The 288,358-nt window shown below is 41.4% G+C and overlaps 1 protein-coding gene across 1 annotated transcript; it reads left to right on the forward strand.

Moving 5' to 3' along the window:
• Positions 1–13,157: 13,157 nt before the first annotated feature.
• On the forward strand, positions 13,158–133,519 carry FAT4 (FAT atypical cadherin 4). The gene is made up of 17 exons (XM_063157087.1): positions 13,158–18,425; positions 73,993–74,124; positions 76,777–77,038; positions 78,656–79,006; positions 83,073–83,995; positions 84,707–84,881; positions 97,932–98,112; positions 101,398–101,648; positions 104,001–108,350; positions 113,352–113,456; positions 115,012–115,319; positions 119,361–119,446; positions 120,469–120,648; positions 121,657–121,781; positions 122,853–123,058; positions 127,676–127,937; positions 130,146–133,519. Exons 1-17 carry the CDS (start codon positions 13,158–13,160, stop codon positions 132,023–132,025), a joined length of 15,045 nt encoding a protein of 5,014 aa, XP_063013157.1. The 3' UTR covers positions 132,026–133,519.
• Positions 133,520–288,358: the final 154,839 nt, after the last annotated feature.

Genomic DNA, 288,358 nt, shown 5'->3' on the forward strand with positions numbered 1-288,358 from the left:
ATGATAGTAAATATACCAGTGAAATTCATGCTCAAATAATCTCTGGTATTCTACTAAATTAAAAAAAAATGGAACCCTCAGATTCTTATTTGTTCACAGCACAGACATTGATTTTATTTTACCCTTACCTCCTCTATTACCAAGTATAATTTGTGTTCCAAGTTCTGGTACCAGATGCTATTATCTTGAAAAGCACTGGATATTCCTAAGTGTGTAAGAGCCAATTCTATAAAATTTTTCACAGGTTCTCATGTTTCCATGCAGCACTGACAACATCTTGTTAATTAGGAAAATCAGGTTTGCCCAAGGAGGGAGAAAACACTGTCAGTCCAAACAATGGTGAGATCTTTCTCTCATCATCTGAATCACACGTTTTGTAATAGGAAGGTAAAAGGTGATCTTCTTTAGAGGATTGGAAAAAATTTAGTTTTGCCAGGTATTGACTGAACAAGGATAGAGAGATGCTCTTCAGGCTATGATGAGCAGAGTGTTGTCTGAAGTGGACATGCAGCAAGCTTTTAGACATCATTTCAGGCTCCAGGAGGAATGATGACAAAGCTCTGCTCTGAAACACTGGGTAACACAGCCAGCAGTGAATAGAAAAGGGTGTTTCATTTTTGTGGTGCAGAATTCCAAAGAGTAACAGGATCCAAGGTGAATTTTGGCTCAGTAGGGTTAACCTTGAATGGGAAAGCAATGCACTGATGTCCAGTTAGCAGAAACAGAGAGAAGAGAGAAAGAATGAAATGTGGCTGCACTGCTGGCACTTAAGTGAAGCTGGGAAGGACAGGGCACAGAGCAGAGTGCTGCTCTGCACATCCAACACACAGTCCACAGGGCATGCAGTGATCATGGATGTCTGGTTTTTTTTTAAAGAGCAGGCTTATCAGGTGACATCAGCAAGGCTCTAAGGAAACACACCAGCCTGGGAAACTGAAAGAAATCGAGATGTATTGAGGGTGCTGAGCACAAACACCACAGGAAATGAGTGAACAGCGCAGGTGGAGGATAAACAGGAGGCACCTCAGTGAAAACAATTTACAGAGCATTTGCTCAGTAGCATGAACTGATTTTGTAATCAATGCTGATAACAGAGCAAGGATCTGGGCTGCTCTTACCTTGAGGCTCCTTTGTTCAGGAACAAAGGGATGCAGGAGCAGCCAGGCAGCATGGGGTCCCAGGAGTACCTCCCGTGAGAGCAGGGCAGGATAAACCTCGGCAGCATTCCCAAAAAAATATGGGCACCTGCTTCAGTGCAGGGGGTGTCTTGTTCACCTCATGCACACAAATCCACCTGCAGCAACCATCCCAGAGCAAAATACCAGCTCCATTTGCAGCATTTCATGTTTATGCCATACATTTATTTGGGGAGGAAGCAGCGCATGTGGAATTCCTTGTGAAAAAAGAGTCAGTTCGTTCTACAGCAAACTGCTATAATCCAAAGATAACGGGATGATCCTAATCAAGGATTGTAGCTATTGTTCTAGGAATCAGTTAGGAATTATTATTTTTCTACATTTAGTCAGCATATCCTGCAGAATATCCCATCTGACAGTGGTCAGAAAGCCGGCATGCCTGGAATTTGCCTCCTGCAGAATTTAATTGTGCCTTATGGGGATTCCCTTCTGTCAATGATTTGTTGGATATTGATCCATATAACTGGAGGACCTTTTCCTTTTCTTTTTTTTTTTTAATAATTGATCTCTAAACAGGCATTTGAAAGAAAACAGACTTGCCAAGGAGAGCTTTCATCTTTCAAAATTCTGCTGTTAAAAATCCTACTAATAATCGATCGAAATCTTGGATCATGTCCTTTGCTGATGGAAAAAAATTGAATGTTATTTCAGGGAGTGTACTGGAGTTGGAACCATCTTTTAGGGGTTTTTTTATTATTTCATAAAACATCCTATTATTTTTGTGGTGCACAACAGGTGCAGGGAAGATTATTCAGCCAAGGGCAGAAAGACCTAAGCACACGGCTGCTGTTTAGACAGTGCCACCTTGATTATCCAAGCATCATGGGGACACTGAATATGTTTGCATAATTAAGGCCTTGGCTAATGGTAGTGCTTTTAAATGCAATTAATAACTTTCTGGGGATGCAATTATTTTGCAAAACAAGGAGATTGTGGTAAATGATGTTCAGATAGCTGTGGTAGAACTAACAAGAGTGTTCATTTTGGACACGATCAAAACATAATAGCAGATGACTTCCAATCACAATATGTATTAAGAGAAAGCATGAAAGCAAAATTACATTTGTAAAATGTTGAAAATTAAATTAAAAGGAATGTGTTAGGTAGGACAAATTGAGAGAATAATTTCATTAGCAGTTTTCATTCTTACTCATTTGAGGGGTGATCATTCTCACTTTGTTCAAGGTAGTGTCAGACATGTGTAACAGAAATAAGATACTTCCTTACAGTACAATTTGCACTTTTAAAAAATGATCAGTCATAGAACAGTTTGGTTTGGAAGGAGCCTTAAAGGCCTTCTAGCTCCAAACCCCTTGGGCAGGGACACTTCCCACTATCCCAGGTTGCTCAGAGCCCCATTCAGCCAGGCTTCCAGGGATGGGACATACACTTCTCTTAGGAAAGTGATGCAAATATCATGCAAATCCACCTAATGCAGCCCCCTCTTAGAGCAGGGAGACTACAACTGCACAAAGGCAAAGCATCCCAGAGCTGTGTTCAGCATCCCCAGGCACAGGGCTGGGGGTCAGGGGCAGCCCTGGGGCTGGGCTGGGCAGGGCAGGCAGCATGGGGGGACATGGGGGACACACAGAAGGCTGGATTTGTGTCCAGAGCTGCTGGGAAATATAGTCCATCTTTTCTGCTCAGAGACAGCCAAAAGGGATATACATAGATGCTCCAAGAAAATACTTAGAGTATTAGTTTTCGCAAAATCTTTAACTTTTTTTCTTCCCCCTTTTAAAAAATAACAGAGAGCTACTGTACCCTGCTGAGACCAACATCTGTGCAGACAATTAAACCCTTTTAGACTCTGAGCAGGGGGGAAACTCAGAGGAACTGGCCCTTTTCTACTACATCCTCTGAAGGATTACAGATAAAGAAAAGATTTTGCAAATAGCTAGGCACATACATAATTACAAAGAGAATCCCGCTGATTTGTTTTTAAATAAATTTGGTTAACAATGAAGTTTTATTTTCTGAAAAATACTGATATTGGCACTTGGATCTGAAATACAGCACTAACATCTTTGTTGTAAACCTCTTTTGGTAGGAAGCCAGATCTAAGACAACAGAATAAGAAGCTGAGTAAGTCCTTGGGTTTTATTCTTCAAATTTCACAGGAAATGATTTATAAAACTTGATTCACAATGATATGACCCTAAGAGCTCATTATAAAAAATTCTGGTTTCTTCTTTTTTTTTTTTTTCTGTTGTTTAGCAAGAGTTGGGCAAGTGGGGCAGAATATTTTTTCAAGGTATTTTCACTAATTTAATTTTTTTATTATTTTTACCCAGGATTTTACTTAAGAAAAGAACATTCAGCATGGAGGGATGCCGCTGTGGTATGGGTGGTTCAAATGTGGAGTTAGTTCAATCCCTGCTCTTCATGGCTCAAGATCTCAATGAACAAGGTAAACACTGAGAGAGGAAAGATAAAGGAAGATGAATTAAAAAGATTCAATTGCAGGCACCTTTTTATGAGAACTTTCTGCTGAAAAAAAAAAAATCCTTCTGTTGAAATTATTCTGACCCAGGGCTGTGTATTAATAGCTCTTAGTGTTAATTGCTGTATGTGCTTCCTCATGCACACATCATTCCACAGAAACAGACACCCATACATCTCTTAAATTACTTTTATTTCCCTGGGAAATGTCCACCAACAATTTCAGGTTTGCAGGCAAACAGGAAGATTAGCTGTGGTTCTCCTTCCCTGCATCCACCCTGACTGGCTGTGCCCTCCCTGGTGCTGCAGGAGGGAGTGCCAAAGAACAGGAGGATGTTTTTCACACAGGGATTTTGGCAGAGCTTTGGAAAGCTGTGATGGAGTAGAGGCAACACCAAGGAAAAGTGTGCTGTGGGAAATATGTACCACCTTCAAATTGAGATGCTGGTGTGTGACACTTCCTGCCACAGAGAAAATCTGACCTGCCAAAATGTAACCTCTTGGCATATACTTTAAAAAAAGGAATAAAAAAGCACAATATTAGGAAATGATTTGACAACATTTCTAAACGCTCAAACCCAGTACAGCTCTCTACATACAAGTCCAGGTTTGTAACAGCCTGAGAAACTCTGTGGGCATAGACTGCACCCAAGAACAGTTCACCTGTGAGCAGTGATGTGCCAAACCCATTTACCCTAAACATGAACACAGTAGCTCCCTCTGACACCAACCCAGCACAATTACTGTTGCACACTCCTGATGGAGCGTGGAAAAGGACACATATTAGGAGAAGTCAAGTCAATTTTAGTGAATTTTAAGGAAGCCTGGCCTGCAGCAGGAAGAGTTCAATGCTGAGAAGCTGCAGGGCAAGGAAGGGAATTCTCATTACCATGTCTCTGCTGCTGGTTCCCTGCCCCAGCAGACTTCCATCCCTCTCCCCAACAGCCACATTTCCATGTACAGAAATCTGGTCAAGGCTTGGGTCATGCTGCAGCAAAGCCACAAGGTCCACAGCATGCTGGTCTCATCCTTGGCAAGGACAAGGAAACTGCTAAACCAAAACCTTCTCTGACTTCTTTAGGTCTTCTGCATCCCTTCCAGGTTTTGCCTCCTATTTTAAGGTCAGTGCTCTGTCAGGGGAATTGTAAAGGACAATTTTAGGTAGAAGATGGGGCAATTAATGTTTGGATGTGTCCCCCTTGCTGGGGTACCAACCTGAGGTGGGCAGGCAGGGGCGCCCCCAGCAGAACAGAAATGCAGATAGGGAGAAAGGTTTGGTTATAAACACACAGATAAACCTGCCTTTCTGAAAGCCTAATGATGCTTCTTCTTTAAACATAAACCTTCAAACCAATCTGGTTCACAATAACACTGGGATATAAACATGATGGTTTCAAAAGACACCAAAACTGGAGCGATGGAAATGTTTATTTCAGTGTGAAAATACGAGGCTTCCTAATATTTAGTGTCTTTTTAAATATTTGCTTCAAAATGTGGCTTGGATTACAAAGACAAGAATTTTAAGAGCAAATAACAGTTTAGTTAAGGTTGCACACTGGATGAACTTCATAACAGGATTTATAGAACAGATAATTAGGAGAGTTTGGCTAATAAATGCTCTCAAGGTGAAAGAACACTCCTGTCAGAGCAGAAATAGAATAGAAATTGTCTGGAATAATCAGTTTTAGAAACCTGCAGTGCCTCCCCATGGCCAAGCAGATGCTCTCCTGCTCTGGGGTCTCTGCATTCAGTGCATTTTGTGTGAGGGAATTAGTTATATTTTGTTTGTAGAGTAATACTCGTTATTTTTATTGCCATGAAGGGGCTGAAACCTGTTGTGCCTCTTTCCTGCCATGCCCTGGAATGGTGACTAGGGAGCAACTTTCAGCTTTCCATTAGGGTCACAAAACCAGAAACATTGACAGAAACGTTTCAAGTGGCGAGGGAGGGAGGGAGGGAGGGGGGTAAATCCTTGTTACCTCAAAATGAAATGGAAGCAGTCAGCTGTAAAACAGAGGAATGGCTCAAATGGAATGGACAGTGGCTTTTCCATAGGGATAATGACTCCTCAAGGAAGTGAAGCAGCTTAGCCTCAAATGAAGCTTGCACAAAAATATATAAATAAAAATAAATAAACAAATAAATACTCCCCACCTCTTGCTAATATAAGTGATTGTGTACTACAGCAAAAACTTCCAGACAGAATTTATTGGCCCAAATGATCCTGCTGGACCCTTCCAACTCAGCATATTCTTGGACTCTATTCTGAAATAATACAGAGCATACACTGCAGTCTGTAAATGAGGCATTCTCTAAGGAAAATCGTGGCAGAAATGTTAGTGGTTCCCAGTCAAAGACCATTTCAAATATTGAAGAGGTGTAAAAGAAACACCTGCTGGGCCCATTCTCCCTTTTCTTTCTCTCTACCTATTGCTATTTCATTCCCAGACAGACACACACACATAAAGATCTATGTGAAATTATGCATACCAAAGAGGTTTATTATTAAAGTTTCTAACAACCTGAAACCTGGGACATCAAAGAGTTTTGGAGGGACTTTGCTCTCTGTTCTGGGGAGGGTTCAACTCTTGCTGTATTTGACCCAGGTTGCTCCAGCCCTCTAACAACCACCAAAATAAATTTCAAGAGAAAGCTCTTTGGTATTTATATATAAATTTTTGGTGGTATTTATATATAAATTTTATATATTTATATTTTGATCCCTTATATATGAATTTTTGATCATTTTGGTATTTATATAATTTTTAAAAATATTTGTATATATTATTTATATTAAAATTATTTTTATATAAATATTTTATATTTTGTTCTTTTGCTTGAGGACCTAGAGTCCCCAGCATGGGGCAGTACAGATGTTTCTTCAGCCACAAGTAATCATTCCTCATTTATTGTCACCTGATGTGAGCCCCAGCTCTCACTGGCAATTCCCATTCAGCACTTACTGTGCTATATTTCACCTCAGAGTAATGAAAGTACTTTTCAGGATGACATTAAGTAGTGATATAAAGTGACTGTGACTTACCCTTACCCCCTCATAATGTATTGGAATTTTTACATTACTGGCAAGTTTTGGAAAAATAAAGTTCTACCTCGGTTCCTTAATCAGGGAAAGACTAAAAGTTTAATTAACATAAAACATGATGTATTTCAGCTTCTGCACAGCCTAAAGGCTCCAAGGTTTTTCCTTGGCATATCAAAAAGTCTTCGTAATAAATCACCATATGCTACTAAATGTAAAGACATAATAAACTTGCTCTGTGGTACTCTGAGACTGATGAAAAGATGAGATCTCTTTAAATATGAGATCTCTTTTTTTAAATCAATCATGAAATATAATAATTTACTTTAAGGTTATGTAGTATAAGGCCTACTTACATCTCTTACATGTGTGCTGTTTGCCCTTGAATGCTTCATAATTTTTCTTAATATTTTTTAAAAGACTTGAGGGAGATTGTTGAGCTTTTTTCCCCTTATAGAGAGTACACATTTCTGAATATTATGCAGATACTGTCTCTTACTTAAATTCTCTCTAAGTAGACTTTTCCCAGCTTTTATTCCTTTATCCTCTAATCTACCCACGCTGAAGCAAGCTGCCATTGTAACCACGTTCATACCAAAATTTTATTCTTCTGAGAGCCAAGTGATTTGGACATTCATGGCCTTACTTCTTCAAAAACTGCATTTGAGATGTTTTAGGTACTTTATTTCTCTTCCTTGAGCAACTGGCATCATGACAAGAGAGTCAGTAAAGCCCCACTTAGCATCAGGGTGACTACCAGTAAAGCTGCTGGGCTGCAGTGAACAGATTTAACTCCCAGATCTGCAGATTTGCTGAGCTGTTTTACTGGATAATAGGTGTTATTTCTGATCTAGAGACTTTAAGAGGTTTAGGTTTTAGAGATTTTAGGTTGCTTGGTTTAATGAAGACTGAGTAAGTGCCCAGAAGCTTCACAGTGACTGTGTGCAGTTGCATGATGATGTGTTTCAGATTTTCTGGATTCCAGACAAACAGTTTATTTTCCCAGTGTCTTGCTTTCAGTAATTGCATCCCATTACTAAACTCCATCAAGAGTATGGAATACAGATGCTTGAAGGAGTAATGAGGTGCATTCCTTCAAAGAGAAAACAAAGACTAAGCCAGAAAATATAAGCTTTCCAAATGTTTAAACAGATTATGAAAAAAAAGAAACAGGTCAAAATGGTTTGAGTTTCTGGGACATAGCAAAATTAGGACTTTTAACTACTTAGTGACTATGAGCTCATGGTCCAGGCAAATGATTCAGGCTAGTTTCTCTCCTCAGCTAGCTGAACTCTACCATCTTGTGGGTTCCCAGGAAATTACAGCTTCAGTCTTAAAAATCATCCTAATAAACCAGCTAAAATAAAATAGCTGACAGTACTGCTTTTGGGTTTTTTAATGACTCTGTAGCATATTATAGACAAAATACTAATAAAGTGTTTTTTAAAATTTATTTACTCTTTCAATTTGTGGCTTTCTAAGCCATAACAATATGTGTGCATTGCACATATTTCAGTATTTCCCAGTTACTTTGCAAATTCTTGATTTGATCAGTGGAAGTTTTACTGTGACAATAGAAAAGAGAATTATACAAGTCCTTTGTTGCAATTGTGACAAGGAAATCAGAGCACTCAAAACAAAAATCAACCAAAATCAAGCACTTGTTTTGAGAGTCTGCTTCTTTCTCCTGCTCATTTAAGTTATCCTTAAGTACCAGAGATCAGTACAGTTTTGGCTTTGAACAGCAGGATTTCCACTTTCTATATGGTAGGGATTTTTTACAGGAACTTTTTACTTTCTTTTTCTGCTCAGGAGTGATGGGATTCGTCCGTTCATTTGATGGGAATCTGACTTTGAGTCAAATAATGCTGAATTTAACACTTGAACTGTAGAGGATATTTTTCAAAACCTTTTAAAATGTGGTAGCTGCTGAGTTCAGCAGGGTTTCACCAGCAGCCAGGCCGTGAGCTATTAAAAAAACCCAAACCTTAATTTAAAAAAAAAGAAAAAAAGAAGAAAAAAGCCACAATATGCAGTTAAAAGCACTGTGGGGTGCTCTAGCTGTTAAAGGAAAAAGAAAACATGGTGTTGCAGAGCAGGTGTTGAGAAATTAAACTACTGGGTTCAGACCAGTACATTTCTAGGCTATAAAACATGGCTGGAAAAACACTTTAATGTTCTTTTTCCAAGTGGAGCGAGTCTATTAAGTAATAAATATCAAAAGGCCAATTCAGCTCTCATTAGTGTGACTGGGATGGGAACTGAGACTTGAATGAGGCTCTAAAAGTCAGATGCTGCTGTCCCTGTCTGGGAGGATGTGATGCTCAGTGACACATCTGAATTGTTTAGTGTCAGAGCAAGTGAAACTTGACTGATATGCCGTGTTCAGTCCTCAAAACAACAGCAGGACTCATGGTGTGTTATCTATCTAATAATGAAAAGGTAGGGTTCAATACCTATTGATTTAAATCAACATTATTCTGCCTCAAGGACTGCTAAACTGCATCCTGAGAAAGATGTTACAGTAATATTTTTACTTCTGGAGCAACACGGGAGAAAGTGCTGGAACAAAGGTGTTTTTCACTCTGTCTGTCCCTGGCTGAAATACAAAGTGGTGTGAAAAATTCAAATGCAGTTAGTAAGAGGAACCAACAGAGAAAAAGTTCAGTAAGAGAAGCAAAGAAAAATAGATTTACTCATTCATCAAACACACCCTGCACCCTTTTAAGAAAGAAAGGTCTCACATCAATGAAGACTTCAATGAAGCCTGTAGATGATGATAGAATCATTTAGGTTGGAAAAGACCTTTAAGATCATTGACTAAACTGCAATGCTGCAAGTGTGGGCAGGATTCCAGCTGCCTCCAAGGAATAATGAGAATGCCCAGTGCCCAGCCTTGCATCACTCAGGAGCACAGAGCCTTTGTGCTCTTACCTTCAGCTCATCAGACATAAAACACAGAAACCTACCTGCCAGATCTGCTGGATTCATGACCAGTTCCTGTTCTGGCTGCAGAATAAAATTCTCTCCCTGTTGTGATATTCAATTGCAACCCTGAGACCTCAGAGGGCTGTGTGAGATAATAGGTATGCGTTCAATTTTCATTAGACTCACCCAAGGAACAAAAATTGCTTAGAAACCTTTTCCTCTTTTCACTTCATCCATCAGCCCTCTGCTTCTGTGCTGTCTGTGCCTTCCAGCACAACATTTCAGCAGCATCAGGGCCCACTTGAGGCAAAAACAGCGCTGGAAGCACATTAAATGTGACAGCCAGATGTGTTGATCTGTTGACAATGGACACTGAGGTCGTTATTAAGACTTTGCAGTGCAGCATGAGCTGGACAGTGTTGGGATTAGATTGCTTCTCCCATATCTGGAGGTGAAAGCCTGATGAAGTGTTGGGAGGTGTTATCAACAGAGCTGGAGGCAAGACAAAAAGTGCAAGAATGACCTATTCTTCACTTTATTTCCATCCCTGCAAGTTAAGAGTGGTGGAGTGCTTCTTAGCACAGACTTAACTCTGTTGAAATGTATTTGTGTTAACATAGAAGGGGTCAAAACTCAAGCCACACTTATGCTGATGAACCACCAGAGTAATTCCACTGACATCCACAGACTTTATAATAAAGGTATTGCTTAACACCTCCCAAAGCTGCTTCAATTTTAATGGGCTTTTTCTTAGCCATTAAAATAACTTAAAAAAAGTACAGTTGGTTTTAAAGCATCTTCTAAGTTTGACTACATTTGAGACAGCTCACAGTTAAACTACAGTTGTAATGAGAAAATAATCTTTAAATTATTTTATGACCGAAAACTTTCTGTAAAATTTTGTATAACTTTTCATAAACATTTGGATTTAAAAAAGTAACTTTCTGAATCCTAAGGAATGGAATTTTGATATATTGAAACACTTCAGGAATTTAAAGGGTGTTCTTTTTTCTTTTGTGAATGACTCATCTAAAAAAACATTTTTACATCTACAGGTACAAAAGGCTTAAGCAAATTATGGTTTTGAAGAGGTTCTGAGATATTTACGTCCATCATAACAGATCATTGATATAATTGCAAATATTAAATTACAGGGCCTGTAAACTGGCAAATATATTTTGTTTGATTCATTCTAATGTGCTGCAAAACTTTGCAATGTAGAATTTTATTTTAACATAATGCAAGGGGAACAGATGATATTTCTGGGATCTAATATTGACAGACATTACTTATGAGTCTCTAGAGTAGCAAAACATGGTGCTTTAAAACCTATTGTCCAGATATTCTCCTGTTTTCTGGATATTCTTTCTTGCCCAGAATTTTAGCCATTTTGCTTACCTCTGATGTACAGTATTTAAAACACTGATGTTTTGCTTTCATATATTTAAATTTCCATACTTTTGCAGCAGCATTTCTTATGTTGACATTTGAGAGAAGTACCCAGAGGGAAGCACAAACTTATGGGCACAGAAGAGCCTGAACAATGTCAGGACAAGGCTGTGCCTGTTCCACATGAAATATAGTTGGTTAGTAATTCTAATCAGAACTAGGGAAAGAACCAAAGCCCCTTTCAGGGGCAGAATGTTTCTCCGGGCTGTCTTTTGGATTTGGAGGTCAAATTTACGTGGCAGATGTGATAAATTCCATGCAGTGAAGAAAAAACTCCAGTGATTGGGACGTGATGAATGCTCCAAGACTTGTTCTAGTGAAGATGCTATCCTATGTTCTCCATGTCGGTAATCATCCCCCTCCAGCCCATATAATCTTATTTTTTCGCGAATCGCTGTTGGATTTTGCTGGCTCATAAGCCGCTAGCATTTTTGCGATGGAAGTTAAAGAAAGCCCCTTTCGAGGCTGCAGGCGAGGGTCGATGCACGCCTGTAGGTGGAGTTAAATATCAAAGAACCGGAGCAGAGCGCGGATCCCGGCGGGGGCAGCACGGATGAGCCCTGCTCGGCTGTCCCATGGATTCATCCCCGCAAGAGAGGAGGACGTGTTCACACCAAGAATAGTTATCTCCCGCTAGACTAGTGCAGCTAGGAAAGGCAGAGCGCTGCGAGGCACCAAAGCCCTTCTCCAGGTCGGATGCAGACGCGGAGAAATGAAAACTAAATACAGGCAGGGCACAGCAGTGCCAGGCAGGGAGAGGGGTTGTGCCCATGGGGTCGGGGCTGATCGCGGGTGTGAGCATCCATTCCTAGAGGGATTTGCAGGAATTGCTGGTCCGAGGTAGCTCTTCGTGTTAGGTGACAATAGAAAATAAGAACCACCCGTTCTTTCTTACTGTTTCCAGTCAAGATTGCTGCTAATGGTCATTTGACCTCCCTTTCTTTAATCATATCCAGGGTACTAGCGGGGAACAAACTGCCTTTGGCACCACGTCCTTCTACACGCCCCTACTTTTTTTTTTCCACTTCTTTTCTCACTTTTCCATGCTGGAAAATACACTACCAGGTTCTTTAACTCACAGAGATAAACTCTGTAATTTGGTCATCCCTTATGCTGGATTTACCTTGTCATTTTAATTGCCAGATTTACCTTTGGGACTTTAATTGCCATCTATAGACTTTGTTTACAACCGCTGCTTGTATTTAAAGAAGAATTCGCAGAAAATTAAAACTTTTGCTGCCTCCTCGGATCTTCCTCGGTTTTTTGCAGGCTTTTTGGGATGGAGGAAGGATTTGGGCTTTTCGGTGTGCACCGTGGGATGCTCCGGCATCCCGGTGACGCTCCCGGCCGCCGCGCCGGGCGGAGCGGCAGAGGGCGCTGCGGGCCCGCGGGAGGCGCTGCCAGCGCCGCATCTTCCCGGGATAACGGGACCCGCAAGTTCCCTCCAGAGCTGCCTCCGAAGTGCGCGGAGCCCCGTGCCCGGTTCGCGGGCAGCCCGCCCCGCTCCGCTCCGCTCCGCCCCGCTCCGCTCCGCCCGGCTCTCCCGGCTCGCTGCCCGCTCCGGGCGGGAGCACCCGTGGGACCCGCTCCCCGCTCCCGGGAGCTGTCCCCGCTCCGCGCCCGTCCCGCTCCAGCCGGGGCGGCCCCTCAGGTGCGGGGGGCGGGCCGGGGCGGGGCGGCGCGGTGCGGCGGCCAATGGGCGCCCGTGGGGGGAGCCGGCCCGGCCGTCAAGAGGGCCGGGATCCATGAGCGCCGGGCAAAGTTGGGTCCGGGCGTTCGCGGATCGCGGACCGGCTCTGCCGCCGTGCGCCCGGGCATGCCGGCGGGGCGGCGGGCACCGCGCGGGAGCGGCGGGCCGCGGGGGCCCCGGCGGTAGCGGCTGCGGCTGCTGAGCGGCGATGCGGCGCGGCGCCCCCGGCCGCCCCCCAGCCCCGGAGCGGCGGCGGGAGCAGCGGCGGCACAGCCGGAGCCGGAGCGTCCCGTGAGCGCCCGCTCCGCTGCCTTCTGCGTCCGGAGCGCAGCGTCCGCGGGTGCCGAGAGCGGGAGCGGGGCAAGCGGCGGCGCCGGGCCGCCCCCTCGGGGCGCTGCGCCCCCGGCTCGCCATGGGCCGCCCCCCCGCCGCCCGCGGGCCGCCGCCGCCGCTGCTGCTGTCGCTGCTGCTGCCGCTGCTGCCGCCGCTGGGGAGCGCCGCCGCCGCGGAGCCGCGCCAGGTGTTCCGAGTGCTGGAGGAGCAGCCGGCCGGCACTTGGGTGGGCACCATCGCCACCCGGCCCGGCTTCACCTACCGCCTGAGCGAGCACCACGAGCTCTTCGCCATCAACGCCACCTCGGGCGCCCTGCACACCCGCGCCACCATCGACCGCGAGAGCCTGGCCAGCGACGTGGTGGACCTGGTGGTGCTCTCCAGCCAGCCCACCTACCCCAGCGAGGTGCGCGTCCTGGTGCTCGACCTCAACGACAACGCGCCCGTCTTCCCCGACCCCTCCATCGTGGTGACTTTCAAGGAGGACACGGGCAGCGGGCGCCAGCTCATCCTGGACACTGCCACCGACGCCGACAGTGGCACCAATGGCGTGGACCATGGCTCCTATCGGATTGTGGCCGGCAACGAGGAGGGCCGATTCCGCCTGAACATCACCCTCAACCCCAGCGGTGAGGGCGCTTTCCTGCACCTGGTTTCCCGCGGAGGGCTGGACCGGGAGGCCACCCCCACGTACCAGCTGTTGGTACAGGTGGAGGACAAGGGCGAGCCCCGTCGGCGAGGGTACCTTCAGGTCAATGTCACTGTCCAGGATATCAATGACAACCCGCCCATCTTCAGCCAGACGCTTTACCAGGCTCGAGTGCCTGAGGACGCGCCCGTCGGGGCCAGCGTTCTCCAGGTGACCGCGGCCGATGCCGACGAGGGCACCAACGCTGACATCCGCTACCGCCTGGAAGGAGGCGATGGCAGCGGTGCTGGGGACGGGGCTGGCAGCCTCCCGTTCGAGGTGGACCCCGAGAGCGGGGTGATCCGCATCCGCGAGCGCCTGGACTACGAGGTGCGGCAGCAGTACTCGCTGACCGTGCAGGCCATGGACCGCGGTGTGCCAGCGCTGAGCGGCCGGGCCGAGGCCGTCATCCGCCTGCTCGACGTCAACGACAACGAGCCCCGGGTGAAGTTCCGCTACTTCCCGGCCACCTCCCGGTTCGCCTCCGTGGATGAGAACGCGGCCCCTGGCACGGTGGTGGCCCTGCTGACGGTGAGCGACGCCGACTCTCCGGCGGCCAACGGGAACATCTCCGTGTCCATCCTGGCAGGAAACGAGCAGCGGCACTTCGAGGTGCACAGCAGCAAGGTACCCAACCTCAGCCTCATCAAGGTGGCGGCTGCGCTGGACCGGGAGCGCATCCCGGCCTACAACCTTACCGTGGCGGTGGCGGATAACTACGGGGCCCCACCGCCACCTCCAGGCTCCCCCACTTCTGTCTTCTCCCCCGAGGGAGCGGTGGCAGCTCCCGTGAGCCGCTCCTCGGTGGCCAGCCTGGTGATCTTTGTGAACGACATCAACGACCACCCACCCGTCTTCGGGCAGTCGGTCTACAGCGTGAACATCAGCGAGGACGTGCCCGCGGGCAGCTACGTGCGAGGCCTCAGCGCCACGGACCGGGACTCGGGCCTCAATGCCAACCTCAAATACAGCATCGTCTCGGGCAACGAGCTGGGCTGGTTCTGTATCAGCGAGCACAGCGGGCTGGTCACCACGGCCGTCCCCAAGGGCACGTCCAGCTCCAGCAGGCTGGACCGGGAGACTGCTTCTCAGGTGGTGCTCAACATCAGCGCCCGTGACCAGGGTGTGCAGCCCAAGTTCTCCTACGCACAGCTGGTGGTGACCGTCCTGGATGTCAATGACAACAAGCCTCGCTTCGGTCAGCCTGAGGGTTACCAGGTGGCCCTGGCTGAAAACTCCCCGTCAGGAACTGAGCTGCTTGTCCTGAGTGCCACTGATGGGGACCTGGGGGACAATGGGACTGTCCGCTTCTCCCTGCAGGAAGCCGAGCCGGTGCTGGCAGCAGTTGGCCCCTCCTCTGTGACCCCTCGCCAGATGTTTCGTCTGGACCCGGTTTCAGGCAAGCTCAGCACCGTCTCACAGCTGGACCGGGAGGAGCAGTCTCACTTCTCCTTGCAGGTCTTGGCCACTGATTTGGGCTCTCCTCCCCTTTCTTCGGTGGCCCGAGTTAACGTGACCATCCTGGATGTGAATGACAATAGCCCCGTGTTTTACCCCATTCAGTATTTTGCCCATATCCAGGAAAATGAGCCAGCTGGAACCTATGTGACCACCGTGTCTGCCACGGACCCCGATCTGGGCCCCAATGGAACAGTCAAGTACAGCATCTCAGCTGGAGATACCTCCAGGTTTCAGGTCCATGGGCAGACAGGAGTCATCACAACAAAAATAGCCCTGGACAGGGAGGAGAAAACTGCTTACCAGTTGCAGATCGTGGCCACTGATGGTGGCCATCTTCAGTCTCAGAACCAAGCCATTGTCACCATCACTGTCTTGGACACACAGGACAACCCTCCTGTTTTCAGCCAGGGCACATACAGTTTTGTTGTCTTTGAAAACGTTGCCCTGGGTTACCACGTGGGTACTGTCTTTGCTTCCACCATGGACCTCAACACCAACATCAGTTACCTGATTACCACGGGTGACCAGAGGGGCGTGTTTGCCATCCACAGGGTGACGGGGCAGATCACCACAGCCAGTATCATTGACAGGGAGGAGCAGGCATTTTACCAGCTGAAGGTGGTTGCCAGGGGTGGGGCGATAACTGGCGATGCTGTGGTCAATATAACTGTCAAAGACTTAAATGACAATTCCCCACACTTCATTCAAGTGGTGGAAAGTGTAAATGTTGTTGAGAACTGGAAAGCTGGGCATACCATATTCCAGGCCAAAGCTCTTGATCCTGATGAAGGTGTTAATGGCATGGTCCTTTACAGCCTTAAGCAAAACCCAAAGGGCTTGTTCTCAATCAATGAGCAAACTGGTGCTATAAGCTTAACGGGGCCGCTTGACATAAATGCTGGGTCTTACCAGGTTGAAATCCTGGCCTCAGATATGGGGGTGCCTCAGCTGTCCTCCTCCTTTATCCTGACTGTCTCTGTCCATGATGTAAATGATAACCCGCCTGTGTTTGACCAGCTTTCGTATGAAATTACTATTTTGGAGTCTGAGCCTGTGAATTCCAGGTTCTTTAAGGTACAGGCTTCTGACAAAGACTCGGGAGTGAACGGTGAAATCGCTTACAGTATAATTGAAGGAAATGCTGGGGATGCCTTTGGGATATTCCCAGATGGCCAGCTGTATATAAAAAGTGAACTGGACCGTGAGCTTCAGGAAAGATATGTTTTACTGGTCGTTGCCTCTGATAGAGCAGTAGAACCACTCAATGCTACTGTGAATGTTACTGTGATTCTGGAGGATGTAAATGATAACAGGCCCCTGTTCAACAGTACCAACTATGTGTTTTATTTTGAAGAGGAACAGAGAGGTGGGTCGTACGTGGGTAAAATAAATGCTGTAGATAAAGACTTTGGACCGAACGGTGAGGTCAGGTATTCATTTGAGAATATGCAGCCAGATTTTGAGCTGAACACAGTAACTGGGGAAATCAGGAGCGCTCATCAGTTTGACAGAGAAGCTCTCATGAGGCAGAGGGGAGCTGCAGTGTTTAGCCTTACAGTAATAGCCACAGATCAGGGGTTGCCAAAGCCTCTGAAAGATCAGGCAACTGTACAGATCTACATGAAAGACATCAATGATAACGCACCCAAGTTTTTGAAAGATCTTTACCAAGCCACTATATCAGAATTGGCAGCAAATCTGACACAGGTGCTGCGAGTTTCTGCCTCAGATGTTGATGAAGGGGTCAATGGGTTGATTCAGTATTCTGTAATCAAGGGAAATGAAGAAAATCAGTTTGTAATAGACAGCAGCACAGGCCAAGTGACCTTAGTAGGCAGACTGGATTATGAGGCTACTGCATCATATTCCCTTGTCATCCAAGCAGTAGACTCCGGAGCTGTTGCCCTAAGTTCAACTTGCATGTTGAGCATTGATGTGTTGGATGAAAATGACAACAGCCCTTCCTTCCCTAAATCAACCCTGTTAGTGGATGTCTTGGAAAATATGAGGGTTGGTGAGCTTGTGTCATCTATCACTGCCACTGATTCTGATTCAGGTGACAATGCTGACCTCCACTACAGCATTACAGGCACAAACAATCACGGGACCTTTAGCATCAGTCCCAACACCGGGAGTATTTTCCTTGCCAAGAAACTGGATTTTGAGACACAATCTCTGTATAAGCTGAACATAACGGCAAAAGACCAAGGGAGGCCCCCGCGATCCTCTACCATGTCAGTGGTCATACACGTCAGGGATTTCAACGATAACCCTCCTCATTTTCCTCCAGGAGACATCTTTAAGTCAATTGTTGAGAACCTTCCTGTGGGCAGCTCTGTCATTTCCGTGACTGCTCATGATCCGGACGCGGATATTAACGGGCAGCTAACGTATGCCATCATCCAGCAGATGCCGAGGGGGAATCACTTCCGTATCGACGAGGTGAGAGGGACGATATTTACCAATGCTGAGATCGACCGGGAGTTTGCCAACCTCTTTGAGCTGACGGTCAAAGCCACGGATCAGGCCGTTCCCGTGGAGTCCAGGCGCTTTGCCCTCAAGAACGTGACCATCCTGGTGACGGATCAGAACGACAACGTGCCTGTGTTCGTGTCGCAGAACGCCCTCGCAGCCGACCCCTCGGTGGTGATCGGCTCCATCCTGACCACCATTATCGCTGCGGATCCCGACGAGGGTGCCAACGGGGAGGTGGAGTATGAGATAGTCAATGGAGACACCGAAACCTTCATCGTGGACCGCTACAGCGGGGATCTGAGACTGGCCTCAGCCTTGGTGCCTTCTCAGCTCATCTACAACCTCATAGTTTCTGCCACCGACCTGGGCCCCGAGAGGAGAAAGTCCACCACTGAGATGACTATAATCCTGCAGGGGGTTGACGGGCCTGTTTTCACTCAGCCCAAATACATCACCATCCTGAAGGAGGGCGAGCCCATCGGGACGAACGTGATCTCCCTGGAGGCGGCGAGCCCGCGGGGTGCGGAGGCGCAGGTGGAATATTACATTGTGTCTGTTCGCTGCGAGGACAGGAGCCTGGGGCGCCTCTTCACCATTGGGCGCCACACCGGCGTCATCCAGACCGCTGCCATCCTGGACAGGGAGCAGGGAGCACGCCTCTACCTGGTGGATGTTTACGCCATTGAGAAGTCGTCTCTTCTGCCCCGCACGCAGCGAGCAGAGGTAAAGGTTTATGCAGTAATTATTTGTCTTGTTGCTCCTCGGTAATTCCAGGATTATGGTTGGGTTTTCATTGAAGTTGTGGTGTCAGTGTTGGGCATGAGAATGGGCTCTGAGCAGCTCATGTCATGGAAGTTCTTGCCATCCCTGCCTGGCTGAGTCCCTCCGATGACAGGTCTCCTCACACACCTCCAATTTTGGTTACTTTTCTACTTAACTCACTGATGAGTATGAAAATGGTTTTGTTTCTCTTCCTGGATGTGACAGGTGGTAAAAGTGTAACATTTTATTTGGAAACTTCCCTTATCACAAAGCCTTGACTGAAGGGTCTTTAAAGGTTTTCTGCCTGACTAGCTTGAAAAGCAATGGGTGGAAACCAGGTTTGGAACGTCATCTGTGAAGTACAAGTGTTTTATTTGCTCTGTTTTCAGTCACAGAGCTGATCATTCACTCTGCTCCTGCTGTCTTGTGTGGTAATGCTGAGAAGCCAGGTGTGAGAATGAGTCTTGTGTTTGCTTGAAGTTGCAGCATCTCCTGGAGCTGCCTTCTGCACTTCACCATGGCCTTTGACTTGCCATTCCTGGGAATTTGGGGCTGGCCCTGCTGAGTGGGCCAGCCAGGAGAGGATGGATGGTGGTAGTGTGTAGTGGTTTAACCCTTTCCCTCTCTGGCTGAACATGCCCCTCAGTGCTGCACAGCCCCACCGATCCCCCAGCCACACTTCCTCCTGGGAATTAAGTGTTAGTTTTGATACTGTGGTGGTTTGCAGGTTTGGGGTTTTTTTTTGGTTTGATCTTAGCAAAAGTGGTATTTCCAATTCTTACTTGACAGCTGTGGATTTTTTTCTCTTCATAGTAGCTGCTTTTGTTGTTTCTTCTGCAGGTTAAGTATGATCTGTGTGTGATGTTGCTCTCCCATCTGGCAGTGACATATCCTCTCTGAAGTGATTGTCAGGGATTTTGAGCACTGCTCCATCTCAGAGATGTGATCCCATCCTGCTGTATGTGCAATGTGCTACTGATGGTCATGTGTTGACCAACAGTAGAGTATTGGAAAAAGACCTGTTTTAGCAGTGCTGCTGGTTAAGTAATCCATGCTATTTTTATGAGAATATTCCTGTTGTGTAGGGCTTTGTACCCCTGCTAACAATTCGTAAAAGAGACACCTTTATAATTTTTTCCTTACGATTGTGTCACATTTTGTCTTGGTGGACAGTTGTTCTGAGGGTCCGGCCTTTGCCATTGGGCATTTGGATCATGACCCTTCAGCTCTGACTTTGAGCAAAGAGTTTCTTGGCTGGGGAAGGACTCATAGGAGACCCAACCCCATGGCTGCAATATTCTTACGTGTTGTAAAAGCATTTAACATGAGTATTTGCTGAGCAGGGAAGAGAACAACCATTGAAACTTCAATCAAGTTTTACATTGTTGAATGCAAACCACTTCTGAAATCACAAGCAAATGTTTTATTCTGTAAAGAACACTGAGAGGCATAATTGGGAGTTAGAATTTCCTATTACTGGTTGTATCTTTATAGCCTCTAAAATGTGCCTTCTCCCAAATGTAATTAGCTTACTGTGCTTCTTTGTAAATGTATTATAAATTATAATCAGCTTTCAACTTTCAAAAACATAACCATATGCAGTCTTCCTCTTAACTGATGGGATTTCTCTGGGAGGCTTTTGCTGTCCAGCACAAGAACTGCTACAGTGACATTCTGTGTGCAAGCTGACTGTCAGTGGGTGCTGAATAAGCAACACAACTTTTTTTCATATATTCATATATATTTTTTTCTATTTGATTTTGTTTGTTGGTTTTGGTTTGGATTTTTTTTTTTTTTTTTGTGGGGAAAAAAACATGAGTATTGTGTATTTTCTTTCTTCTCTTATGAAGAGTGTTGGGTTTTGTGTCTCGGTATGGTTAAAGAAAAGGGAAAAATAGTAATAGGATAGTCTTAACAATATCTACATGATTATTCTTCATTGCCTGCCATGCTCTCTGCCCTGATGCCAGAAATCATCTTAATTGCAGTGTGGCATGTGAGAGAACCACTGAGCACGGGGAGCTGCCCAGTGCTAAACGCTCTGAGTGAGATTGGCACGGAGAGCAGCAGGAGTAAGGAAGTTAATGGATCTTTTGTCTGATACAGACTGCAGCGGTGGGTCTGGGTGACAGGTACCTGGTGTGAAATAGAGATGTTTACAGTTTTGAAGCAGTGATTCGGCTTTGTCTGGCAGTACAAAAGAGGAGCAGGCTTGCATGAAACCACTTGCTCGAGAAGTGAATTAATCCTTGTCCTTGGAAGTGGTGTGATTCTCCCCCTCCTAAATTCTGTCACTAATTTATTTACCTTCTAAAATAATATCAAATACATGGAAAAGATCCACCTAGTGCCCTAACTGAAGAAGAAAGTATCTTTTCAATATTTCTCATTCATCCCTTGTAGGAACTTTGTGACCAGAGTGTCCAAGGGCAGAACTTTGCAGTAGCAGGACTGTGGGGAATCCTTGCTGAACCCAGAGCAGCTGATGTGCCTTGAAACTGAACAGTTCTGTTATTTTCAGTAAAGTAACAACAAAAGTTTAGGAAGCAAAATGTTTGTTTACAATTTGTGGTTTGTGTTTTCATCACTAGCTTTTTATCTTGTGTATGTTTCCGTGTTTGTTGTTACTATATGGAAAGAACAGTGGTGGTGGGGTGTGTGTCAGGAAAATGCAAGTAGTGAAGTAAAGCTTTCTTCAAATACCAAATATTTGAGATTCTAAAGGAAACTCAAGTGCTTCTTCCAGTGTATTTTAAAGCTAGGTGGTGTAATTTTGGATGGTAGTTGTTGAATCTGAAAGGTTGTTTTTAAATTTTATTTTGGGTTTTTATCCTATTTGTAATCTACAGTGACAGACCAGATGATTTGATATTGTGTGAATGTGTTTGGTGATCAGTCTCAGCTTTTCTCCCTGTTGTATTAATCATTAGGTTAATACAATCATCACTCTTGATCTCATGTGAAAAAGAATAATGTAGGTGTCTTAAAGGGGTCCCTTCAGTTTGCCATTCCAGACCTTTTTTAATGTTTCTGCTGGTGGAAAACCAGCAACTGCTAAACTCCTTTCTCGTGGCTTTCCAACATAAATCCTCTTTTAACCTTTTGGGCAGGGCTGAGGGTTTCACCACCATGTTTTTATATTTGATATAGAATGGCTGATGCCTGCTGGCATCCCTTGCACACCTCATGGCTCCCCTCAGCCCTGCCTCCCCAGACAAGCACTGCATGCTGTGGGATATTTTGGGTGGCCTGTGGTGTACCCTGCTTTGTGTCTGGCAGCACCCAGGGACAATACCTCATGTTCTGTGCTGTGTAACCAGGGATTAAGAGGAATTAGACAGGATCTGCAGTTTGTGTGTTTAACCCTTCAGTGGGTGGCTTCCTTGAAGGAAGTTGTGGCCCTATGTATACAATTTATAGGGATTTATGTATCATCTGTGCCAGTTGGGAGGGGGTAACACTTTGGGAGGTGAACTCCTCAACATCTTTCATAGACTTCAAAAAGGTTCATAGCTCCCAAGGAAGGGAGGAGAGGGGTGTACATGAGGAAGGTGTATAAACTTCAACTGAAAGATTTAGTGGTGGTACTGATTTGAAAATGGAAATACATGGAGAGGCAGATCAGTGGTCCTGTTGGTGCTTTTTACCTGGGAATGTTAATGTCCTCTCAGAAGAGAGACATTGTCTTCATTTGCAGGCAGGGTGAATTGAGATGCTGGGCTTTCTTCTGCTCTGCATTTGTAGCTTCATCTTGATTCATGATTGCTGTAGGCACAGAGTTTGTGGTGATTGGGAGTGGCTGATGGGCCACAGCTGTGAGCAGCAGGTGAGCAGCATTGAAGGTAACGAGAGCCCAGGGCACTGCCCAACCACCAAAGGGAGCAGAGGGCACACAGGTGCAGGGCATCTACAGGAGGGGTTAAAAGGCTGGGCTGAGGGACAAAAGGGGCAGATGCCTGCAGCCTTCTGGAGTGGTGTGGTGTTACTCTGTGTGGGCTGAAGCCTTCTGGAATTGTATGGTGACACTCTGTGTGTTGTGGCTGTCTCAGTTGTGACAGATGGACACTGTTGGGGATCTTGGACTTCCAAGCTGGGGAGGTGTTTCTGCCTTATTCAGGTAAGATGTGGGCATTTCAGCCAATGCTTGGTTAAAATCTGGACCTTAATGAAGAAAGGCAGGGTGAATGGCCCTGGCCTCCTGGAAAGAATCACAGGAGGGTTTGCCTTGATTCAGTAGGAACTGCAGCCATTGCCATAAACCTAGGATTGCATGGTGTGAGGAGCTGATGTGGAGGTTTTTGTCCCAGCCCAGGCTGTGTCCTGTGGCTGTGCTGGTTCTGTGTCACTCCTGCATCCCTGGGCTGGGTTCTGCTCCAGGGCTGTGGTGTCTCTCACCATCCCACTGAGAGATGAACAGGGGTCCAGACACTGAAGGTGCCGCTTCTCCAGCCAAGCTGGCTAATGCAAGGCTTTACATTTAGTAACAGAATTAGAAACCCACTTCAGAGAAGTCTTATCTGGCATGTCTCATATTTACCAGCACAAATAAGAACAATGAGGTTCTCCTTGTATTCATGCTATTTATAAATTGGTTCATTCTTTAATGATACATGGCACATCAATTGTTGCCTGAAAAAGGAAACTGCTTATGAAATGCTGGAGTAAACAATGAAAATCTGCTGCCTTGTGCCAGCTCCAAAGACACTTTTTTTTCCCTTCCTAAAACTGATATTGCTGGTTCTAAGAAATGTGTAATTGTTTAAGTTACTGCTGTCATTTGCATGATACAAAAAAGGATCTCTAAGCTGTTCTTGAACTAGAGTGGGAGATGAATGTTCCTTATGTGGAAAACTATTCAAAACCAATTTGTGTGTTTTGGTTCAAAGTTGGCCCTTTTTTCATCCTCTCTAATTTCTTTAATGAATCTGCCTTGCTACATGTTCTTAATATCTAGAATTTCTCATTTCTTTGCTATTTTAGCAGCCTTTGGGCATTTTTGCATGTGAGGTCACCTAATAATTTTTATGTTAAAAATCACTAGACTTCTAAAAACAACATTCTTTATTATGGAAAATATTATTTTTCATGTGTCTCTAGTGCAAACACTAGACATTATAGCCAAAAAAACAGGGCAAAATTTTCATGTGCTTATTTTTGCTAAGTGTTAAATTCTTCATACAAATCTCCAAATGCTTCTTGGGTCCTATAGATGTTAATAAGTGAGTCCTTTTCCATGTAAAATGATATCCCCAGGGCTGAGGGAGTGCAGTGCTCTTTCCATGTGTTAGGTGAAGCAATGAGTGGCTGCCCATTTGCCCCAGGAGTTGGTCTCCAAAGCCTGCTTTGCCCTTTTGGTGTCCCCAGCCCTCACCTGTGTTTTATTGGGGCAGGGCTGTGGTGGTGTCTGAGACCTTTGCTGTTGTTCTTGTGCAGTTTCTCTGAGACTGCACCTCACCAAAGGATGCTCATTCCCTTTGGACTGGCAGAAGTTTCCATATTCTGAGTCTCTCCAGGTTTAAATTGCCACTCCCCACCCCTCCAGGAGCAAGGTGTCCATTTAATTTATATCAAAGCAAGCCCTTGTATGACATAGTTCTGCTGGTACAGTTTGTTTTAACTGTGTCTAGACTGGGGAGCAGCACTGCTGGTAACTCAGTTTGGTTTCTTGCTCTGTGGAGACAAGCCCTAGCACACTCGTGTCCCAGTTTAAAAAAAAAGGAATTTATGGGGGCTGAAATTGAAGTGAAACAAAGAGTTTTCCTCACATGTTCCCCAAGCCTGGAAAAGCAGATCAGAATGGTGCATCAGTGCCATACTGATTTGTTTCAGTGAATTTATAGCCTGCTGGGCTTTGCCAAGAATAATAGCAGCTACGTTATAGAAACTGTCTTTGTTTTACTGAGACGTTTCTCTCTATTCTAATAAATCTTATTTTTAATTAGACCCTCAGTCTAGACTGTCAGGCAGGTTTGTTTTTACAGTGCTCTATTTTTGTTTACTTCCTCGCAGGGAAAACATTCCAAAAGGACAGTAGAACAGATGGAAACTGATAGCCATGATCACACTGTAAAAATACATCGAGCTGCATTAGTTAATGCAAAAGAATTTCAGAGGGCCTGTTATGAAGTGGTAATTTATGTGCCAACAGCTATGCAGAACGTAATGGAAACAAGAGTTTGCCTCAGCATTTTGTGTCTGTAGCCATCACACATGCATGCTGATGGTAGGTGGCTTGTGTTGACACATCCTTAGTAACATCATCCTTAGACACATCCTTGGTCTTAAATGATTGTGCAAGGGTTCTGCTGCAATTAATGGAGCCATCCAGAGCTACAGACAGAAAGGCATTCAGCAGCTCTGAGGCTCAGACAGGTGGAAGAAGATGCTTCTTCTTTTGGAGAACAGCATCTTGTTGCAGATGCTCCTCTCCAAAGAGCATCTTTGCTCTTCTACCTTCTCGTCCTCTTCACTCAGTCCCAAAGGTGGCATCATCCCATGGGCAAGTTCGGGTTCCCTGCAGTGCCCCTGTGAGGATATTATGACTCCCAAGAGCCCTGTGAAGCTGGTTTGGATTCTCTAATAGAGCTGAAACATGAAGACAGGGTTTTCCTCATGGATGTTTAAGTGAAATGAATGGGAATAGGTTTGTGATGTGTCATATATTGAGCCTTGTGAATAGTCCCTCTCCAGCTTTCTTGTAGACCTGTTAGATGCTCTGAAGTCTCCCTGGGCTCTTCTCCAGGCTGAACAACCCAGCTCTGTCAGCCTGACCTGACACAAGAGGTGCTCCAGCCCTCATGTCATCTCCTTCTTATTAAATTGTTTATGAATGGCACTGATAAAACGGATGGGCTGGAGCCTTTGTGTTTTACAAGTTACTTCTGACTCCTTTCCGGGCCTTCAGTTGGATCTCTCTTTTATGGGGCATCTTAAGAGCACAGAGCTTGGCTCTGTTGCTGATGGGAAGCAAGAGGGGATTTATGAGCTGGGTTAGGACAGCAGCTGCTTTTGGAGCTCACAGCTCATTCCTGTGCTCTCTCTAGGTGTGTCCTGCCTTTGGGAGCAGGCTGTGCCATCTTGCCAGGGCCTTTCTGCCACGTGTCACCTGTGGAGCTGCTCTGGGCTGGGCCGTAACTCTGCCCTGATACTGCTGCCCGTGCAAGGTTTTCATCTGCTGCTTAAGCAGAAATAAACAAAAGACTCCTTTCAACCCAATGAGTTATGCCAACAAGTGTTAGTTTTGGTTATAAAATCATTTAATTTTTTTCCTCAAGGATTTCTCTGGAGGTAGTTTGAATTTTAATGCTTCTGAAGCCTTTTCAAGATGTTTTCTTTGTCTAAAGGAGAAATAAGAACATTAATGTAAGGTTTTAACCAAGTGCTCCATACCTAGTCCTCTTTGGGTTTTAAGGCAAACATGTAGTTTTATAATAACCCACACTTTTCAGCACTGAAAGTTTTGTGGGTTTTTTGACATCAGTTTGTTTTTTGGGCCAATCTAGGAGAAGACTATTAGTTCCAAGAACATGTATATGATGTTTCACCTACTCAGATGTGTAGTCCTCTTGCTAGGCTAAGAACAGAATTTATATCCTACTTGTACCAAATTAATTGAAGTAGCATCCAACACTAGATTGTGTGGCTCTGTGTAATTCAGTGCTAATTGGCTTTCAAAACAAGAACTTGATCTGCAGCATCCTGAAGCATTTGGGGAGAGGAAGAAACTCCAAGTTCCCATCCCAGGACACTATGTACATTAGGACAGAAAACACTACTTTAAGCTGGAGGGGTATGTTTGCCATGGGCACTGTGCATGGGGAAATAAGTGATTCTATTTCCCTCCAAGTGTATTAGGGGAGAAATTGTTCCTTGGAGAGAGCTGGACTGAGTGCTTTTCATGTCAACTCCTTTCTGGATCATTTTTGATAAATTAAGAGAATTCTCCTGAAGTAGTTCAGAGGAATAAATAAGATGCCAGAGCTGTGCTGCACATCTGTAGTATATGTGTTTAAAGGTTGAATTTTCCATAGGGGTTTTATTCTATAATATTACACTTCAAGGTTCCTGGTGTTTTCCCCATTTTCATTCTTTATTCTTTTCAATACAGCATTTCTTTTTAATCTATCAAAGTGTCATGCTTCCTGAAATATTGAAGACATGTTGCTATTACAAAGCTGTTTAGAAACAGAAGGCAAACTCAGTAATTGATTGTACTCCTAATCTTTTGAGACCTGCAGTTCTGAGTGTATTTAAATGACTTTTTTTTTTTTTTTCTGAGCATGATTCTAGTGCCTTTGAAAGTTGCCTTATAAATGTTTTTATGCCTGCTTGCTTTGAGGAAAGAATTTGAGCCTTTATGATTCCAGTGAGCACATTAATGAAAATCCAGATTTTTAACCCCAGTAGGGTCATGTCAGATTGTCGGGAAACTAATTTATGGTGGTGGTGAATTTCTTACCACTGTTTTCTTCCTTTAGCAGTGCCCTTAGCTCCTGCATTTTAAACTTTTCAGGAATTAGCCTGTTTTATTTCATTTCTACCTATACATTTCTAAACTCCAGATAATTCCTATGGTCAGCACTGAAGGTTGTGCAGGGTTTTTTGACATCTGTTTGTTTTTTAGGCCAAGCTACCAAGTGGGGTTGCAGTTCCTTCAACGAGGTTAAGTGTTTGTGTTGAGATCGTAATTAATTAAACATATGGACCAATACCTTGTTATTTCAAGTCCTGGAATTAAAAAACTCAGAGCATTGCCTGGCCTGCGGCAGCAGAGAGGGGAGGAAGAGGGAGGGGACTTTTTCTTGCAGGGCAGGATGATATGGGGTAGGAGCAAGCTGCCAAAACGCTTGGATCAGACTAAAGGAACACAGATGGCTGAGGCTGATAAAGGTGTCTCTTATTGTGTTGGTTTGTTGTTTTTTTTTAATTCTTTCTCCTTAGCACTGTTTTGAGTTTGTGTGTGAGGGACGGGTAAGAGGGGAGGAAGACAACTGCATTGTATGATGTGTTTATTTGGATACATTTTACAACCTAGGAAAGGAGTTGAGTGAATTCAATACTCCTCAGTAGGATGCCAGAGGCTGGAGCTAAGCCCTCCTTTTAGGTTTCTGTAACAAATGAAAAATAATGGATCTTCAGGGATTTATGTCCTGCTGTCCAACCTTCAGTTCTTATCTGCTAATAGAAAAATCCCCATCCGCTGCCTGGAGTAGCTTCTAAAAATTGGACTGAGAGGCCTTGGAAGCGTGTGGCTGCCTCTGCTCACAACCAGCGCTCCTCTCACAGGCCCCTTTGTGTCTCCTGGACCCCCAGGGGATTTATCACTGTGATAATTTATTTATTGCCATGCTTTATGATATCTGTGTGTAAACATGAGGTGTATATACTGAAGACACCCATGTACAAATAAATGACCTCCAAGAAGGAGGTGCCCAGCTCTGCCTGGTGGAAGCCAGGCCTCACCACAGGACAGGAATGTGTTAAGGAATAGCAAGTCCCACAGACTCTAAATCTGGGCAAAGCCCAGTTCTTCTTCTTAGCATTTGTTATTTATTGTTCTAGAAATTAACTGGTCACTGCTATCTGGAGATGTCATGTGTGAACTTTGAAGCTGCTTGCAGGAATAAATCACTGCCACCAGACGTGGTGGCTGTTCCAAGTCTGTCAGACCTGTTCCACCCATGAGCAGCACCATCCATCAGGGCAAGGCTGAGGAGAAGCAAGGCCTTTTTTCCCTATTTAAAGCAAAATCTTTAGAGATTTCCCTATTTAAAGCAATTTCTTTAGAGGGCCCTAAGATCCTGGCCTTGTGAATCATGGTGGTAGTGTAGCTGGAAATCTCCAAGGTGTTCTTCCCAGTGAGCATGGAAGGAAAATGGTACATGAGACTTCACATTAGGGCAAATAAATTTAATTTTTGATATATTTTTTTTTCAATTTGCAGTCATTAAGTTGAAATAGCACAGTTGTTTTTCATAAAAACGAGGATATTAAAAATCTAATTGCAAAGTCATACTCCTAATGGTGTAACTTAGCTTCATCCAAATCAGGGCTAATTTGGTCTTTTGTCTTCTAGGTATTCTTTTTGTCCTTCCTTGATCATCCCACGTGTATCTGTTTTTAAAACACCCATGGAAATACAATTTACAACAGTCAAACTGCTCAGAACTCATGGAGGGAGACAGTCTTACCTTCTGACATTTAGTGCCATAAAAATGAGTGTGCTTTTCTGATGCCATGAGGTCTCACATGTGCAACCAGTCTCTTCTAAAAATACACCCTAATATTATGATTATTAATTGTGGCTACCACTATACCAATAGAAAAATAAATGCAGTCCAGCTACATTCCCTTTTCTTAAAAAAAAAAAAAAAAGCCCCTTTGTGTGAGTGAGAAAATGCTACATTTTTTTTTTCCCTGTGAAAATATAACATTGTTATTACAGCTTTGGCTCTCTAATGGATGTATGAGCATGAGAATCTGGAGTATATGAAAGAAGTTATTACTAAACAGTGGACTGGCTTTCCTTTGAGTTATGCTAATTTTCCTTTGCTGTAACTCTCTTTTATTTAGTTAAATTGCTCTTAATTTACATTGGTAGAACCAAGCAGAAAATAAGGCCCTGAGTACACGAGAAGGACCGCCTATTTGTGGGAATTAAAATCTACATTGAAAGTGACACGGGGTAAACACTAAACATCTAACAAAAAGCTTGGCCCTTGCCAAGGAAATAAAGAAACCAAGACATTGTGCAGCCTATAGTTGGGCACTTGACATGGCTGGAGCTCTGTGAAAAGGAATAGAAGGCAAAGGTGGTAGCACAGTGCTCCAAGGACAAGAACTGGGGATAAATTTTGCTGCAGGGCAGCTTGATGGGGAGCAGTTTTGTGGGAGCCTGGGCTGAGAAGTCAAACTCCAGAATGCAATTTGTAAACAAATACACTGCTCCCTTCTCATATAATTACAAATAAATGAGTATTAATTTAGAGGCTTTCTGTTGTGGCAGAGTTTTAAAAAGACAAAAATTGGCTGTTTTGTCTGACTTATGTAGGGACTTGATGTCCACACAGGGACCTGTGTGCCTTGCTTAAAGTAAGCCACTATATTTGGGATTTGGCTGAATTTCAGTAGTAGATCCCATAGCAGATGCAGGTTTCTGTTTATACTGGGAATAGCAACCAGGAAATCCTTCTGGAATGCTAGAGAGCAGGTTGGTGGTGACAGGTCCACCTTTCTGAGGCTCCAACTTCACCTGCACATGGAAGGGTGTGAAATTCAGTGGTTCATAAATACTTAATCATGTTTAGGTGGCAATCTCCTGATAAGAAATTCAGTTTACTAATATATATTTTTTTTTAATTTTCATTTCAGAAAGTTGCATTGGAATGAAAGAATTGTTCTTAGCAGGCTGAAATATACCTTTCACCACCACTCCAAAATCAATTTTATTATGGTTCCAGCAAGTATCTGTGTGTGTATTTCTTCATTTGAAAACCAGAAGGCTGGTGTTTGGAATAAAGGATTCTGAAACAGAAACAGTGCATTAAATTTCCTTTGCAACTTCCTGAGATGTTGATTAATTGGGACAGTCAGAATGGCTTGCTTTTAGAAAGAAAAAGCTTAATCATTAACTAAATTCTTTTTCTGGTCCCCCACTGAGCATATAAAACGGTTATAAAGGAATGTAGAAGAGGCACAGTTGGAGTTGTTGTTGTTGTGCACAATAAAAACACAGGCAGATATTTCACAATATACTAAATGTAGCCAGAAACATTAATTTCCATGTGATGGCTATCAAGATCTTAATATAAATGTGTGCTCCAGGTCATTTGATGGTTTTGGGAGAGAAAAGCTGTCACAATCTGTGGATTTTAGGTTCAGTAACACCTACCTTGAACGAATTAGCAACCCTTCTTTTTGTGTTTTGCAAACCAGGGATTTGATAAATTTTTACCAATGCTAAGCCAAATGACATTGCTCTAGCTTGACATTTCTAAGTGCTTGGTGAAAAGTAGCAGGGCTTGAAATGTGCCCTGTCCAATGTGAGATTTTTTTTTTTTGTCATCTGGGGAGATGAGAACTTTGTCCTGTAAGTAAGGGAATTGTAACCTTGTCCAACACAATTGACAATGGCTATCATATTCCACTTGTAATTCCATGTTGTTGGTTACCACCAGCAATGATTACATCTTGCTAAAAAGTGTAATTATGTAGCTCCTGAATGAATCCTACACAATTTCCAGGGTTTTGGAGATACCAACATGTGTGGGACACTACAAATTTTGCTCCTGTTCGATAACATCAGTTATTGAACTGATTCAATATTCTCTGCTTTTAAACCAGGGGTCTTGAGAGAATTAACTTTGGAAAACTCTGCTCTATTGGGGAAGAGTTGTCTTTATGTTAGCTGATAGCACTTAGGAAAAAATCACAGCAATCTACATTCTTTATTTCTTTCTCCCCAGTGATGTGAAGCAGAATAGTAGGATATAGCTGTGTGATTCACCACAGCTTTACAAGAGTTTATGTAATGTAGTGGCAGTCTTGAATCCATTTAACAGATGTTATGTATAGATTTAGGTGAAAGTTGCACCAGGCTTTAATTTATATGTTTTGAAAGATATATCCTCTGTTGAACTACTTTATAAATATGCCATTGAAGGCTTACATAGTCAGTGCCCATCAGCAGCTTCCAGCTCAGTGTTCTCATCTAATAAGTGCCCTAAAAGTCATTTTCCCTCTAAGATATTAAGCTCAGCTAGTGGTAGTTTCCCACTTGCCAGCTTGTGCACTCCTAAGCATTGGAAATTGCATTTTATCACGACAGAGGATGGCATTAGGTCTCTTGGAGTGTGTGAAAATCTCCTCAGAAAGATTTACAGCTCCAATCTGAGCCTAACATATACTTCTGAGGGATTGTTTGTGTTACAGGCTGATAGGTTTTGTCTGGCTCCCCTGGATTTTGAAAACATTGGTGGGATGGTGACACGCTGATGGGATGTTCTGGTGGTCTCTTGTCTTGAGGATTTACTGTCTTTTGAGGAATGTAAATTCTGCTCCAGGCTGGTTTGCTTTAATTTTTAATGGTGACAGTGGCTCTATTTTCTGAAAACAGCCTGCACTGGACTTTGGTATGAAAGCATTCAACAGGTTTGGAGCATCTGGACAGTCTCCTGGGACTGGCTCCCTTTCTTGAGTGGCTGTTTTGGGGTGGGAAGGGATTCCTCTGCAAGGCTGGACCTTCCCTCAATGGGAAGGGCCACCATACTGTGTATATATCCTTGACATAACTGGAGCCAAAGAATAACCCATTTTCTTTAGGATATTCTTTATTCTGAGCCTTTATCTATTCTTGTTTTTTCTATAAAATTCTGTTCTCTGTCTTTATATTTTTTCATAGTTGCACATTGCAGCATTAACATTTCTCTTAAATCAAAGAGAAACTCGTGTTTTAATTTCTAACAGCACAACTTCTATGTTTAGCAGCTATTCTTTTGAAGCCAGAAATGTTGCAGTGGTTGGGTTTTACCTATGCTTTGCAACAAACCTGCCAAAAAATGAGAAAGTTATCTAAAGATTTAATTAGTGGTGCAACACCTCTCTCATCCTGGGAGGGTAATGGATTCCAGGAATGAGTGGAATGAAGGAATGCAGCTGCATCCAGGACAAGTCAGGGTTTTCCACAGCCCCAGTGGTCATTGAGGATGAGCATTTGGCTGATTGCAAAGGGATTTTCCCCGGGCATGGAGGTTGAGAGCTCTGGCAGCAGAGCAGATAACCACCCTTGGTTTGTGTAAATGTCCTCTTGCAGAGTGTAGGGACCCTCCTGGAGGAGAGCTGGGGAGATGAGGTCAGGGCAAGGAAATGGGATGTATCAGCTTCCCCAGGGAAAGAGATGGAGCCTCTGGTCCATTTAAATACCTTTACTGTAAAAGACAGGTACTATACTTTTTTCTTGAAATTGTAGTCTGGTTTTCTCTGTCATTGGTGGCACCCACAGGACTTACACTCCTTTGCTAATTTCCAAATGTTGATTATCCGTGTGTGTGTGTCTGAGTGAGTAATCATTTGTATTTATTGTTTTTGTTTAACTCTTCTTCCTGCTCTGTTACTGGCAGCGGTATTTGATTTATTTCTGTGATTAATTCTTCCCCGTTTGAAATCCACAGAGCCTTTAAAAAAAGAAGAAAGAAATCCTAACAATAATAGTAGCATTCAAACTCCTTTATCTTCATTTTGTTCCAGTGCAGTGGTGGATATTCCAAATTCTCCATGGTAATAGGGAAGTATTTCAGAAGCAAATATCTTGCCAGATCTTTGCATTTTCCCTACAATTATTGCTAAGGAGAAAGAGTACTTTATCAGCCATAGGCTTTGTAGTGCCAGAACACGGACGTTTCAAGCTGATGCAAATGAGAATTCTCTTTTCATTGTGAGTTTACTGCTGAAGCAGTGCAGTTTTTTTTTTTAAGAACCAGGGTTCTTTTCTTAGGGAAACTTGCCTGGCATCTCTTTGGTAGGCGGGCGGCGCGGGGCATCCCCGCGGTTCCTTCCAGGCGGAGCAGAAAGGTCTCTCCTTGCCTGGGCCGCCTCTGTTCCGCAGGGATTATGTGCTTTAGCTGCTCTCCCTTTGTGTGCTGCATTCAGGGCTCTGCTGCTGGCCCTGCACTGGCCACAGTGGGGCTGTCCTGCTGACACGGAAAGAGCAGAGGCAAAAAAGAGAGCTGAGCGTTTGGCTGCTGCAAAAACAAGGAATTAACCAAGGGCTTTTATGGGTTTGAATCATGGAATGGTTTGGGGACAAGGGATCCTAAAGACCATCTAGTTCAACTCCCACAGGGACACTTTCTGCTACACCTGGGTGCTCAGAGCCCCCCCCCCGCATTCAGCCAAATCAGTTCAGCATTTATTTTGTTCTGGGACATTTGCTGGTCTCAGGTAGACACCCATAGGATTCACCCCTTACAAGGAGAGAGAATGATGAGGAGGTATCTGACTCCATCTTATCAGAAGGCTAATTAATTACTGTATTACACTATATTATTCTGTACTCTATTACATTCCATCTAAACTGAACCTGCCAAGCACTCAGCCCTGCACACCTGCCCAGAATCCCGTGACTCTCAGCCCACGGTCCTGAGACACACACAAAACCCCATCACTGTGGGTAAACCATCTCCATACTGCATTCTACTTTGGCACAACACAGGCACAGCAAATAAGAATTGTTTTTCCCTTCTCTGAGGTGCAGAGAATGTGAAACTCAGAGATATTATTGGGAGGAGCTGTGCTTTGCTTTTCTCTGTGAGGAGAAATGTGGGGCTGCAGACATCTCCCACCTTTGGTGTCACATCTGGCCTCCACTGCAAGCAGGGAAATGATCTGGTGCTCCTGGAAGTTCTGCCTGATCTTCCAGTGGCATGAATAAGGGTTTGTTCCTACACTGTAAATCTTACAAAATCAGGGGTTTGGAACTGCAGAGCTTCTCTACATTAATCAAAGGCACATTTGAGTTGCAGTAGTAAGTACATTGTTTTTTCCTGTGATAATGTTGTGTTTTTATTGTTTCATTCCTGTCATTTAATCCCATAACATTCTACCTTGTTCTGAATTTAGAATTAGCCCTTGTATCATTAAACTGGTGTAATATCTGTTTATTTTACTTTGAGACAAACACTACCCTTTCAGAGCAAATATTTATTTGTATATTATTTATTTTAGTCTAGGCTTTTTATACTAAAAATAGCTCTTGTTGTGTAAGGGGTAGTAATGAATGCAGCACTGTCCTTGACCAGGTTAATTACCAAATATTTCAAATTAAGGATATTCATCAAGTAAACCCATGAAAGAAGTGATCTAATAAAAAAATTATGTTTAAAGAGCTTTCATCCCCAGTGAGATTACTTGCATGAGTCAGTTGAAAAGCATTCACCTTTGTTCACTGACATTTAAGAAGTAAGTAGCTTGGAGCTGCATGTTATGTTGTAGTTATTTAACACTTGTTTAACTACCAATTGTTTTGTCTGCAATACAGAGGATTAATTCTGTATGATAGCTAATTTGATATTTAAGGCTTCCTTAATTGCTAGGGTAAAGGATTACTGACAGTGAAACTTTAAAAGAATTGCTATGCCAATTATTTGTAGTAATAAAGCCACCTCAATTCCCTTTATTAATATGGATAATATCTTATTAAAAGTTTGTGCACCTAACAAGTCTTGCCTGCAAGGCAATGGAGCTCTGTGAGACTCCACAGCCACTCCAGTATAATGCAAGACAGTGTGCATGGAATTGTCTGCATTTGGATTAATGTATTAAGAGTCTTTTCTTTTTTTTGTTTTTTTTTTTTTTTTTTTTTTAATTAAACTGCTCCCTTTGCCTGGGTTTGATGGGCATTCCAGCCAGGATAAGAACATGCATGTTGGGTGGAAAAAGAAACTAAAAAATGTTTAATGCATTTGTGAGGGCTGAACTTCTATGAGAGCATTGCATTTGGGTCTGTGGTGTGTGTGTGCTTCTGTGTCAGCTAAAAAATGTGTGTAGAGGAGAAGGAATTTTACCTTTCCTCACAGGCTTCAGTCTTGACAGGTCACTTTTTGAGACATCATTTCTTTGTGGATAAACATCTCAATCCTAATGGAGTTTGGATCAAGTGTGGAGGATCATAGGCGTGGGTAGAAGTGGGTATCATCATTATATCATCACATTTGAAATATTTTTATGGCTGGCACTGGAATTTGTGTTGCTGTGTCTCAAAAAGGATGGTGTATCTTCCTAAGGGTAATGTATGGATAACTCCTGAGTGTTCCTTATGATGTGCTCCTCACAGCTTTGTGCCATAGCCCAAGAAAATTACCAGGGAAGCAGGGAAAGACCAGCGTAGGGCAGGGCAAACTTCTGGTGCAGGTCCACAATGCTGGGCTCTGTCACGCTAAGGGGATTACTCAGTCTGTGCCGTGACAGCTCACCCAAAATGTGTCAGAAACGTTAGTCACCTCTTAGTTCAGATTAATGAGCTCTGTATGCTTGTGTTTGGCAGGTTTGGAATAGGTGCTGCCAGTTTTTTCCCTGTAGTTTGAGAGGTAAGTTACCTAGCAGCACAGCCTGTAGGGAAGGGATCCATACCAGCACTTGGAACCCCTGTGTCTGCCCTATTTGCTGGGACCTGGTCCCTAAAATCACAGAGCCCCACTGTCTGCTGCCTAAAGGAAGTTTTCTGTCCATTTGACTTTGAAATACTACTTTTACTTAAAGGATTGCCAAAGACAGGGACTCTGTCAGTTAAATATTGTGCTGATTTCCTGCTCAGTGTAGCTAAAGAGCCCACATAACAAGAATATAACTTCACAGTGAAAAAGAACCATCTGTGTGGATAGTGCTTGCACTGCAGTGTTTTGAATCATAATGAAGACACTAGAATAAGCAAAATAAATTTTGACTGCCTTCTAGATGATCTTAGTTCTGAAAGCTCCCTGCTTGGCTCTGAAGCATGATGTTAACTTCTAGAACTGTTCCATCCATATTACAGGATACTTTCTTGTTACTAGTGATTGTTTCTAGCAGGTAGTTCCTACACCTAAACTGTCCTGAATGAAAGCAGATTCTTGGCTGTCCACACAGACAAAAATCTCCAAAGCTTTATACTAATATGAGCCTGCTTCTAGAGACATAGTTCAGTTGTGTTCTTGTGAGCTGCATGAGATTACTCATTTCTTAGAGGCAATCAAGTTTTTCTTACTTAACTTGCTGTTGACAAGTGGCTTTTTTTAAATGTAATGCTCTTAGAAGGTCATTTGACTTTTGAGGGCTATTCACGTTGTTAGCCCAAACACTAAAACCTTGTGTCCTTGGGTTCTGATTAGTGACACTTTAATAAAGTCATTTGAAGTTCAGTAGACTGAATTTTCCACCTTTTCTAATGTTTCTATGGTCACAGGGAAGCGACCTGTATTCAATCTTTTAAATGCAAATCTTTTGAAAGTTACTGTGCAATTTTGTGTACCAGGCTTCTTCATGGGTTACAGAAAGCACCCCTATTTTTAAAATGGCTACAGCAGTGTCTTTTCTCTTTCTTTTCTGTTTTCCTCCTCTCTCTTTCTAGTGATGTGACAGCAATTGACTAAACTTGGGTCTTTTGGGATAACAAAGGGTAGAGAAAAATCTTAAAGGTTTTTATTGCCTCACTTGTTTTTTGGCAGGGCCAGGACAGACGAAGGCCTTTCCACTTGATTAGATAATAAGGCTAACGTAGTCTTTCAGTGAAAAATATCTTTGCATTCTGCTCTTCTCTTTTTCAGCAACCCCAAAAGAAGGGGGGTGGCGAAGGAGAAAGCTATGCCTAATCAGCAACAATTAAATCTTTCATGGGGAACTCACTTTGGAGGAATTAATGCATTTTGTATTGCCTAACAACTCAAGTGAACATTAACAACACGTGAGAACTGAGAGGAAGAAAAATTATGGCTTTCTTTTTTTTTTTTGGTTTTTTTTTTGGTTCTTGAGGACCAGGGAAGGGCAGGTCATTGACTTTTGATTTTCATGGGAAGATTGACTCCGGAGCGCTCGCATCTCCAGGAGCGGAGCGAGGGGGTATTGACAGCTGGGCTTTGGGCAGGGGGGCTGAGCGAGCAGGGATGGCTTGGTGGGGGGAAAAAACAAGGGGAGATGGAAAACAAAGCCCAGAGAGAGGGAACAGTGGCTGCAGTGTCCCAGGCTGAGGGGCCACTGCTGCTTGGTGCTGGCTGTGTGTTGTGCTTGGACTCACTGAGGAATATCAGTATAATGAAAGGGGCTGCCCTTAAGTGAGGAATGGTCTGCTGTGAAAGGAGCTGGAGAGGTTGTGCCTGTCCTTCCATGTGTGCTGTGGGAGGGTAGAGAGGGTGCTCAGCCAGCCCTTTCACACCTTCTCACTGCTCAAGAGCAGCTCATGCCAAAGAAATCTGGGAAGCCAGGTGTGTTTGCCAAGATTTCATAGTAAGTTCTACAAGCTAAGAACAATAATTAAAGGTGGTTTTTTTAATTGTTATTTTCAATATTTCTTTCATCTGACACCTGCTTTGCTTGTAGTCTGTGATTAGAAATACTCTGAATACTGAGGTGAGCTCGTGTAAGTACACCAATCCATCTATTCCCCTTCCCAGGTCCTGGATGTGGACCCATGGATGTTCATCCAGTCTTGTCACCCCCTCTTCTCAGAGGCAGAAATGCACACCCTGTCCTGTGCTCGCTGTGACCCTCCTGCCTCTGCCAGCACCTCCCAGGCTTTTCCCTCCTCCTCCTCCTCCTCCTTCACTCTGCGTGCTCATTCCCAAAACGGTCACAGCCTGTGGGACCCCGACTCGTCATTTGTCTCCTTTTATCCCATTAATCCCGTGTCTTTCTCGTCCCTCCCTCTACCTCTGCCATTATTTCCCACCCTCCCTGCCTGCCAGCCGCTCTATCCCCAGCCAAGTTTCCCCCTTGCAGTGGTTTTTCCAACTTTTTCCTCTGGAAGGTTTTGGTCCCTTTTGGGCATTACTTGTGGGATACAAGATTGTTATTCAAAATAAATTATTTTTTTCCCCTTTAAGAAGTCCACACTTCAAGTGAAGTCGCAATTCATTAAAGCCTAATCTCATAAGCTATTACAGTAGCTTCAAGGCAAATTAAATTAGTGTGTGGTTTTGCAGGTAAAGGAAGCATGGAAAGAGCCAAAACAAACAAGTTTGGCCCTTAAATGCTTCCTAAGACAGGACTGTCTCCACTCCTTTAGACTCCTACCTTGGCACCCAGGCTTTATTTTGGGCTCCAAAATGTTGATACCCCTTGGAGCAGCTAAACAAACCCCTCTCCTTGCTCAGGGTCCCACACCTGGCTGTGTGACCCAGTTGTGAAGGTTTCACCACCTAAAATCACAGAACCATTTCCTTTTTTTTTTTTTTTTTTTTTGTTTTTTTTTTTTTTTTGTTTTTTGTTTTGATTTGTTTTTTTTGGTTTTCACCACTTAACCAAGTTTTGGCAGCAAAAGCCTTGTCGGCCGTGTCAGTTTCTTCATTCAGTTAAGTCAGGTCATTTAGAGCTGGGAAACTGATTGGAAGCTGGAAAAAACCTGGGAAATAATAATTTCCTTACCCAAAAATAATGAAGAAGCTGTGAGGAAATGGGATCTGCTAGTTGTGTGCTCCTGGAGAGCAGGGTGACAAGAGGTGATGGCTGGACTTTTCCTTCCAGTCTCTGAGGCCAAAGGATAAGCAAGGAGGTAGGAGCTATCTGATAGTAGCTTTTTTCTGACTCACAAACAAATTACGTTTTTTTGGGTTTTTTTTTTTAATATTTTTCTGTACTTTTGAGACAATTTTGCACAGTTTCACTGAGTATGACTTCATAGATGACAATGCAGTTAAGTACATCTTCATAGCCTGATCTTACAGGCAAATTTTCATTAATTCTTTTGAATTGGCTGTAGTGGGCTTGTGAATATGTGTCAAGATATGCAATCATATCAAAGCTGTTTTGTGTAGATGTGTATGTGATGTTCCTCTGAGAAGTGCTGCCTCCTTTAATAAGCAATACTTACTGTGTAGTTTTGGCTTTTTCAAAAAAATTGTTTTGTCATTAATTAGCTGATCTTGTGAAGGCATTCTTTAAGTTTTTTGAAGTCCATCAGCTGAATTTCCCTTTTTAGAGAGCTGGGGCTCCTTTCACACATGCAGCCCTTAATTTACAGAGTTGCTCTGAATTGGAGCTGCTCTCTGCAAAGGCACAGAGCAGCAATCCAAGGCAGAGTCCATGGTTTTTGATGCTGGCTGAAAGCAAACCGACCCACACTGCCCAGCATCCAAAAAACCCTGGGGTTAGTGCTGCACAAAGATCACTATAGGAAGTGGCTGAGTTGTTTCTTTTTTCCTTTCCTAGTGCTGCCTTTTATCTGAATCCCCGCTTTGCTTGAGCTTTAGAAGTCAAATGAGCAGAAGAAATGCAGTGGATGATTGGAGATGTGTGTGGGAAGAATGGGAGCTGAAAGATTGGCTTTCTGGGGACCTCGCTCAGTTCCTGCCATCCCAAAGAGACCACGGGGAGGTTTATTCATCCTGACTGCATCTCTGCAGCAGAATAATTGCTTTGAGGATGGTGCTGTGGAAAAACATTTATTTGTCAGATATTGTCTTTGTTTTAATGGTAGTTAAAAAAAAAACAAAACAAAACAACAAAAAAAAAACACCAAAAAAAGAGGAAAGGCAAGCAGCGGAGGGTAGGGAATTGGTTTGGCTAAATGAAAGCGTTTTATGGATAATTTAATAGGCGTAAATGGCATTGTGGAAATCAAACAGGAGCGAATGTTCTGTGTTTCACAAAGTGGCAGCTGTGAGTGCTGGGACATTGCTGTGCCTTGTGAGCTCCTCAGTCCGGGTGGGAGCAGGGGTCTCTGTGCTTGGGATGTGGTGGGGGTGAAAGGATGCAAAGGAAGGAGAAGGATCAGGGATCAGGAGGCCCTGGTGCACTGAAAGCTCAAGGCACCTGTGTGGGCACCACGGGAGCTCTGGCAGCAAGTGCCTGCTGCCTGCTGGAGGTATTTACCTTACTGGGTATTTTCCATCTGAACACTGTGAGCCAACCTGGATCCCATGGGATCTCCATAGCACCTGCTGATCAAATGCTGTCCTCAGCTTAGACCTAGGGTGCCTTAATCAATTAGTCCTGGGGAGCAGCTCGCAGCTGTAATTGGTCTGATCTGTAATCTTCATCACCTCGTCCAGCAGATTATCCATTTTTAGCTGATTTGTGGGCCAGCAGCCATGCCCATGCTCTTGGGTCACTCCCTCTGCTTGCAGCGTTCCTACAGCTGCCTCCTTCCTTCCTGGCAGCTCAGTGCCTCTCTAAACTACGAGGAGAACTGACTGGAAAAGGAACATCAGGTCAGGAGAAGATGATGTTTGAATGTTCAGAGAAAGCTGTGTGTTATTGCTGTTCATTCAAGCAAAAAAAAGAAAATCTGCTTTCGTTGAATCCAGAGCTAATGTACTAAGATGACAAATCGTGGTGCTGCATGCTGTAGATAGACAAACGTGGTGCAGTGATGCTTCAGAAAATATAGTAATAACTGAAAAGAACTGAAGGCATAAAAAGTGAAAAATAATTTGTGAAGATTCTGTATTTCTGCAGGCAACTGCCATTTTCATAACAAGCTGTTTCATAACACTGTGGCTGTCACCCAGCATATTTCTTAAGTTGTAGCCCTTTTGTCTGAAGTGGAATGAAAAATTTCTGATCCAACCCATTGTGTATATTTAGTGAAATTATTCCAACAGGACAGTTAGGGTGGAAAGTAATTCCTAGATGTTCCTAGTTAACATGATTTCCAATTATTTGTCACACTTTCATTTCTGTCCCACTACAAAAAGTGTTTTCATTGCCACCCCCCAGGCTCCAGACCTCACTGCTGACCTTTCTCCACCCCATGCTTTCTGACTTTTTGCAAGTCCTAGATATTTTGTATTTCTACCCTTTTCTAACCTCTTGCACACAGAAAGGGTGGAATCTCTTGATTTATCACTCCCATTGTTTGTATTATGCTAGGCCTCAAGTAGATCTATTCTCTCTCTTCAGCTTTTATTACTAATAGTTTTCCCAAGTTTCCTGGCACTTTGTTTTTAGTGGTTGTGTGGTTGGCTATTGCAGAACTGTAATTTTTCTGAAGTCAGTAAAAATCCCATTGCTGTTGGTTGCAATTAGGATTTCATGATCGTGATGAACAAGCTGATTCTCTCTATGCAGTTTCTCAACTTTTTTTTCCTCTGTGCATTATTAGAATAAAGGCACACATTGCTCCTTGCTGTTTGGGACAGGCAACTGAGCTGATGCAGTTCTTGTAAGTTAGACAGCTTTTATTTCCAATGCATGTAAGTGATTAAGTGGCTTGGCAGCTGGTCAGAGTGATTGCTTAAGGACTGCAGTATCTTTCAAATGGAAAACAGGACAGTAATTTAGTGATATCATTGAGAAACATAACATTCTTTAAAAGCAGTCAAAGATGTTAAGCACAAGGGATAGACATCATCCCTGCTTTTGGCCTCTGCTGGCTCATGCATTCCTATATGCTGCTTTGCTCCACTATAAGCAAAAATGAGTGTTGAGTATTTTCTTTAATCTAGTTCAAACTTTCCTTTCTCTAAAGCCATAGGAGGCATTAGAGCCCATCCACCCTGGAATTACAGACTCCTGCTTTGTGCTGTGTTAAGTGGATTAAGTTGTTAGTGTTATCTCTTCAGGAAGAAGAGACAAACTCTCCCTGGCTGTGTTGGTTAGCATGGGACAGCCTGTTTGTGTGAGTGGATGGGCTTTGTGGCAATCTTTGGGAAGCAAACTGGCAGGGGGGATGGATCTTTCCACCTGTGAAAAACAGTACAGGTTATGATCCAGAAATCCTTATCATTCCCAAGGCAAGAGAGGCAGCAGCATGGGAGGACACAGGCACACCAAAGTGACTCTTCTGAGTCTCACTCCAGTGCCATCCCCTGGGTTTGGATCATTTTAAATTCCTGCTGGTTTTTTTCCTGACAGTGCTTGCACACCAGGGGAGGGGGATTCCCCAGTATGGACGGGGGAATTTCCGTTCTAGCTGCAAAAGCCACCTCGTAGGTGTACAGTGTTGCTCTAATTGCATGCTGTTCATTTTCAGGACTAGAATGAATCCCTGTCAGGCTTGTACATAATTCCATGTTTGGTCCTGGCGCAGCGGTTGCAGAGCTTGTCTTTAACCACACACACTTGTTCCATGGGAAATACATTTCCTCAAAAGTGGACAAGGGAGAGCTAACACACCATGTCTTGCTCCAATTTCCCTCCCAGAAAGGCTGGGGTGTGTAAATTGCCTTTAGAAGGCCCAGAGCAGTGCAGGGCAGTGTGAAGCACTGTGTGTTGTGGGTGGATGCTGCAGGTCTGGCCGTGGCAGTGCCAAAGGCGTGGGGATGGCTGGCCCGGCTGTGCTCTGTGAGCAATGGCCCACTGCGGCTTCCCTTACAAATCCAAGCAGCTTTTAGGTCTTGCCCAGCACAATTCCCGTGTCTCATTATTGCTGTGAAGGTACACCGGTCTAAAATTGGCACTGGCTCCCGGGCAGGAGCGGGGCTGCTTTGTCCAAGGGCTGCAGCTGCTTCCTGCCATTGATGCCGTGGCATCCGGAGAGGAGCAGCCTGGCTGCCTGCACTCTGCAGGGCTTTGGGCTCTGCTGTGTCCCACACACCTCCTGGGTGGCTGCTGTGCTCCCCACGTGGATAGCAAGCCTCCTGGGCAGTGTTTCTCTGAGTTATTTGGGAGATGAGGTGGATGCTGTGGCGGTGCTCCTGCCAGCACGCACAGTGGTGCTGCTTCCATACCCTCTCCTCTGCATGGCTTGGAGCTTCCCTGTCTGTTTTACCCAGCAGTGAACTGAAAATGCCAATTACTGGGTAATTTGGCCTTGCTTGAGGGAATCCAAGACAAGAACTTGTATGTGTAATCTTTAGCAATGCCACGGCTTTGGGGGAGGGAAGGATGATAGCTAGAGGATCCATTTTAATGGGATTTCAGATCACGCTTGCATTCCTTGTGTGGAATGCTCCTTCCTTGGGCAGGGCTCTCTGGGGGTGAGGGATGCTCTGTTCCCCCTGCCCATCAGGAGGTGACCCCCAGTGGTGTCCCTGCATCCCTCAGGCTGGTACCCAGCCTGGAGCACTGGGGGCAGAGAGGAGCAGCTGACCACAGGCCATTGGGCAAATCCCACTGAGGAATTCCTGTAAATTGAGCAGCTCCTTGTGGTCTGAGAGCAGGAGTCAGCCTGGAGGCTCAAGCAAGCCTGATGTTTAACGAGTCGCTGTAATCCTGCCCCTCAAGCTTTATTGAACACCACTCACTCTGGTTTTGGTCTATGTGATGTGAGCTTCCTTAAATTATATGCAGTAAAGGCATTAAGATAACTTCTATTTTTTTTTAACTCCCCCTAAGGGAAGGTGTTTCCTGAGAGAGTGCCAGAAAAATTCCCATTTGTTTGATAGGAAGTGTGTGTGATGTTAGGAGAAATTACAGCTTTAAGTAATTTGTGGAGAGCAGTTTGCTCTTGAGGAGATTTCTTAACAGTGCAAGCTGTTAAGGCACACAAATGCTCTCAGTAATGACAAATTATAAAAGAAAAAACCCCAAGTCACATAATGAGCAGACAGTTTAGGCGAGAATTTGTTTCTTAAGCCCAGTACTTCCAGCTAGTAATTTGCCTATAGTCTGGGATATCAGGGAACTGCTACCAGTTTTTTTTTCTCCCTAGCATGGCAGATCGTATTGCTAATGTATCAGTTTTGATACATGAATTCAGCCATGAGGTAATTTGTTCTGAAGAAAAACCTACCTTGTAACCGAGTCAGAAATGGAGAAGAAGCTAGAGTTTAACAAATGGCTTTCATTCTGTCCCACAGGTAGAAAACAGTAACAGAAAAAGTGACTAAGAGTGAACAAAAAAAAAAACTTTTATACTTATATTGCAGGGAAAAAAGTACTAAAAAGTTTATTAACTTGATTAAAAAAAAAAAAAAACACACCAAAAAGCAAAAGAAAACACAAAACTTGTTTTCAGTCCTATCATTCTTCTTTCCATTAACAAAATAAACTCTCTAGACCCTTCCCCCAGCTAATGTTATCCTGCACACAGCGGCATTCAAAAGCCCATTGACAAGCTGCAAATGATGTGTGAAGCAAACTCCAGGATTAAGTTTATAACCTTTCCCCAGGGGGAAAGAATTTGGAGGCAGGAATGAATTTGGGATGGTGAAACAAAAGGGTACAACTGAGATGGAGCAGGAAAACTAATATTCATATTTGGCCAAATGAAAAATACCAGCCAATCCTAGTTTATTTGGTATCCCAGGGGTTTTCCACACAGGTATGTAGGACATTATTTTACAGCTCCTTCTTGCAGATTTTACTGCTTTTGCTAATGAGAAACCGCATTTCTCTCTCTTCAGCTTTGCAGCTGGGGTTTGGAAGCATGATACATAAAATATAAATGGTAGAAGACAGAGGGGTTTGTAGCCTGTGGATATTGTTTGCCTCTTGGGTTTTGAAAGGCATGTACCTTCCTCTTGGGGTGAGTTGTCATTTCCCACTGAGTTTGTTGTGGGATGGGTGTGAATGGGCTCTGGGGGCCTTTAGACACTGTTAAACCTCAGCTGTTAATGGAGTGATGGAGCTAGGGACCTCCTTCCCTGCAGAAATCAAAGAAACAGCCATCTCCTTCACCTATCCATAGGATTATTTCCTTTCATCTGCCAGTATTAGTTTCTTTTGAAGTCATTTAGTCTTTGCTCCCCCCCATATAAATAAAGTTATTTTAAGCAGCTCAGTGGGGAAAAGGCAGCCTGTGACAGGCTGTTCACAAAAAGAGATCCCAGCACTGGAGTTACCCCTGTCACCCTGCTGACAGCTGGGTGCTGGGTGAGCTGTGCCCAGCCAGAAATGTACCTTTACTGGAAATAGATAATTGAGGAGATCCACAGTGAAAAGCAGCTAAAGGCCTGCCAGAACTGCTACTTCTTCAAAAAGGAAAAAAATCCCAACCAAACATCAAAGCTTGGGTTATAAAATCAGTAAGAGGCATAAGTGGGTTCCTGGGAGAGTTATAGGTACTCGGAAGTGAAGTAAGCCTGGTGGGATTAAAGTGGAGTTCAGCCATTCCCACGGGATGAGCTCATGGAAGATGATGGGATGGGTTGAGTTTGAAAAGCTTTTTGGAGGTCATGTTGCCAGCCTGCCCTGCAGTGACCAGGGGCACCTTCCAGAGCACTAGGCTGCCCAAAGCCCCATGAGCCTGGCCTTGAATATTCCCAGGGATGGAATGTTTCCACCTCTCTGGGCAACCTGTGCCAGTGCCTCACCTGCCCTCATGCTGAGCAACTTCTTCCTTATGTCTGAATCTACCCTCCTTTAGTTTAAACCCATTGCTCCTTGTCCTGTCACAATGGGCCCTGCTGAAAGTCTGTCCCAATTTCCTTTAAGTTCCCTTTGAAGGCCAGAGTGAGGTGTGGTCTGACCAGAGCCAGCTTCCCACATGTTGCTCCACAGCATCTGACACTTGAGCTTCTGGCTTGTTTTTGTTTCCTGACAGCACACTTATGAAAATGAAAAATCAGGATGGCTTGCTAGAGGCTGCCAAAAATAGGAGTGGGGAGCTCCTCTGTGAAGCTGAGCTCCATCAGCAGGACAATACAACAGGACACATATTCCTCTTGCCAAGCTCAGATGTATGCTTGGAATGAGAGGTCAGGCCCCTGGTTGTTACTCCATCTGATGCTCTATTATCAAAAATATGATAAATTACTGTTCTCTTTATGCTTGTGCCAGTCCTCTCCCCCTCTAGATATCAGAGCCTTGGATCACATGTCTTCAGTTTTAAGGACAACAGCACCTTTCCTCTCTGTGGGTCACTGTGTGCTTTTGGCACTTCTGCCTGGGCCACTATTTTTAAGGGGAGATTGTAGTTTGGAAAGCACGGAAGTATGTTCTTTCAAGAATTCAAGACAGAAAGCATTTGGCAAGGTTTTTTTTTTTTTTTTTTTTTGTATGTGAGATATCCTTTGGAAATATGATAGTTCAAAAGTAAATATGAAGTAATAAATTCAGATTGACAGGGAAAAAATTTTAGTAATAACCAGTCTTTTTCATATAGGAGTGAAGGTGGTATCATCTATCTTTTTAATTGCAAAGCATGAGTTCATATTTGTGTTTCCAGCCCTCCTCTCCACTCCCAGCCCTCACCGCCTGGGTTGCAGATGTTCCTGCTGTGTCCACATCAGGCATGATGGAATGAGGCAACAAATGACCTACAGAAACCAGCCAATTGAATTATGGAAAATATGCAAACACACATTGTCTTCTGCTCTTCTCCCAAGCACAAAAGAGTTCCCTGTAAGCTGTAATGCCTCCCAGGATTGAAGGAGTGGGGTGCTGTGGCTGATCCCTGTCTCCATGTGTTAGAGGGGGTGGTTTCCAGTGTTCTGATACCTGTTTGGTGTCCCCAGGTGGTAACCTAAACGTGGGGGGCTGTGGGCTCCTCCCCAGCTGTTGTTCTGTCTGCTCTTTCTGTCAGTGATGCCTTTTTGGGGAGAGTGGGGACAGCAGGTGACATTTTACTCAGTTACCCTGAAGCAGGAAAACAGGGGAACAGCTGAAGGCTGTGTTTGGTTTGGCACCCTGCAGTAGCCTATTCCTACACCCCAACTATTTTTCCTCTGTTCACTGTCAAGCCCTGAGTGTGATATTTTGGCTGCATTTACCAAATATCATCGTCAAAGAGCTGCATGGATTGTTGTGTGAGGAGGAGGCTGCGTGTCATCCCGTGGCTTTGGGCTGTGATATCCATTAAGCACTCACTGCTGTGCTATCACTTAGGATAAATATGAAAACATGCACATTCCACGGGCTGCCCAGTTTGTGTGTTGGTGTTGTTGCACCTGCTGTTGTCCCAGCCAGAAGGTGGAGATGATGGCAAAAGCAGAGGGCAGCCGTGGCCATCCGCAGGGAGATGTGGCAGCAGCCGGCTGGGAGAGTCCCTCAGGCTGGGATGAGGAGCTCTGGCTGCGTGTCTGGCTGCCTTGTTTTCAAACAGGCCTTTTTTTGCCCTTGCTGTTCCTTTGTAGTCCTGTTTTATGAAGGAAATCAAAGAGCAGATTACAGCTCTCTGTTGGGAGAAAGGAAGGGGAGAGCATTGCCCAGCTCTTCTTTAGAGGTTATCTCAGATGGTTTTCAGATGATGGTGGAAGGGGAGTGTGCCAAGAAGTTGAATCATAGAGTGTCATACCAGAGCCTTGAGTCTTCCAGAATACTTTTGTGTCGCACATAATGCCCACATCTTGGATGCTGAGCTCTGAAACGTTTCCTCAGTGTTCCTGTGGTGCTTTGATGAGAAAAAGTCTTTTTGAATTACAGGGATTGGTTAGCTGTCTTTTAGAAAAACAAATTCCAAGTGCTCTTTGTTAACCACTGAATGATAGGGTTTTTTTGTGGCATAAAATAGGAGTTCACTCAGACTGCACATTTTTGTTCTGAAATCGGCAGGAGGAGGAAATGCTGATATGGGTGTATACTTGGGAGGAAGATTTATCAAAGAAGCATACATTCACACACCCTCTCTTTTTTAAAGTTATGGTCAGTAAATGATAGGCTTCCTTCCCTTGTTTTTGTCTGCCAAATAGATTTTGAACGAAATTATTTATATGCACTTCCATTTCAAAAATATAAAGCATCCCTGGGTCAGTGCAAGGCCACAGCATCCAGTTTAAAAACTTCAGGCGCAACCTCCAGCCTTTGCTGTCAGCACAATTTCTCTCCAGGAAAGGAAGATGCATAAAGTGAATTTCACATTTTGTGGTGGATAGTTTGCATATTAGTTTCTTCCTGCTTATTTTATTGTGCATTGATTGCAGTGGATGCTCCTTAGCTCTGTAACTTTGGACCATTTTGGCTTTTTGGCTGCTTCTACTTGAATAAGGCTCATGGTGACAGTGGCAGTAGGATTGGTTGTCATTCTCCACTCCCTTGCAGCATGAACAGGTTCTCTCCTGCCTCATCTAGCATGACAGCACCTCATGAATTATGAGTTAGTAGTCAGAATTGTTAGAGTTAATTAAAAAAAAATACAAGCAAACATGGAAAAATGCATGCTATCCAACCTGCAATCCTAAAATCCTGGGTACTGAGGGAAGTATTTTCCCCACACCAAGCAAAAATACATGTATAGAAATACTAGACTACTAGACCTGTGCTATTTATATTGTTGAGCTTGCCAAGACAGCCAGGATGTAAGTTTTGAAGCCAGTGAACCTGTGTGTGTGTGCTTGCACAGCCTTTCTGCATCAGGGCCATGCTTCCTGTTTCCTTCTCAGTGCTCCTCCTAAAATTAGTTTCTTTATGACAGTTGACACAATTGGACGCTTCTAGATGAAATGCTATGAGTGAAGGGGAAAAAATGTTCCTGATCTTAGTCTTCTTGTGAGTCTGAGTGATGCTGGTGGTGATTAGTTAGTGCCACTGTTTTAATTGGTGGTGTTCAAGCTGTAAAACCAAGGGTGTGCTTAACCATCGATGGCCAAACCATCTCCTCCAAGGCTTGGCTTGTACCTGGGTTAAACAAGATGTAATTCTGGAGACATATTTCTCTTCTTACACTTTGTTAGCAGCCTTTGTATTTTATGGACAGCCACAGTTAGTTTTGTGGTCACCCTTTGTCCAGAGTTTCATGCTCCCTCTTCCCTCCCTGCTGTCCCAAGATGCAGTGGCCCTGGAAGGAAGGCAGGAAGGTGTCACTGCCACCTTGGGAATGTGCCACCCTGGCAGGGCAGCAGCCTGGGGGATGAGGGGTTTGTGGGTGCTGCTCCTTCACACACCCTTCAGATGGCTCTGCATGCCCCTGGCAGGAGATGCCCCAGTCCTGAGCAGCAGGGCCACTTTGGGATCCCAAGGGACTTGGAGTCCCACCCGGATCTGTCATCTCAGAGATCACTTTGTTTAAAGCCCTGCATGTTGGTGCACTTCAGTACTCTGTTCTAAAATCTCCCCTGTTTAAAAAGTGCAGAAAAAGCAGTGAAATGGGGCGAATCAAAGAGCAGAGGCCCCAGGGATCTTTAGGTGGGATCCAGCTGTGCTTTGCTGTGCTGCAGCAGGAGCAGCAGAGGGAGCACAAGCTAACGCATCATTCCTTCACCAGGAGCTGTGCTGTCATCACTGAGGGCATTTTGCTCGATGGATGAAGATCAAGAATGAAAAAAAACAAACCCAGACTAGTGAGTTTGCCATAGGACAGGAGGATAATATCCCCTGTATTAAATGTGGAGGGGTAGCAAATGGAAATGTATCCTATTACAGCTTCTGTTTTAGATTTTATGCTCTCTGTGAAGCTCCAGGTTGCATGATGTCACTGCAGCTTGGTGCCAGGCTGCAGCTGAGGGGAGATTGATGCTCTGTGGTTTTGGAGGGCTCTGGTGCCATCCTGCCTCGTGGTGGTGTTCTCCTGATAGGCCTGAAGCAGCAGATGAATAATTTTGGGTATTGAAAAGGAAAATGATGATGGCAAACAACTGCCTGAGTTGTGTTTGGTGCGTGAGATCAGAGCCATGAGCTGGTCAGGTGCTTTCAGCACACTGGGGCCTGGCCTGGCCTCCAGGCAGGATTTAAAGCAGAACTCCATTCTCATTGAGTTTGCAGTCATGCACAAAAATTAAATCTCTTTTCCTTCAAGTCTGTTGTGTCCTTTCAAACCTGGGCTGTGTGGGTTCTCTTTGCCCATGCAGTCCTTGCCATCCTGCCAGGGCTTTCAGAGTGGATTGACATCAGCAATGTCACCAACTCTTGTTTGTCACTGTTGCCTTAACCCTTAGGCGTGCAATTTTGTCAGTTGTTTTCCCCATAATCAAAACTTTGGACAGCATTGGGTTTCCTCCTGCCAGTTCCCAAAGCAAAGTCCCAAATAAGGTCAAAGAGGAGAGATATATTATCCTTTTTCCCCCCCTCTGGGAGTTTTAATAAACCAAATGCAAGCTTTAGTTTTTTCCTTTAGATTAGGAATTGCCAATAGCAAATCTTTGCTGTGTTGAATTATTCAGCAGAAGTAAAGGTTGCTGAAATGTTCTCAGATAGATGGCTGGAGACACAGAGCAGTAACTTCAGAAAGCCCTGGCAGTGCTGGGGGCAGGAGCCATTTTTGGTCTCAGAGAACAGAGTTGTCTTTGTGCAGATGAAATAAAAGCAGTGGTGTGCTTGGACAAATGCACCCTTTGCACCTTGCTGCTTTATTCAGCAGTCTGCTTTGTTTCTGAGGCCACTGCTGAGTGTACAGTGCAGATAGGAGTGCACAGGTTATCTGAGCAGCTCAGGCTGCAAGGGCTTTGTTTTCCAGGAGCACTTGTCCAACACACATTGCACAGTGCTCAGATGCCTTTATAGTATTCATTCCCCGTGAAATTAATTACCAGCTCCATAGATTTTTAATGTGTGATTTCTTTGATAGCTGCTTTTAAGTCTCTTCTGGAAGCAGCCTTTTATTCTCCTAAGTGTTGATTTTTGGATTTTGGAGAAGCTTCTCTGGTGTACTTCATTCATAGTTCTCCCATGAATCTCCACAAGTGACTGAGCATGTCAGCTGCTCTTCCTGAATTTATCTTTGGTTTTCTGTGGTCTGCTGCTGCCCAGCAACCCATGGCCTTGAGGAGGGGATCAGGCAAGGAACAGCATCAGGCTGAAAGGCCAGAGAGACCACCTTGACATCTGATCTCTGCCTTTCACAGGCTACAGGGCTCCTCTGCTTATCAAAATGTGTCCCTGGGATATCTGCTCTTCTCTAACTAGCTATTTACCACCAGCACAAGTAGGAAAACCCTGCCTAGTTTTATTCATGCCAATTGTTTTCCTTATGGGCAGTCTCATAATAGGTTAGAACAAGGTGAGATCCAGTTACAGACTCATTTGTGTGAAGAATCTGCTTATAAAAACATGGAAAATCTAGTGCAAGACCTCTGGCATTGAATATCTGCTGCAAAACATGGTGACCTGGTATAGTCTGTGTTTTTACATGACTCCCTTTCATTTACCAGAAGCAGGAAACTAAAGACCAGAAGCCACAAATTGACATCACCTTTGCTTTGCCAACCACTGGCAGAAAGGTGACTTTAATACTCTTAAACACAGTAGTTTTAAGGAAAACCTCCAGATGCTGATATTGGAGAGGTAGATTTTAGTTTTCTCCTTTAAAAAATGCTGCTGGTTGTATGAATATGATTTGTCATGACTTGGTTTAGCTTTGGCCAGCTGTTTTTTATTGAAAAAGCTGATCTTTTTTCACCAGCAGGAGAGCTCAGAAGTGAGAGAAGTAGCACCCAAAGAGCAGAATTCTAGCATCATCTATAAGCTTCCAGCACTGGCTGGTTTTGCTTTTAACCTTTCCTGTTTGTTTAATGTAGGAGCTGGAGATTAATCTGTGGCATTTTTGTGTGAGTGAGCTGTGAAGGTAGTTCTCTTCATATGTGCTTCTGTCTTACCAATATCCTGTGTGGGGAGAGAAAAATGGACATTTGCAACAGAAAACCACTGTAATTTGTGACTTAAGTTACTTTTTGAGGTAGCACAAAAAGCATTATATGAGCATACCCACCTGTGCTAGATGTTAAAACAAACTGAGCTTTGGGGCTGGATTTACACAGATGTTTTTGCAATTGAGAGACCTCTCTGTAAATAACGAGGCAACCGCAATTGGCTTTGTCGCTTCTCATTTCTGTTTCTTTTTCTGCCCTGAGGAGCAGGGTTTGGCCCTGGGGCTCTGCTCATGGGCAGTGTTTGGCAGTGTGTCCCTCCTGGTGCTGCTCGCTGCTGGTGGCTCTGCCCAAGCTGGGTGCAGGGCTCCTATAGCCAGAAACAGCAAAGAACTGTTGTACACCTGGCAGATCCATTTGTTCAATTCCTTAGACCCAGGGAGAGTTTACTTTACCCTAATCCAGTGTTCAGTTAGTAAATTCTGCTGAGGCATTGATCCTGTTTCCAAAATCCTTTTGCTGGGTCTTGAGGGAAATCAAGATGAGAGTAGGACTACTTGATCGATCAGAGCAGCGCTTGAAACAGCACATGCCGTGTCTGTCATTTTAAAGGGAAAATAAGTGATCTAAGAAGCTAGAAACCCCTTTGGTCTCCAGAAGAGCTGGAAAGAGGTGGTTCTCTGCACAATTGATGGAGCTGCACAGTAGAGCTCCCTGCCAAAAAGCATTGTGTGTGCTGCAAGTCAAGGTGGGTTCAAGGGAACCTTGGACAATGTATAGAAACCACATCCTGCTCAAGAAATCCTTGAACTGAAAATGGCTGGGAGCTGGGAAGTGTGGGGGGATTTATTCTTATGTATGTACCAGTGCTTTTTCTATTTCCATGGTTTTACGCTTGCCTTTTCACTCAGAATTACAGAATCACAAAATCATTTCAGTTGAAAGAGACCTCTGAGATCAGTCCAAGCGTTAACCCAGCACTGCCATGTCCAAACAAACCCAAACCCCAGCAGTTTGATACATTTTTCTTACAAAAAACTTTTCTATGCATGCTTTTCATAAGTTCTTTCACAAAATGATGTTGAATGCAAAGCAATCATTATTTATGTAAAAAGTAGAATGAATGTATGGAATTGAAGCTGGTCTCTTCTTACTGCCCCGGTGAAGGCCTGAGCAGGTGAACTTTTGGTCTGACAAAGTATGAGCATTCTCATGCTGCTGCACAGCAGAAAAAGCAATGAGGGAATGGCTTCTGCAGCTCCATCTCTTTATTGGACAGCAAAATAAATGTTATTTTGGGCTTGGAGCATCAAGGGAGGGATTGCTTAGTCAGCTGGACAACTTTTTAATGGCAAAGCTACTGATGCTTTGTAAAGACATGTCCAGGGAGTTTATAAAACAGTTCTTAGTATATATATTTTTCAGAGTTCTTACAGAAGTGCCTGGCTGGGATACCACAGGTACAGTTGATCCTCTCTTTGGGCATGGGGATGAACCAGCCAGCTGATTTCCAGATTTTTCCAGTCTAACTTCTTTTGTGTTTGTAATGCAGGACAGAAGGCCTTGGCATTGCTTTGAGGACTGCTAATCCTAGCAGGGTTGAATAACTCAGATATACTCAAAGTTTAGGCCAAGCCATGGTATAGCACAATTAATAAATTGCAATTCAAGCTGCAGTGCCCTAAAATAGGAACAAATGATGTGTTCTAAGCTGGAAAATCAATTAAGGTGTTTACAAATGAATTGCAGTCAATTGCAGGAGATTTGTAGTGGGTTACCTTTCTCCCTGTTAATAACTGTGAGTCCTCTGAACTTTCTGGGTGAGTGTAAAACAAAGAAAGGCAAGATGTATTTTTCCCTCTTTTCCAGTAGATTGGAAAAGAAGGAATGGCTGGTTTCCAACCACTTGTGCTTCTCTAGCAAATGCTTACCTGGGTTATTCTGTTAAGGCACATGCAGCCCAGGGCACTGCATTGTTCTGGCAAGAACAGGGGCTGCCAAAAACAATACTGAGCTGAGGTTTCAGCTTCATTCCTTATCCACTGCTGCTTTCTTGATGTGCATCCCTTTTCCAGTCAGGAGGATGTGTTTCACAGGCTCAGGAAGGGCAGTGTTTTTCTGACCCCTGGGTTCATTTCTGAATATTTTTTTTTTTTTTGGCCGTAATGAAAGCTTCGCAAAAATATTTCTTTTGATTTGAGTTCACGGTTCTTCAGCTGCTGCATCTGTGCATGGGTACAAGAGGTTGGCTTGTCCAGGACTGTGGGAGGCACAGCAGAAATTCATCATTTCAAAAACCTGGGCAGAACCTGGTTAGCTGGCTGCCTTTCTCAGAGCATCTTCCTCAGTGTAAAAGACACCAAGGGTTGTTAAAATATTCATGTACCACTGTAACACTAGGGAGGAGGACACTTTGACACCCAAAGAAGTCAAAGTGGGGTTAAATAAATAAATAATGCACATGCAGAAGCTGTTGTTGTTAAGTAAAGGCTGAGCAAGCCATAGGTTTTATTCAGGTAACATGAAGTTTCTTATCAAATCTGTGATGTCTAAAGTGGGAGAGCTTTCATCTTTTTCTGTCTTTTTGGTATAAGAATATTTGACCAGTGTGTAGATCATAGTGTCAATATTGCTGTTAAAACACATATTTTGAAAATACCTTCAGGTATGTATACACATATTAGGGTAAGACAGCAAATACATTTAAACTCCAACCAAACCTGAGATATTACTATTATTAAAATCAGGTTATTGTTCTTAACATTTAAAAAGTTATTATTTTAAATTTTATTTTGGTATGTTTCTTTGATTAGAAGTTGAAGAAGCTGTCTTCCATCACATGTTCTGTCACCTAAATAGGGTTAAGAATTTCAGTCTTGGGTAATGGTTTGTATTTTTGTGAATGTTTTGTCACATGATGTAACTGAAACTCGAAATCCTAATGTCCTTTACAGGTGGCATGCCAAAACAGATGATTAATGTTCTCTGAATTTTACAGATGATAATATGTCTACCAGAGACAGATTTCATCAAGAGAGTGAAAGGGGTAATTAGAGTGAAGGACAGCCTTGCAGAAAGGGGAGACATTTGTTATTAAGAGCGCTATAAAAATATTTCCTTCTGTAAACACAGCTGCTGTATGAAATGTTATTTTAAAATATATTGTGAGTGTCACACAAATGTCTAATTGACAGCTGAGATGTTGCAGAATGTAATCTGTGCATGTGGGTCAGGAGAAGAAAGTGATAATTCACTGATGGGCCTCTTTTGACCCAGTAGTCACAAATCCAAACTTTGTGTGCTTCATGCTGCAGATTTAGATAATATTTAGCTTTTCTGATGGGATTTAAGTTGTCCAGGATGTGTCTCCTGCCTGCAGTGCTGGTTTGAGCTCGATCAAGAGCCTGGATGGACCCTTGTGCAGGGCAGCAGAAGAATGTTTCCCTGCATTTTCCCTTCCTAGCCTGGCACAGCTGCCTTCAGTGTAGATGTGTAGATGGCAGCATTTACCTACCTTGCTTTCCTCTTCAGAGCCTTCAGGTGATGAGGATGAGCAGCTCTCAGGGCTGGAAAAAGCAGGCTTGCAGAAAAAAAAAAGTTGTGAAGTCCAGCTTTTCAACAATTAAGATACAGGTTTTGGAAAGTAAACACTGCATGGCACAGACTTTGGATGCAGCACAAGGCAGCCTTTTTCGTTTTGCAGCACTAATGCAAAATTAAGGAGAATTTTCAATTTTTATTGCTCTTTTCTTTTGACCTAGTCTCCCCTTCCACCCTGAAGGTACTTCTAATCTGTTGAACTGTTATTATTATTCCTCCCATCACGTTGCACTCAGCAATCCATTGCAGGCAGCTCACAGGCAGCAGCTCTTGTGCTTCAGAGCAGGTGAGTTCCTGGGATGTGTCTAATGCTGTGAGAAACACTCCAGACTTGTGATCTCATGGGAAACTTACTGAAAATGACCAGATGTCTTTCCTTCTGCCAGCATCCCATAATCATAAGCCATCAGAAAAAGCATCCCAGTGCTGCACAGATCCACTTGATCCCTGTAAACCTCGTGGCCAGTGAGTTTGTGGAGCTGCCTTGATGATTTCCACCTTGTGGAACAACAGATTATTTAATTTTACACAAGCTCAAACTTCTGCTGTATTACCAATGCACACACCTGGGGGAACACCTTTTAACTTTCAGATTCCAGACCAAGTGTAGTGATTGCCATGTTGGCCTGAGAGGAAGAAGCTGAATCCAAGCATTCCCTGCCTTGCTGATTCCGTGTTGCTTCTTTGATTTAAATAAAGATTGCAGGAACAGGCACTAATGCAAACTCTGTTGCCTCTTGACAAATACAGTAAAATAAGTCTTATTTTCAGATTGTGGTTTTTAGGAACACATTTTACTGCAGTGGGCTCAGCCTGCTGGACAGCACTTGGGTCAAATGATGAGGGAAAGGTTCAGTATTTGCTAGCAGGGATCCCAGTTCATCCTTCTACCTTCTGTAAATTCAGAATGTACTGCACAGACTGCCTGTGCCCCAAGGAGTTTGCAGTACAAATAAAATCAGAGCAGAGTGCACTGAGGAAAGCAGAAAGGAAATACCTAAGATTGGGGAAAAAAAAAAAAGAAAAATCTTCAACTTACTATTGTTGACTCATATTTCTGGCTATTATATTAAATATAAAATGATATGAGAGTAAAAACAATACCTGGAAACTCCACGGTGTCCAAGAGTAGGAGAAACCTCTCTGTGCAGGGTTTTAGTATTATAAGATTTTTATAAGAGTCCATGACTTTGCAAGTTCTGTTGCCATAAGGATTGGCAGTGAAGCATAGTAAAGCAATAAAAGGGCAAGGCAGGGAGCCAAATACTTCTGTTTGTAATTGTGGTGGTGATGTGCAGAGCAGCAGGAAGAGCAAATCAAATGCAGATGGTTTCTGTAGGAAGGCCTGACTTTTACTGGTGATAGTGCTCAAGGTGGTGGTGATGTTCTCCTGTACCTGGAAAAAGGCTTGCACTGGCATCATTTAAAAGGGACTGCAGGGAAGTGTCCTGCACGTCATGGATGGGGCTGGGCTGCAGTCTGATGGTGCACTTTGGTCATCCTGCTCCATCACTGAGGTCTCTGCCAGGCCTTTCCCACCACTGGCAGCCACTGTTCACCTGAACTGCTGTGGAATCAACAGAGAGGACCTTGGGAGGAATCCACTGCCAGTGACTTCTCCTGCTTCTTCCCAGACTCTCCTTCCTCCCAGTGCTGCAGCATTCCTCCTAGGTGCTAACCTAAGTTGGTTTTTTACTGTGTAAGTCCTTTGGTTTTTAGACAGCTTATTAGCTTTCTTTTTTGTGCTTTAGAGCTATTATAGTACAATTTATCCCCATCTTCACTTTTGAGCCTGAATTTCCTCTCTTTCAATATCAGTTTGTGGGTCGTGTTCAATGACTGTAGTCACCATTGCTCCTCTTTTCTGAGTGTTTTCCCTCGGTTCCAGGTAGGCACACAGTTTGTGGTGATTGGGGTGGTGCTGTGGCTAAGCCTCATCCCCAATGGGCTACAGGGATCAAGAGGAATTAGACAGGATCTGCAGTTTGTGGGTGGCTTCCTTGAAGGAAGTTGTGGCCCTATGTATACAATTTATAGGGATTTATGTATCATCTGTGCCAATTGGGAGGGGGTAACACTTTGGGAGGTGAACTCCTCAACATCTTTCATAGACTTCAAAAAGGTTCATAGCTCCCAAGGAAGGGAGGAGAGGGGTGTACATGAGGAAGGTGTATAAACTTCAACTGAAAGATTTAGTGGTGGTATTGATTTGAAAATGGAAATACATGGAGAGGCAGATCAGTGGTCCTGTTGGTGCTTTTTACCTGGGAATGTTAATGTCCTCTCAGAAGAGGGGGATTGTCTTCATTTGCAGGCAGGGTGAATTGAGATGCTGGGCTTTCTTTTTGTAGCTTCATCTTGTGAGTGCCTCATGGTTGCTGTAGACACAGAGTTTGTGGTGATTGGGGTGGGGCTGCAGCAGAGCATCATCCCCAATGTGCTGCAGCTGTGGGCAGCAGGTGAGCAGCATTGAAGGTAACGAGAGCCCAGGGCACTGCCCAACCACCAAAGGGAGCAGAGGGCACACAGGTGCAGGGCATCAACAGGAGGGGATAAAAGGCTGGGCTGAGGGACAGGAAGGGCAGATGGTTCTACCCTTCTGCTGTGTCAGTTGTGCTTCCACCATCAGCTGCTGGATTGCTGCACTGGCATCTGACCCAGGGTTTGTAGCCAAGGTGAGCTGTGAGCAGCAGCACAGAAGGCTTGTTCCCCATGCCATATGTGTGGCTGGCCTAGCCTGCATTTGGGGCACGTCACTGGCCTGTGTTCAGATGGGATGATCCCCTCTCAGAGAGGGATGTGACATCTGTGGCTCTTCCCCTGTGGCAAGGGTTTGTTGCTCCCTCGCTGCAGGAAATTAGGTCTGCTGTACACAGCTGGCTGGGTTTTATCTCCTGCTTGTCTCCTAGGGTCTCCTAGATGCTTGTGAGCCCTTTCCTTGGCTGTCTGGGTGGTGTCTCTCTCCTTTTGTGTTCCTCTAGGAAGAAAATCATGCACAAACCCTTTGTGCTGGGATGAGCAGGTAATTCTTCCTCCTCACCTCCCTTGCTGCTCCTTGAGGAGCAATCCTGATGTGCAGCACAACTCTGGGATGTACCTGCCCTCCAGAAGGGACCTGCTAAACAGCTCAATCTCCCCTGGCAGGAGTGTGGGTTGGTTGCTTGTCAAAAATCAGAATGTATTCACTGTGCCTCACCCACTGTGGTGTTTTCGGGGTCCCCTGTGGCAGGAAGGAAATGATGAATCTGACTCCGTGTTCTTAGAAGGCTCATTTATTATTTTATGGTGTTCTATTAAAGAATACCATACTAAAACTATACTAAAAAATAGAGAAAGGATACTTACAGAAGGTTTAGCAAGATATTAATGAAAAACTTGCGACTCTCCAGAGTCCCAGCACAGCGGGACCATGATTGGTCATTAAGTCACAACAATTCACGTGTTGGATAAGCAATCTGCAACCACATTCCAAAGCAGCCGAACACAGGAGAAGCAAATGAGATAATTGTTTTGCTTTTTTTTCTGAGGCTTCACAGCTTCCCAGGAGAAGAAATCCTGGGCAAAGAGGATTTTTCAGAAAATATGGCAGTGACAACCCACAGTGCTGCCTGCCTGCTCAGGGATGTGGAAGCATGCACACAAGAGCAATAGAAGCTCTGAGAATACTGCAGGTAGAGAATAGGGCTGGTGAGGGAAGCCTGGGGGAGTTAGTTGATTTTTCAGTGGTTAGAAGACAGACACTCCCCTAGTTTGTCTACTTAGATAGAGAGAGACAGATATTAACAGCTGGGGAATCAAAGTAGCAAGGTGAAGGAAAGGAAGTAAGGTTTTGGAAAACTGTTCTTTGTGGCACCACCACTCCCCCAGTAATGAGTACAGGAGGGGATGAGCTGTGGGTGATGTTGGGAATGATAGCTCAGGTGATCTGTTCTTCTCCTCTCCCTAAGGAAGTGTCAGACCTTTCCAATCCCACAGCGCCACTAGGTGAATACTCTGCCAGGGAAACTAGTTGTAGGCTCTTCGTAAATTATTCATATTCAATTCATACTTTTATGTGAATACACCCATAATCATGGTAACTCAACCCACTTTTAGCTGTTTGTGCAGCCACAGACAATGGAAGAGACCCAACAAGGGGTCTTATTGCAAGTTGCACCCCAAATGTGTGTGTCGCTGCTGCAGCAGGACAATAAAGCACAAATAGACCAAATTGCTCATCTCCAAAAATATTTGGACCTCTTCCACTTGGTTCTCATGCATTTGGCAGGACTGAGACTGAAACTGAGATAAAAACCTTGTTTGCCAGGCCTGGAATAATCCCAGTGGACACTTGGAGAGGGAGCAGCCATTCCCAGAGGGTGCAGCTCTGCATGGTGCTGGAAACAGAAAATGAAGAGGTGGTCTCTGTTATTATTGAATTTTTTTTTTGCCTTATATTTGAAGTCATCTTTCTGAGACTTTTTGTAGGCTTTGAGGATATTCAGTGGCTTTGAGGTATGTCCCATTTTGAATTCCCTCTGAACTGAGTATTAGTGTGGCACCTTCAGAAACCTTCTTCCTAAACTATCAGGGAGGGTTGATGCTGGCAACACTCTTTGTTTTAAAATGTAGTGCTTTGCTTGTCCTGATCATTTTGTTTTGAGGAGATTTCCACTAAAATACATTTAACAGAACATTTTTATTAAAGTCTTTGTTTGTGAAACACAATTGAACTCTTGTGATGAAGCCTCTCCCATGGAGATTATTCCTTTTGTGAATTCCTGGAAGGCAGCTCTTCAGCTCTTCAGTTTCACACAAACCTTTTTGTATTTGAAACCATAAAACCCTGCACACAGAGTTTTAAAACTGAGCTTTTGTTGTCCAGTGGATCATTAGCTTGGTCACATCAGTGTGTTCATATGCACTATGTGAATTTAATGGGGTTTTTTGGTGTTTTTTTTTTTTTTTTTTTTGCTTGGCTTGAAGTTGTGAGATGCTATCTGGCCATGGGTTTGAGGTTATTGTTGACAGTGCTGAGCAGCTGTACACAAGCAGATGCAAAGGCTTAAGAGCAGATGCCATAATTACAGAATTACAGATGTACTCATTAATTCTTGTTTCTAAATTTACCTCTTTCTTTTTTGGTTTTTTTTTTTCCCTCCTTCTTTTTCAACTGCACTAAGTGCCAAGTGTGTTTTCCAGAAGTGTCTAGTGAGGATGGCTCACTCTAAAACACAGCCCTGCATACAATGAAATTTAAAGCTGTATCTGGTAGTAAATGCAGTAATAACCTGATTTTTTTTTTTCTCCTGTGCGTCATCTCTGTGTAAATTATCTAGGTTAGTGGAGCATTTGGCACTCAGCAAGCATTGCCTGGCCCTGTGCCAAATGAGACAACACAACTTTCGTTGCTGTGGTGCCTGAGTTGTACAAATAAGCTGCTCTTTAGGCCCACAGGAAGAAAAACACGTCAATTGGAATGGTCAGGCACCTTTCCTTGGTCACATTTGAGAGAAAAAAGATGGTATCACAGCCATTGTGCAGAGTTACACAACTCGGAGGGGCATGTGGTCAGAGTAACATAAATCATTTCAGTTGGCATTACTCTGTTGCGTGGTTGCTGTTTTCTGGTTTGTAGCAGATGACTCACATAATGGACCCCTTTCTGGCATAGTTACTGAAGACAGTGGGATTTACAGCAGCAGGATTTTTGATGTAAGTTAATTATGATTTCAATACCAGGAAATAAGCTCAAGTTCAGAAGAATTAAAAAAAAAAATAAAATTAAAGTGCTGCTCTGTTTCCGTGCAGTCTGATGCTATTATTTGTCAAACTCATTATCAAATATGTGGTGTTAATTGAGTTAGTCTTAACAAGATGCATACACGAACGTACCCAAAAACCAGAGGAGCTGAGCTGTCCTTGTACATAAATTAGAAAATTTGATGAGCTGCAATGATATACATGTGGTACAGGAAGCTTGATTAGAAAGTACTGGTGAGCTGAATGCTGTGTAGTGTAAAAATTAATGCAGAATTTCATGTTCTTTGTTGTTTTGTGGTGATTTTATTAGTTCAGCAATGTATTTATAATATTGTAGCTGTATATTAAATTGAAGAGCCACAAATACTGATGCTCATGATTTGCAGCACACTTTCTAAACCTGCAAAGTACCAAGTTCATAAAAAACCAACATATGCCAAGCCCAAGAACTACAAGTTTAATGTTCATTGTGGGTGTGCTGAAAAGCAGTGAACAAATATGATTTTGAAGCTACTTTGAAGTGAACTACTTTTTTTCTGTGCAAAGAAAGTAGTGATAGTGTGCTTTGTAAGTAGTGATAGTGTGCTTCGTAAGTTGCGTTTTAATGCTGTTCTGATGTCTGTTGTGCTTTACAAGGGGCTGCTAGAAACATAGGGAAATAATTTTGTCTAACATAAATGGAAGAATGATGTTTTCATAAGTCTCAGACTACTTTAGGTCAGTAGAAAGTTGTTTTGGGGGTCCTGTTTGCATTTCTGCTGGTTATTAGGCACACATGCATCAGCCTGAAAGAGAAGAAATGGCTTGAGGCAGCAGGTAGGGATTTACCAGAATGGGAATGGGAATGTCCAGGGGACTTGAAGACCCCAAAACACTGAAGGAATGTGTTTTGACAGATTTGAGGGGGGTTTGCCTTGCTGCTCAAAGAGAGATTTCAATTAACCCTTCTAACTTGCTTGTATTGTATGCTAGTTTTAATTCACTCAGCAGTGTTTGCCAAGTACCTCAGTCCATGCAAAGAAAGGCACTAATCTTGCTGGAGTTTCAGGATTTGTTTTGGGGTTACTGAAAACAAAATGTGAATCCAGCAATCAGTTAGCATCGTTACAAATGTTTCCCTTTCTACTGTTGTTATTTTAACCTGAATTACTGTACTCATAGCCTGTAACTTTCTCCCTGAGGCATATTGCAAATATTGCATTTTGCACATCATCTCATATCAGGGAGTTGCCTGCTTGGAGGGTATCTGTGACTTACTGGGCTTCAAGAAGTTGTTTGGTGATGCCTGTGTGAAAAATAAGTTTGGGAAAATGCACAATTAACAGTTATCAGGAGATGTGTTAAATACACCAGTAATTCATTCTTTTGAACAAAATCCATCGTTTTGAGACAAAATATGACATGTCAGCAAATGGCACACAGCAGAGAGTGTGTCAGTGATTCATACAGCATGAAGGAAAGGTAAATAACAGCTCCTGCTTTTCTGTACTATGGTTTGGTCATTGGAAAGGCTGAAGGAATGAATTCAGTTTACACTTGTGTTTGGGGGCTGAGATTTCCTGCAAGAGGTTTCGTACCTCCCTGTGTTCTTGGTAATACCATGGTATTGTACTATTACAAAGATGCCTTTCATCATGTTGGAGAAAGTCTGCTGGAAGTTTGTAGAAGGCAGCTGTTGATAAATGCAGAAATTGTCATTATTCATTTCTCACAAATGCTGATATTTCAAGCAGCAGGTTTCTAGATAGGTGTGGGTATTTTCAGCTTTAGAATGCTTTTAAACAGAACACCTGCATCTCTACTTCATATGCCATTGCTTGTAAGAGAAACAAATGCCATGTAAAGCACACCATTATGTCTTTGGGGCATGATGCTGTCCCTGTTGCCCTATCAGCAGCCGTTCATTATGAAATTATGTTGGTAATTATGTTGTTGTCTCCATTAACATGACGAGCTAGCAGAGGCATTTCAGTTGTTGCCATTTTTTAAAGTATTCAGAAGTCTTTGCCTTCCTCCTTTTTCTCCTTCCTCCTTTTTCTCCTTCCTCCTTTTTCTCCCCCCTTTTTTTGTGCTTCCTCCCTTTTTTTTTTTCCTCAATTTTTTTTCCTCTTTATGACTTTCTCAAAAACCTTTCAGATTTATTACACTTATACCTAGAAAATATTTTTCTTTTAGAAAAATTTTGCTCTACCGTTTTTCTGTATTACGCTTAGGAAAATAAAATAAGGTGTCACACATTATGGAAGGATCAAACCAGACTGAGATTGAGGAATCTTGGCAGGGAGGGGGATGTGAATGGTACGAAAAAACAGGAAACAAAACCCCTCAGCATTTTTTTTTAGACCTCTCCATGATGCCCAGGTTTGTTGCTGTAATTTTCTTGCTAAGAGTTAATGTGCGACTTTTGTTGGGTTTTTTTGTATTAAATTTTGCCTGCTCTGTTTCTGTTTTCCTGCCCTGTAATATAATATAATACAATCGTTTAACTGTAAGCCATTCAAATTTTGTCCTCAAAATAATTTTTCCTATTTCTCAATTGTCTATAAAACTATTGAAATGCTTCAATTGTGAGCATACAATGAATGATCATTGTCTAATGTCTTCCACATGGACAGCGGGCCAGTTTGTACATTCAGTACACAGCATTCCTTAATTCAGTTAAAACCAGAAAGACTGAGACTGTTGCAACCTACAAGATCTTTAGAAAAAATGGGCTCTAAAAAAAAAAAGTAATCCCATGCCACATCATAGACACCCTACTGAAGACACAAATCAAAGAAAGTAAAACAAGGGGAAAACACAAGGAAATTGAACCTAAGCTCAATCTTCAAAAGGCAGAATTATATCTTTTAGTTGTGTATTTAGGGATTCTTGAACTCTGTTAAGAATTTCTGAATCTTTTATGGTTACACTTGAACGTTTATTCTGATTTGGTTTGTTTTGTTGGGGTTTTTTTCTTTTGTTTTTTTTTCTGTGTTCCTCAGAAGGGAGCTGGTGATTCTCAGCTCTTGTCAAATTCCTCCCATACATTTTAAATATCCAGAGACTTGTAGTAATGACCAGTGGTGGTGAACTTCCAAAAGGATCAAAGATCTGGCACAATCAGGACAATAACTGCAAAACCCAAGTGCTATAGCACGAGGAATAGCTGAGTCACTTCAGTCAGGACATCAGACAGGGACCCGAGCATGAAAAGGTTCTTTGGTTTCTCCTGGGCTGGAATTACCATGGGAACCATTCTCTTGTGGTATATCTGCTTCCTGCCACACTGAAATTAAGATAGGCACAAGTGCAAGTGTATTTCTTTCTTTTTTCCCTCTAAAAGAGGTTTGCTAAGATTATCAGAATTTAAAGTTTTTACTTGATTGCAGGGAGGCTTTGGTTTGTTACAATTGTCAGCTGCTGGTGATGTTTCTGACCCAGTAATCAGGGCTTGCTGAGGGCTATCCACAATAAAACAAATAAATAAATACAAAAAGTCACTGAGATGTGGTGCAAAGTCAGGGTGTTGGGAGAAGAGAGATGCAATATAGGAATGTGTCAGGATCTGGGCTATTAAAAATTCTCATTATTGATTGTAGCAGCCAGAGAGCTTAACTTCATTGTCTGATGTAGGTGCTGCATCTAGAGAAGATGGAGTGGATGTTTAGGAACGAATGAAAATAAAATCTCTAAATTTATGCTCAAATAAAACGCTTCATATTCTTTATTAAGGAAGATGACTGTAAGAACTCATAAGCACACTGTTCCAGCTATTTCTGTGAAAGTCTGGGGTTTTTTACTTGATTTTTCTTCAGTGAACAGGGTCGTGTGTGTATTTACAGATATGCTGAAATGACATGTTTCAAAAGGTCTTTTTAAAGACCATTTAATTAGTCTTTAATTCTTGATTTTCTAAATTTGCTGTGTCAAATCCAAAGTCCAACAGCTGAGTAAGAAAATTCAAAGGGTAAGTGAGTGAAACAAAAATTGTTAGCTGACACGAAGAACTGTAAGTGGAGTTTTATCCACCTTTCACATTCCTGGGCCGGAAGAAATGTGTTATTCAGCTATTTAGAATATTTTTGGAGATGAAAGCTTTTAGTTACGTGCAAACTTGAATCTTCATGGTTTGGTAAAAGACTGATATAGAGGTTTTTATTCAGCTTCAAGAAGGGCTTTATTGCAAAACCTCATCACCAGAAACAGCAATGTTTTTCAAGAAGAGATAATGTAAACATATTGAATTTAGTTGGGGGGAAAAAACTAGGTTTTGGAGGCATGTAGGACTTTGTGTTTTGGTCCAGGTATAGGAGTTGGTCCAACAGGCATAACAGTAGGCTGATGCACTCATGTGGGATTTTCTCAATAATTGTACTAAAGGTTCCATAGCCACGGTGGACCAAAAAGATAAATGGGGAAAGAAGGATATGCCTGAAGGTCCAGCCGCCTAAATAAAAATTCTGAGTAAAGCAGGGCTGGTGTGCCCAGTGGGTTGAAGTTCTTGACCCTGCCACTGCAGCCCCGGTTTTGCCAGCTGGCTCTGCTGAGGGCAGCCACATGAAAAGGTCCAGCTGTGGCCACAGAAAAAAGCTGTTCTGGCCTCAAGGGGCCTGTGGCCACAGGGAAGGGAAGGGCCCTCCCTGATACCACATGTGCTGCAAAGCCTGCAGTCTGCAAAAGGGCACTATGGTGAGGAAGGCACTTGCCTGAAATTTGTAGGAGGATGCAGAAATACTTGGAATTTCTAGCCCTGACACTTCCCTGCTAGCAGTGCTGCGGGGGAAAAACCTTTAGCCATTTCTGTAATATGGCTTTGTACTTGTAAATGTGAATCGGGAGAGTAGCACGTTGGCCTTGTGTGTTTTATTGGCTAAAGTCCATTTAGGGTCTTAGAGGGGTTCTTGTCAGGAAGTGCCACATACAAAACCCTCAAAACTGCAAAGCATCAGTCAGCATTCAGTCCTGTGTCTTAAATAAACCTTAAATATATCTCAAATATCAGATTGTGCAAGAGAATATAGTGTCTCTAGGGAATATAGTGTCTTGGTGTCTGTAGCAGTGCTTTTTCTGCCATGGCTCTGGGTAAAGAGGTTTTCATTTGCTGTTTGGGCAGCCTTCAGTGATGGGATGGATTTGTCACATCATCCTGATGACTGCATGTGTCTTAAATGTCACACCTGTAAGTTTAATTAGGTGATTTATTTAATTTAGAGGTGTGACATTCCCATTCTTGAACTTCTAATGCTTGCATTTTCTGACTTTATCCTTTTTTTTTTTTTTTTTTTTTAATTTTCTGGCACAGACTGAAATGTTCTTACTGATTCAATCCATTTCTTATTACATGGCAGTAGAACTCATTTAATTAAATGCAAAGTTATAAGCCAAGTGGGTCCCAAATGTATACTGCTTTAAGAACAAAAATTCCAAAAAGAAAAAATAAAACACCAAAAAAGCCTCACTAGCAAGGGTTTGCCTAGTGTTTGTGGTACTGGGTGCAGAAGAAGCAATGTCTTTATGAGAAAGTCACCCCTATTCTCTGGGGAAATGCTGCAGGGCCGTGTGTGTGTGCATATCCAGCATCCATGGAAAGGATGGGTGGGTGGAGGAGTTTTTCATGGTCCTTAATGCCAGCCCAGCTCTGCCTTGGTGCCCCTGCGTTGCAATTTCTGGGAGAGGTCCTGGTCTGCTAATTAATTAGTCCTCTTGAAATGGAGTTCAAGGTAACTCATCCCTACAATCCATCTGGTTTTAAAGCTGCGTGAATATTGACTGAGCTATCCCTGTTACTCATTAACCAGTCCTGACAAAGTAACCTGTGTTTCATTATGGTTCTGGTGGTGAGGGAAAGGAGAAAATACCTGCTGGTGGCATTTCTTATCGGTTTTATCCCTTGTACCAATTTGATGTTTATCTCTCATTTGCTGTGAAGTTGGATCCTACTGGGTTTCCATGTTTATGATTCTCTGTGTTTTGATGTGTGTTTTAAAGTCAGCATGCTGTTACTTTGTTAAATTAGCCAAGGTTTGAGTAGTGCTTTCCTTAATCCAGTTTTAATTCCCTCTGCTGCATGTGAGACCATGTCTCTTTTGAGGGAGCAGAAAATGATGTAGTGCTTAAATTACCTTAAAATACTGATTTCAGAAAGAATTAGAATTTTAGCATTCCTTGCTTTGCCTTTAGAAAAACTTTATTTTTGGAAATGTTAGTGTCCTGTCCTGGCTGGTGGCCTTCTGCTGGGACAAGATTGTTTCTTTTCAGTGTCTTTCATCTGGATTTTGGCAAAAGAAGTGAACTGTAACCACAGTAGGTAACACATTTCCAGACAATGCCTTATTGTCTGCACAGGCTGGATGCAGAGACCTTGCATACTACTCAGAATCAAGATTGAATTACTTACCTTTTGGGCATTTTTTATGTAAAATGCTCTTTATTATGGTTTTCTCATAGCTCAAGTATGAGTCACTTGCAAGCCATAATAGATTTTGGCTATGCTGCATGATGAAGTGTTCTGGATGCAGTGAAACATTTAATCAAGGCTCCAGGCAGTGCAACTCCCAGTGGTCACCTTAACAGATGGGGGGGGAAAAAAAAGGGAGAGAAAATGAAACAATTATATCACCTTTTTTTTTACAGCACTAGGATCAATATTTCTTAGGGACAACAGAAGGAAGTAGCTTCTTTTTAAATTTTTATTTTAAATGATGATGAAAGCAGATTTACACCTGATTTAGGTACAAGGATCCATGCATGTTTGTTTAATGGACAAAGCAAAGCATGTTTCCAAAGTGTGTTGAGCCCTAAGTTTCCAAACAATTTCAAGGCTGATAATCAATAGTAATTCTTGATTCTGTGAAATAAAAGGAAATATTTATATAATCCCTATTCTAAATTACTGCTGTCTTGTGTACAGGGTTGATGTTTTATTTGAAGTGGGCAGTGGTGGGGCCTAGGGCAGATTTCACATCCTGTGTTTCATCGTTTGACTTCAGACATCAGAATTAAGTCTTTTAAACCTGGCTTTTTAAATTTCTTTTTTTTTTCCCCCCAAACAGTGCATTTTTAGCACTTTTCCCCCACATTTTCTCCCCAGCTGCAATCTTCCCCCCTGTTAATAGTGGGGTTCTAAACAACATTACATTTCTATTTAACAGGTTTGCTGGCCTGCAGCACAATAGACTAATGTGACTTTTATTGTGCTAGCATGCACTGGGATTGTGTGCCTCTGGAAAATGGGTTATTCAGATGCCTCATTCAGCCTCAGCTATTGCCTTGTCCCAAGATATTTCCTTTATAAATGGCCTTTCCATCTTGTTGTGAAATTGTAAATGTGCACGATCAGTAGTTCAGGTTTTTCACCTTCCTGAGCTCTGCTATTATTGGGTATTCAAGTCATTTCAAAGCAGAAGTGTTTGTTTTTTTTTTTTTTACCCTCAAACTTACTGTTTCCCAGTGATTTAGAGCAGGGTGGGAAACTGGTTCAAGATGAGCTATGGGGTTTTATATTTGTTTATATATATATTTATATTTATTTAAAGAGGATTTTTGTTCTTTTTTTTCCTGAATATGTATTTCCAGGCATGCATTGTACTCTGATCCTTTATGTCCCCATTCCCTTGCCTCTCCAGTTTGGAGGAAGAACCCATGCACCTAGTGTCAGCACACCTTCATTGGTGTGAGTGGCCAGTCCGACTCCTCACATCAGTTTAAAAAAGGAATCTACCCATGCATGTGTGTTTTCCAGGATTAGAGAATCATTGTTTGCTGGATGAAGAAGAAGGCTGAACTGATGAAAGCAAGGAAAAAACAAATGACTGGTGTTGGCCAGGTTCTTCAGTCAGTTACATGGATGGGGTGAATTAATAGTTGTGTTCTTTCCTTTTATCATCATGAATGATATTGCTTAGAATATTTACCAAGAGAGGGAGAAATAAAATCCTTTCACTTTTATTCAGTTCAAACTGATAATGTACTGCCACGTTCTCCAGCAAAGAAGAAAAAGCTCCTTAATTTTAAGATGAAGGATCATATGATGGTTTAGGCATAAACAGAAGTCTCCAGGGTGATTTGTGTGGATGCTGCTCATGGATTATTAGAGGGGATCTCCTGAGAGAAGGGGCAGTTAGCAAAGGGAAGAAGAATGACTCAACACCATATAAAAATGGAAAGAAAAGCTGTTGCCTCTGCACTCTGTTTGATCTTTGATCAAATAGCTGCAGCTTTTGAAGAGGCAAGGAAGGCGTGAGGCATCTGGGAGTTGCTCCCTCCTCAGCTCGTGTTCTATCTACAGATCTCTGACCCACTGTGTGCCATGGGTAGCGTGGCTCCAAGCAGGAATTACTCTGTGGGACTCCCAGGGAAACTTGCTGCTGCCACGTGAGCTCATTCATGTTTCCTGTGTCATCTCTTTTCCTCTTCTCGTTGTCATTTGATAGGTGGAAGAACTTCAGAGAGCTGTCCTGTCTGTAAACCCTCCTGAGTTTGGAATAAATGTTAATAACTGCAGTAAAACAGAAGGATAGGGTCTGGCCAAGTGAACCCATTGGTTTGTGGAAGGTGTTATGATTGGTTAGAATTTGGCACGTTGCCTTGCAGGGTATGTTTTATTTTACATACCTTTGTAGCTCATAAACCCAGCCACTAAAATAATTTCTTTTTCCAGAATAAAGCTCTTATTTTAAGCTTTTCATGTTGAGCATGGAACTTGTCTAGCCTGTTCAGTAATAGTTACCTGGGGTACTGGTATTTTTGAAGTGAAATTGGTTTTTCTGCTCTGAGAAGTGAAACTTCATCTTTTAGCAGCTTAATTCAACAAATTACTTTGAATAAGCTGAAGAATAGTTTGTCTTAAATGCTTTATTAGATCAGTGTGCTTTAAAATTTGAGGATTTGATATGATTCCTGTATCTTTTAACAGCTGAGATCTATCTGAATGGAGAAAGAACTATTTTTCTAACATCTACATTCAGAGTAAATTGTAGCAGAACTGTTTTTGAGGTGAGTGCTGCCCTGCCTCAATCTGTTCTGAATTTGTTTAGGGAAAAAAAACCCCAAAAACACAAGAGGCTAATTTGAACAGCAAATAAGAATCCTAACAAGATCAAGGCAATTAATACTTCCTCTGTTTTTAAAATGTCTGTGACAACAGGCTGCAGCAATCAAATTGTCACAGATGAGGATGGGCTGGCCATCTGTAACTGTGGCAGGGGCAGGGAGTTATTGTGAGAATGTTATTAAGCCTGTGAAGGAGAAATTTGATTCATGCACAGGGAAATTTGTGGTATTGTTTGGCTTTCTATATTGCAGATCTCTGTGGTTTGTTGTATGCCTCTGTTTTTGCATCTTAGCTTGACTCAAACATAAAACAAGCACACAAATAAAACTAATAAAAAAAAACCCCACACAAAGATGGTTTGCATAGGAATTGATATGTAAAATTATTGTGTTTATTTTACAAGGGTTGGTAAATAAACAATGTGTTTTTGTCTGAAGAATAAGCTCTGAGGGAGAGCTTTGATCTTCAGTCTTTCTTTCTACATGTATTAAATGTGAAGGAAAAGCGCTGTACTAGAATTTGCACAAAAGTAGAGTGATTTTGTGGAGATGTATGCATGTGGATTGACCAAAGTTTTCTGGTTTTTTTTTTTTTTTTTTCATTTTCCCTTGAACAACACAAGCAAGACAATATAATGAATCTATTAATCAGTTTTCCATCACATTCTTAATATATTTAGTAGAGTCTGTAACTATTTGTGCTCTCATGGCTTCTGCAGAAATTCAAGGCTCTTCAGAGGAGCAAAGCCCCTATCCATCAGTGCCTGGACCATAGGAGAGGGCAGGTTAGAGAATAAAAAAGGTGCAAAGATGCTTAACTATCTTTGCTGTTTCTGTGTTTTATTATATTTGAGTCCTCTGAGTGGCAGTAAGAACTTTTGGTCCTGTATTGAAGTTGCTGTTGATACAAATAGAATTGAGGATTTGTCAGATAGCAAGTGGCAGAAATTGTTGTTGCATGTGCAGTACCTGGAGTGCTGTGGGGTGCTTGGTCTGTGTCTGCCTTTGCATCCTAGATTTGTGCCGAGTAATGAGTTTGAGGCCAGGCAAGAATATTCCTCATTTTAGATAGATTTGGACAAGGAGGTGGCAATTATCACTTTCCATGTAGCCTGGGCACGTTGCTTCCTGCAATCCTACTGGCATGTAATGGTTCCTTTCTTCCAAGGTTTGGATAAATCCCTTCAGCTCCTTGTGTTCCATCCTGTGGTGTATCTGAGGTCACAAGGCCTTTGGTTTCCTGGATATTTGTTCTTGTACCCACTGGTGGGTGGTGGCACACATTGATTCCTTTATGCAAATGTGAAGTGGGATTAGAAAGAAGCTGTTGGTTGAGAAAAGGTTTAGTTTAGATCTTTGATTAAAGCTTTGTGGAGTTTTCTCTTTTTCTTCTCCAGTAAAGGTGTGATAAGATTCTCTGCAATCTTCCAGTGCCCCGTGGCAATGCAAGACTTTGTGGTTGTGGTTCTTCTTCTTCTCACAAATTAATTTCTCAAAGTGAAATTAATTTGTGAGCTCCTGGATATTCAGTTTACATCCCATCTCATTCAGGATGTATGAGATTCTCTCTTAAAAGGAATATAACAGATTCTTGTTTTAGGGAAAATGTGATTTTTTTTTTCTCAAATCTTTTCTCATAGATGTCTTAGACCAGGCTGGATGAGCCCTGAGGAACCTGTTCTAGTGAGTGGCATCCTCATCCCTGGCAGGGTGGGTGGAACTGCAGCATCTTTTAGTTCCCTTCCAGCCCACACCATTCTGTGATTCTGTGATTATTTCAGTGAAATTTCTGCCAGTGGTTGCATCCAAGAATCTGACTCCCCAGGTCTGCAGTTCTGTTTGGAAGCTGAAGTACTAAATTCTAGCAGAAGTAAAAAGATAGCTTTAGACGCAGGTGCTAATTGGACTTAGCCAATGGTGAATTATGAAGCAATACACATTATCTCAGCCTTTTGGATAAGTAATAAATCATGGTGTAAATGCTCTTTAAAAATGTTGTATTCTTTTCTAAAAAAATCTGATCCTTATTTGAGAATTTCTTATTTTTCCACCATCTAAAGCACATCTTTGATATAAAATGCAGTTTCTTTGTTTGCTTGTAAACTGATTTTTCAGAATAAAATTACCTCTTTTATTCTTCTTTTTTACACTTCCCTGGAATGTGACTTTATAATTAACTTATTTGTCCCCCAACCCTTGGCCATCTGTGTTCTTGGATCCTCGCTATTTCACATTATTCAAGCTGTAGGCAATGCGCAGCTCCTATCCCAAACCCCCCAGAAGCTGTCACATATTTTTCACATCATTTGTACAAAGGGCAATTTCTCATCGTGGAAATGGGTTCTGGTGGTGAAATGTCACTTGCAGCTGAAACATGAGCTGTGAATGACATGTATGGTAGGAATAGATGAATTGCAGAGCTGTGCAGCTGCTTTACCTTGAAGCCCTGTCTGGGGAAATGCTGCACCTTGGGGAGGGAAGCAAGAGGAGTGTGCTGTGCCATTCCATGGGCAAAGAGGGCTGGCAAAATCCTTCATCTGCCATTTCTACCACATCTCTCCCATTTCTATGATTGATTGTCACCCAGTCTCCTTGAAAACCAACCTAGGCTGGCTTCTTCTCCCAAAGTTTGTGTCTGGTGAGGTGGTTGTCAGTCACTGCTTGTGATGCTCTGCTCAGCACTCCTTGTGTTTCTGCTGTCAGGGATATAAATTTAACAATAAAACCTTCTGGGTTGATCTGTCTCAGGCTGTGAATTGCTTCCTGTACCATTTTTGAGTGTCCGAAGGGATTAAATAGGGGATAAATAAATTGCAGCCTTCAGTAAAAGACCCTTGTTCTGTCTCCACTTCCAGTTCCAGCACATATAGCTATTATGTTAATGTTACACTAATATAGTATTTCCTCTGTGTTTGGGATCATCCTGGTGATCAAGTCAAAACAGTTTGGCAATTGGTGCTTCCTATGAAGACAGAACAGAGAAGAAAATGTTATGACAGGGGACTAGAGACAGCAGAAATCCCAGACTTTGGATCACCAGAAATGCCTGTGTTGGTTATATCCAGAGTAGCCCAATCCATATTTTCAACCGAATGCCTGGAGAGTCCTTGTGGATAAGGGCATAGCAGATACTGTAGCATAAATAAGATTTTTGTCTGTCAGTCCAGGTACCTTCTTTAAGTCATCCATACCTTTGCCTTGCTGTGTTCTTTAGTACTTTCAGCTACTCAGTTTCTCCTCAGTAGGGTCTTCAGAGTTTGGTGACTGTTTATTGTTTTGGGTCCAAAAGCATACTTTTTTTTTCCATTATAAATATAAAACAGCTGTGTCTTCTTTTTCTGTTTTGGAATATTACATTCCAGACCCAGCAACAAGAGAAAATGTAGCTCTGCATCTTTTTGGATTAGCATCAGCAGGGCAGCAATCTTGCTTATGAAAAACTAGGGATAAAGATCACAAAACAACCTTTCAGGAACTGTCATTCTTCCTTGGAAAGGCATACAAGTATGGCACATGAAGAGAACATTTGTTGAGTTTTGGATAGTCAAGGAGAGTAGATGCTAGTGGGTGCTCCTAAAGCAACGTTTATGTTTGCAATTAGAGGGGAGTTTTGAGAGAGAGAGAAAAGCAGATTATTTGCTATAAAATATATTAAGTGCAAGGGTGTTTTTCCCCCTCTCGGAACGGAGAGTTGCCAATACATAAACATTTCAGAGAGAATTTTACACCACCTCATCTTTATGTCAGGCAGCATTTAATGGTTGAACGATCTCCTGCCCCGGCACTTGGCAGTTCCTCTCCAGGGGCTGACTTTGAGGATTACAATGACAGTCTATCAGTGGATCTCTTCCAGTATAAACTAGGCTAGGACCATTTAAAATCAGTTGCTATCAACAAGTCAAATTAACTTTATTTGTGTTAGAGGTTTTCTTAGGAGTATTTTATGACAATGTGGAATTTTAATATCCGGACGAGCTTTTCCTCTTGTTGGTGTGATTTGGGAATGTGCTAATTCATGTGATTAAGAGCAGTTTACCTCATTTCTTTCAGAATTATTTTATTAGTAACATTCAGGTTCAATCCACATCCAGTGCTCATTCCAGTTTTTTCCTATTCCTTCTTTTTTACAGGTGGAAATAACACTTCAGGATATCAATGACAACCCACCAGTATTCCCCACAGACATGCTTGACCTGACTGTAGAGGAGAACATAGGGGATGGATCTAAAATCCTGCAGCTGACAGCCATGGATGCTGATGAGGTAGGAGCAGGGTTTCAGTTTTGAATGTTGGTGCTAAAAGTGCCATTCTGGACATGATCTTACCTGTTTTCTTCATCCCTTTGTGTGAGTTGGGCCTTAGGAATCATGGCAGTCATTCACAAAGTTCTGTCCAGTACTGTGGAGCTCTAAGCTAACTTTGGAACCAAGATGTTGTAGTTGAGCCCAGTTCCAAGGCGTGCAATAAAATTAATCTGAGACAAGCCTTGGAGAACAAGTAAAACTGTGATAATGCCTGCTTGCCCTTTGACTAGACCTAACAAAGACCAATATTATCCCTTCCAAAAGAAGGTTTTATTTTACCAAAAAGTGGAGAAAAGAAATAATGGTAAAATGTGTGCTCTGTACATGAATTTGTTTGCAAAGGAGTTTTGCCCTCTGAGAGTCATTATTATGAGAATGCTGCAAATAAGGTGCTACGAAGAAACTACCATGCTGTTGATGCATTCATTTATTTTAGAAACTTAAATTATAAATATGTTAATCATGTTAATTTTGTTTGCTCAAACTGTTTCATTCCATGAAGAGAATGGCTAAAAAGTCAATATAATCATACAAAAAGTTTGTGTTGTCATTAAAATACAGAGTTACACTTGACAACAGCAAGCAGTTCTTGTTTTCCAATAACAGGGTGATTCAACCTCCTTAGGAGAATTTTATTGCTGGCCTTTTTTGTGTTAGCTTGGTTAATCTTCCTGTGATTGTTAATTGGTGTACTTAATCTTACTACTACAGAGGGAACCACGGGAACACCCCCGGGAATGGTGCAAATGTGTTGTAAATATTTCGGTTTTCCCTTTGTTTTCCAGTAGTAGCCTGATACACGGACAAAACCCAGGATTTTGGAAAGGTGCACTTGTGTAACAAAAATTCTAGCTGCTTGTCTTTCTTTTAGGAAGTGGGAAATTCTGAGCTACCCCTCTGTGGTGTGGTATGGCAAATATATCTAAGATTATAGCAATAGTGCTCCAGCCTCTTTAACCATTCCTGAACTCCCCCATATCTATTACCCCTTCTGAATAATCACATTCCCGCATGCAGTGGGAAGTGATTTGTTACCTTAGAGGGAAATCAGTCAGTATTTTTATCAAAAGGAATGATTTCAGTTGCCCTGCCAGAACATTTGTAACTCCAGCTCTATACAAGGAGCCCAAGTTTTCCTAGTAATGTGCAGCTTTGGGCTGAGGTACCTTTTTATTCTCCCTTGCCTTTTGAAGGGGGAGGGTTAAATTGAGGGCAGAGTATAAACCAGTATCACACATGGCTGTGGCTTTAGCTGCACTGTGTTAGGAGGACTCTGGCTGGTCAAACATGAGGTGAAGAATGTGATCACTCTGAAAATTCCCATGAGATGTGGTGGCCAAGCCACACAATTGTAGGAAAGCCTGTGGCACACCTGAGCACACAGATCGAGCACTGCACCTGCTGAAGCCTGTTTTCTTTCTAAATTTCCTTTTATCATTTAGCTCAGTCTGACTCTTTGAAAGAGAGCCCCAGAGAGAAAGTTTGGCATGGGGCACTCTGGTAAGGTCAGGTAACTAATGCTTGTCTTTCCTCTCACAAATACAAGCAGGTGTTTATCCCTGTTAATTTGCTTTTTTAGGCAGGAGCATCTGAAACAGCCCTAGAATTCCTTTCCACCTTATCTCTTTGATCTGCTGTTCGTTGCAGAATGTTACTGGCACATCAGCAGCATGTTTCAGCTGTCAAACCTGAGCTCTGGCCTGGCCCCAGAGGAGGGCACAGTAAATATCTGCTTGCATTTCCAGGCACCATCAGCACACAGGGTTTAGAGTGCTGTATCTGATGTTAGAGGCTACCAAACCTTCAGTGTCCTTAAGCCTGTCTTGCAAAAAGAAATACATGACATTTTTCTATATAACATTACTTTTCCTTAATTTTCCTTTCAACAGAAATGCTCAAAGTCCACATGAATGCTTCTTTTTTTCCCCCAAGAATAAATGAAATTTTGTGACTGAAAAGCAAATGCTTTTGACTTGCAGCGCAACCCTAGAGATCAGAACTGTGATTTTAATGATGTGTGATTTGTCACTCTGGGGTTTTTTTATTTACATGGGTAAAAAGATTTCCATGCAGAAACTGACCTTTGAGGGGCTGCTGCAAGCACAGCCTCCATGAGTTTCTCCTGACCACAAGCTGTGGCTGGAAGTGCTGCCATATGGAAGCATCCCCCTGCTTCCATGCCTCCCTTCCTCCCTCTCCTGCTCCCTCCATCCCATCTCCAGACAGCAAGAAAGGCAGAGCTGATCCCACTGGCAGGGATGTAATTTAACCTTCCGAGATAATAAGGATCAATGTTTATTCTTGTTTTAAGAGGTCACACTGCTCGGTGGTGCTGGTTTCAAACTAAAACAGGTAACAGAGTTTTTTGGTATTGATTGAAGAGTGGAGCATAAAGTATCTGAGTAATCTCATAATTTCACGTCTCATAAATAAAAACTGTGTGCATGTGGGGCTGAAGCAGGGACTGGGCAGGATGGCTGTTTATTAAAGGAAACCGTTCTGAAAAATAATCCCCGAGCGCCGTTCCTGGAATGATCCTCGTCTCGCTGCGAGTTATGATGTGGTTTTCCTGGCGAGCGAGGCGATCTGACCACTTCTGTTCTGGCTTAGGGAGCCAATGCCCTGGTGACGTACACCATCATCAGCGGTGCAGACGATAGCTTCCACATTGACCCCGAGTCGGGGGAGCTGATGGCCACGCGGCGCCTGGACCGCGAGCGCCGCTCCAAGTACTCACTGCTGGTGCGCGCCGACGACGGCCTGCAGTCCTCGGACGTGAGGATCAACATCACCGTCAGCGATGTCAACGACCACATCCCCAAGTTCTCCAAGCCTGTCTACTCCTTTGACGTCCCAGAAGATGCCACTCCAGGTAAACAGGACGTGGAAATACTCGCATGGTTGTTTTCTTCGTTTAAAGCTGGTTTTGGATGCAAGAGTGCTTTCTGATGCTTCAAAGGGAGGTTGTAAACTAAAAAGTATTTAGATCAAAAAAAAAGTTTTCAAATACTGGGCTCTATTACATGTCTCCAGGTGAGAAATGAGTATTACTTCCAAGATTTTATACGGGTTACTAGTTCAAAAGCAGTATCTGCCAGTAGCATGTTAGAAACTTATTCTAAAACATGAATAAACCAAGGAGATGCAAATTGTTTGGTGTTAGCTTTCAAGCTTTTATTAGGATTTCTATAAGCATGGGAGTCTTCAACTAAGGTTACCCCCAAGCCTCCAACTTTTGCACTCTGCCCCACAGTCTGTGTCCCAAAATTTGGTGGTGTTTCACATTAAAGATTTACAGTGCAATCAGCTGTGCCTCAGGAGTTTGATCTGGAAGTAATTGAGATGTCTGTATAGCACAGAGTGCTTTGATTGCTGATCCCCAGCCATGCTCTTTTCTCTCAGAGCCTTGAGTCTCGGTCTGTTTCAGCAGGAATAACCCTGGAAAAGGCAAGTCTAATTCCCTCCACATTAAAATAAGATTTCTCTCATTAATTGTTTACAGGGCGTACATTAGTGCTTTATACCCGGCTCAGCAGTGGTGGATGCTGAAGGAACAAATAGGCTGATTTTGTATTAAAGTACTGCATCTTCTCCTGCTCTGCTCTCCAGAAGTCTGGGAGCAGCTGGCAGGCTCACCCAGTGGGGAAGGACCATGAGGTTTCCCCTTTGAGGTTCCACTTTCTATCCCAGAGAGTAACTCCCATTCCCCTTGAGGTTAAAGAAACATTAAAGCTTGAGATCCTCAAATGGATGTGAAAGATATCAGCATATCCAGCTGGATTACAGGGGGTTACAGCACTCTTCTTTTTTCTGATGATTTAAGCAGTTTTCATTATCCCGTTGCTTGAAAGTAGTTAACTGTGCTGCATGTAGTTCATCTGGTTCCAGGGAAAGGAAACCTAATGATTTCTTTTCTTGGAAATGAACTGATCTTAATTATAATTAGTGTTCGAAATACTAAAAAGTGACACTTGATTTCCAAACTCTAGTCAGATAGGTCAGCTATGCAGAAATGAAAACACTGGCACCAACTCACAGGGTGTTGAATTTCAGAAAACAGCGGAGAACAGACCCCTATAAGGTTTCTAGTTTTCTAACCACAGTTACCCTGCAAAGGCTCTGTTTCAAAAAGCAGAGCTGGGTTGCGTGGTTTGTACTCACATATTGGGTTCTGCATTTGGAAAGAAATGTCTGGAAGGTTCCAGAACTTGTGATTGTCTCCAGAAAAGGGAGGGTCCTTTGAGTCATACTAAGGCAATGCCTAGCAGGACAAAAGGTATTTTTGCCCCTGTTGATATCTAGTCTGCATGAGGATAAAAACCATTCCTGGCCATTTCTTTGAGTAAAAGCAAGAATATGATGTCTCTTTCAGCTTGAAAAACCTTTTTCAATAGTTATTCAGACAGTGTTGAGGCTTCAGTTTCTCTGGGAGGGCATCTCTCATCTGTGGATCTGCTTGATGCTGAGCTGGCTCTGTTGTGCCACACAGGGTCCTTGGTGGCAGCCATCCTTGCCACCGACGACGACTCGGGCGTCAACGGGGAGATCACATACACCATCAGCGAGGATGATGAGGAGGGAATCTTCTTCCTGAATCCCGTCACCGGGGTCTTCAACCTCACCCGGGCCCTGGACTACGAAGCACAGCAGTACTACATCCTCACCGTGCGTGCTGAGGATGGGGGAGGCCAGTCCACGGCCATCAGGGTGTACTTCAACATCCTGGACGTCAACGACAACCCGCCCGTGTTTGGCATGGCCTCCTACAGCACTTCCCTGATGGAGAACCTTCCACCCGGATCCGCCATCCTCAACTTCAGCGTCACCGACGCCGATGACGGTAGGAGCTCCCTGACATTCCGTGCCTGTGCTCCTAAATCTGTGCTGCGCCTCAGCAATGGGTTAGACTTACTCAAAAAAGGGAAAATCAGGGCTACCTGTAAGTTGCTGTTCTCGTGTCCTTAAATTCGCATTTAAATTAGACCTCAGTCTGCCAAGCTTTTTTTCTGAAAGTTTGTTAAAAATGCTGAAGAGGGTTGTGGTAATATCAGATGTTATCTGCAGTCATCTTAAATGCACTATAACTTTTATGTCTGTCATGAAGTCTATCGTACAAGTTGTTGATAGTGGAGGTCAAAAAAAATACTGAAAGAGATCTTAGGAAAACTTCCATTGGAATGAGCTTTAATATTGAGATTATTTATGGGATCTAGTGGGTGTTAGTGTGTTAAGTGTAAAAGGTACAATTTTTATAGCTTGCTTAACCATTTTGCCATACAGTTTGTGCCCAAAGAAGAAGAATTACAGAATATGACCTTAAAATGCATAAACAACATTCCATCGTGTACCGCATTTTCTGGAGTGTCCACAGACATTACCCTGTGTAACTTAATGCAAAACTCTTCATAACTCACAGTGACTTTAGAGGTGAAGGTTATTTTTGTGACATGTTGAGCAGCCTTGTCTCCTCTTGACTTGACAGGGGCTCAGTGGAGCCCACGGAAGTGTCTCACACTGAAATGTGCTTCAAGGACAAAGCACCTACGTGCTTCAGGGAATCCCTCTTTGTGCACCTAAATTGACTGTGAACCTATCCAGGTTGCTCAGCAAAGCAGTTTTTTCCTCCGGAAATGCTGAGTTGTTGGACTCCAACATTTTTGTGGGGAGATAAATTTTCTGCTGATGGATGGAACTTTCCATGGTAAAAATTTTGTAACTGGTTTTGAGATCGAGCTGAGGAAGGGAGAAGAGATTCCATAGGATAAGCCAACAAATCAGAAGTCATAACTTTGTGATACTGGCTGTTTTTGCATTAATCCCTCTTTCATCACACTCATTAAGGCTTTTATTTTATGTAAACCAAACAATTTGGAGGAGGAGCTTGCTTTTGTATCATGCAGACCCGGGGAAGGGATTGTTCCTCCAGATTTGTAGATAAATGGGTTTGTGTCTATCTCCTCTTTCCTCCTATCTTATTTTCCTGTCAGGACTACAGCACTTGGTTTCAAACCTCTTTGGAAGTTAATTTCACTTTGCTGTTATGAGTCTGTTTTCCTTTTCTCTTGCACCCCATACATTAATTTCCATCTGTGCTCAGTGAATGGGAGCTATATCATAGCACTGACATATCAACTCAATTCATCACACACTCAGTTATTAAGGAGGCAAATGAGTACTTGAGGAGCAATGCAACGAGAAGTCAGATATCTTGCCTTTTATATTTTCTGGCACGCTTGCTTTCCTAGCAGGCTGGATGTAAAATTAATGGGGCAGAAATATCATTCCAAGAGCATGCCAGGTTGAGTTCTCCCATAGGACTGTAACTTAAGCAAATGTTATGATCTATTGTTGTTTCTGTTTCAAGCCCAAACTTGTTATCTCGTGTTGTCTTATGTTTATCTAGAGCACAGAAATAGCTAGTGCTGGTATTATACTCTTCTCCATGTGCTCACAGATAATGTACTCAATACAAATATAATTTCGTTGATTATTTATATTACATGATCCTATAGTTTGAAAGAGCTCTGAAAAGACATTGTTTTATAATGAGGTATGGCTGTGGTTTTAGGATAAATACTGATAAAAGGCAGAAACCTGGTGATAGTGAAAATACTCAAATTTTCATTTTCTTGTTCAGCACACCCCTTGGGAAACAGCAGCTGTTTATCTCAGCTTAGACTGTTTCATATACAGGTCCATAGCAAATATCAGCTACAGCTCTTGGATATTTAATAATATAACAATATATATGAGAGAACTCAGTTACCTTAGACTGATTCACTTTGAAATTCAGATTTTATTTTTTCAACAGAGAATTAACTGGAAAAATCTCAGAGGAAGGCACACACATGTTTGTCAGTTTGTTAAAATTTTGCTTAGGTATTCCTCCAGGCAAAGCTGGTGTAATTTCCCAGCTGAATTTTACAGGTATTTATAGAATGGCAGGGAGGAAGCAGTTTTGTTGGGTTTTGTTTTAGTCTTATTAGTAAATAAATAAAAACAGAAACAAAACCCTTTAGAGGAACGTTATCATGAAATTGGTGACTCCATGTCTGTCCTTTCAGTGTTTTATCAGATGAACCCTCAGATTAAATAAACCCAAAGTTCAGCAAAGAGGATGTCCCTGCATTCTCCCTAAAAAAAGCCCAACTCCAAACCTTGGAAGGGGGAATGGATTCGGTGGACAATGCCAGCTTGAACATGCTTTGTTTAAATTAGAGAATAGTTCATTAAGTGCCCTTCCTGGCTCCACTGATATTTAGGCAATTCTTCTGTTTCATGGTTTAATTTATATCAGCATTAGCAGATGGAACCTATGAGAATACAGGACAAAGAATGAAATGTTCATGGAGGTGAGATAAGGAATAACAAACTAAGTTTTTCTTAGGAATAAACACTATAGAAAACACTGGAGGGGAGAGGGGGAAATAGAGTGTAAAGTTATTTTCTTTTGCAGGCCCCAAACCCTTCCCATCTCCAAAAAAGTACTTTACTGAAATCAAGGCTTTCATACATATAATTGCTCATTTGAAAATACAACTGAACAAAAAGCAGAGTAGCATTAAAGTCTCACCATCCTTCACTCGATCAAAGTAATGGAGAAACACTAATATCTGGCAGATAAATGTATTAATTTCTTTAATTGCATTCAAATATTTTGTCTTTCATGTTTGGTTCTATTCATTTTATAATTTGACTCCTACAGGAAAAAAGAGAAAGATGCCAATTACAGTAGCCACTGGGGGAAAGACACATAAGACTAGACTTCTCAAGTCTGAGCATAATAAACAGCAGAGATTAAGAAATCTAATGCAGGGATAATTTTATTATCAAAGCAATTCACTCAGAGAGAAAAGAGCTTCTGAGTAAAATGACAAAATGCACAACAATCGGTGAAGTGGGCAGCTTTCTTTGCATGAACAAGCTAGTTTGAGAGGTAAATTAGTAAGTAATGGTTGGTTAATTTACTAATCCTAAACATAGCCTTGAATATGCAAAGCAAGAGCAATTTTGAAATTAATTAAAATAGGGGTAAGATAGATGGCGGAGAGAACTTCTTCCACATTTGGATGTTCCCAATAATTAGTTGTTTGGAGTGAACTGTGGAATTGATGCAGTAGCCCACATTATTTCCCACAAAGAATATTAAAGGATATTTCACTGCCCTGTCCCAGGTTCAGGATGCATTTCTCCTACTGGAATGATAAATCTCTCCCCTGACCATAATTGCTGGTTATGTTTTGATCATGAGACGAGTGAGGGCTGTTCATTTGATATTTTGGAATACCATGCCTTATATGGGAAGCATACCTTTCCCCACTATTCACTCTTGGCTTGCTCCAGCTAGGCTTGGGAGTTTCTGCTTGTGGCTTTTTTTAATTGAGTGGAAAAATTCATGAAATAATTACATTAATAATAACGTTGCTTAGTTGAACTGGGAAGAATGGAGGAAACCAGATGTTCAGTGAGCAGAGAATGACTGAGTCTTGGTTTCTGAAGGAAAACCCTTCAAATCCTTTATCCCTAACTCTTGTAGATGGGGAAAAATTACTTGTGGTGCCACCGTGGAGCTCCTGCTGAGTGAAAAGTGGAGATGAACCCTGGCAAGCGTTCCCTCTGTGGCCTCTCCAATTAACATCCTCCCTCTCTCTTTCATGGATATTATCTTGTCAGAAAATAACAATTTCAAGGCTTCTGCTGCACTGTGAAACTTTGGCTGAAATTAACAGATGGATTCAAAAAGTGGTGGTGAGGAGGCTGAACACTCAACATGGTTGTACAGTCCTTATTTCTGTGGGAAAATGAAGGAAAATTTCCTGTGGAAATGAGGCCAGAAATATTGATACTTAGGGGGTACCAGTGGAATGAAGTCATGTTATCTACCTTTCTTCTCCCTGCCCCACCAGGTCCCAACTCCCAGCTGTCCTTCAGCATCGCGTCCGGGGACAGCGCGGGGCAGTTCGGCATCGACAGCCGCGGGGTGCTGAGCATCCGGCAGCCCCTGGATCGGGAGAGCCAGTCCTTCTACAGCCTCGTGGTGCAGGTCCACGACATGGCCCCCCCGCCAGCCTCCAGGTACACCAGCACGGCCCAGGTGTCCATCATCCTGCTGGACGTGAACGACAGCCCGCCGAGCTTCACCTCGCCCAGGCTGACCTACGTGCCCGAGAACACGCCCATAGACACGGTGGTGTTCAGAGCGCAGGCCACGGACCCCGACAGCGGCCCCAACAGCTACATCGAGTACAGCCTGCTCCCGCCCCCAGGAAACAAGTTCAGCATCGGCACCATTGATGGCGAGGTGAGGCTCACCGGGGAGCTCGACAGAGAGGCCGTGGCCAACTACACCTTGACCGTGGTGGCCACAGACAAGGGCCAGCCATCGCTTTCTTCGTCTGCGGATGTGGTGGTCATCGTCCTGGACATCAATGACAACAACCCGCTCTTTGCCCAGAAGCTTTACAAGGTGGAGGTGGCGGAGAATACCTTGACAGGGACGGATTTAATCCAGGTGTTGGCTGCTGACGGAGATGAGGGGACAAACGGGCAGGTCCGCTACGCCATTGTGGGCGGGGATGCCAGCAATGAGTTCCGGATCGATTCTGTGACGGGGGTGATCACTGTGGCCAAGCCTTTGGACAGAGAGAAGAAGCCCTCCTACACGCTGACCGTTCAGTCATCTGACCGTGGGAGCAGCCCCAGGACTGATACCACCACAGTCAGTATTGTCCTGAAGGACGTCAATGATTTCATTCCCACCTTTGAGCTTTCCCCCTACTCTGTGAACGTCCCCGAGAATTTGGAGACGCTCCCAAAAGTTATCCTTCAGGTGGGTACATACATTTATTCAGCAATAAATATGTGTCTCTGACCATTACTGGCATGCCTACATGGTATTAATACACAGTGTCCTTCCTTCAAAATTAAAAAAGGGCAAAACAGTGCAGAAGTTGCCTCTTGGCTTTAATTGAATTTGCAGTCTTTGTTGTCTTGTTTTCCTTTTTGTGTGGGTGGGTGGGTTTTTTTGTTACCAAAAGTTAATATTATTCTTTGGAGTTCTGTTTGTGTTTTCTCTGCCTATCCTCACACCTCCACTGGGACTTTGAGAGTCTGCTTTATCCTCTCATCTCATTCTCAACTTCCATGCAACAAATCTCTCAATCTGGTCGTTGCCTACATGGGATGATGCTGTGTGCCAAATATTGAGAGAGAACTAAATGGAATCCGACAGCAGGACGTGCAGTGCTTGTTCTCATACACAGCTTAGCTTATACCAGGTTTTCACTGAGCCCCAACACAGTCTTACTGTATTTACACTTGAGAAAAATAAATAATCAACTATTTAGTGTTTTCAGACTACACTTTTAAATCCACCACCACGGTGTTAAGTATTTTAGTTTCCAATTACAGCTAATTTATACTTGTAGCATTTGCATTAATTCGACCCGTTCATTTGGATTATTACCATAGAGAGCACTTCCTCTATCCCAATATAACATTACAGTCCTTGATGCCTGTTCTGTGTGCATTGCTTGTGCAGGTTGTGGCGAGGGATGACGACCAGGGGCTGAACAGCAGGCTGAGCTACGTGCTGGTGGCTGGCAATGAGGAGGGAGCCTTCACCCTGTCGGGCAGCGGAGAGCTGCGCCTGGAGCGCAGCCTGGACCGCGAGGCCAAGGAGCAGTACCTGCTGCTGGTCACGGCTGCTGACGCAGGTGAGGCAGCCAGAGCTTCTCCTCTGCCAAGTTCCTGTGGGAAACATCGTGTCTGGACAGAGAATAAATGGTTTTGTGGTGGCCTGAAACTTCAGTGGGTGGAGGTCGGGTAGTTGTGTTGAATGGGGATCTCTGCGGGGAGAGCCGGGCTTACCTGATGTCAAAGGGAATTTGGTTTCTGGGAATCAGGATTTTATTCCTAGGTCCAGCTGTCTGCTGTTGGTAATGCTCACTACAGATTTAGGTAGATGGATTTTTGCCCTGCCGTAATTTGTGATCCTACCTAAGTAATAAGAACTTAATGCATGACTACAAAATTTAAAACGGCAGTAGAACCCTCTATAATGCTGGCATAATGAATGTCACAAAGGGCACATCGGTGGCCAGAAAACAGCTATGGAGTACTCAGTTAATCTTACTGAAATCTTAGCCCTGGAAAGAAATAAGAATTTGCATTTCAATATTTTAATATTCTGCTTTGCTCAGCATCCAGTCGTATCTTTGCACCACAATACCAAATGAATTCCAAGTTCTGTCATTTAAAATGGGATGTGAAGTCTTGTTATGAAGATTAATTGCACTTTCACTTGGGGTGTCCAAGCCCAAAATGTTGGTTTCAGATTTTGGTGTGAGTATTATTAACAAAGACTTCCTGCATCATACTTTGGACTGATCTCTGGTCTGCCATGGTTTGATGGATTTAATTTACTGCAGAACTTGTTCCTGCTTTCTAGCAGTAAAAATAGAAGCAGAGCCAACTTGTTGACAAGTGAATACAGTTTTGTTTTCTGCCATGCTGTGTGCAGTGTCTTGTGCCAGTGACAACAGCTATGGCTTGTATTTTCCTATTGCAGCAATGCTCAGGTATTCCACTGTCTGAGCACAGCTGAAGCTGAAAAACACAATTTTAAGGCTTGAGGTATCATTTGTCTTGTACTTTGGCTAGGGGTAACTGTGTGCTTTATGTTTTGTACACTGGCTTTCTATTACTCTGTAGCCTCAAACTGCTCACTTGTGACTTGGACTCGCTTGGACTTGGATGTCCTTATGTTCCTTCAGAAGCTGAGCTGGATTTGTCCTGATGTCTCTTTGGTCTCTCAGTCCAAGCTGGCAGAAGTCAGTGAGGGCTGTACAGAGCAAAACACCCAAAGACTGAACTGGTAAAAGTGGTGTCATGCAGCCAGCAATTATTGACTGTCCTTCTTGGAAGCGGGTGGGGAGCAGAACTCAGCTGTGCCCCACGCCTAGCACGGTGTGTAACCAAGAGTTTTACCAGAGCACAGGCTTTACCTAGCTTCTGGTTCCTAAAAACCCCACACAAGCCCGGAGATTTAACCAGCAGTTGAATCCAGCAGTCCCAAATGAAAATATTTACCTGTGTTGGGAGATGTCTGAGTTTCAGGTAATCCAGGGAGACATTAATACATGAAGTGTGCATGGGACCTTTGCCATAAGTGGCTGACAAGAACAGCAGCATGTTTTATGAGTTCCTGTGTTTAAACATGCAGATATCGCACTGATTAAACACTTTGAAACTTCCTTTTTAAATTTGCTGTGTTCTTGTAAAGCTAACTCACAAGTTCCCATGCTCTCCTGCCAGTGTTAAAATGTACTAGCAAGTGTGTTCAGCAGCAGCTGTTCAGTAGTAACTTCAAGCTAAATGTAGCTGCTCTACTGTGCTTCAGTTTGCAATCTGACTAATCCACAGCTGGTGTCATTTGGGATAATTTTCAACCAGGCTGGTAAATAACATTAGCTGTCATCTTCTGGTTGCACTGAGGACTTGTTCTGAATTCATACCAGCAAAGAATACATTGAAAACTATGCTAGTCATGATGTATCTAAATCACAGGAAAGTGGAAGTCTTCAGTAGAAATCAGTGGCAAAACTTAACTTGATTTCATGCAAGTGGGATGGGAACCTTAGTCATAGTAGATAACCAGGTGGTACCACACTGGCTGCTGCTAGTCAGTGCTTGTTTAAATGGTGTATTTCCTGCCACACTAGCTAAAAAGGTGGGAATGACACAATCTTGAAATGGATAATACAAGCATTTGGAGTATTTATGTTCTTGAGCAGCTGCTAAATGTTTATAAAAGAAACTCTCACAGGCATGTCCAGCTCTTTGCCTAACATAACCATTTCTACTGAGTCTCTTAGTTTGTGTTTGTTTGATAATTCCTAGTAAGAAGGACTTTGCTTACAGACCATTCATCCAGAAATACTCATGCAGTACAGGTAGGGAAGCAGTGCCTCACAAAGTGTTGGAAAAAGCAGACTTGTCTGAAATTGTCCACATCCATATTATATTTGAAAATGAGTCAAGGAAAAGGTAATATCCTTTGCACTTTGAGGTTGGCTTTTATTAGCTGTAACAAACAGTCTTTTCAAGTAGTCTTTAGCAGCCCACAGAAGAGTCTTGCCATATATGGTGCATCTGATTTAAGGTTTGGGGGATTTTTACAGATAAAAATCATGGTACACATCCAGATGCAGTTAACTCAGGAAAAGTCCATCAAGAGCAAAATACTGTCTGTCCAGCCCTCCTCCCATTTTTCTTAGTGTCTGGATATCAATTTTTATAGGCTACACTGACTGGTTTGAAGCATTCAGAGATGATATCCTGCTCCTAAAGAAGTCTATGCCAACTCTTCCTGTTCTTTCCAGGAAGCAGACACAATACATACTTAGAAGCACCCTTAGACATAAGAACAAATGGATTCCCAATTTAGTTTTGGCTGTCTTCCTGGTCTCCTTATCCATAATCAAGGATTTCTTGCTTTTCTTAGGTTTATTTTCACTTCATCAAGTTGTGACTGTGGATTCTTGCTGTGTTACCTTAGCCTGTGTAAGGGAAGCTGCTGGAAGAAGGATGACCTGTAATTTTTCATTATTTTTATCTCGAGGTGTCCATCCAATGCACATTTAGAGATTTACAGCATGTTTTGGCAGCAGGTACACTGAGTATAACAGCAAGGGAAGGATTGGGATATGGTAAAATGTGGAGCCAGCGTGGCTGCATAGGATACAGTGCCTGTGCCCTCAGGGATCTCTGTGCTCTTCCACTGCACACTGGAGTGCTCTCCCAGAGCAGATCTTAGCCCTGGGCATGTGAGACTCGTGAGTGATGAAGAGCTGAGCTGCTCATAAGCGCTGGGGACAGGTCAGGTGGGGGATCAGTGGGACCACGTGCCCCAGCAGTGGGAATGCGGGCGGTTGTTGAAGTGCTTTCCCAAGCAAGGGCTGCCCTCAGGCCCAGGCAAGTCAGTCGTGATCCGTGCACTGTCCTGGCTCTGGCCCAGCTACTCCTTGGCCTTGGCTGCTAATCCTCCCCCCACTCCTCAGGCTGGATCACGGGTTGGTGGGGAGTCCTCCCTGCGTGCTGGGGGAGGGAAAGGACGGACAGAACGACTTCTGGGACTCAGCTCAGTGAATTGTGTCTGTGCAGCCTGCCTCGTGCCCAGCTCCACTAGGCAGGCTGCACAAAGGGTTGTGATTCCTACCTTGGTTTGTCATCACTCTTCCCTCACTTCTGCACTTCCACCCTGCTCTCCCTGCGGCTGGGCATTGGATGCTCGGCCGCTGCTCTAGGCTGGAGGATTTATGAGGACACACAGAGCATCCATCACTGGGAACATTCAGCATCTTCCAGAGCTGTACACCTGTGGCTTTGGTCGAGAAATAGAACATAATTCAACCCCAAAGCTCAGCCATGCCAATTGAGAGACCTCTCTTGCAGCTCAAGCTGTAAGGCCAGAGTGCGTGAATTATAAATACAGCGACAGGCAAGGTGATGGACTGTGGAGTAACAGGATAGTGTTTGGATTGCAGATGCTGCCCCAGAATGTCTGCTAACATAAATGCCAAGAAACCTACACACAACTATTTGAATGTGTCTTCATGGGTCTGCTTGTTCCACATAAATCTGCTCTGCTTTGCTGTACCTTTCTTCATGGCAAAATGGTTGGGAAAAGGAACTTTCTGCTTTTTTTTTTTTTTTCACCCCATCTGGTGGGGATGCGGCACTAGGTAAACATTCAACTCTGGCAGCATGACAAGAACTGGTGCAGCTGCTTTTATCATCTGTGTCTTTAACTCTTTGAGCAATTTTCTGGACAAATGTTAGCATTCCAACAGTCCTCCTCCTTATATTTATTGATTGCAGGGATGTGGAGTAGCACATCTGGAAGCCTGCTCACTGCCCAGGACTACTGTTTAAATAAACTGCAGCCACCATCTCTTGATTGGGTTGGTCAGAATGGCACATTGCCACAATAAAACCAAAATCAAATTGTGATGTTTCTAATTAGAAGCTGTGTTCCTGTGTTTTGGGTTATTTTTAATTTCATTTGCTTAAATAACCTATTTACTGATTTGGATAAATAGTCCTGAAAGAAATGAATCACTGAACTGGTTATTATATTTAGTTAGCTGTGCTCTGTATACATCCCTGGCCTGGATGAAAAACAACCATATGTTTTTTCTTTAGGAAATGTTGGTCCCCAAATTATGCATTCTTTCCTTCAAGAATGTGGGAGGGAGACCAAGCAGAGATGTTATATCCTTCTCAGGAATTCTCGTCTGAGCTTGGCTTTTGGTTCCCTTCAATCCTAAAATCAAATGAAAGATGACAGTGCAGTTGTGTTGGTTTTTTAACACATTTCAAGATATTTCCCAACAACAAAAGGACATCTGTATTTTGTAGTAATGTTTAGAAAGTCTTAAGACTCAACATAGTGTGAGATTTAACTGGCTAGACTAAAAGACATTTGTACTCATCCTGTTTCCTTAGCAGACACTGTATTTATACCTAACTCAGAACCTGCAGTGTGAAAAAGTGTTGTCTGAAAGGAATTAATTTTATTTTTAGAACAAATTTAGCTATCTTAAAATTTTGCTGCTTTCAAAACATACAGGCAACTCACTTATTTCAGCTAAAGATGCCCTGTTTGCCATGTTTTCTGTGCAATATCTAAATACACCCATTGCTGAGGCTTTGGGGAGCTAAATGAAGCTGATTTCTGCTCACCTTGGTGCTTAGCAGTTGACAGAAGAATTGCTCTCTTCTGTGGCCTTGTTTTATGGCACAGCTGTTTCAAAATGAATTTTGGGTTCCGTCCCAGCTCCATTTATTTCCTTGTATTCATGGAAGCTCTTCCTTGTGTCAATGCTGTCTGCTCTAGCCTAGTTTTAGTGGTTTTCTGTTTCACTGTCTTTATTATTTTTGCTCTTTTAATACTGATACTAAAACTGTTGATGCAGTAGTTCTGCCTGATTTTTTAAAATTTATTTCTAAATAAATAGGGAGAACTGAGATGGTGACACTCATCAATGAGTTCATAATGTTCATATTGTCTTGCCATCTCTAAAATCAGGAGACAAGAGAATTGAGAGTGGCATTTTGTGGTTGTGGCAGTCTAATAGCAGGATCTTACCCTAGCACAGAGCCTAGAAACTGTTAGCACTTTGACATTATTTTTGAAATAACTGGGTATAGCTCTTAAAAAAAAAAATCCAGGTTAATTTATTTAAGCTGAAAAACAAGCAAGAGTATAATGTTTAATACTTTAACATTTTCAAGTTAGGAAGAATTGTCTGTTTTTCAGTTTGCAAGCTGTTGCACTCCCTCCCTTACCTCTTCATTCATCCACCTTGCTCTGATTATTTTGGAACTTATACATCAAACTTAATTTTCAATTGTTCTTCTGCTTACATCACTTGCCTGTGAAATTCTGTTTCATATCTGCTAATGAGATCTCTGAATGTAATCTGTTTTGCAGAAGAGTACTTGGAGTAGTTGTTAAGCAGTTTATCAGCCTTTGAGAAATACTAAAATTTTTCTAGCCTTGGTGATCTTAAACAGTTTTTTAAATTAAACATTACACCTTATAAATTGTAAGTCTGCTAGCTCAATCTTCAAATAGAAAGCTACAATTTCAGGAAGCCTTAATTGCAAGGATAAAGCAAGTAAAACATGCACATATGGCGTGAACACTTAGCCTGCTGGTTAATCTTCTCTGTCTATACAGGGTGTTTTTAAAGCGTAATTCAAAATTGTGCATTACAGGAATTTCGCTGTGGGATATTCAGGAGTCACAAGCTGTCAAAAATTGCCTTAGTCAGCAGCCCCTGCAGGAGCCAGCTTCTCTGTTTTTACTGTTTACAGCAATAACTTATAACAAGGAGGAGTAATCTGGTGGTTTTAAGAAAGTTTTTTTTTTAATGGCTCTGCCTTTCTCCTGAGTTGCAGTTCCACTTTCTTTCAATCTCGCTTCTGCCACAGAGGCCTTGGGTGGGACTCATGGCCATGCCCACTCTTTTTGCAGGCACATGGAGATCATAAAATGATTTTGCCTGGAAGGGACCTTAATCTCATTGAATTCCAACCTGCTGCCGCAGTCAGGGGTGCCTTCCATTAGCCCAGGTCTCTCCAAGCCCTATCCAAACTGGCCTGGGACACTGCCAGGGATGGGGCAGCCACAGCTTCCCTGTGCCAGGGCCCTGCCACCCTCACAGGGAACAATTTCTTCCTTGCACCCTTACAACCTGTCATGTGCCACCGTTTGTATGAACATTAAGTTCGGAATTTTGCTTAATTGTTCTCATTTTGAAACATTTGGTAAAGGCAGCTTCTTGCTCTGCAAATAAATGCATTTCTGGCTAAGAAATGTGCAGTATGTACGTGTGAGATTGTTGAATATCTTGAAGCCATGCTCTATATATATATATTATACTTTATTGCATGAGTTTTGTTCTCAGTCTGTGTTTCTGTAGGTCTGTAACAGTGCTCCAGCTTTTTTTTGTTTTTACTTCTCTGGGTTAACAGCTGCAGGAAACTGCTTCTGATCAGAGGAAGAAAACAGGGATAGGGAAATATGTATATACACTAGAGGCTTTAAAATTGTCTCTCTGTGTGCCTGCAACTCCTGTTCTTTCAACAGCACATTACATTCCTTGCAATGTGAAGTTGCCCCTGTCCTGAAGCTCCAAAGCTTAATGAATTCATGGGATGCAGTCAGTCAGGACTTTTGCTATCCAAATTTCAAACCCACGTGGATAAGAGCAGATGAGAGATCCCATTGTGTTATCCCTGTTTTGGGACAGAGTTTTCTTTTGCACTCTCAGAACAGGTGTGAGTTTCTGGGTTCATGCACATGCACCAGCCTAAGTGTGGCTGGACGTGTTGTTGCTTGAACAAGGTTGGGCTCTGGTCTAGTCAATAATTTATTATTTTGTTTTCACTTTTTATGTTCTCAGATTTAGTTCTGTTTCCTCCCAGCTTATTTAGACTGCTGGATAGGGGTTGATACTCTCTTTTCTAATAACTAATGTAGTACAGAAAGTTCCTGGTGGTTTTTTTTTCTTATTAAATAATCCTTGCAAAAGTACGGATCTACCCCAACTATCAATCTATTCCCTTGGTTTTTGAAGTTCAAGTTCTGTTAAATCAGCTTTGGGTGTCAACTACTACTTGGTACCTAACTATGAGATAAACTCAAATTTTACATACTCAGAAATTTTGAAAATCTGAGTTTCCTGCATGTCTCATTCAGTCACCCACTCAACTGATTGAGAGTATGAATTGGTTCTAACTGTTTAATATATTTTATTAGCCACTTGTTTTAGCTTTTGTCTCAAAATAATCTAGGTTCACAAGTTTTTTTAAGACTTAGCATGACAGCCTGTGGTGAAAAATTGAGTTAGAAGAAAACAAAGCACAGTCAACATACTCAACCAGGACAAATATTTGTGGTGCAATCTTGTAGAAAGGACTTTTTCTCATTTCACAGACACAATTTCTTCTGTGTTCTTGGAAAATTAGTTAAAGTCATCCATGTTCCAAATCAAGCCTCGTGTGCACTGGAAATGCAAAGTGTAATGCAGGCTTGTTGCATTTTCACTTAATGTAGGTCTGTGTTTATTTTAAAACTCACCAGCTGAGTGAGGCTCAGCATACTCTGTCTGCATTTAAATGCATTTAGAAAGATTGGCCACTTTATTGTGAGAAAGGCCTTGTTTACTTGAGTGCAGAAGTTAATTCTCTGTGATAACATATACAACTCCTAGTCCTGGGACTCTTTCACTGAGTGTTTGACTGGAGAAGTGAAATTCGCTTTGTTGCAAAGCAACACGTTTTGCTGAGGCAAAAATTCCATTTCTGTTAAATTGCTTTCCAATTTTCAGGATAATTATGTGTTTAATTTACCACAAAACATGGTAAACTGCTTGCAGGATGAGTCTTGATTAGTCATTTAGATTCATTTTATTTAATTTTAATACTTTTTTTTTCATTTTAGTGAAATGTGTCTGTGGAGTTTTTGCTTAAGTTTATTGTTAGTTTTCTAGCATGTGATTTTGATATTTTAATGCTGGCAAAAACTTCTGAGTTCCTGGTTTCTGAAAGGAATGATGGTTTTACTATCTGCTGTGCTAAGCAGGGTGCAGACAGGACCTAGAAACCATTAAGGCTTCCAACAATATGTGGATGGTGTGCTGGACACATTCTCCTATTTCTAATTTTTTCTGTGAGCCAAGCAGCACCACACAGCCGAGATAATTTCCAATAGCATCATCTTTTCCTGAGCTTTCTTGAAGCACCTAAATGGCTTTGCAAGTTTCCTTTCATGGCTTTTTCTTTCTGCTCCAATGCATTAAGTGCTCTGATCACTCCCCAGTCACCCAGATGTGGTGTGGAGCTGAACGTGTACCAGAGCAATCACTGCCACATATTTTGGGGAACCCCAGGGAGCCCAAAGAGCTCACCTTCCCCATTCCCCAGAACAAGGGACAAACTCATGGGGCATGGTGCTCTCTTCTTCCAAGGCTGCATGGATAGACCAAGGCAGAAGTGAAAACAGTCTTTAGGTGCATCCCTTGTGGGTGACCTGCTGTCTTTGAAGCATCAGCACAAGTGAGGGCAATAAGTGGCTTATGATGAGTTCATCCATCATAAGGATTGACCTCTCTTTGCTGGTTATGCAGCATTTGAAAAGCAAAAATTGCCAGGTTAAATGGTATTTCTCCCCACCATCACCTTCCTGTATTCTGTTTCCTTTCTTCTGTTTGAATTACTGCACAGAGCCAATATATTTCATCCCACCTCTCCTGGACAGGGAGAGGAAAAAATTGAGAGTGCTTGTTACAACTTTTAAAGTAAAAAGTTACAAATATCATCATATTTTTTGGTGGTGATCAGCCTCAAGTAAGCATGGATGAATGGAGCAGAAAACCTGTTTGTAGCTGTTTGCCAGTGCCAGTCCCATCCTGCTGGGCCGAGAGCCATCCTGTCCCATGCTGCTGCCTGCCTGCCCCACATTCCCCAGGGCTGTTTTTATGTCACTTCCCCAGTGTCCCATGCAGAGAGGGGAGTACAGCCCAGTGCTGGCCCAGCCCAAGGTGGCCTCTCATAACCTCTCTCTCTGTAACTCATCCTCCACCACAGGCTCTCAAGATCTGCTCCTTCTCTTCATCCCCAGACACATGTTCACTTGCAGATGTAAGCAAAAAGCTGAATTTTTTTGGAAGAGCATCCGTGGGAAGCAGTTTTCCCCCTGAACTCAGCGTTGCTGTTTTGACACCACCCCAGGTTAATCTCTATTTCAACAGTGATGTGTGTGGACATTTGTGGGAGTGTCTGCTTAGTGTATATGTACAGCTGCCACTTAGGAAATAAACTGTGCAGTTCACAGAAACAGACCTCAGCACACAGAGATGGGAAATCCACAACTATAATCACAATAATATATGAATGGCACCATCTTAGAAATTTTAAAGATGTGATACTCACTGGATGGGAACAGACAATTCAGTCGCTCCCATTTAGTTCACATAGTCAATTTTATGTTCTTTCATTATTCATCATTTGGTTCCTTCACTCCTCCATCCTTCTAGAAAACTCTTTTTCCAACTTGGATATTCTAAGACTCTGTGAGGTGTAATATTTTGTGATTTGGGAAAAAAAACCACTAGAGAAATACTCTAAATGAGGAGTGTCTGACAAAGAAATACTTGCTGCTTCTGCTGAAAAAATAGCCTGAACTATTATGAAAAATCATAGAAATTTTTAATGCAAGTTCACTAAGGGAAAAGTGTATGTTTCTTTGTGGCTTTAGCCCTCAGGGCTGTTTTTAAAAGTACTCAGAGGCTTGTGCGGCTGTGTACAGCAATTTTAGATAGGTTGTAACATGGCTGGTTTATTAAGAATGGTTTGGGGTCATCTTGTGTGCTTGGCTAATATTGCAGAACTTACACTAAATTTACTGCAGTTATTTATGCAAAATATTAAAATAGGGGTGATGCTCTACCATAATAAGAATTAAGTGACTTGGGGAAGATTTGCTATTGAAGCAAAAATAAGAAATCTGGGAACTCAGCCTGACTGTGGAAACTACTTCTCTCACCACAAATATGACATGTACATTTTATGAAACCTGCTTATTACCAAGGGCCAAATTCTGTGGTCCTTATGCAAGCACAGCTTTCACTGGAAGTTCACTGAGGACGGTAGAATTTGGCCCTGAGCTATTTCTTTTCCATATGAAATTACTTCATTTGTAATTTCCTCTTCTTATATTTCTCAGTAACTGCAGAAATGTGAGCTAGTCATTTAATTTCGATGGAGTAAAAGCTTTGAGGACTCTCTGTGAAATTGCAACTTTGTCTTTTGGTGTAATAGAATAAAGGATTAAATTTGTGGACGTGATATTTTACTTAGAGGGGAAAAAAACCCATATCTGGATAACTACACAGACAGGAAACCAATGTAAATATGTGAGTTTTTCCATCCAAGTAAGATGAGAAAGGTTTGGGGTTTAGAGCCCCAAAGAGGAGCAGTGACTTGGGATGTTACAAACAGCTGAATTAAAATGGGACTTCTGGGATGTGTGAATTTTCTGGCCTTGTCTTTGTCTTAGAAAATACATTTGAAACAGTGAGTTTCAGGTTTTAGCTGCGAGTTAGCTTTCTTTTCCAGGCTGAATTGCATTACTGATGCTCTTTGAATGTGACTTACCCAAGATTAATTTCTGAATTATATATAAATTGTTTAATCAGCTGCGAAACTTTACAACTTTCAACCTTTCATTTCATTAGCTGCGAGATGAATGTCAATAAAATGCGTTTGGAAGGCCAGAGCTTGATGACACACGCAGCAAACGCCGCTGAGGACTCTCTTTCCTTTAATGCAGTAATAATAAACACTTCACAGGCAATATTTCAGCAATCAAGAGCACTTTTGCAGGCTTTTCTATCTATATGTGTTTGGCTAAATGACAAAATCGTGAGTTAAAAAAAAAAAAGGCCAAAAAATGAGTCAGACTTATTGCCTTAATGTAACCTTCCTGGCTGAAAGCGTATTAATTGGCAGAGTGAATTACCTCAGAGCAGAGCAGAGAAAGGCCTCTATTGTGTGATGTGAAATCTACACTCCTTGGCTTGCACGTTCTTTCCTCGGCCTTGTGATCCTTCCCCTCTGATCAGCAGCCTCCAAGCCCAGCCTTGTGAGATTTATAACACCTTTCAATTGGAAGCTCTGTCATTCAGCCCATTTGGGCACTAAAACATGTTGCTGCCAAGCATTTTGTGGTGAAAAATCCTCCTGCCTGTGCTGAGGCTGCTCCCAGCTTCTTCCCGCCTCGCTTCTTCATCCTTCAAGGGTTAACATGTGGGAAAATGGGTTGCTATTTCCCCTTTTATGTAAGAACTGTGTGTTTGGAGCCCTTGCCAGGAGCAGATGAGGCCCGAGAGCACAGCCAGCCTCCTTGGCAGCCCCGGGGCTGAGCTGCAGCAGTAACCTTGGGTAGCAGTGACCCAATGCTGGGTCGGGCTGGAAGGACTGGGGCGGTCACGCGGGGCTGCCTGTGTTCCATCAAGTGACAGCTCCGTGTAATATGCCTGCCTTGCAGCAAGGACTGCACCAATCTCCAGCCCAAAGCCTTTCATTATCCTCGCTTTATCCCACTCCAGCAAATGCTGAATTGGTGTATCTGAGATGGAAGGGGAAAGCAATGCAATCTTGGGTAAAAGAGGCATGGTCGTCATCTGTCTTTTGAGTAAAAGCGGCCATAACTGAAGTGTTTCATGCTCTGCTATCGCTTTTTCCTTCTCCTCCCTATGTACTCAAAGAAAGAAATGATGCCTTTCCTCCAGGGGAAGAATTTGGTTAGCAGGAGATGTCTTGCTGATTCTTGGCTGAAAAGAAGTGTAATGAATGGACTGACAAAACTAACATGAACTTGTAAAAGTCTTCATTGTCTTTTTTTGGATTTGACAAAGGAAAAGCTGAAGAGGACAAACACTGAGAGATTGCACATGAATAAACATGCTATTTCATGCTCCTTGGTGCTCATCAGAGTTAAGTTTAGAATAGCAAGGAGGATGAAAGCCCTGGGTTAAATAAGTTCAGCCTGATTTCCCGTAAGCCAGTATCCCATTGGAGCGAGCATTATTTGCTGCTATAGATGGTTGCTTCTGTGGAGAGAATGAGTCTCAACAGGGCTGGAGACTCACTGCAGCCTTCTCACCCTCTACCAGAAGGTCTCCCCAGGTCAGGGTGCGACCGGCAGTGGAAAAGCCACGTGGAAAGCTGGGTTTTGCCACTGTTTCCACTCCATTTGTTCTGTGGGTGAATAAATTGAGGGCTGGAGTCTTCACGTCTGTCAGCGTGCCACCTTCGAAGGTCTTCTTGCAGAGGAATAGGAAAGTCAACCACATCTTCAAATTGGTCCTAATTGTTACAGGAAGGCTTTCTGAGCAGTTCCAAGACCATCTTTTTCCACTGAGCTTGTATTACAAAATATTTCTGGAATTAGATGGAGCAAGAAAAATAACAACTTTTTTTTTTTTTTTTTTTTTTTTCTCTCACAACTTGTACTTTATGTCAAGATGACTTTGAAACAGACCTGACCCTGTTGTCTGTGTTGAGCTGGTTTCCTTGCTCTGTGAGCTGTGACACCCTCAAGCGCTGGGCTCCAAATCGGGGCTGGCAGGGCTCTGATTAGCATGCTGGTGTTTGTAACCTCTAGCACTTTGTACCCCCCCCCTTTCCCACAGGATCTCCTGCCCTCACTGGCACTGGAACCATCGCTGTCACAGTGGATGATGTCAATGACAACGTCCCCACGTTTGCCTTTGACACGTATTTTGCCACTGTTCCGGAGGATGCTCCCACGGGGACAGATATTTTGCTGGTAAACTCCTCGGATGCCGATGCTTCTACAAATGCTGTTATTAGGTAGGTCGATTACTGTTGCTCCATGTAACACTGCCTCATATCCTGCCTGAAGATTTCTTTTTCCCCAGTGTTCATCACCAGCATGCCCTAAAGCTGTAAGACAAAAAATAGAACAGCTTTGTGTGTGTAACTAAATTACTTGGGCAAATCTGTCTTTTTGTTGCTTGTAGGCTTTTAGAGTTATATTGAGGACAAATAGAGTTGTGGAGTTTTTTTACTGAGTGAAAAGCAAGCTAGTTTAATTTGCAGCTGCACCCACTACCTGCCTTGCTGCTGCATTTCCACCTTTTCATGCGGTGAGGAATTTTCACTGAAAGCAAATGTGCTCCTGGAGTAAAGCTTTGGTCAGTTAATGCCTTCAGTTTAGCATGAAAATTACCCAAGGTAAATCATAAAGCTTATGCCATTCAGAAAACCAGTGAAAAGTTGGAATTTGGCAGTTTTGCACAGGGCTCAGTTGATGAAACTTAACTGGGCACTGGGCTGCACACTGTCCATTCCCAGTTTCACAGACAAGAGTAACGAAGATGCTGAGTGGCAGTGACAAGCTCAAGTTATCCACTGAGGACAGATACGTTGCCAAAGGAATGCAAAGCAAATTAATATTAGTTCTTAATCTTACCACGTTTTACTTTTGTGACTGCAAACATCACTGTTTCCAAATTCACAAAACAGGATATAAAAGTAGCTTCCTTGTTTACCTTTGTTAGTTCACCTCAGTTCCTTCTTCAAAGAGCATAAGAATACCACTGTGTCACTTTTTTTAAAAGGAAGTAATATAAAACAGAACTATGTTGTTGCAAAACACTGTCTACAAAATATTGAAATATTTTCTTTCCAACTAGCTACAAGCCAGAAATAGAAGCTTGACATCTAGACATCTTTAGATATTTGAAAATCATCCAAAATTACCATTTATTAAATTGTGAAACAATCAAGCTTTTCTGTTCACTCATAGTCTAAGAGACTATTTCTGGCAAGCTCCTTTATAAAAAAGAATTCCATGCAGAGCATGAATGACTGTAATGATTGTGTCCCGTAATCAGAAATTATCGGAGTGCTCTTGGATTTCTGTAGTGTGGTTAAATTGTTTTAATATCTCTGCCATTAGTCTTTGTCATTCACTCAGTACCGCATCATAGAATTAGTTGATAACAATATTTTTTCCCTTCATAAGTAGCTATTAAAACATTGTTTTCAGGTTTTGCTTTACACTCTTCAGGCTCGGGAACAGACTTTGTTTTTCTTGGACAGAATTTGTCCAGATTCAGCATTTAAAGTGGATCTTAAAGTATGGCTGGTATTACAAAAGTGGTGAAAGCCAGAAGGAGCAGAACATGTGTGGCTGTCGTGTTAGGGGTGCTGAGCACTCAGAACTCTTTTTCTGTCTGGTTAGAATCGGTTCAAAATTAAACCTTTGCTTTCTAATAGGGGTATTTAAAATCCTTGGCTAACATTTTCATGCAAAGTCAAAAAATGTGCTGTGTTTTGAAAGAAGTGTTTAAGTTTCTGCAAAGCTGTCACCTGTCCGTGTGTGCCAACTCTTGCTCTCCTGTTTCTGGTGATAACCTGTGAAGTCATTAAAGGAGGGTGATGGGTTGTAAATGGCGGTGCACACTGGAGCAGTCCTGTTAAAGACAGTAGGCATAAGACTCAAAAGGCCACATTTTAAGTGTTTGGATCAAATTCCTTTTATGCCACTTGCCACTATTAGAATTTCAAGGGGGTTTTGGTTTTGCTTAGTTTTTTTGGGGTTGAGTTTGGATTTTTTTGCAGTTCTGTTGAGACATGTACCCTGTCCAGTTGGTTTGCATGCAGGTACAATTCAGAATATGGTATGACAAATCTAATATGTCTTTATTATTTCCTTAAAAAAAAAAAAAAATCATGATATCTTTCCAGTGCTAGCATGTGGAAATGCAGAAAAGAAAGTTTCTGTCTCTGCAGTACCCCACTCAGGGTTAAATCACTGCAAATCACAGATTAAATGTGCCTGGTGCTGCTGTTTAGGGAGATCTAAGTGGTGCTTTAGGCTTTGTGCACATCCTTTTTCTATTCTAGGTGCACATTGCTGTGGCTGGAGAATAATTGCATATGGCCATCACATTATATCATAATTAAGCAATTAAAGCATGCTCATGGCATTGTGCAGAGATTAATGACTGAGCAGGAGAAGTTGCCATAGCTTATTACACAGGCTGGCTCTCAACCCTCTCAGTGCAGCTTCTGGGCTGTGTTATTACTGCTGTCATAACCTGTTCTGGTCCTAAAGAGGTGAAGATAGGAATATTAATCTCTTTCATTAAAGCCACTTTATTCTGAGTCTTTCATAGAATCATACCTCAGAAAAGCTGCTACTGTGCTGTAGCAGAGGAGCAGGGCTAACCATAGCTGTGTTGGGTTATGATATTGAAAATGAGAATTGTTCATTTGAGCCAGTTTTTGTTTCCATTGTTTTCTCACAAGTCCATTATCTGAATTATTAAAAAAGGTAATATTAACCAAATACCTTTAAAAATGCATCTTTGAGATTCCTGCTGTACAAACACAAGCTGGATAAGCATTCCAAGAGAGGGGACAAACTCAGTGTGGTAGGAAGGCAGAGGTAGCCCCTACAATACGCCTGCAGTGAGCACACAGTCAGTTCTTATCAGATCCTATGGGGATGTGTGCACACACAAACACACCCACCAGTCTGATGGTTAAACTCTGGTCCCAGTTAGTCTCTGTTAACAGAGCTCTGTGGTTAGTAATTTGCTATGAATTGCTGTAAATTCACATTGAAATCTTGAATGGCAAAACTAAGTATCACGAAACAATATGGATATTAAATGTTCATTTTATTTTGTAAAGCTGTCATCATCTTATTTCAAAAATACTTTTGTATTTTCTAACTATGTTCTGCAGGTTCATTTAAGAGGTACATGAGCCTTTTGGTGTAATAGTTAATGCATTAGCCCAGGGAAATCAACACTAGAGGATGCCTCCAGTAGGCAGTTTTGAGAGTATGTCCAGTGGTATCTTTCAAATATCCAAAGGCTCAGTCAGCTCGTGTTGGAAATTTGTGTTAAACAGCTATGCTTGGAAATCCCCAGAAATGTGATTATGACAGGCCTTGAAATTTGAAAAAGTCAAAACGGTGAGGACAGATGGAGAGTCAGATGAAAATGTGTTGATACCCCTCAGTGTGGTGGTCTGAAGAGTATAGAAAATGGTTATTAATGCAGCAGGCTGCCTTTTGAAATACTAATCCAATTTTTCTCCCTTGCTTTTCCTCTCCAACAGCTACAGGCTTAGGGGCGGCAATTCCCAATTCACCATCAACCCTTCCACGGGCCAGATCATCACCAGCGCTCTCCTGGACCGGGAGGCGAGGCAGAACTACACCCTGGTGGTGGTGGCCAGCGACGGGGGCTTCCCCAGGGCTCTGTCCAGCTCCACCAGCGTGCTGGTGGCCGTGGCCGACGTGAACGACAACCCGCCCAGGTTCCAGCACCACCCCTACGTCACCCACGTGCCGTCGCCCACCGCTTCAGGTAACCCTGGCGCCTCCATAGACAGGGAATCATGGAGTGTTTGGGATGGAAGGGACCTTAAACATCATCTAGTAGTAACCCACTTGTCATGGGCAGGGACATCTTCCTCTAAATCAGGTTGCTCCAAGTTCCCACTCAGCCTGGCGTCGAACACTTTCAGGGATTCTGAATGTGGGGATTTCAGGGATTCAGGAATTCATGGCTTCTCTGGGCAACATCTTAATGAAATGCTCAGCTGTGCCACAGAAATGTTTCTGAGATGTTTCTCTGCAGCTCTTTTCCTGGGATTGTCTTTGTGCTGCATGGGAATGAGGAATAACAAACCTCAAGTTACCATCCACAGTTTAGCAGGTTTTTTCTATTGGGTTCCTCCCATCCAAATTCAATTATGTTTGTGTAGTTACATAAAGTACATATACTGTAAATGATCACCCACTCAAAAAGTTATTATTTTGAAGACAATGGCCTGTTTTTATTTCTGAAAGTCTCCTCTGAGCAATTCCTAAACAGGATTTTGACAGCCTCTTCCAAAAATGCTGTGTCTATGTCAGATGTTAATTATGTTGCCTTTCCTTGAGCCAAGTGGTGAAGTAAAATAAAATAAAAGTAATTAAGCAGCAATCTTCCTTTGATCCTACACCCAAATTAAAGTTACTTCACTCAACACAGGAGTTAATTTCTGGTTCAGCTCATGTTCCATGTTTTCACATACACACACATGCATGGATATGTGATGCCTACGGAGAGGATTCCATGACAAATGGTTTGCAAAACAAATTTTCTTTTAACAGAAAAAAAAAAGATTATTTCCATGTCTCGGATTTTGTCTCTTAATTTTAAACAATTGCAAATACTTCTCCTTTTTATGGAAGAATGAATTTGTTTACAATTCTTCTCTGTTTCCAGAACAACATTATGAAATTGTTTTATTATTGCATTGGTGAAACATCATGTAATCAGACTAGTGCCTTTGCCTGGTTGTTTTTGGGATGTTTCTTCAAATTCTTTTCACAAGGGGTACACATAGGTTGAACTGATGTTTTCTGGTAGTATCTTTTTGGGTGCTTTTTGTATGAAATCTTTTATAACTAGAAACCTAAGCTGTGTTTACTCTATTTTAAACTTAGCAAAAACCTAGGGATGTATCCACTTTTCTTATTTACAACTTCCTCTTCTTTTTGGTATTTTTTTAATCGAGTTTAAAAAGAGGAACTTGTAATAATATTAATATTTTTTGAATAACTGAAGCACAAAAGAAATCTTCATTTCTTCCTGTCCCATTTCTCACAAGGGTTTGTTCTTGTCTAAATAATCCTGCTCCTGGAGTACAAATCACTGCACATGACAAATAGTGACATGAAGTATAGTTTTAAGGGATGCTGTCAAAGTCATTCCTGCCTCTAAATGATTTTCCCTTAAGAGGTTGAAAACAGCATGATTTTTATACAAAACTGTGTGTTTTCTAAATTTTAGTAAGAGTAAAACATCAACAGTGTTCTGCAAATTGGTTGGACAGTGTCAAATTTGAAAGGCATATCACGCTTTAGATCTGTAATATCTGGTGAGGAAGAACACCCTGGGTCTCCTTGCAAGTGTGCAAATGTAGAGGGTAATACAAATGGTGCACATACAGTCAAGCTTAATGTGAAACATAAATTCAAAAGACGTGAAAAGTCTGAGTGTAATCATGTTATGGTACTAGTGTGCAGTAGTTTTGTATTCCTATTTTACCAATGTGTTTTTAAAAATGCAGTCCTCTTAGTTCCTGTCCTTGGAATACTCTTAGAAAATTAGAAGTAAGGAGCTAGAGGAGAGAAAGAAGGAGCACCTGGGGAGCAGGAAGAGAAGGGATTTCAAGGGACAGTGGTGTAGGGTAAATATCCGTGGATGCTGCCTGTTCACTTATGTAACCTTAATAGTCCTCGAATTCCAGGGTTTTTCATGAAGTTTTTCATGGATAAACAGGCTAAGAGTAATTTTAAAAATCAAAATAGCGTTCAGTCTTACTGGGTTTCTGCTTTTTACTGTGGGAATGTTCTAGAAGCAGGATGCCAGGCCTCCAAAGGCTGCCGGTCTGTTTCCCAGTTTCTGAGATCTGTGTGTCCATCTCTCTAAATGCAGTGTCCTGTTTTTCAACTCAACATTTTTTGGCTCCATGCATGTCTTGTGGACTCACAGACCCATCTGCCCCTTGCTGAACTCACTTTTTTGTGACAAAAGCAGTTTATTTTCAGGGCAGTGTGAGGAGGAGCATGCTGCTCCAGGATGTGCTTCAGACTGAAAGGCTGGCATGAGTTTCTCACAATGAGTGCATTCATTAAAGGACTGACCTAGCTTTGTTCTCCATTTCAGGCTCATTCGTGTTTGCGGTGACTGTCACCGATGCAGATGCCGGCTCCAACGCTGAGCTCCATTATTCCCTCGTGGGGAAGAACTCTGAGAAGTTCCACATTGATCCAGCAAGGGGGGCAATCCTGGCTGCAAAACCACTGGCAGGAGAGTCCGAAGTCACCATTTCTGTTCACGTGAGGGATGGCGGCCGGTACCCCAAGACAGACTCTACCACTGTCACCGTGAGGTTTGTGGACAAAGCCCAATTTCCTCGCGTTCAGGCAGAGCAGGAGACCTTCACGTTCCCTGAAAACCAAGCAGTCGGGACACTTGTCACCACCATCTCTGGGTCTTCAGCCAGAGGAGGCTCCTTGTCCTACTACATTGCCAGTGGTAACGTGGGCAGCACCTTCCTGGTGGACCAGGTGACGGGACAGCTTTCTGTCGGGCGGGCTTTAGATTTCGAGGCCGTGCAGAAGTACGTGGTGTGGATTGAGGCCAGAGACACGGGCTTTCCCCCCTTTTCCTCCTACAAGAAATTGGAAGTATCGGTGATTGACGTCAACGACAACGTGCCGGCGTTTGAGCAAGATCCCTTCATTGCAGAAATAGCAGAGAACCTGTCCCCACGGAAGATACTGACTGTGGCTGCTGTTGACAGGGACAGTGGTCTGAATGGACAGCTCAATTATGAAATAATTGAGGGCAATACCGAAAACAGTTTCCATATCAATCGAGCCACTGGTGAGATCAGAAGCGTCCGGCCCTTGGACAGGGAGAAACTGTCTCAGTACACGCTAACCATAAAAGCTTCAGATAAAGGCACTCCGCTCAAGAGCACGACTGTCAAAGTTATCATTAATATTTTAGATGAAAATGACAACGCTCCGAGGTTTTCACAGATATTCAGTGCTTCTGTGCCTGAAAATGCTCCTCTGGGTTTTACAGTAACACGAGTCACAACATCAGATGAGGACATCGGGGTGAATGCAGTCAGCAGGTACTCCATAAGGGATGCAAGTCTCCCGTTTGCCATAAATCCCAGCACTGGGGACATCACCATCAGCAGACCACTGAACAGGGAGGACACCGACCGCTACAGGATCAGGGTCTCTGCACATGACTCAGGGTGGACGGTGAGCACAGATGTCACCATATTTGTCACGGATGTCAATGACAATGCCCCACGATTTACAAAACCATCCTATTACCTGGAGTGTCCCGAGCTTCCTGGGATTGGGCTAAAGGTCACCCAGGTTTCAGCCACCGATCCAGATGAAGGGTCCAATGGTCAAGTCTTCTACTTCATAAAATCCCAGTCCGAGTTTTTCCGCATTAATGCGACCACGGGAGAGATTTTCAACAAGCAGTACTTAAGGTACCAAAACTCCAGCGGTTCCAGCAATGTCAACATCAACAGGCACAGCTTCATAGTGACATCGTCAGACCGGGGCAGTCCCCCGTTGGTGAGTGAGACCACTGTCACCATAAACGTGGTAGACAGCAATGACAACGCACCACTCTTCCTCGCCCCTAAATATTTCACTCCTGTCACTAAGAATGTGAGGGTTGGCACAAATTTGATTAAAGTTACTGCGGTGGATGACAAGGACTTTGGCTTGAATTCTGAAGTGGAGTACTTCATCTCTGATGAGAGCAAAACTAATAAATTCAGACTGGACAGGAGTACAGGCTGGATTTCTGTGTCATCTTCACTAATGGCTGATTTGAACAAAAACTTCCTGTTTAAAGTGAAAGCCAAGGACAAGGGTAATCCCCCACTCTCATCCGAGGTAGCTGTTGAAATAGTAGTGACAGAAGAAAATTACCACACACCCGAGTTTTCCCAGAGCCGCATGAGCGTTACTATCCCGGAGAGCTACTCTGTTGGAGCGGTGGTCAGGACGGTTTCAGCACGGGACAGAGATGCTGCCATGAACGGATTAATCAGCTACAACATTTCCTCTGGAAATGAAGCTGGAGTCTTTGCTATTAATACCACCACTGGTACACTGACACTAGCCAAACCACTTGATTTTGAGTTACACCAAAAGCACGAGCTGGTTGTTACTGCCACGGATGGAGGATGGGTGTCCCGAACAGGCTACTGCAGTGTCACTGTTAATGTCATTGATGTCAATGACAACTCCCCAGCATTCAGCCCTGAGGAGTACTTTCCCACCGTGCTAGAAAATGCCCCCAGTGGGACAACTGTTATTTGTTTAAATGCCACTGATGCTGACTCTGGGTCTAATGCTGTGATTGCGTATGCCATCCAGTCCTCAGACAGTGACCTCTTTGTCATCGACCCCAACACGGGAACCATCACCACCCAGGGATTTCTAGACTATGAAACAAAGCAGAGTTACCATCTAACAGTAAAGGCTTTTAATGTTCCAGATGAAGAGAGGTGCAGCTTTGCTACTGTCAACATCCAGTTAGAAGGGACAAATGAATACGTGCCTCGTTTTGTGTCCAAGCTTTATTATTTTGAGGTTTCAGAGGCAGCCCCCAAAGGTACTGTTGTAGGTGAAGTTTTTGCAAGTGATCGTGATATGGGCATTGATGGAGAAGTCCACTACCTCATCTTTGGCAACAGCAGAAAGAAGGGCTTCCAGGTAGATGAGAAAAGCGGCCAGATCTACGTTTCAGGACCTCTTGACAGAGAAAAAGAAGAACGAATCTCTTTGAAAATCCTTGCAAAAAATTTGGGGAGCATTCGTGGCGCAGATATAGATGAAGTAACTGTTAATATCACAATCCTGGATGCCAACGATCCTCCCGTTTTTACCTTGGGAGCCTACAATATACAGATCAGCGAGGGTGTTCCTCCAGGCACCCACGTCACGTTCGTCAGTGCCTTTGATTCAGATTCTGTCCCTAGCTGGAGCAGGTTTTCCTATTTCATCGGGTCTGGCAACGAGAACAGCGCCTTTTCCATCAACCCACAGACGGGACAGGTGACGGTCACTGCAGAGCTGGATCGAGAAACGCTGCCTGTCTACAACCTCTCTGTGCTGGCCATCGATTCGGGAACGCCATCCGCGACAGGAAGTGCCTCTCTGGTGGTAACTTTGGAAGACATCAACGACAACGGGCCTACCTTGTCCACCAGCCAAGGAGAAGTCCTGGAGAACAACCGCGCAGGAACTCTGGTGATGACGCTGCAGTCGTCAGATCCCGATCTCCCTCCCAACCAAGGCCCTTTCACATATTACTTGCTCAGCACGGGCCCTGCCACCAGCTACTTCAGCCTCAGCACTGCTGGAGTCCTGACAACAACAAGGGAGATTGACAGGGAGCAAATCAGCGATTTCTACCTCTCGGTGATTACCAGAGACTCTGGCATTCCTCAGATGTCTTCCACAGGAACTGTGCAGATCAAGGTAATAGACCAAAACGACAACCCATCGCAGCCCAGAACAGTAGAAATCTTTGTTCATTATTATGGCAACCTCTTCCCAGGTGGAATTTTGGGCAACGTAAAGCCGCAGGATCCGGACGTGCTGGACAGCTTCCAGTGCTCCCTCACCTCAGGAGTCACCAGCCTTTTCAGCATTCCCGCGGGCACCTGTGAGCTGCACTCGCAGGCAAGATCCACAGATGGCACGTTTGACCTGGGTGTCCTCAGCAACGATGGGCTGCACGGAGCCGTCACCAGCAGCATCCGCGTCTTCTTTGCGGGCTTCAGCAACGCCACCATCGACAACAGCGTCCTGCTCCGCCTCAGCGCCCACAGCGCGCGCGACTTCCTCACCAACCACTACCTGCCCTTCCTGCGCATCGCCAGCTCCCAGCTGACGGGGCTGGGCACGGCCGTCCAGCTCTACGGCCTCTCTGAGGACAGCAACCACACCTTCCTGATGGCGGCCGTCAAGCGCGGCAACAACCAGTACGTGAGCCCCAGCGGCGTGGCCACCTTCTTCGAGAGCATCAGGGACGTGCTCTTCCGCCAGAGCGGCGTGCGCGTCGAGGCCGTGGACCACGACTGGTGCCTGCAGAGCCCCTGCCAGAACGGGGGGAGCTGCCTGAGGAGGCTGGCAGTGAGCCCCACCCTGAGGACCCACGAGAGCGTCCCCGTCATCGTGGTGGCCAACGAGCCGCTGCGGCCCTTCGTGTGCCGGTGCCTGCCGGGCTACGAGGGGAGCCTGTGCGAGAGCGACATCGATGAGTGCCTCCCGTCACCCTGCCACAACGATGGCACCTGCCACAACCTGGTGGGGGGCTTCTCCTGCAGCTGTCCCGAGGGCTTCACCGGCATGGCCTGCGAGAGGGACGTCAACGAGTGCCTTTCCAACCCCTGCAAAAACGGTGCTGCCTGCCAGAACTTCCCAGGAAGCTTCAACTGCATTTGTAAAACCGGGTACACAGGTACGCGTTTGCTCCTCTATGTACCTTACAGTCCAGAAAAGATGGCAAGAGTGCCTTCTTAGCCCAAAACTGGCTGAATACAAGCATCCCCCTGGATGAAGAGATCATGCAAAATGAGGTATTAATAGTGTGAAAGCTCAGAATACCCAGGTGCCTGCAATGTTATTTTAGCTCTCTCCAAAGGTAAATCTCACTTACCTGATTTGCATTAGAACAGAAAGATTTTTGCAAGGGCTATTCAATTTTTTTAAGTGTGTGAGAACCATTTCCAATGCTTCAGTATGATTTTGCTGTACATGTTATTGTTATGCATGTTGTGGGAGCATTTCAAGTCTGCTAGAAGTGTGCCAAGCAAAAAAATCAGCCTCTGCCCCAAATTACTTGCAGGACAGAAAACAGATGAAGAATATGGGAAAAAAACAGAATTCAGGCAAAATGGTCAACCCCTCTGTTCTGTATTTTGTTCCTTTGTAATTTATTTTTTTCATTAAGTGCAGAAATGTCTGCAGCATTTCTACCCCGAGTATTTTTTCTCTGATATTCATTACACATTGAAACACAGCAGCGTTGTAACCCAGTAAAGCAAACTGATCTGTGCTTCTGCTGTGAGTAGGATATTTAAGGTCTGAGCAATTTTATCCAGTGCTTATAGCCACTTTTCTTAGAAATCAGGTAAAAAAAAATCTAGCTAGAGGAGATTTAGGTAAGATTTTCAGTGCCTTTTCTAAGGAGCATTTCTGCATTGAGGAAGCCCCAGGGTAGCCCATCTGAGCCCAGCTCTGTCCATTCTGGTGTGGGACTTGCCACCACCACAGCTCACTTGTAACCCACAGAGGGATCCAGGGATCCTCTGTTCCTTTGGGTGAAGTGGGTCTGTGTGGGAGAAAATGAGAAGTTAATTTCAAAGTAAAGGTTTAATTACTTAATTTAAATCACAGCTGCAGCAGCGGATACATATTCAGTGCAGTATCAAGGACACTGATGAGATCTTCTGCATGAACCTCACAAATGTGCTCCTGAGCCTGTTAATTGACAAGCAGTTCTAATTAAGTTACTAATCCAGGATTTTATTTCATGTTGTATTAGCATATCAAATTATTTTGCCAGGAGCATGGCAAAATAACTGTAGAGCACCTATGCCCTGTAACTCTTGAGGACATTAGCACCAGAGAGTACATGGGCATGTGTTTGCTGCTGCAGTGAAGCAAAACACTTCATTAACTCTAGCAGCAAACTGCAGTGTATGCCTCTAGACTGTAATTTGAAACATTTTTGAAGCATCCAGCTGATTTCTTCTGGTATTATATTCATATATTAATGCTCAACCCTTATGTCAGCTAAAAATCAAGCACTGCATGTGACAAGTTAAAAAAAAAAATGAGTATTTTTGCTAGGAGAATGTGATGAGAGACTCTTAGAGTCTGAAGTGTTGGATTTCTTTCGTGCCATGAATTAAATGTGGCATCTGATAGAAGCTTTCTTAAACTCCTTGTCAACACAAATAACCTTAAAATAGACGGCCACTGTGGCAGACATTTCTATTTGGGAGTCAGATGTTGTTTAATCAGTTGGCCATTGCAGAATCAAGAGTTATTAAAGTGTCCTGAGATTAATTGATCAAGACAGAAAACAAATGGCACCAGTGTAATTAAAAGACAAAATATCTTTGGAGTTTAATATCAACAGAGCTTATTAGATAAGATCACAGTTATCACACAGTATATTTAGACATTTTATGTCTGCAAAAGCATATTTGAAATTCTTCAAATTAAATATTCAATAGGTTCTGCAAACAAATGTCAGTGTACTGATTGTTTGAGAATGCTTGACATAGAGGCTATTATGTCATTATTATACTGCCAACAGAAAGAGAGCACAGCTGCTTGAGTTCTTAATTTGCATTCATATGTGATTAAAGATAGCCACAGTAGATGTAAAAATAAAGCCTTAAACTCTTTCTTCATGGATATAAGCCTTGAGTACCTCAACAGCAACAAAACAGAGGCATCCGAAATAGTGGATTTCTAATTCAGTTCCCCATATACATAGTTTTGCTTCTCTATGCTGGAATGAAAATACAGTCTCATAATTGAATTTACACGCCTGGTAAAAAAAATAACATTTACATGGTAGTGCATGCAAGTAGAAATTAGAACTTTCTGGGACAGACTCTCTGTTCACTGTAAATTAGAGTACATGAGCTGTAGACCTTTATAATGGTGTACCTGAAAACTGAGAGTCTTACTTTTCCTTGATTTATTGTGTTTTGGCAGCTGCATTTCACTTCATCATACTGCAAAAGGTAATGTCATTTTTTTCACTGGATAGGATTATAAAGACTGATTACCTCAGAGCAACATCATTAGGGTTTGAACAATCTGTTATAATTATATCTCTTAATGATGAACAGGTTTTGTTTTTAAAATAATCACTTTGTGGAGGGAATATGCTTGGTGATTTACAGTAGTTGTCTGCCCTTCCTTTGAACCCTTCATTTCCTGTTTTCCAGGATTCATTAAGATGAAGGAATGTACGGTTGTGAAGTTGTTTCAAATGCAAGATTAGAATGCTAGAACAACCACTTTAAAAGATGGACACAGAGAACCACAAAAACTAAAACTCCCAAATCAGCTGAAATCTTAACTGAAGAACATTCAGCTGGTATCTGTTCCTGTTACATTTTTTAATTAACAAAAAAAAAAAATCTGAGGAACTTAGATTTTTGCATAAGCCCCTGCCTGTGATAGCGTCAGCTGGAGGTGATGAATGATAAATGTTGAATGCTCTCTGTTACCAATTATCCAGCATTCTCCTCATTTCTCATTTTCGCGGTCTTCAGAAAAAGATTTTTCTGATGCAGAAATGAATACCTTGCATCTTTCAGAATTTCAGCCTAGAATTGATCTATAAACTCAACTAAATTCAGTTTTCATCTAGACCAATCTGGATGGGATTGTGAGCAGCTTAGTCTCATGGAAGATATCCCTGTCCTTGATAGGGGGATGGAACAAGATGGTTTTTACGTCCCTTTCCAACCCAAACTGTTCTATGATTCCATAATTCTGTTATTTTAAACATGCCTCTATTGGTTTCAAGAGCTCTTCAAACAACAATTAAGCATAAAGAGGATGCTGTTATTCATGGGTTAAAGTAAGTGCAGCTGAAATAAATATCCATATTCTCTTGCTGACTCAGCAAATGCACCAGCTTTAATGTTAGTTGGGAAAGAGAAGAGTATTTAGCTAGATTCAACTGCAAAAATCTGAGTAAGCCTTTTTAGCTGCACTTGATTTTTGTGAAAACTGAGCAGAATCACTGAGCTATTTTAAGCATATCTGTCTCACTCCTCCTATGTGCTCTCCTCCATGAGTCAAAGACCTCTACTACAGACCATAAATTGAAAACAAAGAAAACAGCAAAATCTCACATAAAAAGTTAGCTCATCCTTCAGTCATGCCCATTAGAGAATAAAACATAAATAAATACCCCCAAAGCATAATTAGATTCAGGCACTGGAAAAGTTTCCTGGATTTATGGTGCATCTACAAGTGACGTATTAACCGCAGGAATCCTCCAGCGCTCCATTTCCACCCTGCTTGCAGTCACACATGGGGAGCTGCTGCTCACATGCAAGAGCTGCTTGCAAACTGTAGGTTAAACAAAAGAAAAAGTAAAACAGGGGTGAAAAACAAGAGTTTTTCTTGAGTCTTAGGTGACTCAAGCTGTTAAACTCCTAAGTTTGTAAAGTCAAGTCCTGGCTTGCTACAGTTTTAAATTGCACCAGCAACCTCTAAGGATTGGTGCATTCCTGTCCTGGGAGATGTAAAATTACAAGATATATGTGACATGCAAGAATGGACACCCTCTGTGCAAGCTCATATTGTGTTTTTAACTTAAACATACACATATGGCGTAAGAAGTAAAACAATTAATTTTTGATGCAGAAAGAAGCATTGAGACAATCTCAGCCCTTGCTTTGTGCATACAGCCTGGCTGAGATGAAGTTCAGGAGAAGTCTGGGAGACTATGGCTGCTTTTGTGAGTTTTTGCAGTGAAACAGGGAGGACAAGCATAACAACACTCTGAAGTTTTTGCTGAGCACAGGCAGTGAAGGCTGGCACTGCTGCCGAGAGGTAGACAGGTTCCAAGAGTGGGATGTAGTGGAAGTGTTGCTAAACTCATCAAAGCCCAGCATTGAAAACCTTAGAAATGAAGACCAATAATTTTGTAGTTAATGTTTCCATGCAAAGAAAATTTCAGCTTCATACATAGAATATGTGTGTCTGTATTTGGTGTCTGTTAAAATCTTCACTTTTTCTCTTGGTTCCCTTCCTTGCTGAAATGAATTATGTGATTTCAGTTTGTTCTCTGGGGAATAATATTTACCACATGTGACAATGTCTGCTTAGAAAAGGTCTGTATCCAGGGTAGCTTGTTTTAGCTCCAGAGGACTGTGGTCTCTCCAAGTCAGGAAGGAGGTTGTAATTGATGAGGAAAAATAAGAAAAATCATATAATGTACAATAGCAGCCTCTGTTCAGCATGACCTGCCTGTGCAGGGTCCAGCAAGGGCTGTCTCTATCTCCTTTGCACTCCTGAGTATATTGCTCTCAACAGGGAGGAAAAAAAGATTCAAAGATTCATTTTTACAGTTCTTTATTTCAGCATTGCCTTTAATTGCATCATCTTTCTTTTATAGACACCAGTTAATAAAATAATTCAATTAAAACAACATTCCACCAGTACCTATGATCACAATGAGAGGCTTGAAAAGTTGAGTTATTTTCTCTGGGCCACAGATTATGCCTGTGGCAGGGCTGAGAGCAGCCCAGCATCCTCTCTGTGATTCCTCTCTCCATCCCAGAGCTGGTCCCTGGCATCCTCTATCTCCTGGCCATGTGTTCAGCATTGGTTCATAACCTCATCACCTACAACACCAGCCTGACTTTCCTATTTCCCTGAACAGTCTGACCTGGAAATTGCTTTTGTTCCCTCCTCACAGGGAAAACGTGTGACTCCACTGTCAACTACTGTGAGTGCAACCCCTGTTTCAATGGTGGGTCCTGCCAAAGTGGGCTGGAGGGGTATTTCTGCCACTGTCCCTTTGGTGAGTACCCTTCTCTCCTATTCATCTCCCCTTTCCCTACTCATATTTCTATTTATTTTTACCTGCATAAATAATTTCTGGCTTGAAATTTATTCCAGGTCTGGAAAAAATGCATGCATTTAGAGGTTCAAGTAGCTCATTTTTCTTCAGAAGAAAATTAAAAAGTGATGTGGTCCCTACAAGTACATATTTGTCATTCCTAGTAGCAGGTCCTTTATCTCTCATAGAAAAACATAAGACCCAGCCAAACAACTCAGTGCCTAAAAATTAGAAAGAATATTTCTGAACAGATAGAGAAATAGAGATAACTGTCCAAAAGTAAGAATGGATGCTTGAAATACTTAAATCAAGACTATTGGCTTCCTAAAGATGAAACTTAAACACAGCTGGATCAGGGCTGAAGTACCTTCCCCACCCAGAATATCCAAAGTTCAGTCTGAAGGAGGAAGTATGATGATAACAAAGCTCTCCTGATGAATAACAGGCCCTTTTAGTGGAGCTGAACAGTAAGACCACTGTAAATAACACCAGTATTTTACATCAGAGAAGCATATAGTAGAGCCAAAATAGTTTCATAATTTTTAGAATTTAATTATCCCAGATTTGGTTTGTGGAATGGACCCAATAAAAACATAGAACAACATGGATATTTTAAGGCATCGTGACACGATTATAGCAGGATTGATTCTGAATGCAGATTGATCCAGAATTGCCATTTTTGATATGGAAAAGTATGAAAGTAAATGTAACAAATTAATAAAAGAAAAACAGAAATGTCCAGAAATCATCTACAGTGCTTCAAGGCTGCTGAAAAACCCTCTCACAAAAGTATAGTTCTCAACATGCATTTGTTACTAATGCTGAATATGTATTTCTATTAGCATGTGGAATAATTTGCCTATTCCCTTTTATTTCCTTTATTGTACGTTTCCTCAGGGTTAATTAATTTCCCATTGTAAATGTAACAAATATTCATAAATTAAATCAGGAGTTTTTTTCCCATTGTTGATGCAGTAAAAGAAAAATCAAGGGAAATTATGTGACAGGGCTCTGAAAAGAAGTATGTAGAATGCACCAAAATATGAATATCAATTTTTACTGACATGAGGCGACATAATATTTTAATCACACATATACTTATTTAATAAGTATAAAAAATGAACCACCCAGTGAGAAACAGTTCAGATAACAGCCGCAGAGCGAAAAATAAACTCAACTTGCACATTTATTTCCATAGCTGGATTAATAAATGCCTGATGATAATTAACAGCCATGTCCTGACAGAGCTGTCAAGTTGGCTTGGTTTGGCATTTTCTGAAGAAGCCACAGAGCTCAACAAAGTGCTTTTCAATAGATGCATCTGTCCTTTCTAATTCAATTTTTAAGTTTAAATATAATGTACCTCAGCCCCCAGCTGTGGGTAATAGCATTCCTCTGTAGGTTGTGTGATTTTAATTGTACATTAGGGGTTCCACAGCCATGTGGAGAGCACATCCATGCTTCACACAGTGAGGAAAAATCTCCACGATTCCAGACTTCGCTTTTCCTTTTTCAGGTGTTTTTGGGAATCACTGCGAGCTCAACAGTTACGGGTTTGAGGAGCTGTCCTACATGGAGTTCCCCAGCCTGGATCCCAACAACAACTACATCTACATCAAGTTTGCCACCATCAAGGGCAGCGCCTTGCTGCTGTACAACCACGACAACCAGACCGGGGAGCGGGCGGAGTTCCTGGCGCTGGAGATCGCGGAAGGCCGGCTCAGGTTCTCCTACAACCTGGGCAGCGGCACCTACAGGCTCACCACGGCCAAGAAGGTGTCTGATGGACACTTCCACACCGCCATCGCACGCAGGGCTGGAATGGTGAGAAGTGTTAAAAATGAGGATTTTAAGGGGAATTCAGTGAAATCGCTCTGGCTTCCAGGAGAACTCAGAGGAATGTGAAATTAGTGACGTCGCGTTTGCTAGCAGAAACTCCAACTTTGGGAAAAACTTCCTTCATTTCTGCCTCACTCCAACTGACTCAGAGCCCTGTGGTGGTTTGTTTAGTGTGATGACGATAAAGTGTAATGAAAAAAACACGTGCAAAGTGCCCCCAAACTCTCAATGTGAAAAATGGGAGCCAGAAATAATTAATGATATAGATGACTACACACGGGGCTAATTAACTGCTGTAGATTGCAGGGATGATTATCAGGGAATGCTAATTAACCACAGTAATTGCAAAAAGCCTCAAAATAATTTTTCTCAAAAATCTAGAAAATAGAAGTGGACAGACTTAAAATTCTAGGCATCCATGACCTCCTTGAGCTAATTCAGAGAATTTTCCAATCTCATCAGACTGGGAGCCTGGTTTTCCTCTGTAGCATACATGTAAAGAGTTAAAAGGTTACATTCTGCATCAAGAGAATTTTTTGAGAGGAAGGAGGGAAGTTACTTCTCTCTCTGTCCCCCAGAATGCATCTGAGGTGAGGAATTCTGCCAAAACTGGGACGACTGATTACCATATGCCTGGCACTCTGACCCCTCTCCTGCCTTCATTTTTTTCTCCAATAAATGTTTTCTATTCCTCTTCTCTCATTTTTAATAATATTTCCAAAGCAGAACATAAACCAAATGCTCTTTGAATCCAAGCCAAGTTTTTTGACTCCACAGTATTTGAGCTAGAAATGAAACCAAATCTATTTGCCATCCATAATCAGTAACTATTGCCCAACAGTTCCCTTTTCAGGCAGACATGGCCAGCATACGTGGAATTCATGTTTGGAATTAAAGTCATAGAGCAGTAATATACAGTGGGGTTCCCCATTTTGGTTTGTCTGTGTCAAGGTGGAAGTGATGGAGGGAATAAAAGCAGTAAATTCTTCTACCCAGTGTGGCTCCCTTCTAGTCCTTGCTCTTGAGCCTTTAACTCCATTTCCATTTGTAGCGCAATACCTGATATCTCCATTTATTCTGGGTCTTGCTCTCTTCTCCCAAGCTACAAGCAGCAGGAGAAGAGGAAATGGCCTTGAGTTGCAGCAGGGGAGGTTTAGATTGAATATTACTAAAGAGTTGTTCCCCAAAAGGGCTGTCAGTGCCTGGAAAAGGCTGCCCAGGGAAGTGGTGGAGTCACCATCCCTGGAGGTATTAAAAAGATGTGTAGATGTGGCACCTGGGGACATGATTGAGTGGTGGCCTTGACAGTGCTGGCTTAGTGGTTAGACTTTTGCAGATCTTTTCCAACATTAAGGATTCTATGGTTCTGTGAAATCCACTCTTCAGCTGGATTTGCAAATCCAATCTGTGTGTTTTTATGACTTATGTATCCAAATAAGATGAAGGATAATTGTGATGTTGAGCAATGACTTTGGTTTAATGTGCTTTAATACCAGATATTCAATTTGGGTTGCAAATTTAATAATTTACATCACAGCTTCCTAATGGTGAAGCCTGAAGGTGCACTTTAATCTTGACATGCACCAGGTTCCCATTTTAGTAACTAAAGTAGAATGTTACTTCCATTAATGAGATGTAAATGGCAAAGTATAAAGACACAGAGTAAAAGTTGCAACAAATAAATGAAGTATACTGAAGAAAGAAAAAACAGAGAAAGAAAATGTTTTACTTGTCAGTGTGCCAGAAGACTATAGAAGAACAGAGAACATAAAAAGGGCTATTTATAGAAATTTCAGCCATGAATGCTTCAGACTAAAAGCAAATATTTAAGACAACCTATACCTTTGTATGATTTTTTTTGTTTGTTTTTAATGTTTAAACCTATTCAGTAATGTCAGCTGTTTACAAACAGCATATGAAGAGAATCGCCTTTGTCTTAGATATTTCTGCTGCAGGAAAAATGTCTCCCAGGTGTCCAAAACTGTATAAAATAGGCCCCCTTTAGGATTCCAAATCTGTCATTTCCTACAGCACAGTGGGATTTTATCGGAAACTGGTAAAATCATTAAGTTGTCAGTTCTGAGCTATTGCAAAGTGACAGGATAGAAAGGCTCATAATGTGGCAAGGTAACTGTAGAGTAATGCTTAAGTAACAAGCAGGAACATTTGACTAACATTAGAAAATAAATTGTATGAACTCTGTTCCAAGTAAAATATATTCTCAAATATCCAGCCCTTCAGCTGGGGCTGGAGCTTGGCTTGCAGAGCACATAGCAATGTAAGTTAGGGAGATTATGCTGATTGAGCTAAGAACAAAAAAACTCATTTCAGTTTTTGTTGTTGATGTTCTGAAGGAAAAGTATGTATGCATGTGGTGGCATACAGAGCATCCAGCTTATTATTCTTTCTCTGAATTGTTTCATTTACACAAGGCTATAATCTGCTTTGGAACTGCAGACTGACATTTCTTGGGAGAAGCACTTTGCTCATTTGTATGGAAAGAAATTCAAGATAAGCTTCCATTAAAAATAGCAGATCGAACAATTTAATCGTACTGTAGGGCATGATTTAGGGCTAAGAGCTCTGAATTTATTTGGTCAATGCAGTGTGTCAGCTTGTAGCATGTATTTGGAGCTAGCATGGCCAATCTGTGGGGATTTCAACAGGCTGTTGTTACCAAACTTATTTGCAGGCAGTAGAAAAAATCTCTGCAGAGTAATGATGTACTGATAGCCAGTGCTGCTTGCTCAGCTCCCATAGAGCAATCTAAATCAAAATATAAACCCAGGCGTTTTTAAAGGTGGCATTTGATTTAAATTTGCTGTAAAACTCTACCACACATCTAGCTGAAACATGAGGAGATGTACAGCGTGGAGATTATGTTTATTTTTCTGAAAATTTGTTTTAAGGAATAACTAACCTTCAGGGTTGGTTGGGGTTTCTTTTTTTTCAGCGCATCTGTTATTAATAAATCACTGTGGGGACAATTCTTTGCTAAATAAGGAATAAAATAAAAACTCCTTTTCAAATCAGCAGGAGTTGTTTCATGATTTTAGTGACAGCTTTGGTTAGACTTTTATAGATTACAAATAGAAGGACCATGAGTAACTTTAGTGTAAATAAGTTGGATGGGTAGTCTCAGAATCACAGAATGGTTTGGGTTGGAAAGAACCTTAAAGATCATCTGGTTCCAACCCCCCTGTCGTGGGCACAGACACCTTCCACTAGACCAGGCTGAGGCAACAGTGTTGTCTAGGACTTGATGGCTTGAGGGTAAAAATACTAATAATAATAACAATAATTAAAGAGCAAGACTGCTGTGAGTAGTGGTAACGCCTGGTACTTCTCTAAACATCAGCTTGGTGTCCAGATGCTCCTCCATTTTCAAAGTTGAGATCCCTCATGACCTCTTAGTCAAGGGGTTACCTTAAGCAGGTCCATTTGGTTACTTTTTGAGTTTTATTGAGTGGTTGGTTATTATTTTTAACTAGTAATCTCAGTGTTTCTAATCCCAGGGTCATTTTTTTAAACTGGTAATCTCAATGTATGTACTCCCAGCTTTTGTAACGTGCTTTTTATCAATTCCAATATGTTTAATATCATAGTAAAGCCCCTGAAGGAACTCCCTTTGTGATTGGAAGGGGCAGCTTTGTGCTGACATTATCTGAACCATGTCAGGAGTGTGGTATGAGCCAAAGTAGCTTCAGTGTCCAGGAGTAAAGCAAACAAATATGAAAGAAACCCTGCCCAAAAGTGAAAAATTGGTGTTTAACTCCATGTTTGTATGAAGGAGATAATTGACTCCCCTCTCTGTATCCACACCTTGGTGGTGTCCACGCTGTGCTGGCAGGGTGTGGAGCTGAGCAGTGGTTCTGGAGCATTCTGCAATCCCAAGTGACATCATGACGTACAAGTGCTCCTTTGTGGCCAAGTCCTTGATATAATACACCTAAACATAAATAATTCATGTAGTTGGGGACTAAAGCCTTGTAACACTCAGCATGTTTGTGTGTGTGCCTTTTGCAGGCAGCATCCCTGACGGTGGATTCCTGCTCTGAGGACCAGGAGCCAGGCTACTGCACTGTTAGCAACGTTGCTGTTTCCACTGACTGGTAAATATTGTTTCATTTTTTGGGGTGCGCTTGGGGTTTGGGTGGGAGTTTTTTTTTAAATAAGTTAAGAAGAAATCTCCCTGTAAAGTCAGAGAAAGTTGGAATAATGATAAGGCTCCCAAGGGTCATTTTCTTCCATCTTTGCGGAAGCAAATTAAATTTTCTGCGTGTGTTGCTGCTTGCTAGGTCAGGCTATATTTCTGCATGGAACTGGATGATAACAAGGAGTTTGCTCAGAAATCCCCAGTTCTCTACACCATCTCTGTCCCCAGGCTCTGATGGCAGTCAGGAAATGCATGGCCATGCATAATTTGCACTGTGGTACAAATGGGGATAACATCTATTGCCTAATGATTTGGGGTCATGTATTTATTTAAACTGCACCTCTCATTGTTCATAAAGACATAGGAAATAAAATCACCTGATTAGTGCTGTCATTACAAAAATATTAACAGTAATTACTTTGACATTGTTTTCAGGTGTTTTCTGTTACAGTTTTGAGTTCATAAACAGTGTCCAGTAAAGAAATCAAACTTTATTTCTGGTGTTTACTGTAACTAGCTCAGTAGTCTTGGGCTCAAATTTTTGGAGATAACAGTAACTTTAATCCAATCACTTTGGCTAATTTCTTAAAATAATCACAATGTTTCCTGCCACACAGGGTTTCCCTGCTAGCAGATGTGTTACATCTTTGTAAAACAATGAGTCCATCTTCCTGCTGTTTAAGTATCATCTACAATCTCAATTATAGTTGGGTAAAAAACCTTATTTGTTGTGATCTGAAGCACACTGCTCAGTCCAGTGAATAGGAATTTTGACATGCAAACTGAGTGTGAATTTAGAGTCGTGCCCACTATAACTGTTAGTTCAAGTGATGTTAATCTCTGTGTCCCCTTCTAAATGTGAAATACCAATTTGGGAAGAGGAATTTTAGCCACGGGCTGTAAGTGATGGTTGCAGTTCCTGTGCTGTCATCACCATCCTGATGCCTGGTACTGATTAGTCATTTTTCTCTTTCACAGGACTCTCGATGTACAACCAAATCGAGTTACTGTTGGTGGCATCAGGTCCATAGAGCCCATCCTTCAGAGGAGAGGACAGGTGGAAAGCCATGATTTTGTGGGCTGCATAATGGAGTTTGCAGTCAATGGACGTCCCCTGGAGCCCAGCCAGGCTTTGGCAGCCCAAGGAATCCTAGATCGGTATGTCTGCTATATATGGGATCAAATGGACCCCGTTTGCAATAAAGGAAACTAGCATGAATGCTACTCCATTCAGACACCAACAGATATTTCTTGTTAGGAGAAAAAGACTGTAGAACCCACTGTAAAAAGTAGGAAGGAAGTGAATTTGGATTTAAGGTTCACTAAAGATTACAGAGTCTTAAAAACAACAGCAGCATCATTACATGTCTATTGTTAGTGATAATTCAAGTAGCTTTGTGGGCTGAAATTGAGTCGCCCTTGTTCTTGGATTTCTTTATAAATTCCACCTGGTTTTGACTGTATTCATACTGTTTGCTAGCCCTCTACTCCCTTTTATTTCCTCTTAATCCACCACGTCTGCTCTCTCACTTTGCCTCTCAAGTATCACAGAATTTCCCTCATATCCTCTGAGTGCTCTTTCAGAAATGATGAACTATCCCATTCTATTGTTTTTTCCATCTCAGTATTTGAAGTCGCAGTTGCAGCAATAATGTCAGTCTTCCATCCAGATTTCTTCGTTCACACTTCCTCTCTCAACCCCCGTGTTTGTACTGATCATTGTAATACAAAGACCCTGGCAGTCTGCAGCATGAAAAAAAGCCTGAAAAGGTTTCTTCTCTCTTGCATCACAGATAGTAGTAGTTTGGCTGTCTCTGAATTCCTTCCTCTTTTGTAAGACTGCTATAAATTGATGCTGAAAATTGGGATCTGCTTAGAAACTTGAGCTGTCTACAGAGGTCCTTAGAATTACAGAATGGTTTGGATTGGAAGGGACCTAAAGATTATCCAGTTCCAATGACCCTGCCATGGGGCTTCTGCTAGACCAGGTTGCTCTGAGCCATCCAACCTGGCCTTGGACACTTCCAGGGATGGGGGGAAGAGCCACTTTAGCATCTCTGAGGGGAAGAAAGGGAGTACCATTTAAGCAGATGATAATTCCCAGCACATTTGCTCTGCTTATTTGTGTGCACCTTTTTCAGCATCTGCTTTTCTGGTTTCTTTCAGGTGTCCCAGGCTGGAAGGAGCTTGCACGACCAGCCCCTGCCAGCATGGTGGCACTTGTGTCGATCAGTGGTCGTGGCAGCAGTGTCTCTGCAAGGATGGACTGACAGGAAGGCACTGTGAAAAATGTAAGGATGTCTTTATCATACACCTGACTGTGGCTCAACCAAAGGCTGTTAAGGGGTTTCAGGGCCATGTGATAATGAATTTTATAAAACAATGAAAACAAGCAGCATGTTGCCTCTTAAGTAGTTTAAAAGTCCACAATGGACTGTTGCCCTTTCATGGGCTAAAAATGACAACAACCTGAATACATAATGTTTTCTGGTCTGTATATCACATTTCAGGTAACTTGCACTCATTTAAAGTCCTGCTTCCCAATAACATATAATCTGTAACTAAAATAAAGGGATCCCATAGGAGGGATTTGCCTGCTATGGGGAGGCAAGAGGGTAAGCAAAAACCCCTTCACGTAAAGACTGAGTTCATGTGCTTACGGCTTCTCCAAACTAAAGTCCTTTTCATCAAATTGACTGTGGATTATATGCAAGAAAATATTGTAAATGTAAATGAAAACAAGGCGTTTACGCTCGGGGGTGATTAACTCTCATAGGACTAGCCCTGTAAATCAGTATGGGATTGTTCAGGAGAGCAAAGTGATTTATTTCTGTGTAGTTGTAGTATAATGACTGGGCTTTGTTTTTTTACATGTCCCATTATTGTTTAGCTGATTTATATGCCTTTATTGCACCAGTTTACAAAAGAATTTAGCCATAATTTTAACAGCATTTGGTAGTCAATGCTCTGCCTTTTTTATTCACTTTTTTTTTAGTGCCATAACAAATAGAAAGTCATTATCTCTGCCCTGAAGAGCTTAGAGTTCAATATATCATGAAACCCCTATGCAGTAATGGAAACAGTAACATCCCTGGGAAGGAATTACAGTTCTGAGAGCCAAATTTTTTTTCCCTACTCCCTCACTTGTTCCCTAGCGAGTTTTAATTTACTCTTGACTGATAGCAGCAGTAAATTACTCGCACACTCCCACTCTCAAGCACACATTCTGGTGGAAGCCAAAGAATAGAGGGGCTGCAGTTGCCATTCACTCCTGCTGCCCCCTGCCCTTGACCCGCTCTGACCTTGATCTCTGCTCTGATGGCTGGGGCTGTGTGCTCAACGCTTCCCTGTGCTTGTCCCAGATATCACAGCTGACACAGCCCTGTCCCTGGAAGGCAAGGGCCGGCTCGACTACCACATGAGCCCCAACAAGAAGCGGGACTACCTGCTGAGGCTGGGGGCTGGCAGCCGGCCGGGCGTGGAGCGCCTGGAGGTGAAGTTCATGACGAGGAGCGAGAGCGGCGTCCTGCTCCACGTCCAGGAGAGCAGCAACTTCACCACCCTGAAGGTGAGATTGCACCTAAGGCCCGGTTTGGTTGGGCTGCCTTGTGTGCAGCGATCAAAATCAAGATTTTCCATTACTCTTTCTGTTTCCTTTATGAAATATTAGGTCTTTAGCTGAGACTAGGCACTGCTCCAGTGTCATTCATCTTCTCAACAATTCCCTTCCTATTTGCCAAGGTATCAGAAGATCTTGATGGTTTTATATCTAATCAGTTCTGTCTAGACTCCAAGTAGTGACTGTTTTAAGGCGACGAGAACGGTGCTCATTGCCATGGTTATTATCATCATTACACTTTACAGAACAAATCATTTTGTTATTGGCCTTTTATCTTCTGATTTTTTGAGCCTTGAACCCAGACCCTCCTTAAGCTAGCAAAGGATTGCCAAAAAGTTTTCATTAATTCCTACCAACATGGCTCAAGCTTATCAAACTAGGAAGTGAGGGATAACTCAAATTCATGAGGTTACTCACAGACCAATGTCAATATCAAATTATTTTGGCATACATAGCTGAATTAGTGCTTCAAATGCCACACTGTTTTGGGGCTTTTTTGCTGGTTTTTTTTTTCCCTCAAAGAGCTTATTGCTGCCGAAGTTACCTTTCTCAGGAGAAAGCGATGGTTTGGTTCCTGGCGGTGACTCAGTCCATTTACTCATAACTCTAAATGAGTACAGCAGTGATGTTGGCAAGCCCCTTTATTGGGTTGGTGTAAGCTCCAAGTTTCCTTGACTGCTGCAAGGCTTTCCAACTTTTTTTTCCCTGACTTTTAGAGAAATTCATACAGAAATTCACACTTTCTAAGCTTCAGCCCCATGGATATCCTCCACCTGCCTGCTCAGAAGCTTTCCTGACACACCGGCTGCATTTAAGAAGCAAGTCTACACTACTTCCCTGGCATATACTTTTACCACATCATTTCATAGGAAGTTTCTGCCTAGCTCATATTAGCAGATAAGATCTCATTATTTTTGACTTCTGGAGAGAAAAAACCTTTTTCTCCCCCCTAGCAGAATTTGCTAGGTGAGTTCTCCAAGCTTTATTAAAAAAGAAGAGAGAGAGTTGCCTTTCCTGGCTGAAGCACTGGCGCTGTGTTTATGCAAACACTCTTGTTATTGTTAATATTGGTGAAGTTGTACGAGCAAGCAGAGGGTGTCAAGTCCCAGCCCCAGCTGTGCAGGGGAAGAGAGCAGAGGTTTGCCTAGGACCAGATGCTGAAGTTTGAGCAAGGAGAGCCGTGCCGGTTGCCAGGCAGTTCTCAGGTGATGCTAGTTAGTAAAACTGAAGTAATTTAACTGTAGCTAGTGCAGTATGGCCTCTGCACTGCTCCTCATTCCCAGAGTAGGTGTCACCATGAGTATTCCCCTCAGTGGTAGCCTGAGATGCCAATGTAGCCAACCCAGCAAAAGTCTCCATGTCATCTCCATCCACTCCTGGTGCAGCAGTTGGGCTTTAGCGACCTGTCTTGACAATTCTTGTCAGTCTTCAGAACAGACAATTTTATAACTTGATTTTTGTGTCTTTTAATATGCCTGCTATCCAAAGTATTAGCATTCAGAGAAAACCTGCCATGTGTTTTTAATATTAAACCATGCTAGGGAAAAGCTGAGAGTCCTGTGGCTACTTCCATGCCTTCACATTTTTCCTCTTGTAGTTAATTGGTTTTGGTGTGGCTGGGATTGGGGTAAAACTAGAGAAGTGGTAATAAATCAGACCCACTGAGATTGTGAGCAGTTGGTTCACTAAATGATGGATGTAAACTCCCAGCTAAGAACCCAGGAGGGGACTTTATCATTTAAAGGGATCCTCAATCCAGGAAAGAGGCAAGTTTCCAGATTACATTAAATAATTGTCAAATTCAGTTGGAAAATGCTTCCTCCAAAATCCACTACAACAAAGAGATTGGGGCATTCCTTATTACTAGTGCTCTTTGTCACAGCTTATTTTCCTACAAGTGCACGTTGCAAGTAATTCACTTAGAGGTAATGGGATAAATAGAGCGGGTTAAAGGTGAAATTGCCTGTCTTGTCCTGCTTTATCTAGAAATCTCATCTGCAGTCAGATTAAATTAGCATAAACAGAGCTCTACAATCTCTGAATTGTATGGGTAGAGAATGTGGATTACATTCTACCTATTTCAGCTAAAATACTCCTGTGTGAGGGATGGTTGGGCACTGGCATGGGTTGCCCAAAGAAATTGTGGCTGCCCCATCCCTAGAAGTGCTCAAGGCCAGGTTGGATGGGTCTCTGAGCAACCTGGGATAGAGAAAAGTGTCTTGCCCATGGCAGAGGGATTGGTACTGGATGATCTTTAAGGTCACTTCCAATGCAAACCATTCCGTGGTTCTATGCATATGTCGTGTTATAGGAACTAGACAGGTCATAACCCTTTTAAATGAACTCCCATTCAAGAGCTAGTTTTAAGACAAAACCCAATTTTTTCAGAAAATGAGACTTGGAATGCTAGTAAAGTAGAATCAGCCCTGTAGTTAGGAATATGCTTGCTTTAGTGGTTCATTCTTTTCATTACATTCTACTTGTCATTCGCTCAGCCATTTAAATAAAACCCAGAAATTTATGTTACTCAATGCTGTCAACTTCAGCCTTTGTTTCAAATTTAGAAACATGTTGTGCTTCAAGGCACCATTCCATATCTTTTCTTAGTTGAAGCAGTCATGGACCAGTCTTGTCTCTGGAAATTTTCTTTTCCAAATGCCCCTAGTATGTTATTTATGAGTCTTTTAGCATTAGTCACATGCAATTTTAAAGATATAGAAATAGGGTTAAAGAATCATGAATTATAATGGAAAATATCAGTTGCTGACAGGTAAATAATTCTACAGGCCTTTTCTAAGGTAAAATTAAAAATTTTACTTCTGTGCTCAGTCTCCCCTTAAGTTTGGAGAGTGTTGTCTGGCATGGTGTATCCCTTTCTCTTTGCATAAAAACTAAAATACAAGGCAGTGTTTTTATAGGGCATAAAAGACAGAATAAGACATAACAAGCCAATACAGGTTGCAGACATAAATATATGTATACATTCAGCTCAGTCAAACTTTTTATAAGTTATTGTGAGAAATGGTGTTTAATATGTTTTGACAATCTGCATTTGTAACAGTGGGATTTTCCTTGGGCTGTGTGATAGTTTAGACACATGCCGCTTGTGTTTTATCAGTAACAAAAGCATCCTGTCTGTGAGGTGAGCCTTATCAAACAATACATTTTCAAGTAGTCTAAATTACTGCCTTTGAAAATGAAGTGGATGCTCATATTAACCATTCTTGTGTCCTCCATCCAAATGGAAAACGTGCTAGATGCATTCATTCAGGCAGCTGCCAAGACATGAGCGTGGTCTTAGAGCCTTATTAAAGCTGGAGTGTCTGAACAAAGTCCTCAGCTTGCATCACCGGAGAAGCAAATCCAGAACATTTAACAGTTTCTGGAAAGGAGAGCAGCATTCTTGTAGCCAGTCTGTCACCTCACAGTTCTTCCCAGGTGAACCTTATTTTTCCTGGAACAAAGGAAGCAAGGCTTTGAGAGCTTCCAGCAAACCTGGGGCTGTGACCTTTCCTGGACTCTGCCTGCGCACGTCCCGCACGCGTGGGGTACGGATCTCGGGCTGGCCGAGCTGGGACAGAGAGGAGCTGTTCCATTCAATATGTGTGACCAAGCATGCAGGAATATGTGACCAAAAGTACAGAGCACCAAAGGAAACTTGCAGCGAGTCCCAGAGCCATCCTCTGTGAGTCTGCGCAGTTCTGTACGCCCCTAGGAGGTCAGCCAGCATACCCAAATTCATGCAATATCTGAGAAACTGGCAGGGCTGGATGTTGGGGATTCTTTTTAAGCTCCTGCATCTTAAGTGCAGAATTTGCACTGATCTCATTTTGGGATCATGGTAAGAGGTTTGAAATCCCGCATCTCATGATTCGGTAGAATTGTGAGGCATCATTATTAAGAGAAAAAGCCATAATATTATTCCTTTTTTCCCTGGCTGTTCACAAGTTTTAAAGCGGTTTGCTCAAGAAAGCACTACTTGAAAATTCTCACAAAATCACGCGCTTTGCAGCTCTTCAGAAAGCTTTCTGAAATACCACAAAAGTTTCCTGCAAAATACCAATTAGCAGAAAAAGCAGATATGAAATGGGGCTCTTGCTCAAGCCCTGCCATGCCTTATGCATTCCTACTGTGTCGTAATAAAAACTGGATGCAATTTTCTTGGGCGAGGACAACATCTGTTCATTCTGCTAAGCATTTTCCACACTTGCCTTGAAGAAGGAGAAAGAAATATTCTTTCTCTGGTTGAAATGTGTGTCATGTGCATGACCTATAGCTGTCTGCTTAGTAGGATTAGCCAGGGGTTGAATGGGTGGCAGCTCTAAGATGCCCATTTTTTGCTGAAGTTTCTACAATGTGGTGTATTTAATTCTGGCCAAATTTTTCATGGTAAGTAATTAATGCTTTTTTAGTACAAAGCAGTTATTTGGGGAAAAATATACCCCCCCTAGCTTTCTATTACACCAAAGCCATGTGTTACTGTAGCTGTGAGTATACATCAGAGGGGTTATGTGTGCGTGTTATGCGACACCATTTTAAAATTATGTGTCGTGTTCTTCTGAGCAGATCAAAGGTGGGAAGGTGCACTACATATCTGATGCTGGTGTTGCTGGCAAGGTGGAGAGGAACATCCCTGAGGTGTATGCTGCAGATGGCCAGTGGCACTCGGTGCTCCTGGAGAAGAACGGCTCTGCCACCATCCTGTCAGTGGACAGGACCCACAGCCGGGACATCCTCCATGCCACCCAGGACTTTGGTGGCCTCAACGTCCTCACCATTTCTCTGGGAGGAATTCCGTCCAGCCAGCTTTTCAAGAGCACAGCTGCAGGTAATTTTTTTTTCTCCCCAAGTACTGTAATTCTTTATTAGTAATTAGCATACGTCCATCCTTTGCCAGAAAAAATGCAAATTGAATGAGTAACGATTACAGATTTTGTTCCTTTAGTACACACTGCAGGCTTCTTGTTTCCACAAGCAGACACTCCATCTGCGGGGCTTTTTTGAGACAGGGGAGTTGCTTGTCTGTACCTCAATTGCTGTATTTTTGTTACCCCTATGGAGAAGAAAAGATGTATTCTTCACCTGAATCATAACCTGGAAAATCAAGGCAAATCTTTTCATTTGGGCAAAAATGCTAAACAAAAACTTTGTAGGGATTTTATAAGTAACGCAGAATTTACCCTGTTATTTATATTATTATAATATTTTCTGCAACTCCAACGTCCTGCTGCTTTATCCTGCTGTCAAATGAAAAATAGGAGTTATTTCTGAGCAAGGACAATAAGGGAACACCCTCTGACTGATGTCTAGCTGTTAAGGAGCAAATCAGTCTCCCTTAAGAGTTAAAGTAACTGTCTCAAACCCTGGCAAAAGAAGTAGATAACACATATTTGATATCATTTCCCAAGTGCTAGGTAAAGATGGAAGTGATTTTTAGCTGCAAAACATGAGATTCTCCAGACAATACAGATGTATTTTTCACATATTTCTATATTGAAGAATCTTCTTGCTTCATGAATTGTGACCAGATAAAGTATTTTTGAGTGGAGTAGATTCACACTTTACACTTGTGTATTGTGAATATGTATGAAATGGGGTGTAAAAGCTTGTGGATGCTGTGCTGACCTTTACCCTTTTTACATGCATGTTTTATGAACAGCGTGTGCTTGGAAAAAGCAGAGGCTTTAGGAAAGCTGGAACAAGGAAAATTGAGGACACTAACCTCTCACCACTGCCCAATGCTGTGGCAGACAAATTAGGAATGTCTGGCTTCCATTAAGCAGACACACAGTCCAAAATCCCTTATTCATATGATTTTATTTTATTTTAATATTGGATTACATTGGGTACGACATACCAAGGATTTACAAGGCTCTGGTATAAAACTCTGCATGAACTCAGAGTCAAAAATATCTGCAGTGCTGTTAAAGGCAGACAACACGCGAGGTGACAGGCTGTGAAGCTGCTGTGTCCAGTAACATTTCCAAATCCAGGTAAATGTGACAAATTGTTTATCACATCAGTACTACAAGGAACCACCATGCATGCAGCAAGGTGATCATCACTTTTGCTTGGGCTCCCAACTGAACCTAAATCTTCAACCCTGAGGATTCTAAACCTTTAACAGCATCTCATACCACTCAAGTCTATTTGCTGTCTCATGACAGAGTGGTGGTATCCATCTCTGTGTACCATTTTACCACAGCTCCAAGCAGAGATCCCCGTAAGGTTGCACTACCTCAAAACCCTTCCAGAAAGGATTTAGTCAGGGGAACACAGAGGATTATTGGGCTGGCAAAAGGCTGGATTTTCCTGTGACCTCACTCAGCCACTGCACACAGCCTGGGGATAATTCCATCTCCTGGGCTCTCACAGCACTAAAATTTGTTGTAGGGTAGCACTGCAACCAAAGTATGGGAAGTTTGGGGAAAGGCCCCTCAAGATTCAGAGAAACAAAAGCACTGCCATGAATTTAAGGGACAGGAGGCTTAGCTGAAGCACGTTGGGCAAACTCAAATAATGCCTGGTGCTAGCACAGCCAAGCCAGCTGCCCTTGGGATTCTCTGTGGGAAATGATAAGAAGTTTTAGAGATATGGGAAAATCGGGAGACAAAAGCATTTCAGTATATTGAATACACTGAAATACATTGAATATACTGAATATACTATATTTCAGTCATCAGACATTGTATTTATTCAAACTCAATTTAAAGACATTAAGTGCTGTTAGAATGGATGTTTCCCTGTGGTAAGCATGTGAATTCTTGGCTTATTTAGTAAACAGTGGTGTATGTACTGAGTATGCACAGTGAGTATGTACCACGCTGTTGGTAGTGCATCGTAGTTATTCATACTCAATTTAAAGACAAAGTGCTGTTAGAATAGATGTTTCTCTATGATAATGTGAATTCTTGGCTTATTTAGTGAACAGTGGAGTATGTACTGAGTATGTACAGTGAGTGTGTACTGCGCTGTTGACAGTGCACGCTCAGCCTTCAGCTCCCAACACCTCTGTCCCTTTTTTCCCCTCTCTCAGGCTTCAGTGGCTGCATTTCCTACATCAAGTACGGCGGGGAGACCCTTCCTTTCTCCGGCAAGCACAGCCTGGCCACGGTCTCCAGAACAGACCCCTCGGTGAAGACGGGCTGCCGCGGCCCCGACGTGTGCGCCAGCAATCCCTGCTGGGGCGAGCTGATGTGCATCAACCGCTGGTTTGCCTACCAGTGCGTGCCGCCAGGCGCCTGTGCCTCCAGCCCCTGCCTCAACGGGGGCAGCTGCGAGCCGGGGCCCCACGCCGGCTTCACCTGCAGCTGCCCCGAGGCCTACGCGGGACGGACGTGCGAGACCGTGGTGGCCTGCCTGGGCGTGCTGTGCGCCCCCGGCCACGAGTGCAGGGCGGGCGTCAACGGTGGCCACGTGTGCCTGCCGTCCCCACACCCTGCGGAACTGTCCCTGCCGCTCTGGGCCGTGCCGGCCATCGTGGGCAGCTGCGCCACCGTCCTGGCGCTGCTGGTGCTCAGCCTCATCCTCTGCAACCAGTGCCGGAGCAAGAAGTCAAAGGGGCCCAAAGAGGAGAAGAAAACGAAGCAGAAGAAGAAGAAGAAAGGGAGTGAGAACGTGGCGTTCGATGACCCTGACAACATCCCGCCCTACGGTGATGACATGACCGTCAGGAAGCAGCCTGAGGGGAACCCAAAACCCGACATCATCGAAAGGGAAAACCCTTATCTCATCTACGACGAGACGGACATCCCGCACGCCACGGAGACCATCCCCAGCGCCCCGCTGGCCTCCCCCGAGCCCGAGATCGAGCACTACGACATCGACAACGCCAGCAGCATCGCCCCCTCCGATGCCGACATCATCCAGCACTACAAGCAGTTCCGCAGCCACACGCCCAAGTTCTCCATCCAGAGGCACAGCCCGCTGGGCTTCGCCCGGCAGTCCCCCATGCCCCTGGGAGCCAGCAGCCTGACCTACCAGCCTGCCTACGGGCAGGGCTTGAGGACAACGTCCCTGAGCCACTCGGCGTGCCCCACTCCCAACCCCCTGTCTCGGCACAGCCCCGCACCCTTCTCCAAATCCTCGACGTTCTACAGGCACAGCCCAGCCAGGGAGCTGCACCTCGCCATCAGGGAAGGGAGCCCGCTGGAGATGCACAGTGACGTCTGCCAGCCCGGCATCTTCAACTACGCCACTCGGCTGGGCAGAAGAAGCAAGAGCCCCCAGACCATGGCGGGCCACAGCTCCCGCCCGGGAAGCCGCCTGAAGCAGCCCATCGGGCAGATCCCGCTGGAGACGTCTCCCCCGGTGGGGCTGTCCATCGAAGAGGTGGAGAGACTGAACACGCCCCGCCCCAGGAACCCCAGCATCTGCAGCGCGGACCACGGCCGCTCCTCTTCCGAGGAGGACTGCAGGAGGCCTCTGTCCCGCACCAGGAACCCGGCCGACGGCATTCCCGCGCCCGAGTCCTCCTCCGACAGCGACTCGCACGAGTCCTTCACCTGCTCCGAGATGGAGTACGACCGCGACAAGCCCGTGGCCTACACCTCCAGGATGCCCAAGTTGTCGCAGGTGAACGAGTCGGACGCGGACGACGAGGACAACTACGGCTCGAGGCTGAAGCCGCGGCGGTACCCGGGGCGGCGCGGCGAGGGCGCGCCCGTGGGCGCACAGGCGGCGGGCACCGCGCCCGGGGACAGCTCCCTGCCCGCCAAGCTGGGCCAGCCCGCGGCAAGCTTCAACTGGGACAGCCTCTTGAACTGGGGCCCGGGCTTTGGGCATTACGTGGATGTTTTCAAAGATTTGGCATCGCTTCCTGAAAAAACAGCAGCAGCAGCAGCAGTGAGTGAAGAGAGCAAGGGTGGTACGGCCAAGGCTGTTTCCAAGGAGGGGGAAGCAGAACAGTATGTATAGGCTTTGTCCCCTGGTACTGCCACAGTGCAAAGCCACGGGAACTGCTCAAACCATTATATGGTTGTAGAAAAGCCAAGGTCAGCATCTGATCCCCAGGCCAGTCTGGTTGGAGGAGACTTTAAAAATAATAACCATTATGCTGCTGAAAGAGAGACTTGAGACATTTTTAATTTAATTATGCTTGGATGAATTTATTTCTCCTGCATGCATTGTATTTGCAAACCAGATATTCGGCATGCAGCCTTTGGAAAGGGTTTTCCTATTTACCATTGTTTGGTTCGTGGTTCTTAAATTAATAATGCTTTGTTCTGAAAATGAACTAATTTTTTGTTTCAATTGTGAAGGATGTGCATATTGTCTCCAGCTACTAACATGTTCTACAATGCAAGAGTACTGAGGATTCCATTTTCCTTAAGAAGTGCATGGAAGTAAGATGGTGAATGAAGGAACTACAGTAGTGATGTGTCTCAGAAAATGTAGTTACCATATCCTGCAGTTGCTCACATGTGACTTTATGGAATAAATCAGCTTGAATAATTGCTGGCAACAGTGCTTGCTGTAAGTCTTATTCCATACAAGAGGTGCTAGAAGCAGCCCAAGCCAGTCAGCACTTTAGGAGTTTGTTTTTTTTTCTCCTTTTCAGTTTGTTTATTTTTTCATTTCAGGTTTCTTTCTTTTTGTTTTGTTTGTTTGCTCCTGTTTGGTTTTTTTTTTTTTTTTTTTTTTTTTTGGACAAAGTTGTGTGAGAGCTTCTGAATCTCTATGAATTTTTTTTTATTGGGGATGCTTACTTAATCCTGGTCCCTTCCTGCCCCTTCTCATTGATTCCTGATGGTCATTTGTCAGCCCAGGCCCCTGGCTCACAGCAGCAAGGGACAAACCTGTCCATTCCCACATCTCTGCTGCAGCCTGTGCTTCTCCCCTGATCCCATTTTCCCACCTGTACCATGGAAAGGTAGGAAGAACACTCAGTTCCCTAATTAGTGAACTCTTCTGAAGTGCTTCGACATTATAAAGCACTATAATAAGTATTATCATAATTATCATTAAAGCACTGCCTAGCCTCTGTGACCTTGGAGCGGCATTTTCTGCATTCTATGATTTTCTATGGTGGAAACTTTGAAGAATTATTTATTGTATAGAAAATTACTGCACTCTAGCATTTTGGAGCAGATATGAGGGAAAACTACTTGTAGATTCATTAATGTAGCTTACCAGTTGCCCCCAGTTCCCTAAAGTTGTAGGTGAAATAGAATCTCACAAAGTCCTTACATCTTCATGCAGATCTGATGAACCTGTTGTACTGTGTAAAAACTTCAATTTTTTTTTTTTTTTACCTAAGCTGTGTTTTTTATATCAATATTTTCCTATGCTGAATAGTTTTCTTACTTTCAGGGAAGGTAAGAAAAATACTTTTTTTACATTTGTTACTTATGTAACATCCATATTTTTCACATTTTGATAAAATTGTAACATACTGTATGCTTTCTACCTGTAAATGCCAATAATAGAATTAAAATATTTATTTAAAATCTTTAGTGTGTGTTATTGGAAACCTTTTGTGTTTTCTCTCTAATTTCCACTCCTTGATCTTCACTTTTGGGGTTTAAGTCATAAGGTTTTTAAGCTATATAAACTTCTTAATCAGAAAACAGGCTTTAAGAAGCAAGTACATATCTCAGAAAGATGGAGAAGGGTATTATGAGGTTGTTGAGCATAAGATAATGTCAAAAAGCACCAAATCTGCTTTCATATTTCTAATAAAACAGTAAAACCTGTATTTTAGTCCATATGGTTTTGTTAGCAGCAATTGTTTCACATTTGTTAACCACGATTTCCACCTCTGCTCCAAGCTGGAGCTTTCCAGTGCACAGACAGTGAGGAGTGTGAGAACAAGGTCTTTCTGTCATAAAGCAGCAGCTGAACAATAAATAACTGCATTCTTTTATACTTACAAAGGGATAAATCAGACTTGGACAACTTCTTGGAGAATGCAGAGAGTGAAAAAGTTTAGGCTGCAGGCAAGAGGTGAGTTCTGAGGTTACACTGAATTTGTGGTAAGTGTAAAGAACTTAGAAAAAGGACAACAATTCAAGGGGGGGTCATGTATATCATGTTTGGTTTAGAGTTTATTTTGTCTCAAAACTGGCAATTAAGATCCAGCTCTTTTTGGCTAAAGGTGCTCCCAACTTCATCATGCCCCACAAAAGTGAGAAGATAATGGGCCAAAGTAGCCCACATTGGCATGTAAGTAGTTTCATCTGAAATAACATGAGTTCCACAAGTGATTTCAGAGTTTGAGGAGCTGCTGTAATTAAACATCTGTTAAAAAGCTGTATGTTTAGTTTGAATATTATCCTTTAATACAAATTGTACCACATCCAAGCAGTGATTTTAATAACACATGAAAACTTTAGCAAATGAAAGCTTTTAAATGTAACACCAAACATATTGAGGGCTGTGTTATGCCTGTTAAGCATTCTGAATTTATCAAAAAGTTTTGCTAAAGGGGAATAATATGCAGTGTGGATTTACACAAAGTACATGTCATAGCTTTAGCACAGTTTACAATTTACCCAGGGGGGTAGTGTGTTCCTCTAAATTTTGACACTTTATGGCAGACAAATGTATATTTTACTGGTTTCCTTGTTTCCCTGTTTCTGAAAGGCGTAGAGATGTTTTTGACACTTATACATACGATCCATTCCTGCCCAGTTTTTATAATTCTTTCATGATGAGGATCAGCAAAGGGTTCCAAGTGAATCATGTGGAGCAATCATCCAAAGTTACCAGTTGTGAGGGAGTGAGCTGCATAATTCCCCTGGTTCATCATCACAACTACACGGTCCTGTTTCAGGATCTGGGATGTATTATAAGTCATAAATATGTGGAAAGAAAAACAGTCTGCATTGCTCACTGCAGTGCACAGGAGCCTCCAAACACATCTCATGTCAGCAATTTGTCTCTGACCTGTCTTTCTGCTGGTACAGTGCTTGAATTGTCTTTGCCAGCTCAGGTGGAGATGTTTTCTCCTGATGATGTTACTGATTAGATAAAAATGGACAGAGAAATGGCAGATTTACTTGGCATTCTCTTCTTTAGAGATGGAAAATATGAAAAGGAAAATACAAAAATGCTGTCATTTGTGGTAGAGGAATAAATGAATAAAAGGAGTGAAATCTGGATTTATCCGATCCAAGACTTCTCAGTATTTTTCATCAACGTTTTGTAATGTTAAAACCACAAAATTAAAAGTAAAGCTCATTACATTGAAAAGTAATGTAAAGTCCCACGTTTTGGTGAAAACATCCCCCGTCAGGATCAGACTGTGAGTCTGTGCTGTAGACCACAACCTGTGTCAGGGAGTATCGGTTAGCAGTGCAAAATCCAGCTGGAGCCACATGACTCCAGTCTGGGAATGATAGGGCTTGGGGCTGGAAGGGGGTGCAGGGTCTCACTGATGGCTTCAAAAGCAGCAGATGGAGCCAGCCAAAGGACTCGAGCTGCCAGTGTTCATAGGTAAATTAGATGTGGTGGAAGCTCTTTGAGAGTCCTCTGTTTTTATTGTAGACTGTGATTTTGAAGCACAAAATTCAAGTAATAGTATTATTCTCCTTCAGTGTTAGGATTTGTAAATGGTATTTTCTTAACTGGATTCTAGAAGAGACTTGTAATTATGGATCCTTTGAAATTGGGAAGGACAATTAGGAGAAGATGATGAAGGGAATAAGTTACTATTTTATTAAGTAGGATTGAGAAAGTGAAAATGTTGATCTCTCTGCTTTATCATCCTAGCATTTTACTGTTCACCATTTTAGCCTTTTCTATGACTGTCTATGTATTAATTCCACCATTCTTTCCTCTGCTCTGTGAAATTAGTGATTTGTTCATCCCGATGTGTTCACCTTGGTTTTCTATAAAGAACACTTAATGAGGATGACTGACAGCTTGTGTTTAAGTTGTCAACACCACAATGTGTCGTTTTTTTAAATTTAGATATTTACACTCAACTGGCCTTTTCTACGTTTTGCATGAACCTCACTTTCTATTCAGCCATCTTACAGGAGCTTTTTCCAGCAATAAAATATGGTTGGATTCTTGGTAATTTTTACAGCCTTTTTCCAGTGGCTTTGAGGTTTCATCTTCCTGTATTGAAAGGATCAGCAGTGAGTAAAGTCTTCCTAAGTTGCACTTTGAGTTTAAAAGGACCTTTATCTCTGGGCTTCACAAAGTCAATCCTCAAGAGACTTGCTCTTCAATTTTAGGGCCACATTTATTTAATTTGTGAGAATGTACAAAAAAAAAGTAATTCCCCACATGAACGTCCCATATCTGTTCTTCTAAGTTGTCATTTACTGGTGGGGAAGAAGAAGACACTCCATCTGTTAGGAAGTATTTTCAGAAATGTTAAACAGTTTTTTCTCAATTTTCAGAAGTGGCTTCCACCAAGCCCATTTTCTGATGAGAACCCTCAAAGGGAAGACCCTGCATGGTGCCCTGAGGCACTCAAATGTCAGCATTCCATTGGCATCCATAGGGATCACACTGTGCCTGCTTGGAGCTTGGCTTCATCCTGATCTTCCACAACTTTCCACTCCTCTGCTTCCAGCGTGGGGCAAATTGAGGGTCCAGCAAGATGTTGCTTTCTTTCCTCTTTTACAAGCACACCTGGCAAGAGATGGAGAATGAGTGGAAATGGCCCCTCCTAACCTCTGGGAAACAGCAATGCTAAACTACATTCAGTTAACTTTAATTTGCATCCTCTCAGAGGGAGCATTTTTAGTGAGTCACCAAACAGTGTCAGCTGGAAGAAAATAAAGATGAAAGCCCCACATCAGAAAGTTTGTGTCAGTCGGGACAAATCAACAGCAAAGGGGTTAAAAACATTTCAGTCTTTCTAGAGTGAGCCCAAGGATGATGTGTGGTGTCTTGGATAACTCACAGGTGGTGTCATCAGATGGGAGAACAAAGGGGAGCAGACATTGGAACGGGCTCTCGAGGGAAGTGGTGGAATCATCATCCCTGGAAACATTCAAGCAAGGATGTGTCACTTGGGGAGGTGGTTTAGTGGTGGATTTGGCAGTGCTGGATTCATGGTGGGACTCTGATTTTGGAAGTCTTTTCCAGGCTGAGTGATTCTGAGACACGTATGTGTGGCAAGGCACACACCCGTGGGCATTCATTCCACGTGGCAATTAATGCCCTGCAAATTCCCTGCCAGGACTCCAGGTCTGGAAAACAGATCAGCAACTGCCTGCCCCCAGGCATAGAAACCCAAGCCACTGTTCCCTGTGATTCCATGCGTTCCCCTTAATCCCTGTGACTCTGTGCAGCCCGTCAGACAAGGAGCAGGGAAAATAAACAGGTCCCTGTCTTCCCATTTGTTGGTTTATTTCCCCTGAGCCTTTTAAAAGCCAGAGTGTGATTTAGTAATGTTTCTCCTTGCATATCTTGTGCAATTAGCTAGAACAGCAAATTGGGGAATAAGAGATAAACATTAATATAGAGAACAAACATTAATATAGAAGAACATAGGGGATGAGGAATGGATATTGATGAATCATTCAAAAAGCACATTTTGGTGCAATAATCTAGAATCCTTACAAATAAGCATTGTAATTTCCTTTAAAATACAGCTCTTTTTCAATAATGCAAGCCTTTATTAAAACAATTTGTTAAACCTTGGCAGAGAAACTATGTGACAGCATCGTTTTACAAGAATTCCTTGTAGTTCGTAGAAAGCTAAGGGAGAGCTGGAATGGTTTGTTCTCTCAAAACAACTGATGTTAAGCACGTCAAAAAGGAAAATGAATAATGTTTTATATATATGTTTTTTACACCTGTAGAATTTATCACCATCATCAGAACGGGCTGGGCTTTGCAGAGCCGCGTAACCCTGTGTGGCAGGGAATGCCTTGCTGTGATGGCAACACCTCCCTGCTTGGCAGGAGGGGCTGAAATCATCGTGACATGTTATTCTGAGCTCCTGCCAGGGCAGCCTGCTAGCTTTGAGAGGGAGCAGCGAGTTCTGATAAAGAAAACCCACCCTCAGCCTCGGAATGCTTGGAGCATGCTGCTGTCCCAAGGCAGCCATGGCTTTGGATATTGCCAGGACAACATTCCCAACTGCCTGTGGATTTCTGTAAAATGTTCTTTTACAAGGGAGAAAATGCTTTTGTGAGGGGAAATTGATTGGTATTTCAGTCTGAGCCCCTTACTGCCACCAGGAAAAAGGACAGCAAAGGCTTTAGTTTAGGAGGGGCCCTAAAAATCACCCAGTTCCAACCCCCCTGCCGTGGGCAGGGACAATTTACAGTAGACCAGGCTGCTTCCAGCCCCATCCAATCTGGCTTCCAGGGTTAGGACATCCACAACATCACCCTGTAGGGTTTCATCTAACTCCTGTTCTGGTTTTGACTTTATATACTTTCATATATGCATCTGGTTTGGAGTCTGTATAGGCAAAATAGGCTGGAAACTAAGGGGACTTTTTTGAGATTTAATCAAAGCTGAAAGCACTCAAAGGTAACAGGGTGTAAGAATGCAATCCTTTGAAAGCCAAAAATTTGTGTATCTAATCTACTGGAGCACCCCAACATTTCAACAAATGTTTTATGGAATTGCATTAAACTCTGGCTTCCCAGAAATGCCACAGAAAATCCAAGTAACCAGATTATTCTATCCATGTCAAATACACTTTTATTAAAATTACCCACAGAGTCTCCAGTGCCCTGGCTGCATTTACAGCACCATCCAATCACTCAAAGCACAAGTAGGAGAGAGATCCTGATGGAACAAATAGGTCCCTGAGGATGGCAATTGCTCTCTACTGCTCCTGAGGGAGGTCATTCCTGGTAAGTGCCAGTGATGCTTGAAACTTTTAGCCTGAGGTTGATTAGGAAATTCTTTCCATCTGGGGCAAATCATGCCCTGGCCATGGGTGTCACTTGGAGCTTTTCTAATCCTGTTATATTTAGGGATTTTATCAATTTTTTTCCTCCAAACTGGTTTGCAGCTTGAGTTGCATGAAAGGGGTAAGAAATGTTGTTACTTCAACAGAACTTATTTTTGATTTTGAAGTTTTTAATTACAGTGAGGTGGGAGTTTATTATTATGAGGGATATTATATTAAATTGTGTTCATTTTAATCTTTTTTTGCTGCTACCAGAAATTCTGTTGTTGTTTGTTGTTCTGTATCCCATTTGGCTTTCTCAGGGTTGGTTTTATTCACCTGTTCTTAGCATTAAAACCAAGGGAAGCTTTTTATGAAGCTAATGCTGCAAATACCATCACCTTGAAACTTTTCAATGCTTTCTCTGGCAAAGAGAGCCCTTCTTTTTCATTGATTTGAGTGCACTCACTGAATAATTGCATCTGACAAGGTTTCTGAAGCTTTGTTAGAGTTTCCTCTGCCTTCTCCTTTTGGTTGCTTCTGTTTTGACTTTAAGATGTCCCTGGATGTTTGTCATGGGAAATGAGCTTGGCTGTTTGCTTTAGTTTCAGTGACATCCAATACTCTGAAGAGAGAAGTGGAGTATGACAGGTCTGTAATTGGGTCAATTTTTCTTTTTCCATCCATGAAATAGCCAGGCATGTACATATCTAACTGTTCTGCTCATGCAGTACACCATGTCCTGGATTTTTAATAGGGTTTCTCTGCAGCAAACGTTTTGAAATGTTTTTTTGGTGTTTTTTTTACACTTACAAATGAATCTTGTAGAGCACTGAGAGTTTTTAATCTGGAAAATGTCAGTGACAAGAGAAAAGCTGTGGTACGACAACTAAGAGAACCTTTTCCAACTCGTCTGATCAGCACTTCCCTGCCCTTTGGCAGGAGACATTCACTTGGTGGAAAACAAATCTGCAGACTTTACAGTGCCTGGAAAACAAAGGCAAGGGGCAGAGCTGTGGGGCTCCTCAGCAGCAAGCAGCAGGTTGTGAAGCTAAAATCTGCCTTTGATAAATGGTGTAAACAGGATTAAATAGTGCAGATTCCTGGGTCTAACTACTGCCTCATGGTGCTTTTTTGCTCTGAAGGGTTTTTAAGTCCTGGTGCAAAACTGGCCTCTTTTTGCTGGAAGCAGCAGCTGAGGAGCTGGTTCCATGTGCTTAGTTAAGGACAGCAGCACAGCTCACAGACATCTGTGAGCAGTTGCAGTAGGGGAAATATGCATTAGTAGAAAGAATTCTCCCCTGTGAGGGTGGTGAGGCCGTGGCACAGGGTGCCCAGAGCAGCTGTGGCTGCCCCTGGATCCCTGGAAGTGTCCAAGGCCAGCCTGGATGGGGCTCTGAGTAAACTGGGATAGGGGAAGGTGGAGGCTGGAATGAGCTGCCTTCCAAGCCAAACTCTCCTGTGATGCTATTCCACCTGCTCTCTTCTGCCTAAAAATAGAAATGGCTTCTCTAAAAATAATTACACCACTTCTACATCTATGACTTAAAAAGATTATATGTGGGGCATCAAGGCACGAGACAAACTGAGTTTTAGTCAGCTGTGGCCGGATATCCAGCTCGTGTGATATTAGCTGATAACACTTCCATGGCACCACTGGATTGCCTCCTGAGCTGCCTGAGTACAGGGAAGAGATGAATCCTCCCTCAGTGCCCCCAGCCCTGCTTTGTATTTTATACACCTACAGCTGTAGGACATCTGCTGAGACAGAAGGTCCTACATAAATAAGATGTTAATGTAAAAAATGTTATTTACATTATCTAAAATGAGAGCTGTTGGGGAAGTGTCCAAGAGCCTGTGTATCTTTCCTGTGACGGCTGGATGGAGATTCCTAAACAAAAAAGCAGCAGGCAACTTAATGTTTTCAAGGGCTCCTTTATGTTTTCCTAAACTCTTAAGGGTTCTGTGGAACAAGACTTTTAAGGTTCTTTCCAAGTGGCTCTTTATGGTCTTAACTGCTCTATTGTGCTTTACTTACTTTTGGTTCTAGTGGGCTCTTTCCTCTGCTTTTTGAGGATTAAGAAGTGGCTTGCAGATGACCTTCCATACTGACAGAGCACACATGGAGGAGACAAATCCCTGTCCACCTCTGAGAAAGCACCAGGGTGCTTTCAGCTTCCAGTGTGAGCCTTTCCTTGTGCTTCCCTCTCTTCCAGGACAGATTTGCTGCTAGGATGGTCAACCATCACACAGATCTCCTCTGTTTCATCTTCCCACTTCATCCTGGCATCCCTTTTCCTTGGTTGTGCTGATCTCACGTGCAGACACGAGGGACACACAAGGATTTGCCCATGGATTATGTTCATTTTTGTTCTGGAGCAAGCAGCCCCAGGTTTGATAGGGTAGGCACAGTCAGTGGGGGAAAACATGCCATGTCAGCAGGAGAATGGGAACCAATGAAACCAACAAATTATTTGTGGTTGGATGTTTGTTTCATGACTCTTTTGTCACTCAGCCTCGCTTCTCTTCGTCATGATTTTTTTTTTTCTGGTTCCTACTGAACTGCTCTGACATATTTTCCACTCTATACATCACTGAGGATTGCTGCCCTGGGAGCAGCTGTGGTGGGACGAATTCCTTCCTCTTTATTCCTGATTTCTGGTATTTCTAGTGAGGAAATGGCCCTTCAGAGGGTGACTGGGTGCTCCTGGGGCTCAGGGATCACCTTGCAGCTCTTCAGCTGGCCGTGTTCAACTAGCACTCCAAACCTACTTGCTCACCACAGAAATAAAAGTAATAGTAATAATATGACTATTATATATTAATATTAATAATATTACTATTATTTATTGTTATTTATATTTATAATAATATATTGCATATTATAATGTAATATATTAATATGTTATTAGTATTAATATATAAGAGAACCTTATGGAAGTTCATAGCACATGAGAAGTGGTCATGGGTTAAGCAGTAGGATGCAGCTTATAGCCCTGAAACTTCCCCCTCCTCAGCTTCTGCACAGAAATACTGCAGTAACCTTTATCAATATATCTAATTAGCTTTCCCCAGGGCCTGTGGGGATTTGGGGTCAGGAATAAAGAACAAAGAGAAACATATATATAAGCTGTGTTTTACACCATAATGACCTGGTCACCCACTGACCAAAAATGCTGAAATAGCTCAGTAAATGAGTTTGTCTGATGCAGAACCACATGAAAGACCCTTTTAAGGAGTTCCCCACTGCAGACTTGCCACTCTCTGGTTTGTTTTTTTTTTTCTCTGAGGACACCAGCTGTGGTTTTTCCTGTCCTCCTCTCCTCTCCCTATTTAAAAAGTGCCACATTCTTGCTGAAAACTCCTTTCCCAGAGCAAAGGGAATGACTAGTCCCTGACACTGAAAAAAAGCTTTCTTACTTGAGTCTCCTCTTAGTAATGCATCAGGAGGATGTAGCAGTCTTTGCCAGAGCAAGTTTTGTCCAGAAGAACTCAGGCTATGGGGCCCTTTTGGGATATCCTTCTGGTTTCTCCTCAAATTAAAGAATTATCCTCCAAATCATGGATATAAGCACTGATGTGTGAGCAGCATTTAGGCCCATTTCCTAGTTCCACATTCTGCATAGAGCTGGGGTAATTGATCTACATTTTGTTGTTCAGTCTTTCCTGGCCTGGGATGGCTTTTCCCCCGTGTTAATATCACACTTCTTTGAGCACTTTATGTGCTCTATATATGGATGATCAAATACAGCCAGAAGCTGTAAACCTAGGAAAAACTTGAGGGAACATGTAGCACTTACCAAAGTGCAGATGGAAGGACAGCCAGACTAAAATGTGACCCTCTCAGTGCAGCCCCACATGAACCCTGTGCTCTGTCCATGTGGGCCCTGTCACACAGAAGGGTTTGGGTTGGAAGTGACCTCAAAGATCATCTCTACCCCAGTCCCTGACATGGGAAGGGATGTCATTCACCAGACCAGGGTGCTCAGAGCTCCATCCAAGCTGGCCTTGGACAGCTTTGTGCATAAAGCAGGGCCCTTACATGTCGTACCCATTATATTGTTCCTGGCTAAACTTTTTCGTCTATAAAATCAAAAAACCTAACTCAGCATACAGTGACTCCAGAGTTATCAAGATCTAATTGCTTTAGTTTGCTTTCAGAATAACAGGAAGCATAGCAGAGCATTGTCAAAGTGGCTTATTTCCATAAATACTGTTGGAAGAGTCTGCTGGCATTTACATGGTGAATGAGTTCATTGAAATAAAGGCAGGCTTATTATGGATTAAGTGGGAGCAAACACTCAACCTTAAAGCAGGAAAAAATAGCAATATTATTCTTGCTATCTGCACATTGTCTTTACAAGAAAACTCCTCTTTGTGCTGCTGGGTGGTTCTTTTATTTGGAAAGGAAGGGTTGTTTTTAATATTCCATGATAAGAAGACCCTGAAAAAATAAATAAGCTTGCTGAAACTGGGGGGAAGGGGGACTACCCTCAGTAAACCATTGTGTTTCCAAAGCTCTCCTCTATCAACAGCCTGGCTCTGGAGTCATGACTCTGGATGTTTATTATTGTATTAGCATTGTATATATTGACAGTCTGACCAGTAAAACTCTGCCAGAGTCATTCCACAAAATGCTGGTGAGAGAAAACAGCACTGAACCCTCCAAAACAGCATTTGCTGAAGCTGCTTTTGTCTCTCGAGGAACTAGCAAACTGCAGTTTGTTCAGATGGTCCCTTCCTTTCCCATTTTCTCTTGTTTTTTTTTTTTTACTTTCTCCTCTCCTATGTCCTTTTCTTATTTTTTTAAATCCATGTTGCATCTGTTGGCATCATGTCAGGTCACAGAACACTTGGTTACATTTTTCGGGAGGGAGGGAGATAACCAAGCTAAAATCACCCCAAAATTCCTTGCATTTCTATAGTCCTGAAATGCAAACAGAAGTGCAAAAATCCTTTTCAGAGAGACAAATTGACATTGGCACTGAGTGAAGGCAACAACCTACTGCCTACCCAGACCTCAGTGCTTTGGAACATGTGCCTGCAGGTTTTCTTCTTGGGCTGAGTTACCTGGATGGTGTGAGGTGGTATCGATTTCTAGATGCTTCCCAGCTGAGATCATCCCTTTCCAGGTGTCCCCTGGCTGAGAGCACCTTGGTACAGTGGGCAGGAGTGGTGGGGCCATGGCTGCAGAGCCACACTGGTGCTCTCAGGGACAGAGACAGAACCCAGCAGTGCTGGGGTGTGAAATCCACCTCAGGCTTGCAGCCTCATAAGGAAAAATATGCCCCAACAGAAGGCAGTAATTGGCAGAAAATAAGGCAGAGGGAGAACTCAGCTCGAGTCTCTGTTCTCATTAGTTTTAAATTGGCTTCATGGGAGTTATTTCTGATGGAGGCTCAGATAGCTGAGCTCAGAATCAGATGCAAGATGTATTGAAACCTTTTTTTTTGGGTACAGTTGTGTGGCATCCTGTGAGAGCAGCCTGGAAAATGCTGTGCTTTTCCTGGCAGCACCATGCAGCACCACCATGGTACCGTGCCCACTCACACATTCTGCATCATCCCAAACCCCCTGGTTTGCTGGGCATCACCATCAAGCACACAATGCCTTTTCCACAGAGGTGAGGAAGGTCCATCAGCAGAATTAAGCTGTGCTTTTAGAGATCTTTTACCCCCCAGAAAAGCTGCTCATTCAGCTAAATGCAGTTTGCTGGTGAGTAGTTTGTGCTGAAGGTCAGCACTGCTGCGGTTATTTGTACTTGTTTCAGTAGATCTGCCATGCACAAAATGCTCTGCTGCTTCTGCAAGCCCTTCCTGCCATTCCTCCAAATGGCATCTTCACTCAGCAGCCAAGCTTGGGCTCACCATTAATTACATTTAAAGTGACAGAAGCATAGTTTCTCCCTACAGCCTTTCTTTCACTACATCATTTACACTGCAGAGATGCATTGACTCCCCTCAGGCAGCTCCAGCTAAACATGACCAAAGATTACTGAGGTTTTGCCATTCTTTTTTTTTTTTTTTTTTTTTTTTTTTCTGATACCTCAGTAACACTGGTTGCATTTTAAAGAGAAAAATCAGCAGAATCTGAGGAGGCAGAAGAACTGTAACCTGATAGAGTCAGTGTGTCACAGCAAGCCTGGCAGCTCCAAAATCTCTCAGCTGGCAGACAAATTTTGACAGTGTGGGCTTTGCTGGGTTTCAATCTGTCCCTCTGTAGTTCTATCTCAGACATGCTCAGGAGCAGGTCTGATCTAAAAATTAGGAGTGAAATAAAAATAAAGTTACAGCAGTGGAGCTATGGCTGTAATTCAAAAACCTTTAGTTATGCTACAGGTAAAATTTGTGCTTTTTTGCTCATTCAATTTGTGCTCATTCAATGTCATCAGAAGAAAACAGGTAATTTGAAGGAAATAAGAAGTGATAAAGGTTTTAAAACTAGAATACCAAAAGTTGTTATTTTATTTTGAAAATCTGCTTTTGCTAAGTAGGCAGACATGTTATAAAACCAAATTACTGTACATTTACCTATGTGTATATACACACTGAACAAGCATGGGTTTACTTCTTGACCATTTGCAGTTATTTAAGGTTCTGGTATGACAGCACTACTTGAAACTACTTGAAGTTATTGAAAATAGTTGTAAATGCAGTGAGAAAGCTATGTTTCAGTAAAGCCTGAAGCTGTTGGACCTTTCCAAGCAGAATAAGATCTGCAAAGTCCCAGGAATCCATCATGAAAGTGTAGTCCCAAACTTACCTTTTAAGGAAGTTCATGATGTTTCAGATAAGACTGGAAAGAATTTCCCAACTTTCCAGCATTTACCCATTTCTATAAACAAATGTAAACCCTAAACCTTTGACAAATCACTGGGAGGCTTACCCACTGTGTGTGCAATAGATCTGGATGCAGTGCTGAGCTGTTCTGCCCCGGAGGGGTAATTCAGAAATGCTGCGGTGATTTCCCGACCAAACTCACCCATTTTGGTGTTTCCCTTGTGTTTCTACCACAGTCTCCACGCACACAGCTGTGATTCAGCTGGGCCTGGAGAGGGTTTGTTTGCAGTGGCATTTTGGGCAGGCTCAGAGCTGCCTTTCCCCAGGCTCAGCTGCATGAGCTCAGTCTCGGCCTGCCCTTAGCGTGCGCGATCCAGCTGCTCCCCGTGCGCGCCCTGACCTCGCGGAGCCACATTTCTCCTCACAGAGAAAAGCGAGGAACAGATCCTCCCAAGAATATTTCTGGGGTTGGTTTCACATTCGCTGAACCTCAGAGAAAGGGAACACAAATCTTATCTTATTTGTTGTGCCAAAGTAGAATGCAACATGGAGATTGTTTACCCACAGTGATGGTGTTTTGCGTGTGTGTCGGGACTGAGAGTCACAGGATTCTGGGCAGGTGGGCAGAGCTGAGTGCTTGGCAGACTCAGTTTAGATGTAATGTAATACAGTGTAATATAGTATAATCAAGTAATTAATTAATTAATCTGATAAGATGGAGTCAGATGCATCATTCTCTCCCCTTTGTTGAGGCTGCCCAGCAATTCTATAACCCTGAGTGCTTTCCCTGCTCTGCTTCTCTTTCCAGAGGAGGAAAGAAGAGCCTTTTTTCTTGGCTTTGTCCATCAAAATCAGGCACAAGAAACATCACCTGATGACTTACAGCCTAAAAAGGAATGAAGAAACAAAGGCAGGAATCAGAGCTAGGGTTTGGTCTGGCTGTCCCTGGCGGAGGGGCTCTGGTGCTGGAGGGTTACAGATGGATTTGGATACCAACTCCTTATGCCTCCAATATTACTTTAATCCTGTGGAGAGACCCTGCTTTTGAGTACCTACTTTGCAAGGGATCAAGAAAATTGTGTAATGAGGTGTTTGGGGCCATTTCACAAATATTAAAGTGGATTTTGCTAGGAAGGCAGATGGAATTTCTGCTAATAGTGTCAAATACATTTTTAGCTGGGCACTCATCTGAGAAGAAAAACCAACTAAATAAACAAACAAAGTGAAGTTTTCAGGGTTTTTTTAAATTGTGACCCAACCCATTAACATCAGTTAATGATCTTCTGCAGAAGGAGCTTTAAAGCAAGTGGAAGAGCAGTGACAAAGGAGATGAGACAAAAGCTGTCAACAGCCCAAATTCTCCTCATGCTGATGCACTTCCTTCCCAGTCACTCATCTTCCATTAAGGTTTTCCACAGATTGGTATAAAACAATTATCTGTGGATCTCGAGCCTAACAAAAATAATCCTTTCTTGTTTAGCACTTAATTGCAGGTCACCACTTCAATTTTAAACAGAATAAAAGTGACTGTGACCTGTAAGGGAAAAGGAAAGCACTTCCTACACATCTGACATCCAATCTAGGAGGAATCACTGAAGTACACAGAAAGATTTGGAAACATATTTTTCTGAAAATTGAAAATCAGTATTTTGCAATTATTGCATGAGATAAATTTGGATGAAAGTCTCTGTGCTTGTCAACTTCAGAATGGGCTGAGATTCCACTGAAAATTGCTTACTGTTAAGTAAATTCATCCTAGCAGTGTCCTCCTGGTTTGGAAGGCAAGGCACTGGAGCAGTATAAACAAAACAAAAAGTGCTTCCCTAATGGAAGACACTGAAAAAGTAATTAATTCACAACATAAATATATATTAATACATTTCAATAACCAATGCCTGATTCCAGAAACAAATTTGCTGCTGGATGGTTTGAACACCTGGCAATTAGAAAAAGTATGTGGCAAACTTTTCCCCTGCTGTAACTTTAGCAAGCCCATTGATTTTGGCAAAGCCAGGCTATGGGACCTCCTCAAACTGTGGGATGGGCTGTCACAAGGTTGGGTTATCAATATATCTCTATTGAGAATGTCCTGCTCCATTTTAAAAGCAGTTTGGTAGTTTGTTTTTTTTTGGTTTTTTTTTTTTTTTTTTTTTTTAATTGTTGCTTCTTTATAGCAAGTAAATGTAATGTAAAAATTACTGGAAAATATGAAGGGTGCACCTTTACAGTGTGACAGACACTTTAGCCACAGCACAGCCCCACTCTGATGTTGCTGAAATGCTACCTGTTCTTTTTTTGTCCTCTGATCTCATCCTGCTTTCCCCCTGATGGTCAAATAACATCAGCCTAATTAAAATCAGGCGAATATTTTGTGTCGTGTGTAATAGGTAATATAAAGTACATATGTAATGATTTAGCTGAACATCTGAGTTTTGGATAAAGAGAAGTTTTCATCTGGCATTAACTTCCCAGTGGGAGGAGAGCAGTGACTGTTGCCAGTCCCATCAGAGCTCTCTGATGGATGCTCATTCTATATGAATTATTCAAGCACAGCAAATTCAAGTGGGGATTTTTTGGGTTTTCTTTTTTTTTTTTTTTTTTTTTTGGTAGCTCTCATTTGTATGGGAAAAGTGATCCTCAAAGATAACAGAGGAAAATGGAACACCAGAAAGTTTTTGTGATATTTCTGTGAGAGTGTCCTAATCTAATCTCTGTTTGATTATGGGAGTTGGATCAGTATAAAACATTAGCAAATTGTGTCTCTGGAATCACAAAGCCAAACACAAATATTTAACCTGGCAAAGGATTTTTCAGTCACAATCCCCCAAAAGCCTTAGAGAAAGTAGGCCTTGAAATACTTTAAAACTGATAATATGCTGATGTGCCACTGCTCAGGAATAGCAGGCAGGAATTCTCTCCAGCCAGGGATATCTATTCAGAAATAGATATCTGAGTGTTGAGAAAGAACCCAGCTAAATTCCTACTCTTCTTCTTCAGAATTTGAGAGGAGAAAAGTAAATGCAGGTAATTTTCTGTAGCTCTGGCTGTGTCCAAAACTGTACCCAAGTTTTAAAAAAGGGCAGGGAGAAGTGGTGGCTGATCAATCACCAGAGGAATGTAAAGGGAGAGATGCTTTACTGCTGAAAGAATTAATATTTATACTCCCTCCAAAGTGTATGGCTCTGTCAATAGCAGCAGTAAACTATAAATCCTTTTCCCCCTTTTCCCAGATTTATACATCAATGGTGTATTTTCCTATTCTGTCCTTAAATAGCTGTTTGCTGCTATTTCTGTTTCTCTTGGCTTATTTAACAGAATCTACAGAATACAATGACAGCACTTTAAAAACTTAGAAAATATGCACACACAAACACAGTCTTATGTGTATTGGCAGGTTGTAAGAAATGTGTGAATGTCATTCTCAGGAGTCATTACCCAACATAAAGCATCTAACAGGAACTGAGAAATTTATTTAAAGTTCTATCTGTAACGTTCAGGATTAAACTGTACTGTGGGAATGAAAAGAGAAAAAGAGCAAGAGATCTTCATGCTTTGTGAGATAAGCCAGCTATTCACAGTGTTTTCCATGGGGACCTTTTTTCCACTTTTATTCTCCTTTTGAGATCTCTCTTCTGAGAGAAAGGATAAAGTGGATCACTACTCTGAATCAATGTGGAAGTTTCTCTGCTTATATTTCAGATGTTTCTCCTACTCTTCTCACTCTTGGACAAGAGTGGGAGGAACCAACATGAAGAATCAGCTCTAGCCAAAGTTCCCAGAGTTTGGTGCCATTCCCTAAAATTCCAAAGGCATTGGGATTTTTATTAGGAATGAGTGCCACAGCTTGAGCAGACCCCTCAATCCAATACTGATTTTCATGAACCTTCCTTCTGTATTTGCCCTGGAGTGCTTGTACAGCCCACCAAAGGTGCAAACAAGTGGCAGGGACTTTGCTGTGGGCTGCATGATCCCCCAAATTACTTCAGACCAAACACATGCCAAACCTGCAGAGCAATACCATTGCAAAGAGCCCACTTCTGTAAAAGCAAACAATTCTTTTATTAAAAAAAAAATCACTGTGGATTTTTAACCTGTAGGGGGAAAAAGTATGGGTAAATGAAGGTGGTACAGAATGTAACCTTATCCCCCAACGAGTTGCAGCTGAGCCAATTACTAAGCTGGATGGGAGCTCCTCAGTTAATTGAGGAAAGGGAAAGTGGGCACAGCTGCCTTATTTCTCTAAATTAAAAATACCTTGGCTTTATTCACTCCTGTAGGAGCCAGCCCAAACCTGGGAGTTGTAACAGGATGGAAACAGCTTTGCACCTTGATGAATAAAGGGTTCTGAGTCCTGCTCAGATATGCCCATGTGATGGTACAAGGCATGGCTAAATTTCAAACCGGTCCATAAGGTGATGGTTGGACAGAAATAAACCCTGCTGACTCCTCCAGCCAGCTGGACCCTGCCATTCCTGAGTGTCCCAAGGGAGCAGACCAGGCTGCTCCAACCCTGTCCAGCCTTGGCCTTGAACACTTCCAGGGGTGAGGCACCCCCAGCTTCTCTGGACAACCTGTTTCAGCACCTCACAATAAAGAATTTCTTCCTAATATCTAATCTAAACCCACCCCCTTTCAGTTAAAAGCCAAATTTTTTTGGTAATTTTATCATTTTGTGGCCTTGCTACTGAGGAGAGCAGCACAAACACAGAAAATTACGTGACTGCAGTTTCTGCCTCCCCTTTAAGTGCTGTACATGGCTTCTAAGGAGAGTGGCGGGTCAAATTCCTTTGCAGAAGGATCTGGCAATGGGAGGGTTAAAAAATGAGTGCTTCCCAGGAAAATCCACCGTGTAACAAGAGCCTGCTGCAGGGAGAAGAGCCACATGCAGCCCATCAACATGGGAACGGGGGGGGGGGGGGGGGGGGGGGGGGGGGGGGGGGGATGAAGGACAGTGGCTCTTCTGACAAGTGTCAAAAAGCTGCTCCTCCATGGAGATGCTGAAGCTGAGCCAGGAGGACCTCAAAAGGGAGAAGCTCATGCTTAAGGTTTTATAAAGAATGAGGCCTTATCAATGCTATTATTGTTTTCATCGATAAATTATTTTATTATTATTTTATTATTATTTTATTATTATTTTACTTTTATTTTACTTTTACTTTATTTTTATTTTTATTATTATTTTTTATTATTTTATTTTTATTATTTTATTTTTATTATTTTATTTTTATTATTTTAAATTATTTTTTATTTTTATTATTATTTTATTATTATTTCTTCTTTATGTATATTTATCTCTTGATTATTTCTACTTTAGGAATTTTCTTGCACTCCAGCACTTTTTCTCCTCATTTCTTTCTTCTCTTCCAGAATTCCTTTTGGCTTTTTTTTTTGGTGTTGTGTTTTTGGGAGGGGGGGGGGGTGGTTTGTGGGTTTTTTTGTTTGTTTGTTTTGTTTGTTTTTTGGCTTTTTAAATTTTTTTTAAATAGCAGCCTAAAATAAAAGCATTTTTACCTCTGTAACTTGGACAAGGGGGTATTTGAAGGGGAGCATAAATGTCATCTTTCATGGTGTCTGACTTAAATAAGCTAAGCTTGTTTTTAATCAAGGTTGGTGTGTCTTTATCAACTCAAACAGAGGTGCTGATGAGGCTCTGCACCTGAATCTCTGGGGCAGGGGTTTAGGAGCCCATCAGACACTCTCCCCAAAGGCATCACCTTGAAGGGGAATCAGGCCAGGGAGGCAGCAAAGTGCTGCTGTAGCAGGAGCACTGGCTGTGTCTAATCTGCTGTGCTGCTTGCCAGAGCTGCTGCTCCTGAGCTGGGAGAGAGCAAACCATCCAGATACCCTTTGGGCAGCCAAAACAGCACAAAAAACTAAACCCAAGAAAAGGCTTGGCTGCCTTTCCTCTTGCAAATAGCATAGTCTGAGATAGAGGGCTTTCCTAGAGGAAGGAAATTAAGTGTTTGCTGATGCTGATTAATTTCTGAGAAGATGGAAGAAATCTGTTTATACAAGGGCTGGAGGTGATATCATTTTTTCTGATGTCTGGGAAGAGTGAAGCCTTCTTCAGTTTGCTTATTCAGACGTGAAGCTCTGGGAGGGGAACAAAGAAGGCACCCCATGGCCTCATCACATCAGTCAGGAACTCACAGAGACCATAAGGCCATGCAGTCTGGATTCAGCAAGAACAGCTGACTTTGAAAGAGAGAAACACCAATTTGTGGCTCTCTTTTCAGGCAGGAGCCTTTGGGCAGCTGTCTATAGCAGGGCTGCTGATCAGAGCAGCACCACTCAAAGCTGTGCTGTGCCAGGCCTGCTCTGCTGCTGTCTGCCTGCCTTCCTCCCCTGCCTCATCCTCAGCCTGTGGGGAGGGGTTTGGAAAGCCAGTCCTTCCAAGTTCACATCTGAAAGAATGCCCAGAGAAGCTGTGGATGCCCCAGCCCTGGGAGGATCCAAGGCCAGGCTGGATGGGGCCCTGTGGAACCTGGCCTAGTGAAAATTATCCCTGCCCATGGCAGGGGTGTGCAATGAGATCATCTTTAAGGTCCCTTCCAACCCAAACCATTCTAAACATAAATATATTCATAAAGATATTTATTTCTTGATATTTATAAAGAGTATTGTAGAGCTGAAGAACATGTTTTACTCAGAAAGGTGAAGGCCGACACAAGAAAGTCAGGCCATATTAGGCCAGGCTTAGCTCAAGGTGAGGATTGTCTCAGAGCAGGAGATCATTTCTTTCCAAAGCTGAGAGCCAATTGCTCCTTGCTACAGGCTACAGTGGTGGGACATGATGGTGACAGTGTAGGAGAAAATCCAGGAGATCCTGGGACGAATCCTCCATGCCAATTGCTCCATGCTACAGGCACAGTGCCACATTGAAAGTGGTGGGAGGTGATGGTCACAGTGTAGGAGAAAATCCAGGAGATCCATTGATGAATGGGGATTTATGGATATGGTAGACTGCAAAAAGGGCTCTGATGGTGATACTTTAAATTGACTTCCTGGAGTAATTTAGTGCTAGGGACACTGATGGCTCTGGTTTGCACAGGAGGTAGAGTCGATGTTTCACCACTCAAAATATCAGATGGATGCCAAATCCCAGCCAGAAGTGATGCAATAAATGGTTGATCAATAGAAACTGAAGTGGTTTGAGAAAATGTTTAAGAGCACCAAGTACCATCCATTTTGAATGCAGCAAATGGATGCAGCAGGTTAGGCTAGGCTGGGATCAAAACTGAAAGTTCTTACCTAAACTGCAGACCTAATCCCAAAGAAATGCTGATTTGGGGTACAAGAAGTGTGGAGAGTCTGGTTCAAGCATGGCTTAAAGAAAAAGGCCATGAAGGCATACAGTTGAGGGAAAAGTAAAAGGTAGTGTAAAGCAATTCCCAAGCTTGATTCTATAAACAATTAGGCTCTCTCAAGCACCACTTTATAAACAATAAGGTTCTCAGACAGTCTTCCCATAACAGGCAAAACACTCTGTCCTTGGGCTCTCTGGGAAAAGATAGCTACTCTGAGAACAGATATGGAAGTTTTGGGAACCTTACATATCACAGTGAGAACGCTGGTCCTGTTTTCAATAAACAATCATGGGTATGGTAAAACAAAAGGAGGGGTTAGAGTTTTCTCTGTTAACCTATCGTGAGCTTGGATTTTGCAATATGCATGAAGTTAATTAGCACTGTTATATAAAGTGGCTGATTTAATCAATAAATTGAAGTCAATGCTGATCAACGACAAGGTGGGTTGGCTTCCTTTGCTTTCAATAAAGAAGAAACACCTTTCCCTCACTATTGGGATCAGAATCAGGCTGTTATTCTGTAAAGGAGAGTCAACTCAATTTTCCAAGTCTTCCTTGTTTACATGTAATCTGTTGGTGTTATCAAGGTTTCCTTTCTCAACTGTAGTGTGAAACGTGGGAGGAAGCACAAATTGCTATTCTGGGGTAATGATCTAAACCCCACTCTCCCTGCTATGCCTGTCTGTGATAATTTATTAATTCATTACATGATCATGGAATTCTCTTTTGTTCTCAGCACATCCTGTTGGCAGCTCTCCCTCACGAACCCCAGGTAAGCAATTGTGTGGAGAGCCCACAGCAGGCCATGGGATGTGGAAAATGCCATGTCAGGACTTGGGAAGTTCAAGACATAAGGCTTGGATTTGGAGGGGGAAAAGGTGGTTGAAGGGAGCCTGGGGCTTGGATGCCTTTGTAATGGCAACTCCATGGCTGCTGCACTCCTAATTGAATCCTGCTCCCTCCCAGCCTCATGCAAGATGGTGGTGGAGGATCACTGGGGCCAAAGGGGTTTAGGAACCCTCTTGTAGCAGCACTCAATTCTGCCTGAGTTGTTCAAGTTATATGGCATTAGTGAGGATCTGGAAAATGGTTTCATTGTTTTATAGGGTTCTCTGGTGTTGTGGTGAAATTCATATTCTCTGGGGGAAAACACCTTATCCAAATTGTCATCTTCCATCTCCAGTGGAGTGCAGAGATGGGAGGGAACCAGCAAAGAATGAGAAAGCCTCTCTGCTTGTTTTGCTGTTGTTGTTGCATGATCAAGAATATACTGAGCTCTTAAAGCAGAAGTCAAAAGCAAGATAATAAACAGCCAACAAATGGAAACTATAAATACTACATCATTGATATTTTTAAACTTTGTATTCATAATAATGAGATTGATATGACTTTGACAAATTATTTTTATATAGCAATGACCCTTATAATTACTGTAAAATTTAGTTTAGCCTTTGTTTTACTGTTCTCCCTCATTTACTTCTTTTTCATCCATTATTTAGCTTGTTTTTTTGAGTTGATTTGTGTGCTTTTAAGTCTGATACATGTGTTTTTAATATACTGGGAAGATAAAACGTTACCTCTTGTCATTCCAGTTGGAGTCTGTGGCCAAATCTCAACCTTACAGAACAACAAGGAGTCCCTGTTATTTTGTGTCTATGGAATTATTTCATTCTTATCACTTTTTGTCCAGGTTTGAGTTAGTATAAGGGCTTCTCCTTTTTTTTTTTTTTTTTTTTTTTTCTTTCAACCTTCTCCTCCTGAGGGAAGGTGTGGCTTTCTGCTGGTCTTTTTCATCTTTCTGGGGCCTGGTATACAGTTGAGGGAACACAAAGAAAGAATGATTGAGGGATTAAACAAACAAACAAAAATTGTCATTATGTCAAATGAAGAAGCTTTCTGCTTTTCACAGAGAGCACCCTGAGGATGCTTCCTTCAATGCCACCCATTTTTTCTGCCTTGGAATCTGTTTATTCAGGCCATGGCTATTCTTGCTGTCAGTATGAGCTGGTCAGCACTTCCAAGGTCTCTGTGGTATAAACAATATCCATTCCTGTCCCAAAGCCACGTGAACAATTGCAGAGGTCATTATTCTAATAATGAGCTACTCTGTCCTTACCTCCTGAAAGTACATATTCACCCTGATCTTTAAATTTAAAATATTTTACCAGACAAGCCTTTCAAGGCTGATTTTTATTATTTCTTTTTTCTTGAAATGGTGTATTGGGAAAACAATGTTTTATAACCCTAGTGCCTAATTTCCAAAACAGTATATTCATAGGACAAATGCCAATAAGCTAGAATGTTACACAAACAAGAATGCTATAAATTGTGTGTGGACTATTTACATAAAAACTTCAGCTTGAGAATTTACACAGTAATTCATTTTTAAGCATTTTACAACACATTCAGTAGGAAAGAGGAAGGTAAGAGAGTTAAACCATTCCTTTTGTAGCTCAGAAGTTTAGAAAGGAAGATTTATCGGATGGTCAGTCATGTTTTGCATAGTCATGAACAATAAAACCTGAAGTTGCTACAGCTGTAGCTATTTGACAGAAAAGACTGCTAAAAAAGTTCTGCTAATATGTGGCTCCACAGAAACTACATTAATGTCTATTACAGCTGAAACATAAACCCACCTGTGTATACAAAAATGAGATTTTTTTTTTGTTTATCCTCTGTTGTTTTCCCTCCCCTAACATAGGAGGCTATAATAAAACAAGAAAATTTGTGATTTGGTTAAGCTTTTTAAGGCAAGGGAGAGAAAAGAACAAAATTTCTTATTGTGACAAACTCCTTTTTGAGAGAAACTTCAAAACTTGTGATGATCTGACAAAACACAAAGATCCTTTTTCTTCCACAGAGTGGCCACGGCAACACACACAAAAAAAGTGAATCTAAATGCTTCAATCAGATTTGCTGCTTGAATATTCTTGGTCAGAGGGAAATGTTTTATTTCCATCTCTAACAATATTTTTTTTTCTATTATCTGTGTTCTGCTCGAAAAAAAAAAAACCCCACAAACAAAACCAAAACTATAAAAAGAATCAGAAACTTAATATTCTACCATTTCTCAGCACTCATGGTGTAAAATAGTCTGAAAAGATGCCTTGATCTTAATACTTTTTAGCACCTGGTATTCCTAGAGGTGTGGTAAATTCCTGGGCACTGCTCTTATTCAACACAGTCTTCACAGATTCAACAAGAAGTGTAGGAATATGTTTTTAAAAGAATTCTTTACACTGAGGCCAAATCCAGCCTATATTTTAACAAAAGCCTTTCTGAAGCCACCCTTCTTGTATGGAAATGGGTTGTTGGTGAATTCCCAGCTGAGTTCCCCATTTCTAGCCTGGTTTTAGGTTTCCATTGTCTTCCTGGTGACCAGTTACACATTCAATTGCATTCAATAACTTCTGGTTTTGTAAATTGAAAAACAATCATGCTTCAGGGCAGCATCCCAATTCCCTTTGTTTCTTTGGGGACAACGTGATGCTTGGGAAGAACATTTCAAACAATTAGGGTTAAATTAATCCTGGAATTCAGAGGCATTGCTTTCATTTGGCTCTTTGAAAGGAGAGTACTCTTTTATCTTCTGTTTCTTCTGTTATCTTTGCCAGAATTAAAGGCAGGAACATGGAAGCACCAGTGGATCTGTGCCTGTATAATTTTGGTAAATGGGGCAGGGGTTTTGAGTCTATATGTAGAGACAGTGAAATGAACCAATTGTTTTGAATATATGACTGACTGAAAATTGGGGTTTTTATGTTTACACTCATCTGATTTGATCCTGTCAGTGGTTAGGTTTACATATGTGAAACTGACTGGAAAGCTCCTGGGAGCTGGAAGCTGAGTCCTGCTGGAGTCCTGCATAGGAAGGAAAGGCCAATTGAACTCAAAGATAGACGTTTTGTAATGCTAGACAGAATTGATGGACTGCGGATCCCTCATCACATTTTTCTTCCACAGTGAATCCTGATTTTGGCCACTGTTTTGCAGCACGCCAACTTGATTTAATGTACAAACTGCTTGAGCTGTTGGATATGCCCATAACTGTTTTTTATCTCAGTTTCAGGTTTCAAATTTTATGTCAGTAATAAGCACCTACATTTCATTACAAGTTTACAGGACTGTCTGATTGTAAATCATTGCAAATCTTTTTCCTTCCTTAGCAGAGGAGTAAACTTCTTTTTTTTTTCCACGTGGCTCAAGTGCAGAAATAGGATGAGAGGGAAAACAGTTTACTTGAGCCTTGGATATAAATACAAATTCATCCTCTTCAGGATAAACTTCAGTCAGGGTTAATCCAAATTTAAATTTAAGTCTTGCTTTGGCCAGAACTTCAGTGTGCTTTTAAGTGCAGCAGTCATAAATAAAATTCCAGGAGAACAAATCACGTTGAGGGACACCTCATAGCCTGTTCCCTTGAGTTCATTGTCCTGCCTCTGGTGATGTAGAACCTCCTCTAAAAGATATATCAATATGTTTGTTTTCAGCTGATAAGCATGCCCAGGTACAGCTGTATTTAGCTGCTGTCCCATGTTCTGTGCAGTGTCTGAACCCAGCAGGGGTGAAACCTTGTGGTGTTGGAAGCCCCAGTGGAGCTCTCTGAAGATGTAGCATGGGGACATCCATGTTTGATTTACTGCATTTCTGGGTTTTCCTTTTCTTCTCAGCTTTACCCATTATTCTCCAGTGTTTTCAAGCTGTGTCAGTCAGCCTAATAAAAAAATTGCATCTTTTTACCAGTGATTCCTGTGCCTTTAGACTGCTACAGCTGCAACAATACTGCTGCTATTGAACTATTTACATCGATATCTTTTGTTGTTCTTAGTAGTTTTTCTCAAAAGGAATTAAGAAATTCCTTTTCTTTAGGAAAGTGTAATTCTGTGGGTAGGTAGTAACTTAATTGTTATTTCGTGTAATTTCACTCTGATTTTTCCCACCATTTTAAGAAAGGCTAATGAATTTCATACTAATTTATGCAAGCAAATCTAGGTGGCCTTTAAGAAATGTTAAAGAAACACCCTATAAATATCAAACTATAAATGTTAAGCTCTATAAAGTTAAAGCTTTAATACAAAAAACCCAAATGCTACAAAATTAAACAAGGGCAGCAGATATTCTCTCTGCTCCAGATATCCCAAATCTCAGCCTAAAACTATCCAAGTCAGCAACTTCACCATTGAAAGGCAGGTTTTCAAAATGTGAAAGAGCTCAGGTTTTCAAAATATGTCAAAATATGTTTAGCACAGGCAGGGCTCCAGATGTTGGTGTGATTTGGGGTAAGATGGGGCTGTTTAGTCTCTTCCCCATCAGCAGATTTGCTGCATCCCTCCCTCATCTGAGTGGCCAAACCCAATTTTTTTTTTTTTTCCCCTGGCCTCATGGAGGGACAGCTCAGCCTGCTGGAATGGTTTTCTGGCATTGACATGACATGATAATGACATGACACTGCAATGACATGATAAAATTCAGAGGAATCCAAGCACAAGAGCTGATGCTGCTATGACAGACAAACCTTGGGTGACACAAGGTTTCAGGGTACTTGGAAATACATTTGAGCTTTGCCTAAATTCTCTTATTAACACAGAAAAATACCATAGACACACTCTCTGTTTGGCTGGGGGTTCAGAGCAGTCAGATTTACACTTTGATAATTCTTTGTTAACAAAGAAACTCTCCTGCTAGGAAGATGTCTGTTCCACTCTTGGGTTGCCAGCAGAGAGCAGGTTAGATGGCAGGATTTTTTTTCTGGGACAAAAGGAGAAACAGCAAGATGTTCCTTTCTTATCACAGTTTGGAGCAAGGAAAGAAGAGATCAGTGTGTCAGGCTATTACTCAGTTGTGGTGTAACATGGTCAAGGGAAATAGCTTTTTGTGAGGCTGTGATGGCTTTCATGTCTGCACAAATAACACAGCAAAAACAAACAAGCTAGTTGGCTGGGGTGATGGGTATTAAAAAGAATCTGAATAATTAGCTTGTTTAATAGAAAAAAAAAAGTTAAAGGCAATTATTTTTCTTTTATGTTCTCAAGATGTGTTAATGTCTCACAAACAGTAGTCAAGGAGTAATTGTGTGCAGAAGGTGTCTTTAGTCAGTCAGGCTGAACTCTAATTCAGCTGAGAGGCAAAATTTGAGCTTTTGGTATTCCATATGAACTTCTCATAATGTTTTTCAGTGGCTTGCACCTATTTTATTTCAAGCCTTCTCATTTCAGTTTCCTCCCTCTTCCTTTCTCATCAAAACTCATCATTTAGACACTGTATTTTTACCTGAATTTTATTAAAACTGTGTAATTATCTTCTTAAAAAGAACATACATCATTTTATGATTTGAGGACCCTGAGCAAGTTTCCAAACACAGCATCACTGCAAATGCCTGTGTCTTGCAGCCCTGAAAGTATTCAGCTTTATGAATCTGTTTCATGAGCCTCATTGAGGAAAAAAAAACCCTATAAAATCACTTTGGAGAGGTTCATCTCTGCACATGTTATCACAAGGATTTCCCTTTTAATGGGGAAAATATTATTAAGCTCAGACTGTTATGAACAATCTAATTTGTCTGGGCATGCGATATCCATGAGGAACAGATAAAAGAAAAGATTTAATAGTTTCAGTCCTTGGCAGTATATTTTGTTCCAGTAACCACACAGAATTTAAGCTGTTTGTGTTAAACTTGAACAAAGCTAAACAGAAGAGAGATCATGCTGATTTTCACAGCCAGTCAGAAGAATCCTTTTGGAAACTTACAAAAGGGTGAAATATTCCCTTCCCCAGAAAAAAATTCTTTAGTATGAGTAAGCTCCCATTTGTGGGGTTCCTCTGAGGTTGTTCAGGACAAGAGAATATCTTTCTTCTTGAGCACTTGAGTGGCTGCCAGGTACTGAATGTCACCAAAGCAAAAATGTGGTACCTCCTGCAATCTGAGTTTCCTACAAATTACTTTATAAACATCTTTTTACCACCCTTTTGTACGAGCATTTGATGAATTCCCAAGGTCAATCTTTCTGGTGCATCAGTCATTTTCCATCTTTTGCCAAGTTTTTAATCAGACTGAGCACACGTCAGTCAAGCTAACTTGCTAGGGAAGCAGAGGCAATAATAGTTTATGAAGGTTTTGGCACCACTAAAGTGCAACTTAGAGGGTGTGTTGGAGCTTCTGAACATACCTGAGTGTAGAGGAAGAAAATGTGGACAGTCAAAAGAGGATTAATGGTTGAGCAATAAGTCCATGCTGCCTTGAAACACCTTTGCCTTGGTGGAAAAGCCACTCAGGAAGGAATAGTCAGAGCAACTCTGTTTTTCTCTTGCTCTGTCTGACATCCTGGCTCTGCTCTGTGTGCAACAAAATTCACATTCTGTGCAGAAAGGAGCAGAGGGGAGGTTTTACAGAAAATCCATGATCAACATGGCATGTAAATGGGGGATAGAGAGATGATTTGCTCCGTATCTTTCCTGTGCTTCGTACTGGCAACCCACCTTGTCAGAGCTGAAAAAAACCACGAGCCATGGTGAAGAAATTGGAGGGCAAATAGAATGTTCAGTTAAATGTTGGTAAAGAAATATTTGGAGAGTTTGCTAAACTTCTCCTCAGCTCCCATGCATTATTAAAGTCACTTGGAATTAATAACTTTCTAGTACTGGCTGGCAGCTGAAGAACTTCCATAAAGACGAATTAACTAAGAAACGAGGGAAAAGCTCACATCAGAGCATAATGGCATTATAATTTGCACAAGAACATTTGTCAGAGAGGAAATTATTACTAAATGCTACAAAAGAGTCCTATAACAAAGGAATCTTATGGGAGGAAATGTTCAGAGTTTTTTATGGTCTGTTCTCTATTTCAGTGCCTGATGTAACAGCTAGCTCTAATGTGCACAGTCAAGGTCATTGAGTGGAACTGGAGCCAGCAGCCATTTGTTCCAGCAGTCCCTCTATTTCTTCTCAGGTCTTACTGAATTCCTGGAAGATTTTCTCCCCATTGTTTAACAGAGGCTGTGTGAGGTCTAGGAGTTGTCTCCTTTTCTTTTTATTGCCTTTATAATTTCTCATTCTCTGTTTTTGCTACCCCTCCCAGAGAGGCTATATGCAAATTCCGTCCCAGGAGAACAAAATCTGCAGATATAGATGCAAAAATCTTGTCTTTGCTTTCACAGTTTTGTGCATCTTTGAGGTGTATGGTTCCTGTTCGGATTTCTCTAGCGTGCTTCAGAATCAGAGCAACTTTCTGTCGCTGGGAAATTTTCCCAAGCCAAGAAATCTGGCTAGAAGTCATGATGTATTTTGCCTCCTACTTGTGTGTCTCCACACTTGTGAGGTCCTGCAGTGTTTTGCAAGTTGTAATGCTTGGAGCATAGCTTGGGACTATTTGGCATTACTCAATTACAAAGGCTGACTCTTCAGACAGCGCTGCCTCATGTAAAACATGAACCCCTGAGCTTTGCATCCATGTGTTTTATAAAAATTCCTCTCAGACATGTCACTGCTGCTCATTGGAGGCATCTGAGCACCCCACTATGTCATCTTGGAAACCTGCCACAGATCCTAAAACCAGACTAGCAGCTGCAAATTTAGTATGGAGCTGGGCTTGTCCTTTGGCAGGAGCAAGAACCCAGTCCTGTCCTAAGGAAGGATGGGAATGCAGCTCTTGACTACACATCCAGGGAGAACTTTCTGCCTGTGGCCATCAGGATCTGCAGCTGTCTGCCTGTCCAAATTTACATTAATTTAAAGAAGCCACATTTTTAAGTGGTTAAAAATATTTGGATCCAATAAATTAATCCAAGATCTTTCCCAGACTGGGTTGTGCTAGAGTAACTCTGCTCAGCAGAATACCTGGTTGTTTTTTCTAGTTCCTATGATTTAATATTGACAGTGTTTTCCTGGTTATTTCTGGATTATAATATAGCTCTGTTTGAGCTCAATGAAACAGTGATATTTTCAATGTGGAGTTTGGAGTGGTAGCTAGAAAAATAACTAAAACTTTTCTGATTTTCCAGATCAGCCTGATCCTCAATCCAGAATTTAAAAACAGATTCTCCTCTGTTTCATTTTCATTTTCCCTCAGAAATGGCAGTGTAACTAAGGATCTTTCAAGACCTTGTTGTTACAAGCAACTACAAAGAAAATAGGCAATTTATAAAAGGTCTCTCTCCCATCACCAAAAAATTAGCTACACCAGTTCTTATTCAGGAAAGTAAGTGCCATTAAATCATGAAATTGCTTATGATATAACCAAAGAAAGTGTGAGTGAAAATGTAAACACAATGATGACTCGTTGGTGCCAAAATTAAAGCTTATATTACACCAGCTGATAGCTAGCTGCAAGTCAGAAATACGATACATTAAAATAAACAGTTTGAGATTAATCTTCAGCTATCTGGCAGAGCATGAATTAAAGCACATTTCAAATAATGTCAACATCAGTTTAATTCTCCTTCCCTTACACCCTCTTCCATTAGCCAGCCTTATACACATGTTTTTAGTTGAAGCCCAAGGTCGGGAATGGACTTTTAGCTGGTGGACCCACTTCCCATGCCCAGACGTCTGGGAGCACAGCAATTTAGCAGGAAATCCCCCAGGTCATTTGGGAAAAGACTGTGACTCTCCATCACTTGCTTTTGGAATAGATCACAGCGAGACCTTGGAGTAGTTTTGGGTTTATTATTTATCTCAATTTCTAGAAGGAATCCATCTGATGTTTGAAATTCAGGTTTGTCTTAGGGCTCTCATTACTGGATATCACCTACAAGAAAACTTGAGTGTCTCACTGCAAAAAAGCTGCAAGCCAAGCAAAATTGAGTAGTGTTTGAATTTAACATTGGAGCAAGGGCAGATCATAAGGAAAATAAAAACCACTGCCCTGTAATGCAAGATATACTTATATGGCTCTGTTCACTTGGAAATCTGTTCTCGTTGATCTTTGTCTGACTCTCTGCAGGGTTTCCTTGGTCAAGGAGGCTCAAATTGATTCAAGGCCCAAAGCTCTTCAGCTCAGTGTTGACAAAACCTAGAATCCAACGTCCTTGTGTCAACACGCTCTGACTTTCTTGGATCTTCAAACCACATTCTGCTGTATGACCAAAAATGGAAGGTGGATCACAATGAGAAACATATGGCTGGGAATGGAATTTCAGACTGGAGGAGAAGAAAGGAGGAGGAATAGGATGGAGATTGAGAGGAAAAGAGCAGAGTAAAGTAGAAAATGAGAAGAGAAATTAAATTTAGGCTCCTCTGTTAGGGAGAAGAAAAACAACCCCCTCAACTCTTCTGGTGACCTTACATGGGAACCTCCTCGAGCTTTGTTTTATGTCTTCTCTCTCTTGCATTTATTTCCCTTCACTGTTATTTCTACAAGGTGCTAGACAAGTTTTGAGTTATTTACCTGCTTTCCAGAGCATTCCAAAGGGGTGTGCAATATGTCTGAGTTTAGAGGCAGGAGCAGCTTTTTAAATGAAGATGTTTGGCTGCGACTCTGCAGTTCGAGGCTGTTTGCAGAAATGTCTGAGGCAAAAACTCATTCAATTAATTCAAAATTAGAGCTGACTGAAGGTCAACAACAGCTCTGCTGTGTGGCAACTTGTGAGGTCCAGCAATTTGGGTTTGCTCAAACATGGCCTTATCTACTGGGAATTTAAAAATGTCCACTTTTCATTCTGACACAGGGCAAAGTTTGGAGCCTTTTGTTTGCTTTCGCAAAACACCGATATATTTTTACAGGGTGCTGGAAATGGCCTTTCAGCATGGAAATGTGCTTTCAATGTGCTCCAGTCCTTACAGGAAAGGACAGGGCATCATGGCCTTGCCTGGACATGGACCATGCTGTCCTTGGTGACACTGGTGGCCCTCCCTTGTGGCTGAAGAGGGACTTGTGTCAGGGCGGAAGCAGCTGGTACAGGTTTCAGCTGTGACTGACTTTGCTTGTGTCATATAGAGCTGCTCTAATGGTTTTTAAGCAGTCCTCTCATTTTAAAAGGACCAGAGAAAATGGGACATTCCCAGCTGGATGGAGATGTTTCTTGCTGTAGCTTTCCAAACTATGTCATACAAAGAAATGGGGGGGGGGGGGAAAACCAGAAAAGAGATGCACGATTCATACCAAATTCCCAGTTTCTGATGATGATACAATGCAGATGATACAATTACACTGCTAATAACACTTGATAAGCAAAATCTCGTCCCTTATTTTGACAGAATTCCCTGTGGACATCATGGGAGCAATGGCTCAGAGGTAACATTTTAAATGTAGTGTCTTCAACTGCATCCTGCTTCTAAATTCACTGCACATCAACTCTCCTCTCATCTAAATCCTTAACTGATTGCACCAGGTACGATATATACATAATTATATTTTATATATATTATAAATAGTAAAGTGCAGCTGATTCTAAGTGATTCTTGATGCATCAGCTGAGATTTTAGGGGCGGAACACAAAATCAGGTTCCTATTGACAAGTGATTCTTTGCATGTTCTTGAGAGTGAAAAGAGATTTTCATATGGGTAAAGAGCCTGGTTAAACACTGATGTGTCAATCTGTGCTGAGATTTCCAATAGGGAATCAGATTATATCTTTAATGAGTAGTCCTACAAGATGTAATAAACACACTTCAGATTTTGGTTTATAAAATTAACGATATGATATTGGTTAAGCTTTTGTGACTGCTAACTGCATTTACAAATGGATATCTTGGAGCATTCTATGTTTGCTTTTCAAACAACAACAGGAAAAAAATCTGGTTTTGGGCAGCCTATTAAACACTACGCAGTGCAGACTGCTTCAAAAATAGCATAAGCTAAACATTGATGGTTTTTAATAAGCCAGACTTAAACATTGAGTAAGTTTAATAAAGCGGATACTTAAGACAAGCATAATGAAAGGTGAAGGTCTGTTTTCTTTTTATTTCATTTCTTATCCTCTACTCTTCAATCCTGTGTTTGGTTTGGGGTTTAAAATAAATCATTCTTTTAAATGAAGTAATAAGAGAAGTAGAGTGAAGAGCTGACCTGTGCAGAGAAATTTATTGCAGAGAAACTAGCAGGCAGGTAGAAAAAAGTTCCTATATTAACTACAAAACAGTAAGTGCTAAGTCTTTAATAACTTCATTGCAATGAAAATGTTTTTCATAGAGTCAAAACAGATTAGTTGGAAGAAAAAATATTTAGCTCTTCTACTTGAAGCCAAATGGTGAAAAATTCAGTTAATCTAAATAGATTTATGGTTCTCATCATAGTCTGTTCCCTCTGATGATTTGGCACGTTTTTTGCTGTAACAAAACACCTTGAGACTGTGCTCAGACTAGAGAGAAAAGTGATCATGCTTCCCTTTTGTAACCTCCTGAATTCCATCTCCCTTGTGTCTATGTGGCTGTGATGCCCTCACACCTTCCTCAGAGCTGGTCTGGAGGAGGTGAGGGTAAATTCCTGCCTCTTCTGAACTTCAACGAGTTGAGGGGGTATTGGACTTCATATTTTAGGATGTTTGCCTGTTTTTGCATTAGTAGTTTTTGCAGCTGCTCCTAATTTCTTTTGCCAGCCCTACAAGGCTTCAGCAAAGGCATAGAATTCCCCCCAAAGCTTCTGTCAATCTATTGGAAACAGCCTTGTGCTTTGAATGTTTCCAGCAGAATTGTTTCTAGACACAATAAAAAAAAAATAAAAAATAAACCAGTTTCAACATAAAATGGAGAGAAATAAATTTCTGGTTTCATTTCAAAGAGAGGCACACGTGTGAAATCTAGTTTAAATTTATTTACATGTGAACGTTGGCAGAAAGGGTTCATTAGTCGCATAGCAATGTGAAGATACTGTGTATGGAGGCTTTCCTTTGGAGCCAAGGTATGGAAAAGGCATTGGCAAGTGCAGGGAAAGGAGGAGGTTGTCTGGTTTGTGTACTTATGTACAGATGGGCATTCAGTTATGATTATTAATAATCTCTAACAAATTTATCAGGAGGTTCCTCTGTATATCACAGTTGTGCAAGATACAATTTGAAATTATTAGGTTATAGTGCTATAGTAACATATTACTTTAACAGTATATTTTTTGTAATTATTTAGTTTCTAAAATTTCCTCCTAAGGACAAAAATCAAAGTTTTCCTAATAATGATATTTAAACTAGGACCACTGGGTTAATGGAAATATTTGGTTACAACTGTGAGCTGGTGACTAGAAAAGATGCCTAAGACATATGTGGGTTTTGCTTTATTGAAGAGAAATTTTAGAATCGGGGTTGCTTTTCCAAGTTTAAGAATGATGCTAAAGCAGAGGAATTTGAGTGCAGGTAAGAAAGAGAGAACTCTTCTGACAAAAGTGAGGTTAATTAGCAAAGTTACCCAACAAGTTTTACTAACCAACACATTATTTAGAGGTTCTACTGAGCTTCTATTGAGTCTGTTTTCCAGATAGGCACTCCAGATGAAAGCAAATCAGAAAATTTTGTAGGCTTCAGATGACTTCCCTAAAGAGGATCTCTTTTAAGTGAGTTTAAAATTTACAGACAGACAATGAAAAAGATATGATTTGTACATCTGTGTTAGTAAGGCAGTCCACATGTCATGAGATTTCCACTTGTTTTTGCTTTCCTGCAAGTGGGTATGGAATACCCTTCTTAGATAACATACACAGGCTTAGGATTCGATGGATGATGATCTGAGAATAAAGCTGAATGAAGATTTTGAAAAAATATAGTCGACAATTAGCAAAGCTTTTGCTTTTAGTTATAGTGGTGTCAGTACTGTATTTGACTGACAGCTTCATTTATTTTCTTCTGAGTGAGTGGAAAACCATTTTCCTGTGCTCCTACTGTCACCAAAGTGCTCCAACTCTCCAATATTCTGAACAGGAAAATGTGTTCTCAGATAGGCTACATTGTCTTTCCTGAGACATTTTGCCTGTCCCCTCTGTTAGTCTGAATTCATAAAAATAATTCACAGAAACAGAAAGAGAACCTCATTTTAAGAAGGAAAAACTCGCTTGTCAGGCTGATGCAGGTGGGAGGTGGGATGGATGTATGCTCAGCAGGTGAGGTGGGACCATTCCCAGCTTTCTCTAGCACCATATTAAAAAGAAAAAGAAAAAAATCTTTCATGTTTTTCCATCCCCAATGTCGATAGGCAACACTGGGAAATTCTGGTTACAAGGCAGCAGCAATTTGGGGAGTTTTGTTTAGGTTTCTTACTGGTTTACTGTGACAACAATCTCAGCTCCTTTGGGAGTTGTCCTTGTGGGAAAAGGGGAATTTCGGAACTGTGAAAATGTGCAAGTCCTGTGTAACATCACTCTAGTGGTTCAGACACTGCCTCTGACAGGACTAACAGTGATAACATGCAGAGAGGAATCCCAAGTGAGTGTTTATGCAAGATAATCTCATTGCAGGACACCAGAACGCTTGTTACCCCTCTGCAGCCATGCACACCTTCCCAGCCTCATCCTGGTGATTGATTTCATGGGAGCCTCACTTTCTGCCGTCTGGATCAGCTACTTTTGCCACTTCAGCTGCAAATCCTGAATTTGTCATGTGGCACCCCAAAGTAACACCACTCCTGACCCCAAAATCATTAACTGTTCAGAAGACTCAGTGCAGAGCTGTGGTGGCTGTGAGACACCAAATCCTGTCCCTTTAATTGTGTCCCAGACTTCTCTGAGAAGGGAGGATCAAGCTCTTCGTCCAAGTGACAAGTGACAGGACAAGAGGAAACAGCCTCCAACTGCACCAGGAAGGTTGAGATTGGATATTAGGGAAAATCTCTTCACTGAAAGGGTTACCAGGCGTTGGAACAGGCAGGCCAGGGAAGGAGCTGGTGTCAGCAACCCTGGAGGTGATTAATGGATGATTAATGCCACAAAAACTGTACCTCTGCTGCATGATCCCTCACTAGCTGGAGAGCATGCAGTTGGGTTGATCTAATTGAGGTATTCTGAATCTTTCCCTTGAGGTGTTTTTACACGGTCCAGACTTAGAAGCTGAGTTATTTTCTTCCTGGTAGCAGGAGGAAAAAAAATGGTACTGTTCATACCAGTTACCAAATGTCTTACCCCTTTTGGAGGACTGCTCTGAGAGCTGCTGGGGAAGGAGCACAGTGTCTGTTCAGTGCAGGAACACACACATTTCCTGATGCTGGTGATGCTGGGACCCTTCACTCCCCCAGCTGGGCTGTGGGGAGGGGAGCACACAGCTGTGCTGACTCCACACCAGAGCCCAGCTGTGACAGTCACACTCTGCTTGTCGTTTCCTCACTGCTCTCAGGGGGATGCTGTCACCTGGCGGAGAGCTGGGGGTGCCTCTGCCTCCCCACAGCACCTGGGAAATCTCCAGAAAGTCCCAGGATTTCCCACCATTCATGCAGGAGTGTGGCAGTATCCTGTAATGGCATAGACAGTGTCCTGATGGGGATTTATCCACCCCACATCACCCTGCAGCTCTGAAGAAGGTTTTGTGAAGATGCTGACTTGGGGCTCTAAATCAGTAATGTCACATTGAGCTCAGACTGGGAAACCTGCAGAGTTTATCATTCCCAGCTCACCTTTGGCTTCACAGAAGCACCTGGCACAGAGGTTGCCCAATTTTGGTGGTCCCATGTGTTTTATACACCAGCATTGACGCTCTTGGCTCCCTGGTCATTCAGTTTTCTTCTCTGTCCACCTCCTTTCTTTGATCCCATGGAGTTTTTTTTCTCTATTTTTTTTTTTTTTTAAGGCAAGGTTTGTGGTGGGCATAAAGGTGCCAAATTAAATTAATTCACAAATTTGGAAAGAAGCCAGTCAGGAAATAGCAACTGCTTTTATAGGAAAGTGTGAGAGAGAGGGAGAGAGAGACAGGGAGGATCTGTCTGCCTGTGTGCAAGTGCAAATGCAAATCATGTGCCCAAAACCCAAAGTCAAATGATCATAAATGTTTTGGATCGATGCAGCACATTTGTGAGTGATTTCCAATACTTCTTCCTGGAAAAAAAATCCCCTTGTTTGCACACAGATGTGCAGGAACTCGTTGGGAACTGGTGCATTGGCATTTTGAATATTTCAGGCTTACCTTTGCTGTGCTGGTGAGTGAAGGAGCCTCCTCTATAAATCATTAACTTGATTTAAGGGTAGAAAACAGGGTAGAAAACAAAGAGGATGCGCTCACTGACTCCACAGCAATGGTCTGCATGGCTTTAGCTCTCCTCTGAGCTCACAAACACAGCAGCCATGAGGAAATCTTTCCAGCCACAGCTTGCCTCTGCTTTACAAGTTGATCTCATTTCATCTGCTCATGTGACTTCCAGCAAAGTCAAATCTGCGGAGGCTTCCTCTCACTTCATTCTGCCCTGAACTTAAAATAGTCACAGAGCTTCTATATGGCTCGCAGCAGAAAACAGCCCTGGTGGCTTTCAACCAATTACATCATGATTATGCTGTAATCTGTGTTTTCTATGTGTTCAGAAATGTATTTTTTGCCACAAGTGCCTATTATAGTAGATTTATGGAAGAGTGCAGGGCACACTTTCTAATTTTTAAACCGACTATTTTATTATATCAGATGCCTTCCAAAGTTCTCCTAATATATTTTGTGTCAGACTGTTGTGGGAAACAGCACAAAATGGAATACATTTCTTAGTTTCTCATGAATATTAATCTCTGAAGAGAAGCACAGACTATATTCCACCAGCTTATTCTTGGTGCAACACTAAACCAAACCTGTGAGATCTCTAGATGAGATTACCGCTCTTGAGAAATTTTACTGTCCCCCTTTAATTCTCTGTTTTCCATGGCACAGAATGCATTGAAAAACATGGATGAGCTATTGAAATTATGGCTGTTAAATATGCCATTTATGCCCCTCTACTGAAGGTCTTCAGCATTTTTTAGTGTCTGCTTTGTGTGTTTATTTATGTTATTAAAGTGTATAATAAATGCTTCATAATATATATTAGATATATCATACATCTTACATCAATATAATGTTAGAAATCAGGAGAAACTAATTAAATGACTTGCCAAAGCCAGAGAACAACTGTGTGGAATCATTAGCAATAAAAATCAGAAACTGTGACTCTTGGATCTTTATTCTAACCATTAAGCACTAGTTTTCAATTCTATAAGGACACTGGTTTGGGGAGGAAATACATAATAAAACTGCATTGAGGAAGTCTTTTTCAGCTTCTCAAGTCTGAGGTATTTTGATTGAAAGATCATATAATCACCATATCCACATATAACTAGTTGATAAAGGTAAGCAGTAGGTGGGGAATCTTTTATGTCTTTGGCATTTGAGTGGGCAGAGGAGAATTTGTTGCACTCAGAGGAGAGGTCAGAGCATCTTTCACAAGAGAAATACTTCTGGAGCTCAGTATGGGACCTGTCACCATTGGATCTTGCCTTTTTGCTCCTGTTTCTCCTCATCTTCCTTCTCAGGCACTTTTATTTTCGTGTCTGAAGGTTATTAATAGAACTAAACACTTTAAATTTTTTTCATCTCTAATTAAGCCTTGCTCTGGCACCTTTTTTACAATGATTGCTGCTAAAATCCTTTCAGGTATTATTCCAGAGCTCATAGCTCCTTGTGCTGAAACACGAAAAATCCACAGAACACTGTGTAAGGACATCAAATGGGACACCTTTCATGTGCTTTCAAACTGAGACTCTTTTTTATCTACTTGGCTTTGAAAACATCACTCACCTGTTTCACACAGCTGAATGACAAAATTCTGGGCACTCTGAGATGCTTTTCTGGTGACAGCACCTTCCCTCACTGAGACCAAAATGAGAAAATAATTAACCTGCCTTTCATGGCATCGATGAGGGGTTTGTTTAGTCACAGCAAAGGAAGGTTTTGTGAGCAGCATGTAGTATTTCAGGTTTCCTTTTAGTCACAGGGCTGTTCTGACTGTTCTGTTGCACTCATCCAAAGCTCTTGGATGTGTTCAATCTCTAAAGTCTTCCTAATGTAACCAAGAGATATATCAGAGCATTTTCTTCCAGTAGACTCCTTGAAGGCATCCTAGTGATGAATAAAAATCAGATGAAAATATGATACATCATCCATGGTGCATTAAAATGGGCCCCAGAGTTTTTTTAGACTGGTACATAGTTTGCATTTCATTTAAATGAATGCTTTGCCTCATTACTTAAGTAAGTAGACAATCTTGGGAAAACCTCATGTTATGAGCTTTATTTCAAGCTTAAGTTAATTATTCATATGATTATTTTTCTTTCCTAGGTATCACCTTTCTCCTTTCCATAGTCTGACAATAAATAATGTACCTAACATGCCTGTATTTTTGGACCAAGAAAAACACTCTCAACAGTGAACTTATTTTGTGTATGGCAATCAAAGTTCAATAAATATTAAAAATTAATCTGTTTTTCATTTGTGTAAGCACAAAAATGTATTTAAGAAAATTCAGTCCCCTTCATACTTTACACTCTTTAAACTCCAACTTGGCTTTAGTGACATTTTTTCCAACTTAAAACCTTGTTTGCCAAGATTCAAACTGAGTGAATTTTTATTGCACAGTTATAAACCATTGGCGGGGGGGCGGGGGGAGAATTATATAATGGAAAAAAGTTGAAATAGCCTTTGCTCTAAAAGTGCAAATAGCATACAGCACCCATTAGAGAGAGAGAGAGAAAGAAAGGTCATTGTTAATATTTTCATTGAAATACTCCTGTAATGCTTTAAAATGCACCCAGGGTGCTTTTCACAGATGGAAGCACTGCACATCATTAAGGAGTAATGACCAATGGAGAGGGCAGCTAATGGCAAAAAGGGGCAAAAGCTGTGGTGAAACCACCAGCCCTGAGCTCCACTGGTCTTTAGCAGCCAGGAAATGCCAAACTTCTGCAGAAAAGAGGAATATTCTGGTCCTGATGGTGTTCAGGTGTGGTGCTTTGGTGGCCAGGTGAGCATCCTGCTGCTCCTGGCTGTACCAGAGGAGAGAGAGGGGGCAGAAATACCCAGGGATGTGTCAGTTCTATAACAATCACTGAGGAAAACATTCAGTTTTATAATAATTGCTCAGGAAAAGCTGGAAAATATTCAGATTCTGTTAACAATAGTTTGGACAGGCTTCCAAATTTTTTTTTTTTCTTTTCAGGGCTGGCAGCTGCCAAGACCTTTGCTGGTTGTTGCTTTGCATTCTGGGGTGCAGCTCTCCGTAATTATTTATCCCAGAGAACCACAGCCTCCACTATTTTTCAGCATGACCTGGATGGTCAAATCTTTGGCTAGGTCAGTGATTTAAACTGAAATACCATCTGGCAGCAATATAAAACCCAGTCTGGTAGGGGGTGAAATGGAAAAGTAGGGAAGGGTTGGTTAAAAGATACGACTGGAGAACAAATGTGTGTATCAGGATCGGTGTCAGAAATTCCATTGTATGTCTTGGTGCCATCTTATGGTAAAGTTTTATGAGGCTTGTCTTCAAGAAGGAGAACACACAGATTTGAGGGGAAGAACTAGGGTTCTCCTGTGGTAGGGAACTACTTTCCCGTGGTGGAACATGACTATTGGAGTTTACAAATGCATAATAATGAAGGGGAACAAAAAACATTCATTATAATGCTCTTGAAGCAACAATCAGACCCTGTTTTAAAGTCAAGTGTCCCACAGTACGTGAATTAACCTGACAGAATTAGGAAAATAGTATGGAAACTGGAAAATGTACTGCATAAAGCTGGCTCTGTTTTGCCAATTCGTACTCCAGTGCATTTGTATAATTTTTATACATAAATGAAGCAGTGTGTGATCTGTGTAAATCATTTGTAAGTACTGGGAGCTGCAGTATCTAGAGCATGAAGTGGATGGAGCCAGAGAAAAAGCTCTGAAGGAACAGAAATGTTAATGTGTTGACTGAGAAGTAACTGCATGTTTAACTGTCTGTGAAACAGGAAAAGGTTAACTGCTACTTGAGAAACGTAATTATTATAGTGCAGCTTCCCCATAGCTTTTAAGGACACTATATATAGATATGTATATATATATATATATAGTCATGATTTCATATAAATGTGTGCATCAATCTATGCACAAATTTTGGAGCAAACAAAGCATTTGACTTTTTTTTATTTTTACCTTTATTTTTCTACTATTATTTAAAATTTATTTCTGTTAGCCCATCTATGAATGGGAGAACAAAATGTTCTCAATTCATGCAGTTTCATGTGACTTTTATTAATGTTTGGTCTTTAATTTGGTGAAATTCCTTTTGCAATACGTCTTTCCCATGAATATGATTTAAATCAATGTCTTCAGGTTTCACTGACATAAAACTTTAAAGAGAAGTTTGCTAATTCTTTCTCTGTTCTGAAAGACAGTGGTCAGGACAGCAGGAGCTTTAGGTTTCAGTCTTTAAAAGAGAAATTTTTAGAGGCAGAGTATGTTCAAAAAGCAAATACCCAAAGGCTCTGCATTCAACATCTGGGGAAATAAAATCATGGCAAACTCTCTCAAGGTGCAGTACACAAAATGTTTTGCTTATTCAAGGTAAATCTCTTGATTTAAAACAGTGGAGCCTTTACCCTCCATTGTTCAGTAATTCTGAAGAACTCCTTTTTCTTACAAATGTGATTTTTTTTGCCTTCAAATCCAGTGAAAGTAAAATCATAAAGGTGCAACGATCTCACACAGCAACAGGGTGGATCTTCAGTAAGCTTCAACATGAGATTATCCAGAAGCATAAAAATAAGTGGACATTCATATTCAGTAAATCAAACCCGACTTGTATGTTGCAGAAAGAATGGGGTCTAAAGCATTGGCTTTATAAGGAACTAAAAGGGGGTCAATAGAAAAAATAAATAGAGATGATTAGAGCAGAACAGGTAAAATTTCTGTGGAAGGCCAACCAGAATAGAGGAGGAATAATCAGTTCATAAATTCAATTTAACAGTTTTTAGTTAAAAGTTCAATATGCTGTTTAAGGGCTTTCAGATGGTCCCACAGGATAGCAGTGTCTTTCTTTTCCCTTGGATAACTGCAGTCCACTCTTCCCAGACTGCAATGCTTCGGGTCTGACACGAGCAGTGGCCCAGATCTACAGCACAAACCAACCTATTCTTAACATGGGTCAGTCACCCGACATGAATTTCCTTGGAATGAGCTGGCATGTGAGCTTTGTTCAGGCCACATTGTGGTGTTTTAGTCCCTAGTGCAGATCACCAAAGGGTTTCCTGTTGGGTTTCAAGCACACACCTTTCCAAGAGCCTTGTCTTCCTGGATGTCTTCACAGAACATGCAAAGACCAACTGCTTTCCCCCAGCTTTTGGCAAAGTATGAAGCATCACTACTCATTTATAGGCCACCAATATTTGAAACTTAGCTGTTAACGGAAAAGATTTTTCTTGAAAAAAAAATTTAAAATATTTCCAAATTTTAATCTGTATTTTTCCACTGAGCATGATTCCAAGATCACCATTTCAGTGCTCTGTCATGACTGCAGAAAGGTGCCTCCCTCTGATGGAAGTCTTGCTAGATTTTTCTGGGGTGTAGCTCTGAGCCTGGCTCTCTCACTTTCTCCTTTTTCACATCAGAAGGAGCAAAGGAATTCATGCCAGTGACTGATTTAGAACTGTTTTCCACAGCTGCTGGAAGAGCAGCAACCCACCCATTCCCCGACACAGGTATCGGATTAATCAAAAACTCATTGGGGACTGTTTTTCCTTGACATGTCCCTACAAAATCTCTGCCTCCAAGAATTAGATGGGTCAAAGAACCTTTTCATGGTTAAGCTTTTTGGTTGGAAATGGGATTACCACGGGACAGAGTGGTGCTTGGGCAAGTAGGCAAAGACTTCAAAGGCAAACTTGGCATTGCAGGTTTGGAAATTAGAGCACTTGAAACCTCTGCCAAGCACCCCATGTCCAACAGTGCCCAACATCCTACACAAAAGGAAGCTGAAGGAGACTTTTGATACCTTAATGAGCTAAAGAGACTATAAAAAAGTAGTGTTTATAATATGTGTGTTGTGCCAGAGACCAAAAAGAATCCACTTTTTCTCTCTCTCTGTGCAAAGGATAAAGGATAATTCATGGCAGAGAAATGAGTAAAAATGACCTCAGGCTTGCAAGACTTTTGTTTTTTGTTTTGTTTTAAACTTTTTAAAATCTGCCTTATCAATTAATTACCATAAAAGAATGTCTATCTTTGTTGCATTTCAGTGGCAACTCTGGCTCTTTATGATTTCTGTCCAAAATAAATGTTTGAACTTTCTCGGCTGAAATGACAGAATACACCCTTTCCATCAAAAACCAAAGTAATGAAAGCCATGCAGACAGCTTTAACTGGCCCTGTAATCACCTATCTATGTTTCTATAAACAGGCCAGGGGGGAAATAATTAGCTGGTGATTTGGGCAGCCCCTGGCACTGCAGCCAGGTGTGCGTGGGCAGGTGCCCGTGCCATGGGCAGGGGGGCGATGGCTGGTGCCACTCTGCTCCAAGAGCCCATGGAGGATGCAGCCATGCCCTGCTGGAGTGCTGCTCATCCAGCAGGCCTGGGGCAGCTCCCACCCTAGGCCAAAATTGGTGGGAATGGTTTCTGTGAACTCGGCAGAGCGGTGAGACGCTTGGTGTGAAAATTTGGATTAACGGGCTGAAAGGGCCATTGAGAAAACATATTATAGAGTCATGGAATGATTCTACAATCAGTTAATAATACTGGTGATTATTAGAAAGCCCATACATTATTATTAGAGTATATGATAATATAGATTATTATTAGAAAGCCTGTGTGATACAAATTATGTTAAAAGGCCCATTGAGAAAACACAAGATCATATAGAATCACTCACTACATTCTGAATGAATGAATACAGAATACTTTCACTTTGCAATGAGATAGCCTGTTATCTGTGGAATTTCCATTCCTTTTCTTTCTAACAATATTTTAAATATACCTACATATTTATTTTATGTTAATTTAATTTAATTTCATATTTTATTTTATGTAATATTTTATCTTATCTCATATATATTTGTATATTTGATTTGTCTTGATGGAACTGTGTCTTGAAACTTGCTGCATAAGCCATTCTCCAGTGAGAAATGCAAATATACGCCTTCTTAAAATGCACTGGTGGCATTTTGAAGTAAAGTAGCAAATGGACACATCATCTTTGCCTCACCTCTCCTTCCCTCTCTCTTCCCATTAATGCAATGTTCAAGGTCTGATATGCTGAGCTTGTCATCTCCTGCAGGGGGATTAATTGTCCCCCTGCAAAGGAAGTTGAGAAAACAAATAATAGTGTAAATCATCACATTTTGTTGCTCTTTTGTGCATTTTGTGTCACTTAAATTGCAAACTGGTTTTGTGCTGCTTGGATGGAAGCTCTTTGCCCACTGCAACAATGTTTATTCTGACTTCAGCAGCTCAGTTTAGTTGGTTGCTACAGGCCCTATCCTAATTTTCCTCCTCCATTCATCCCTAATACCCAAAAATAGCTGTAGGAAAAATGCCCCATTGCTTTTTTTTGTTGTTGTTTCAGTTGAAAACATTTGCTGGCATGAGTGCTGCTGCTGAGAAATGAATTGTGGGCACTGTCTGTGTAACCACTGCACCTACTGAGCATCTCTGCCTTTGGAATCCAAAATTCTGCTCACTGCTGACATGAGGCACGTGATTGCCAGGTGGAATGCCATCCTCCTGGCCAGAGATTCCTGGCCCAAGGGGCTCTGCCTGGGATTTGCCTTTGGGGTCCCAAGTGCCATGCAGGGAACCCTTTGCATGGGGCACGTGAGCCCCAAGGGGACAAAACTCCGGTGGTCTGAGGCTGTTTAAAGCCTTAGGTCAGAGTTTCCATCTGTAAACATTCCCTGGCCTGTTTATGCTTCCATACAGCTTGATTTATTGGAGGTGAAACCCACTGTATACTAACTAACTGTATACTAACTCTCTTAATGAAATGATTAATTGCTGTTGATTGCAGAATATGCTCATCAGCAATAAGAACTCAGATGATCAGCTCATAGCCCCATACTATTAAGTTCAGCTGCATGATGAGCTCATTGGTTAAATGGCAGAAAAGTGACTGTGGGTTATCCCACCTTTTGAAAAAAAAAAAAAATTATTATGTGGCTCTTTTACAACATGCCTCCAGAACAGATGAAAAGTGTCTATTCAATTTCTGTCTGGGTGACATCACAGACCTCTGGTACACTCAATGCATGTTTGTTAACACAGTTAACAATTTCAGAGCTAACTTTCACAGTGAAAAGAACTTTATATCAGGACCTGAGGGTCATTCCTGATATTTAGACACCTACTTAATGTGTATATTTTTATTTATATTTCTTGGTTTTGTGGTACTGACATGCATCTTCTCAAAAAAGGTTGGATTTTCCAGTAGCAACGCTTTAGGAAAGGCAGTAGATCTTCTGCTAAAAGTATGATTTACCTTTTCCTTTGTAAAACACATTTTAACAATTTTGTGCATGTTCTTGCCTTAAAGCAGCACAAGCAAGACCTTTCAACTTTCTGAGGGATTTCTCTTTCCATGACTGTGGCATGAACTGCTCATCTTTTGCAAATTAGTCAATGTGTAGCAAAATAACAATTTTTTTACCCAACTTTCCTTTTTTATTTTTTTCTTCAAAAGCCAGATTCACTCACTTCAAATCCAGAATGTCCCAACTTTATAGCTAAATTGAGATGTGGAGCAGAGAGTACCATTATTGCTGTTCAATGCTGCCCATCAAACTAAGCTCCAAGTACATAAATGTAATGAAGTGACAATACAGGGATGAAAAATATTTCGTTGGGAATATCCAGCAACCCTCTGTGTTTGTTAGCAAAAATAAAACCACCACAAAACATTGTAGTGAAATGAAACCTAAAATCAGTAAATATTTTTTAATTTTTCTGCTATTTTGATAAGAAATTACCCATGCTGTTGTATTTTTTTCCCTTTTTCTGATGCATTTGTGGATAGAAGTGTGTGTTGGCTGTTTTACAATGTGTGATGTGATCACAGGTACAAACAGTTTATGGCACTGCAGTCATACCCAGAAACACCCAACTTCAAAAAGAGAACAGCCTCTCTGGCTTTTGCTGTTACATTGCTCAGAACAAATTTAGTTGCTGGACCTGAAGTAGCAAGCAGGCATGAAATGTGATATTGTTTAATGGTGAATTGGAAACCTTTCACAGGGGGAATCCAGGAGAAAAATGACCTCTGAGCAGCCAGAAATCACTGGCTGCCAACTGCTGACATCTGTACTCCTGGTGATGCTCTGAGATTCCTGACATATGAGGTTGAGCAAAGCAGAGTAAATTGATAAACCAAACATCACAGCTCTGGATTTCAGCTCAGTTTCTTCCTATTAAAATAGTGAACAGAGAGCTTCTGCAGGGCAACTGGTTTTGAAGGGGACACATTTGGCTTTGATGTTACTGCAGCCCCACTTCAGCTCTGGGTTTGAGCTGGTTAATGCCTCCAGATTCAACCTTTCGTTCCATGTGAGGAAATGTTCCTCACTGACCTGATCTGCCATTCTTTCAGTCTGAGATTTTCTCAGTCTCAAAACATCCTTTATTAACAACCCAGAATTTCAGGGCCCAAATCAAAACTTCCAGTGCAGCCGATCCAGATCCAAATGTTGCAGCTCAATTTCTTTCTTTTCATGACTTTCCTACTGATACTCAAACAGCTACAGGAAAATCCAGTATATTACCCTCATTTTCCACTTTCTGCTACAAAGTTTTTATCTTTCTGCATTTGTTTTTATGGTAGGACAGTTTCTGGTTTGAATTTTATCTAGCATAAAAGCTGCCTAAAGGCGCAGAGCTCGAGACTGGCCTGTTATTCCTTTCTGGTTTTGGCTGAAACTGAAACATGAAGGAAAACCAATTGTCCTCCTTTTCCTGCTCTGAAAGATAAGTGTGACATGAAGCACATGCCTCTCTTAAACGCTCTCGCATGTGCCTAGAATTTGAGGTCAATAAACCCAGCTCTGGAGCAGGGCTGAGGCAAGCATTATGGATTAAAGATTTGTCAGAAGGGCCACATTCCAGGCAGAGCTTTCTTTGTTCCTCCAGAAGGGTTTGCTCATGCACGTTACTCCCTGTTTTATGGCCCTGCTTTTCAGTGCTTGGCCACCAGATCCTCACAGGAAGCAGATGTGCTTCCCCACTGCCCTCCTGCCTTCCCCACACTCTTCATCCTCACTGGCCAAAGGTCCAGAGGATGTGGATATGGGTGTCCATGGCAAGACTCCCCTGGCAGACTGGAGCATGTCATCACTTCTGCATTTCCAGGACTCCCAGCAACCCAGAATTTGCAGGTTCTTTGTTGTCTTCAGCACACAGGTGAACTCAACAGGCACCTGAGCTTTTAGACAAGAGCTGTAGCACCTGGAAGACCCACACAAACGAGCCCATGGATTCACCCAGCTGAAGAAAATTAACTTAATTTCAGGCAGAAAAACTTGTAACATGGCTGGTAAATTACATCCACTTTCTGCTGCTTAGTTTCCAAGCACTTTTCTGTTTTTTTTCCCTTAATATTGGTGTGGTTTTTGTCCCTGGAAGTGAAGTGGCGATGGCAAGTCCTGTTCAGAGAGGGTCAGGAATGCTCATGTGAAAAAAGTCTTAGTTTTGCCTTCCAGTGCTTCCACTCCTGGGGATTTCCTGTTACTAAATAATGCTCTTAATAATACTTAAATCTCCCATAAAAATAATTAAATTAACTCTGTCAAAAGACTGTTTTCCTTCCTGACACTAAGATGGGAGATTAATGATCAATTGACTGCCTGTTCCTTGCTCTCACCCTTTACAAAGTCACTATAAATATAGATTTTAAAAGATACGAGAGAGGTGAGAAATGAAAATTAAGGGCAAACTGAGGCTTGTTCTTGCTCTGAAGAGCCTCAAGCACCGTGTGGGGCTCACTGTAGGAAAAGCAGAGTGGCCAGGCTGACTGCCTTGCATTGCTCACCTTGCAGTTTGATGTGGCCCCTCTTCCCACAGTATTTTTGCCTTTCCTCCCCCTTGACATCTACATTTTTCACTTGTTCTCTGGTGACATCCAGGAAATAAGTTTCTCCCTGATTTCAGCCTCCTGAGCTGCTGGAAGAAGGTGGTTGAGGAGGGATGTACCAGACACAGGAACTTGGGCAACCTTCTCCAGTCAGAGAGTTTGGAGAGCAATAATAAATAAATTCTGGGTGAGCCAGCCCTAGAGGGATTGAAATGCAGAAATATCCTCACACAAGGACAAGGAAAATTAAATAAAGGACTCAAATAAAATGTCTCTCTTAAGGTTTGAGTGCCAGCTTAACACCTAGGTGCTGAAGTAACATTTCCAGGTAGAGGGATGTGTGCATCCAGATAAAACCATGCTTTAGTAGCCAATCCTGAAATCCCAGCCTTCCAAAAGCAGCCTTGACTGCTCAACAGTCCTTTAAACCTCTGCAATCCACATGTACTTTGGTTTTAGGAGCTGCTGTTCTGATTTCACTTTGCAAGTATTTGCTGCCTCTTTTCCTTAAATTATCGTGCCTGGCTGGGTGTGCAAATATGTGCCAACATATCTTCCACATTTAGTGGGTAAAAGGGACAAACTGAACTTAAAATAGGGATTGAGGCTGAGCAGGAATTTCTCTATCCCAGGTACTGTCCCAATATCCAAGTAAAACTTATTTTCTTTCTTGCTGACTCAGCCCTTTAATGAAACATTGAGGTTTTAATTTAATTTCGGGGCTGGAGAATGTCTTTGATTATGTCTTCTAGAAGAAGTAGAAGAAAATAGGGTTCTGCAACTTCCACCCCCCTGCTTAGCTGGAACCTCTTCCTCCACAAGGAGAACATGATGAATTGCCTGGTCTTAAATGTAAAAAAGGCCCATTAAAGTATAGGGGTCCTTTTTTGCTTTTGTATTCTTTTGAAATATAAAATATTATTCAGCCCCCAAGGTTTCCTATATATTTACTTTGGCCCTAGTGTAAAGAAGGCAAATGAAGTTAATTTCTGAGAGGAAATAATGTTATTTCTCCTTAGAAGAAAGGAAGTTACATACACTCCAAGAAGCTTTCTAGGAGCTAATTATCTCAGCACTAATAACTGCAATCTTAATGGCCAGGTCTTGCTTCTGGTCATTTAGGATAAACCTTTCATAACACTGTTCTTTGAAGAATCTTCTGTACAGTTTTTAAGTTGGGATTGCTCACTGGCTATTTTTACCTGTCCTTTGAAGAGCTCCCATCTCTCCTGTGCCATTTCCTAGGAATTGCCTCATGAGTTCTGACATTTTTTTAATAAATGACTATAGATATATAGTTTTGCCAATAAAGGTAAATTCTGTTCTGTTCAATAAAGGTACATTCTGGAAAAAATAAAAATTAAGGGTTGATTCTGATGTTTCCTGTACCAACCATAAGTCCATTAGAATCAATCAATTAATTTCACTGAGTCCAGAATAAAAAGAACCAATTATTTCTTGCTTTTAATATTTCTGATATGAAAGGTATGTTTTTGAATTAAATATAAAATGACTGATTATTGGGGTTGCTGACCAAAATACCTGTGTATGCACATTTTTATAACTAGCATGCAAATTTAATATTCAAAACCTAAAAATAAATTTCATTTCTCCAAATTCCTCTAGATTTTCTCTTCGAGTAAAAGCAGCAGCAAGGGAGAAAGTGTGGTGTATTTAACAGTCCCTCTGTTACTACTGGCATTTTCAAATTGAAAATTCCTAGAAAGTTCATGTCTTATTCCTGTTAATGTCTGCTTTGTCCCAAGGTGTTGGCTCTTTTATTATTAACTCCTAAGGTCTGATTTCTAACAGTGGGTATGCAAGAAGGCAGTGTTTTGTACCTAGAATATCAAATATAAACTTATAACTCCCTGAAGTGGCAGGCATGGTAAAGGCACAGAAATAACTGCTGTGCACCTCTGAAAACCACACCAGCACTGAAGAAGGAAAAATTGTATTTATTCCAGGTTTTTCTGCACCAGCCTGGAGCTGACTGGGCAGAAGGACTGAGAGGCATCACAATTCCCATCTAAGTCAGCCTTGGGTATAAAACCTGGGAATAAGGCATGCCAGTTTGCTCTTCAGCAGCCTGCTGAGCTTCAAATAAACACAGAGGGAGAAAGCGCATATCAATAATCGGAAATATCTAAATATTAATATTTCAGCTCTTGTACTGTTTTATTTATTCTCCTCCTATGCTTTGAGCTGTGTGCTGAAGCCACAGACCCTTCCAATGGAAGTGGTGGCACACTCCTGGCTGGCATGGATGTGTGCCAGCACTGTCACCCAGCCCAGTGTGCCTGCAGTGTCCCCATGTCCCCAGTGCTGACCCTGCTCCTCCTCCTGGCCCTGCAGCTGCTCAGGATGAGCTCATGGCAGCTACAGCACTCACTCTATTTCAGAAGGACTTCCAAGATCAGTCTCCTTCCCAAGTGAATATTTCCATAGCTGATGCAGCCCTGTCATGGTATTATTTTCTGTTTATCTGCAGCTGAGAAGAGGGTGTATTAAATTACTTGGTAGCAGCTAGGGTAGACAGTTCCATTTTGTCTTTATTAAATCACACGTCGCTGAAATTTAAACTACTTGAGCAAAACAGTGAATCAAAGTTCAGGGCTGCTCCTCTGATTTCAGCTGACTTAGATCACTTTCACTGGACTTGAATTATTTGTGAAAGCAAACACTTCAAGGGTATTATTGCGGTAAAAGGAATGGAATCCTACATTATTATATATATGGTATCTGTTTTTTTCCATTTCACGTCCTGTTCTTTACAAAAGTATTTAGTTTAATTGGCTTCAAAGAAGAATTTGCCTGCATTTAAGTTATCAAAACTTTAGGCAGAGCAGATAGGAGTTAAGCCAGTTATTTATACTTTGTTTTTAGTGCACCAAAATGATGAGAATATAAAAAGCAAAAAGATTAACCCAAACTCTCTAACATTTTAAGGTCTAAAAAAAACACCCCCAAGATTAAGGCTTTGAAAAGCATCCAAGTAATAAATCCAAAGAACCAAAACACACAGTTTTAATAACTTTATGACAAAGAAACACAGAAGCTGATGGGCACAGATGCTAAGCTGGAAAAACTTCAACAGCCCTCCATGTTTGTGGACTTTTAAAAATCAAGGGGTCAGGTGCAATAAGCTGATGATGCAGCTTGATTCTCTGATGCCAAAACCCAGTGAGGTGCTGGGGAAGGGTAAAAAAGGGTGGGAGACAAACATTCCCACTCTCCTGCCTGGTGTCATTGGCAAAGCCAGCGCTGCTCCCCTCTTTAGATAAAGCAAACACTGAGACTATGGAGTTATAAAATCCCTCTGACTGAGGGGCTGTTTGGGAAAGACTGATGATCTCCCCTGCAGATCTTGTGTGGAAAGCTCAGTGTCCACAGGGCTGGGTATGGAGAGTGCACCTCAGTGAAATGTAACTACTGTTTTCAGACAAAAAACTGGTTACAAATGTGAACATCCTGAGCTTTACTGAGATTTTTGTCAGCAGATTTGCTCCTGGGTTTTGCTTAAAATCAGCTGCTGGCTTTTGGGGGAGGGAGGTGTGACATTTATTCCCCTATAGCCTGGTGGATTTTGCTGAAAAGCAGAGGAGATGATTCTAATTCTTCTGAATACCAGCAAAGCCACTTACAGATGTTGAGTGTGCTATTCTTCTGCAAATCCACTGGAGACTTAATTTAGTCTGCTGCACTTACTAGAGAAAATAAACTCAGCTTTACTTTGAAATTTCTGGATGCATCTCAGGACTGACAGGAAGCACTGCTCCAGAAATCAGCAATTTTGACACAGTAATGAATGGCAGAGAGGAACAGTTTTGAGTGCAGCCCTTACTTGCATGACACACAATTTGCATGACTCCTTTTCAGAGTAATATATATTTTGTTTTTGTATCAGACCTGGATATGGTGGTTCCTTTGTTTTCCTGCTTTCCCTCAAACCACAGATCAGTGCAATCATTTCATGTAGTGAAATGAAAGGAATCAAACTCCTTTCCATCTCTTTCTTGCAGTCTTTCACTGTACTTCTTGCTGCCTCTAAGAACCTGGACACCAGGCTCACAGGTGTGGCTCTATCCATTTTCCTGGACAGAGAAATGACAAAGGATGTTTCTTTTTCTTCTTCTGTGTTCTTTTACTTCTTCCAGCTTCTCTGCTATTTCGTTCCTTGTCATGATCACAGTTATTTTGAGAAGTAACTGGATGGAAGAGCTTTAAAGACCTATTCAGACCCGAGTGAGCCATCACTGAACATGGCATCACATTTTCCTGTAAATGTATATTTAGCTGGAATATCCCACCAAAGCTCTGTGGGCAGCACAAAGTGACAAAGGTGTGAGATGATTGATTGGCGCTGCAGAGAAACTTCTGTTCCACCCGCGGCCTCCACCAGCTCCGCATTTTCCGCGTGCCTGCGCTGCCAATTCTCACACCTAACGGGTCAGCCCTGGTTTGTCTTGCTGGAGCAAAATTCCATCAGCATTTCCAAACTGATGCCGGCACCCAGGCATTTCCTAGCTCGCTGAGCAAGGTGCTGGATGCTGCTGATGGCTCTCCAGTGTGGCATAGTCTCACTCACCAATTATTCTTGGAGGCGCTTCTCACCGCCTTTCCAGGTGCTCCTTGTCTGTTTTATTTATTCTCCTCCTATGCCTATTTTGCCTCTTTGTTCTCCTCTCCCATAGCCTTTGACTGCTCTGTTTCATTTCTGTTTAATTCCTGCTCTTACAGCAACAGCATGGCAGAAACACATTGATTCTTTCTTCTGATTTTTCTTCTTTCTTCTTTATTTGGGCCTGCATTTGGGCCTGCATTTGGGCCTGCATGGGCTGTTTCCAGGCATGGCTGCCAGCAGCATGTTTTGGGTGGTGTTTTCATGATCAAAAGTTATTCAGTTATTCAGCCTGGAGGCCTCTGCACTGTATTGTTGACAGATGAAAATATAAATTCAATTTATATTGAAGGTGAGGAAAAGAATTTTGGTGGTGTTCGCAGGGGTCCCAGGATGAGGGAAGGGATGAGAATCTTGACTCCATGTTTCAGAAGGCTGGTTTATTATTTTATTATATATATTATATAAAAAGAAAACTATATACTAAAACGATACTAAAAGAATAGAAGAAAGGATTTCATCAGGAGGCTTGAAAGGAAAGGAATGGAATGATGATAAAATCTTGTGATTGCCCAGAGAGTCTGAGACAGCTGGACTGTGATTGGCCATTAATTAAAAACAACCACATGAGAACAATCACAAATCCACCTGTTGCATTCCACAGCAGCAGATAACCATTGTTTACATTTTGTTTCTGAGGTCTCTCAGCTTCTCAGGAGAAAAGATCCTAGTGCTGGGGGATACAGCATGGGCAAATGAAGGTGGTACAGAATGTAACCTTATCCCCCAATGAGTTGCAGCTGAGCCAATTACTAAAGATTAGGAGCAGGCCTGACGTTAACATGGATGATAATTATTAAGCTAGGATCTTTGGGGCTAGTGTTTGTGAGATGTATTTTCCATCCCAGCAGCTCAGCCCCCTTGGGGATGTGCCTGTGTATCCCATCACAGCCCCTTGCTGCCAGCAGCAGCAGCAGGGAAGGCAGGCCTCAGGCCCTCCTTCTGACGCTTGCTCATTCATCTGGGGGGGACAACTGGGGCTGCTCAGTCAGAGCAAGGATGCAAGGGACCAGAGTGCTTGTAATTTTGTCTGCTCCACTCAGACTGAGAAACCTGAGATACAAAACTGTAGGGTGCAAAGACTTTAAAAAGTTTGGCAAAGCCTGAAAAGACAGAGAGGTTAATACATTCCTGTGCTAGGCTGTAGCCTTAAGTGGTTTTCAAGTATTGATGGAATTAAGGAGGGAAAACATGCTTCCAGTTTATTTTTTTAATAACGGTTGAGGAGCACAGGATAAGAATTCTCCTTCTTATCCCCATTTTTTTCCTCTTTTGTTCTCTGCATTGAGAGGCAACTTTTACCTCAAATTACCAGCCTTGCACATGGTCTATTCTAAGCATAAACTCCTATAGAGACTGTAACATCAGTTTATACATGCAAAAATCATTTCTAAAATGGATTTTCCAGGTGCAAGTCCAATCATCTGTTTAGCCAGGTGTGAGAATCTATCAGCTGTGCACGCAGGTGTCAATGCTTGAAAAACAACCCAGTTTACTCCTCCACAAAGGGTTTGCACACAGATCTGTGTCACATAAGTCAGTTTTTGGGCTGTATTTTGAGGATTTAAGTGGAATTTGGATGGTGGTTTCTGTGCTGGGGGCTCTCTGTGCAGGGCAAATGCTTCACAGAGCAAATGCACAGATGGGCAAATTTGGCGGCCCCCGAGTGAGTCTGGGCTGGGTGCCCAAGTTAATGATCTTGCCCCAGATGTGCCTCCTTCTAAAAAGTGTCTACCTCTTGTCAGGCTCATTAGAGAGGGGTGGTTTTGGCTAGTTTGCCTCTTTTTTTTTTGAGTGAAAACATAGCATTTCTTAGTGTTTCAGTGCTCCCAAATTCAAATATCTAATAACCCCTGCTATCTAATACCTGACTTGGCTTTGCATTAGAAACAATTGCTTGCAAAGTGTTTATCTGTTGAATGAAAATGATTAAAAGAAAACACAGAGTCCTCCATATACTATTTTTGGTCAAAAGAATGAACTTGCTGCTATTTTAAATATTCCCAGTATAATTTATATTAGCTACAATACCATCAATAAGGCTGCTCGAAAATTAAGTGTCATTCTTGGCCTGAGCCACTGGGTGTGTTGTGGGACCAAATGCCATGTGCCAGAAAAAAAATTAAAACCAAAACCATGGTCAAGTAGCTGAATTTATGGAGAGAGCAAGCAATATGGGCCTGAACAGCACAGCAATTTTGGACAAACAGCAATGCTTCCACCTGGGGAAAACTTAACATTCTGCTCCACCTTAGCAGCAGCTGTGGCACTGGTGGTGATGCTATCACCCTCCAGATGGGCAAAGCTGGAAAGCTCTGAGGAGTAAGTGGATGGGAATTAGCTGCCATTTATGTCCCCAAGTGTCAAAATATAGTGATTATTTCTCCTTTTTGGGGAAACTAAACCACCCAGCTCTTTTCTTGATTTATTCAGTGTCAGTCTCTCCTTTCCCCAGGCAGCTCCTGACTCCACATCTTCCTGCACAAGCCGGCTTTCCTCCAAAGTGGAGGACACCAAGTGCCAGACAAGGGCCTTCCAAGGCATTAATGCTTCCTTATCTGCCCTGGAAATCCCTGCCCTGATCCATCCCAGGAGAGCACTTTCCTCTCTCACAGCTGCAGCACACGGATGGTTTCACGATCCTCCTGCGCTCCGCGAAGGCGATGCGAACATTGGGGGATTTGGCAGCGAGTGCTCCCCAGCTCCTGGCTCCAAGTGCAGGGCCTGGACACGTCCCAGATCTGGGCTGGGATGGGATCTGGATGTGCATTTGAGGTCTTTTCCTCCTACCTGTCCGTTCCATAGTTTCCATGGAACTAAGTGCAGTAATGCTGGCCAAAAAGGAGCCTCAGTGCAGTACATGTTGGCCAGGTCTCCTGTCCAGATAATCAGTGAGCAGAATCTTGGAGAAGTCTGCTCCTTATATCAGTTTAGACACAGACATATAAACCAAAATTAATTTTTTTATTTTCTCCCAAGTGTTTAGAACGGACTCTGCTCTCCCCAGCTGATCCCAGTTGACATCTGCCTTTTTTTGCTCATCCCTCCTGCAAGACACAGAATATTTTGTCACTGCTTTTTATATAGAGCAGCAAAATCCATATTCTCTTTCCATTTAATCTATTTATCTCCTGGGCATCTCCCACTCTGGTATTTGTGACCTTCTCTTTTCTGAGCCTTCCTGAAGAACCATCTGTTAAAATTATTCTCCCTACTTTTGTGTAGCAACTTTGCTCCACATTTTGAATAAATCTAGCAGCTCTTTTTTCACACACTATCAGATTTCAGCTACCTCTGTTGTCTCTTATGCAATCTAGACTGACATGGTATAGCTGCCTGCTATCCTTGTACAGCAACTTCTTCATAATCATCTGAGGGTGACAGACTGCTTGAAATGATTTCTAAATTCAGCTCACTCACTGATTCCCCTCTCTTTTAAGGGCACTGGCAGAAAAACTTGCTGCTTTTGTAGCATCTCCAAAATCAGAGGCAGTGAGGGCACTAGAAAGAGCAGAGGTGCTGCTAAAATGTTCTCAGTGAGAGAAGTGATGTGCTCTTTGAGCTGATCCACTCACACACCGAAGTGTCAAGCCCAAAATTAAGATATAAATCCCTTGAGAGAAAAAGAGATGTACTGCAATGTGTTTGGCTTCCAAAGGATCAAACACAGGCATACCCAATCACTTATAAATATTCACTGCTAATGCAGTTGTTTCCTTGCAGATTTATCCCATCAAGCCACAATTGTGGGCATTAATTTTTCTTCCTAAAATCTCAGAAACAATCAGTTTTTGTAGCTTTGCAGTTATGCATGGTTTTGCTGAGTTGGTGAACCTCTAACTTTTTAGTATGCACAAAAGACCCATGACACTGAGATTTATGGCACAAGCCAATAAAAAAAATACTCTGGTGGAATGCTAAATATTCAGTGGGGTTAGAAAAATAACAGCCTCTATCTATGTGTGGCAAACCGGTACTAAAAGTTAAAATCCCCTCAAAGAAAGCTTGAATTTAAAAAGTAGCATAGCATTTTACCTTCAGAAAGAAGAAAGTGTTTTTTCTCTTGTATCCTCATATTTACAAAGACTTGTGATGTACTGCAGGGGGAAACTTCAGGACTCTTCAGACATGGAAATAAGACAGCATGTAAAACCTCATACCAGAGCTCTGGAATAATGGCATCACCAATCCACTCAGACCCTCAAGAGTAAAATAAGATCTGAGCCGTGCTGTCATGACATCACAGAGCTTTTCCATTAACTTGAACCCCCCCAAGACATTTTACTTCCCTAAAACTTTCTCTAGTGGCAGTGAATGCACAGATTACCAATACCCTGCAAATAGATCTTATATCGAAACTCCCATTAAAGTCAATGGGAGCCCTGTGGCCAACCTGTGTGTGTAACACACTTCAAGTCTGGGGCTGGATGGTTGACTGCTTTATTTTATATCTGCAGCTCTTTTAAGAGCATTTTTGAAAACAAAGCAGCAATATTTTGCTGGGTAGACAGACTGGGTTTTTTCTTTCATTTTCAGTGTCCTTGCTTAGCTCAAGCAGAGAACACTACAGAGGGGTCCCAAGCTCATACTGCTGGGAGGAGTGAATTGCCCTAAGGGACAGAGAACAGAACCCAGCTACAAAGATTTGGGCTCCATCCCAGATACTTAGGCTATTAAACGAGCCAGGAGGCTATGGCTGAGGAGGAATAAATAAGCCCCTGAGCAGAAGTGTGTTTTGCAATCTGCCCTCTTTGGAAAGGTGCTGATGCAGGGACAGGCTGCCAGCGAGGGGAGATGCACTGATGGATGTTGGACCAGGTGGGACAGCAGGAAAAGAGGGGAAAAACAGGCATTTGCAGGCTTGTTAAAGAGGGCAAAAGTCATGCTTTTCTACACCTTTAGATACTGATTCCCTCTCCAGACATGGTTTCAGCAAGACATGACTTGAGGCAGTCACACTTTAGGTGGAGGCTGTTCAATTTCTGTGTGAGGTGGCTGAGGAGCATGGGAGGTCTGGGAGCTGGGAGCAGAGGTCTAGGAGCCACTCAGTCACTCTGTCACTTTAGGGCAAGTTACTTGACCTTTCTGCATGGGCTTGAGCCGTGTCAGATACAGAAAATGGCTCCAGACCAGCATTTCACACAGTATCCGAAACCTAACCCGAAAAAAACTTCCTGCAGTTCACTGAAGAGGTCATCTGTATCATCTTGAAATGTCATCCACGTCAGCTGGGTGAAAAGACTAAAAAAATTATCAGTTCACCTCCCAAACAGCATCCTGCCTCTACACTTATGTCAAACATCAAGTCTTTGTAGCAGACAAAGGGCATTTGTGGGCATAGAGGAGGTAACAGAATTGTGACTCTGCATTTGTATGCTACCATTCCTGGTTAAAATCTGTTAAGGTGTACCCATGTAAATCTAAAATTAGATGCTGTTTCTGAAAGCATGGGCCTCTGTGGATTTTTCACATTAAATCAAGTAGTTTTTAAGGTGAAACAAGCCATGTGATGAATATGCCTTCCTTTTCCAGTTCATTGTTAGACTGCATCAGCATGTAGTGAACCTGGTCTGAAACAAAATATTGAAGCATTTGAATTATTCATGAGCATCAAAATATTGCAGTTCTTTTTTCTCTTTGCTCCTTTGGTAACAGAGGAAACCATACAGTCCTCAAACATAATTTCTACTTGTGCTGTTTTCCCTCTGTTCTGACTGAAAGGGTGGATATTTGCACAATAAATAATGTGATATAATAAAGTAAATAATGTAAACAATATTACACAGTAAAAAATGTGAACTGAAACTGCTCACACGAATCAAACAGAAATCATTTGAGGGAACTGAGTAGGTAGAAATAACTCCTGTAATTTCATGGGCATCATTGTGAGAAAGAAGAGGATAGTAGGAGTTTTCAAATCAAGTTAATTTAGTGGGGAAGGGGGAAAGAGATCAAGGAATTTCCAAAGAGAAAAGTGAAAATCATTGCATGTTAAAACTGGGGAAACAGACTTCATGTCTGTTCTACTATGCTAGATACACAGCTCACTTTAAAAGTGATTTTACTCTTATATTCATAGAGAAAGCACACTTGGTGATCATGTGAGGAGCCCAATCAAATGATTGAGTTGAATAATATATTTGCTGCACCCTAATCCCTTAAAATCAAAACTCCTTACACAATGCTTCTCCACTGGAGCAAAGGAGATCATGCTAAAACACCCATGTTGCTGTAGAGCAAATGAAAGCACTGCATGCATGCCTTTTAAAACCACGAGATGTTCATGCAAGTTGGCTTTAAACATTTTTCCTGAGCCTGAGCAGGCAGCAATTACCCTGCAGCTGAAGAGCAGAGGTGCCATTTACCTTGTGGTTACATAAAGCACCGCCTGTTCTATTTTTTAATAACGACCCCCTGGCCTCTTTTTTTGGGTTCAAACTCTTTGTGAAGATTGGAAAAACTGTGTAGGTGATGTTTTCAAATTGCTGCAAGGCTCATAAAGGGTAAGTGCCTGGGGTATTTCTGCTCACAGCATGTAGGTATGGTTGAGCAGTCAGTGGGTTTTCATACCTAGATATGTATGGTTGAGGAGCCAGTGGGTTTTCATACCTAAGTATGTATGGTTGGAGTCAGTGGGTTTTCATACCTAGATATGTATGGTTGGAGTCAGTGGGTTTTCATACCTAAATATTTGCTCCTTGGGCTAAGGAGAGATCAAAAGATCACCTTGCACAGGCTTGTAAAACACACCGTTAAGCATCTGTCAAATATTCTGTGTCAAGACCACAGGCTTCAGTCAGCCTGTGTTAGTGCCCAAAGTGCAAAACGTGGCTCTGCAGGCAAAGACCCTGCAGGGAGAGTGACTGGGTGGCTGCAGGGTTTTCTTCCACCCCTGTGCTGCAAAGAAACCCAAAAGCCAGAAATCTTTCCCCATCTCTGGTGGGAAAGTTTCTTCTGTCCCCAGATATAGCATGCAGGGAGCCCCTGATGCAGGGAGTGATCGGTGTCTGACTCTATTGATTCAGAATGCTGAGCAAATTCTTTATTAAAACTATTATATTACATTAATACTGTACTATACAAAAGATACGTATTAAAGAAAAACCCATGACAGTCTCCAGACACATCTTTGACCCAACTGGCTAAGGAAATAAAACAATCCTTAGTAGAATCCAATTGACAAATCACTTCAGGTAAAAAATCTTCCTAACACATGCTACATGTGCAAAAACAACAGGAGCAGCAAGGAGAGATAAGAATTGTTTTATCTTCTTCTCTCTGTGCCTATCCAGGAAAAATCCTGTGAGAGAGAATTATGCCAGGGGCTTCCTCTGTGATGGCAGGGCACCCTGTCCCCTGGGCCCCACACCTCATCTCCTGCTGCGGGGGGAGGAAGGACAAAGCAGGCTCATTCTTTGAGCAAAAATAATCCTCAGCCTCATCAGGGAGCTCTCATGAACAAGATTCAGTCACAGTTGTTGCACAAACAAGAGAGGAACCATCCTTTGAATTTCCAGCTTGCCATCACCCTAAACACCTCTCTTTGGGAATGCCTGTGTAGGTATGCTTCCCCACCTCCTAAAGGGGATGTCTATCAGGATAATCTGAATTTCAGCATTGCATTCTCAATCAAGGGCGTTTCAAATATAGCAGAAGCAACAAAAATTTTTCTTTTCCCATTGCTGAAGATTGGAGTTCTGCTTTAAAGGTATTTTTCAGGATTCCCTTCTTAAAAACCTCTGGTGAGTTTTCTTTCTCAGCCTTCTGCAATAGAAAGAATGCAAGGAATTTGTCATTACTGTAATCCTTTCCTTACTCAGCAGGTAATGGAAAATCATAAAAAAGGAAAAAAAAAACCCAAACCTGCTTCCCAGAATACTGAATAAGATTTCTAGGAATAGATCAAAAAGTAGGGTTAAATAATTTGCAGCCTTTAACTTCATCAGTTGCAATTGGATCACCATAACAATGTTCACCCAGATCTGAATGCCAGCAGAGTTCAAGGGCAGAACATCACAGGTGGTGCCTTTGCTCACCTCCTTGCCTCACTGGGGCCTGCTGAAAATTAAATTTACTTTTATACCAATGGAGGAACCAGCTGGGGCAGGAGACCAGTGTGATTTAGAAAAGCAAGGGTGGAGGGAACCATGTGAGGTGGCCACCTTCCCTTCCCTTCCCTTCCCTTCCCTTCCCTTCCCTTCCCTTCCCTTCCCTTCCCTTCCCTTCCCTTCCCTTCCCTTCCCTTCCCTTCCCTTCCCTTCCCTTCCCTTCCCTTCCCTTCCCTTCCCTTCCCTTCCCTTCCCTTCCCTTCCCTTCCCTTCCCTTCCCTTCCCTTCCCTTCCCTTCCCTTCCCTTCCCTTCCCTTCCCTTCCCTTCCCTTCCCTTCCCTGGGGCCCCAGCAGTGCCCAGGACAGCAGCTGGAATCCCAGGCCAGGATTAGCAGCAAGGCTGGAGCCTGGAGGGTGCCCTGGGACAGCAAAAGCAAAGCAGGAATAGTGTTTCCACTTTCAGCATTAAATTCAATACTTGGAAGATTCAGTGCTGTCAGCTGACAGAAAATAATAGATGCTGGAAAATACTTCTGTAGCCAGACAAAGTGTCTAAATGCATGTTTGTCTCCAAACTGGTGATGAATATAGTTTAAACAAGGCAAACTTTGGGGACTGTAACCTTTTGTAGCTTACTGTAAAAACAGTTTACTGAGCTTTCTAATGGCTTTAATACATTTTGGCTATTAAACTTGTAACTTGAATGAAGACTATGAGATTGTTTCTGGTCTAGTGGGCTAACTTTCTGTTCCATGGATGTCATAAATAACAATTGGAAAAAAAAAACTGATTTTTTTTCATCATTCATTAGAATGGAAGTAGAATTTAATAGCAACTCTAAATCATCAGGATAAATATCAGGATAATTTTCTGTTCCGTGTGTTTTCTGGAAACATCACACACGGGCTAAAGTCATGTCCTTGAAAACACAATGTGCCTTGTGACATTCCCTGGACTCATAAGCTCCATGGTAAGGAGACATGGAGGAAAAGCCCATGGGAAGGAGTTTGGTGTCCAAGCAGGACTGATGGCACAAACAGCTGCCTGCTGAAGGATTGGCAAAGGATTCATTTTCTGTCGTGGTTATCTTGCTCCAAAAGCCCTTCCCAGGCTCAGGCACTTTCCAGAGACTCAGGGAAGGAGGCAAAGTGGGGCAAATAATAAGGAAATAATGGGAGAAAGGCAAAAATAGTGCAAATTCTGCATCTGTGGGAGTCATGTCCTTTAGGGAGTCGTATGTCAAGTGGCACAAAAGGCTCCCAGCCTGTGTCTGGGTGAGCTGGTGAAGCTGCCCACCATTTCTAGGCAGAGGTTGGCTTTAATTTCCCCCTGTGAGGTATTTACTGTGGCTGCAATAACAAAAGGATTACAGGGATATATGATTGGATATTGGGAAAGGGCCTTTGTAACCAAGCAGAGGAGGAGGTACTTAATTTGTTTAAAAACAAAAGCTCCCATTTCCAGGGAATCTACATCACAATCTGTGTGAAGCCCTAATTCCCCAAATCCATCTGTGCTTCCACTGGTACAGGGAATTACTGACCCTAGCAGTGCCCAGATGGCAGATAAGGATGCAGAAAAGGATTGCTTATTTTATTAACTCTAGCTACCCCACTGCAGAGTGGGGGCACAGCAAATACACTGTGACAATTCAATCCAATTAAAATATCTTTCACAGGAAATCGTGACAGAACACTGCTTCTAATGTCTCTTTCTCTTGATGCGGCAGAGGAATGTGTGTGAGGCTGGAAGAGTGAGTCCTGCCTCACAAATGGAAGAAGATGAATTAACAAATATTGCAGCTGGGGTGGTGGGGGAGGTGGGTAGAAATCTGTTTCTTTTGTGATATTTATCTGGGAGCTAAGGATTTCCATGTAGTCTAATTCTCAGAGTCTAATATAAATGCCTAGTATCTCTGTGTAATTATTGGAGAAACAAAGGCTTCTGCACATGCACTTGGAGTACTCTGAGGAGGAATTATTGATTGAATTGGGAACATCAGTTCCCAGTCAGCATTCACATAGGACATGAAAAGCTTGAGAGCAAATATCCTGAAAGGTCCTTTAAGGTCCTCCATTCCATTTTTTGGAAAAAGGGCTGGAAGTCTTGTACACCTGAGATGAAGGGTCCCATTTACTACATCAAACACAGAGCTTTTATCATCTGCCAGTGTTATATGGAGCAGCATATCTGCAATTTTGTGTAATCAAATCCTTTGGTACATATAGAGAATAATCTTTCCACGTGTGAACCTTCTTTCCCATGCTTTTGACCATTTTATTTTCCAGTAATAGGAAAATTGTATGAATCACTGATATGAATTTCCCAGTTTTGCCTTTTGCAAGGCAGATGCAAAGCTGGTTCATCAGACTTTAATTTTTTTATTTTTTTGTAGTTGTTTTGGTGGTAGAAAGGAAACCAAAACTGGACAATGGCAAACATTATTTTGGACCTTCATGAAAGTGAGTTTTGAGTGAGACGGAGGTGCAGACAGGTCTTCTAAAATCAATAAAGGGACATGAAGGCTAAAAATTAAAATAAAATTTTAAGAGGGGGTAAAAAAAAAGTGTGCAAGATAAAATGTGTTGTAAAGCAGTACTTTCCATTTGGTAGCCTCTGAAATGAGCCATGGTGTTTTCACTATACAGTTTAGAATGGGCCAGGCTGTGTTAAGTGTACAACATACATCAATGCATAAAAAGGCCCTTACAAAAACACCAGGGAGTGAACAGGGGAGTGCTTGTTTACCCACCAGACAAACCCAAAGCCCCACAGAAATGTTAGCAATTAAAATATCTCTCCTTTTATGAGGGGCAATAGCAGTGATGAGATGAAGAATAGAAATGAGCCTGAATCTCATTGCTGTGGTGATTTCTTTTTTTTTTAATTAGCACATTTCCAATCTTCATCTTACTGTGATTTTTTCCCAGAACCATGTACTTTAGGGATAAGTGACACTTTTTAGAAACCAGAACCCTGCATTAAGATTGATGATGACCAAAGCAAGGCAGATTGGCCCATGTAAATCTCTGTGAGGATTACAAGTCCAGCTGATGCAGGATGGATGCCAAATGTCTATTAACACTGGCCTTTGTGAATATTTTAGCATTTGGATGTTCCAACCCCCTCCCAAAAAAGACATATGAAGCAAACAAAACCAATGCACTTTGACCTCCCTTTACTTTTGTGGATAATTATTAGTTTTGCTGGAAAGGCTTTATCTTAGTTTACTCTCTTAGCAGAAAACAGATATTTCAGCTGATTTCCTGGCCTATTGAAAACAACTGTGCTGAGTTTAGGCAGAAAGGCAGAGCTGAAGTCCCTGGTGGTGTTTCACAGCTCTTTGGCCATGGCTGTGGGTGCAGAAACATCCTTAGGCTGGCAGGGATTCAGTGCTTCAAGGGGAAAACACTTCAATGAAGAAAACCAAGCAGATTTCAGGTGGCTTAAAAGGTGTTTAAACTTTGCATTACTGTTTAATCTCTGAGCTTGCACAATGCAGTGCAATCTCTTTCACTGGGGATAACAGGAGATGCTTTAAGACCAAACTTGCCAGAAGAACATGGCACATAGCCCTTTTACAGAAATGCAACTGGGAATAGAAGGATGAAATAAGAAATAGGATATGGAGCCTAACAGAAAGGCAAAATGATAAATCTGTTTTGTTAGGTGAGCTGTGAACAATCTGCTAAGGAATACAGTGGAAAGGTAATAAATAGGATGCTGGCTGGTCAAAACTGGCATCAATTTTGATCCCAAAACACTCATTAAGGCAACCTTGGGATTGCAGTCAAAAACTTGGCAAGAAGATATTAACTTTGTAGGACATAAAAGGGGCTGTGCCTGTACCTTACTGGGCAAATAAAATGGGAAGGAAACAAGCCCTGGTGGGTCCTGGGCATCAGTGTTTAAACAGCTTGAAGAATTTGGAGCAGGTCATTCTGAGAGACACCAAATAAAAAAGTGAAGGTAGAATTACAAACACATGACTTGTAAACAATATTCCTTCTCCTTGAAGGAGAAGAATATGCAGGGAAAAATATTTGCCTGCATGAGAGTATTTGATGATTTGATGTTTCATCTCCTGAGCGCTACTGAAAACTGAGCTGTCAGCACTGACTGTTAAACCTTGTTCCTGGGTGTTAATGAGCAGATCAGAGCCAAACATTTTATACATCACTCTAGGAATGTGTTTTCCCACATGAATTATTTTATGTTTGTGCAAAAGGGTTCATTTCATTAAATAAAAGTAGCACAGTTTCTTCTGAAATCCCCGTGGGAGCGCAGAACAAGGCATGATGTAGATCATCAAAGGTTTCTGAAATCAAATATGGTCCTTTACCATGTGTACAAGAAACCTTACAACAGACACTCAGGAAATCATCAACCAGGTTAACCAATGTATAATTTAGCAGTTACTAAATCTACTTCTGCCCAAAATAGGAGAGAACATAGCTTCTTTTAGTCTGTTTTTTTTTTCCTTATTATTTTTGTTATTATTAGCCTAACCTAAAAATATTTATCATGTACGCCAATGTCTAATCCAGATGAGAGAGATAAACCTGTTCATCTTTTTTCACTCTTTAATTGTGCATTGTTGAAGGATGGCTCAGGAAAGCTTCAGCTACAGGAAAAGGTCTTTCCAAGTAGTTTATTTTCCATGGTATTTAGTTATCACTGAAACCACCCATAAGTTATTTAGGAACGTTTTATCTCTTCTTGGGAGGAAAGGAAGGGACAAAACTCTCTGTGTCTCACTGAATCCATCCTGTTCTCCTGCAGGTAGGAAGGCCAGTGCAGGGCAGGAGGGACATGGGGGCATTAGGAATGGTGCTATCACTACTCCCCAAAAGTTAAACAAAAGAGAGTGGTCTGGCTGGAACCTGCGGTCACCTCCAGGAGAACAAAGGCAGGCTGGAGCTGCACCACTGGGCTGTGCTGATAAAGCTACCTTTCAAACACAGGCCTGCATATGTTTTTTTCTCCACCACTGAAATCTCTGGAAAGCCCTAAATAATTGACTGTTCAGGAGCCAGCAGCTGAAATAGAAGTTGGAAGTGCTGTTTGCACAGGTGGCTGGCCTACTGGGAGACTAAATGCTCACCCCCTTGCCCATATCAATTATTCTGAGACTGTCTGTTTAATGTCTGCCAGTTTTGATAACAACAAAATCCTTTCAGAAAACTGCTGATGCAACATTTATAGTGTTATCTTTATGGGATTTAATTTTTCTCTTTTTTTTTTCTTCCCTTTTCTTTCCTGTTTTCCTTTTTGCAGCACTATAGTGAGCAAAGGTACTGGAGGAGCTGCCAGGAGAGTAAGGTAACAAGTCAATTAAACTACCACCCCAAATTTTCCAGGAGTTTAAAAGTAAACAGTCTGAGAGACCCTGTGGGGATCTAGGCTGGTTTACTTTGAAAGTGTGGGTATGGGCTTCTGTACAAACAATGAAATTCTACCATTCCTTCTTGCAGTCACCAAGGGACTTACCTGTCTCTTGGAAAAACCTGACTAAGGTGAAATTTTGCCTTCTGGCCCAGACACTGCAGCAGGTCTCATGCCACACACCAAGATTTGCTTAATATGAAAGCTGTACCTTTTATTAGCTTGTCCCTGTGCAAAGCAATAACTGGGATAAATCCTGTGAGATTCCCCCAAATAAGCAGATGGTGAGATCAGAGCAGCCCTGAAAACGAGCCAATGCCTCATCTTTCCATGGAGATCTGTCCAAGCTGGAAGGAGAAAGTCCCCTTCAGAGCAGATTGAGACATTTGGTGGCATCACAGGTCCTCTGCACTTGGTGTATCTACCCAAGCCTTGAATTGTAAAGTCAAATGTTTGTGGGAAAAGCAGATTTGCTTAAGAAAGAAAAGTAAAAAGCAACAATAAATTGCTAAATGTCCTATCTAAGGAGGAATGCAATTAAAACCAAAAACAAAAACAAAAAACAACAAAAAAAAAAAACCACAAAAAACCAAAAAAACCCAAAAATTCAAACTCTAACTTGTGGCCTCAGTGCCAAAACTGCACAGAATTTTGGTCCTGATTCCTGATTGCAAAACCCTTGGGTTGCCAATTCCGTGCAATGTGGAGCAGCAACAGGGAATCAAGCAAATGCCACCCACCAAGTGTCTGGGCTCAGCAGCAGCTCTGTTCCTTCCTCTTGTTACTTCAGCTAACCTAGACCTGTTCCCTACCCAAACTGTTTGTTTAACCCAAAGAATAATAATGATCCAGCGCTGCCAATTTGTCATGTGGGAAATGTTATTCAGTCCCTTTAAAAGAACTCGTGGGCCAAAGCACAGGAGAAAGTGTGAAAGCCAGCAGTGAGAAACAGGAAAGCTCCAGTAAAGGAGAAGTGGTGGCTGAAAACTGCTATAAAACCCATGAACATCTCAGAGGAGAAACCCAAGTTGCCATTTTAAGGTCTCAGTAGTTGTCTTAACCCTGCTCGATGAGACAATTTTGGATGAGGAGCCACTTGTACAGGGACATGGGCTGGTAATTAACTTTATTAACTTATACAACTTTATTTTATCCACGCCTTTGGATGCCACACAGGTGGGTCATGGCTGAGTGACCTCAGGAGGAGGGATGCCACTGTTTGTCAGGGCTCCTTTGTGCTGGAGCTTTCACTGCTGTCTCTGCAGTGCATTCAATTCTCTTGCACATTATTCTGACCCCAATTGCCTGTTTGCTTGGCTATGCAGAGTTGAGACTACTCTGCTGTGGGATGGAGAATGTGTATGAGCAGAGGGAATAGATGGGAAATACAGGTGAGGAGCTGAAAAACCTTGTGTAGTGAAAAAAACGCTTAAAAATAGTTTGAGTGCTTCTTTCATACAATGTAACTCAAGCAGTGATGCTGGAAGTTTTTGAGGCCAGTGGTATGTACCCAGCATACAGAGATAACCAGAAATTCAGAGAATTATTTTTATTAACTCCAAATGATGTTACCTAAACACAGTCAAAGTGAAAAAACCTGGGGACTGTGCTGATCCAGTTAATGTATTGATGGATTTTCTTCTCCATTAACAGGAAACTTGGAAGAGACAAAGCAGACACTACAAATGCAAAGCACTTAGGAGTTCACAGTAATTTCATGGCCAGTTATTATTTCCTGATTTCTCAGGTTCATTGTTAATGAGAATGTGATGAGATATAGATTACTAAGAGAATCATCAAATTTGCAGTCACATACTAATCATTAAAGGGGGGAATGTTGCTTCCACTGATGCCAATTCTGCATCCTGCCTGAGTATGTGGTCTTGCTTTTAGACAGAAAAGATGAGGGAGATCAAATGGTAATGTTCCCACTGCAATATTTTGTTTTGAAGCCAAGTCCCTCTAGACAAGGAGCCCTCCTTGACAGGCTGTCATCAGGGTCCTGCAAGGTAGGTTCAGAGCCCACCTACCAGTGACTAATATTTTCCTTTTTGGACAGGGCTGAGTGTGTGGTTTCCAGGTCAGACAAAGTGAATCCCCCAAGGAGGGAGATCCGACTTATGGATTTCCTGTGCTTTCCTATTGTCTAGCAGTGTCTGGGAGCTCATGTCAGTACTGGGCCTAGTTATCATCAATCCAAAAATTACATTTATTTAAAGGCCAAAATGTCCTCTCAGAGAGCTCTGCTTGGTTCAGGTTTCTGAAGCAAACATTCTCATTTGTCTGTGATAGTCTGGGCAGTGATGACTTTTCTCTGTGCAGATCCCATTTTAAAGTTCACCCTGTAATCAGATGGAATGAAAATAATGTCTTCCAATGTTTCTTTGGGTTAGTGGGTTTTATGTAATGTCGGTGGCATCTGGTAATTTCTTATCATTATTGTCCAATTGCTTTGTAAAAGATAAGCACATTCAGCGAGTCAGCAAGCACAATGATTGAGGGCTGGAAGAGGAGCACCCATTTTCCTTTCAAAATTCCATCTCTTGGAACGTCCTGGGGTTAAACTGGCATTATCAATCCACAACTGCACATTCTGGAAGTGTTTAAGGCAAAATTGGATGGAGCTCTGAGCAACCTGGTCCAGCAGAAGATGTCCCTGGGGGGTTGGAACTAGGTGGTCCTTAAGGTCCCTTTCAACCCAGAGCATTCTGTGATTCTGTGATGATCTAAGAAATTTTATAGAGAAAACTGGCTTCTTAGCCTTGGAGGCCTGAGACAAAGAGCCAAAAGGAGAATCTCAGCTCCAGTTATGCTTGTGGACACAGATGCTTTAATACAAACCAGGAGAAACATGTATGGCCTCAGGCAATCTAAGAATACTGTGAAATAACAATCAATTTACTTAATTTCTTGATGTTCCAGCTGGATATATACACAAACATTGCTGGTGCCTGTTGTGTGCTTGCTGTAAGTGATTCCTGGGAATGAAACAGGAAAAGAGCAGAGTCCTCTTTATGAGTCTGCCTTTAAGTTTATAAACATGCACATACAGTACAAAATACTGGGGGAAAATCACTGCATGTAGATGTGTTACATGCAGTATGACAGGGTTTGAAGCAGATGTAGTGGGGTAACAATGTCACTTTGACAAATTGCAGGGTCATTTGATAAACTGAGCCCTCCTCTGTTGAAGGGTACCCCACTTCTGACCTCTTCACCTACAAAATATTTTTGCACCAGGATACTTCTCAGGGCACTGAGAGTCTCTGTCTAACAACAGCTGCCTTGGAAAACTAACCAAAACACATGAATTGCCCCCTCCCACACAAGGTATTTATTTAAGATAAATGCATTGCTCCAGATTGGAGTCTGCTGCAACAGTTGGCGCTGGGTTTATTACAGGTTTCAGATCCAACAAGCCATTGCTTTCAGCGCTAGGAATGTGTTACATCCTGACCTGGTTCCCATCCCCACAGTTTGGGTCTTTCCATGGTTGTCCTTTGCAATCTCAGTCATCATTCCAATAGCTCCCAATTACTGAGCCCTTCTTGGAAAGGAGGCTCCTTCACATCAGCTCTGCGTGTTTTTCTGAAGCCTGTTCATATGGTTTTGTGGTGCAGGACTTCACAAAAGAAGGATGGAGAGCAGAAGCTTATAAAATGTATTTTGAGTCTCCAAGGAACATCCAAAATGAGGGTTCTATAGAAAAAGTGCCATATACAGAAGGCAGAGTGATCTCTTTTGCTTTCAGTTTTACTGGCAGTTGTTTTAGGCAGTTTGTACAAACTCCTTGTGGGTGTCTACTCTTCAGGGTAGCTTCACAGATTCTACCAAAAAGCATTTTTAAGCTGTTCTCCCATTCCATGGTGCCTAAGGTATCCATTCTGAGGTTACTTTGAGACAATAGAAACTCTTACTGGAAGGCTTTTCAAAAATCTAGCTATTCAAAAGTATGGGGTTCAGGTGAAGATCAAAGTAATTTTTTTTTTTTTTTTACCCAGGAGATACACAGAATCAGAAAATTCACTGCAAGGAATTCAAAACCTTGAGCTGTTTTGTCTTTTCATCACTCATATCCTTATACTCTTCCCCATTATTTCCAATTGTCAGTTATCCATCTCAAATGGTGCAATAATTAGCAGTTCTAAAGGCAAGGATGGATGGATGGATGGATGGATGGATGGATGGATGGATGGATGGATGGATGGATGGATGGATGGATGGATGGATGGATGGATGGTTGGAAGGTGTGTTAAGCTATCTGGTGGTCAGTGTCCTAATTGTTTCTTAATTAGAATTGATGAGTTGGAGAAGTCAAATTTTCCCCTTTGAAAGGACCAAGGACCATCAGGAAACTGTCTGTACTGCTAATGTAGCAAAAATAAGCATTTATCATGTAGTTCTCACTCTTTTTTTTTTTTTGTTGTTTTGTTTTGTTTTGTTTTGTTTTGTTTTATTACTAACATATATGAGTATTTCTTCCAGTTTTGGGTTGTGTATCAAGCTTCCTCCAAACAGGGTGCAACCTGGACCAGATCTCCCACAGATTACAGTACAACACATTGACCTTCAGCTTTTAAATCTTGGTACCAAAGACAGTTTTTGCTTGCAATGTGCTTTAATGTAAGAGGTGTCAGATGGGACTGGATGACCAGTCACCCATCCACCTTTCCACATTTTTCAGTGGTAAGAAGTGAGCTTCTTTCAAGCCTCCTCACACAGCTTGGTGTCAGCTCTTTACAAGCCTGTCACAAAGGTTTGATTTTTGTGATTCACAGAAATACCTTTTTTTTTAAAAATGGAATTTCCCAACATGCCCTGCACAAAGGCAGGATTTGCAGACACTACTAAGAAATCTAAGTGAAATTCATTATTTCTGTGACTTAAATTCAAGTCCAGTCATAATCATTCTGGAAATAAGAATGATGTGGCATTTTATAATGCCCTTTATAATTTAAGCATTTATTTCACGCTGCATCTGTTAGGTGAAATTACCTGGGGCAGGCAGGAGGACCTTTCTTACAACCTGAACCTCCCTCTTCTGCTACTAAACTAGATGCAGAGGCATTTTCTCTTACTGGTGTGCATATTTGGCATAGCCAAGACCCTTCCTGCTGGGCCTGTAAACTCTTCACAGGGTAGGCATTGAAGCAACACCTTCAATATCTTCCCCATGAAGGATCAATTCTTGTACAGCACATTGCCTCAATCTGAGGCTGTTTGTAGCACCGGGAACATAATTAGGGACTGATTTTCAAGACAAGAGCTGTCATGCAGTCGTGAAGTGTTATCTGTCATCCTGACAGAACTACATAAACAGAGAGTGTCCCTTTCCTTCAGCATCCCTTATGTGCCTGGCTAACGTTGCTTCCACAGGCATGGAGAAAATTAATCAGCCGCCCACTCGTTTGTGCATCCCCTAATTGCACACACAGCTGAAGTAGCTGTCACCCAAACTGCCAGAACAGAGCTGGGCTGGCTCCTGGAGCATTTGGAGGAGCCTTTCTAATGAGCAGCTCTGATGCTGATCACATAACGAGCGTGAAGACAGAAGTGTGACCGTGACACTTGTGCAAACACATTTGGCTCGGCTCCTTTTTAATTAGCGCCTGCGAGCAGGGCTTGCCAAATTCTGGGGGCTGCCTGTGAAGAGGCAGCTTGGTTGAGGTCAGCCTCCAGTCGTGTGTGCTGCTGAGCACTGGCTGCTGCTTGATCCCTGCTGAAAGCTTGCAAGCCTGCAAGTTTTCCCCGTCCACATCCAGCGGAACAAAAGCGCCTTGTCAGGCAGCTGAGGGAAATGGAAGCGGCGTGAGGGAGGCAAAGGGTTTCTCATCTCTGCCATCCTTCCGTGAAAATGGCATCTTTCAGCTCGCTGAGAGTCACAGCCTTTCTTTGTCGTTCTAGGACATGAAATAAAATGATGCAGACATGCACTTTCCAAGGTAGAAAAGAGGGTGTTTAATTTCTGACTCCAACGTTTATGGATTTCTAAAAGTGCCAGTGGATTGAAGGGTGACAGTGCCACCTCTCCAATGACACTGGACGAACCCACAGTCCATCAAATTCCTCTTTCTCTATAAAAGAATGCAAAACAATAAGTTATTTACATAAAGTATGTGAGAAAGCTCATTACAAGAATGTAAACATCAGAAGGCTTAGAAAAGCTTAAAAAAACAGGGCGACATTTCTTCCCTGATGTTACGTCAGCTAGGGCCCTTTTGATATTTCAGCAAATAAAAATGATTTAGTGCTGTTTCCTCATACATTATCAGAACTGAGAATATCAACCATAAGCTGTGTGGAACTTGCTTTCTACCACACACAAAACACAGAAAAGGACTGAAATTGTACATAACATGAAGCCCATAGGGTAAACTCCTTTCCATATACACATGTGCTATTTATAACTCCTAAATTTATTTTCTGGCAGAAAGTTTAAGGAAAGCATGTGCAACATCCCCAAATTGCTTACACTACAACACTGTTTTTGGAAAAGAGTCTGAGGAAGAAAAAGGGGTTGATCTTCAGTTTTTATCCTTTAAGGATGTCATGGCCAGTTGAAGAATAAGGAGTGAAATGAAAAGACATGGAATGAGATGTTTTATGAAGCCTCACTTTTTACAGTTCTTTTGACATGTCTTCTGGAGAGACTTTGAAGGATTTCAGAGCTGTCACACGATTTGTGGATGCCTAAAAAAATCAGAAAGCCTTGGGAATAAAGTCTTGGAACAATGTTTTGGTTTCTCCAGCGTGGTATGGTCAATGCAGAATAATTAATGTTTGTGAGATTCCTGAAGAACAAGGTGCACATTATGGGCCATATTTACAGAGTAGGTTTCTTTTTACTTAATTTCACCAAGAATTATAATGAGTAACTCACCAAGTTTAGCTGATTAAGCAAATTAGACTGTTGGGAAACAGAGACTAGCCAGGCTGTTGATACAATAAATTAGTGAAGAAAACTATTTAAAATAATTTTTGCTCTAAACTGAAGGTAATTGTACAAGAATTTAAGTCTGGAAACGTCTGAATATGTGTTCATGTATTGTTTTTACTTGCAGGCCTGGGGGTTCGAATACCAAATATAATGGGAAAAGCTCTGAAGTCTCTGTAACTAAAAGCTTTCAAAAAGTGCATTGGAAATCAAACTAAATAAAATAGCTTCAGATAAACAAGAGCTGGCAGCATCTAAGAGGCCAAATATCTCTTAGAAGATATTTTGTAAGAATCTGGAATAGTTGGTCAGATAAAGAACTTTGGAGAATTTTCAAAAGCAAGGAGAATTTGAGGAATGGCCTGTTAGGCAGAAAGTGTTGAGGGCTAAATTGGTAGACATGATGGGTGATGTTTAGTTTTCAAAACTAAACAGATGGGAGGAAGCAGTAAGCAATTGGGAATGGGGTAGAAAGTAAAGGAAGAACTATTGAATCAGTGCTCACAAACCACTGGGACCAGAACTCCCTGCCTGGCAGGTTCCAGCTCTAATTTTCAGCCTGTTGGCCCTGTCTTTTTTGCAAGGTTATTGTGATTTGCAAAGGGAAACCAGCCAGACTCAAGGTGTTCTGAACAAAGGTTTCATAATCTTGGCACTTGGTCGGTTCCTTGGATAGAGGGAGGGACCAGCAGAAGATATTCTTTTAGAAAGAGAGGTGTCTTTTGAATTCTGTTTTACAGCCTATCTTCCTTCTCTGTTTAGCTAAGGAAAAATTGTTTCTTGACCAAGTAATGCTTCCCAAAACAAGTTATAAAACAGCTGAGAGCTGCTTCCATGGGTCTGTGCTTTATCCATCTCCTCACAGCGTCGCTGGCATGGAATGCACAAAGCTCTGGCACCTTGTGGAGATGGAAGAGGACAGTGGCAAACAACGGGGAAATAAAGCCTTGAAAGCTGTGCAGGTTTAGCATCATTTTGAAAGCCTTGGTATTGGGCAGCCACACTATCTGTAAGATCTTGCCTGCTTAAATTTACCAAGAATTTATGACAGAAAAAGAAACAAGCTACTCCAGGAGACACTTTGTCAGAAAGACTCCATCCTATTATGAAAAGCATTTTGAGTGAGCATAGTTTATTAAACTTTGCATAAACTGACAACTGTGTATCTTAAAGTAAAAGACTTTCCCCTTTCTACCCCTTATAAATATATTTTGACCCTTTTTTTTTTCTTTTGCCTCCCTTTAAGGGACAAATGAGTTCATGAACTTTATCGATAAACAACGTTGCTCCTATCTGGACTTTTGTTTTCCTTTCAAGAGTTTTGCTGAGCCATCTGCAGTTAAATCTTCATTATTTTGGACATATACTTTTCGAACTCTTCCCTTTTCCTAGCTCCTAATATAGCCAAGCCATTCCTATTCAGTCATGCTCATAAACATTTGCATAAAGTGAGTTGTGTACTTGAATTGGGGCCTCCGACATATCCTGTTTGATATAGCAGACCTCATAAAAACAAAGACAAGACAGATGCAATTTGTGCCTGTCTGGAAGTGAAGTGCTTCTCTGCTTCCCTCACAGTCTGGCAGGCAGCAGAACATCTGGGTGCTGCCTGCTTTTCAACCAGCCCTGACAGAAGAGGGATCCTTTTATAATGCAATTAAGTAGTAAGTGTGTGAAAACCATATCTGTAAAATAGAAATAGTTTCTGAACAGTCCAAAGCACTTTTGGCTTTGGTTGGTGATATGAAATGCTATATGCAGATCCTGAAAGTTCTCCCTCTGTAGTGCAGACTCTACCAAAGTCAAAAATGTAAGGAGGGACCTGAGATCATTTTAAATTTTTTTTTCTTAACAAGGAAGACATAAATCCCTGCAGAAGGGATAGGACGTAAAAAGTTGCCATTTTTTTCCCCCAGCACATGGGCGCAGAAGCATTTAAACAGGGTCATTGTATTTTCCATTAAATTCCCAGTTAAAATGTAAACACTTTTAGGGTGACAACTACCATTCATGACTCTGGTCTCCCTAGTGAATGTGCTTGGAGGCCCTATTAGGTCTTACACTCTTTTCTGGGTACAAACCTGTCTTATGAAGAAAAACTGCTCAACAGCAAGGTGAAAAAAGCCCAGTAGCCAATTTCTTGGCTAGCAAAAACATTTGGACATCTGATATGAGCTTGGACAGCCAGAAGATCTTCTATTTGCTGGGCGATTGCTGAGGGTTTTGCCTTGAAATGTGCCCACCTTCATTCAGAACTATCCTATCCACTGCTGAAGAGTGTGGGTGGTCAAGTAGGTTGGGAATCTCTGATAGAAATTGATTTAAGACATTGAACACCTCCCTGCAGCCCAGTGCAGACACCAGTGTTGGAGGAAGATGCTCAGATGTGTCCTTGCTCACCATCTCCTTCTTGGCCAGTGCAAGCCCTGGCAAGTACCAAACTCTTCATCTCCTCTTTGCTGAGTCACCAGTGACAAAACTCAGGTTAGCCCTTCCCAGGGAATACAGACCTAAACATATGAAAAAGGCAAATTCTGCCATTCTGCCTTCCTGTGAAATCTGTGCTGGGGCAGAGAACTGAGCCTGGATCCCTGGAAACCAGCTTATATGGCTGGGCCTTCCTGCCTTTACACACACTGAGGACCTCAGTCAAGAAAATTTATAGTTTGTACATATAGAAAGCAAAATCTTGGGTTGTATTTCTTGTGTGACATGCAGCAATACCCACAAGTAAAACACTGAAGTCCATCATTAAGGATTAGCTGTGTAAATATGACCTATCAAAGAGATTCAGTGAAGACAGTAGTGCTCTGTGGAGAACTGAATCATTTAGGTCAGGGGATTTTTTTTTTTTTTCATTATTATTTTTTAAAAGAGGAAAACAATTGCAAGGTGGCCAGCCAGAAAGCCTAGGGGAACCATTCATGCTCAAGGTGTTAGTACTAAAAGGCACAATAGGAAGCAGATGTGCAGAAAAACAAAATAAAACTGCAGGCAGGAAGGACTACCTGAGGCTATGGCTGTTCCTACTGTTACTAGTTAATGGGAACTCCACAAGGAATTGCTGATTTAATTACAGCTCAGGGGCAACATGCTAGCTTATCCTTTTTAAATTACGCGTTGGAAGTGTGCGTAGCAAATGGAGGATTTTGCGTGGTTCAACGTCTCATAAGGAGGAGGAGACTTTCGGTATTAAAAATACTCAGTGTGCAGGGGACAGGCATGGTGCCAGCTGTCCAGAGAGGAGCAAAATGCCATGTGGGAGCATCTTCCATGATTCCAGGTGGGAGCTGCAGCTGGCTCTGGCTCAGAGGCTTGCCCTCTGCTGTAAGGTCAAGTGCTTGGGCTGAATTAGGGTTACCCTAATTAATTTCTCTGTCAAATTTCAGCAAATATGGCAGGTTCTAGCTCGAGATACACTGAAATTATTATATTATTATCAGACCTGAAAAAAATGACTTTGAGTGAAATTTCAAGTCATTCCCAAGGTTATATGAATCAGCAACTGTTCCTAAAATAGCACTAAATCCATGACATTTAAGCTGAAGGATAAAGGCTAAACCCAGGTTTCTATGCTGTTTTAGAGGCTATTTCCCTATTCAGATAACAAAAAAAAATTAAGTTTTTGGTTTGCAAGGGTATTATAGGAAATGTAACCCAGAGATTTTCCATGGTTTCTGGTCCTCTTGCCGACCTGGTCCAAAAAAGGAGAAGGCAGAAGAGTAAAAAAAAAAAATCTGTTGATATTATATGGTCTTCTGAATGCAAAAGATACCATTAGGAACTTTAAAGGGAATTTATGGACAGCTCCTGTGTGTCAGGGCTCAAATTTTTCCAAAAACTTTATTGTTCAACCGGATGTGTCAGGAACTAGACCGAGTGCAGTTCTGTGCCAAGAAACTGATGGTAAAGAGCATCTAGCACCATATATCACTGAGAAATCATTCCAGAGGGGATAAAGATATGCAATGATTGGAAACAAAAAAGTAAGTTTCCCTATAAAATGGGCTTAGGAAGCACTTTTCTGTTATTTCTTACAAAAATTTTTCTTAGTAAAAGATTATTGGCTCTCAGTATGGATAAATATCAAGAGGAAAAAGGGGCATGTTGGGCAGATTTTGATAGCAGGCAGAGTGTCACAGCAGTAGCAAAGGGTTGGGCACATACCTGGGCACTCCTGGCAGGGAAGAGCATTGATCCACAGACTTCTGTCAATTGGGGAACACCCAGATTGATGCATGTATCAGATATTTGCACCCATGTGCAGACAGATTTTTAGAGCACAGTTAAGAGATTTCTGTGTCAGGATTATTCTGACATTTGTTCCACGTGAGATGGAAAAGGGCCAGGCTGGAAAAGCTGGAGGGAAGAAACATCCTTCCAGGCAGGAGGCATTTGGGGTGCTGCAGAGGCTGCCCTCCCTGTGATTTGCTCAGTTCCCCTAACATGAGAAGGAGGGGGACAGCTCAGAGCCACTCATCCCATTTGTCACCCAAATTCAGCATTTGTTGCCTGGGCAATGTGCAAATCAAGGAGTCCCTTGGGTGTTTTTTGCACGTGTGCTGGGCTGGGTGTGGGAGCTGGCTGCTCTCCTGCCTTCCTACACATTCCACATTCACTCCTGGACCTGTGAGTGCCTTGTGTAACTCTGTACGTGCAGCGTGGAATCAGCTTGGGCAGCAACAAATAGGTTTTAGTTTGTCAGCAGCGTCATGTAAATACATGCATGTGTGTAAATTTAGAAATAAATTTAGAAATAAATTTAGAAATATGAGGATATATTGGCAGTTTGTGAAGCTGCCTCAGGCGATTGCCGAGTCCTCGTTTGTTCTCACTGACCACAGAATGGTTTGGGTTGGAAGGAACCACTGGAGGTCATCTGGAATGAGCAGGGACATCTCCAGCTAGACCAGATTGCTCTCACCCAGGTCTTTTCATGCTGAACAAGCCCCACATATTTTCTCAGAACAATTTCCTCAGGACCACTGAATGAATGTATAGCTAAGATAGTGGAGGGCTGTGACTGAGCAGCCTCCTTATAGAGCACACTCTCACCCTGGAGATAATCATCATTTTGGCCAACAGCAGCAGGTCCTTCCTGAGTTTGTTTTTTGTTGATGCTTTGAATTATGTTTATTTAGAAGAGAAAGGATCCTAAGTGATATTTCCATTGCCACACGTTAGACACTGTAATCCACAAACAAACACCTAGACAGCCCGATTTTTGTCAGGTTTTCAAAAATCAAAAAATAAACTGCTTCATCTCTCTAGGTGACTAACAGAGAACTGAATCAGGATTGCTGTGTTGCTTTTAATTTAGTTTTGCAGGTCCCTTCTGAAAACCAAAATGAAGTCCACAGGACAAGGTCTCCCAGCCAGCTGATGCTCTGTTGAACTGTACAGCTCAGCCTGCCGTACTGAGTGGGCTGATATTTATTTCTCCCTTTCCTTAAACTGACCAAATGAATTAGGGTTCAAACTGTATATTTGCTCTAGAATTTCATCTAATTTCACTCTCGTTGCAGCACAACATTTAAACATAAAATAAAATAGTAAACTCAATCTTTCTGGGTCTATGGCTTGTTGACATTGAACCTCACACACTCCTTACACCGTCTGCTTGGGACGACATGGCGCTATTAGATCAACAATACCAGCTGGTTTTTTAATTCTCTTGGGAGCCAAATTTTAAATAAAGCTAAATATTAGGTCTGTGCTTAGATCTGTTCTATAAATATTGTCATTAATTTAGGAGACATTTGTTTTGAGGGTTTTTACATTTAATTTTTATTGTTGATCTTTGCAATCTTGCATTTGTCATTGTTTTTTGAGGTATTCATAATAAGTGTTTTGTTTAGCATACTTCTGTGGTGCAATTTTTCTGTCATGATTGGATGTTTCTAATCTGCTCCGGGCTTTGTTTGCTTTGTCTCTGCAGTAATTTTAATTACAGGACCACATACTATTTGTCACTGAGTGTCAGAAAGAGCAGGGGGCTGAGACTTGAAAGGATTTGGAATAATTTTTCTTGTTCTGGATGTTTCAGTGATGATTTTTGACAGTCCCCAAAATCTCTTGCATCTGTTATCTGAAGTGTTATGAGCTCTCAAACGGACAGCAAGAATCATAGGATGGTTTGGGTTGGGAGGTGTGGAAGTTTGCAGACAGTCCTGACATGGGAAGAGATGAGAATCTGATTTCATGTTTCAGAAGGCTGATTTATTATTTTATGATATATATTATATTAAAATTATATACTAAAACTATGCTAAAAGACTAGAAGAAAAGATTTCATTAGAAGGTTAGCTAAGAATAGAAAAAGAATGATAACAAAATCCTGTGACTGACTGAGAGTCCAAAACAGCTGGACTGTGATTGGCCACTAATTAGAAACAACCACATGAGACCAATCAAAGATCCACCTGTTGCATTCCACAGCAGCAGATAATCAATGCTTACATTTTGTTCCTAAGGTCTCTCAGCTTTTCAGGAGAAAAAATCCTGGCAAAAGGATTTTTCAGAAAATATCATGGCTACAGGGAGGGACATTAGGGATTGTTTAGTTCCAAACCCCTGCCATGGGCAGGGACACCTTCCACTAGGCCAGGTTGCTCAGAGCCCCATCCAACCTGCCCTTCAATATTCCCAGGGATGGGGAATCTTCTCTGGACAGCCTGTGCCAGGGCCTCACCATCCTCACAATGAAGAATTACTTCTTAATATCCAATATACACCTGCTGTCTCAGGTTAAAGCCATTCCCTTCTGTCCTGCCACTCCAGGCCCTTGTAAAAAGTCCCTCTCCAACACTCCTGTCACCCTTTCAGGTACTGGAAGGGACTCTAAGGTTTCCCTGGAGCCTTCTCCTCTCCAGGATTACCACCCCCAGCTCTCTCAGCCCATGGTGTGTGCTCTCTCAGAAGCAGGCAGAGTCATTCAGTATGATGACATATGATGGAAGAAGAAACCACGAATACCTAAGACTAATGATCATTTGCTAAAGGTAAATGGATTTCATGCATGAAGATGGTGAGGATTAATCAGCATTTAGTGCCAGCATTAAGACATTTTCACAGCACAGCTGCTGATGTATCCAGCATGATGTGTCCTTCAACACAGAGCTCAACACGGATTTGCCTCGCGCGCTCGCTGTATTTCTTTGGCAGAATTACATCAGGTCATGCAGGCCCCAGAGAAACCATAGCAGAGCCTTCCTGCCATTGTGCACCAGGAAGGGCTGGCTGAATGCCTGCAATTTCCCTCCCTCAGTCCTGGATGCATTGTTTTTAAACAGACAGAGAAACAGGAACACAAAGCTGCTCCTCCACAGCACAGGGACAAACAGATCCCACTGCAGCCTCCTCGAGCTGGTACCAACACCTGCTTCACCAGGGTTATAATCCAACATCCTTATTGCATTGGGAGTGGAAAAATAACCCCACCTTCATGTCAGAGAGATCTTCAAGACTGAAAATGTCAGGCCAGATGCATTGAGACCCCTCTGTACCAATCAACGTGAAAATTGGAAGAAAAATTATTCAGCCCTTGCGTTCCTTCCCATATTTTTTGGTCTAGGGATGGACCAACATGTGAAGGGATGAAGATCTGGCTTCACATGCCACAGTGAGCTACTATTGCCCCAAAGCTCACATGCTGTCTGTCTGTGCTGTTTCCTGCAAGATTAAGTTATCATTTTGGGCTGGAAGGTTGTAATTTGTGAGGTTTCGCCAGAGATATCTGGGGTTTGTTTGTTTCTGCCTCAAATGGGAACATGGATAAGGCTTAACCACAGAAAATAGTATAATTTCCAAAGAATTAGGGAGGATGAAGGACAATAGCTTGAGAAGAGATGGTGATGTTCTAAACCTGACATTCCCACCATTTATACCACAGTAAATCCACAGAAATTGTGATTTTCTCTCAAATCCTGAGAGGCACACCATCTTAAAAAAACTATGAAACTGTGGGAGGAAAAATGTCAGGGAAAGGGCACCAAAAAAGAGATGTAAAGAGCTTTATGTTGGAAAAAAGTAAAGAAATAAAGCCTGTGTGTTGGATGATTTGAAATGTCAAATAACTCAGCATATACCCATTGATTAAAAGTACACTCAGTATGCCCCAAATACCTGTGAGAGTCATCTGATGTGTTCCACTGCATAAAACAACTATGGAAAGAACTTGATATCAGATTTTTGAAGCAAATTAGAAAAATAAATGATTTTCTGCAAGGGATTTTACTGGCTGCCAAATAATTCTTGAATATATGCAGTTTCCCAGTCCAGACAGAGAAATAAGTTTATCAAGTTAATTTTTGCTCATTATTACAAATAGAATTAAAAATAAAAAGATGTTTTATTGCATTTTGTCATATAAAATAATGTTTAAAAGAAATGGAAGAGATTCCAAATACACCTTCATACAGAGTAATCCAATTGCCCTCTTATGTGTTAGGCAACATTCTTTTATGTACAATAATGGTCACATTTTTTATAAGCATTATTGCTCCCATTTTTTATAAGCATTTGAAGCATAAAAAAGAATTAAATAGTGACAAAACTGTTTTAACCAGTTTTAACTGTTTTATACTTTGCTAATTGGTCAGGCTGTTTAGGGTAAAAGCATCTCATGTCCTGAACCTTTTGTTTCTCAATCTCTTTCAGTCACATCCTCCTGTTTGTGACAATTGCAGAAAGAAGTTCCAAAGAGCTTTGGCAATCCTGTTTTCAGGTTTTAAAGGTCCCCTCTAGGAGCAGCTGTGTTCCCCTGAGCTGCCTAGAGAGGGTTTTCAAGGCTCCAACCTTATGCAGTCTTGTTTTTGTGATGCTTAAGTTTGGAGAAAAAAGAAGCAGAAAATATCTGTCTAATGAACAGCATCCAAGACTTAAAGACAACCCAGATTAGACATTGCAATTAAATCCTTAGCCGGAAAAATCCACACTAAGCCTCTGAGCAGTATCGGCAACAACAGGAAAAAGCTTTTCCTCCCTGTACCTCCAGCACTTGAACTTGGGAAAGGCTTTTGCTGGTGAGGCTGAAGTGGGATTTAACACTAAAGGCCAGAGCAAAAAGGGTGTTGTGAAGGTAAGCTGATAAATCAGACAATTTATCCCAGCTGCAGATTTGGCTCCTAATAAATTGTTAGTTTTACAGAGACATATTAAAATAATACAAGTCAGTGAATCAGCAATCTTCGCAGCAAACCAAGTTACAGAAAGTTCAATCCACACAAGAAGCTCCCTTTCTCCAAACATTTGGACATCATCTCTGTCTGCTGTGTCTTTTTGAGTTTCCCCTTTCTTATTCTGAGCAAATTACTGCATGGAGCTCCTTCCATGTGTCAGAGGCAGTGCTGAGCAGCAGCTGCAGCCAGGACACACCAGGACGGCCCCAGCCTGATGCAGCCAGGGAAGCAGCAAGCTGCTGTCAAGAGGATCCTCTTCTCTGGCTGTTTGCACAGAAAAGCTTGAATTTCTGAAAAGTGCAATTCTTCCCTGCCTCTTACTCACCCCCAATTGGCATAATTTAACCAAATAAATGGCTTTTCCTGTAGGAATTATCTTCTTTCTTTGCAGGAATTGTCTGCAAGTCAGACAAGGGTTCAGGCAGTGACCATTGGCAGCATTAGCAAGGAGCAGCCCTGGGTACCTGTGTTCTCTTGAGCACTGCCTAAAAGCACCTTCAAACTGATGGTTATATATTCTCCTAAGTAACATTTTGCCCAGGAAACAAAAATATATCAAAAGTCTCCAGTGCTTTTTAATGTGTGGTAATAGATGTGTAGGTCTTGGGAGAAAAAGTTCTTAATTACAATTTGGAAGCAACAGAAATTTACTACAGATGTATTGGGAAAGGAAAGAGCTATGCCCCTAATCAGAATTCTTCTCCCGTTACTTCCACCTTTTTTGGTTTATACATAATAGTTGGGTTATGGATTTGAAAAGGAAGTAAAGAGTTGTGAGTGAAATCAAGCACATAAGTGGAAATAAAAAAAAAAAAACCCAGCTAATTTTAGATTAAAAACCATTGGTGTCCCCTTTCACTCTGTTTTCAGCAGCTAATCATTTTTAATGAAAACATCTTTGATGGATAGGAGAAACTAGCTGGCAACTGAACTGGAGGAAGCTGACAGGGAATACATTAGCTGGGGAGAGTCATCTGTTCTGTAGCTCTTTAGCAAGTGGCCATATATTTTAAATTTGTGTTACATCAGAGCTGGTAAAATTGCTGAGCTGCTCTGCTGAGTGCATTGGAGTCAACTCATGAATGTTGCATGCAGAGATATTTGTTCATGTTAACCAGACAGAAACATTATATTTAGTGTTGCTGTGATTTAAATCCATCTGTCCTGAAACACAGAAAGGAAGCTTAAATATGGCCTGTGTTTATAACAGCCAAATTATATGTGTGTATTTATTTATATTCATATATTACATAGAAAAATATGTAGGGATTATGATTATTATCTTATTGGTTTATGGACCTGCATAATATATACATTTAAGAGAACCTGTGTGAGATTTTTTTTATACATGGTTCTGAAGTCAACTAAAATAATAGTCATGACAGTGGGTTTTCCCACAAAAACTGACTTGTCATGCTCCTGACATATTTCTGTTACCAAATGACACACAAACCTTATCTAGATCATCTCCTGCTCACACATTTTTTCCCCAAAAAAGAATTTATTCTGAATGAATGTGAGCCATGAGTCTTAGCTATGTCTAATGAATGAAGAGGAGGGGGAAGAAACCAAGCCTTGCTTTTTCATAATTTCTTCACATATTTAAAATTTTATAGAAAATCAAAACTTTGTCTTGTTAGATGTATGTGAGGAAAAGTCAGTATTGGGTTCTCCTGAAAACAGAGAGATTGGTTGCAGATTTCCTCGCCGTTTGCTGCTTTGCAGAGGTTTTTGTATGTGATAAGAGAACAGATTCAGTTCAGGCTTAACTGTGGCACATGGAACAGAAGAAATCTCTATTTTAGTTAAATAAAACTGTTTGCATATCATGGTGAGCCAGGTGTCAGACTTCTCATGATGTTATTTAATTTAAGTATTATTGGTGGAGAAATACCACAGGAAAAGCTGTTCAGAAGAAGCTACGTGGTGCAATATATTAGTCTTCAACTAATGAAAAAGCTATTAAAAGATGAAGCTCACTCTTTTTGCAACCCAGCCCTAAACCTTGCACGAGCAGCAACAGAGAGACCAGCGATCCCCACAGAATCCCTTGGCCCACATTATTAATCAAGGCTGTAATATTTAAATAAACCTGCATTTGAAGACCTGCCAGCCACACCAGAGCCCATCTCCATGTCTGTGTCAGTGATGCCTCAGGTTTAGCTTTAATATTTTTCAGATTCTGTGCTGGTTTAGTGGGCAGTTCTGAGCTTCATATTAAGGGATAGTGAGCTCTCTTCACAGGGTAGGTGGACAAAACGATTCCTGCTCCAGCTGGGGACCAAGGACAAATGACACGAATGTCAGGCCCAAGCGCATAAATAATGTGGACTGAAGAGTGAAAAACAAGAAGGATGGGACTGCATGGGCTACAGCTATAACTGGACAATTAACTCCAATATGCAAATGGACCAGAAATTATAAAAATGTGAGACGCCACGACTGATGGACCATTTTGTGTGCCCATTTTGGTTCATCTTGGGTGCAGCCCTGACTGGGCTCTTGTGCTGCCCAAGGTGGATCCACTGAGGCCTCCAAATAATAAATCCCTACTTTATTCTTTAACTCTGCCTAGTCTCTGTTCTAGGTCAGAATTCACAAGGCACCGTCAGTGCAGCGCTAGGGTTGCAAACGCCAGATGGGAATGAAGCAGAGCAAGCAGTCAGGGAGGTGTGATGGCTGGCCAGTCCTCTCCTGGAGGACTCTGAGTGCATTCAATGTGCTACAGAGCCAAGGGAATAATTGTAGGATTTATTGGCTTTGCAGTGACGAGTGGATGCCGTAGGGAAATGATGAGTGGAAAAAAACCAGAGCAATTAAAGCCATGAAATATGACTGCAACTGTCCAGCCTACACCTTCCCCCAAATAAGTAAAACTGACTTCCAAGTCGGAGATGGGAGCCAAGAAGTTGTGGAGAGGGTAAAAGGAAAAGCATCCCTTCCATCTGGGCATGGGATTTATATCCATAATCTCTGAGGAAACCAAAGAAGACAAGGATGCATTTTTCATCCCTCTCCCACCCTGAGAACTGCAATTGTGGTGGAGGTTCCTCCCCACTTTCACGTGGGAACGGAGAGCGAGTTCCACCAACCAGCGAGGAGCCTTGTCCTCAGCATTCCCTGGAGAACAGAAAAGATGGAACCAGCAAAGCCCCATCAGGTTTCTGTATTTCTGCTGGAATGTGGGAAACTGAGCTTTTAGGTATTGTGAAATCTCAGCTCCCTCTACCCAATGAACTTAGAAGAATTTATTGCAAGAAGAGATGATATTGAGGTTCAGTTTTATTTGTATTCAAAGATCTGGTTTTGAACTTGGCAGGACAAATTTTTTGCAGGGTTTGGCTGTTCTTGCAGAACCTAATCCAAAGCCCATTGAAGTCAGGACAAATCTCTCCCTAGACTCCAGTGAATTCTGGGTCAGACCCCTACAGTAACATTGATTCTGATGGTTGCAGAGGTTGAGATTTTATTACTGCAATCATCATAAAATATGTCTGGCTTTCATTTTGGATATTTCCCTCTTTCTTTTGCATAGAGTTCAAGAAATGATAATATTTGCTTTTTCTGGGGAAAATACTTATTTATCGCTTTACAAAATTATGAAGTATAATTATTGTTATGTGAAGTTACAGGGAATTCCATGAAAAACTGTACTCAAAGTTCTGTGCATTTCTCTTGCTTAATTTCCTCTTATGTTCTGATGTTTATTCCATTTTTACATAACAAGACATGCAGTTTTTAATTCCTTTTCCAGACGAAGATTTTGCCCCAGAAAAGAAAATAACTTAAGCAGAGACTACAACAGACTTCATCCAGGCTGGAGCCCTAATTCTGCATATAATTCTGGCTATAGTTTTACTGACAATAATATTGGTGAATTTTGCACTCAATACATGGCTGTTATTAAATATAAATTAGGGTCTGCTGAGCCATTTTGAGGCCATTTTAGAGTTTACACCATGGCAAAGAGCACAAGCAGGTGGCCCTTCCCTCACAGGGATTCTGGGACAATAACTGGTTTTTGTGTTGTTTACGGCCACATTTATGTTTAAGCAGCTTGGTTAAGCTCTAGTAATTTAGGGTTTAACTTTGAAAAATTTTTATTTTACTTGATGTCAAAAAAAAAAGCTGTTAGCCTTTTCCCCTTTTTTTGCATCTTTCTTTTTTAATTCCTGTGTTTGACAGCTAATTTTCAAGCTAGCATTCTACTACGAAATTATTATTTTCTTTTTTCAATTTAATTTTTTTCCTGTTTTGAATTGGGATACAAAATCAAACGCTTTCTGCATTTGGGGTTTAAATCTTCTCGGGTGACATTCCAATCCCCATGCCTTCTATTCAGGTGACTCAAGTAATCTGTGCCTTAACATTTTGAGGTTTGCAATTTCAAAACCAAAATCATTAAGGCAGGGAATTCTGGGAGGGGTGAGAGGTTGTGGAAACTGCATATTTTCTTTTGTGCTTCGGTCTCAAAATCTGTACAATTCAAATAATGGGTAGAAATATTCTGCGTCCAGAATGACAAATTTATGCAGGCGAAATTGTCATGCTGTGAATACTTTTGGTAGGAAAGGTGAGGTGATTTTATACCCAGAAGTACTTAATCCCCAAGGTTACTTTCAGATGGAAGAAAGAGCATTTACATATAAGTGTTGTGCAGCTCAGGGAGTGATGGATAGTGCTGTTATAAATTCAAATCACCCAGCCCTTGATTTATTCAGGAATTTCCAAGAGCATGGCAATACATATTTCTAATTTCCACTGAGGATGAATTTGGTGAAAGGAAAGAGAAATTATTTGCTGAAGTCTGAGCTGGAAGGAGGCGGTGGATGCCAATGTTAACACTCCCAAAGAAGAGCTGTTTCCTGAATTAGGCTGCAGAGCAAGGAGCACTTTCGGCACTGGGTTGCCAGAGCTGCTGACAGACAGTCCCCAACAGGAGGGCTTGATTAAAAGCTGGTGATGAGAGCTTTCACTGCCAGTCCTAGCAGAGCTCCTGCCCTCCTCAGCAGCAAGCAGGGAAAGAGGCTGTGGGCATTCCTCTGCCCCCTCTGGCTCCTCGCGGGATCATGGAAAAGAAATTGTGAATTACAGCTGCATAAATATGAGAAGTGACAGTCACTTTGATGGAAGGTGTTCAGTCAGCTCAGAGCTCTGTGTTTCAAGCAAGGAATAAAAAAGCACCTGAGTTATAGACAGCTGAATATCCCCATTATCCCCAGCTGCAAATATAATAATCTGAGCATGAATAGCACTTTTCAGCTGGGAGGCTGAAGTGGCTTGAAGATATTAACCAATTCCCTCTGTCACTTATGGAGACAGGAAGTACTATTATTGCATTTGGGATTTGGGGGAGATTGAGATACCTAGGAGTTAGTTTGTTCAAGATGGCAGGGGGAATCAGTGGCAGAGCTCTGAGGACTGTGCCCGTGTTGCTGAACCCTTGCTGCTTATCCTTTCTTATTCTTTCACAGCATGTCTCTGATTAAAAAAAAAAATGCTTTCTCACAAGTCAGACTGCAGTAAGGGTCATGTGAGGCATGGGGTGACCCTCCTGACCAGCAGACAAGGGCTATGAATGACCATGACTCTGCAATATATTCAATTTACAACTTTGTACAGTGAGTACAAAGTGAGCATAAAGGCACTGTGACCACAATATGTTCTCTTAGTACTTAAAGAGGTGGAAGACAAGGTCAGGCTTTGGAATTGCAGTCATTTTTTTAGAAATTGTTTTATTTTTTATTACTGCTGTGAGAGATACCAATAGAGCCAGTGTAAGCACATAGGAATTTCAGCTCTGCCTCTACCCTAAAATATTTAAATTTCCTTGAAACTCTCACTCATAAGGAACAGAAAGCCGCATCAAAGTGAACTTTCTGGACTGTTGTAGGCTTCTCTCAAGCTTGGTCAGCAAAGGGTTCTGCAGCTAATCTCTGCATTTAAGGAAAAGAAAATAGCTGGTGCCTTAACCTTAGGAGGAAGACTAGGAAAACACCTTAGGAGGAAAACTAGGAAAACTAGAAATGCAGTGAGGGAAAAGCCTGTTGCTGTCAGTATCTAAAGTGCAGAGGTTACAGCCAGCCTCTCTACCCAAACCTCACATCCACAGATTGCTGTTTCTTTTTAAAAATTTCTAAAAAGACAAAGGCAGTGCATTGGTCTAAATTTCTGGGTCACCCACAGTTTCTTATACCATCCATGGAGCACAGGTCTGGCGCAGAGCGGCTGAGGGATCTGTGGGTGTTTAGCCTGGAGGAGTTCCAGGGGGATGTTCTCACTCTCTGCATCCACCTGGTAACAAGGGACAGGAGGAGAGGAAACAGCCACAAGTTGTGCTGGGGAGGTTTAGATTGGATATCAAGAAAAAAAATTCTCAGTTGGAACAGAGAAATGGTGGAGTGGCCATCCCTGGAAGTGTTCATCATGCTGGGGACATGCTTTAGTGATGGGTTTGGCAGTGCTGGGTTAGTTTGACTCAATGTTCTTCAGGGTTGTTTCAAACCTCTCCAGTTCTATTCTGGGTCTGTTGGCCATTTACAATGCAGAGAAAGTTGGTGGCAAGCAGTGTTTTCTTGATGGAGAAATCCAAATAGTTTGGGAAAATATGAATCTCCAAACGCTGAGAATCTGTGGGGAATATAAAATAACATGTATTTATTGAAAAGACCTTGATGAAGCCTTTTTGAAAGCCTCTCCATTTAAGAACCAGAGTATTTTGTGATTTGACCTCCCAACAGCAACTTTTTTTTTTTTTATTTTGCAGAGGGAAAGAAATGTTAAATGCTATGACTGCTGGGCTGGGAGCTTAGTTCAGCTAACATCAGGTTTATGACCCAGGGTGGAGGTAAATGGCCAAACCCGATCAACACCCCATTAATCCAAGGATGATCAAGTAACATTGCATTTGGCAAAGCCACAAATAACCATGTAATAACACTGTAATTCTATGGTAATTTCTTACACATGGTTATTGATGCCCTGTAAAATAATGTGTTACCAATAATCCCATATTACCTCTCTGCTCTTAAATATAAGGTCACTGACAGACCATGACTGTTTAATGTACTTTCAGTCTCAAACAGAAATCTTATACAATGGTTATAAAATGAGCCTTAGTGGGTGACCCTCTTTGCTCTCCTTTAATTGTTTTTTTTTCCTCAGAGCATGTCACATGTACATCAGTGCTACTCTAGATAGTTTGAGGGTATTGGATTTCATTTACATTTAGCGTTTCCTTCCCACTTTTCACCTACCTACTTAAAATTAGGACTCTTCTCAGAAATTTGGATTGTACCCACTTTCAAGGGTGGAAACTGAGAGCCTGGTTGAGAGGCAAGTGCCTCTTTCCCTGAGGATTCAAACCATCCCAAAACCAACCAAATACCACAACAGTGCGCCATGCACCTACAGCTTACTTTGAGCATCAATCATTGCTGAATGGGCAAGAAAAATTGGGTGTTCCCATTCCAACCTCCTGCAGTGAAGACACCTAGAAACCAGCTGGGAGCCAGAAAGATTTGTCAGTACAGGGAGAGCATAAAGATAAACCAGTGCCTAAGAGATAAACCAGTGTCCTGCTGGGTTTGTGTCTCTCAAACCTCACACTATTTGACTAAAAGTAATTGTAATCTTTAATATAATCTTTTCAACCTGCATGCAGAGAAATCCATATCCGTCCATATGCTGCTGTTTTTACATGGAAGAAGTTTTGGGTCTTTATTTATTGTAGGTCTCACTCATAGTTTAAACTTTTTTTAATCATAGAATTATGGTTTAAATTGGAAGGAACCTTAAAGATTATGTCTTTCCAACTCTCCTGTCCTGTGCAGGCACGCCTTCCACTTGACCAAGGTGCTCAAAGTCCATTTTTTTCCATTTTATTCTTGAAAAAGATATTAATTCTAACCTAAACTTTGGTCTTGAATACTCTTAAAATTGCAAAAAATTTTGAACTGAATTTACCTTGTATTTTAGGCCTAAACCTCTTGTCTTGGTAAAAAAAAAAAAAAAAAACATTGGAAAACACTTATTTGAATCAAGTTGTGTTTTGTCAATTTGTATGTAGCTTTAATTAGGAATACCTAATGGATTAGCAGTGTGAGGGTTAGTTTTATGTCTGCAGTTCATCAGGGCTGGTGTGTTTTGTGCAGCAGGGTAGCAAAATTTACCAGCAATTATTATCATTCCTGCACAGAGATGTGGAACTGGGGGTTTGTAACATTCTCCAAGAAGCTGTCGAGAACAAGAGCAGGTCAGGCTTTTCAGAAAAAAACAAACAACAACAAAAAAAGTGCTACAAGACAGAAGAGGAATCCCAAGAATGGTAACTGCCCTCTGTGCAGAAAAGAGAGGAGAAGCCAACAATCCAGCAATCCCACCAGCTTCATATTCCCTAGGGCCTGACTGGAATTAGCATCTGACTGGGCTTCCTTTCACCAGCTGTGACTGCTAGGTGAACAGACCAAGGGGAAAACAGAGACATCTGTGCCTGGACACGGCAGAGCTCCCCACTGGAGTCACGTTCACAGGGCTGTGCTGGGCGCTAATGAATGAGAGCAGTGTCTCTGGCCCAACACCATGTTCCTCAAACTGCACTTCTGAATTTAATTAGTTTTTAGGAGCCTGCTTATGTGTTCCCCATGCAGCTGTGGAGCACAAGGAATCGTGTGGTTTCTGTGACCTTTTGTTGCTCCTTGCAGCGTTTTCTCTGATGCTGCCTCTCAGCCATTCCTTCCACCCCATCGTGTTATCACGAGCACTGTTCAAATCCTTTAAAGGCACAGCTGGGGATGCAAACATGATTTATGTGTTTCACAAGGTCTTCTGTACCAGTAAGGAAACCACAAGGCTCCTTTCCAGTGTTGCTGACTAGGGCTTAGCTGGTGCTGTCTGCTGCAGTACACGTTGCAGTATAGATGGCCATGATACACTGAGCACCACCATACAATTTACAACTTCAGAAGGCTTCAACCCACACAGAGTGACACCACACCACTTCAGAAGGCTGGAAACATCCCCCCTTCTTGCCCTTCAGCCCAGCCTTTTATCCCCTCCTGTTGATGCCCTGCTCCCTTTGGTGGTTGGGCAGTGCCCCTGGGCTCTCGTTACCTTCAATAGCATTCACCTGCTGCTCACAGCTGTGCCCATTGGGGATGAGGCTCTGCTGCAGCCCCACTCCCAATCACCTACAGCTGTCCATGGCCTGGAACCCTCTGCTGATCTTCAGAGATGTGAGCAGCGCTCACTCCTCACTCAGACCCTCGTGAGACAGGTTTTGACCCGGGCATTGGCCGATCAGAGGATGTCACCCATCCTGGAAGTTCTGCTCTGAAATGCCCTACTGCAAACACCGGTGAGCCAATTGGGGTCATCAGAGCTAGGATAGAAATTAGGAGTGAGCCTCAAGGCTGCACTAATCTGTATTTGTTCTCCAATGTACAGCAGAAAAGGGCACAGCAAAGCAGGTGCCAATTCTGGTCCCTTGCAAGCAGATTCTGCCTGGCTTTGAATAAAACTGTCATGTAAAAACACATGTTCACATGAAGTTAAATCATGAAAATACTAACTTTTAAAACAAAATTTCCTTATTTACTGAGTCAAGAAGAGTCTTTTAAACTCAAAGTTTTAATTAATTATTGTTTCTACAAAGAGATTGGATAGAGACTCTGTATGACTTAAGATTAAGATTTTGAACCTGCAATGAAGATACGAAGTTAAAAACCTATTTTTTATGCTAATTGTCAGGCTTATAGAATTTTTTGGGTTTGCTAAATCTATGTTCATGTCTGATAGTCAGTAGGATCATTTACTGGCAAGATTACTACAGGCAGCAGCACTTCCCATTTTTTTCTGCATCTTCCATCCCTCTTCCATAATAACCCTTGGTCCTGTCATTGGAAATTAGCCTTTTCCCACATAGAAATATAGCTGCTCTTCTCTCACAAAGTGCAATAATACATAATTTTTTTGGTGATTCGCTGAAAGTTGTAAACTATTCTTTTTAAAAATTTTGTTTAATGAGGAGACATAATAACAATAAGTGCTTTGTCCAGGTTCCTAAGCCACCTTACACTCTGAAGGGTATACCTGGGCATAGAAAAGGTTCTTAGCCCCCTAGGATTCAGCATTAACTCCCAGGCACTTGCCAGCAGTGAAGTGCTAATTTAAAGCCTTTTGATTTGGCACAGCTCATTTCGACACGCGGAGAGAAAGAGCGCCAGCCCCCTTGGAAGGGACAGCGTTCCAGCACCAACAAAGCCTCATTGTTCTCCTGCCCAGAGAGCCTGGAAGCAGTGGTGACCCCAAAGCAGTCCCTTTGGAAAGGGAAAACTGCTTTGCAATAATAATTATTCCTAGAGTTCAAAAGACTAAGCCTTTCCCCGAAAGAAATCAAATGATTAAAAATTCGCACAACAGCTGGCTGGGCTTGAATGAAGACGTCAATTACACTGATAAGGAAGAAAGGAATGGTGCCTTCCAATGCTTCAAAGGAACAGCCATGTATAAATGTGTTTGGGCTTTGTAAAAATAGATCTGCAGTGCTATGATCGGCCTAATTAATGTTCCTCTTTTGTGTGGCATTCCTGCCTTAGATGCTTTCGGTTACTTGAATAACCACAGATTTCTCTGAGTGAATAAACCCTCCTGCTACCTTCTCAAAGTGCCTGGAAGCGTGATCTAAAACATTGCTTGATCCTCTCTGTCCTTCCCAGCCAGATCAGCTGTTCACAGACAGATCAGTGTCTTGTGCTCACTTCATGAGCAGCACAAACAGGCTCATCCACTGTTTTCCCTGAGGAGAAGACACAACTTATTTATTCAGTTACACAACAGATCTTCCCTCCTATAGTTAAAGGTATGGTTAAGTGGCACAAAATTTAGCCAAAATACACAAGATACAGCTGAAATTTGAAAAAAAAGATGGCTTTCTGAGCTGGGTTTTTTAAAAAACCAGCAAAAACCAGCAGAAGCCTGGTTTGGGTATTTTTTTTTTCTTGTAAGACTTTATGATCCTTCAATCAATGAAAGTGTGAAGTGTGCATTTCCAGTAAGAATTAAAATTGATCCTGTGTTTCTTGTCACTGCTTACAACTCCGAGTGTGGCAAAGTTAGTATGCAGATTTCATTGATCATGCACTGAGGACAAAGCTGTGCATGAGAAAGGGGGAAAGGAACCTCTCAGGCTATTTAGACAAAGTGTTCCACATATTAACACCCTTCCCCTTATCTCTGTGGGCTTTGTCTGACACAGAACAGGGTTTACAGCAGCCCCCTCCATGCAGGACCATGCAGTCACTCAAGGGTGAGTGATTTTTGTGTGAGGGCATCTCCAAGTGTAAAGCTCAGGAAACATGAATGGTATATGATATCCAAAAGAAGCTGGGTTCTCTGAGTCACTTCATAGAATAATTATTGGGGTTTTTTTGGTGGAAGGGCTTTGAGCAGTCCCATGTCTTGCAGCTCAGGTAAAGGGAAGGGCTCTGCATTAAATAAATACATGGATTCTCTGCAGCCCTGACTTCCCAAATAAGAAACCAACCTTCAAAGCATACATGCAAATTGTAAATTATGCTCCCTTCTAATGTAATCCAGTTGAGATTTTGTATCTCAGTTTATTTTTTTTCTTAGTGCATTTTCACAGATGAATGATCTTGCCAATGAAGTCCCCTTCCACAGGGAAACTATTTGCCTTCCATGGGTTATCTATGCATTTTATTGACTCAGCCAATTTCTTTTAAAAGTGTGATGCTGGTAAATGTTAAAATCCCTTTTAGGCTCTTTCCCCCTCTTTTTTTGGCTTCTCCACTTCTGCTTATAAAATTCCCAAAAAGATGTCTGTGCAGCTCCAAGCTGTGCTTGCATCCAACTAGATGGAATAGATATACAATATTAAAAAAAAGGTCAGCGGTTAAAGCTCAGGAGCTTTGGGAGTCATGACCTCCCCAGGTCTCACCAACCCAACTGTTACCACTGTCCTCCTCAGCCATCCTGAATGGCTCAAGTCTTTTTTGGTGTCACCACAGGGCTGCCAGTGAATAAATTCTCATCACCGATGTGATGAAATGTAGGACAGAGCAGCAAAGCTTACTCCCAAAAGGCATCTGCGAGTTTCACTGAGCTTGTGAAGTTAATAGCAAACAGGTAATCCTTCAAATGGCCATGCCTTCACAGAACTGCTCTCTGGATTTATTTCTTTTTTGTTTTCTTTTCAAAATGTGCTGTGAGTGCCACATGCTTTTCTGGGCTGGTACCAATATCCAGGGCTTTCACCATCACTGTCATTGCCATCATTCAAAAGGCAATATCTTTGCTGGATTGTGCTCTTCCACTCCCTGCTGGGAAAATGACTTTTTGAATTTTATTCAGGTTGTTATTCACATTGTGAATTATCTGTTCCTGAAAGAAACTGTGCTCTCAAGAAACTGTGAGAGACATTCAGATTTTATACCCATTTTTATCAAATGATAGGTAAAATATGTGGGCTTTTTCTCATTTTTTACCTTCTTCTTTCACTCGCTTCTTATAAAGATGCTAAATGTGAGAAGTACCTTGTGCCCAAGCCTTGCTAGCCAAGCATAGCTTGACTAAGCTTGGAAATTCCTAAAACTTTGCTGAAAAATTACCTGTGCTGATACTCAAGCAAATTCTGCACGTGGATTGTCTTCAACTAACATGGGAAGTGAGGTCTGTGTGAATGGCAGAGGTGGGTGTGTGGAAAATAAATTCACCTGGGAAATTTAGGGAATAGAGTTCAGCTTTGTATTGGTTATCAGCTGGAAATATTATCAGACTGTCCAACTTATCCAGTAAGTGCTGCTGTCTCTGGAACACAAACACACTGGCTCAGAGCAGATGGGGGTGATGGAATAGTAATTCTTGATGGGGTTCATGCTCCTGTATGTGTATACAGGACAGCATTTTTTCTTTTTGTGTGCATGGCACATTCCTGAGCTGTAATTGCCAGACTCTCCAAGTTTCTCTGGCTGCCAAATCCCCCCACTGTGACTCTAGCAGTGTTTTGCATTAGCTGTACTGAACAGTAAATATTGTAAAAAAAATAACCAGCATTGAATATTCTGCTAATGCATTTAAACCACCAAGCCCCTGAAATTGCTTTTGACCAGTTGTGTACAGCCCCAGATTTCAAGGCCATTTGTGACAGAACCCAATTTATCTTTAGTAGCTGTTGTCATTACTCTTAGTCCACCAGGCACTGCAAACTCTGATAGCCTCTTTATCTTCCTGTACCCAACCTGCAGTATTTAAAACGTTAACATCTCTCCTTTGTTACTGGTTCAGCACATTGAATATTGAAGCTGTGCTTAAAATGCTGCAACCTTCAGAATATAATACAAAAGAGGAAAAAAAAATAGTATTTCCTGTTCTGCAGGATAAAATAAGGACAACAGAAATCTGTTGACATAGTCTCCACTGAAAGAGTACACTGCATAGAAGGAAGTTCAGCAAAATGAATGGGCACCAATGCTTGGCAGCATCCCAGGCTTTAAATTTAAACAGCAACTTAATTTTCTTTAGAAAGAATGGAGAGATAAAACTGAAATTATTCTTCCTGCAGTTAAGAAGCCTGAACTTTTTAAGTGCTCTTTAAACTTCCAAAATCTTATTTAAAGAATTAATATTTCTTGCAATACTTTCTTTTTTTTTTAATATGGAGACAGTATGTACAGCGCTACTTTCTTGGAATGTTTCTATTTTCATTTTATTTAGGTGAGAGCATTAGATCTCACACCTAATAAAATGAAATAAATAATTATTTAATTATTAAATCATTATTAACTATTTAATTATTATTAATTATTTAATAATTAAATAATTACTTATTTAATTAACTTTATTATGGGTGAGATCTAATGCTCAAATAAGTTACACAAATCATTGTCCAGAAGTGGCCCAAATCAATGTCCAGAAATTGAAATAAAGTTACCAGAGGCTCCAAGAAAGCAAATTAAGAAACACTGCAAAGAAAATTACTGTCTAAAAAGGTATTTCTTCAGAATTGCTAATAACACTGAGCTGACCTAGAAAGGCCCAAAAGCTAAAGTCCTCCTTATGATCAGCTGTGGCAAAATCAAATAGTCTTGACTGAGAAAGTCATGGTGAGTGTTGGGGATTGTTAAACTAAACCTGTGTGAGTAATGGAAGGGGCATTGGTTAAGGTCAGGCAACAAATTTCTTAGGTTTTGGAGTATGGACTAATTTTTCTCATGAAAAAATGCCTCTGTTCTCTGAGTGTTCTTTAAATCAGCTTTTTGCAGAGATCAGGGAGCATTCTGTGGATACACAAAATCAGCTTGGGAAAACTATTTTGGATTAGGGAGATTGATTTGGTAATGACAGAGCTTGCTGAGGATCAGAGGAGTGGCTTTAGTAATGAAGATGGGCTTGGGGTTGGAGAAGGGATACAGGGCAGAAAATGTATTATCAGAGGAGGGGGGAATTTGGGAAGGATTTCACCTGCACAATGGGAATGGGGTTCCCCCTGTGGGGCCGCTTCCAACACACTCAGAAACATCCTGTGGAATGCCAGTCTGAGCATGCACTGCCTTTTCCTCTCAGTTCTGTGGACTCCTCCTTTCCAGAGGGCTGCAGGAACACCCTCACAGCTCAGGAAGGGACTGCAGGACCCATGCTTCAAACAGCAAGTTGGCTTGGAAGAGGCATTTTGCCAAGAGCAATAATAAAAAGGTGTTCTTGCTCACCTCATGGAAGTCTTATTTCATCTTTTGGACCTCTTTGAGACAGATAGAGACAATAACTGTTTCTAAACCACTCTTTTGGAGTGCAGTTTTTGTCCCACAAAAAAAAACCCAAAACCACAAACAAAACAACCTACAACTTTTCCCAGCTGACTGTGATGCAGGAACACGTGGAAGCCAGACCTTCCACTGTTCAGAAGGCAAAAAGCAAGAAGGGCTTTTTATTTGTTTCACTTTATTTAGAACTACACATCTTAGTGGATACTTAGAAAGGCAGAGCAGAGCATTCATGATGCTGCATTCTTATTTTCCTCAACTGTGAGTTTGTCCCTATTGTCTGAAATTACATTTCTTTCCTGCTGGGTTGAAACAGTAAGGAAGGGAACTGAACTTCATCAGCTGAAGTGAGAAATGGTTTGCAGTTCAGCTGGGAATTGGCAACCCTCAGTTTAATTCTCTCTTTCAAGATACACTCAGTTCAGGAGAGCTACTTGCCTCATGTAATGCTCTACTAACACTACACTGTTTCAACAAATCAAGTCAGTTAAGTGTTCTGTTTGCAGGCTGAGGATGTCAGGTTCCACAAAAGAATATATAAATAATTTGCATCATCCAGGCACAGAGAATTGTGGTTGTGGCTCTCTCTCCTTGCTTTTTTTAAATTAAAAGCTGTGCTGCCCCACTCAAGTGGTGTGTCCAAAGCTGTATAGTCAAAATGCTGCGCTTTGTCAGCTAAAACTCCCTCTCTCTTTTAAAACAATGTTACATCTTTAATTTATTACCGCTTCTCTGTGCTCTGGGAAAGCTCCTGTGAGGGAGGGTGTCGATTTCCAGACTCAACTCCTGAGGAGTTTGCTTTATAAGGTGAACTCAAGCAGTGCTGTGAACATCTCAAGGTCTTCCTTCATCTGCTCAGGGGTCAGCACAGTGTTGGTATAAGCTTTCCCCCAAATGAGTCTCAGGTTCCCCCCTGTTCAGTGATGCACCACACCTTGGGGATTTCTCCTCTGAGACTGATGTCCACTTGTGCCAGCTACTGCACCACTTTCTGCAATCTGATGAATTTAGCCTGGATTAATCAGATTTTCCGTTCTTTATTCTCTATCATGCCAGGATGCCAGTGAGACTTTACATACTGATAATGGCACAATGCTTAAAGAGCAAACGGCAAAGTTAAATACTGTAGCAGAAGCTGACTAAAGAATAAAGCTTCTGAATCATATTGCAAATACTTGTGGTTTGCAAAGCAGCAAGAAAAAGACAGAACTACCATTTAAGAAAACATTTATAATTCAACTGGATGACTCTGTGACAGATTAAATGTTTTCATCCTGGAAGAATACATGGCTAGCTGGCCAGAATTAAGTAAAGATGAGGAAATCCTTTGCATATATATAAGTGTTATGCTTTATGGGAAATTCAGGTGTTAGATATGATTTAAGGTGGCTCTGATATCACATGAATGTAATGGGGCAAGTGACAGAGGAATATTTTAATTGTGCAGTCAAAACTCAAACTGGAAAATGATATACCAGATTTATTCATGTCCTTTTAACTTTTTTTTTTTTTTTGCAATACCTACAGCTATGCTGAAAATACTTTTGTTTAGGGGAAAAGAAAAACACTTTTGCTTAGTGAAGAGTTTTAATATTTTGATTTCTTGGCTCAGGGGCTGAAACTCATTTGACTTCATAAATTTCTTCCTGATGCAGCGAGGTTTCCTTCTGATGGTCACAAGCTTTTCACAACTTGGAACACTGCATCAAAATAATGAGCTCAGCTAAATTATCTGCTGGCATGGAGCAGCTAAGGCTGCCTGCTGCCATCATGCTCAGAGGGGCAGCAGAGCGTGCGTGTGCAAACACCAGCCTGGCCACAGAGGGTGACTGAGGGCACCTTGGTGGCCTTTGCTGGGCAAGGCAGAGCCAGAGGTGCCATTCTGGAGGGCTGGAATGTCACCCTGCTGCTGCATGCTCTGGCTTGTGGTCTGAGATGGCAATCACCAATGAGTTTGGGTCCTTTCTGCAGTTCATTTTTGTGTTAAACATCGCACAAGGTAGATTGGTTAATGCTTCCATTCCTGCGCACATTGGAGGATTTAAATAAAAAGTTGGGAGAGTTTTACTGTGGGTGTTCTCTTAACATGCCCAACACAACCCTTTTTTATCCTTTTATCAAAAGCTGGGTCCTTCATGCTCTCTCCCACTTCTTTACATGTTCACCTTTCACCAAAAGTCAGAGAGCTTCAGGCTTGAGCACAGTCTCAAACCAAAGGCAGGATTAATCTTCAGGAAGTACAAAGATATTCCTGCAGATTCACAGAAATCACAGACAGCGGGACTTTTCCACTGCTGAGAGGACACTCAGTAAACTCCAATGTGTCTTTTTAAATTGTGTCATCAACAAAAGGTTTGGAGAAATCTTAACAAGGTTCGGTGTTGCTGGAAAAAATTCTGTTTGTCTCATTGGAGATGAAAGGTGTATGAGTGGATGGATTCAACATATGCCTCCCTTTTAGCCAAGAGCCATTAAAGACAAACCCTGTCTTCTATATTTCATATTTATTCCATACTAAAATCTTGTAGAGAATTTGAGTTGCTCTTAGAAGGAAAGGTAGGAAGGTTGCACAAGCACATACCACACCTTGGTAAGCACTCCAGGGACATTTTTAAAGTCTGAAATGGGCACACAAAATAACTTTTTTCCTCATACTCAGCAAATATAGAAATGGCTTGTGAAAATTAAAATAAAACTAAAATTCTTTGTAAAACTCAAAAAGTGGAGACCAAACAGCACACACACATGACATGGAGAAGTTATTTACAGCATCTTCACTGTTCTTATTCATACCCAAATTATTGACAAGACTCCTAATACTTTCAGGAAGAAAGAGACTCATATTCTGAGACTACAAACAGAGGCTGAAACTGGGGGCTTGGTTATTAAACAAATAGGTTAGTCAGGAGATCTGAAAGGGAAGATGTAAACAATTTACATTCCTAGTGAAACTGGAAGCCTTTCCATAATGTTTGCTTCTTTTTGTTCACGGCTCATTTGAGCTCACTGGAATCCCACCCAGTAAAACATGATTCCCAAAATGAGTTTGCTATGTGTCAGACGTGCACCACCTTTGAGTGCTGAAGGTCTGTGGTGCAAGACTCACCGTTCAGAGTGTGCACCTTTGAGCTCCAGCCCCTTTGTGTACAGCAGGAATGCTTCCAGTAGGGCTGAATTTGCTCTTTGCCAACAAAGGGCCTATAAAGACTTGCAAATTTAGCAAAGGGTTGCTCTCATTATAAATATTTTGGCTTGTGCCCTGCCTGATCTGTGAAACACCACAGCACAGTGATTTCCCTCAAGTCCATGCAGCAAAACAATAAATCAGCTAAAATATAATATGCTGGCTGCTAAAATGGAATGTGCCATATTTGTTTTTTGTAAGAGGCACAGATTAATCTCAAGTCTTCAACTTAATACACAGTAAAACTTGCAAAGTCTTCAGATATCTTTAGCTGCATTTCCACTGCTTTCACTGAGCTTTGTTTTCCTGACTCTGGTAGCTCTAAAACCATGGTGATGGTACAGAAAAGAGAAAAACCTCTGCTGTATCTCACTATAAACTGTATTTAAATGGGTCTGAATTCTTTTAGAAGAGCTTGTCTTTTTGGGGTTTTTTCCTTTTGAAGAGCATGGGGACAACTTAATGGTTTGGCTGTGATAGTAGATGTAGGATTTTTCAGTTAGACATCAGTAACACCCAACATTATTTCCTACTTAACAGAGAAGACAGAGGCAAAGACCTTAGCATTGAGTAGTTGTCTGCCTTGAATTTCTAGATTTCTGACTTTTTTCTGACCCCCAAAGTGCTTCAGTTACCAGTCTCCCTAGTCCAAAAGTTCTGAAGCCAATTCACTGCTGTGTTTGAGCAGTCATACAGAAGTGCCAACTCAGTCAGAGTTATGATTTTGCTAAGAAGAAATACTGGCTAATCCCATTTATTTCAGCATGACTTTTTCTCTCACATACTAAATCTTGCTCTTAGTATGCCCAGATGGGATCAGGAGAACACAGAATCATGGTTGAGGCTGGAAAAGACCTTATCACAGTCTGCTCTTCCTACACCCTTCCACTTGCTCAAGTTTTCCTCTGGGTGAGGGCAAGGGTACATTTTTAGAGGTGATCCTCTTCTTCCAAAGGGACTGGCCCTCTGAGACCACATAAAATTGGTGTTGAGATGCCTAATTGGAAGTGATTTGGTCTTGCTAATTACTTGCTTGGGTGTTTTATTTTCAGCTGTCTGTCCCCAGTGTTCAACAGCCATCATCATCAGGGCATTGTTTTTGCAGCTCCTTCAAATTCCCTTTCAAGTGATGTCTAAACTTCAAACTGTTTTCCTTGCAGGCAGGTCTACAGAGATTTACTGGAACCATGGGAACCACAAGCAGTCAGCAGGCGAGAGGAAAAGGCCCCATTATTGGCTCTGTCAGGAAAACTCTGCTCGTAATTAAATTCTGCTTAAGATTTATGAACCCAGTGCAGTGGGCTTGATTGGGCTGCTTATCAGTTATGAGGAACCTCATTATTGCAATTTTCAAGTGAAATCTGTTTCAGAACAGACACAACTCAGCAGGACCTTTTATTGAAATATTTGGTCTGCTTAATAACGGGTGGCTACTTGTTAATTATTGGGGTGGGGAAGCTGGGCTCATTATTGGGATGAGTAGTCACGTCATCCCAATATTTTTCACATCAGTTCCTTGAAAAAGTCAAGTAAGACGTGAACAAAAACAAGAAAGTTCATGCAAGCTCTGAACTTTCAAGTGAAATAAGTATTTTTTCACCCCAGAGTAAGAAAACAATCCTTTTTTTAATCACAAAAGAATTAAAATTTCTTTTTTCCTGTATAATCAGTATAAGGACATTAACACTTCTACCAGCTACACCAACAATAAAAATAAAGTAGCAATTGTTTCACATTTGGAATCAATCTGTTAAAACTTAAAAACATATCTCTAGTCACTTGTTAAGGCAAATGCAAGGAAAAGATTAGCCAATTTGAAAACACAGTGAGATTTGGTTCAAAAACAGGAGAAAAGTGAACATCATTGGAGCAAATCCCTGGTGTTCCCTGAGAGCCTTGTTAAGGTTTTGCAGCCAAACTGAAAGGAATATTGGGGTGGATTTCTAGCACTTCTGGAGCTGTGGCACCCCTTCGGTGCTTGTTAAATCAGTTTATTTCTTTTCATCCTCTTGTAACTATATTATCTAGTGACCAGCCCCTGCACAAAATCAAGAGCAGAATTATTTTAATTTAAAAATACAGACAGGTCCAGAGTCTTTTATTGTTTCTTGGTTCTATGCTGCTCCCCTCCACTGGAATGGATGGAATTTCTCAGGACAGTCAGGTGGTGACTGCTTTGTTGCCTGAAGAACCTCGTCCACCCAGCCAGTTGCTGTTCTTGCCACACTTGAGAACACCAGTTTTGTTGCTTTTCAGACTTTTTAAAAGGGTGCTTTTCCCGAGTTCTCAAAGAGTGCTTCTCAAGGAGTGCTTCTCCTGAGTTTTCACAGAAAGGTAACTCCATATCTTTGCTGCTACCAACTCTGATATCACAAGTCAAACACCACTTTATAAGTGCTCCAGCTTCTTTTTTTTTTTTTTCTTGTTTTCCTTCTTTTTTTTTCTTCCCTTAAACAGGAATGAAGTGAAGTATAAACATTTCCTGCAAAAGTATGTATAATAGAGGTTTGTTTGCCAAGTGGTTTTATTTTCCTCCTTGGCTGTGACTCTCAGAAAATGTTTAAACAGTAATGTAAAAATAAATGAATAGATTTTCTTCATTACTATTTTCTTTCCCAGCAAGAATGTGTGCCTCAGGGACACAAGGGTATAGAACAGATTATTAGGGAAATTTTAGTGGGAGCCCCTTGTTAAATACTGGCAGTACATCACTGTACTGGAGAAAAATGAAAGTTGGTGCCCATGGAGCTCTGCCTGATAACTGATTGCAAGACGCCTTCAAGGCTGCAATTTATCTTCAAGAAACACAATAATTAGATCTGTGTATGCTTGGGCTGTCTCTCTTCAGCAAAGAGGCAGATATGATTTCATTATTCAATTCCTGTGAGGTCATTAGTGAACCTGGAAATCTCTTCAGCCTGTCTGTGTTAGCTTGGCTTCCAAGAATGAGAAGAAAGGATAAATCTATCCCTAATGGTGCCAGATGAGACCCAAAGCCCTACAGTTTATTTGGGCACACTTAGGAAGGAAAATGGGGGTTCCTTGGTGCTGCCATGCCATCATGAATCTCACCAAAGTGCTGCCCACACAGGGCTGTCTGCTTCCTAAATCTGAGCCCCTCTCCTGCTCACAAAAATGACTTGCAGGATCTTGCAAGTTCAGTGATATTAACACACACTTCTTAACTCCTGAGCAACATCAACACCTACACTGGCCAGGTATTTCTAAAATAAAAATGCATACTTACCCAATGCTTTCTAAATACCTTTTTAATTTTTTTTTTTTCAATAAGAAAAGCTTTTACTGAGAGAAAACTCTTCCCATGGGGGAAAATGGTATAAAAGCACACAGTTTGGGGTTTTATTTTTAAGTGTACATTTACATGTATAAGGTTATCATCTATCACCATCTCAAAGTGTTAGCTCCTGTTTCAATGAAACAAGGTGTTACACAAGGCTTGAATCACTTCACCAGCCACAGAGAGGAAAATCAGATGGTGTGCATTTGATCTATCCAAACTACTTCACATTTATTGCACATGGATAGCACCTAACACCTTCACCCAGCCACAGGGCAGCTGAAGAATGGGTTGCCTTTTTGCATTACACCACTGCCAGGGACTGCAGGAGTTTTTTGTCCTACCCAAGAATACCTGTAAGGAGAAGATAGCAGGAGGTAGGAGCATAATTAAGGACTGAAACACCTCAGGGGGAATCCATTCTGTATTTACAGGAGCACCTGTATTTCAGGCTAAACCAATCCAGCTCTCCTGATTTCAAAGTGGCAGCAGAGAGACGAGCATGTCTTCATTGAAAATGCCAGGAAGGGAAATAAGAGGAAGAACTGTGGAGTGGGATCCAAACCAAGAGCAGGAAGATCAGAGCAATAACAATGAAAAAGCACTTAAAAAATTATAAAAGGGAAAGCAGAGGAAAAGCAGAAGAATCATGTTGGGGTTATCATAGCAGAATTTGGAGTTCTGTCCTTTATGTATTTTTCCTGGAGGCTGCGGACACGGTGAATAGAAAAGCAGAGCATTAATTCAGTCTAAAAAAATCCATTTGTCAACTGTGAGCTGTAGGAATCCCTCCTATTGTTTTTTCAGCTTGAATTGTCAGAAGTGTTAAAAGTTACTTTTTAAGTGCCTCTCAAATCTTTCTTTTTCCCCTCTGTCTACCTACATGCTCCCAAGTATTATTTATTTATTTATTTATTTATTTATTTATTTATTTATTTATTTGCATCTATACAAAGGGAAATTATAGCTCATAATGCAATTAGGTAAGAGGAAATGTTTCCTTTCATCATCTCCTTCCCTGCTCAAGTGCTGTGCTGGGCTTTTCTTGCCAGCTGCATCACAAATGGAAACAGCCAGAGGAGCCATTTACGTGTCACTATGAGGTTGGGAAACAAGTCGGCCAAGTGCCTTCTTTTGGAAAAAAGTCCCTGGGATGTCGCTGCTCAGGGCAGTGTTACTGGTTGAGTGGGTTTGGGATGCCACTGGCACCAGCTCAGGAAGGAGCAGAGGGTGTGCAGGGACAGCGTGCAGAGCAGCACTCGCTCCCATTCCCTGCTCCCTGGTTTTGATTAGGCAGCACAGGCTGGAACCCACTGACATTGCCTGTCTCCTGCCTGGGAGGAGCTCGCTGTTGTGTGCATGGCTGTGCCAGTTTTCCAGCCTCCTTTCTGGACACTGATTTAAATCAGATGTCTTTACTGTGGGTCCTGCAACTTGCCTCAGCTCCAGGGGGAAGGGTAAACAAGCAGCATGCATACGTACATGCATGGTATCCATGCATTCATGTATGGATACCAGCCTCAAAAGGGCAGGAACAAGGATTTTTATGGTCAGACTGGAGAGAGTTGGGGTGTGAAATCCCACTGCAGCATCTGAAGGAGTTTGTGCCCTCAACAGACAGGAGTGGCCCGGGTGAACTTTCTCGATAAACTCTTGGTTTCCTTCAAGCACATTAACTCCTTCTGTGAGAGAATCGTGCAGAGCTGGTGGCAGCAGCAAGAAGGGAGCAGATGGAGGCAGAGAGCAGCTCTGTTGGTCTGTGTCAAAGAGCTCCCTGCATCAGCCCAGATGCTGGAGCAGACGGTAACCACACATAGCCTGGAACAAGGAATTTCTGCACTGAGCAGCAGATTTTGTGTTATGACTGGCCACCGAACAACAAAGCCATCCAACTCCATGTTTCCCTTAATCATCACAAGTGCTTACTTTGTATTAAAATGAAATGCCTCCAGGACTAGATCATAGCAGGAGCAATGATAAATCTTGTCAGAAATCCTGCTTGCCCTGGAAGGATGCAGGCTCTGTGGTTTTGGCCATAGCACATCTGCACCCTTCGCTGCACCGAGGGCATCACACGTGCCTATTTAAGGTTCACATTTGGCTCTCCCCCAGCTGCCCTGGAATCTGTCTAATTTTCCCTTTAGAGACCAAAAAGTTCATTTTTCCAGGGGTAAACTGAGGGCCAAAGGTGCTACAGCAAGATGGTCTAATCCTCTGTTTTTGTCAGCTGCGACTGTTTTTGAGAGGCTGGCACCAAATTTGGAGCCCGTGCTGGTCACCTGTCCCTTGATGTCCTGAAGTTCTGCCTGATGCTGGAGGTCTAACCCCAGCTCCACACCTCCCTCCTGCATGCCTGGGTTTCCTTCCTAGGGAAGGAAAGGCACAGGCAGAGAAGAAATATTTGTGGGCAAATCCCATCCTGATGTAAGTTCAGAGCCCAGCTGGGCTTTGTAGAATTCCTTCTTGCCTATGTGTTTTTGATAGAGCCAGTGTATGAAGCTTGACACCAAAGGCATTCTCCTAAGTGCCAAAATTGTCTCTGGGAAAATAAACTGTGTGGTAGTCTGGATGTTTTCTAGTTTTTATCTTTTTGTAGCAAAATGCTTCTTGGAGGCTTGTGTCTTCTTGATATTTAATCAGGGGATTTCATACTGTCCTTGGAGTTATTTTGGTTTGCAGGGTAGAGAACAATAGGGGAATGATAATATCAATTGCTTCCTCATATTGTTTTTATTTATTTTTTTTTCCTCTCATGTTTTGGGAAATAGTTGAATTTTACATGAAGCAGCACACTGAATAGTCATCTGTTGTCCTAGATCAGTTCATGCCAGACAAATTACTCTGGGAAACAATTCTCTTCTGACCTTCATTTTTATGGATACTTGTATTAGTTGCTCATGTGGATTAAGTGGAGCAGTTTTGTAAACATATTTTTACCCTGTGCTTTTCATCACATATTTTGTGGAGTGCAGTAAAAGGACAGGACATCTTTGTAGAGTTTGGGGGTATTTTTGCATGATGAACTGGTAATGAATCTGCAAGTTAGATTAAGGCTTGATGTGAATTTACCACAGATTGAAATATAGACTCTATTCAAATTACATAATTTTTCCCAGGTTTTATTTTGTTACTCACATTATTTTACTGAGACTATTCAGTAAATAAAAATGATAATTTCGCAGCATTTCATAAGATTGTTTGCATTTCATTTATTGGTAAGAAATGCTGGCCACCAAATTCCAGATGTGAAACCGTAAAAGAATAAAGTGAGTTCCAAAACCATCCCTCCAGGGACTGTATTCTTTTTTTTCCAGAATAATAGCTATTCACTGATCTCAGAAAGCAAGAAAAGGTGCCCATCAAAAAGTCAGAGGGATTTCTGATTACATCCACTTGTACCCACTTCTTGTTCCTTTTGTTTTGTTTTCTTTTTGTTTTGCCAGTTTTTGAGCAAGACGACAAAAAAAAAATCCTTCACTGCTTTTGAAAGTTTATAAAACAATTGCACAAACAGGGTTTATTCATCCAGCTCAGCCATGGTTCAGTGGGTCTTTTCTGGTCTTGGGGAAACAACCTCAGCAGATGTTTTCCATCACTGCCACAGCACCAGGAATGTGACCAGGAAAGGAGGAGGTGTGCCCAGAGAATTCCGACTCCTGGGTCAGCCTGGGTGCTGCAGTGGCTCAGGGAATATGCAGATTACAATACACAAAGGATGGCTTGGCTGGAACCAGAATTATAAAGGAATTAAAGTGCCTTATCCTGACTTTGCACACCCTCTCTCACACTGGTCTGTGAGTATAAAGACCAGAACAAACAGTGCTGGCCATTGTGTTAGCAAAGTAAATCTCTTAGCAGGGATGTCCCTAGTTTGTAATTTTGTGGTTTGATAACAATTTTCTCCACCAATCCGTCTTCCCTAAATAAACTGAACTGCTTTGCTGTTTGGATTGAGATAGACTGGCTGTGAATAATTTATTTTTTTCAATTAACACATCTTTATGATTTTCTACATTTGTTGACTGGTCTATGAAGGCAATTTCCCAGAAAACCTTTGAGAAGCTGGGGTGAGGACAGGGTGGGCAGAGGGAGAAACAGAGATTGTTTCCTCCAGCATGGTGGTTTCACTGTGACAGACACAAACCAAACCCAAGAAACTCTTTCTGGCTTTTTGTTTGTTTGCTGGATTTTCTTGTTTGTTTGCTTGTAGGATGAGATTTACAAGGTGTGTTACAGAGATTTTCTTTGACATAAAATGTCCTTTTCACTTTGGCAGCAGCAATCAGGCCTGTCTGATAAGAGAAGCTGTGTATAGCACACACCTTTGGTGGAATCTTCATGCCTCTTCCAAAATTCTGCTTCTTCATGCACAACTGTGCCCTGCAGTGTCACAGCCTTTGCTGCTGCCATCCAACCAGCCACATTACTGCTCCTTACCTTAAAATGAATGCAAGGAGCAGGCTGTGTTCTGCATGTTAATATTTTAAAGCCAAATCAGGCAAAATTGGCCCAAGTACCAGACAAAGGGGCAGGAACCAGGATGGGCAGGTGTTTAAGGTATCAGGCTGAGGCTTGGCAGATCTGGTTGCAGTTTCCAAACCTGTCAAAGAACTTTTGTACTATCTCCAACAAGCTACTAAGTCTTCTGGGCATAGGTTCTCCGGCTATAAAGCTGGGGATGATATCATCTTGCCTTGAAGAATAATTGAGGGTTGTAGTTGTTTGCTGGGGCTCCACAGTAAGATGGCAAGGGCTATTGCTTGCAGCCTGATCTCACAGAAATGATCTCATTGCTTAGTGGTTTAGGTTCCAAATCTGCCAAGTGGGAACAATAACTTTGCTACCTCTTCAGGTCTGTTATGGAACTTACTGCAGGAATATTTGGAAAAAAAAAAAAAAAAACCAAAACAAAAAACCCACTTTTCTTTACATTCTACTCTCTCTCAAGAGACTCCAGGGTAAAACAGCAGCTTCCTCACAGCCACCAGAGAGTTTTATGCTGAAGGGGCTTGGCTCAAATATCTGAGCCAGTTAAGGCTTTCCAATGTAAACCCTCAAAGAAGGGATCATTTAATGATTCCCATCTTCATTTAGATTCCTCTTTGTCTTTTGCCTTGTATGTTGTAACTCTGGCTCCTAAGTTCCCCCAGCAATTTTCTCAAGTTGAATTTGTTATTCCAAGAGCAGGAGAACTGGATTCATTAGTTAAACTCCTGTACAGCAGGAAGAATGATACCAACAACAACTGATTGTCAGTACTTTTCTCTTCAAGACTGTGCTTAGTCTCTGCTGTAATTTGAGCAGTAAATCACTTTAAAAAAGGAACAGAGAAGTGATTCCCAATTAAAGAAGTAATAAATAAGAAAAGATAATGATACTTCTCCCAGTTTCTTCAAGATAGAATCTTGGAAATTAAGATGGTACAATAAGTTTGAAAGATGCAATCAGATGTCTTATGTGCACTACAGGAATATTTCCTCTCCCAGTTTAAATTACATGTGTGTGTTTTTATACACTTTCTTTCTTGTCAAGCCACATTTTGATGCATCTTTTGGATGTCGAGGTGATCTTCTCAAAACTTCAAACCAAATCTCAGTAACTGGAGTGAGATTTGTATTTTGAGGCAAGATAGGAACCCTCACTTCAAGGTCTCCAGAAATTCTGAGGTCAATTCTACCATTATTGATGGCAATACAAAAGTGCAGCTTTGATGAAAAACAACCCCTGTACAGAGATGTCACTTCTTACAAAAAAGATCCATGGACATGATGTGTTTACTTCAGTAATCAGAATATGTGACAACCCCAAAATTTTCGAAGTTGCCTTGGCAGCAACACACACGTGCAAGCTATGTTTTTATCAATATTATTAATTGATCACTGTTTAGGAATTACCTATTCTAAGTTCAGCTAAAAAAGTCCTGTGTCCTGAGCCTTCACATCCCTATACAGGGCCCAGTTGTGCTGTACTAACCTTTGATTTCTCAGCAAAATTCCTACAAAGGGAAATCATGTTATTCTAGAACAAGGGAGGGTTAACAGGATGCACATTTCTTTCATTTGTTTTTTCATGTTTTCTAAGCTTTCTTTTATATTGGCACCTCTTTTCCTGTGTTTTTCAGTTTTTCCAGTAAATAAAGATCTGTCTATTGTTTTTATTATTCTGGTTCATATGAGGAGTCTCCTAAACAAATTATTACTCTGCAGGGGAAGAGAGAACAAATTTCTTAAAGATTTTTGGAATGTGAGGATGTCAGCCAAGTCTCAGGGAATTTTCTGAGGGTTAACAGCAGTTCTAGCTGTGTTTTCTGGTATGATCTGTTTTAGAGGGATTTCCCTTCTAGAGACCTAAGGAATTGTTCATGAATCAGCCTCTTCTTCAGGGCACATCAGGAAAGCAGAAGGAATCAGCACTCAGGCTAAATTAGCACTCCCATTTCAAGGCTAAACAAATTTGCCCAAATCTACAAGGGGAGCTCAGTCTGACAAGCAAATGCCAGTGGTGCTCATGCTTACAGTGCCTCAAGATTGAAAAATTAATGCAAGAGATACCTCAGTCTCCAAAGCAAGTTGTTGAAATCTTTCATGTTTTTGAGAGAAATAAAACCAAACAGATAACAATCCTGAACTCTGATTTGGTTTAACATGAGCCAAGTAGGACAGTAATGTTTTGTTGTCCAAGCATATTTGAAAGGAGAAGAGATGGAAATGGGAATCCCCTCAAATTAGTTTTGTTTCTTAATTTGGTTGTTTCCAAAAAAAAAAAAAAAAAAACAAACCAACTATTTGGTTGAGTTATATGTTTTCCAGACCTGGATTTCTCTAGCAAATTGACACTTAAAATTTTAGAAATTGTCCTGTAAAAAAGATTCTCCTCTTTTTTAAACAAAAATATTTACTTCAGCTTATAAGTTAAAGGACAGAAATAATCATGCTTAAAAGTCAGCAAAGGTGTAGAAGTTACTGAGGTTTCCTTTGCACTTCTCTTAGAAATAAGAGCTAATTAGTGAAATCACACATAATTGATGAGAAGAAAGAAAATATATATGCAATATATCTGAAAATATATTTGAAAAAAATGTCTGCAATTTCTTTTAAAATATGAAAACATATTTATGGGGCTGTCTCAGGTTATTAAAAAATACTGACCAACTTAAAATTTTTATTATAGAAAAAGCAATGAGGAAGGTTATATTTGTGAGTCCATGTGAAAGACACAACACAATGTGATTTCTGTCACAGATGCACATGGTTTTGGCAGACAGAGACTCACAGATTGTACAAATCTCTCTGGCAAATAATGATAAGAAGAAAAGCCCTCGCATTGCATCCACGTTAAATTATTTCAGCTCTGGTTTATGTGCCAAAAGTTCACACTGCATTTAGATATTGTTTCTTTTCCTTGTACTTCTGACCTCGCCGCTCTGAAGAGCCAGAAAATTGCCTCCCTTTCTAGAACAGAGCAATAATTCAGGATGAAGCAGCTTTAAATGGCTGGACTTTGTTACCCCTTATCCAAAGCTGACCTCACCTAGGCCAGTCACTATGTGGGATCTTACCTACTCCCTAAAACATTAATTAATGAAGGAATATATAATTCCTTCAAGTATTAATTAAAATATTTATACTCCACAGGTGTTAAGAGCTAAGTTTGCTTAAAACTCTGGGCTACATTGAGCAGGACTGGTGAGTCCCCAGTGTAGCTGGTCCCCATGGGACATGCCCTAATCCAGTCCCTTCAGGCTTTTGGGCTGCTCTCCTACTCCCTGTGTGCTGGTGACCTTGCCCCACCACAGTTAGGAGCCAAAAAAAGGGCTGGTGGGTACACCTTTCCACAAGAAATGAGAAATATCCTGGGTCCCACAACATTGTCATTGTCCCTTGGGGGTCCAGTGTAACCTGCTCTCAACCAACAGGCCCGTGCCGCACACAAAATACAAAGCACAGAAAATACAATGCCCTTGCCTGAAACCCCACTCTAAGACTGAAACCAAAACCAGCCTGTTGTATAAATGTTTTGTTTTTCTCCTCAGAAAAGATTGTATTTCAATCCTCTCTAACCCTGCTACTATCACAGAATGACAGAACTTTGGCCTAGCTTCAGTTCTACTTGTATTAATCAGAGGGGTGTCTCTCCCTCTTTTTTTATTCTTGAAATATATTTTCCTTGTAAGAACCAACACTCCACTTTATCCTAAATAAGTCCTGTGGAAAATTGTGCAGTCTGAAGTATTTCAATATTTCTTTTGTAGAGGTCAATATAACCATAATGCCTTGGTCTTTAGGATACAAACAAGGTATCAGTAGTACAGGAACAGATCTTTAAATAGCTTTCTGAAGAAATTTGCTGCATTTTTCTAACCAACACTTTCTCAATGCCAGTATTGCAAATTTCAAGAAGAATACTGCCCTTACTTTTAAATAATTTTCATGAGGCAAACAGCAAATTCTCCCTGTCAGATTGTCACTTATATGAATGGAGCCTTCTTTCTAAATATTTTTTGTCTACTCTCAGGAGAAGTCTAATTTTATGTCCCTTTTTTTAGAAGCCCTGCTAGTACTGAGTGTCTGGTTTAATCATGTTCTGATCATATGGGTTGTTTGATACTGAATTAGAAAGCTGGCAGGCAATAACTTAATGGCTTACACAAGTGTTGCAACATTTTCCCTTCCTTGTACACACTCGTATTCCCTCTGTATTCTTTGGGGTACTGAAAGCAGCAGTTTATTTTGGCATTGGAGCTGCTTGTGGCTGTGTCTGCTCCAGCCATGGAGGCCTGCAGATGATTCCCTATCTCAGTCTCTCCCTCCTGTCTTTGATGTGCTCTAACACACATGACTTCACTGAGTGTAAGGATAAGATTGAAGCAGGCTCTCCTTTCCAAGCAATAGGTGGAGGAATTAAATGACCATTTTCTCTGATTGTGGCTGATGATCTGGTGAATTGCAGTGCAGCTCCTCAGACTGAGGCTCTCATACCTCAACTGTTCATTGCCACTTCCTCCTGGCTGCCTTTGAGATATCACAGTTGACTACAGCCTAATATGAATACAGAAGTCAAAACAACTTCCCTGTTCTCATTGGGGAGGCAATATCCAAATATGGGATTTTGTGACTTTAGGTGGATTCAGAAATGTTAAACTAATAAATGGATCAAATCCCCTTACAAAATATCTCCTCCAAATTCCACTCAAGTTAACTAGGAAAAAAATTCCTGTGTGACTCCTGAGAGATAACAGTTGTTAGTATTCACAAGCAATACTAGCTAGATATTAGGTTTGATGCCATGCCTGCTGGGTTTTAACCATCACTCCACAAGCCCTGTGAAAAGCTTGCTGGCTTTTCTTAACAAAGCCCTACTTTCCCTCCACCATTCCCTCTGAGCTGCAATCCTGCCCTGCCACAGATGTCAGGGCAAAATCCCTTCCCCTTCAAATTGCTGTGATTACAGGCTGAAATCTCCAGCTCCTCATTTTAACTCCACAGATTATCCATGCCAGATAAAGCTTGAGTAAAATAGTCTAATGATCATCTGATCAGTTTCTAAAGTCAGATCCATCTTCAGAGGAAAAATAAGATAGAGCAATTATGAAGTGGAAGGGGCATGTTCAACAGATCTAAAGAGACTTTTCAAGCTAAAGCCACACATTGAGGGTTTATGTGCAACACAGATATAAAGCCTGGGGCCTTGCAAGAGCATTTACTCACATGAGTGCTCAGAATTTCTTAAAATGAGTGTGAGTTTGGGCATAAAAAGATGGAACACATGGTCAGCAGCTGGAATTTATGAAGACCTCTATTTAATAAAACAGTAGTAACCACTTTGTGCTGGTGCTGCATTCTTTTCCTGGTGGCAAAATGGTGGCACACCAGAAGAAAAAATCTGTGGTTTTCAGTAGAAAAAGCATTTCCCAGAGGCTGAGGGGGTGGAGAGAACAAGGTTGTGGGAAAGGGCTGATTTTCTGATAGTGTTCTAAAGTTGTTGGGTGGTTTTGAGTTGGGTTTTGGGGTTTTTTTTGGGTTTTTCGTGGGTGATACCTACTGTCCCCACTTGTGACTACTCACACACACCTCTGAGGTTTACAAGCCTTTTTTGGACAAAGCCACCACTGGCTCAGTTTAAGGTTGGTTTTAATCCTTTTTAGGAGAGAAGGCTGGAGTAGATGGTGGGCAGAAGTCCCTCCTGAGCAATATTTCCATGACTCATTAATTTTGTGCTGAATTTGAAAATTTTTATCATGTAATAAGAAACTTCTCAACACAAAAATTGTGATTGGGCCTTCTGCCAAAGGGAGAAAAGCCCCAAAAGCTACGTATTCCCCATTTCAAGTAAAACTAGCTAACCAGTGTGTATTTTCCCAGATGTTGGGGCTTCCTTGACAAACACTTCTTTTCTCAATTTATTTCTTTGTGGGAAACCATTTGTTTCAAATCCTGCTCCAGCTTGCACCCAGAACCAACCAAAAACATCTACTTGGAGCTCAGGAGTTCGACCACTTAAAAAACAAAGCCAGCAGTGCCAGCTCTGTTGTGTGCAACAGGCATGCATAAACAGATTGAAGGACATTTGTCATTGTTTCAGTGCTGGCCTCACACTAAAGACCAATAAACATTTAAAATAATGCAGTTATGTGTGCTGGGCTGTTCAGAGAGGCACTTTCTGGCTATGTGGCAGCATAGAGGTAAAGAGGGACAATTCTCAAGCCCTGCATATGGATTTGTGTCTGGATATGTTAAATAATTCATGTTTGAAGCAATACATAGATTCATATTGGAACCCAACAGAGAAGGTAATATTGGAAAGTCCCTAATTACCTAATTCCAACATTATTTTCACATTTACTCAGCCCTCGTGATAGTGCACAACAGAACAAAAATTATATAAATTTATAAACAGTAAAAGGAAAATATAATGCCAGGTTCTCCAGACAGAAACATGAAAAACAGTGTGAGATCCAGTAAGAAAAGTAATAAAAAACTACTGGAGAGGGGAGTAATAATATAGAGCCAACAGTAGTCAATCTGAGAACACCTTTGGAAATTAAAGAAAAGATGTAGAGGTAGGTTTTAGAAAGTTAGAAGGGAATAAGTAAAATCAGTTTTTAGGGGGATTTTAGTGCCCCCCACAGTTATAAATACCATCACCTGCCAATTTCAGAAGTGATAGCAGATTCTTGAAAGAGCAGGTATTGTGTTACCCCCTGTCTAAAACCCAGCCAGGCCCAACACCTTCAAGGCTTTCAAAACCAATAATCCCAATTGAAAGCCAGGCAGCCACACTACAGCAGGCTGATGGAAAGAACATAAGGGGAGCATAATGTGGTTACAATGGCTCAGAGCAGCACTTGCACACTGATTCCATTCCAATTGCTGACATACCCCCATCAAAGGTTTGGGGAAAGGAAAAGCTCTCTCAAACAGTACACTCACAATAAAAAGTGCCAAAAGAAACAGTGGGAATCAACAAACTTTCCTCAGTAGGTTTCTTAAAGTTTCCCTGTGGTGGAAGGTATTGCTGATGTGTTTTTCATGCCTCCTGTTTTGCCTGGGAGGTTCTGGTTTGCTGCTGCTTTCAGCAAAGGAGTTACAAATTTGCCTACCACTGCTATAGGCTGTGCCAGCTGTTTGGTTGGTGTTAGTGAGAACTGATTAATGACATTAAGTGGTATTTCCAACCTGCACCAACCAGGAATTCTGCAAGGAGCAGCTTTCACTGGAGAAACCTTAATTGTGATTCAAATACAGAGGGCAATTTACAGTAAATTTGGTTGTCTAGAGTTGTGGAAACAACAAATCCAAAAAGTTGCACTATTTACTCAACATTTTCCTTATGCTTATTTTTCTTTTCATGACTGTTTGCCATTAATACACAAAAGAAAAAAACTGAGAGACAGTAGTGATCACAGAAACAATTTTTGCCAAATAGAGATGGATTCATGTAAGACATAATTTTGCACATTTGTGAACCAGTGCTCACAATGAATCTGTCACTTGTAGAGTGTGGCAACGCTGCAGTGACTTCCAGCAATGCAGGTAGCCAAGGTAGGTAGAAAATAACTGGTTTTGGAGCACACTAATTCACCTTTCTCTTGGCTGTCTAGTAGGGATAAGCTGCAAATCCCTGGAGTGTCCAATGCCAGGTTGGATGGGGCTCTGAGCAACCTGGGCTAGGGGAAGATGTCCCTGCCTACTGCAGAGGAGTTGGAATGGGATCCCCCTTAAGGTCCTTTCCAACCCCAGCCATTCCATGATTCTGTGATATCCCAGAGCTGATCTATATCCTAATGTATATTTCTACAAAAATAGATGTGGATGCATGCAGAGTGTAAGTTGCATGTATGCCTATAAATCCATGGATGCTCTGCCAGGAAATGCAACTGCTCCACAAGATGAAAGCCAGCAGAGGCAGGGCTGCCTGTGATGGTTATGTTTGCCAGGCCCATGAACTGTTTGACATTTCTCCAATGAAAAATGATAAGCACAGACACCCCACCAACGGGGCACAGCATTAAAAGCCACCACCAAGTCAATTGTCCAATGTGCATTGCTTCTTTTCAGTAATGTGTCACAGCTTGTGCTTTCTGTTTGAGATTTAGCTGGTGAGTTAAATGGAAATGGTATTAATTATATGCTAGAGCTATGTCAGGCTTCAAAACAGCTGTAGGCTTTTAGTCCAAGAGTAAAAAACCATAAAAGCATTCTAAGCTTTTTTCCTCCAAAGGGATGGGGTTAAGATACGACCACAAGACCTTTCATTATCTCACGAGGAAAGCTTCCAGAGAGTGTCCATCCTCATCCCCCTTTTTCACCTCTCATGGGTCTCAATTCCCCCCCTCCAGAAGAAAAAGGGAGCACAGGGAGTGAATTTGGGTCCAGATCCTTTCTGCTGCCTGCGCTCGGCTTTGTTTCCGTAGAGAAACTGATTAAAGCTGCCAAATTTCTTATTCTTTCCTTAATTCTGCTACATGAGCTTCATCTGCTGGTAAGCCTGGCTGGAGCATGTGTGCACAGCCTGGACATGAAGGACTCAATGGCCACTCTGTGCTTAGGTTTTCTGCTCACTCTGGGTTATCCTCATGCTGTAATGAGGCTCTTGAGGCCACTGGCACTGGCAGAACACTGCTTTTCTAACAGCCTTTCAATAGGGAAGCAAAGTGCTGACAGCCAGGGACACAACCACAAAGACACTGAATTTGAGGAATGGAGAGGGTTTTTTCTCCCCTTCCCTTCTTTTTTTAAAAATTTATTTTGCTGGTGGGCTGCTTTTCCAAGCCAAGGCACATATTTTGATGATGACTGCATGATAATGAAAAACTTGTAACTCTTTTACAGGCAACTGCATCACTTCAAAACAACACACTTGGTTTCTTGTCTGCTCTTTTATTTTACAAACTCGGTGATATTTGGTCCAGCTATCACCCAGAGTTTGGTTCTGCCCTGACACTGCTTTGAGGAGACTCCTGTTATCACTTGGCTTTTTACTGAGCCTGTCATCACTGAGATATCATTTTAGGAGAAGTCATGCCCTCCTTGTAAGAGGCAGGGATCTGAAGGAGCCACCAACCCAAGGAAATTGGTAAACATGAACCCAATGCAAGTTCTAAGCCATCATCTGGTCACATTTGAGATGTCTGATTGAGGGGCCTCTGCAGTGATAACTACATTTTAATTCCCCACGTTTCTCTCCCAGTCACTACTGGTGGGTTTTTTTCTGCCTTCTACCTTCATTTCATGCCTTCTACCCTGATTGTCTACTCTGAGTAGCTCAAAATGTGCACGCATGGCACAAAGGCACTTTTGTCAATGTTCACTCCAGCCAAATACCAACAGCATGGTCAGTCCCACTGGCAACATCTGCTACAGATAATACAGGCAACTGTGGAGATGAATTTGCTAAAACATTAATTTATATTTTATATTTTAAAATGGGCAGGCATGGTTTGGTTCAGTTGTCTGTAAAGATTAATTGGTTTAATTTTTTTTAAATGTTGCAGAATTTTTTGCCTGATTTCTTTATAAAAATTTTATAAAAATCTGCATATCTTTGCCACGTGCTTGTTAAGCCTCTTTGTGTTCCTTCAAAACAATATCAGTGTTACCTCATGTTGGAGCATTTCAGTACTTATGCATTTCACTTTTTATCATTTCATGAAAAACCATCTACCACCTTCGCTGTGTCTGTGGTCAAGCCTCAAACTTTCTACCCAAAATAATTCAAAGATCACTTCTGTTACTTGGAGGAATTGCTGGTTTCAAATAATTTTATGGAAATCTGTCTGTTGACTCAAGGTCCTTCAGAAGGTGTGAAAGTTTAGGAGGCTTTTGCTTCTATTAGGGGTAAATTGCGAGGAAGAAAACTAAACTCCCTGTTACTTTCTTTATCTCCTAAATTTAACTTATAGTAAACAGGAAGATATATTAGAATTAAGGTGTAACTGGGATTTGGTTTTAAGGAAGAGGAAAACCTTTTTAGAGGTATTTTTTTTCCTCTGAACAATTAATCTGCGCAGGGAACCATCCTGGGGTGTTGAATCTCAGTGCTGAACATCCTAAGGGAAGGTTCAAAATCAGCCACACCTTTCCAAAGAACAAAACCTACCACAAAATCTTTTCATCTACGTGGCAATTTTTAAAGAAAAAAGTTCTGTTCTCTTTGTAGCCACAGATCCACATTAGGGATGTCTAGCTTCCAGTGAAAACTCTTTATGGCCTTTTCCAGCCATTCCTAGGAAAGGAAGTTTCTAACCACAAACAAAGTACACATGAAAAATGTGAGTAACTTCCATCTGCAAAGCCACACTGAAATATCCTCCCTTCTGAGATACCAAGCTGGAATGCAATATTTGGGGAGTAAATATAAGTGCTGTCATTTCCCTCTCACTGCACAGAATTGATTTACTAGGATGGACTGCTAAAGACTCATTTAAAATCAAACAGTTCTTCCATTTTCCTTGCGCATCGTGAGAATTATCAGCATCTGCAGATAAACCAAGGTATCAGGCCTTGTATTCCCATGAATTCAAAGTTAAAAACACTCCTAAGTAAACCGCCATGATTTAATACTCTCTGTGCATTTAATAATTTAAATTATCGTGCAGATTTAAAGCAAGAGATCCTGGAAAGTATGTGCATGTATTCCCATCTTCCTTCTCTGATCTGCTCTTTCTCATTGAAAAACTCCCAGGGGTGATGACTTCTCTTCTCTGATTCTAATTCATAGATATGGTTTGAAGTTGACAGATACACAGCTTTTGATCATGGTTGGAGATTAAAATTAAAAAAAAAAAAAAAGGAGAGCATAAAATGAAAGAATATTTTTCTCCATGGAGGATAAAATGCCATGTGGGGCTTTAAGTGATAGTGATTATAACATGATTTAGTTATCATATCAAGTAAAAGGTTTGTAATGCTCTTAACTTAGCATGAGTTGTTGTTTTCTTCCTTTTTCCTAAGTTTATTTTATCTTTTTCCAAACCTTCCCAAGGTTTGGGGTTATTTAATTTTTATGCTTCTGGACTATGAATTGATGACTGTGTACCATTCTTACATAAGTTTACAGCACACAGAAGCTTTGACAAACAGCCATGTGGTATGAATTGTTGAGATTCTTTGTTGTTGGGGTTTTTTTTCCCAATTCTTTATTTATTTTTTCTTCCTTCTTTAGAATAAAAGAATCAGAGATTAATTTGTGAAGCTGAGCTCGGGAGATTAAAATAAAAGAATTTAAACCTGATGAGATACACTTCAGTAGTTTTCAGTGATACAAATGGCCTCTGACTTGGAGATTTTATCAAGGCAGGGAGATCCCTTTTTCTCTCCTTTATTTTGAATATGGTGCATTAAAAAGCAACTGGATCAATTCAGACAGGGCCAACAATTCTGGAATGTGCAATCCGACAGCTAAAAGGGGGACCTTGGGATTCTGTCTTGTTGTGTTTGGAGTTTTTTTGTTTGTTATCTTTCACTACATAGGAATGAGCAAAAACCATAAGAAGTTTATCCTGTCTCCTGCTCTCGAAACTTTTGCTCAAATGAAACGAAACTCAGACTGAATTATTCCCTGATCCGGATTCCAAATTCAAAACCAGCCCAAAAAAAAAAAAGTTATAAATTCCAGGTTACTTCATTTTTAATTTTTCTACTTACAGAAAAATTATTTCTATTTCTATATAGATAGAAATAGATCTAAAATCTATAGATCTAATCTAAAAGTTGATACTTTTCAACATATATGTGGTTTAGTCAATCATTTTTAGGCCAGAAGTGCCCTGGTGGCCAGGAAGGCCAGGCACATCCTGAGCTCCCTCCCAGCCTCATCTCTTCTGCAATTTTGTGATTTAGATCAGAATCAACTTGAATTTTTGCATGTTTTATTGGCAGGCTGGTTATCAGCAGCTGTCAGATCAGTGGCTGAATCATAGCAGTAAAAACTTCAGTTTAAAACTTGGAAAAATGAATGCTTTGCTTCTGTCTCTCTTCAGTTCTATCATGATAGAGGAACTGATGAAATTACTTAAATTAGTCCTGATAGTGAGGAAACCAGTAAGTGCTGTAGCTGAAACTCTTTTGTTTTATTGATAAAGCAAATATCAACTGAATTTTCCTGTGTAACTTCCTTAAAATGAAATTACACTACAAATTAGGAAGAAAATCTGCTAATTTCATGCCACTTGGCTGAGTCTCCAGAAAAACAGATCCACCTGAAGAACTATTTTAACCAATGAAGAGATTTTATGTCTAAATTTTTCCCTGACTGTGGTAGCAGAAATAGTTGATCCATTGAAACCAGCAAACACAAGAATGAGGGAAGAAGCCATAGAAAATCTAAAGCTTTTTTGGATATCACTTTGCTATAAAAGCTGATTTTCTAGAGATTCTCAGATGCTCAAAGATATCCTTTTTACTTTTTTCTGAAAGGAAAATGTGAGGAAATAAATATTTTTTAAATTATGAAAAAATAAAAAAAAACAAAGCAAGAAGAAAATTTATGAACTAATTTAAGCCTGAAACTTCCGGCTCTGGAATCCTATGTCCAAAATGCTCTAGTAAAGCTAGGAAGGCATAAAGAAGATAACAGCTATGACCAAACACAAAAATATCTTCCACAAAAGAAAGTTTTGTAAAATAACTGGGTTTTAACCAAAATGAATAAAATTCAAAGGAAAATAGTTGAAATGGAATTCTGCTGAGAAAGAGGAAACAAAGCAGGGGTGTGTGATAGAAGTCTGTACATTAATGAGTTCTATTAAGATGCTCAGTTTCTGGATATTAGCTGGCTTTCATAATCGAGAATGGAATCCTCTTGTTGAAAAGAACAGATGGAGAAAAAGAGGAAATGTCTAGATTTGAATGCTATATGAGACATTTTTCCACTCCCTTCTTTCCCATACCCGAGCTGATCATCCTCTCCTGTTGAAGGAGCAGCAATGAGAATTAATTGTTATCTCTGGTCATCTCTTCTCACTTGCAAGCATTCTTTGCACACTTGGCAAGGGATTTGCTGTTTTCCACACAAACTTCCCAACTTTTCCCCAAAGTCACCATTAGTGTGATGGGGGTGTGGAATGAGAGCACTTTTCTTCGGTTTCATTTTGAAAATTAGGCACAGTGGGAATTAATTTATTTTCCATTTTAACTGGAATATCAAATGCTGGAGGAGAAGAAAAATACACACTGCGTGTGGGATAACAAAGCAACGTTAGGGAAGAAAATAAAATGGAATAAACTACCTTGGCTAAATCAGCCCAAATTCCTGCATATCATTAAATATATGGTTTAAAGTTGTTATAGTTGCTGCCCTGGGATGCCCAGAGAGAGCTCAGCAGGGGATTTGTAAACTCTGTATTTCTTCAATTTCATTTCTCAGCAATTATTTGTCAGTTATTCCACCTTCCTATGCAACTGTTAAAAGCTTCTTCTTTGTATCTAAGAAGAAAAGGTCACTAATATTTTTGAGCATAATTTCATCTGATTATGTCAACAATATGATGCCTAAAATTCTTAGCATTACATTCCCTGAATGATTAAAGGACATGGGACAAAACACAGTGCAACAAGATAATTTACCTAAAAATACATGGTAATCTTCATATACAATGCTTATTTGAGGTCTGCCACTGGTCTGGGTTGATTTTGTTGTTATTGTGGAGTTTTTTTGCCTTGATGCATGAATATCAGCCATAAATACTTGATACCTTGATTAAAAATCAGTTGTGCCTATTTACATATATATATACATATATATATATATGATATTACATTAAATTATATTACATTATATTACATTATTTATTTTTATATATATAATACATATAATATATATAATATTATATATATATATATATATATATATATATATATATATATATATATATATATATAATTTTTCCCTAGTTTTCTTATTGTAGTTTGAGAAAATGAACTTGTTCTTTATCTAAAGAAATACTTTGAAAGACAAAACACAGAAATAGGGGGGATTTACTTGAGTTCTCTGGGGAAAATTTGTATTTTCCATTCCTTTTATGTATACAACAGCATAATCTACCAACAAATATGACAAGGCTTACATCAGCAGTAGCCACAGAAATTGACACAAATATTAGTTGCACCCTTACTGAGTTACAATACCACTTAAAATTAATTCAAATTAGCACAATTTTGCTTGAGCACATCAGTGGATTTGGGATTAATTCCATAATTGATCATATATTTGAGCTGATGGTTTATAAAATAATAAATGGAAAAGGGGCAAAATGGTTTAAAAAATTTGAGAAGAATATGGCAAAGCCTAATGTTGATTTAGGTTTTCAGCACATCCTCAAGCACACTGTTCCCACTTTTGATCAAATTTAATTGGTATACATGATTTTATTTGCAGTTTTATATGCTGAGATACTGTTGGAATAGGCCTAAAATATTTTCATACACAAACAAACAAGAATTCTAGGGATGAGATAATTTCTGCCCATTGTGGAGGCATGCAGAAAGTAAAATACAGAGGAAGAAAAAAGTATATTTTACGGGTATTAGACGTATTAAAGATTTCATATCTTCATTCATGTGTGTGTTTCAGTAAAATTCAACTGCCACAGGACCCCATAAAGCCCAGCCTCTTTCCTTATTTGTGAAAATCAAGTCTCCATAATATTTTCCATGTAAAGCACAGCTCCAAGGGTTATTTACAGCGTGGCTGCGGGGACACCCCAAAGTGTTTGAAAGGCTCCTGCAGTGAGTGGATGGATTTCTGCTCTTCCCTGAGTGTGAGCTGAAATGCACACTGGATCTGTGGCCAGCCTGTTTGGATTAGAGCTTTTAGATTATTCTGGGCCATGCCAGAGGAGAAAGGCTGGGAACTGCATGATTGGACAAATTTTCTCTTTATCTCTGCCTTTTCAAATTTTATATCTATATCAGAGCACTTCCTCCTCAAATAATTCCTGCTGGGGCTGGAGAGAAAGCAGCCAGCAGACACCACCATGTGCTATAGCAGTGCCATTGCCAACCAGGCACTGAGGTTAAAAAGATACTTTTATTTTTATTTTTTAGTCAGTTTAAACTAAACAGACATCTACATCAGTATATTAACTGCAAATAGACTTTCACATGGTTTTAAAGAGTTTTTGAGACATCTAACCTAGGCTGAGCACAACAGCAGGGGTCTGACAGACAATTACACTTGTGGCTGTGGTATTTATTCATTATCAGAATTATTGCCACATTTAGAACTTTTCTATTTAGATAGACTGCAATTTTCACTCTGCACTTCAGTAAAAAAACCCCAACTCTGATTATTTCACTTTCTTCTTTCTTTCCTACAGTTTTCCAGATTTCCCATTGTTGCTCTTGCCTCTCAAGACTCTCAAGTTCTTTTGTTTGGTAATTATCTCATTTCTCCTTTGTCACTTTGCAATCAATATGTATTTCATCTCGTCTCCATCCTTTTTACTCTAATTTTTCTCCTGTTATGCTTTAGAAACTCCTTCCTGCACCAAGTATTGGACTACAGCTCTTTCCATTACCTTTTCAAAATTCTCTTCTGGTAATCCAACCTCACCAAGCTACTCAGGAAATTGATTTATTGATTGATTTCTTATTCATCCCTTTAACAGGGTACTTATATTCAGGCAACATGTCATATTGAATGGCTTATGTACACCATAATTGTTGGACAGATATTTTGGCCTTGAAAAATGCTGCTAGTGCAGGGTGACCAGGCATTAAATTCACAAAAATGGTGCTAATCTTCTGGCAAGTGAACTTTTTATAAGAGGATATGTATTCGTGACAATGCTTCACTGCTGTGATAATCATAAAAAATAGTGTGTGAGGGTTATTCCTTCTTACTGCTTGGGATGAAATAATGATAGCTTACTTTTGGGGGAAAAAAATATACCAAGTTCAGAATAACTAAGTATATTGGACAAATTTTCTCTTTATCTCTGCCTTTTCAAATTATTTCATTCAAATTTATGTTAGGCTTTTAGCTAGGGGATTGTAATGAAAAAAATGGGTTAATTTTTTCTAAGTTTGCCTACAGTAGGATTTCAAAGATAGTCCTCTGAGAATCAAATCAACCACCCCTTCTCTTATCAACATCATCTAGGTTGCTAAACTTGATTTGCCTAAAGTTTTAGCAGGTTAGGAGTAGCACTTTTAAACTTTGAAGAGACTTTTTGGTTGTTATTAACTTGCAGTACTTTTTCCAAAGTAACATTTTCCTTGTGGATCAGAAAACAGCAAAATTGTAGAGTTTATGACAAAGAACACTGCAGAAGATTCCATTGCAAAAATAAATAGTGAGCTGATTGAATTAATAATGAACTATAAAATATGTTTTTAATGCATGCTCAAGAAAAATGTGCTAAGTTCTAAAACAAATATGTTCTGTGGTCTTGAGGAATTTTACTAAACTTCTCTGTGTGTCCTATTCCTTTTCCCAGCAGAGTTTATGTCAACATTTATGTTGATGTCAGCAGGAAGGGATCAAAACAAATTGGTAAAGCTGATGATTTGTGTCTCCCCTAATTGGCAGCTTTTAAAATCTATGGTCTTGTAATATTATTAACTTCTTGGTTTTTCCCTCAAAATTATATTTCATACATAATTTAATGAATACAAGTAACATAAAAACAGGGTTTATATTTCAATGATCAGGCTTTTCTGTCATTTTCATTTTAAAGCCTTTAAAGCTTGTTTTATTTCACTACTGTGGGGTTTGCATTTTAAAAGGATTCAGTCTCACCCCCTATTTTTCCATGGAAAGTTTCTCTCAAATTCCAACTGCAATGAAGCCTATTCAGGGAAATGCTCATTCTGAGGAGTTATTTTTGCCATTTTGCCAGTGCTATTGTGGAGCTACAGTAGAGAGCAAACACCATAAATATACCAAAGGTAAAATTGGAAATCTCTGCTGCTGCTTGAAGAGCAAGAAGTGTGTGATCTTTCTGTTGCTATGTGGATATATCTTTCCAAGTTCTAACAAACACATTTAAATCTCTAAAATATTCCTATTTCCAGTGATGTGAATTTAATTTTTCCCCATGTGTATTTTTTAATTTGTGCTTCATTCAGGTTTTGCTCACTTTCTCCTCTCCCTATCTGTAAACTTCATGTGACTGGCTCAGCTCTGAAATGGAACAAAACTTTAAAAGAATAAGATGAAAATGGCCTGAGTTAAAACATGTTTGTGTTTGAGCATTCTGGAAATGGCCCAGGGTTCAGAGGGGCTATTTTGGGTGGCACCAGGCACATTGGTTATCACATGGGCACAGCTGCCCATGATCAGTGACTCGTGTGTCACTGCAACTCAACACACACACAGTGTCTTATGTACTCCACTGACTTTTTCCTAGAAAAATACACTTATATCTCTGTTTTCATTTGTTAGTTTGTTGATTTTTTTTTCCCTGCTCTTTTTTTTTCTTTGAGTTCTACAATCTCTAAAAATTCCGTGCAGATGGAAGGTGCCTGCTCCTGCTGCTTTACAGCAAGGCTTCCCACTGGCATGGGCAGCAGTAATTTAGCCAGAGAAACAATGATCACATTATAACACAGACATTTCTGCAAGGAGGATGGAGGGGTTTTTTTGGGGTAAAAAAGCTCAGTTAGAGCTGTTTGCTACCTACACTGCTTTATCAGACAGCCTATTCAGTCTCTGCAATCCATTTTAATGTTAAACAGTTATTTAGATCACTTTATCAACCACTGTGTGGTTGATAAATAGCATTATTTTATGCATCATTATGAGTAATGCTCCCTAACTCCTACAAAGAAATTTGAAATAGAAAGAATTCATGGCATTAATAACCCAGTTCAGTCTCATGTTTTCCATGGATTGAGCTCACAGTTCAAATGATGAGCAAATTAACCTATGCAAGCCATAAAATTCCTTCAAACTTAACAATGCCCATCAAAATTCTTCCAGTTCAGACATTCATGACCTGTATTTTAATGGATTTTAAAGTCTGCTTAATGTTAGGCTTCTTCTTTCCTCTCTCTTTTGTCTTTTCCTTTCCTCTCCTCTCTTCTCTCTGCTTTCTATTCCCTAAGCAAATGCATCTTAATTTTTTCTGACCTCATCTGAGGTTGATTAGTGCATAGAAAACCTTAGCAAAAACTTAAATTTTTAAATTTCTGCTTTTCTTAAATTTGTTGAAGTATTCTTCAAGCCACAAGCAATTTATATTTACTTCCTTTGTCTCAAAAATGGAATAAACCAGATTAAATTGATTATTATTCCGACAAACCACTGACTTTTTAAAAACTTTTTCTGAGTATATATATATTACATATATATCAGAGATGTTTCAAGTTTTGGCAGTTTCATTTTGCTGAGGTTTGTGCCAACATTTCCTTCAGTTTTAGTCCAGATGGGTTCACACCCCTAAATTTAACTTTGACTTTCAGAATTGAGAAAACTCAGACAACTCTCAACTGAAATTTAAGGAAAATGACCTGCACTTGAGAGACATATGAAACCACTTAAATGCAAACCTTGAGCTGCCTCATATTTGTTTGAAATGTAGGCCAAAGGTATGTATTAAAGCCACAAAGATTACCTGTCTTTTGTCAGATTGACCCAAGTTTCAACTAAAAATCCAGATCTATTTTCTTTGCAAGTATTGAAAACGGTGCCTGTGGTAACATCAGAGCCCACACCCATTTTTTAGCACCAAGATGGAGCAATTCAAATCCCTTGTTTGTTACATAGCCAGAGTAACCACATTGGGGTGATGTTGTTTTCAGCTTCCTGTTGGAAATTAAGAAATTAAAACCCAGCCCAAATCACAAATTTTAATTCAAACAATAATCTCAAGCCATGCTGAATGAAAAATCATGGGATGGTTTTCTTTTGTATTTTTTTTCCTAGTTTGTTGTTTGAACTCTGAATGGTCGGTTGACTCCTTTGGAATGAAGAGTGAATTAAGAAACTATATATTGAATTTACAATCTCATTGTCAGGATGAATCTCATTATCAAGCACTTTCCTTTTGGTATCTCTTGTATTCCCAAGTTTGGCTATAAACAGACTTTCACACGCACTTTTCCCTGTGTACCTGAGAGAGCAGAAGGACTGATCAGCAAATCTGCATACAACACTTTGAGTTTCATTCTACAATAAGCATTCCCATCCCAGAGGAGTCATTTATTATCCTGAGTAAGTGCTGGACAAACCTTCAGGTCTGTTTTGAGATTTGGGTTGAGACCTTTCCTCCAGCAGGGAATTCACTGGTAGCATGTGTGCACCTGAAGAATGATGGGTTTGTCTTGAGGCACCCTGCCTCAAAATGTCTCCAGACAGGGATTTGATAACTTCCCCACGTTTATCTTGCAGAAACTCCCAGGAGTGAGTTGTCCAGCACTTTGGAAAATTGCTCCATGAGATGTGTGAATTTGCCCACATGTCTCAAGGCATGTGTTTTGACCCAGAAAACTATTAGGCTTAAATGAATAAATTATAGTTAAAAACTGCTCTTTTCCTTTCAACAAATAATTCTCACATTTCTCTCTCTCACTACTGGTATGTGGGAGCACAGCAGATCAAGTCTGCATTTCCTTAAATCCACTCCCAATTCCTAACATTATTTCCTTGGTCTGTGCTTCCATTCTTAGCCACCAGCTCAGAAAACTCAAGCTTCCCAGACGTGAGACAGAAAAAACAGGGAATTCATATTCCTCCAGAGGAGCAGAGCTCCTTGGGCACCCATAAATCCTGGTGCACACCCATGCACAGAGGGAGAAAGCTAAGCTTTGGGAGAAACAAGAAACATCTCAGTGCTGTGCTCACTGATCCCATCAGAGCCATGAGGAAGGAGAAAGTGCCTTTCCCTGGCTCTGATTACCTCATACCTCCCCCTCCTTCTGCACATGCTGCAGCCACAGATCCTCCATGCGTCCAGGAATATCTTGGAAATCTATATTCTGTCAATCACGTGAAATCAAGGCTGGATGCCCAAAAAAGTAGGATTCTCTGGGTAATACTCAGAAGGTCAGTGCATAAATCGAGTCTGAGGCTGTGCAGGACTGACAGGCACACTTACATTCCCTTCTGCAGCTGCTTTTGCATGGCTGTTTTGTCATGTGTCTGATTGTCCTGTTAACTGAATTTTCCTAAGGGGAAAAAGGGGCATGGAGGGCTGGGGGATGAGCAGAGTTACTATTTTGTTTTAATTAAGTGCTGTTTAACAGCTGCTCTAAGACTCACTGCCATGAGCATTGGAGGAGTTTGGTATATTTTTGCTCATGCTGGAGAATTGAAGGGACAAACAGATCACAGATTATCACAGGTATCCAGGTACATCTGTATTCTTCGTAACAAAATTCTGATGATGAATGAGATATGCCAGTCAATGTTAAAACAGGGAACTCCATAGAGTTAGCTAAAAATACCTGTAAAATCTAAATTGCCAAGGGGAAAGTAAGGGTTGTGTTCTCCTTTTTATTTACTTATCTGTTCATATCGTTTTATATGTTATTTTTAAGAATTCAGGAAAATAAGTTATTCAGCTAAGAACTGTGATTTTTTAATTGCTACCTTTGGAGTAAAAGGAGAAAAACCAAATGAATGCCCTCCTTTATCCCAGTAGAGACATATGAGGTGTTCCTGCCTATGGCAGGGGCTTGGAACTGCATGATTTTTAAGGTCCCTTCTAACCCAAACCATTCTGATTTTCTATGAAGGAGAAAGTGGCATTCCTCACTCATTCCTCCTTTAAGCTACATCCATGTAGCTGCATCATCATTATGAATGCTCTCTTCTTAAAAAAAACCATGAGAAGTATGAGAGTATGGTACACTCTGTCTGGTAAAAATGGATCTTTATCACCAGAAAATGGATCTAGTCCATTACCAGAGCAGCAATTTGTAGCTCCATCCTGGTGGAGCTTCAGGCTGTTCCAGTGAGGCTGAAGGAGCAGCTGCCCCACAAGAGCCGATCCTGCTAAAGCTGTGGGATGTTGCAATGTGGTGCCTGGCCCCAAAGAACTCATTGGGAACTGCACTGTCTAGCAAATGCTTTCAAGACCTGGGGCGAGATAAAGGCTCCACTAAAGCAATGGCAAACTTCCCAGTGTGTCTGTGGGGCCAGGACTCCACACCTTCAGTTTTCCACAGAACACTCAGACCTGCTCATGTGAGATGTGAGCAGTGCTTAAACTGAAACAGGATCGGCCTGTGGCAGCTTTAATGCACATAATGCTGTAGTTACTTGCTGCTTAATTCTGGCCATTATATAAATGTTGTGGACAGACAATCTGCAGCCAGTAAATTCTGTATTCATCTTTGGTTTGGTACACACTGGGGCTCAGTTAAGTGCATTAAATTGGTTGTGCAGGGACAGACAGATCCCATGTGGTACCTGTATGTCCTGTGTCCTAATTAGAGATGTAATCAGCCTGGTAATTCCTTTCACTGTTAAAAAAGTTGACTTTGTGTTATCTAAAAGCCACAGAAGAGTTCTGAAAACTCTTATCTCCTGAGAGACAGAACAGGTTTTAGGCCACTTTAGAGATGAGTTGGCTTCAAGCCTTGAATAACTACAATAATTCTCTGAAGCTCTTCACTCCCTTTTTTTTTGTTTTCTTCGAAAGCTTGAGCACAGATTCAGTCCAAAAGTACATTCTCAGCTTTAGCTTCACATCAGCTACATTTATATGGACAAACTGTACAGTTCTCAAACTCCTCTGATGTTCAAGTGCCTTTCATGCATATCTACATCATCGTGTGTAAAGTCCAGGAGATTTTCTAGAGCTGACAGCAATTTTGTGTCTAGTTGACATGAACTGGAGTCCTTTATATATTCCTCTAGAAGTTAGTTATGAGGATTTGCTTGTTTGTTTTGAGTTGATATAAAGTTTAAATCTTTGTTTCTCCTATTTGTTTTATCATTTTAAGGTTAGTTCCTGGAGCAGAGTTCAGTATAAGACAGTCAGGACTTCTGCCAGCAACCTGTCTATTTTATAAAGACTGGAAGATTATTTTTTAAAATTTTTTGTTAGCAGTCTAGGAGGAACAAAGAGCAAGTTGTTATTATTTATTGAAGACCTTGCATATTTGGAGAGGGAAGAGAATGGTTTAGTAGCTGGTGACTTAAATAGACTGAAGGCACAGCCTCTGCACTCAGATTCTGAGTGATCATTTTTACCAAGTATAACATTTTTTTTAACACACTTTTTCAAATTAGAAAGTAAGCTAGTTTGCTGCCACAGTGCCTAAAAGGACTAACAGAGCTACACAATTATCTGATATATTGTCTATCAAAAGTATTCCAGTACCAGAAGGGCCTTCAGGAAAAACACTGTTATCAATATTATTTGATGGGATTATCCAAATATGTCTTTTTTTCCTGTAGTAAAATAGTCTCACAACCTCCCTGACTTATATATGACAAAGAGGAAGAGGCTCAGAAGCAAAACAGTTTAAGGTGGCTCAGAGGTGAATACTTAGCTGTTTAAATCTATTCACACCAGGCCAAATTTACCATTATTATGGTCCTGAAGAACAAGTCCTTGTGGTTGAAAATCAGCTAAATTCTCCAGCCTTCCCTTTTCTGCTGGCTTTCTGTGGGTAGCAAGCCATCAAAGAGTGAGACAAATCACACTTGGGTTCAGTTCCTTGTTCTGCTAACGAGCTCTACCCCGGGGATATGTCTCTTTGCACAACTCATTGATGTGTAAAGGTCATTTTCCAGTCCTCAGGAGACATCGCATATGTCTCATGGCAGAGTCTCTCGTGTCCTGAAGCAGCGTGCCCACTTGTTCCCTGTGAAGTTTGACTTCTGACTGGTGGGATGTTAATTTCTCTCTTTTCCATAAAGCAGAATGCCAGTGAGCTGTGAAGCCATGCTCATCACCACGCTCAGTTAACATTTCCTTCCCACAGCAGCGTGTTCCAGGAGCTCCACAGGTGGTCAGCAGCAAATTAAGACCCAAATGCTGCAAGCACACATTTATTCCCACCCAGTGGTTTGAGTACCTGTAGGGTGAGTTGGGAGCCAGCTCCTCATGGCTCCAAGGCCTGTCTAAGATTTTTGGAACGTCACTCGTGACAGTTTGGAGAAAATGTTCAGTGTTATTGTCAAATGTGTTGGTCATTCACCACCCCAATCCTGCAGCTCATCCACTGAGCAGAAATAGTACCCTGTAAGATTATCTGCATTATTTTCTCCCCCAAGATTAGAAAATTCACTGAGTGGAAAGAAGTTTGGGAAGGGCTATTTTATATAATAGCCCTGTAGTCAAATTCTTATTGATGCTGAAGACACTTTTCCTCTATGCAGTCCAAGAGGAACAAAATAATTTTACAGCTGGATGAGACAAGAAATATGATTTAAAAGACTTTTCTCAGTATTACAAGAACTTCTGGAGAAGTTAAAAAAAGACCTAGAGAAATGTGTCTTAAGGGTCTTTCACATAAATATTTTCCCTTAAATTTCAGTTCCAAGATTAATTGTCTCCATTCTCCAGCGTTACTTCCCCTGCATCAGAGAACAGTCCAGAAGCAGGCTCAGCACTTTTTTTTTTGCCTGCTTAGTGGAGCATTAATCTGTAATTTTTGTGATTTAATAACATGTTTAAAGAAGTTTTCTTGGCTAAAATCTGATACACAGTGCTGGAGACCTTCAATGCCCTTCCTTTCCCTGAACCAAAGGCTTTAATTGTTCTTCCTCTAATACGTACAGAGAGGCCACTCAAACGGATGGGATCCAATGTAAACAAATGACATTTGCTGATGAGGTCAACCTTCAATTTAAGATTTATTTCACCCAGATGCCTGAAATGAGTGGCCAGACTACATTCAAGGTTCAGGGAAAACTCAGTAGGAATTTATCAGTGGATTGAAGGGGTAACATGTTGAAGGCATCTGTGATAAACTACGTTTTAGGGAAGCTACTCTGTCTCCAGATCTTCAGGCCATATGATGCCATCCTTCGTGCTGAGAATGTCAGATCTGAGAAAATGGAGAGCTGGCAACCAACAATAAAAAGAGGTTATGATAAACAGGATCCAAGGTGTACAGGCGTATATTTGACCTCTGCAGGATGGCTACCAGGTCACTTCTCTGCTCCTGCTAATGTCAGAGGGATGTAGGCTGACATTTCCGTGGGAATGGACTCAGGTTCCTACTCAATCTACCCTTAAGTGAACTCATGTAACATGAAGACCACGTTCATCATAAGTGCCTTGAAATCCTCCTCCTTCCCACCCTTGCACAGCACTCAACTAAATAGCATTCGGATGTGCTGAAGACCTGAACCCAAATGGCAAACCAAGGGACCATCCAGTTGTGTGAGAGTTAAATGCATGTTAAACTGTATTTGTACAGTGACTGGGGTTTTGGTCTTCATTCTTGCATTCCTTTTCCTTGCATTTCTGGTAAACATAAAAAAAATCTTTACTTGTTCATAAATGATATCAGTAATCCTATTATAATCTAATTTACTTCATGCTACTTATGACATGTTTATTCTCTGTAATTCACTTGGCTTTAGTACTCAGGAAAGTACTTTAGTAAAGTTCACTTTGTTTTATTTTTGGTTCTTGCTGTAGATCTTTCATTCCAAAACTTCACTGAAATGTTTACAGAAAATAAAAAAAATCCCACAACTTTACATTTAAATGTTAAATATATCATTATATGTGAAATACCAGAGATATTTACAGGCAATACCCCTTAGCAAATCCATCTCTTCTACATTAGGACCTGAGAGCATCCATTGCAGGTGTCTGAAATACTCGTGGATCTCCACAAAAGGCACATTTATGGCTGAACATCCTCAGGACACTGTGCTCACATAGAACTGTCCTTCCCCATCAGCATCCTGGCTGACCCCTCTGACCTCTCCCAAGGCAAATGAACACTTTTGTTGCCATCTCCACATCCCAGTGCGCTGCAGGAGGAGCTGCCAGCACTCAGATATCCATCACATATCCAGCCAATGCCACGTCTGATATTCATCAAGCACAACAGCTTGACAAATGCATGGGTAAGGGAAACACATTCTAATTGCTACAGAGGCACTCTAGAGAGTCAAAACATTCCCACAAGAAGACATAATGAGTCACAAGAATTACTGAGAACTCTTGAGAGGGCTTTTCTCTAATGCTGATGCTTCATTCTTAGAGAATTACTGTCTTGGTAAGGACATATTTACAAGGTGTCTGCTTCTACAGATCTGCTTGCACAAAGCTTTCATTTCTGCCACTTCACTCAGAAGACAGATTGTAAAATTTACTAAGAATAACACAGAAGCTGCTGAACTCTATCCTACTTTAACTAACTGGCTTCTAGGATGATATTAGTTATTTCAACTGAGCTCAGCTATACAATGTACAGTATCAGGGTCCCTATCCACATCAGAAGTCACTGAACCTGTTCATTGAGAGTTGGTGGTTTTTCCTTGGTTGGTTTGGTCTCTGTTGTTTTGTTTTTGTTTGGTTTTTTTTGTTGTTGTTGGTTTTTTTTTGTTTGTTTGTTTGGTTTTTTTTTGGTTGGTTGGTTATTGGGGTTTTTTTTTGGTTTTGTTTTTTTTTTTTTTTGTTTGTTTTTTGCCATGTGCTGTTGAATTCTAATAACCATGGTCTTGATGTTTTGGAATAGGTATTTCAGAGCCTACGCCCTAAATTATCAACCCTGACATTCTTAATTCTGCATGTCCAGCTTCTGAGAGCATTTTGAGAATAATGGGTCCTGTGAGAATAAATACACGGAAAAAAAAATGACTAGTGCCATGATATAATATCTGAGGAAGTAAATAGTTCTCTCAACTGTGTTTAAATAGCATTAGAGATGGGAGGGACACTGGAGTCCTCACAGTGATATACTGAACAACTTGCCATTCTGTCAGAGTTCCTGTGATTCACTGAGGTCTGAGGGAAAACAAAAATATCCCAGGAACCAACAGGTTTGACTACCAAAGCACACAAGGGGGCTGAAATGAAGCTATATGGAGAACTCCCTTTCTGGCATTTCCCATATTCCAAGTCCTTGAGTTAGGCTGCTATTATTCTTCCAAATTTGTTTAAAAGAGGAGCGTATCCACACATCCTGTGTATAAAATATTACTGCCCACAGAGGGCTGGTTTAGCCAGGCTTTCTCATGAGAACTACTCCTGTTATGGCCGTGTGGAGATCTGGATGAGAAATCCCAAGGCTCTTAAATTCATTTCAGGTTCACAACTGATCTCCACAGTGGATCAGAGTTTCACCTTTAATGCTGCTCAGAGTCAAAACACAACTGAAGGAAATGGGAGCACACAGTAGTAAAACATCAGCAGTAAACCTGTCCAACAAATTTCTCATGCTTTTACAAGGATGTAGTTAATACATTAAGTTGTTGTTACCTAATTAGGTGACTTTTATTGTGCCATCAAACAGAAAACTGATACCAAATGGCATGTGCATATGAATGAGTGAGAGAATGGAAGCAGCGATATCAGAGCGGAAAATAGTCTTCATCTCAAGCGTGGGAGCAGAGACTTTCTGAAGGACAGTATATTTATATGGAGGAAACAATTAGTGAATGCTAATTATTAGGAAGTTACTGGGGTTTTTGTCTTTATATAAATAAATAAAACTGATCAAAAACTCATATTTGCAACATTAAATAATACCTGCATCAGTACTGTGGTTTACATCTCCTCTTACTCCAAAAGTCACATCAAAAGCGTCATGACACCCTTTGAGGGTTCTGCATCCCTTACTCATTTTATAGAGTATAAATCAGAATAACTGAGTCAGGGTACAAAGTTTTCTCACATTGTCCCTGTTCTCTTTCCCATTGGGGCCACCAGGACTGATCCAGAAAAAGAATTGGACACAGCAGTAAAGAAAAATATTTAGAAATTTGGTGAAGGCTATAGAATTGAGAGGTAAACACTGAGCAGATCTTTAATGCTAGTTTTAGCACTCTCTGTGTCATCACTAAAAGTTCTTAACTCCATTGAAAAATGCACCTTTATAAAACCAAGCATGCACAAATACAGAATCATTGAATTGCTAAGGTTGGAAAAGACCTCTGTGATCATTGTCTGCAACCATTCACTCATCACCAGTGTGCTCATCACTGCTGGAGGTGCCAGTGTTTCCAAGCCTGGTGAGGGCTTTGGGGAAGCTCTCTTTAAGTTGAACAATTTATTTTTTTTCAATATTGCTTGATTAACATTGCTATTCACAAATGACCTAGAAATGCTATGGGGGAGTTGATCTAGTGATTTATTTGAACAGACCACTTTTATGAGATCTTTGTTATTTTCTTTTTGAAGCTGTGCATTTTCCACAGCAGGGAAAAATCTCAGTAGTTACCTATTGTCAAGTTTCTACTGTAACAGCAGAAAAGAGGAAAAAAACTTCCAATTGCTTTTTCAGCAAAAAATCAGTGGAAAACATCAAAGGGAGATTTCCATATGGAGGTTACTTGTAAGTTGAATCACAAGTCATCATTGTGCATTGTGGGTTATAGGAATCAGATATAAACTACTTATTCTATAGTGATCTCTCTAGGAGACATTTACAAGGAGGAATAAATCCAAACTCTCAAATGAAAAAAATGTACTTACAGCAATTTATCAATCTTTAATAGCTGTCCTGCTATTTAATATCATGTTTGAGGAGACTCACCATGGCTTTGTGGATAAACATTTGTTAAACACAGTTTGCTTCTTCTTTCAAACAATCAGGTTTCAAATGCAGCCAGAGTGTTTAATTTCCCAAGAAGCATTTCCATTTGTTTGTACAATGATTCACTCCTCTATCCTATTTCTGTATATTTTTAAAATAAAACACTTCTTTCTCTTTTGTTTTTCTAGTTATGGGAGTGACATTATGTGGGAGGGAAGAGTGTTAGGAATTTCTCTCTGGCTATGGTATTGTACATGCTTCACCCTTTCATTTCTTAATTTCTAATGACACAAAGCATTATGTCATACATGTAAGTAATATGGTCAGAATAGCCAAGTGAAAGTTCATGGGAGAAATTTTTTCATTAATTACTGCTATTTAAGGGCTCTTGTTTTAAATAGGAAGTTATACTGGTACAAAGAAAATAAATACCAGTAGCATGTTATAACCATGTTGTTCAGAGAAGCACAAAAGAACTCAGGTGGGGAAAGGGAGTAGTTGTTAGTAGATAAATTAAAATATTTTTTACAGAAGCTTGGTTGGATGAGGCTGTTGTTGGCCTTGACATACAGAAACCTATTATCAATTTTATTATAAAACTTTTAAAACACAATCTGTAATTAGAAGACTGAAAAAAGCCTTTACTCCTCTGCTAAAGTGTAAATTCTATGTTGAACATGCACATTAGTAGGAAGAGGTGAACTGTTGCATACATGGAGAAAGCTATTCCTGAAAAGGGGACTAAGTCTTGTGGTGCATATTTATTCCTGAATTTCCTTGAGCACAGCTGAAGCTCCTTCTCAGAGCAAAATGATCTGTAATTCTTGTTGGACACGAGATGTCTGTGAGGGGCTACCCAAAGGGCAAGTGCATTGGTTTGTAAACATCACCCCAGTGCAGACTTGGAGAAAGAGAATTAAGCTCTGAGAACAAAGCTCTCCTAATGCCACATGACACAAAGCTCAGCAAAGAATATCCTGACAGGTAGGGGGTGGAGGAGGGAAAAATCCCACAGCCTGTCTGTCCCAGCAGGATAGAGCACACGAGTAATGGGGCATGAGGCTTACAGGGAAAAGTACTGAGAGCCTGAAAAATGTGTGCTGTCCCAACTGTGTCCTGCCTAACACACCCTGTGCTAACTCCTCAGCTCCTTTAGCCCAGCATCTTGCACAAGGGACACCCTGAGGAACATTTTTGAGTTTGCAGCAGTATCTGCCACACAGAGGTGCGAGACTGCGTGAGGATGATTCAACCCGTCAGCAAATTCTGCTGTCTCTCAGTAAAGATAATTCTGCATTCATCTAGTGTCAATCTGGCCCAAATGAAGGATTATAGGAGTGGAATTTTGTGTGTGGAAGTGAGAAGGAACTTTGATTAGTAAAGACATCCCTCAGGTTGTGTGTAGGGAAAAAAAAAAATGCATTAACTTGGAAAAAGATGTGCCTTTAATTCTCCTTCATATCACTTTTAAAAATTCGTTTTTGTGTGTGTGTTCTAAGTAACGCTAATGTAGACTTTGCATCAGTGGTTGCTATACAGAGTCTTTTTTCCTTCTGTCATCTCAGACTGCAAAAATCTGTAGTGATATAGCCAAAGATTATATACATACACCCTGTGCTATGTACTCCAACTGCTCAGACATTCTATACTTTGAAGCCTAGTTAAAATCAGTTAAACTGATTTTAATCAGTTTTAAAATTGTATAAGAGAAGTCACCCAGCACTTTCACTGGTGTGACTGGTGTGAATTTCAACTACTGGTGTGAATTTCAATTACTCTCAGTTGAATTTCAACTACTCTAAGTACCAACATAAAGAAACTTAAAAAGTTTTGACTTCTGGATTGGTTCAAACAGTAAAGGATTTCTTACATTTTTTCTACATATGTCAGCATTTTTATATCACTGCTGCAACATACATCTTTGTGTTTTGACGATAAAATGCCATTGATATGGTTACAGCATCTTTAAAAAAAAAATTAAATGTCTATCAGTACTTTAATTTGTGTGTCTGTGTAAGACTTTTAAAGCAAAAAACTCCCAGGCATGAATGTTGTCTTTCCTTGCTCTCTATTCCTGGCTGCACTCCACAAACATAACCTGGAGCTTTAGTGTCTTTGCTGCAAACAAAGAATGGCCCTCAATTGGCTGGTGTAAATGTGGAGAGAAAATTTGGGAAAGTGAAGGAGATGCCATGCAGTTTATCATGAGCTTCAGTATCTAGGAGCTGGAAGAACCACAACCCTTCAGACATTTTCACACTTATGGAGAGAAACCGCTGGAAAATGTGATAATGAACAGATAATCAGCTGCAGCTTCTTGAAACCTCCCCGTTTCTGGAATATTCCCCCATTTCTCCTCCTTGTAGCACAAGCCTAACTTCACAGCCCATAAAAATATTTCTGTTTGTTTGAGCAGCCTCCATTAGCCTGCACAGCAGGGGGATGGTAGAAACCCAGGGTTATTATAAAGGTGTTTCAATCCTGTCTTGCTCTCTAACCCTCTGTTTCTTCTCCTAGTCTGGGAGTATCTATTATAATGGATTACAGAAAGCTATTATTTGATGAATAACACAGATAGCATCACCCTTTCATGTTCATAAAGGAAATTCTTGTCACACTGCTGTAGCTTAATGGCTCTCTGTGCTGCTGCTGCTGCTTTTACAGGAATAGAATATAAAACTTAGCATGGTTCTCCTGCAGATATACACTGGCAACTTGTCTATCATGCTTTTCTTACTTGGAATTGTGGCCACTAAAGGATGTGACAGTCTGCCACCACAGAATCTGCCTGAAAACTTTGCATGCTCCACAGCTGTAGTGCTCACTCACACCATCTTTTCTCACTGAAGCCTGGGTTTGGTGCACCTATAAAAGAATATAGTACAGAATAAATAAAGGAATATGTTGTACAGGTTTAGCATTTTCTAATTTTCTTTGGGCAGCTTGCAGAGGTTCACCTGCCCAAGTACAGGAGCCACGGATAAGTGATTTAACTGAGAAAATTTAACATATTTTGAATGGAAAGTAAACCAGGGAGAAAAGTGTTAATTTTTAAACTGTTTGGGGTGAACTATTGCTCATTTTTGTGTGTTCATGTGTGCATGCACACGCACCAATTTAATTTGCTGTGCTTGGATTTGGGGACAATTGCAGTTATCTGGTATCCAGGTAGGGACTGATGTTGTGCCCCTGTTATCAAAAGTCAGGGTTGCAGTTATCTTGAGCAGACATAATTCCTGCCAAAGCACTTCCCTTCCCTGTAGTTCCCTGTGGTGGAAGGACTTTTCAAAATGAGTCAGGCACTATGAAATAAGCTCTGTTTAATGTGAGTGGCTTTGGCTTCAATACTTTCTGGTTATGTTTTGCCAAATTAATTTGAAAAACCAAGAAATAGGCAAAAATATTTTAGAGTAATTTTTCCGAACTTTCTCACCACCAATGGCAAGTAAGAGGGAATTCAGGAAGAGAGTTAGATGAGCTTTTTTAGTGGAGTTTGTTGAATGTACTAAACCACCAATCAAGGCAAGGAGAAAATCATGGATCTTCACAAAGTTGTACTGCAAAACTAGGGAAATAGATACACCCCACTTTAATGCCATGAACTGCACCACTCTGATTAATCCTAGATGGATTTGTCACATTAAAGCAATAGAAACTATCTTATTTAAAATGTAAGTAGAGATTTTAAGATCTCTATTGAAAGTAATTAAGGAAAATAATTTTCTTCAAACATGAAAAAAAAAAATGGAATCTTACCCTGTTTCTTTGTCATAAAATATGTTTCTAGGTGGTATTTTGTGGCCTTTTTTCCCATTTCTTTCACAGATTTTATTCAAAAGCAAAGTGATCCATTGATTAGGAGAGGGCCTATATAACAGCTTGGTTCTCCCCTGCTTTCACAGTGTCTGCCTGAATTGAGCTCCCACATCCTTATCTGTGCTGTCAGTGGCACAGATTTGTTCCAACCCATCCCATCCCTCCATCACTCTCTGCTGTTGTGTTTAAAAAACCCTCTTATTTGTTATTGCAATCTACACATTCTCAGAACCCATAATAAAGAGGAGCATTTGGTAATGTTGTGCTTATTCAGAAAACAGATATGATCTGTAAAAACATGACTCTGGTTGTAAGGGGAAAACCCAACAGTGAAAAAAAGCAAACTGTTCCTGAAGGAATGCATGACTGGAGGACCATTTGATGATCTTGGGCTTACTTAGGAAATAGAGTATTACAGGCTGTTTTAAAGTCAGCATCCAATAAAAGTAGGGTTATTAGACATTGACAGCAAAACATTGCTGTTTATTGCTTTTCACCTTGTTTTTTAAGGTGTCCTTAGATATGGAAGGCTGCCTGAAGATAGGGAAAGCTTTGAAACAATAAGTACTGAATGCATGAAGTAACCAGCTGAGGTCATCTAAATAACTACTAAGTGACAGCCAAGAACTAATTATTCAATCTTGTTAGTTTTACACAAAACCTTACTCAACAGCAAGGACTGCGAATTTCTGAGAATGGAAGTATTTTCCACTAATTAGGAGTTCTCCAAAAGTGTATCATGAAATGCAAAACACATGTCATTAATCTTCACTTGGGGCTAAAGAACAACTCTGATAATATCTGTGTTCATTAAATTTTTCATTCCAAATACTGTTTATCATACAAATCTCTTGCATCATGAGTTTTCTATCTGCTCAGATGAGCACACAGAAAACTTCCTTCTCCAAGGAAAAGCTCTCCTTGGAATGAAAAATTACTTTATTTTTTTCATGGAGCAGAGAGATGAAATGGAGAAACAAGGTTCCACATGCTTGAAGGAAGTTTTTATAATGTCAGGATGCCAGAGGAAAGTGTACTTCTTCAAATATGAAAAAGTGCAACTGTCTACAGAGAACAAAATGAGAAAACCAGCTATTTTATCTTGTAGCTCAGTAATAGCTTCTATGCTCAACTAATCCTTTCTATTGTGTACTACACTAAAGCTCTAAACAAAGGAATACTACTCATATGATTAATGAAATGCAAGATTTCTTTGCAATAAACCTTTTCCATGCTGCCCTCTGCTTTCTCTTGGAAGTCAGTTGCACTGAACAGATGGTGAGTGAGTCCATGATAAGGCTTTCAGGACTCCTGTGTAAGTATTTAATCTCTTAAAGCAAACACGTTCCAGTGTAAATCCACAAGGCAATGCATAAATACACACAAACACACAAATATGTGTATGAACAATCACATATAAATAAATGTAGAAATATGTATCAAATCCATTATCAATGTTTTTGTAGAATGTAATGGAGAAAAAGTCTTTAGAGTTCCATAGATATCCTTGTAAAATGGGCAAATAGTTATAATGGCGAATGTTTTTTTTCTGGGATTTCTTTTGAATATTCTTCAAATTCTTACCATAGACATTCAGCAACTTATTACATTCTATATGAAGGTTACCAAAAGAAGATAAAAGAAGCAATTGTTGCTTGGTTAATGCTTAAAGTATTTTTTACATTTCTTTTTAAATTTTTACATTTTTTAAGGAATTATGTAGGACTTTCTTACAAATATATCTGCTTTTTAATTCTCCATTACTGTGATCTAATGGCATTTTTTGATAGAATAGATAGAATTGGTATTAAAATGAATATTTAAATTTAATCTGCAGCACTATTAAAGTAATAAATTTTAAGCAACACGAGAGGTTGGAACTGTCATGGCTATAGCTGAGCAAATAATTGGATATATTAGTCACAATTTATTGTTTCAATACATCTTTGAGTGAGTCATTATGACAGCCCTGCTCTGTTCTTCTAAGAGCAATTAATAAAGCAGCTGCTATCCCCTTAAACAGGAGTGGAGAGAGAAATCAAGGCAAAAGCTATGAAAAAGCAACATTTACAATTTTTGGGCATGAAAAAGTAAAAGGTTCGCTCTTTTACTGACTGGCCTATGTTCATGATTGATACATTAAACCTGTTCACAGCCATTGTAGAAGTAGCCATTATTTATAGGGGTTTGATCCTGCAAAGTCATTATTTTATACTTTATTGAAGATGCTTTAGTTCAAAATTGTCTTATAAAACTCTTTTAGGGACTCATAAAATAGCAGTAAAAACATTCCTCTCAGTACAATCTGCTAAACTGCAAAAAAGCTTTAAAGTGAAAATAATTTGTAAGGTTTGGGTTGGGTGTCTTAGTGAAAAAAAAAAAAAAAACAACAACAAGAAAACTTTCATGTATAGGGCTATGCCAGAACATTCTATTTTTCCAGGATGCAAGGCACCCAAAAGCTAATATGCATATGTGCTGTTCCTAACAATTTCAAGGAGATAATTCAAGACCTAATAACATAATTTAATATTGTCAAAGACATTCCTAATCTCTTTTTCCCCTAGCTTATTACTTATTAGCTTTTCACAAAATAAATTATACTCTATCTTTGCTCAGATTTGGGCTGGTTGTTTGACAGTGTAATTCCGCTATTCTCCTCTTCTTCTGTTCTTAAGGAAAAAAAAAAAAAGACATTTGCTGCCAAAGGATTTTCCTAATTCCTCCCTTTTCAACATAAATCCTTTCCTTACTTGTCTGAGAATTACTCTCAGTACAGGTTTACCTCTGAACAGGGACACTGATGATGATAGTAATAGAAAGAATAACGAGCAAAAGGCTAATGAGAGGAAGAATCACTACTAAGGGAGTATTCCACAGTTTGAAAATATTGTTCAGATGTTGAACTAATTTCATCTCTGGAATAAATTTTTCTTTTTCACTGTTATTACATCAGGGAGCTTTATCCCTGACGAGATATTTTCATGTCTTTGTTAATAAAGCTTGATGGCTCTCCTTACAGGTATCTCCAGTAGCTTCTCCTTCCCACAGCCATCAATCATCTCCAGCTTTATCTCCCCTTTTATTTACATTGGCAGGAACACTTGTTTTGCCATTTTGCAGTGTCACTTTAAATGTTGTGTTTTGGTTGGAAAGGAGCAAGCGAGAACAAAACTTTCAATTGCTTCAATTTCTTCAAATTCCTATAAAGAACTTGCTTTTTTTTTTTTTTTTTCTTGGCTCTCCCATACTGCTTGTTTCTTAAGGAGGAGGCAACAAAGGGGCAGAAAAGGGGTGTTTTAGAGTTTTATGTGTGCTTTAAGACCTCCATAGTGCTGGAGCAAGCACAGCCTGCAAAGGACAGGGATGATGAAGGGGCTGGAGCATCTTTCCTGTGAGAGGCTGAGAGAGCTGGAACTGATCAGCCTGGAGGAGAGAAGGCTCAAGGGATCTAATCAGTACCTAATGGAGCAAAGAAGACAGACCCAGAATCTTCTCTCTGGTGCCCAGTGGCAGCCAAGAGGCAATGGGCACAAACTGAAACACGGAAGGCTCCTTCTGAACATGAGAAAAATCTGTCCTGCAGTGAGGGCGATCGAACAATGGCACAGATTTTCCAGCGAGCTGGTAGGGTCTCCATCCTTGGAGATATTCAAAACCCAGGTGGACAAGGTCCTCAGCAATCTGCTCTAGCTGGCTCTGCTTGAGCAAGAAACCAGACCAGACAACCTCAACTACTCTGTGATTCTGACATTCTGTGGAAGCAAACACTACTCAGGCCACAAACGTGTTTTAGAAAGGCCCCCATGAAGCTATTGGCTTTATTAGTTCTTCTCTGTGCTGATGGGATGGGAGCAGGTGTGGAAGTCACTTTTCCTGCCTGATCATGGTTTCTTGGTGGCTTCCTCACAGAGATAAGAAACTGAATCTCCACTCTGGAAGTCCTTATACCCAGGATAAACTATCAGAGGAGATATTCCATTGATGCCAGCAATGCCACTGATGTGGTTAGAGCCCGAGCACACACAAAACATGTCCAGAAGATAAGATCTCTAAACAGCTTTTTCTTTGAGCCCTGCTGGTGGTTTTGGTGGTAGAAGCTCTGCACCACTGGAATGCAGAAATTACCATCTCATTTTGCTGCTTGGCAGCCATCAGATGGCTACAGCACCACCCCTCCAGGGAATCCAGCATCACTGTGAGCTTCTGTAACTTCAGCTCCTTGGAAGCCTTGAGTTTCAGGCCAGCTATAAATCTCCAGTCCAACAATCACCATCAGGTGTGGAAGAAACAGGAGAACGTTTCAAAGGCTCTCTAGTGCCAGGGCATCCGGCACACTGCAAAGAAAGGAGAATTTGGAAAAGCTCTGGACTTCCTGCATTATTTAAAGTAGGCATTCAACTGTCAAGCATGAGAGAAGTGAGGTATTGTAACAGCCAGCACTCTCACCTCCCAGGGGGAAGAATACTTCAGTGCTTCATTACATCTCCAGATAGACCATTAGCTGAGCCCCCACTAAAATACCTGCCATGCTTAATTTAGCCCTTTCAAGCAATCAAAACTGAAAATGGAGCAAAAGATTCTTTAAAAAAAAAAAAAAGGAGAAAAAAAGAGAAAAAAAAGGAGAAAAAAGGAGAAAAAAATAAAGTGCATTCATCTGTAAAATTGATTTTTTCTTTCTCATTATTAAATAAAGAGTATTATAACATATAATATATAATAAATATATAATATATAATATATAATATATAATATATAATATAATGTATAGTGTATAATTAATATATAATATAAATAAAGAGTAACATAAATTATGTTACATAATTTTGGGGATTCATTATAAATGACCTTCCATGAGAGCACTGGATGATTTCATGATCACTGGATGCCTGAGTAGTGGCCAGAAGCAGTTACCACATCCTACCTACTGCAGCATTTGAGTACCTTCATGTGCTTCAAGTAAGATGTGGATCTGATATTTCATATACCTGAGAGATTCACATCTCAGCTACTGAACTATATGATAAAGGAAGTAAAATATAGCCTAAGGAAATTCTGTACAATGTCAATCTGGGAACAAGGAAGGCTTCTCCAGCCACAGTCCTCTGAGTGGTAGTAGCTCATCTTAAATACACTCTTAGGTTTAATTTCATTTGGGGTAGCAGGAAAGGCTGGATTGCAGGCTTTTTCAATATACCATAAGAACTATGTGTTAACAAAAGAATAGATTTGGGGTGCCAGCCAGGATCAGATAGTGAATTATGGACAAAAACTAAATATAGTGTCCAAGTGCAATCCATTTTAGTTACTGGCTCACGAAGGAAGACTGGCTGGAGGCATGCAGAACTCCCCTTATCAGACCACTGGATCATTCTTGGTCTTGTGTGTCACCTCTGGGGAAGATTTAGACAGAATAAAGACAGTGAAGTCAGTATTTAACCCATTTATCTTATTATGCAGATGGATACAAATACCTCATTAATTTCAATTGTCACCATATCGGGTCACTTCACGAAGTGTGGAAGTTAAACTAAAATGATGAGAGGACTTTTAACTAGCTTTTCTTAACCTAAAGATTTATTCTTTACAGAAAATTAATAACATGCAAGAAGAGTCATGCCAATTACCAACACAAATATGTCTTATTTTCCCCATACAGTTGCAAGCTCTAACAGAATTTCTTGCATGGAAAAATATGTCAGTTTATGTTCCAGAACAAGAAAAAAATTACAGATTCAGTCCATCTCCTTCAGAGATAATTGCTTTCCTATTGTAAAGGATTTTCAGAAACAAAAATGAATGCAAAGCTGTAAGTCAGGAAACTCCCCCTGAATAGGAAGAAGTCATCAGCTGCTATTTGAGAATTTAAACAACCCATCAGCGAGGTTGCTTTATTTGCAGTTTTTTTAACTTTCCTTCAGCCACTTGCTGCTAACAATCCTGCAAATATTTGGCATATGTTTGACTCTTTTTGTTATTTTTTTAAGAAAATGCTCCACTGAAATAGTGCTGTTTGATGGTTTATGAATTATTCATATGTTAAATTGTGACACCTGTATTTAACTGCAAATCCCAAATTAATTGGAAAAACTCCACAACGCTGCTTGTTTTTCTGCTCTGCTGCTTAGCAGTGATGTTAAACTAAATCAAAATCTCCTTTAAAAGGATCAAGACCTGCTTCCAATATAAGAAAACAGGAGTAAAAGAAAAGCAGCCTGATAGCTGCATGACACTAAGAATTAAAGCACTGTTAAACAGAATTAAAATCATGGACTCCAGTTCTCCAGGCAATCACACACGTGATATGCTTTTCTTTAAATGTGCCAGTAGTTCTATTGGCTTGCATCACTTAGAGGTACTGAAATGTTGTACACATGCTTGAGAGAAAGTCTTACTGAGCTTTTTCCTCAAGAATGTGCCCACCCATTTCTACACTTGCTCGTGCATCACAATCTGGGCATTTCAGGGTTGGAGGCATTGCTAAAAACCCTCACTGCCAGCTGAAAGCAGTGAACACCCCCTGCAAAACTTCAGTTCAGGGGCATCTGCTTTCAAAACGAACTTTTCTGCCCAGAAGGCTACAGAGATGAGTAAAGATTTTCTCAGATTTTTGTTCCACATGCACTTTTTTTTATTTATGGTTCTAATTTGTTGTGATGTTTCATGTTAATGCAAAGGTATTACTTTTTCTGTGCATAGTGGAATCATAAATATTTGTAGGTAACTTTATATATATTAGACATCTTGTAGGTAGAGACTTACACTTTCTTAGGTCCAAATAGCACACATGTGTCCTTCTCTATTATTTTTTTTTCAAGGTAATGTGAAAATATTGGGCAATTGAACTGACTGAAACAATCTCAATCATGTCTCATTGAATGGCTGCCCACCTCTTCATGTGGAAATAAAAGCTTTTGTTAAAGTACAGATGAATTACTTCACTTAATCCCTGAAAAAAAAAAAGGAGGATATTTTGGTTGTGCATTTGTTCATTAAATCCAGATGGACATTATTCACTGTCCATAGTTGGCTTTACCAATAAATCATGCCTGAAGGATTTTGTTTTGCAAGATGGAGAGAGCAGAGCGCTCTTGCTTGTTTTGTTGCAGTTGTTGTTGTTTTTAATCACAGTGGATTTATTGGTTTTGTTTTGTTTTGTTTCTCATTTTCCCATTTAGGACCTCCTGGCAGCAATGGCACAGTATTGGACAGCCTTCAGAAGAGAAGTGTGAGCTGTACCGAGAGCCGTGGCTGAAACGTCGGCAGCATGCAGAACAGAACGTGCAGACTTCGTGCAAGGCAGAACTAAAAATAGGCCAAAACCAATCCTGTACACGGTTCAGCTGTTTTGTTAGCACCTACCTAGTAACTGAGGCAAAAATGTGCATGTGTGCGTTCTTCAATGCACGTGGAAAAGCAGCAGTTTTCCAGCCTGCCCACAGCTGCATTTAGTAGAAAACCTCAACAGCATCAACTACTCACTCTTATCTCCTGTACAAGATGAGCTCTTCAGCAATTTTACATTTTTCCTAGCTTTTCTGTGAAGGCAACTCATCTATCCTGCTGTCCCACACAAGCTCCAAACACCATTAGCTATGCTGTCTGAGCCATTTGTCCATGGAAATACATGCTCATTTCTCTTTTCTAAATCTAAGGATGTAAGGAACACTTATCTCCTGCAAAGTGCTTAAGTGACTCTTACAGGGAATTTGCAGCCCTTGTGATAGCAAGATAGAATGCTCTGTGACAGCTAGCAGAACTGGATTTTGTGTCACTCTGTTGTAACCTATCTTGTCTTTTCAATGATAAGCTTTCTCAGAGGATGGAGTGGGTTTCTCACAGAGAAACACTCACACAAAGCTCCTTATGTTTACAGCATTTTTTACATGTACAGTAACATTCCACAAACATCATGTGGTTATATAGTATATATATTTCTTACCCAAGTTTATTAAATAAAAGCTGACATTTGAGATGCTTAGGAAGGAAAATAAGAATAATACCTATTTTGAAACAGACAACAGTGCTTTTTCCTAATATACACATTTTTTATGACAACCACTTGTGCTATAACTGAATTATTTTCCAGAGGTAAAGTCATAATTTTATTGAAACCTTCTCCTTCCCCGGAAACTTACTTTTTCTGAACATTTTGTGATACTTTGGAGGTATTTATTTTTCTTCTCTTTGATTGCCCTTTCAGACAGACTGACAGCTTTTCACTCTCTTGCCTCTGTTATACTGGCTCCAGCAATTAATGGGTCAATTAATGAACTCTATATACATGGAAGACAATTACTATGACAACTGTTTCTATGCCCAATATTTCTCAGCTCCCAAGACTTTTCCTTCACACATGCTGTTGAAAGAATATGTAAGTAAAATCTGAGCAAATGTGCTTTTTTTACCATTTCCCTTTGTTGAAGTCCTTTATACTTCCACACTAGCAATTCCATAGCACTAAATTGATTTCTTTTCAGCAGCATTTGGCTGCAGAGCTGCCATGACACAATGTGAAGCTCTGCCTCTGAAATTTGTCCTCATACTCACCTGTAAAATCTTAGCAGCATCAACAATGAGGGAGATCTGTGTAGATCCTGGATGTCCTTGCTTGAATCAGCCATGCCCTGCTCTTGCTGGAAAAAGCCAAAACCTGCCACCACATTGAATGTTTCATGTCCAGAAGAGTTGAGGTTTTTCTGTTGGTGAGAAAGATGAGTAGTCAGTAACAGCGGTTCATGTTTCATAATTTTTAATGAGAAACATTAAAACTAAAGAGAACCTAAGAGGATAGAGCTGCTTTAGACATAATTTAGGAGCTTTGGTATGGCATAAATTAGGGCATATTCAAGTAGTCCAAAGATTAAAGCTTTAATCCAGAATTGCCAAAGGACCATTCCTCACTCCTCTCCATGCCTTCCTGACAGGATGATGAACTTCCTAAGGAGAAAGAACTGGCCTGAAGGCAGCCTTACAAAACCCAAATCTTCCCAGAGAGTCCTCCCAAGGCTTCTGCACAGCCACTTTTACAAAGCCCATCTCACTTGGGATTAATGGTGAGAAAGGAAAAAATGGAAAAATAATGCTTTGCACTCAAGCAGCTGTGAGAGAAAGGAGCTAAGGCAATTAAACTGCAAGTACAACTTGCAGAAAGTGAGCAGCATGAATGCAGCCTGCATTTTTATTTTAAAAAATACAGCAAAACCCGACAAAACTTAAAAAAAATTATTGAAATCCAGGTCTACAGGAAATTAAGCATATTGCAAAAAGGAATAGAGTCTGCTTTGCATAAATTGGCAAAGAATGGAGATAGTAATAATAAGACAGAGATATTATGCGGTGGAAAATTATTCAGCTTTATCTTTCCCTGAACACTTTGTTTACAAATAGTAAAAATAAATAAAAGTGACCATGTCAACTGACTGAAATAATTTGAAAACAACTATTTTTTCTGAGAAGTATAACATACTCCTAGTATGCTTTTATACTCCTGTATTTTAGGACTGTTTCACTGTCTTTTCTACAAATAACAGATGCTGACTACTCCTGCAACTTATGTCAAATACTCAGTCAGGTACAGCCATTAAGAATTTCCCAGGTTGTTCAAGGAGCACAGTTGCTACGTCAAACAAGAGTTACTGGTTTCACTCTGTAGAAATAAAAACATGTAGGCAGGGCAAAGAAAAGTGAGACTTGTTAGATATCATGCTTGACCCCATGATATATTTTTTTTTCCAGGGCTTTTGACATGTCACTGTTTATCACCCTACTTTATGCAGCAAGGAAACATATTTACATCCTCCTGGCCCTTTGCATCATGTCTCTGAGCACAACATATAAATTTATGTGCATACCAGGAATCCCTGTGCATCTAGTGAAATCCACATGGAACTTTCCGTGCCCATATTCCATCACATTTTTACATGAGCACATGGCTTTTTAGAACAGATCCTGCTCATAATTTGGGGCCTTCCTTCTTCTGTAATCCAGCCAGATCAGATGGATTTTTCATCAATAGGGCCCTAAGACTTTATACTTGACTTTGGAAAAAGAGCAGGCATCAGTGCCAATTTATGAACCGTGCAGTCATTGCCATGCAGTTTGTTGTGCTACACACATCCAAATACATAATTCTGGGAGAAAGCAGCATCCAGATCCAAAACTGGGCCTCTGTGGGCAGCAGGCTTTACTGTGCCTGTGGCAGCACCAGTCCTGGGCACGTTGCTGTGGATAATTGATGGCTCAGGGCTGAGCTGTCAGTGTGCTGCAAGCGGGAATGCTGGGGCATTTCTTCACCCAAATAAGTAGTGGGTTATGATGCATGCATGCCTTGGCCAAGTGCCTTAGTTTTAGTCATTTAGCACAAAAAAATCCCTTCCTTTTTGTCTAAGGTTTCATTCATCTGCCTTCTAGCTCCCTTTATGGTAACACATTCCCACCCAGCAATGCCCAGCCTTAGGAGGAAAGCACGCTTCCATATCAGAATTTAATTTCAAATAGACCTTCATTTGCTGGAATTCAAAGATTGGGAAAATTGGAAATATTGGGAAATTGGGAATACTGCCAAGTGACTATCACTAATACCTTGAAATGTCATCATACCTTCTATCACAGGATCTTTGGATCTCATTAGGAACACCAACAACGTTTATGATCAAGTGCATTACATGCTCACAAAACTCTGATGGTCATCTTTAACATTATGTAGGTGCTGATACACCTTGAAGGAAACCCTGTCCTCTATAGTTTCAGAGTAACAGACAAATTTTCTTGCAGAAGAAACTCAAAATATGGAGAGTTAAGAAACAGACAGGAAATCCTTTGGCACAGCTAAGATAATTCCTACTGTGCAGTTACTTTATATTTCTTTCCTTGAAGCTAAACTGGTTTTTATAAATGAATTGTAATTGAATAGAGTTTAAAAGCTTTCTCCAGGGTTGATATCTTAGAGACTGGTCTAAGCAGTGCCTGAGATGTTGGACACCATGCAATAAGTAAACACATTGATGATAAATGAGGAGGATGGTCAATATCAACCTGTTAGGTCTCCAGCTAGTGGAGCTGTCCCTGGGGTTTGGAATTGGCCATCCTTCTGCAATTATTTTCTGACAAAACTGCTCAAACAAAACTTCTCTCCTCTACATTTTGAAAAAAAAAGGGCTGAACTGGCACCTACCAAAGACAAAATTGTCAAATCATATAAGATTTGGGCACTACACATTAAAACTTGCTCCAACCTGTCAGTTTTTGAAAAGCAGACCAAGAGGGACCATTCCCAGGAGGGAGAGTCAGTAACCTGAATGTCCTTGGAGCTGGTAGAGAGCCAGCCAGTGCTTATTGTGGAGATGATTTATTTCATGTACACTCCAGAACCTGCAGTCAGCAAGGCCAAAACCATTGACTTGCTTAATTCAACCTTTATTATCTGTTTATCATTATAAGCATTTACAAGATATGCATCCTTGCAGCATCTGGACACACTTTGCAATTCCATGGACTGGAACTGCGTCCCCTGGCACTGTTAATATCACTAAGAATTTTTTATATTCTCATATTGTTTCTATTGTCTTGTACACAGTCTGAAACCACTGGAAAGAGACTTTGTCACAGGGAGCTTAAAGTACAGACAAGCAAATTTTTCCAAGGGGTACAACAAGGCGTTATGGAATTTTACTTGGCTTTTTTTTCTCTTTTCCCTGACTTTTAGCATTAATAAAAACACAATTCAAACTAATGAATTTTCTCTGTGAAGACCAAGGCAAATAATAGACTCAGCCTTTGCATAAAGCTGAGAATGGAACAGTTTTTTTTAATACTTACACAGCACTGATTCCCCAAAAGAAAACCATATGTCAGGTATCAGAGGTATAACTCTGTAATGTATATTCTTTTAGAGTAGACAAATCTGGATATATGAAACTAATGGGTATTTCACTTTACCTCCAGGAATTGCAGTTTATGTTTCTGAGTAACTCCTGAGTTACACATATTCCAAGAACTATGAAATTATACTGCCTGCAGCCATGGCAGTGTGGAGCTCTGAAATCAAGTGTCCAGTGTCCCTAGCTCACTAGGATCTAATTTCATTATTTTATTGAGAAATTACATCAGGATTTCTACTATTTCCCAGTGAATACAGGGGATGCTCTATATGAAGCATTTCAGAGTGTTGGTAGGGCTGATGGCAGGCTGGGAAGGTAAAGCCAAGATGCTGTTCTGTGGTAGAAAAAAAGTAAAAGAGAAGTGGCCAACTGTCAGATTTAAGATTTTAAGGCTGAAGTCAGGCAGTAGAGGTGAGGTAAAGTCTTTCTGAACATATTTTAAAACTTCTGTTGAAGTGAACAACTTTATTAGATTTCAATGTTTCATGGTGTGTGAGGTCACTAGAAATTTTGGATGTGAATATAAACTGATTCCTTTAAATTATGAGAATTATTTTTGCTTATACATTCGCCATTTTTTGACTAGATATCATCCTGGACTACACATATTTGGACATTTACATCCCAGTAAAGCATTTGCACATTGCAATTTTAGAACCTCACATACAGCAAGATTTCACTGCTAAGGTTCACTTGCTGTCCTCAGAAAGCACTTCAATGTGCTCCCTTTAAATATATTGGTATTTCTCACAATTCCCTTCAAGCCAAAACAAACAGTATCTTTAGATTAAAAAGCAAAACAAAATTCAAACCTGCTGTGGTTTTCCTTAATTCACAAGAATCTAAAATAAGGATAGTGGAACTAAGCCAATCCATAGGATCTGCTTTTGTCCTGTGAAATTTCCAGCTAGTATCATGAATTGCAAATGGAAAGCTGATATTCAAGACTGAAAGGTCCTGAAAGAGAAAACTAGCAAGAAAGTGGAAAAGACAGGAATTACCTGCAAGAATACTGTGCCCAGATACCCAGGAGCCTGTTCACAAGAAACAAAAATCTTGAAAGCAAATGACTTGAACCAGCCAAGGTCTCTGTGGATATCCAGCAGGGCTGGTGCGTCCACCATAATTAATGGTGTCTGTGCTGTGAAAGTAGGATAAAAATTAAAAAAAAAAATTAGAGATTTAGGGCTGTTGCTTCTGTTAGGTGCAGAAGAAGCTCCCACTTATCTCCTAAGGAAAAGCAACTCTTAAACATCTACAGAAATGTGTGGAGAGACATGAATTGTCTCAACTGTTGTACTCCTTGCTAGCTACAGGACTTGGATTTTGGACTTGCTTTAAAAAATAGTAACAAATAGCTGGTTTTTTCCTTATTTTCATTGTCACTTGAATAATTTGTAAAGGTGAGAAGATTGTCCCTATTAATACAGGTGTTTCTCAGGCCAGACACAGTGGCTGAACCTCTTCAAACTCTGATTAGGAGAAAAAAAAACAAACTATGTGCATCAGTCCTATAAAACTGATACGTACAACAGAAAACCTCAGGTGTGCTTAGGGCAAATCTTGTGAGTAATATGCACCTGAGAATAAAAGGAAGAAAAGTGAAATGGATGGGAGAAGTCCAAGATATCATATTTTATATATATTAAAAATAATTACATATAATATATATAGTAAAATGCAGATATAATAGCTGCACTATATAATTCTATATAATATATAGTATGTATTATATATAATACACATTATATATTTTTATACATGTGCAAATATATATACAGATTATCACATAACATCAACAGATATATTAGTATATATATAATACATATAGTGTATATTATATCTACTGATATATAGTATAAGTATTATATATATACTATACAATATATAGAATATATATACTATATACAATATATTATATATGACATATTATATATTTTATACATTCATACATATATATACATATATATACACATATATATATATACATATATATATACACACACACATACACACATACACATATACCAAGATCATCACATAACATCAACAGACACATAGGTACCCACACACAAATATTTACAACCACATGAGACTTTCAAAGCTGCAGTTAAATGAGCATTATTTTGAATAACTTAAGCAAAATTTCTGGATGCATTCTGCCTTCCAGAAGTCCAGCTGACTCTGGTATTTTTTTAGTGGGTAGTCACTGCAAGCAGGGGATTTGAATAAATATTTATTTATGTACAACTATGTCATCTGCTGGATGATTGGTTATTTTTCTGGCAAAAGGGCCAAATAAATGGAAAGAATAAAATGCATGAATGAACGTATGGCTGCTCACTGTTTTGTTTTCCTTACAGTGTAAAAACAAGGCAGTGTCACAGAATTCCTCACCCACATCATGTCTATGTCCCACACTGATCTTACTGTTGCCAGTACTTTCCAAGGGTTAATATTTTCCTGAAAAATTGATTACGCTGAAATAGCTCATTTTATATGTATATATTTACTTTTTTTTTTGTAATTGCAATTTTTTCTTATAAAATGATTTCTAAGAATTGGAGGAAATGTGTTGTTTATTAAAGCCATGCTTTGATTATAGCATTTTGCAAGAGTGCAGATTACTCAGTGCACTCTTCTTTACTCCTTTTTTAAAGAGGTGTTATAATTTGGGGAAGCAGCGTTGGCCCCATTTGAATCCTGTGTTGCCATGGCAAATTCACATTTTGATTCAATGGTATTGTAAATAATAACATGGAATTGTGTGCAAATAGCCAGGATGAAGGTCAAACAAACCTCCCAAATACCCTTAACTTGGGGCAAGATGCTTTTTTTCCTGTCAAGCCTCACAATTCCCAAGACCCTTCCTGTCCAGCATCCATGTGCACTTTTAATTACATTTTCATGCTGTAGGGTGTTCTGAGCTTCTTGGCTCATGGACAGTTTCTGGATAAACCACACAGGAAGATTCTTTGGCATGGTTGAAGATGATTTTTATGAAGAGGCAGGTTCCAGACACCATCCAAACCAACTGAATACTTTCAGGTACTACCTAATATCTGAGCCCATAGTCTGCTCTCCCTGACACATGATATGGATGAGTGATGCAGGGTAGAAGAAAACCCTCCAAAAGCCATCAGCTCCAGTAAAACCTGAGCTGCCATCACCACAGCTAGCCTGACTCATCCCTGCATGGATTTATCAGTCTGGACAAGCACATGGCTGTTGGTCCTGCAGCACTGGAGGGGTCTTTGTCTCCCAAACTGAGAGGGGACTTGTGGTGTTTAAAAAAAAATTTAAAATAATAAAAGACACATCCCAGGGCATTCACTTGTTTGCTCTGCTTGTACCAAGGTCAGCTTGTTTCAACACACATGTTTTCTTTGTTTCTTTGTCAATATTTAGCATATATCAGGGAGAACAATCATGCTTTGCAGATCGTCGAGTCCAAAGAATAATGAAAATATGTCTATTGTTGCAGAGGGAACATAAATATACTCTGAAGAAAGAACAGATCATCCTGATCACTTTTGCCTGCAAGATAGCAGGGAAGAGGGCAAAAATCTAACTGTGAAAAAATTTTGCTCTGGATCTCCAGTGCATTCACCCCTGTAGGATTTTGTGCTTCTTATGAATTGCTGCTTTTTTATTTAACAGCTGAAATTTATAAAGGGAGGAATTTTTTTTCCTAATACATAAAGGTATCAAGTTACCAATAGATCATAGGAATAAAACTGGCAAATCAAACATAGGCAAAAATGATTCTAAATCAGCAGAAAAATGAATTAGCTTATCTAATTTTGAGATCACCTCATGCCCTTCTGTGCAGCAGAAGATTGAGACTGAGGGGCTCTTTTGAGAAGGCAATGCCAGGAAGCACTAGGTTACACTCTGCTCTGCCTGCTTTTCTCTTTATCTCACTTTTTCTCTGTCTTTTGGGTTCCTCCTCCCAACAGGGACCTTTCCATGACAAGAGCAGCCTCCTGGGGGAAGCCAAAGCTTGACCTCCCACCTCCTCCCATCTGGCTCCATCTGAGCTGCCCTGAGATCCTGCTCCTGATCCACTGAGGCTCCCCAGGGTAAATAAACAATGCAGATATTGGCAGCAGAGCTGCAGAGAATGGTGGCAGCTCAGATTTTCTGCCTTTTGGGAATGGTGCTATTTTTAGGCTTGTGTTTAAGGTGTGCTGGAGTTAATCATATTGATCCTCCACACATCTTCAATAACGTTTTGAAAGTTGCACTTCTAGAGGAATGGATTTTTAAATGAAAATTAAGCTGTTGTTTTATTGTCTTCCTACAGTTTTCATTTTCTCTTGTTTTTCCTCTGCCAAAACTAGTCTGTATTATCAATGGAAGTAAAGGCAAAAATATAGTTTTTTTTCAAATAAATGCAATTATTTTAATGGCTTAAAATCATTCCAATAATTTCAGATATCATATGGCATGTGATTTAGAACACCACAACTTCTCTTTATTTAAAATGAATTTGCATTTACAGTACTACTTAATACAAACCAAAATAGTAGTTATTTTCAGCTATTGTTGCAACAAGAGTTTAAATATGAAGAAAATAAACAAATTAAGAAAACCAAATTGTAAGAATGTAGTCAATCTTGACAGTACAGATTCTCCTTCAGTCTGGCTTTCCTCCTCAGTTTTTTCCCAGAAACTTCTGTAGTTCTTCTGGTGGGTTTTTCGTTTGTTTTGTTTTTTTTTTTTTGGTTTTTCTGGGTTTTTTTTTTTGGTTGTTTCTTTTTTTTTTGTCTTTTGTTTGGTTGGGTGGGTTTTTTTGTAGTTGTTGTTTTTTTGTTTTGTTTTTTCTTTTTTCCCTGTTGTTCCCAACACAACACAACATCAGTTATACTGGAGGTGTTTCCCCAACAGAAATTACAAATTACCACTTCCCCTATTTCTCCTGTCCCATGATGTGATGACACTGATTTACTTAAGGAAAGGATGAAAAATGATTTACTTAAGGAAAGGAGGAAAATTGTGTCTGATGAAAACTGTCTCTCATCTGAGAATCGCCTCAAGAAATAAGAATAAAATTCTGGGTCTTTGCCAGCTCTAATGTCTTGGAGCAACCCTTGCTATGAAAGCTCACGCCACT

Source organism: Melospiza melodia, chromosome 5 (assembly GCF_035770615.1).
Source record: "Melospiza melodia melodia isolate bMelMel2 chromosome 5, bMelMel2.pri, whole genome shotgun sequence".
Lineage (NCBI taxonomy): Eukaryota > Metazoa > Chordata > Aves > Passeriformes > Passerellidae > Melospiza > Melospiza melodia.

Coding starts and splice junctions, on each gene's coding strand:
- FAT4 (XM_063157087.1), top strand. CDS start 13,158: ATGGGCCGCCCCCCCGCCGCCCGCGGGCCGCCGCCGCCGCTGCTGCTG. Junction 77,039..78,655: donor CCCAGAAGATGCCACTCCAG/GTAAACAGGACG, acceptor TGTGCCACACAG/GGTCCTTGGTGGCAGCCATC. Junction 120,649..121,656: donor GCCCAAGGAATCCTAGATCG/GTATGTCTGCTA, acceptor GGTTTCTTTCAG/GTGTCCCAGGCTGGAAGGAG.